The 286,442-nt window shown below is 40.4% G+C and overlaps 22 protein-coding genes and 1 long non-coding RNA gene across 32 annotated transcripts; 13 read left to right on the forward strand and 10 right to left on the reverse strand.

Annotated features, from left to right (window-relative positions):
- Nucleotides 1-1,972: 1,972 nt before the first annotated feature.
- On the reverse strand, nt 1,973-10,632 carry LOC115757657 (ubiquitin-conjugating enzyme E2-17 kDa). Its single transcript, XM_030697970.1, has 6 exons — nt 10,320-10,632; nt 9,679-10,233; nt 5,904-5,967; nt 3,055-3,086; nt 2,235-2,418; nt 1,973-2,158 (listed from the first exon to the last, which is right to left on the reverse strand). Exons 2-6 carry the CDS (start codon nt 9,700-9,702, stop codon nt 2,019-2,021), a joined length of 444 nt encoding a protein of 147 aa, XP_030553830.1. The 5' UTR covers nt 9,703-10,233; nt 10,320-10,632; the 3' UTR covers nt 1,973-2,018.
- Nucleotides 10,633-11,067: 435 nt separating this feature from the next.
- On the forward strand, nt 11,068-65,528 carry LOC115772134 (nuclear pore complex protein DDB_G0274915). Of its 4 annotated transcripts, XR_004019021.1 has the most exons (7): nt 11,068-11,812; nt 57,220-57,806; nt 57,868-58,135; nt 58,205-58,686; nt 58,749-60,513; nt 63,084-63,529; nt 64,152-64,227. XR_004019021.1 is itself a non-coding variant. In XM_030718114.1 (6 exons), the coding sequence occupies exons 1-6, from the start codon at nt 11,336-11,338 to the stop codon at nt 64,704-64,706; spliced, it is 4,134 nt and encodes a 1,377-aa protein (XP_030573974.1). In that variant the 5' UTR covers nt 11,068-11,335; the 3' UTR covers nt 64,707-65,528. The 4 variants fall into 4 exon arrangements, 3 of the variants coding, with proteins under 3 accessions (XP_030573974.1, XP_030573976.1, XP_030573975.1); XM_030718114.1 differs by lacking the exon at nt 63,084-63,529 and having other exon boundaries at nt 64,152-65,528; XM_030718116.1 differs by lacking the exons at nt 11,068-11,812; nt 63,084-63,529 and adding an exon at nt 15,474-16,190 and having other exon boundaries at nt 64,152-65,528.
- A 771-nt stretch (nt 65,529-66,299) lies between these two features.
- Nucleotides 66,300-68,660, forward strand: LOC115772067 (organic cation transporter 1-like). The gene is made up of 4 exons (XM_030718018.1): nt 66,300-66,922; nt 67,020-67,278; nt 67,352-67,775; nt 67,839-68,660. Exons 1-4 carry the CDS (start codon nt 66,572-66,574, stop codon nt 68,482-68,484), a joined length of 1,680 nt encoding a protein of 559 aa, XP_030573878.1. The 5' UTR covers nt 66,300-66,571; the 3' UTR covers nt 68,485-68,660.
- A 1,408-nt stretch (nt 68,661-70,068) lies between these two features.
- Nucleotides 70,069-72,275, forward strand: LOC115772068 (organic cation transporter-like protein). The gene is made up of 4 exons (XM_030718019.1): nt 70,069-70,487; nt 70,559-70,817; nt 70,874-71,294; nt 71,360-72,275. Exons 1-4 carry the CDS (start codon nt 70,149-70,151, stop codon nt 72,006-72,008), a joined length of 1,668 nt encoding a protein of 555 aa, XP_030573879.1. The 5' UTR covers nt 70,069-70,148; the 3' UTR covers nt 72,009-72,275.
- Nucleotides 72,276-73,441: 1,166 nt separating this feature from the next.
- LOC115757666 (organic cation transporter protein) lies at nt 73,442-75,611 on the forward strand. The gene is made up of 5 exons (XM_030697983.1): nt 73,442-73,851; nt 73,903-74,161; nt 74,241-74,652; nt 74,715-75,221; nt 75,278-75,611. Exons 1-5 carry the CDS (start codon nt 73,510-73,512, stop codon nt 75,462-75,464), a joined length of 1,707 nt encoding a protein of 568 aa, XP_030553843.1. The 5' UTR covers nt 73,442-73,509; the 3' UTR covers nt 75,465-75,611.
- Nucleotides 75,612-77,797: 2,186 nt separating this feature from the next.
- LOC115757721 (pneumococcal serine-rich repeat protein) lies at nt 77,798-136,455 on the reverse strand. Its single transcript, XM_030698087.1, has 14 exons — nt 135,977-136,455; nt 105,016-105,363; nt 99,651-99,772; nt 97,515-99,592; nt 97,326-97,452; nt 96,934-97,145; nt 96,747-96,870; nt 86,302-93,852; nt 80,690-80,877; nt 80,427-80,621; nt 80,104-80,358; nt 79,764-80,038; nt 79,496-79,704; nt 77,798-79,423 (listed from the first exon to the last, which is right to left on the reverse strand). The coding sequence occupies exons 1-14, from the start codon at nt 136,453-136,455 to the stop codon at nt 79,272-79,274; spliced, it is 12,315 nt and encodes a 4,104-aa protein (XP_030553947.1). The 3' UTR covers nt 77,798-79,271.
- Nucleotides 134,522-135,533, forward strand: LOC115757722. Its single transcript, XR_004017368.1, has 2 exons — nt 134,522-134,755; nt 134,980-135,533. It is a non-coding gene; the product is annotated as an uncharacterized LOC115757722 (long non-coding RNA).
- A 23,571-nt stretch (nt 136,456-160,026) lies between the features above and the next one.
- Nucleotides 160,027-163,451, forward strand: LOC115771911 (BTB/POZ domain-containing protein KCTD3). Its single transcript, XM_030717801.1, has 4 exons — nt 160,027-160,443; nt 160,563-161,758; nt 161,816-162,075; nt 162,133-163,451. Exons 1-4 carry the CDS (start codon nt 160,382-160,384, stop codon nt 163,000-163,002), a joined length of 2,388 nt encoding a protein of 795 aa, XP_030573661.1. The 5' UTR covers nt 160,027-160,381; the 3' UTR covers nt 163,003-163,451.
- A 592-nt stretch (nt 163,452-164,043) lies between these two features.
- On the reverse strand, nt 164,044-169,053 carry LOC115771961 (serine-rich adhesin for platelets). Of its 6 annotated transcripts, XR_004019001.1 has the most exons (9): nt 168,770-169,053; nt 168,418-168,603; nt 168,214-168,335; nt 167,682-168,110; nt 167,476-167,616; nt 166,786-167,417; nt 166,443-166,722; nt 165,754-165,822; nt 165,567-165,637 (listed from the first exon to the last, which is right to left on the reverse strand). XR_004019001.1 is itself a non-coding variant. In XM_030717871.1 (8 exons), exons 1-8 carry the CDS (start codon nt 168,892-168,894, stop codon nt 164,823-164,825), a joined length of 2,727 nt encoding a protein of 908 aa, XP_030573731.1. In that variant the 5' UTR covers nt 168,895-169,053; the 3' UTR covers nt 164,044-164,822. The 6 variants fall into 6 exon arrangements, 5 of the variants coding, with proteins under 5 accessions (XP_030573731.1, XP_030573732.1, XP_030573730.1 ...); XM_030717871.1 differs by lacking the exon at nt 165,754-165,822 and having other exon boundaries at nt 164,044-165,637; nt 167,682-168,107; XM_030717872.1 differs by lacking the exon at nt 165,754-165,822 and having other exon boundaries at nt 164,044-165,634.
- A 124-nt stretch (nt 169,054-169,177) lies between these two features.
- Nucleotides 169,178-170,801, reverse strand: LOC115771764 (alpha-2-macroglobulin receptor-associated protein). Its single transcript, XM_030717617.1, has 5 exons — nt 170,526-170,801; nt 170,247-170,462; nt 169,975-170,185; nt 169,546-169,907; nt 169,178-169,481 (listed from the first exon to the last, which is right to left on the reverse strand). Exons 1-5 carry the CDS (start codon nt 170,748-170,750, stop codon nt 169,353-169,355), a joined length of 1,143 nt encoding a protein of 380 aa, XP_030573477.1. The 5' UTR covers nt 170,751-170,801; the 3' UTR covers nt 169,178-169,352.
- A 211-nt stretch (nt 170,802-171,012) lies between these two features.
- LOC115771677 (BTB/POZ domain-containing protein KCTD9) lies at nt 171,013-172,689 on the reverse strand. Its single transcript, XM_030717492.1, has 4 exons — nt 172,608-172,689; nt 171,836-172,528; nt 171,643-171,774; nt 171,013-171,505 (listed from the first exon to the last, which is right to left on the reverse strand). The coding sequence occupies exons 2-4, from the start codon at nt 172,379-172,381 to the stop codon at nt 171,191-171,193; spliced, it is 993 nt and encodes a 330-aa protein (XP_030573352.1). The 5' UTR covers nt 172,382-172,528; nt 172,608-172,689; the 3' UTR covers nt 171,013-171,190.
- LOC115771676 (Golgi to ER traffic protein 4 homolog) lies at nt 172,634-173,898 on the forward strand. The gene is made up of 2 exons (XM_030717491.1): nt 172,634-173,046; nt 173,108-173,898. Exons 1-2 carry the CDS (start codon nt 172,648-172,650, stop codon nt 173,738-173,740), a joined length of 1,032 nt encoding a protein of 343 aa, XP_030573351.1. The 5' UTR covers nt 172,634-172,647; the 3' UTR covers nt 173,741-173,898.
- Nucleotides 173,899-174,302: 404 nt separating this feature from the next.
- LOC115771675 (E3 ubiquitin-protein ligase MARCH5) lies at nt 174,303-176,296 on the forward strand. The gene is made up of 4 exons (XM_030717489.1): nt 174,303-174,406; nt 174,483-175,038; nt 175,091-175,287; nt 175,344-176,296. Exons 2-4 carry the CDS (start codon nt 174,487-174,489, stop codon nt 175,855-175,857), a joined length of 1,263 nt encoding a protein of 420 aa, XP_030573349.1. The 5' UTR covers nt 174,303-174,406; nt 174,483-174,486; the 3' UTR covers nt 175,858-176,296.
- A 1,516-nt stretch (nt 176,297-177,812) lies between these two features.
- Nucleotides 177,813-181,189, forward strand: LOC115771737. Its single transcript, XM_030717564.1, has 2 exons — nt 177,813-178,341; nt 181,013-181,189. Exons 1-2 carry the CDS (start codon nt 178,141-178,143, stop codon nt 181,175-181,177), a joined length of 366 nt encoding a protein of 121 aa, XP_030573424.1. The 5' UTR covers nt 177,813-178,140; the 3' UTR covers nt 181,178-181,189.
- A 616-nt stretch (nt 181,190-181,805) lies between these two features.
- LOC115771736 (E3 ubiquitin-protein ligase TM129) lies at nt 181,806-183,402 on the reverse strand. The gene is made up of 2 exons (XM_030717563.1): nt 182,458-183,402; nt 181,806-182,395 (listed from the first exon to the last, which is right to left on the reverse strand). Exons 1-2 carry the CDS (start codon nt 183,088-183,090, stop codon nt 181,826-181,828), a joined length of 1,203 nt encoding a protein of 400 aa, XP_030573423.1. The 5' UTR covers nt 183,091-183,402; the 3' UTR covers nt 181,806-181,825.
- Nucleotides 183,403-183,532: 130 nt separating this feature from the next.
- Nucleotides 183,533-185,585, reverse strand: LOC115771735 (protein Tube). Its single transcript, XM_030717562.1, has 2 exons — nt 184,960-185,585; nt 183,533-184,899 (listed from the first exon to the last, which is right to left on the reverse strand). The coding sequence occupies exons 1-2, from the start codon at nt 185,423-185,425 to the stop codon at nt 183,809-183,811; spliced, it is 1,557 nt and encodes a 518-aa protein (XP_030573422.1). The 5' UTR covers nt 185,426-185,585; the 3' UTR covers nt 183,533-183,808.
- A 199-nt stretch (nt 185,586-185,784) lies between these two features.
- LOC115771797 (contactin) lies at nt 185,785-191,762 on the reverse strand. Its single transcript, XM_030717666.1, has 8 exons — nt 191,683-191,762; nt 189,939-190,978; nt 188,195-189,880; nt 187,962-188,128; nt 187,024-187,896; nt 186,792-186,960; nt 186,591-186,724; nt 185,785-186,528 (listed from the first exon to the last, which is right to left on the reverse strand). The coding sequence occupies exons 2-8, from the start codon at nt 190,873-190,875 to the stop codon at nt 186,229-186,231; spliced, it is 4,266 nt and encodes a 1,421-aa protein (XP_030573526.1). The 5' UTR covers nt 190,876-190,978; nt 191,683-191,762; the 3' UTR covers nt 185,785-186,228.
- A 324-nt stretch (nt 191,763-192,086) lies between these two features.
- Nucleotides 192,087-194,397, forward strand: LOC115771987 (protein YIF1B-A). Of its 2 annotated transcripts, none has more exons than XM_030717906.1 (4): nt 192,087-192,248; nt 192,572-193,137; nt 193,400-193,786; nt 193,846-194,397. In XM_030717906.1, exons 1-4 carry the CDS (start codon nt 192,215-192,217, stop codon nt 194,077-194,079), a joined length of 1,221 nt encoding a protein of 406 aa, XP_030573766.1. In that variant the 5' UTR covers nt 192,087-192,214; the 3' UTR covers nt 194,080-194,397. The 2 variants fall into 2 exon arrangements, with proteins under 2 accessions (XP_030573766.1, XP_030573767.1); XM_030717907.1 differs by having other exon boundaries at nt 192,089-192,236.
- Nucleotides 194,398-195,959: 1,562 nt separating this feature from the next.
- LOC115772002 (WD repeat-containing protein 20) lies at nt 195,960-201,585 on the reverse strand. The gene is made up of 4 exons (XM_030717933.1): nt 200,434-201,585; nt 198,408-198,596; nt 196,411-198,336; nt 195,960-196,343 (listed from the first exon to the last, which is right to left on the reverse strand). The coding sequence occupies exons 1-4, from the start codon at nt 200,998-201,000 to the stop codon at nt 196,284-196,286; spliced, it is 2,742 nt and encodes a 913-aa protein (XP_030573793.1). The 5' UTR covers nt 201,001-201,585; the 3' UTR covers nt 195,960-196,283.
- A 1,122-nt stretch (nt 201,586-202,707) lies between these two features.
- LOC115772003 lies at nt 202,708-203,294 on the forward strand. Its single transcript, XM_030717934.1, has 2 exons — nt 202,708-202,792; nt 202,854-203,294. Exons 1-2 carry the CDS (start codon nt 202,780-202,782, stop codon nt 203,159-203,161), a joined length of 321 nt encoding a protein of 106 aa, XP_030573794.1. The 5' UTR covers nt 202,708-202,779; the 3' UTR covers nt 203,162-203,294.
- A 2,364-nt stretch (nt 203,295-205,658) lies between these two features.
- Nucleotides 205,659-206,122, forward strand: LOC115771993. Its single transcript, XM_030717919.1, has one exon. The coding sequence runs from the start codon at nt 205,665-205,667 to the stop codon at nt 205,971-205,973; it is 309 nt and encodes a 102-aa protein (XP_030573779.1). The 5' UTR covers nt 205,659-205,664; the 3' UTR covers nt 205,974-206,122.
- Nucleotides 206,123-237,318: 31,196 nt separating this feature from the next.
- Nucleotides 237,319-237,990, reverse strand: LOC115771674. The gene is made up of 2 exons (XM_030717488.1): nt 237,957-237,990; nt 237,319-237,869 (listed from the first exon to the last, which is right to left on the reverse strand). The coding sequence occupies exons 1-2, from the start codon at nt 237,988-237,990 to the stop codon at nt 237,385-237,387; spliced, it is 519 nt and encodes a 172-aa protein (XP_030573348.1). The 3' UTR covers nt 237,319-237,384.
- Nucleotides 237,991-239,987: 1,997 nt separating this feature from the next.
- Nucleotides 239,988-240,884, forward strand: LOC115772022. Its single transcript, XM_030717955.1, has one exon. It carries the CDS (start codon nt 240,190-240,192, stop codon nt 240,745-240,747), a length of 558 nt encoding a protein of 185 aa, XP_030573815.1. The 5' UTR covers nt 239,988-240,189; the 3' UTR covers nt 240,748-240,884.
- The last annotated feature ends 45,558 nt before the right edge of the window (nt 240,885-286,442 follow it).

A 286,442-nucleotide genomic window follows, 5' to 3' on the forward strand; every position in this document is an offset into this window, starting at 1 on the left:
CCAGCTTCTGAAAGAGCATACATTCCTCACGCATGTTTCTGCTTTGAGTGTATGTGTGTATTTTTTGTGCGTATGTTAAGTCATTGATCAAATTTCTTTTATGCTCAATGCCCGTCCTTTGAGATATTTTACAGTGCCTGCCGTACACATTCATGCAGGGCGCAAATTCCTATGCCCTTCACATTGACCGATTCGTATACTTTCTAGTATATTATACGCTACGCAGTGTGTAACATGCTAAAATATAGATTTCTGATCACACAAAGTATGTACATACATACATATGTATTGCAGATCGGGACGAGAAACCTTAGCTGAGATAATCAAGCTAGTTTTTCTGGCCCTTTCCTATATTCTGATGAAACTTCGAATATGCACGTTTCTTTATAGATATTTTGATCGAGTTCTTCCATAATAAAATATCTTATCGGAATAATAATCGTAATAGTCAGTTACAATTTTAGTTATTCAAAAAAAAGTCTAGTTTTTAATATATTTTAACCAAATTTGACAGCTACGAACTTCACTATGAAACATATAATCCCCATCCTTTTAAATAAATCTAAAGCCACAAGCTACATCATAGATTTCAACTTTAGGAACAAAACGTAATGCGGGACATCAATATCATACACATATACCTATATAAGTATATTCCATTTTAAGGATTCCGTCGGAAATAAGAAATATTCAGAATATTATATCATGCATCGGTTATCGCTATTATGATTTAACATAGCTCGCTTAAGCATAGTAAATTAACTATTTCCAGTTAAAATAAAAATGCACTCAGGTCTTATAAAACGGGTCCTACGAGGTACGAGCTCAGCTTATGAATAGAAACAAAGTCGAGTGGAATATTATAAATTTTGGATTGTTTTCGCTGTATTACGAAACGGATCTATATGCTTCGCTGATTAGTGGCTGGAATTATATATATATCTGCTCAGTTGTTTCCGAGTAGTTCGATTGCCAGGACATAGAATTCTTAAGAAAAGTAGTCAGTGGTATTTAAGTTTGATTTACATCCCATGCGAATTGTAATTATTTAATATTTCATTAAAGCCCTACTTAATAAAAAAATGTTCAGCTCTCTTTTCCATAATGTCGACTTCCAAGAACCAAAATCGTTAAATTCAAATCGAATCTTATATCGAGAAAACGTCCTTGTTTTTATCGCAAAAAGTACAATTGTAATTTCATTTGAATTATTGATATAATAGATGGAGCGTTTGGTATTTCAAGTGCAGGAGGGCGTAGGACAAAAGGGAACATCATTTTCAATATAATCGATATAATCGATATCGATATCGTGATAGAGAATTGAATTTTTGTAATTTTTATTTTTCCGGTTCTTTAAATATAATATAATAATAATAATAATTTTCCAGCTGATCTTTATTTGTAGTTTTGTTTTTAAACTTATTATGTGTGGGATGCTGTGTTGTTGGTAGCTTTCTCGCTTTAAATGTTTATGCTTACATAATTCTTTTTGTTTTCAGTAATTATTATTAAATTATTTTCTCATCATGCTGCTGCTGCTGCTACTGCTGCTGCTGCTACTGCGGTTTTCTCGGCCAAATAAACTTGATGGCGGCAATTTGACAGTTGCTGTTTGCAGTAACTGTTACTGTTGCTGTTACTGTTACTGTTGCTGTTGCTGCTGCTGTTATTGTTGTTGTTGGTACTTTGCCTCCGTTCCACTCATGGCTGCTGCTGCCGCTGCTGTTGTTGCTGTTACTGTTATTGTTGCTGTTGTTGTTGCTGCTGCAGCCGCAGCTCCTTTTGATATTGTTGTTGGCGTTCTTATTGGAGCTGGAGCTGGAGCTGAAGCTGTTGCCGGGGAGTGTGCAGCTGTTGTAACTATTGTTAAATGTTATCTTTGTTGCTGTTGTTGTTTTTGCTGTTGTTGCTGTTGCTGTTGTTGATGTTTTATTTGCTGTTGCTAATTTTGTTATTGTTGTTGCTGTTGTTGTTGTTGTTATTGTTGGACTGTTGTTGCTGCAATCTGGAACGCATCACATAGCATACTTTCTAGTCCACTCCCGTGCCAGCTCATTGTATTTTTCCCGATCGGTTTTATATATTCTGGCAATCTCTGGAACAAGCGGATCATCTGGATTGGGATCACAGAGTAGAGAGCAAATTGATAATAAGACTGCAATCAAAAGAGAAAAACAAATCATGTTAACAAATCCATTCAAACATATACATATATATATATAATCACTTACCTTTTGAAATAGTTAATGCTGGCGACCACTGAGATCTTAATATATCGAGGCAAATAGATCCATTGCTGTTAATGTTTGGATGGTATATGCGTGTTGTAAAGGCCACTTTCGGTGGCTTAAAAGGATAGTCTGTTGGAAAATGTATAGTTAAGAAAAATACACCTCCTTGGTAAGGGCTGTCCGGCTGTGAATATGTTGAAAAACAAAATTAACACTAATTAGTATTGAAATATAACAAAATAAAAGAAAAGTTGACACCAGAAAAAATCGTTCAAAGAGACTACGAAATAATGGTTAAATACAGTCTGAATACAGTTCCATATTTTATCTCGAGATCTACCCTTTCTGATCTTAAACTAAGTACGCCTTAGAACGCGACATCTATGACACAAAAGAATATATATATATAAATATACATATTATCTATCAGGTAGAACCTGTCCTTATTTAAAAAGCGATTCAATGTAAAACCCGCAATAGCTTCAGACTACAAAGTTAATACATTTTGACTAAGAAAGTAAAAACAATCATGAGGAAGCAAAGGTCTGCCTTTAAGCTTTAGCAGCTATAAAGTTAGATATGCCTAATTTAGCGAGTAAAACAACTATATAGCTAAAAGAATAGCTAGATTAGATATAAACAAGTTCGGAGTACATCTGCTAGAAACAGATTCTACTCAGTTGAATAACGGCATGTATTGCTTAGGTATCGATACTGTCTTAAAAGATCCTCTAAAGAGAACGTTCTAGCACTCTCTGAACCGAACCAACATCAGAAACTCTCAATTTTGAACCAGGGAGACGCAGAGTTGTCAGCTTACCGGGCCCATTATTGTAGCTTGCCAGTGAAATACTGTAAATAGAAAGAAGATAAGGTTCGAGTTATTAATATTGGTAGTTATATAATATAATAAGCATATCTCAACCGATGCCACGCCAAGCCACAGATTAGCACAAAACTGCCGCAAGAGGCAGGTGGGGAAAAGGGATGATTACAGCTGTAAGAACAGAACAGTTAAACTAATGCAATTGCTCATTCTCTGCTCTCTGCTGTTCGGTTCGCATGCTCTCTCAGCGATAACCCCGCCCCCGCCGCCACCGCCGCCGCCGCAGCCAGCACAAGAGTTAAGCGAAAAGAACAAAAACAAACAATTGCCAAAGAGCCTTGGCACCGACTGCTGGCAGCGACGTTGCAGCTGACGCTGGCAGCACAAAGAGAACTTGCCGTCCTGCTCGCACCCATTGTACAAGGCTATTGCAAAGCTACTTGCTCAATGTCACACTCAGCCCGAGCAGCTTTTGGGCTGAGAACTGGGCCGACCCGTGCCAGCTAGATAGCGGGGCGGGGTGAGCTGAGGTGGGTTGGGCAGGGCAGGGGATGGGTAGTGCGCGTGTGTGTTTGCAATACAATTACAGTAATTTCATTTATAGAATCGAGTTGGGAGTTTCACCACATAACGAGTCGCTTGTTCAGCCATCGATACATTTATATGTATCGCTTCGGTTATCGATAACAATTGCGGGCTGTTAAATTCTTTTTAATTACATTTTGCGTAAATGTGAATTTCTTTGTTGGAGACGGTCTACGCGCAGAGTTCGACTGTAATTGGTTATCTCCACGTAATTTCTTATACACATAACTGCCCAGCTGATAACGGAGCTCTGATAAGAGCAGCACAGCACGGCGGAAGCGCGGCGTTTAACTGTTAACTGTTCATGACATGGATGCGACTGTTTTATAACTGATAAAATATATATAAATATACGTATGCTAAATAAAATGGGTTATCTTATTATCTGTGCTAATAATGCTGATTATGCATGTAGAGCAATTCCTAATGCAGCCTTATCATTGTTATCAGCACAAGACAGGCGCGGAAATGTTTAGGCATATTCTCTGACTATGTGAATCAATAGAAATAAGTAAGAAATACACAATTGATATTTGCATTTTACTTTCTAATCGAGTCTTTGTCTTCTCTGGTACAGTGATCGCTCGCTATCGAGAGTTGATTTTTGTGTCATTGAAAAACCATTCGTAAATGTATTTAACCCCATATAAAGCAGAAGAAATTTAGCGTCTTCTAAATATTTCAATTACATTCGTAAGTTCACTATGTTATATGGATTAATTCTAAAAGCTTCTACTAACTTAACTCATTTAAGTAGTCCCTTATAGTCCAATTCCACTATTGACATTTCTGTCATTTCTTGCGAATGTAACATTCTTTGCGAATGTGAAGTATGTTGCCTGTATATTTACAGTTTAGCAACGATTTTTTTTTTATAAGAAACCACATTTTTCACATTTGCAAAGTGTTGATATTCGCCCGAGTAATTCGTGTTTTTCGCGTTAATTTATCGAAATTCGTATCGATGCTATCGAAAATATGAAAGTTACATTAAATTATAATTTTAAATTTCACTAATCGCACAGTTTTTAACATTTAAAAACGTCGAAATCTCTCTCGCTAATTCGAGACCGCATTAGTTGACCTTTGGAAGGAAAACCTTGCGGCGCTTAGGTAAATAACATCCAGCCGATCATCTGCTTATTTGAAGAAGCCGCACTTTTGCAATTCATATGTTATCGATAACCGACACAGTCTAATGTAATCGCAGAATGTAAATTTTGTAAATGTACAAATGCTGAGCATAATTGAATCATTCTATTACTTCAGACACTAATTTGTGGACTTGGACCGTAAAGCGTTATAAATCTGTTTAGAACATTAATTTAAATCAGATTGGAAAAAGCTATATTATAATATATTTTATAGCTTTCTTTAAGCTCTTTTTATCAGTAGCTTTGTATAACAAATGTTTACAGCTTTAGCAACCATTTTTTACATTTCTGTTTAACAGCTGTTAAATTAACATTCTCTACTCGCATGATGCCTAAATTCAACTCTATGTATTACTCACACGTCGGCCAGGCAGGCAAAGGCGACCTCAAAAAATAAACCACCTTTAATTACACGATTTCACTTTTAAGTGACGTCATTCAGGTGACCTCCATAGCAAACGAAGCTGGCTTAAACACACGCACACGACACGCACACACATATTAAAAGCGTACCAATGTTTGTGCGAGTGCAGAATTAACAGTAACTGTATAACAGTAAAAACGCACGCGTTAACATGAAATTGAAATCAGAAATTGCAACGAGTCAGAGAGACCAGAAATAGAGACGCGAACTAAGAAACAGTAGTCGCTCGAATGAAAGAACCACATTGAATACCTTATAAATTTGGTCCATAGACATCTTTTAATTTAAGAACATTTAAAATTTATTAAGGAATCGCTCAGACTTAGTAACTTTCTATAAATTAGTATATAAAGTTCTTACAAGGAGCTCGATGCACGTTTCTAATTTGCGAGGGACTACTGTAGAGTAGAAATGAATAGTATACATAAATATGTGCGAAAAACTGCCAAGTCACGTTCTGCAAGTTATGACGTGACGAATCAGATCAAAAGCTAACTTGTCTATAAAGAGAGCGCGGCGTGAACTATTTATAAAGAGCGCAAAGAGAGCAAGCCGAAGAAGAGGAAGCAGAGGGTAGGAATCTACGCATTGGCACAGTTACATAATGCACAGTGTGCTGATCGATGGGCTGGGCAGAACGAGGCGGGGCGGGGCGGGGCGTGATTTGCCGTTATACTCACAATCATCTCCAACTGGTCCAGCTGAACATTGTGCAGGTGGATCTCTGCCCAGATCTTGCAGTTCCTGTTGAAAATAACAAAAACAATAGATTAGAAAAAGGCGCTAGAAATATTTATTTTTATAAAAGAAAGAAAAACAAAAAAACAGTAAATGATTCCTCAAGCGGTCACCTATGCTTCCAGTATTTTTTTTTTGTCCGCATGAAGAAACCCAAAAGAAAATAACATTTTCCTAGATATGTAATTGATAAATGGAAAGAAAATGAAAATGTATATTTTTAGATCGTTTGGAAGTTTCGTGTTTTGAACCAGTTTTTAAGAGCTTCACTGTACTTAAGTATGCAAACATAGAAAATTTATACAGTAATTATATTATATTATATTATTATGCGCATTTCTCAAGAACAACCAAAGTTTTCCTGTTCTTTTGGACTCTGTTAATACATACCCATACTGATATCTACGTGTATTTGTGCATTTTAATGCAGAAATATTTAAAAGCATTTCAATACAGAAATATGAAAATTTTTGTTCGCATCAAATGACGCGAACACCAAGTTCGTTGGCCCGAACCAAAAGACACCAAAAGACAGAACAGCACGCAGCGAGTGACTTGGGGCGCACAAATAGGTGTAAAGTAAACCGGCAAAATAAGAAAAAAAAAAACAAAACGCACACAGAAAAAAAAAAAGATGAGCTGTGCGGAAGGTAGCAAAACGAGAGCCTTGGCACAAAACATACCAAGGGGGGCACATTTAGTGGAGGAGGGGGTAAGAAGTTTAAAAGATGACTGGCTCAGTCGCAGTCGCCGTCGCTGCCTCCAGTCGCAGTCGCAGCATAATCTTTTATTGTTGTTGTTGTTGTGGTTGTCTGGGTTCCCTTTGACGTACGTTGAAATATCGGACGACGTAAGAAATACGCAAAACACAAATGTGGCGCATTTCAAAAATATCTGCAGTTGACATATGTGCTTTTTTTAGGTACTGCCACGCACTCTTCGGCTAGTACCTGTTGAGCAAAAAATAGTTACAACAACCACAACAACAACGAAAAGAAAGGCAGACGAAAAATGTTACAAAACGAACGTCAGACGCGAACGCCAAGTTCGAGGGGACTTTCAATGCGGCCGACGGAATGACTCATGCATTTCCAACAAAGACGCGGTGACAAGTGATAGCGTATTGCTTTATAATTCAAATAATAACAAACTAACGGTCACTCGCACACAAGTAAACAGACACACAGACACACAGACTCATGGATTGATCGGCGAGCGCGTGTGAGAGAAAGAGAGAGAGCAGAGGAGAGTACGGCTTGAAACAGCGGGCATCGTCTTTTCTTTCTTTCCTTTGTTGTATTAGTACAATTCATTTTTGGCAATTCAGGCCAACTGACAACAACAACAACAACAACAACAACAAACAGCTCAATCAGCGAAACCTTGGCTATGCTGGAGACAAGTGCGAAAGAGAGAGGAGGGGGAAACCAAAACAGTTTCCTGCTAATTGTAAGTTGTTGGTTGTGTGGAAGGAGGGGGGAACATATTACATAAAGATACAAATACAAGAAATAAAATTAACATTAATTCATTTAGCATTACTGGCTCGGCTCTTCCTCATTTTCAGTAGCATTTCGTTTTCATTTCATTTATATACGTATCAAAGTTTATAACAAAAACAGCAGCACCAAAGGAAAAATTCAATGGCCATGACGCTCGCGCTTCGTGACGCTGCAGACGTCAACGTCGGCGTCGCTGCTTTTGTGGCTCGAGCAGTCAGCAGACCCCCTCCAACACAAGAGCAGACATTCTGCTATAACACACACAAGCATTGTATATATATATTTATATATATATATATATATATTTATATATATATATATATATATTTATATATATATTTATATATATATATATATATATATATGCTTGCGTGTATGGCTTATTAGCAACAATTTACATATTTTACTGTCGCATACAATATTTAAAATTAAATTATGTTAAATTATATTTTTATAGTAATTATTGGTGCTCAACATGTCAAAGTGTTTTTCAACACTACACTTAGTTGCCATCGCACACACACACACACACAGCCACGCGCGCACGCACACGCAGACACCCTCTTAGCACTGCCCCATTCGCTTAACATCAGCGCGCAAGAAAGAGCCAAACACTGTGTATGACCAAACGAGCTAGCAGCTGCCGTTGACTTTACCCAGCACTCTTTGGGCGTCTCATGGGGGTGTGCGAGCGAGATGGCAAACTTAATATACTGCTGTGCGCTGGCTGTGACTGTGCAAAGACTCCAAATGCATATAAGTGTGTGCGTGTGTGTGTGTTGATGGGGGCTACGACGGCGAACCGGCCGCACTCAAATCGAACTGTAATTGTCGACTTTTATATTAAATCGCTTACAATAGAAATATAATAGACTATTTGCGAACAGTAAAAGCATAAATATGAATAAAGCTAGCTTCAATGCGAAAAAATGGTGACTCGCCGTTCCCTTGAGAGCGAGCGAGTCAAAAGCAACAGCAGATGGGGCAACTTTTAACGAACGGACACTGAAACAGAAATTCCAATGAAAATTAACATGCGACTGTAATGCACATTAAATTGCTTGAATATTAAATGCATTCGGGCTGGCCCATTGGCAACAAGGATAGCGAGTAGCCAGGAACTTTTAGCAGTTAGTCACTGCAAAAATAATTATTGAAATTTACTTGCTTTCGCGCACACACACACACACAAACACAGTCGGCACATTGATGCAATGTGCATACATACATGCGTGCAAGTATATATACATACATACATATGCTTGTGTATATATAGAGGCAGGCAGGCAGCACTATTTCTGAATTATCAGCGCAAAAAGTAAGGTTAGGTTAATTTTATACGCTTTTACTTCATGTATTCGCCGTGTTTTATTTTTTGCTGGATCTTTCTGTGGCGCTGGCACCAACAACACACACACATACGCACACAAAAGCATAAGCGCGTGTGAGTGCCCTGCAATACACACATATATAAATGTATATATGTATATATATATACGTATATATAAATACAGCAGCGTGTATTGGGTAACACAACGGAGCCCGAGCGCGGCGCTGAGTCTCTGCTGGCCAAAAGCAGCCCAGATGACGGCGGCGTTGACCAGGTGCCCGGCTTGAATGCATGCACATGCACACACACACACAACCACCCGCACAACTGCACTCGTATGCACACATACGCAGGCACATTAACTGTGTAACGGAAACAACGACTAATACAAATGGCCGTACACGTTGCCCGTCGCCTTGCCCAGCACACATAGACACACACACACACACTCACAGGATAGATGTCCAGCCAGTTCTAATTAGAATCCCATAAAAAGCTCAAGCTCTAAATAGTTAGCTTTTACGTCAATCATCAACTAAAAACTAAGCCTAAAACTTGTTTCTCTTTTAGTTTAAGTTGTAATTAATGCACGTCGTCATCGCCCATTTTTCCTTATGCTTCTTTTGCTTTTTGCACGTTTTCTTTCGCTCACGTATTCGGTTCGGTTTTTTTTTTTGTCTTTCTTTTCTTTGTACATTGCCGTTGTCGTACCTACGTTTCACATTTCTTGCATAAATTTTTTTTTTGTCGCACAAGAAATTTTCACATTTTTTTCTTTTCTATTTTTTGTTGGTACAAATCGAAACTTGCACTTTTGAAATGCATGCTAATGCCAAAATGCTTTGTACAATTTGATTTGATTATTTTCATCGTTTTTTCACATACCTTATTGATTCTTTTTAACGCCATTTTCTGATTGAAATTTGATTTTCTTGTGTGTGTGGTGTTTGTGTTGGTGAGTGTGTATTGTTGTACGTTTCTTTTTTGCTTTTCGATTACTTTTTGTTCTTTGTCGATTTACACGAAACGAGAAATTGATTGTAAATTATTGAAAATGCTATAGAAAAACCAAACGAAACACAAAAGCTGCGGTAGGCTTTATATTTTCACTGTGTTCTGGCTATTTTCTGCTCAGCTTTTCTCCGAGGTTACAGTCTAGAAATATTGCAGCACTGCGAGTAGAACGGCGCCCCGACGACAACTACGGCTGCGATATTTTTTGGTGCTCAAAGCGCCGAGCGGATGTGAGTGAGACCGACACGATGACTAACAGCGGACAAAACGATTGACGTTCCAAAGTGCGCGTGTGTGACAGAGACGAGTTTAGTGTTTAGTAAGTGTCTAGGTGTTGTGAAACGTGTAATTTTAGCCAACACTCGTCAAAAGAGCAGCACAGCTATCTTTATCATACAGTTTACTGACTGGCCAGATCGATATTATCTGCAAAAAGAGGAGAAGAGACTATTTAATCCATGTGGCAACTCGAAATGGCACTAATTTAGTTTTTAAATAAATTATTTACTTACGTTGAGTGACAGCAGCAGCAGATAAGCGTTATGGCGAGGCAAGGCGAAATGGAAAAATGGTGTCTCGTATGGAAATTTAGCAATCGAAAATCAGCGTCAAAACTGTAAGCGAAGGCACAGCGAAAATTACAACCAACAAAAACTGTTTAAACCGGCGGCGACGCAATTGTGTATGTCCGCTGCGTTTTCTGTCTGCGCGCACTAAATGCTGTTAATTAATTGTATTCATGAGCACACAACGTGTTGCTTGCTGCCGGAATGTTTTTACTGACGAATTTTGATGGAGTTGTCCTATGTATGTGCTAATGTTTGAACAGCTACTCTGTTTGAAAATTTGATATGGAAATCCAATTTCGACCAGCTGTTGGTATTTTTTCAAATATTTTGGTATTTCAATAAAACGAGGTTATTTTCAGTGTTACATTTTTATTAGCAACTGGGTTGCCAGACTGCTTACACTATTGGTACATTTAACACGCTGATATAGCAGATATTGCCACTTGTGAAGTTCGGCCACACTCAACTGTCTGCAAATTTAAACAAAAAAAGGAAATTAGCGAGCAAACTTTACATGAATAAATCAATTCGGTTAATTTTTGAACAAACGGAACGCGTCAGTTTTGCACGTTTCAAAGCGGCAACACGTTTCGTATATAATCAATTTAAGTAACACGGCTGCGGCTACAGTTTTTTTACAGTTGTTGTTGCTGCCGATTTGCGAAGCGACAAAGTGCTCGTGTGTGTGTGTGTGTGTATGTGCGTCTGTTTGTGCATATATATTTATATATATATGTGTGTGTGTGTGTGTGAAGATAATTTAGTTAGAGGTCATTTCTATGCGTAAGCATTTGCAACATGCGGCAGCCAGTTGTTGATAGTGGGACCGTTGTCTTAAAAAAAAACACGCGCCGCCATAACAAAGGACGCTCGCAGCTGTACGCCCACGTCCACGCCCACTGTAAAGCGCGCAGCAGCAGCACCAGCACCGACAGCTTTGTTTTATAGTACGCGCAGCCATGCCAACGACAACAGCAACAACAGCTAAAGCAGCACCAGCAGCAACAAAATCCACAACAGAAGAAGAAGAAGAAAATTGCGATACGCTAATGGCGTCCGCAACAACAACAACAACAACAGCAACAAAAGAGGAACAGACACCACCAGCGTCAGCGTCAGCGTCAGCGTTAGCATCACTGCCGCAGGCAGCTCCTGATGCAACGCTAACTGCAGCTGCGCGGTCAACGCCAACGCCCACGCTGCTTCCTCTGCTGGCCTCGGCAGCCGCTTGCAATAAACAGTTGCTGTTCTGCCGGCGTTTTAAGGATGCGTCCGCTGGCGGCGTCGACGGCGCTGGCTTTTTACGTAACTTCAACTCGTTGCCGCTGTTCGTCTACGCAACGTCTCCGTCGACGCACGCCAGTTCTGCGGATGGCGTCGGCGTTGCCAAGGAAGCAGCAGCCGCTGCAGCAGCTGCGACGGCGTTCAGTCAAAAGGTAAGCTAAGCTTTAATTTTCTCTCTCCGACTCGCTTCGCTCTCTTCCATTTTAGTCGTTCTCTTTGTTCTTGAATTGCATAATTGAGCATTTCCGTTGCTTTTAAGGGGTTGGCGGCTGGCAGAGTGATGTGGTGCGGGTGCGGGTGCGGGTGATGGGGGGTAGGTTGGTGCAGCCATTGATCGTGCCGTATCTGTTTTTTTTTTTGAAATTTATTATTATCTGTTTTATGCTGTGCGTTCTGCTTGGCTGGCGTTGCGTCTCTGCACTTGTCGGTCTCGCCCGCCCACCCACGCTTCCCCAACCACCCAACCGCACTTTCTGCGTCGGCTGCGTTTGCGCGGAAATTACTGTTCTTGTTGTTGTTTTACGATATCTAACCGCTGCAACAGCAACAGTTCAGATCGCGCCATTTTATGTATAATATAATTCGTGGCTAGCAAAAAAATGCGTTATTAATGTTAAAAACAAAAATTGTTTTCGTTGTTTTAGTATTTTGTATACCCTGTACCCATTGAGAAATATAGGGTATGCCTCTGAGCTTATAAGAGGTAGATACCACAATTGAGTTACAAATATTCGTACGGTACTCGCAAGTATATTTGACATTGTGTGTGTGCTGGGTACAGGGTATTTGGCAGTCGGACACCCACGACTGGAGCACTCTCGACTTGTTGTTATTATTGCTGTGGTGGTGATCGCTCAAACGTGTCGAGCCGTCGTCATTAATGAACCCCACAGCAGTCTCAGCCTGAGCGTAACTGTGCTTTTGTCTCGTGTGTGCGTGGGTGTGCGGGGGTCTGCGGGGGTGTCCGTGCAATATGCTATGAATATGCTGTCTACAGGTGCAGCCATTGACTGGGGTTCGTGCCTGCTCTCCTTTTGTTTTTGATTGCGGTTCGTTCTCTCTATCTTACCCTCTCTCTCTCTCACCATCTCTCACTCGCTCTCTCTCCATATGCGCTTCACTTATGCTGTGCTTGTTGATGTTATTGTTGTTGTTGTTGTTGCTGTTGCTGCAGCTCAGTGACTTGTGACGTGCGCGCGCTGCTGCTCATAAGCTTCATTAACAGAATACACCGCAAAGGCTTTTGCCAATCGGCAGCCATTTTGTTTTATGCGCTCTCACTGCGTCTTGCATACAGTTAACCGAAATTCGTCGAGCTTTCTGTGATCGCACACATTTCCTCCTTATTTTTTTTTTATCACTTTCTACGGCAAAACAAGCTGCGCCCTAATTGGATGCGATGTGTGGGCAAGTGGCTCTCAAGTCTAGCTTTCCCTTTCCCTCTCGCTCCCGTTCTCTCGCTGTCTCACTCTAACACGCCCTCGTAATGCAATTACCTAGCATTTTGTCCCCCTTGCAGGCCGTTGTTTATATTTCAAATTTAAATCAATTTTGTTTCTGATTGCAATTTAAGTAGCTACAAGCGTTCGCTGTCGCCCAACCCTTGTCACAAATCACATTTTTTCCAACTATTGTTTATGTTCATTGCAACCATATGTGTAGTGTGTGTGTGTGTGTGTGTGTGTGTGTGGTGCATGTGTGTGTGTCGTCTTCTCAAATTTTCATTGTGCATTCGAAATGAATCTGATTCAAAATGTATTTTTATGGCTCATGTTGTGTGAGTTATCAATTGCTGTGGGCACTTTTTTCTTACAGTTGTGTGTATACATATACACTCAGAGAAAAATCTAGAAAATATCACTCAAATAAAGTGGAACATATTCTCGAAATCCGGCTGAGGTTGAAATTTATGAGGCCAAGAATCAAATCCTCATTTTCATTTTTTTTTTTATATAAATAACTTACGTACATTTTTTCTGAGTGTATGCTATGTGGATCATTTGATATGCCTACACATAACGGCGACTGCGCCCTGGGCGGGCTCCACCCCTTTCCCACGCATGTTAAACTATTTTGTTTACATTTTTTACGATCAATATTTGTATTCAAAATGCCGAGAGATGTTTTCTTTTTATCTAGGAAAATCGGGCAGCTGATTGTAAACGGCTATTGACCTGCAAGTACCAAATAAATCGCTCCATTAAGAATATGCCTGTTTTAAGTGAGTTTTGGGTAAATTGAACTATTAATTTTTGTTCTTTTTCAAAATTCAATAATGCGTATTCTTTTCTCAGAGAAAAATCTCTTTACGCTTTGTTGTTATATTGTCGCTGCTCTTAAAAAGCTCTGGGAAAGTATTAAAGCTGCTAAAGCTCATCTAAATCTTTCGATTCACCACGAAAGTATTTGGCATTAGCTTTTAAACCGCTCGAAAAGCGGCTTGTATCTTAGACTCCTGCTGCAAAATGTGAACTCTTGAACTGCAGATAAGCACTTATAGATAAACTTTTTTATGAGTTTAATTTTGTTCTACTGCTTAAATCCAGTTGCTGTAGTTTGTTTATTTTCTTATTTATTGATAATTATGGTATATAAAATAGGAATAAAATGCAATAAAAGTGTTCGAGTGACTGTTTTGCTTATCAAATTTACATAAATATCAAACAAAATGCGTGCCATTAAATGCTTGAAGTGACTGCTTGCACCCTTCCCGCAGCCCCCAACCCCAAGCCCGAAATAGGGACCGGTACAGGTCATTGATTAAACGTTCTAGAGCTTTGCTATTGGCAGCGCCAGCGTCGTGATGGCAACGATGCGTTGTTTGTGTTGTGTCCTTCACGTGTCCCACTCGCACAGCTACTGGCCCCCCTGTCTTTCGCTCTCCCTCTCTCTCTCTCTCTCTCTCCGTGTGTCTTTAGTTGCGTGTAATTAAGCAGCTAGAGATAAGAGCCAAGTGGACAGTGGGTCAATTGTGTGTGTCTGTCTCTCGTGTCGCCTTTTGTCTTCTCTCCGGTCTAGACGAGGCGTCTATTGCGGCATTTGTTTTGCTTTGCTGCACTTGTTGTCGCTTCCATTGGAGTTGCAGTTAAAGCTAATGAGCTAGTTGGTCAGTTTGTTTTGTTCTGTTCTCGTGTGTGTGTGTGTGAAGTGCGTTACCCTTTGCCACACTTTGTGGCGTGGTTTCTTTTGATTTCTGAAAAGCGCTTAATTACCTGCTAATTGATAAGCTTGTGCCGCGTAATTGTTTGTGGTCTTTGTTTACCTACAAATTAGATGCATAAACAAATAAAAAGAAACACGTTAGAAATTGAAGCATTACAGGAATATCCAAAAGATACAAATGCATCTGGCAGATACAAACAACAAGCGGCTGCGTTGTGCTGTTGCAGCTACTGTTAATGGCTATGATACTCTCTTTGCGGCTTGCTTTCTCTCTCTGCATTCAGCGCATCGCACTCAACAGACCTTGCAGAACTTCTAGCATAAGCAACTCAAGCGCTAGCGCTCTCCCATTTGCGTCTCTCTCACTCTCGCTCCCTGACGTTAACTACCATTCGTGTAGACCGTTATGAGTCATGCTTAGCGCTAACATTGGCTAGCCCTAGTTCCACTCAACGAAATTTCACTCGCGATCCCTCAGCTGTATGTGTTAACAGTGAGCGCAAATGATAACACTACGTGCTAACATGTGAGCACAACAGCCATTTTGAGTATAACAGCGTGTGCTCTGTAAAACAACTAATGTATGGAAACAATTTAACAGCTGTTGTTGTTTGTATTGTAAAATTTGCCGTTGAAGCGTGCGGTTCGGTTTGCGTTGCGTTCGCGTTACGTTCAGTTTGGATTGCACTAAATGTATCTGTCAGATACACGCGTCTTTATACTGGGTGCTGATTGTTCTTGTGTGTTTGTGTGTGCGTGTGTTGCCACAAAAAGAGCCTTAAACAGTTGTTGCTTTTGTTTTTTTCTTGCTTCCTTGGGTATTTTTTTTCGCCCAACTTTGCCACTGAATCATCAGCTTTTGTCGTCGATTTACGTGTCGTTCGTTCGTTTGAATTCGTCGAACTGAAGTCGCGCTTCGATCGTGCTCTACATAGCACAGATGCAATAAATTAACCTTTCTACTAAGAATATCACACACGCAGATACAAATATATCTATATAAGTGCGTGTATCTATGCGCGTCAATTCCCATTGACAAAGGCATATCGCAATTCTGCTTTCAATTTAAATATTGTTAATGTGCATATTATGAAATAACAAACCGCAAAACCGGTCAACATCTATTTGTTAAACAAGAAAAGGTGAAATTTTTTGTGAATTTGTTATGCAAATCGAATGCAAAATATTTGCAAGTGCCGATGTGACTTGTGACCACATCCCTCAGATACAACAAAACATAAAATAAGCAACATAACATAAAAAACATAGCTCAGCCGCGCTCAGCATTCATTTGGATTAATTGAATTTTGCTTTGGGTACCTCCCCGTCTACTGAGACCCGTTTTAAATGAGATCAACTAGATAAATGGTGCGTATCTTGAACTAAACTTAATCAAACCGAACCAACTCACAATACTCTTCCCCAACACACTCGCTCCCCTATCTGAGACGTTTACAAATTGACATTTTTCCACGTAGTCCGCAACGCAGCAGCGGAAGTTGAACGCGTTTCAAAATGATTTCTTGATAAATAGAAAAAAGAACATCAAAGCGTATATGCTTTATGGGGCTTGTGGGCGCAGTAGAGCTCTGATAATACCTAAGCTGATTAAATTATCATGATAGATATTATAGATCTAAGACTCAGATATCGCTTTGAATGATCTTTTGAAAGTAAAATTATGATTCACAAAACTTAGACAGTCACATCTCGTAATAAAATTTATCGATTTCTTTTTAAGCTGCAATTCCATTTAAATTTGAAATCCATTAACTCAGATATTGATTGGAATATTAGTTCGTTGAATTCTATATTTTCTCGATTAGGAATATCTTCTAGCACGTTTTCATAACTCTTATTGGGTCTGGACCTTCATTGATTACATTTGAGTTAAATATTGAAAATGCAAACACTTTTTTTTATCAATCTAGGCTTAGAATAAATTTGGCTTTAAACAAGATTCGATCGTTAATTCCTCAATTGGTTAGTTAAAAGTTTTATTTAGCAAGAAAAATGTAGAATAGTTTAGACCATTTGAATGAATGCAAAATTATCATATTTTTGAATGTCAGTGATTAAAAATTATTAAAGTAATGGACAATTTTTTATATATACAATATATGAAGATTAATTACTATCTAGAGTTTTTAGTATTTAATTATATATGAACAAATAATATAAATAAAATGAAATAATATTTTGCTAAATGATTTTTGGTTTTGCTCGTCTCAAGGTTCTTGATTTTGTGTGCTTCAATTAGTAAGAAATGTTATTATTATTATTATTATAATTACTATTATGAATTTTAATATTATTATTATTTTTATAATTATTAATATGCATTTTATTATTATTGTTCTAATTATTATTATTGTTATTGTTATTATTATTATTATTATTATTATTATTATTATTATTATTATTATTATTGTTATTGTTATTATTATCATTATTACTGTTATTATAATTATTACTATTATTATTATTATTATTATTATATTTAATAATTTTGTTATTTTTATTATTATTGTTATTGTTGTTGTTGTTGTTATTATTATTAGTGTGATAATTATTACTATTGTCAGCTCTTATTTTGTTAGTTGAAGTGTAATAATAATACATTTAGTTTGCTTTTAAATGTTATTAATTTATATCTTTGCGCTTTATATTCTATATTTCCATGTATGATAATTTATAGCTTATTGCAGTTCATTCACCTTTTATATTTGTGTTCATGGGTGTGTGTGTGTTTGTATCTACATCCCGCATTGCAGGTAACCTAACCCAAGGTAACCCCTCGCAGCCCTGGCAGTTCCTGCATTTGGCGCCATTCTCTGAAACAACTCGTTGCATTTTAGCTAATTACACACTGACAAGAGCTTTGCAACAATTTTAAATGTCTGCACGTTGACATGCAAAACCCCATTAAATGACCAAGGCGACTAAATAACTGACCCCCCCGCTTCTTCTACTCTTCCGGCCCCACCGCCACCTGCACCCCCCGCTCCTCTGGCTGGCTGGCATTGGCCTCGCTTTGTTTATCTTGTTAATTAAGCAACAACTAACTATTGTTTAATTTTTAATTGTTACTTAAACATAATTTGTGTGTCATTCGCTTCGTTTTCTGCGTTTTGCTTGGTCATTTAGTCCAGAGTCTGTTATTAGCTTCTTCTCACTAGAGCGTGCTCTCTATACTCGACACTTCACTCACTCACACACATACATGCATGCCTGCCTGCATGCTCTCTTTATACTATCCCTCTCCCACTCTCTCGCTCTCTCTCTATGTGCTCTGTTCTTGTTTGTCACTTTGTTCTCCATTTGGATTGATTATGCACGCTCTTAACTCGCTGCATGTCAATTTCCATGCGGGTCTCGCATTTCGAAAGCGAACAACGACCCCCCACCCCTCCCCCCTAACATAACCCCTCTCTGCATGCTGTTACATGGCAATTAATGTATAAAATATAAACGAATAGGAGCATGAGCTGTACTCGCTCTCTTTATCTGATATATGTGTGTGTGTCTTTGCTTTGTCTGACTTTTGCACTGCTCCGTTGGCATTTTTAATTGTTTTTTTTTTTGTTCCCCTTTTTTCTTTATCTCGCGTCTTCTTTTTCGATTGTTTATTAATTCAGCTATTTGGTTGGCCACTTTTTTTTGTTTAGCTCTTTAGCTTTTCTGGCCCCAATTCAAGCGTCGCCTACATGTTTGTCTACACCCTTAAACTCGCTTCCCTTTTAATGGGTATATTAGCTAATTAGGCAATGCAACTAAACTAAACTGTGTACCTTTCAATTTTGGTCCTTAACTTTTGTTTTCTTCGTCTGCTAATTGCTTAAAAAATAATTGAAAGCAAAATTGAGAGCATAACTAATGGGAAATCTGTGTATCTGACAGATATGAATTTGTTTGTTAGTGTGCGTGTAATGCGTGTATGGACAGGGGAAAGGTGTGCAGGCAGGTGGCGTGTGCTTGTCTTAAATAAGGGAGTTCGTTTAACAAATATATACTTTAGTTTTACCAGGATTCGTATAAAAAATTGGCAATAAATATCTTAAGCTTAAAATAAGGGAATTTATCATAGCGTATTTCAAATGTTAAGCATTTTCTATAATTTGTTTAACAAATGGATATTTAATTATATTTTTATCACGATTCTTATACAAAATATATATATTGAAAGAAAAAGAGATAGGGTAGTAATAAAGAATAAATCATATCTAATGATAATTTATCTGGTTTTATATATAAAATTGAGATAAAATATTGTTATGAGTTTGCTTAAAATAAGGGAATTCATTTAAGTGAATTTCAAATGTTAAATAATTTTTAATTTATATTTTTATCGTTATTAAGATCAAATATCTTAATGTCATTCAATTGTTAGACATTTTATTAAATTTAATAAAGATAAATGCATATTTTTGTATAGTTTTATGATGACTCATATAAAAAATAGAGTTTAAATATTTCTATTTATTTATTTTTTATTATTTATTTTTGCAAGTTTTGTTATGGTTTCCAATCAACTTGATTCGTGCTGCGCGCATTTGTTTGCATTTGCCCATAATCATTTTTATTTACAAAAAGATTCCAGCTTTTTCTACGTAGGATCAGCTGTTTTTGTCTGTTTTGCTGCGCTCTGATTCATGCATTTTGCACCAATCAAATTATAATACGAGCTTTATTTTGTTTAGTTTTTCGCTTTAATCTAATCTACATGCGAACTGTTTCGACAGCTGCCCGGGCTGAGGAAATATTCAAAATACGCGCGAATATTTACACGTATGTGAGTATATTGCTCTTTCAGCTCGTCCAAATTGAGCTTTAACCTTGACGTCAAACAAAAAAATACAGAAATTGTTTGCGTTGGAGTGGTTACAGCGTCAGTTTACACTGCGCAACACGAGAGCAGATCTATTATTATTTCTTAGTCTTAGCTGCAATTTCCTGTTTACGCAGAATTCATATCTATATGGAAAACTGATGCAATCTTGAGACTCGAGACTTGATAAATCGCTTTTTCTTACCAAAAATCAATGGTTTTATTGAGTGCAATCTTGAGTCAGTTTTGCACGCTTGAGTCAGTTTTGCTGGCAGTTAAACGTTTACGAATGCGACACAAAGCAGAATTGAAAAATGTCATGTTCTCGTGAGCGCAGTTGAGTAAAATAGATTATAGACTTAAGAGCGGGAAGAATTGATGCTCTCTTGAGCGTAGTTAAATAGAAGAGATTTAAGGAAAACCCTCCATTTGTTCTTATGAATTTAGCAAAGACTTTTGTTTATTTTCTATTTCTGCAATTTCTAATGAAAAAGTCTACTATATTTAATATAATTTATCTGCAATATGAAAGTATTCACCGAAGCAGACAATCTGTTGTTGACTAGTGTACTTATTTTTCTGGCTTTTTCTTGTGTTTGTTGTTGTTATCTTGAGTTTAAGTTGTGAAATTTCACACATTTCAACGTGTTCGTCCACAACGCAGCTTCGGGCCCCGCCAGGGCTCTCTTTATGCCCCCTCCAGCACGCCGCTTGTGAACTGGCACAGTTGGCAAATATACTGCACATTTTATGCGATTAACTTAATTTATTTTTGTTTATTTGCAAATTTGTATGTGTGTTTTTTTTTGTTATTATTATTATAATTTCAATTGTCATGTGATTTTTCGTATATTTTTATCACTTAACTTTTGCATTTTGTTGTTGTTGCGCTGCGTTGTTCTACTTTCTATTGGCGCGTGGGTAGCTCGAAGAGTTAGCACACAAATGACCATAATTTTGTAACAATTTCATTTAGAGCATAATTGCCATAACTAAGCCCCAAATCATAATCAAAGCACACGCGCACGAGCCATCAATTGGCAATTGGCAATTGCCAGTGGCCAAGTTGGGGCATAAATTGCGCTATAAAGCGCACAATTAAAGTTGCAGTCCGTCAACAACGACGACAACAACAGCAACAACGGCGACAGCAACTCGGCAAATTGGCAACACTTTCCAATTGAAAACGACTAGTAAAAGTGCTCTAGTCGCATAAAAAGCGACCTGAAGATACTCCGCAATAATTTTGATAGACAGCAAGATTTCAAATTTAACTTGTACTCGACTTTTGTCCTAATGTTGGCATATATAAAAATAAAGACGGAATCTTCAGTTGTATTTGGCAATAATTTTCACTTTACCTCTTCTAGTTCTGAAGATTAACTGTACCTCCAGTATATAGTTATAATCGAAGCAAGAAAAACTGCAGTTCTTACTTAAAATAATGAGAATCGCATAGTAGGGCGATACTTTAAAATATTCCCCATGCTACAAGGAACATACAATGGAATTTTTTGACTCTTGACCGTTAAGATCAATTCATTTTATGGTATTATATGGCATATGGTTACATCCCATGTAATACTTGACACCCACTGCAACCAATTCCGTATTTACAGGGTATACACAAACTAGTTAAAGCCGCCGCCGTACTGGCAATTCAGCACACTCAGCTCAGTCGATTGTAATCGCGATCATTTGATGATTTTGCAATAATTCGCTAGAGCAAAATTTGGGATGGATGAGCGGGTTATTATGGCGAAAGGCCTTCTCGTCTTGCCAGCAACCCCTCCCTGGCTGGCTGCTTTCTCTCAAGCATGTGCTTGAATTCGCCGCGCTGCTCTTCGCACTAGCTTGCGGCGAATTTGTCAAATGTGTTTGGCGCTCTGCACGCCCGGAATGCGGAAATATTGTTTGCTGTTTGTTTGTCTATTGCCTTCTTGTTGTTGCTGTTGTCGCTTCTGCTGCTGTTGTTGCTGCTTTTTGTTTTCTTTCATTTTTGCTGCCTTCTGTTTTGTCTCTTCTTCGCAGCTCGTAGATGCGTCGGCATTTTCTTTGGTGCATGACATTAAAGTTTTAAATTTAACTGCAAGACTGCAGTCTACATTTACCACCGGGCACTAGCCCCACCCCTGCCCCCTTTGCTAAATAAAAGACCCCTTTAGTGGCACTTAACCCTTGTGTGCACAATTGAACTTTAGCAAGTGCGTTGAATTGTTTGCAAAAGTCGTGCCCTACTTTTTGGTCTTGCTGTAGAGGCAGTCAATACTCAATATGATGAACAGTGCGTTTTGCTGTTCTAAATTTCTGCGCTACTGCATTATGTTTCTTGTATGGAGTGCTTACTGTGGCCAGCTGCTGTACTTTTTCATCAACTGCTCAATTGCCACCCACTTGAGTGTTAAAAATGCGCATACGCCGCATGGTACCGGAAAAGTTGAATTGCATTTGCCGCCATTTCATTTGCCACAGGCGAGCTGCGTTTCGGCGATCGCGTGCCGTCTCACCGACAGCTGCAACGCCAACAGCGAGCAACATGCAACATGCGGCAGCCACACAGCAGAGAGCAACTGTCGCAGTTTTAATACCCTTTCATAATACTTGAAAGATACGCTTGAGGAATAGCAAAGTAAAAGTAGGTTTGAAATGCATAAAGTGTATCTACTGTTCGTCTTGTTCTTTGCATGTTTATTTTTACTTGCCAAAATCGTCTTTGATTTGTCGATTCGTGCAAATGTCAAAAGTGTGACAGAGATTTTAATGACGTATTGCACTGTGACATGATTCCAGCCAAGATAGTCAGTCACATGGTGGTTGACCCACTTGCCAAGTGCTCGGTTCTCCTCTTGTGGCTCATCATTAACATCAACAATTGTCAGCATCTACCAGTTTTGCCCTTTTGCTGCACTTCAATTCGGTTCAGCATGCTTTTAGCTACTTTTTATACCCTGTTTACGTTGACTTTAATGAAACGGGTATATTAGTTTTTGTGCATCTGAAGCTGAAAACTCCAAACTGTTTGCAGCACTTGCTCGGAACTTAAGATTGTCTTAAATTAGTTTGTAACAATAATGAGACCAACAATACGGGCATGTAAATTATGGTATTGTATTTTCCTTACCACGCACATTTATATTTTATTGAATTACAGATTTTGAAAATATGTGTATACATAGATATATATCGATAGTCGTAAGGCTAAAATGGCGTAAAATTTATAGCTACAAACCTGGCTGCCACATCCACATTGCCCACATTTAGCTGGCTTATTTTGCAACTGGATACAGAGTATGGCTGCGTCTGTATCTCACATATCTAACGTTGAGACTTGTTTAGTTCTTGCTTTTTCCATGAGTTAACATCCTCAAGTCTTGTGTATTTGTTGGATGGGCACGATTTGCGTCCATATTTAGCTTTAAACTTGAAAATTTGTTGTAGTTGTCGTTATTGTTGTTGTTGTTGTTGTTGTTGTTATTGTTGTTGGGAGCGTTCTACAGGTTTTCCAGCAACCTGCTGTGCTACGTGGGAAGTTTGAAAATGGTTTGCCCCATGTGCAGAGAGGAAATGTTTGTTGCCTTGAAAAGTGCAACAAGTCGTTGTCGCTGTTGTCGTAGTTGTTGTTGCTGTTGTTTGCTTGATTGATTGATTGTTGGACTGAAGCTGCAATTCGGCAATTAAGTTGCTGCATTAAGGAAACAGCGTTTATACATAGCTGATGGATACACATTTACAGCACACACCAATAAATATCTACAAATTTGTGTGCTCAACACTTGTCGACATGCGCCACATATCTGTATCTATGTATCTACATAACACTGCCTGTGTTGGCCAACTTAAGCGCGTTCAGAAAACAAGCAACAAATAAAAACAGAAAAAAAAAAATAAAAATAAAGAAAAAGAAAACCACCTTGCGCACAGTTAGTCATTCATGGCACACAGATACTCGCATACACACACACACAGCAGATACGGATATCTGGCCAGCAGACAACAGTTAACCAACACAACTGCCAATTGTTAACCCAAATGTGCTGCCAAGTGAGTTACGTGCCAAGGGGGGGTGTAAATGGTGCCCGTCGGCTTGGGGGGTGGAGGGGGCATACACAAGTGATTGGCGCGCCTGCGCGCCGCGCGTTGCCAACTGATTTGTTGCGCATTGATTGAAGGGTAAATTACGGGTTGCCACATGCGATTCGATGCGTTGCCGTTGGCTTTTCTCTTTGCTTAGCAAATATGTGTATCTACAAGATACCTGTGTATCTGTATCTGTACAGATACAGATACGTATACAGTTACGTTTACACTGCTATTTTGCTACTCTTTTTCTATTTACTTGTAGAATTTTTCGTGCAAAAATAAATATTTGTCTGATTTTCGCAACCGTCTGTAAATTGCGTCAGCTGCGCATTTTGGTTTGGTTTTGACGTTTGTTTTTTTGTTGTTGCTATGTTTGGGCTTACCCCTTAGCAAATAGCTTTGCGATTGCGTGTGCGTGTGTATCTGTGTCAAGCTGTGCGTATGTGTAACTGCATATTAAATTCGATTTCAATGCTGACAGTGCGCTGTCACGTAATTAAAGGCACATAAGCATATGAATTGCTATTCTTTTATATTTTATTTTTGGAATAGTTTCAGCATACGCCTTGGCATTTCGAGAGCTCCGAAAATAGTTTGAACCCAAAGTAACCGGCCACACAATAAGCGTCAGCTATGACGCACTTGTTGTCCTAATAGAACAGGTTCAGAGAGCTTCGTCGAGTGGCACTCAATTTCACAGCTCAGCTGTTAATTTGAGCTCGTGATATTCTGATGAGGACTTAAGTGGCATTCATTTGCACGTTTTCTTCGTATCAAACAGAGTTTATGGAGCAGCTTTTTATTGCAGTTCCATTTCAATGGTTTTTAAACAAGCACGTTTTACCTTATAATAATAAGTTGAACTTATAACTGTTAAAAGCTCGTCTGATTTCTGCTTCAAGATAAATTTCTGGTTAGGCTTTTCAACTTATTTTTTTGTGCAATAGATAGATCAAGTTCTTCTATTAAAGTATTGACTGGATTGAGACATTTACGTTGCGTGACATTTGGACTTTTTGCTTATTTGGGAACTTTGATTCATAATCGGGTAATATATAGCTTGTATAGAAAATATAATATTATTGACAGGCCTACATAGGGCTTAACTATTTGTGATACTCTTTGTTGAGCCTTATACTGCGACTCTCGTAGGTTTGGTTACTCGTTACTCGTTAGTTCATTTCATCACTCGTTAGTTCTAAATGTGGCTGCTTTCAGTATTCATAAGCTCGCTATAAGCTTTTTATAAGCTTTAATTTGCTTCTCTCGCTAGTATCTTCATCACTCGCTACTCGTTAAATGTTTTCGCCATTAGTTACTATTTTTATGATTCTTTGAATATTCAAGACGATTTAGAATGAAATTTGTATAAACCGTTTTTTTGTTAGCTTTAAGGTGTTGTTCTCGCTGTCGCTCACTCGTTACTCGTAAAACTGTTTCGTCACTCGTTAGTTTTCTTTGCTAATGCCTTGAAAATTATTTAAATATGGTTGCAGATCAAGTTATTCATACAAAAATACACTTTCCCAGGCTTTTGCGTACGTAATTTGATTACATATATCTAATGACGTAGGTCAGAAGTGGTTCAAGCATCTTATAAAAGAACAGACGACTTAATGATTCACTTTTTTGTTCTTGTTTTATACGACAAACAAACAACTAAGCAAACTGTGAACATTTCCTTTTTAATTAATAAGTATCTAGCTCGCAAGCTCGTTTGTTTGGTATCGCATTTAAAGCCTTTGGCGGTCGGTGCCAATAAAAAGCAAAAACTTTATGGCGCTCCATGGCGCGGTTCATCATAAAATACTAAAATGCGAGTACAAAAAATAAAAAAAAAACAACGAAAAAATTAAATGAAACAAAGACAACGACGCGGATATGATGACCTCATTTGGCCTAATGTTGCGGCCGGGCCAAAACAGCGCCAGCTAATTGAAGAGAACCAAGTTAAGCCAGGTCTGTCGCTGGGCTCGATGTTCTGTGTTCTCGATGCTGACTCCTCAGATCCACTCTGATTGCCTTTAATAAGCTCGTTAAAAGAATTAAAGCACATGCACACTTAACAAAAATCGGTTGTGTTATAAGTTTTGCCAACACATTTGCTTATTTCGCCAATTGGTGTCTGAGTGTTATTTTATTTCTATTTTTAAATAATTGTTGCAATCAAATATAATTATAAATGCTGCGAAATTGTCCATTTGTGTTTCCAAAAGCAATTGCATAAAATAAAAACACACACACACACATTTACACTCACAAAAAGAGCTCAATTATTGTTGCAGCTTGCAACAGAAAGAAATCTTCATATCTGCAGCGTCGCTCGATGCGGTAACATGCCTCAATTTCGGCTTGCCGAACATTATTATTATTATGAGTATTTCGCATTTTTTCGCTCATTTGTTTTTCTTTTTGTTGGCCGCAGAGCAAAAACAACAGCGGCAACAATTGATCATTTTCTGCTGGCCAGAAAATAAAACGTTCGAATATTGTGTTGAAAACACAAGTGGAAAATGCTAGAAAAATAAAAGAAAAACCCGATCGCAATATGAATACCCTTCAAAGTCGAGCAGCGTGCCCTCTTATGTTGGCTTAAGCCAACTCCTTTTTACTTTATTTACAAATTATGCTTTAGTTGAAAAGCAATTAAAATTTTTGACTTATACCCTTTGGAAATGGTTAATAAAGGGTATATTGCAGTTGTGTAAATGTATGCTATAGACAGGAGGAGGTATCTTCGACCTTATAAAGTGCATTAGTTCTTCATCAGCATCAACAGCCGAGTTGTTTTAGCTAAAGTTTTTGAAAGGTGTCTCTTATAACATAGATCGTATTTATTTCCGTTAATAGATGGCATCAATTTTAATGTTTTTTTTTTTTGGTTTCTCAAAGATTATCTTCAAATGTAAGCCGCATTTTAGAGAGCTCTAGCCTTGGTATTTACACAAATTTGAAAACCCTGAACACTCCCGTTTACTTTTTAATAGAACAACATTCTTATTATTATGCAAAAATTATGTTAATAAGAAAACATCAAGAACTTTTGGCTTTCAAGCTCAGAGTTTAAGATTATGAGATAAGAGGTCTGTAGATCTGTATGCAATTGTCATTTATGGAAATTAGTTTGTTATGTCTTGGCACTTGAGCTGATCTTAAACCCTTTCAATATGCTTGCATCTATTCCCATTTACTGTGAATCGTTTTGTTGGCTTATTTGAAGTCGACTGCAATCAGCATCACAAACTAACCTTTCCTCAGTAAGGGCATGAGAGAGACAAGCAACTGTAAACAAGTCTGCAGTCTCCAACTGCAATCGGGCCAATTGTGCACTGTGCTAGATGCAGTGCAGCGCCCCCAACTCCCCAATCCGCCAGTGCATTGTCTGACACGCTGACTGGTTGAATGCTTAAAAACCCATCATCAATGGACGCGGCGGCGTCTCGACTAACTGTAATGTCGTCAGCGTTGCCTGGCCGACTGCCGACTGCGGACTGCCAACTGCCAACTGCCGACTGCTGGCAGTGGCCCGTTGACTGGCTGACGACGCCATTATGAAATTGCCCGGCCAGTGGGAGAAGGTGGGAGGCAAAGGTAAGCGAAAGGAAGCTGTTAACAGAAAAAAATAACACAGATGCAAAGTTTGTTTTGCTTGTCCCAAAGACTTTTCACCTGCCATGCAAATAGAAGTCACCCACAAGCTGCACACCCACTTGGCCCCTGGCCCCAAGTCTGACTGCTTGCAACACCAAGCCAGCAGCTGTCTGTGGATTTGAGGGCAATCCTCGTCCAGCAGCTGTTGCCACCAGTGTTGAATGTTTGCACTTTCGGCTTGAGCTGAGGCTCGGTTGACGCGTTGCTTGGATTTCAATTTGGTTTTTTGTCTTGTTCGACTTTGTTTTTCAATTTTGGGTGCGCGCAATTATTGTGAAATTAAGATGTTTGTCGGCGTTGTTGTTCTTTGTGTGCGCTTTGTGGCAAAGATAAAAGCAATGGAAAAATCAACAATTCGAGTATCTGTAGCTGTGGACACATGCGATTAACTTTCTATGGCTCGCCATTGTTGGTTTAGTGCACACAATTTGATATTCTGTGTGTGTAAATTATTTGCCATGATAAGATATGACTTTGAGCTAATTATGGCTAGAAATTTTCAAGTTTTCAACAGCGGCTGACACACAAAAATGAAAAATTAAAAAATAAAATAGAAAAAAAAAAAACGCCACATGAGGCTGTCACTTTTTCCAAGCCAGCCGCACGCCAAGAAAAATCTGTAACAAATGCGCAGCTGCCGCGGCTGTAGAACAAACTTTCACCCGAAAAAGCGACAGCAGCAACAACAACAACAACAACAACAGCAGCAACAAGCGCAACGGGCCACATGTGTTGCAACTGTTTTATGGCTTGAAATTCACACTCTTAATTGCCAAGCTGAGACCTAAAAGTGCCGCAGCCACAATTTAAGCTGCATGCTGCGTGCGTGTATCTTATAGATACACGTACTCGCAACTGCCTGTGTGCACTGTTTAACTGCTAGACTGAAGCGTAACGCCGCCACTGAGCTGCCCGTCTGATGCCTTCTTTACGCATCTCTAGGCATACTCGCACTCAAACTACTCATAGAACGTTTATCTCAGACCTGGCCGAGAGCCAAACAATGAAAGAGAAAATTAATAACCCGATTGCAGTTGCATTGAGGCCTGCAGCTTAATTAGGCACATTAGCAGCACATCAACGCAATCTTGTTGGCTTGTTTAAATGGCAGCTGTGGCAACCAATGCAACGTTAAGTGCACTTAAGGCTGGCTATAATAGTTATGTGTAGCTATCGTATAGGATCTCAATTGGCGCCTGATTTCTGGGATTTCAATGCTGCTCGCAAGGTTCCTTAGAAAACGCAGCTGCTTTAACTACGTGCAGCTATTATCAGCTATTCGACTCCTTAATTTACCACACATAAAGGTGAGGAGTAAGTTTTCTTGATAAAGTATATTTAAGATTTATCGCTAACTGCGAAACCAGCTTGACAGGCTGTGGAAGAAAAAGAGACTTGTGCCCAATTAATTAAGAGTTTATTGTTTTTGGTTTTATGATTCCGTGAATTTGCTGCTTACTGTGAGCTATAAGAACTATTTTACATAATTTTCAATACAAGCTGATTTCAATAGCCGATCTACCATTTGCCTAGTTAGATGACAATTTTCACCGCGGCGATTTTATTTTGTCTTCTAACTACTTTGACACATCTGAAATATTTTGAAACTCAGCTAAATTTCTTGCATATGAGCAGGAAAAATCTTTAATAATTCTAGCAGATCATAACACAGTTGCTGTGCACTGCCCCTGCACCCATCATAATAATATTATTCAATCAGTTTAGTCATAACTCTCCTTACTACAGTTATGCCCCACCCATTAGCTGAAGCGCAGCCTAACCTTACTTTTTGCACACGTACGCAACACACGAACGCAGGCACTTGGGAAGCTCAAAGCAGAGCGTAGTAGAGCACACCAATACAAGCACAATCAGCAATACAAATGCAAATTTACACAACTGAGCGTTAATAATAAACAAGCTGTCTCTTGGGCTGCAATCATTTGTGAACTATTTACGTTCGTAGCGTAATTTTGAAAGTTGATGAAACGCAAAGCATTGTTAATTTAACGCTTGATTATAGTATTCAGATGACTGTCAATAGTCTTTTTTTTTTATTTATTTATTATTATTTTTTGTTTAGCGCTTTTTCCCTTTTCAAGCATTCACAGCTGGAAGTGCGTGCATAAAGTGGTTTTAGGTTTCGCGGTCGCATTCGCAATTGGAGCTGCAACAATAAGTACAACACCCACTTGCGGTTGTCAACAGCACATCCAGCACATGCAGAACACAGATACACAGAAGGAGCGAGAGAGAGAGAGAGAGAGAGAGAGAGAGAGAGTGAGCGTTGCAAGATAATTCTCTAGCTCGTACGATTATGTAGAGAATCGCTCGAGAGTGTAAATTGTGTTAAGTTCTTTTTGGCTTTCTCAACTGCCGCTCGGCAGCTGGCTTTCTATTTTTCCCCACTGTGCTTGTTGTTGTTGCTGCTGTTGCTGCCTCAGTTCTGGCTAATGACGTTTTGGCCCCGTCTCGTTGCCATTTTGTGCGCCTTGTTGTAGGAGGAAGTCGCCCTTGTCTTGCGCTCTGCAGCTTATTTCATTGCTCTGTTGCTGTCCGGCAGTTTCTTTTACAAATTCTGGAACACCCGAGTTTCTGGAAAAGCAAAATTACACACTCTAATGATAATTAGCGGCATTATTTTCCCATTATTCTTATGAAAGTTTTTCCACATTTAACATTTTGTCGGTGCCGGCCACAGCATTTCAGTTACCGCAATTAAAGCGTCATTTAACTGGGCGTGGGAGTTCAAAAATATAAATAAATAAAAAAAGAGAAGCCCAGCCCGCTGTTATTTTTTTTTCATATTAACTTATATATGTAGCAACGTTATCAGACATATCTCTGATAGATGTTAAATCCCGCCTAGCCACAGGTGTGGGCACGCCAAATAAACAACTGACAGATGACAAATTGTGCGCCATAGGAAAATGTATTTTATTTTGGCCAAAAGCATGAAATTAAATTGCAGAAACTATTTATCTTTACTTTTTCTTTTTTTTTTTTTTAATTAAAAATGAACAAAAGCATAACTGATGAGTTTTGTGCTGTTGCCGCTTGGCAATTCAATTAAAATGAATAGTCGGGCATGTTATAAATGAGTTTTAGGCCAGGTTGGCTCAATGGCACATACATTACGCAAATTGTGTGCATTGCGAATCGCGTCCCATTGCATTTGCTCCACTTTGGCTTTGACAGGGCTGGCCAAGATATGTGCGAGTGTTGAGCTCGAGTTGACCAGCTGTGTTTGTCTTGGCCTGGCCTGGCCTGGCCTGTCCAATGTCTGTCTGTTTGCGCTTTGTTGCTGCTCTGATGAAGACAACAAGCTGCAATCTCAGCCGCAATCCGCAACCCGCAATTGGGCAGGCCAAACCGACTGGGTTGCGCTTCTTCTTCAGCTGCTGTGGCTTACGTGTGACGGCGGCACGCTTCCGACTTTCTCCAGACAAACGCACACACACTTGCACGCTCACACACACACATACACACTTGCACGCTCACGTGCCTGCTACACACATTTGCTTGGCGCGCTATAACAAATTCAGTCTGCTTTCGGTCTGTCTAATGATCCATGCCGTGAGTATCTGAATTTCATATGCAAAACCTCTCCCCCCCAGCAGCCCCCGGTTGCCAAATTGAAATGTGCACAGCTCATGTCTTTTGTTTTATATGCTCCCCAGCTGGCTATTTGCCCAAATGCTGGCCGTGCACGCCAGACAGGGCTTAAGATGTATTGTTTTTTCTTTCTGCTGTTATTTGGTTTTTGATGTATCTGCTGCCAACTGTTGGCCATGTTTTGCCTGGCCCTGTGTCTGAACTTTAGTCGCTTTTGTTGTCTAAACAAATTGTAATATGTTTATAGCGACATAAACTGTCTGGGTATTATGTCAGGAAATCGGGAAACTGAAACCATGATGTGTATATATGGGCTGTTTATAAAGGAAGAGAGCGTCAAATAGATGTAATTCTGTGGAACTTGAAACATATTAAAATATCTATAAATATTATCTTATTTCCTAGCCTTACGCAACTCTTCTCGACTAAATAATTTCAATATATTATAGAACTTCAAATTTTATGGTTAGTAAATTTTATAAATGTAGCCGAAAGCTCATCATGTAGCATTCAGAATTTCCATTTTACCACTCAAATTCCGCCCATTGTGTGTTTGTTAGAATTATTTGTTATGACAATATATTTTTAGTTCTGTTGAGACTGTTCCTTAATTGAGAAATATTTTGATTAAAAGATTGTTTTTGGAGTTTTTAAGATTCATTTAAAGTTTCTATCGAAAACGTGTAACATGACCAAAGACAATGTCTATGCTGTGCAAATAAATCTTTTGCAAATGTTAAAATAAAGCTTAAATTAGATTTAAGTAGAGTTTAATTAGAGTCTAATGATATGATTGTTTTGCCGCCCATGAAGTCACTTTTTAATGTGACATCATTTCATTTAAAATGATGCCAAATTCTACTTAATATGTTTAATTACAACTTACTTATGCAACATTTTTCTCTTGCTCTTTTCTTGTACCTTTGCAGGTGAGTTCACACTATCAACTTATTTAACTGCTTCTATTGTTCCTGCAACATCATCATTTTGGGTAAGAATCAGAAACATGTCTTTTGGCCAGAACAGCATCAAATTGGGCAACGAGGCGTGGCACGGCACAACCTGGCTTGGCCATGGACATGGACATGGACATTGCCAGTGGCTGGCGTGTTTCTGGCCAGTTGGCTCTTGGCTGTTGGTTTTATGATTCAAGCGAATTGTAAAATATGTGCAATTATAATAAATTATATTCGCGTGGATTAACGAGTTAATGACGATGGCGGGGCTGAAACCATAAGAGCGCGTGTTTTTAATTGTTAAATTGCTCAAAAGAAAACGACGCAGCAGCAGTAACTAACAACAACAAAAATAACAACAACAACCACAACAGAAACTACAACAAACAGACAACTAACCACGTCTGGTAAGTCGCCGCTTACCAAATTTGTGTCATGCCCCAAATAAGACAAATCCGCACAATCCGGCTGAGCGGCACTTCCCAACGGATGTGGCTCTCTGTGGCGGCTGCCTGCGCTTGGCTCTGGCCAATGCGGCGAATGAGCAATGCGTGATAAATCGCATAAAAAAAAAAAAACAAACAATAACAAATAACACAAAAAATGTTGCATTGGATGCTAATGCATTGGCCAGGAAATCCATGAAAAGGCATTGCCAACTTGTCGAATGGCTATATTTAGCCAAGTTATTGGCGTTGCCATGTAAACAAGTTGCTGCCGGCAACAACAACAACAACTGCGACAACAGCGACCTAAATTTACCGTAAAATGCATGAGAAAACTGCTGAGCGGCTTGAAAACGCCACAGACAGCGGGTGGCTTATGCTGAGAGGGGCCGGGGGGTGTGGTCGCTTGATGAGTCGATTCTCTATGCGTGGCAAATGCTTCTGCTTGTTGTGTTTGTTGCTGTTGTTGGTGTCTCGTCTCGGGTTTTTAAGTCTCAGGTGTCTGCCCGCTGTGCAGCTGTCGCGGGCAGCAGCAGATGCAACAAGTTGCCAGCCAGCGTCGCCAAGGTCATCGTCGTTAAACGTGGCCAACAGCAACAGCAGCAGCAACAACAGCAACACCAGAAGCAGCAGCAGCAACAACAACAACAGCAACAACAAGAACAGCAACAACAGCAACAACAGCAACAGCATCCTCAGCCACAGCAACGTTGCCTTTTAAACTGTTTTTGGTAGCTGCTTTTGGTTTTTTTGTATTTATTTTTTTTTTCTTGCTCGTCTGGCCAGTTTGGCCAGTTTTTATTTTGCTGTTCAGATTTGCTCATTGCTTGGGCTTCTTCATCATTTTTATGCGTCTTGTTCTTGTGCTCGTATTTCATTTTTGGGCCGGCTTGTTGCCCATATGGCGCCGTAGAGCTATCGCCGTGGTCTGAGTGCGCCTTTAAAGCGGAAAATTTATGTGCCCCACACACTCACTCACACACACAAATACTTACACAGACAGTGTAATCACCGTATATAATTTCACAGTAAATTATGCATAACCTTACCAATAAGTCAACGAACCTGCCCGCCAATTGCCCGCTGATTCATCAGCAAAAAGGACATTTACATGTTGCTAAGCTAGCCAACAGGACAAGCCCAGCACGTGGCCAAATGGGCAGTTGGATGCACACACATACGCACATACACGCGCGTGCGTGCACACACACCTCAAAACCCAGTGAACCGTAGAAAAAGTGTGCGATGGCTGCTGTCTGCGTCCGCTTTGGGGCAAAGCTTGTGGCCTGTCAGCGCGTCGTATACTTAATATGTATTTCCAGTTATAGGCGGTCGAGGCGCTTATCGATTGGCATGAATATTAGCCGATGTCCTCATTTACACACACACACATACACGCACACAAGTCTAGGCCCGTAGCCTTTCGAATGTTATTGTATGTGTATTTGCTCGCCTGCTCCTCGTGCTGCTCGCACAACATGCAAACAAGTCTTTTATGGCGCTTTTCCAGTGACAGTGCATCACATGGCCATGTTTGGTTATCTTTAACTGTTTGTAAGCCAACGGAGTCAGCACCAAAGTTGCTTTTTAGCTGGCTACAGTTGCTGCTGCTGTTGTTGTTGCTGTTGTTGTTATCAATGACGCCGGCAGTTAAACAGGTTTTAGTTAGCATTGCTACTAACTGCTATGCACACAACTAATTAGCCAACCGCATTTTTGAGCTGCGTTTGCAGCCAATGAAATAAAATTTATAAAATTGCCAGGCAAATTGCTTGACTTTGCAAACCCAAAGTGCCTGCTTAAAGAATCCTGGGAGCTGAAAAGATGCTTCTGCTTTGAATCTCATTGCCTGACAAGTCTTCATAAATTATGCTTAAATGTTTTGTGCGCGCTAACAAAATCGTGACAAACTAAATCTACAATTTAAATGGCTTGCCTAAAGTTACGTTTTGTCTTCCTAAGAAAATGATTTTGTAATAGGATAAATGAGAAATGGAAAACCAAAAGTTCATTTTCTCCTGTTTCTGTGCAAGTTGAGACTCATCTTTAGAAGCTTTAAGCAAACGATTTTATACTTTGTATTCTATAAATAGTTACCACATACCTGTTAAATATTAACATGAAGATAAAGTAGTTGCCGGCATGTTCAACCACGTGTTAAATATTTATTATGTAGGTTCGTCAAAACAAGAGTTTAAGTAAATAAAGTGAAATTTAAAACTTTTTCTAACATGATCTTTGCAAGTACCTTTATAAAGAGCTTTAAGTTACTCAATTAGTTGCTCTGCTTAAGTTTTGCTCAGGCTGATCAATTTGGGTGCAGTCAAGTCTTGAAAATTATGACTGGCTTCCGCTGCCAAGAGACTCCAATCAGTTAGCTGATATCTTTTTCAATTTTCCTGTCAGCTACACAAAGTATACCCCCTAATTGAATTGTCATAGCCCAAGCAGCAGACCCTCAACTGGCTTTTGAATTCATTTGCTACTGTCAGTAAATTTAACTAGGCCCGCAAAGCTGAGCTCACTGTTCAATTGCGGCGATTAAAGTTGCGCTGCGGCAGCTATGCAAATGCCACTGCCACAACGCGCCTCCTAATGGACTTGGGCTTGGTCGTCGCCTCATCATGCAACAGCAGCAGCAGCAGCAGTAGTAGCAGTGAGGCCTTCAGCTTTGGACTGTCGTTCTCTGGTGAAGGTAAATGGCGCGTCGTTGTCAGTTACATAAAACGCTAATGAAAAATGCCGCCGCCTCATTAGCCTTCTGCGCCTTATGAATTACAATTACAACTGCACCTAAGTGGCGCAGAGTAAGTGCAATTCATGCAGCAAGTGTGGCTGAGGAGCTATAAGAAGCCAAGCATCTAATTATGAGGGTCTTGGAAATGCGTAAGAGCGCCATAATTGGATCTAGTCCACTGGCAAATGCGCTGTAACCAATACCGGAGCAGCACAGCAGAAAGTGTTCACTTTTATGAATGGGCGTCATTAAGCCATTAACATTTAGACATCAGAGTTAAGTAAGAGATCAGCGAATGAAGGACATATATGCCATTAATCATTTAGCTAACTTTGGCTTCGTGTTTAATAGTCTAAGCTATTTTCTTGTGGCTACCCAAAGCCGTAATACGTATTTAATTCAGTTTCACATAGAATTTGACAATTATCTTTTGTTACTTAATAGACATTTGTTCCTAAAGGTCTTTTAATTTCCGTGTGAGTCCTGCTTTGTCACATTATGGTAACTGCAGCATTTACATGTACATGGTGACTTGATTTGCAATTAACTAAGTTTAATACTTCGTTGAAAAGACATCTGTTCTCTGTTGTATGTTAGAACTATTTAGAAAGCATTCAAGCTAAACTTTTTGAATTGATATTATAATTGTTATATATTCCTTATATATGTAATTGTATTTATCTTATTTCTCCGGTATACCCAATTTTCATTGTTACTCTGAAATACTTAAAGAGGATTCCATGGGACCAATTGATTCGCAGTTATATTAGTTTTACATCGCCTTTTTTACGCACCTTTGACACTCTTACGTCCGCCAATGCCATTTTAAACTTCTTAATTCATACGACGATCACGTAAAATTTATATTTTGTATATCTTGCAATAGTAGCTAGAGCTTTGCTTAGGTATTTTATTGTTTTTGTTTAGAATAGACTACTCTTCTGCCATTATTGATTGCTCAACTCGATAAGCTTGATTCTAGGCGACAGCTAGCAACTCCCCTTTGGCTTATTGATTAGCTAAGTCGGTCTGGCTCTTTGACTTTGATGTTGTTGACTTTCTAAAAATTCTCAAGCCACTCGAATTTATTTATATTTTTTTGTTGTTTGGCAAACGCAGCATGATTTATGACTAACATAGCTGGTTAGATGCTTAAATTTGAACACAACTGAAATTAGCAGCCGCCGGGCTTGGATTATGACAGTCAACTTTTGGAAAAATAATACAGCTGCATTCAACAGCGCGCTTCTCAACTGAGCAGAAACCTTGAAATTCGAAAAAGATGTTCAATTGCTTGATATCTGTATTTGGTGTGGCTGCAAATTGGCTTAATTTGTGAGCCAAAAACATAAACAGAATAGTTCGGCTGTTTAAGTGGCCCAAAACGCGCTTACAAATTGGCTGCGCTTTCAGTGTTAATGGCCAAAAGCAGTAAGGGCCACAGCTGGCAGTCGTCTAGTACAACAACAAGCGCCCCCTTGCCCCGCCTGGTTAGCTACTCGAAAACGTCGTGTGGCAAAAGCAATTTAATAAAACCATGAACCTTGGGCCAAGTACGAGTACATAGAAAAAGCTAAGCAGCAACAAATTTTCGCTGGCCATTATACATCTTGGCCTGGCCTCTTGGTTGTTATTATTATTTCGGGGCTGCCGGGCGTTGAGCTTGCCAAAAAAATAAAAAAAAAAAAACGAAGAAAAAAACTATGAAAATCTACAACATTTTTGCCTACCAACTGACAGACTGTCAAGCTTCGCAGCGGTGGCAAATGCAAATGTAGAGGTAAATAAAGAAAAAAAAAAACCCCAAGTCGACCGACAGTCGGGCAAAAGCACGACAAACAGTGTCAAGTTTAAACAACTTTATGAGTGCCGAAGTGTCGCGGCTTAGAGAGGCAATTTCTATGCGACTGATCCGAGGGCCAGCTACAAAGTGTGTGTTACATTACAATTTCATTAGCCCAACGCTAAGCCTTTTAGCCGCTAAGCCATATCGATTGTGCGCAGAAAATGCTGACAACTTCAAGCGGCAAAAGCAAAACAATCGATTTTTAACTAACGAAATATACTTAGTATATCAGATTGCAATAAAGTGAACCCATTGCTATTTATATATATTGTCTAGAAATATTGGTATGCTCGATATCAGCCTGATTGTAGGCATTTCAATTAAAATGCGTGGTGAGTGCTTATTGATCGATGTGCTCCTGGAATGCCTTTGTTGGTTAGCATTTAGTATAAAGTACGCATTAATACTCATTTTATGCCAGTATTATATTCACTTATACTTATATGTGTGTAGAGCTTTGAAAGCACATGAGAGCTTGGGAATGGCTTAGTTGTACACAGTCTATTAGATTATTTTAATTTAAAGCTCAAGAGCTTAACTAAGGAGATTTGCTTGGTATTTGCCATAGTGATTATTTGACCTCTTTTTCATTCTTAAAAGATAAATGACGCTTTGAAAGCACATACGATTTAGTTGTATATTGTACATTTACTTAAACCTAGTTAAAGCTGCACAGCTCAGCTGAGGCTAATGAGTGCGTTTTTATTGGGATTTATATCCACATTTCTCTGCTCTCGTTCTCGCTTCCCCTTAAACACACAATTAAGCTTTGAAAGCACATGAAAGCTTTGTTTAGACTTCATCATATTTGGATTAAGTGAGTTTTTATGTATATTCAGATTTCACATATGATTTAATGCTTTATCTTTTTGGACTTGCTTATAACCGATAAGCTAAGCTCTCACTTACTCCTAAACGATCAATAAAGATTTGAAAGCACATGAAAGCTTCGTTTCGGCTTACTTGTGTGCAGTTCAATAAATTAAACCCACTTAAAACCGCAAAGCTCATTTAATTGGCTTAAGAGTGAGATTATTGTAGCTTTTTACATGTAGATTGATTGCCTAATCTATTTAGCTGTGCTTGGCAACAGCTGCTACGCTTCTCTCTCTCTTTCTCTCTTTTTCTATCGTTCCCTCTCTCTTGTCTAACGCTTCCTGGTAGCTATCTCTGCTTATCGTGTTCGTAACTGGGCTCTTGCCATGCCTGCCGACATGTTGACAGCAAATGTGTATGGTAAACAGCGATTGAACAGGTGAAAAATCTTGTTGGTGTCTGGCATGTGTCATGCGATACGTACGCTACGGTTAAGGCTACTTGTCTGTTTTGTATTTATACGAATGTACTCGTGAGTATTCATAGGTAGGAGAGCGCTTTGCTGGCTGGCCAATTAGAGACGCTCAAAATGAGCAGCGGCTGCTGCTTAGGCGCCCTAATTAGCCAGGTAACCAAAAACAAAAAGCTTTTACATTTGCGGCCTTCACCCGTACCCTTTCTGCTGTGGTTAGGCTGGGGATTAAGCGGGGGGGATGAGGGTTTGGCATGGTAGCCTGCTTGTGGTGTCGATTTTTGTGTTTTCCTAGTGGTTTGGTGGTTTCTATTTACAATTGCCATGGCAATCGCTGCGCTTGTGTATCTGGCAGATACGATAACTTGCAGTTAGTTTGCTTGACTTTCGCGGCAGCAAGCGGCGGTAAGTGCTGCAATTTCGATTTCAATTTTTCAACAATTTTACCATGACCTTTTTAGCGTACGAGCATTTGGCTAGCCAATTGTTTGCGCCATTAGCCAAGTGAAAAGCAAACACAAATTGGTGCTAAATTATGCCGGAACTGAAGTCGCATCGAAAGCGCCCCACCAAAATCGACGCCATATGCCATGCCCCGCCCCTCTCTAAGCTGCTTACGTCATTGTAACAGTAAAGATCTGCTGTTTGAGTTGGGCCAAATCGTTGGGGGTTTTAAGTTGTTGCTGTGTTGTTGTGTGGCCCTATCTTAGATCACATAGAGTTGAACGCACTCATTAATTTCTGGCGCAATCAATTAAAATGCTCGAACAGCTGCTAATCGCCGAGATCCTTTCATTTCCAACGAGACTCACAATTAAATCATACACAACAATTCTCCTATCGCTGGAAATCAGGAAAGTTGGCTAATGAAAATATAAACTTTAATGAAATTAATATTTTAGCCGCGGTTTTTTTTTACTTTTTTTTTTTTGCAGCTGCTTTGCGCATTTGAGAAATTGAAAAGAAATGCCAAGCCTGGCCAACAAGCGAAAGTGTTGACCGTTAATTTTCACAACGCATTTGGCTGTAAAACGCGTCAATCACTTGACTTTGACTTTGACTATAACTCGGACTCAGAGCCATGCTCTGGCTCTGACTCAGGCTCGGACTTCGACTTGCAGTTAGACTTGGCGCTCGGGTACTTTCGAAAGTCATTTAGCATGTCTTAATGAAACTTAAATAATGCTCCAAATAAGCAAATGGCAATCAAAACTTATTATGTGCATATAAAGCGCTTTTAATGACTGCCTGTCACGTACGCTATTCATATATACTCAGATATACACTCACGACTCGCACTCATACTCGGACTCGCACTCATACTCACGCTCATATTCGTTTTGCTGCAGTCTCCTTTAATTTTCTGCACATCTCTCTGTCAGCTGTGTGCGGTCAGCTTTTCCACACACACACTCGCTATCTCCCTCCCTCTCACCTTTGCATACATAGATATATATAAATATACATATACATATATTCTTAGCTATATACAACAAGTTATAACTTTTTATGCGCCCTTCAATGGAGGTTACCAACCAACTGTTGTTGTTGTTGTTGTTGTGGTCGCTGCTCATTCGCCCGTTTATAATGTAACCACAGTGTATTTTTCGCTAGACATGTAATTTTTTCGTAATTTTTTTACATTTTCTTTTTTTTTTTTCAGTAAGCATAGAAGTAATACTATACCTTAAGCTAACAGCAGGCGTTGCCACTTGATAATACATGCACAGAGCTGAGGTTATCTTAAAGGCAAGATAAGCTGTGAGGCGTTATGAATATTTGTCTGAGCTGGGGTATAATATTTTGACTGTTGTTTAAGGACTGTAAAGCTTAAGTGTTTTAGGTATCTTTGTGAAAATTTAAAATTTATTCTTTGTTGTTGATAACTTCTTATATATTATTTAATGAGGTAGACTAGTTAATTTTCCTAAATTTAGATTTCTAACCTTGACACAATTAATACATCTTTCATGGCGATTGTCTACATTAGATCTGATTTTACCTATATAAATTTATTTTTAGCTGAAATCAATATTTATCTGTTAGCTTATTTATATTGACACCTTTGTGTCTAAGGCGCCAGCTGCAACTCAGCTACGTTGTGGCAACGATTTTTGATGGACACAGTCGCTTTGTTGTGGTTAGCTCATGCCGCTTTCCTTGGAGCCTGATGACTCTTGGATAGGCGACACGTCAAACGAAAGGGCTGTGGTTTGGGCCCAGTTGCACAGCCCTCAAGCGGAACAGCCAAAGAGCTGGCATAACAAAACTAATAAAAAAAAAAGAGGGGGCATTACAATTGCATTGCCATTGTTTTTAGTGCGGCTGCGGCTATGACCAGAGAGTGCAATTGCCGGCCCTTCCGTTTTGGTGTATGAAACTTTTGTGTAAAGCCAAAGCCAACAGCTAAAAGCCAAAGTCAAACCGTTCGATGCGGCACCGATAATAAATTTTCCTTATTGTTGCTTGCCCACATTGTTGTTGTTGTTGTTGTTGTTGTTGGTTTATGCACACAACATCATCATAATAAATTTCGCCTGATGTACGACGCAGTTGTTGTTGTTGGTAGTTGTTGTACTTTAATAAGCAAAGTGCTTGGGCTGGCCGCTTGGCTGGTTAGAGCCGCGTTTACAGCCTGGCCAATGCCCAGCACTACTGTATGCTTTTTTTTTTTGTCCACTTGGCCGCGCAACCTGCCAAGTTTATTGAACCTCATCATCGGCCACGTCGTTATTATTATCGTGATAATGACCATCATTATTATCAGCGGCAACATTATCAGGCGCTGTGGCAGCGTCATCAGCTGGGTTCAGCGTTAGTTGCCGGCTATTTAAAACTTTTGCTTTATTTATTAACTTTACACGCGTCTGCGCGACTGTGGCTGTTGCTGTTGTTGTTGGTTTGCATTGTTTGTGACCATGGCTGGCATATTATTCAAGCCTTCATTTGCATGCTGCATGCGTCAACATCTGCTGTGACTAAGCACCGCATTTCCGCCTTCGCATCAGCAGTTGGAGATACTGACTAAATTTTGAACTTTAATTAAAGCCAGCTTGACGTGTTAATTAACCAGTGCGACGCCTCGCATGCCTAATAACTGGGCTAGCACGACAATTGCAGCCAGCTTTTATTATTTATACAATATCAACTTTTCTATTTTAGGCAATGTGTCACACGTGATGTCTTGTGAGTGTGTGTGTGTGTGTGTGTGTGTGTCAGATACAACACCATTGTAATGACATTTTATTAGCATTGCTTGAATCACATAATCATAATTTTTAATCATGGAAAACGTGTCAAATCCAAGTCACGACTTTTTCACAATCCAAATAACTGAATTAAACATTTGGCGCAAAAACAAAGACGTTCATTAGGAAATGTCTAAATAAAATCTTGGAATTTTTCGCGAACTTTCTAGTGAGAACTGCGCTGCAATGTGATGTCATCAGTGCACAACTATTTTCACTTTCATTGGGGAAAAACAGCAGCAAAATATTGTTAGGTCTTAACAAAAAAACTAAAGTTCACTGATCTGTGCTGCACTCTGTGGTTATTGTTGTTGCTTCTGCTGCTGTTGCTGCTGCTGCTTATTAGTCCGAGTTGCATTTCTTTTTTATTTTTACTTTATTGTTTCTTGCGTTTGGCATGCAAATTACGCGGCAAACTGCACAAACCTACATCAGCAACTACAACAACAACAGCAACAAAAACAACAACAACTTCATGAACAATAACAACAACAACAACAGCGACAATGCTGGCACTAAGGCCAATGTAACTTGTAGAAATTGTTGAAATATTTTCACTTTGCGCATTTTTGTGCAGTTTTTACTGCCACCAAATGCGACACCGAAATAATAACTTTATTAAAGTTGCCCTACGCAGGGCATTTCTGGGGCAATTCTGCAACCATATTCATTTTGTCAGGCATTAAAAATAAAATTTATACAGAGCTTTCAATTTGAATGACATGTATAAACATATGTAAGTTCTGACTTTTTTGGTTCTTTCATCTCAACACTAGCTTCGTTACAATATGTATACGTTTTTATAGAAGCAATTAAGTTTGTAATAGGTTTACAATAAGAAGGAAAATATCTGTATGCAAATTCTAGCAAAAATTCCTTATTTATGGGCTTATTAGAAAGCATGACTAACCTCTAATTTGCTTTCATTTCAACTAAAATAAGCTCTAATGCAACGATCTGAAAGTACAAAATATTTAAAAGGCTGATTAGCTTGAAGTTGGCTATAATTATTTTCGATAAGTTATCGATACGCTTAAAGTTTCCAAATATAAAATGAAACAATTTTTATTTAGTCAATTCAGGAAAAAGCAATCAAATCGAATTTCTTTCTTTTTTTATTAATACTCGTTTAACCCAACACTTTTTAAGCTCAACGCGTAACAAAGGCTTTAGAAAAACGCATAAAAGCTAAGAATCTGATAAATGAGATTTTGCAAATACGATTAATTTTGCTTAAAGCTGAAAACTTAATCAATCAATAAGCCACACGCCGTCTGACTTGTCTGCTTTATAAGACTTTTTTTTAAATGCAAAACCCGAAATTCTTATATAAACAACTTTCAGCCGGGATAATTTAACTGGCTGCAGTTGCACTGGAGTTCTCTTTTCATACAAAAAGGGTATCCAGGCTTCGATAGCTTTTTAACGCTTGGCGTTGCTTTTATGCTTACCGCTGCTTTTGTGCTAGCTCAGCAGTTTTTTATTATGGTAGCTGTTGCTCTTGCTGCGAATGCTGTTGGCTGGCTATTGTGCCATTGTTGTGCATACGCCCCGTTGCCGCTGCTATTGCCTGAACTCATTTCATTTTGCCAGTTGCTAGTTGCCAGTTGCCGGCTGCCATTTGCCTGTTGTTGCCATGTGGCAAACATTGGCTGCAGCCTCGGGAGATGTGGCACAGAATTAGCACGCCATCATGTCTATAAATAAGAGAGTAGCCAACATAAATAGCATTGACTTGGCGCTGCCGGTGCTGCAAAATGTCAGCAAGCTAATCAGCGGACAGGCATCGCATTTGCTGGTAATCATTATTAATAGCCGGGCAATTACAACACCCAGCGGCGGACGCGTCGAAGGCAACTCACCTGCTGATAAAAGTGCAATACAACAAAAATAGAGAAACAGTAGTAAAAAAAATTGATTGCATGTTGTCTAGTCGAACAAACAAAAGCTTATAAAATATGCGGCTGAATAAAGAAGAAGAAAAAATAGCAACTAATAATAAATAAAAGCGGCAGCTGCTCAATTAATTCGCCAGCTTTGTTTGCCTGGCCAGAAATTAATGTATAAATTACAAAACGAATAAAAAACAACAAATATAATTTGTATTTGCCACCGCAAATCACGACACAGAAATCATGCAAAACGAACTCAACACAAAATAAAAAAAAAAAAAAAAGTAAACACAAAACAAATTGCGCAAAATGCATTTTAAATTGAATAAGCTACAAGTATTCGAACTGTTCACCAAATTCAATTATATTTGTGAGTAGAAGAAATACGGGTATTCACTGAAGCGGCATGCTAAAAGGTCATTGTCTGCTGCCAATCGAACAGCAGCCACAAAACAAAATACCCGGCGTAATATCAGATTATTATTAACAATGGCCAAACAATGGCAACTAGCAACAATAACAAAAGTCTAGCCAACAGCTGTGCGATATATATAGAGAAACATACATATATATATTTGTATTCTGTCTTTCTTTAGTTAACGCGTTGCCGCCTTTGAAATATGTTTATAATTATTATTTTGATTGGAAGTTTTATTGATTTTATACATTTTTGAAAGTTGCCAAAGTTCTTTGTGTGCATATATAAGTATGCATATACACATGTCTATATAAGTACGTATATCTGTATGTCTGCAGCTTCCCTTTCCAAAATGGCTGTCTGCAATTCTAAAAATTACAACATTGAGCAGAGTAGAGCTGAGCCACGCCTCCCACGCTCAGCCAAAGTCTATTGTTTGAAGACAGAAACTTAATAACTGGCAATTATTAAATATACTTATGCCGATTGCCTTCATTTTAGACCAGCTTCAGCTGCATTTAGCCACAATTTACTTTGCTGCAACAAGAGTACCAAGGCCTTGAGCATTTCTCACTGGCAAACAATGGCACATCGCGATTTGAAGGCGATTTGAAGGCGCCCGAAGGCGTTGCCAGCAAATTCCAATGCGACACCAAGAGGCGGCTTTGGCATAGATCTGTGTCTGGCTTTGTGACGCTGAGCGGGGCTTATCAGCCAATTTGCTGTCAAGACATCGGTTTCACTTTGGCATTGAGCCGCTGTTAACATCTCACTTTCACACATGTTAGCTCAAATCTGACTGAGATGCCATGGGTTATGCTTTAGTTTATTTTTTTAATGATGCAAAACCGGCTCGAACCTGGAATTCCAATTAGTTTATGCTCTGCACACAACCTTGAACTGAAACATTAGTCCAAAAAACAATTGACTGGCAAAAAAGGATTATATAAAAAAAAAAAAACTATTTAAATTAAATGAAATTCGCTAAATAAATGAAAAGCACATTTTTATTTCGAGGCTGGCTTGCCTGTGGAAAACCGGTTCGAACTAATATCTCGCCTTTAGATTCGGCTCGTAATGACAATATTTTTTTGATTTCTACTTGCTAACTGATTGTCGAGCTTTGCTTTCATTAACTTCTTTGCCGTTTCACTGTAGTTTTAAGCCTAGCATCTGCTTTCGGTTCTTTTTCGTGATTTTCACTTTGGCTTGATTAACACCTCGCCGCAAAGAATTTCACTTTTACACTCACTAGCCTGTCGGCTCTATGTATGATTAATGAAAATGCCATCTTAACTGGCATTGAACCCAAATCCGACAAATATCCCTCGCCTCAGCATTCCGAGCGTTGTCATTAATTTGGCAACTAAACTGCTTAATTTATTTTGTGTTTATTGCATTATCCTTGAGGTTTTCAGTCAACAGTTGTCGGTTTTAGCTTTCAGGTTTTTGACGCTTGAAAATTTGTTTGGTCGATGAAACATTTTCCTATGACTTTGAGTGACATTTTCCGTTGCGAAAAGTGAAAAGTTGTTGTAAATCATTTTTATTTCATATTTTTGCTTTTTAAATTGCCGTTGATTGGTTCAAATTGGACGGGCATCGATACTTGTGTGTGTACTATATATGCTTGTACTAGTTTATAATTGTTGGTGCTTGAAATATTTTTTATATACCCTGTTTTTTGTTCGATTTTATGCAAATCACTTAAACACTTGTTGTAGTTTTTTGCGCCGACGTTTTTAGTTAACCTTCACATTTTTTTAATCGTGTTGCTTTTTTGTTTTTGCTTATAATTAATTATTAGTCAAATGTTTTGTAGACATTATAATTAACTGACTTTTAATGACCGGAAGCAACTGCAGATAGCTTGAATTAAATATTTGAAAAATGTTCATAAAATAATATAACTGCGCTTGGCAAATGCCCGTCGCTGTCATTTATCAAAACGACAAAACCTTTCCCATAATTAAATTAAATTGTTTGCCATTAATAATTGTCAGTCAGTCAACGGGCTGTAGCTTCAATTGGCATAATGCCGCGGCCCATATATGTCGGCCCAAATGTCAGAGACATAAATTTTCTCCGCTAACTGCAAATAGTAGACAAAACATAATAATCCATGTGACAATCAAGTATACGAAAAATTAACCATCAGACCATTTATGAAACACAAAATGCCAGACGAAGCCCCACAAAATGAATAGCCCGTGCCGCTGCAACGCCCCCTCTGCCCACTATTTAGGTTACACCCCACCCCTCGGCAATTCAATTGAATTCGCATTGAATGGAAATTGGATTGGATATATCCATGTACACACATACATATGTGTCGTAAAACAAACGAGGCTAAAGCCAAATGTGGGCAGCACAAGCGGGGTACTATAAGTAAATGCATAAACAAGGGTCGACCATGAAATACTCTGGAATGGATAATATGTTATGTTAAAGGGGAAAATTAAAGTAAATTTAATGATTAATTCTATTGATTATTACAAAAAGAAAGGACTTTGAAATACCCTGGAATGGGCAAGAATAGAATCTTCATGATAAAAAAAAATCAATCATAATTTATGTCAACTTTTCATAAGCTTTGGTTTTCATGATAAACTAATTTATGTAGTATTGAACTACAGCAGAATAAATTTGAAGGCAACTTCTACCAAGCCTTGGCTCTCGGATACTGCCTAAATATACCCACATCGACTGTTGTACAGGGTATTATCAATTGCGAAACTACTCGCAAGTCGCGCCAATCAAACGAAAATTATGTAAATTTCTTAGTTATAAATACACATCTTGAAACTGGATACCGCAACTGCCGGCGTTCAGAGCCGCAAATAGAAAATCTGGCAGACAGTTAAATTGATTGTAAACTACATAAATACACATGTAAAAGATAAATCTATAGTTATTGTATGTGCATTATAAATGGTTTTGTGTTTTATTTATGTTCATTTCTGTTTTGTTTTTCCGAGTTGTCATTTTTACCAAATTTGGCAGCTTGCTATGGGCCACGTTTTGAGGTTTGTTGCTGCTTACGGCACTTAAACATTTAATGTAATCAAATAATTGCGTTAATAAATTTGCTTAAATTCATTTTAAGTGCCACGATTTGCACTTACGAATGCCCCCCAAAAATTGTGGGCCTTTGCCGCTGGTAGCTGTCGCGTGTCGCTTGTCAAGAGTTGGTTGGGATATTATTTTATTTATTTATTCAGTTTTCAGTTTTTTTTGTATAGGCGTTTGCCTTTACGATCGTAGACGCATGTAGGCCGTTGTTTTTTATGAAAGGCAAGACTTGCAGCTTCATATTCAGTCGGTGATTCAGTCGAGCTCATCTCAATCTAATTCTGTACAGATCGTTTTTCTAGTTTCCAGCTGAACTGAACTTTTAACCTTGTTTGCATCGCTGATCTGCTTTCACCGGCCATCAATGAAACTGTGTGTAACTGGCTTCTGACCTATTGCTCTGGTTTGGTGCGTTGCTGCCGAATGATTATTGTTCTACACAATTGAGGTTCAATGAAAATCTCATTCATTCATAAGACTTATCAGGGTAGAGGGCCTTGGGTGGAGAAAGCTCTTAGGGCACTCAATGCATGACAAATTGTTGTTTTACTGATCATTAGCATGGGGTTAGCATTGTGTGTTTACAATTCTCAAAAGACTCAACATTTACTTTGTGCAGTTATTAGCTTCATGGCGCTGTCTGTTTAAATGCGCAATAAGACTAATTACAATCGGGCCACTGTTCAAACAAATAACTAGAACTTCACTAGCGAAGTAGATTTCCCAGTTCGGATAGTCAATGGACTCACTATTGCAACTGTCGAGTGGGATGGCTAATGAATTAATTGAATTTGGGGTAAACTCGACAAATCGACGTTCGATGTATTCAATATTTGATAACTGGGAATACAGCCGAAACTATCGATATTTATACTTATAATCTCAAGCTAATCAATACGAGCGTGTAAAACCCTTGAAATTGTCCTGTACACTTATGTGTTTCTTCTGATCGGCGAATACTGCTCTGAGCCCCAAATAGAAGATAATCTATCGATTAAAAACTTTTGATTTTTTATTTGGCTTTTAATAAGCTAATTCATTTTTGCTTTAACTTATATATAACTTCTGCTCTATTCTGCCATTGATCTTCACTGCTGAAAGTGCTTATCACTCACTATTGTTGATTTTAAACCAGTTTCAATTTAAGTCTTTTGTTTAAATTGTGTTATTCTGACTGGTTCCTCAAACGAGCTGATGCCATTGACTCGCGAACATTATCTAAATCTCCACATCAGCACAAGCCCAAGGCAAAGACCTAAGCCGTGTCGTAACACACAAAGCTTGTCTAATGATCTTTACAATTTTTATACAGCTGCAGCTTTTAGGTCGGCTCGGTTCGTTTTGGCTATATAAAACCCACTCAGAGCTGAAACATCTTCGCCTGGTGACGACTCACGCATTTTCAAGCCAATTGCCAACTGTTGCAAGTTGTTGCTGTTGCTGTTGGTGTTGTTGCCAATTGTCTGTTGGTTGCTTTGGCAAACGAAACGCTTTGCAAGTAAATCCACAAAAAGCCATTTTGATTATTTTCACATTGGCTGCGCAGTATTCCAATTTTTTTTTCTTTGCTGTTGTTTTGTTTTGGCCGGGCTTTACTCGCACAATAAGCTGGGCCAAATGCAGACAATGGAAATCAGTTTTAATGGCTAAAGACCATAAAAGCGTCATGGCTCATAATTCATTTTTGTCGTTTGGCTGCTATCTCAGCGGGGCAGCGCTGCCATTTCACACCATCGACGTTTATCGGCGCTTTGATTTGGCCCACTCGCTGGCCAATTGGCCGATATGCCAATCGCCATTCGTAATGGGTGAAATGGGGTGGCCCCACCGCCGCCACCACATTTGGTAACGTTGCGGCTTTGGGCATCGCACAATTTGTGGCATGCCACAAGCGCCGCTTTGCCCCGCAGCTGCTCCATTTGCATGCGGCTCAAACCAGCTGGGCCCATAAAATTTCTAAGCTCATTATTTGCTCATGTTTTGAGCATTGGCTTTTGTTGTAAATAAAACAGAGAGAAGCAAAAAACTAAAAATAAAAATAAATAAAAACGTACAAAAAAATAAAATAAAATTTTTAACGCTTGTTTTTATATTTTTCTGCTGCTCTCCGATGACAAACAAAGTGAAAGTTTTTGTTGTTTCTGTTTCTGTTGTGGGTTTTGTCTTTGCGGCAGCCGAAACGTAACAACTAAACAAAGCTGCGGGCCATATTTAGTTACATATATACATATAGGTACTTGCATACACATACATATATACACAATGTACCTATAGACATACATACATTTCTGCCTTTGTCTCGTGTTTTGGCATGTCAAAGATCATACAACAGCCGGCGTTGACCATTTGCCGTTGACGGCTCTCTTGACCAGCTAACGACTAGGCGATAAAAATTTGTCACATGTTGTTAAAAGCCATCAGCTTGTGAGAGTTTTTATTGGTGTTCCACACACACACACCCTATCTCAGGCGTGCAATGGGTCGTATGCGCAATTTTATGTTGTCGTTGTCGTCTCCAGGGATTACTTATGGCCCAGGTTGAGACGCCACTAATGAGCAGCTTGCCACTACGTGACCATGAAAATGAATTTGTTGTGCCTCTAAAATTGAGTAAAAGGGTTGCAAATTGTGTTGCAAATAAGGAGTGTTGTGTAATGTCTGCATCAAGTGCTGGATATTTAAACAAAAAGAGCTGTAAGACAATGCGATGATTTTTTTACTAGGAGTCAAATCTAAAACTAAAGTTTGTTTTGTATTTGACTTAAATTAAGGAATTGTTATCACTGTTTTTTTATCATTTAAAATTAAACGCTTAGTTTTAGTTCAAGCTTCTAATTAGTCAAAAACAGTGTAGTAGAAAAAACCTATAGGAAAAACACAACTAGTCAACGAACAAATCTAGTTTTAAATTAATGCTTAAATGCAAAGAAAAAATCAAATCAAAGTTTATGCTTTAACTTAAAGCTGATAACTTAATTATGAAGGTAAAGTAGACGTGTGCTGTTTAAAAGCGCGGCGAGCTTCATTTAATATCTTTCCACTTCAATCTTTAATATAATTATTTTTGATACATTTTCGAGAATTTCATGATTGTTCTATTCGTTTAATTACCGCACGTACTGCATTAAAAAAAACAGTCAACAGTTTGTCTATCAACTTTCCGTTTGGTTTTTGTTTTATTTTTTCTCTACCTCAGTGAGTCATTTTGTTAATGCTTATCGTTTGAGCAGCTCATGCCGTCCATTATCGCTGCTGGCCAAGTTTAAAGGAACGTTTTGCCAGCTTTTTGCTGTTTTTATCAGTTAACAGAGCCTGATAAGCCATATTAAGCAAACTCAATTGAATGCGCTTTGAAATTGCGTTGCCATTTTTGGTCGCACACTAAACGTTATGCAGAATGTGCGAGTGTGTGTCTCTGTGTGTAAGTGTGTGTGTGTGTGTGGGGCCACATATTGTGGCAGGTGGGCGCAGCTGCTATGCGATCGTATCGATACGTATCGTATTGGCATTGGCTCCGGTGGGGCTCTCTGTGCTGCTGACAAACTGCACATAATAAATAGTTATAATATGTACTTGTATTTTGTATAAAATAAATCAGAGAGCTGAAAGTGAAACGTACCGGATGTTGGCAGATTGACAAAATGACGGCGCAACGCCAGCGCCTGAACGAAACTGTGATTATATAGAGAGATAGATTAATCGCTTGGGTGGCTGCCAGTCCATCTATATGTCCATCCGTCCGTCTGTCTGTCTGTCTCTCTGGTTGGATGCATTGACAGATTGTTGCTTAGCTGGATGCATAATCGCACAATCATGCAGTCATTGGCACATTAAAAGCGACAGGCCACGTACAAAGAAACCAAATGCAACAATAGCAGACTTGGCCATTTTTTTTTCTTTTTTCTGTTTGTTGTTGCTTTTGCAACTATTTGTTGTAATTGTTATTGTTGATCGCTATTGTCAAAGTGCAATGAACAGCGAAATTAAATGCAAGCCAAGTAATGCGGAAAAGGGCGTGTTGTCTATTTGGGACAGACTGCAAAACAAACAACATTTCCAAATTCTATTTCAGTTAATGGGGCGTGGTTATGGCAACAATTGGCCAGCTCGGGCACCAACTGTAATTAGAGACGTGCAAAGTTGTCGAAAGTGAACAACTTCCGGTTAAGCGGCGTCATATCAAATCGCGTGAGCCAAAACAAAATTATGGTCAAATGCTAATTGGCAGAACGAGCGACAACAGCAACAACAATGCAAAAGTGTGAAAAGTTTTGTGTGAAAGCGCCGCCAACAAATTGTGGCAACAATGAAATATTGACAAAAATTTGTTTAAAAGCAACCAAACGCTGCCAGGCTAGTTTTGCTATAACCCATATGCCAAGACCAGGGGGGCCAGGCCATGCTATATTATGCTATATACTATATAGTATATACACTTTAGTTAGCTAAGTCCCATGGCTGGGGTGTCTGGCCAGCGGCCATTTTCACATGTTGGCTGGCAGCGGCGGAAAAAATCGATTAGAAATCGCTGGCAAATGGACAGCAAGAGGTGTGCCCGTTGGCCACAAAAGACAGCAACAGCAACAACCGACAGCAACAGCAACAACAACACGAACAACAACAACGTCTGTCAACAACAGGCAACACTTTTGCTGGCAGCTAAGTCCCCAAAGGATACGGTTACATATTGACGGAGGGTTCGTCGGGAAACTGTTGCGAGCCAATTTATGAACGTTTATCAAAGCGCAAGCGAAAGTTCAAATAGCTGCGAAATGAAACGAAATTAAAGTGGCCAAAAAATTGCTATTAAAACTATAAAACAGTTAATTAATTAAGGCAAACCAGAGTCTGGTCAAACGAACCAACAACTAACTGAACACAAACCAACCGCCACTGACCACTGGCGCCTTATGATGTGTTAACCAAGTTGTTAATAACTTTTTTTTTCCTCTTTGACCAGTGTCTGTGCTGCATAATTTATGTGCTTAATTAATTTTTTTTTTAAATAATAATTTTGCGGAACATTTTGTAGCCTGGCATTACATAATTTTTATCTCTGCCTTGCAAATGTTTAATGGGCTTTAAAAATTGTATTTTTTTTTTTGTTGCTTGTTTGGTAGATAGACTTGTTAGTTAGTTAGTTGGTGGGCAGTCTTTGGCAGTGGCAATCGTGCATAAAGCGCTGTGATTTATGGGTAACTGGAGCAACAGAAATTGGGGCCAATAAAAAATGACTAAACTATATTGGCTGGACGGGACACAGTCGAACTAGTGTGTGTGTATTAAAAGCTAACTATTAATTAACTAAGATTGAAGTGTTATTAATGCTTCTTGCTTAATTCTCTAAAAAGTAGATTTTTCGTTTGTTTAAACAGGTTTCTTCTTTTTTGACAGCTTTACACAGCTTTAATGCATTTTAAGTAGAACTGCGTTCATATTGGATAAATAAAAAATCAATCTTGAAGTGTAGTGTAAAAGGCTTAAGGAAAACACAATCACCTAAAACAGATAAAAATTAAGTTTTAAAATTATTTTTACTAAAACATAGCGCTAATTTGCACGACTGTGGAAATATTACAAAAACAATATTTTCCTTGTTCAAGTTTTATAAAAATACAAATTAGATTATGCACATGATGAGGTTTTATCTAATTAGATAAAGTGTATTTCTGAGCTGATTCATTGAGAGTTCTTACTTGAGTTGTTGTAAATTCTTATATGTAATCACAATTTAAGTTTTTAGAAGCTTTCAAAGCACTTGCCAAGGGCTGTGGGAAATGTTGTCATAGAAACTTTTTTAGAATTGTCTACATTTTATTTATGCCTTATTTAATACAACACAACTGGCAAAAAAGTATTTTTTATTAAGTAAGCAAATGCAACTTTAATAAGTCGACTTAAATAATTTAGATAATTACAAAAATGTTGGTAGGCAAAAAGAAAAAAGAAAATGACTAAGCCATGCCACAAAAATAACAAACAGAAAAGTGGAAATGTGACAGGCGGACGCTTCGTCACTTTGTCCAACAACCGATGATTTTTTACATTGCAACAATCGCAGTTGTTGTTTTTGTTGTTGTTGTGTGTGTCTTGTAATTTGCCGTTGTTGTTTGTGTTTGGTGCTGTAACTGCTTAACAATTTATGTGTGTTTGTGTTTTGGGGTGCTTTGTAAAAGTGTCGAAAAATTGTTAATTTAATTACAACACTTGCATCGGTTGAGTGCGACGATTACCAACAAAAAGCCACGGACACAGACGCCAAGCACACATTTTAGACAATTGTTGCCTTTGTTGCAGTTGTTGTTGTTGTTGTTGCTGCATGTTTGGTCTTTTGGCAATTGCCACATATGAAACATGTTGCAAGCAGCACACATGAATTTTGGTTTTTTTGTTTTGTTTTGTTTAATATTGTTAGAATTATAAAACTTAAATTACAACTAATGGCGTCTAATGGCTGACTCTGTCTCTGGGCCTCGCAGATGTTTAGTTTGCAGTCGCTGCTGACAGCCAAATGCAATTGTCTATTAAATGTATCCTACTTGCTGGCTTGGCCAACGCACAATGGCCCAGCCCCAGCTCCAGCCGCTGGCCCCGCCTCGCCCCGTTATCAACTCCAAAAGCGTGGCCTTAGCTCGTGTTGCGTCAGAGGCGGCCGGGCCGGGCCGAGCCCAACGCCAACATGAAAACTGCATTCAAATTGAATTTGAATTGAAAATGAAAATGAAAATTACATATTATTGGCGTAGTCCATGCGCTGCGCAATGACTCTTCAAAATGCTATAAGTCATGTACGCTGGCAGGCAATGCAATTAATAAGCGCTCCAAAATGCATTATAAGACACGGCTTAATTACACACAGACACATGTACAGAGTTAGATAGACAGTCATATGCTATATACACATTTATGTTATGCAAACGCCACACTAATTGAAAAGTGCTGCACTTCAAAAGAAACCAAACTGTTTTCTAGGCCCGCTCAAATATCATCGAACAAACAAGGTAAAAAGTAGAAATTTCTTGAGAGGCCGCACGAATCGCGGCTAAAAGTAATCACAGTAAACAATGAAGTGCGGAGGGGCGCGGGGAGGCTGGGGGAGAAACCACTAAACAAAAGCATAAAAGACAAAAAATAGAAATTTTTGTAGAAGCGCAGTGAAAATTTGTTTTGCCAGTTGGAGCGTAGCCAGCTTTAACCAGCTAGCATTACGTATACGACGCGTTGCACTTCGAGAAATAACTAAGCGAAACAGTAGTAAACAGAGCCTAAAATCGATCAAACTAACGTGCCAGGCACGTTTAAAGAAGCCCGTGGATGATGGGGTGTGGCACATTGCAAAGTCAAAACAACAAATCAATTGTCACAGTTAAATGTGTTAGCTAAGCGACATTGCCTTTGCATTCATTGAAACAGACCCCCATCGATTTTAGAGGCCGAAGTGTAATTTTAAGTTTAGATCTTGAATCATATTCTGTTTCGATTGAGTTTTAGTAAAAGCTTTTATGTTTTCCAAACTGCACATTATTCCTTACTCTAGGGAAGTTCTTAAAACATCCAGACTTTATTTTTCCCCTTTTTTTTTATATTATATATTTGTGTGTAGTTTCTTGTATATGATTGATATATAACTCTTTTTTAATTATTTGTTTTAATTATATACAGTTGTTGGATTCCGGTTTATTGTCTTTTGTTTATTGTTTATGATGAGTTGTATTATTAATGGCTTTTGTGTCTGGTACTACGGGCATGTACTGGTACAGGTACATATACAGCTATAGATATTGACGGGTATTTCTATAAATACTCGCTTAAACGACTCGCATGTCTTGTCAACATAAGAACGGTTGCTGCTGCTGCTGGTGAGTTGGCGAATAGAATTTTTCATGCGTTGGCTGGCGTTTCGATGTCTAATCTAACAGCTCAGCTGATTCATGTGGCAAGAGCCCAAGCCTCTTGTTTGGTGGGCAACTTGCAACTCAAGTGGTGGGCAGCTTAATTGAGCGCCAAGTGCTACGTGCTACAACTCTTTTCGTCTGTCATGGCCCACAGCGATAATGTTGTTGATGATGACGATGATGACGATCAACCCAATTGGGCTGCAGAGTTAATAAAAAAAAACCCAACTTGAAGATTCAGCAATGCGTGGCAGTCGCTACAACAGACGACAGTTTTCCGCCCACGCTGCTCCGATAGCTGATGATGATGACGACGCCTCTTATGGAGATGCCGCCACACTACATCTTCTTCTTCTGTTTATTGAGATGAGGCGCAGCTTGAACAACGCCTTGCTTGCTTGACAAGAAACCCCTTGTGTCTATAGCTGATACATATAAATATGTATATGTATTTCTAATACTTAGAAGATAATTAGCCAACTGTCTGCTTGGTCAACTTGTGGGCCAAAGGCCAAACTTGGCTGGCTAATTGAGCAATGGGTAGACAACAAAAAATTAAAAGAAAAAAAAAAAGAAACTTTGAAATCATGTAGAGTCTCTTTTCGCTTGGCTTGACAGTCATCTCGACATTGAGCGCTTATGAGTGACAGGCGACGTTTCAATTGTTCGGCTTCAATTTCGTGGTTGACAATGGATTTTGCTATATAATTACACGATCTTCAACTGTAGCTGTGGATGTAGCTTCCCATGGCTTCGCATTCGCCACGCTCCACAGGCAAAGCGGCCACATCTGACAGGGCTAAAAACCAAAAAGAAAAACAACAAAAAAAAAAAAACATTATACAAAGATAGAAAAAAGTATTAAAGTGCATTGTGCTTATGCAATGGCATATAAAAAAAAAAACACAAATTATGTGCTTTACTTCCTGGCCCGACTAATTAGCTGTTAAATAATGGCCCAAAATGCACCGACCCAAGTGAATGTGGGCCAATTGTCATGCTTCATTTGCAATCTCATATTTTGCCCATTAAATTGACCAACTTTTCGTAGCAATCAAGCAACAGTCAATCGCTCAGTCAATCAACTGGCATGCAATCAGCTTGAGTTGTATATACATTATTTTTTATGATTATTATTGCCGAGAACAGCGGGTCGAACATTAGTTCTTTGATGCCTATAGCCACATGTATGTGTATACTTTTAGCACTTACCATTTGTTTGATCGATAGCGGAGCGAAGGAATTTATGTTTATCGCATGTGAAAGTTATCGAGAAATATTCTCGTCTAGTGAAAGCGTGCGGCGGTTGTGACATTTTGCTGCACTCTGCTGCAACAGCTGCTGCGGCTGCTGCACAAAGACTTTTACTTGGGCTAAGACGTGCTGTTCTAGTTGCAGCGACTCATGAAAGATTCGTCGACTCGAGACAAACAAACAACATGATTGTCACAAATTGCCAACAGCATGCTGCAATTGTTGCTGCTGTTGCACTTTTGCTACAGTTTTCTCCTTGGGTCAGCGGCCCGCGCTGCGCTTTAATTCATCAATCATAATTTGTATGTCATTCACTAATCGCTTTACGCTGCTCCTGAACTCCAGCGATTGCCACACGATGATGAATTGAATGTACTGCCTTTTTATTTTTTTTGCTTTAATAGTCTTTTTTCCTATTGTGTAATTAGCTGGCTAAGCTTAAAGCTCACTAATAATGCTACAGGCTTAGGTTTTCCCTCATAGCCAAGGCCTGCTAGATCTTAAGCCGTGCAGAGAGATTTGAAAACAAGTTGGTCTGCTTTATCCCAGAAATCTTTGCCACGAAATAAATATGCTTAAAATGCTTTTAATACAGATTTGTTTCCTGAGTGAATGCTGTTTATATTTTAAGATTCAAATGCATGCTAGTTTAGTTAAAACAAATTGAATTGTGGCTGTGCGTGGGGTAGGATTTGAGATTCAAATGAATTTTATTGTGTGTAAGGCTTACATGCCAAATATGCTTGCAGTAGTTATGTTAATATTTATATAGAAATAGTTTTCACTTTCTTCTTCCTAAAATATTTGTCATTGTTATTTGAGTAACTCATATTATTACTCAGTGGTTCATAATATTTTATATCGTCAATTATTAGCAGCGTTGATCAAGAACTAATGAATTTGTGGAATTTTATTTTTACTTTAATCAATTTTCATTTGTAATGGAATTAAATGAATCCACACCCAAATTTGCTAGCTCTAGCTTATATAATCTGTCTGATCGATGAATACAGGGACAGGGCAGTATTGTTATACAGTAGGGCACACAAACTGTAGCTGTTAGCCACAACCATTGAAATATGTGTCAAAATGCCAAACAGTCAAGTAATACATATTGTGATATAAAAAAATATCGATTTAAATACAATTCCTTGTGCTTGTTTGCTTACAGAATGACGGCTTTGAACTACCCGCAACGCATGGCATCTGCAAAACAGACGGCAGCTGCATTAGCCAACACAGAAACAGCAACAGCAACAGCGGCAACAACTGCAGCAGCAGTGGTGGCCACGCACGCGTCACAGAATTGGCCAGCGGCGCCATGGAGTGCTTGCCATTGAGCGGCGTCGGTGGCGGCGGCGTTGTCACACATCATCCGCATCTGATGGCAGCGAGCGCTGCTGGAGGCACTGTTGTTGCTTCGCCAACGGCAACGGTGGTTGTGGGTGCCACATATCCGCACCATTTGCACCACCATCATCATTTGAGCCACCATGCGCCGTACAGCAATAGCTATGGCAGTCATCCGCATCATCCCATACACAGCGAGCAGACCAAGTCGCTGCAGGAGCTGCAGCATGAGGTGGGCGCTTTGTTGGAATTCCGAGATCTGGTCATCGAAACGTTTCCCGATCTCAAGCATAAAATGGCCTCCATGTCCGCCACACCATCTACGCCCAGCTCTGTGGGCGCGCTAGGCGGCAGTCACTCGGTGGGCGGCGGGAGCGGTGGTGGAGGCAGCTCCTCGTTAGCATCCAGGTGCGTAGGCGACATAATTTCAAACCAGTCAGAAATCTTTAATTCTTTTGTCCTATTGCAGACGTGAATGGGAGCCCGGAATACGCATGAAGCGCAAACTGTCGCACAAGGAACCGTCCACAACAACGGCCGCTGCAGCCGCATCCGCTGGAGCTGAGCCGTCGTCCTCGTCGCTAACGCGTAGCCGCAGTAACTCGCACAGCGGCAAGAAAGAGCCAAAGAGCGGAGAGAACAACAACGGAAGCGTTGTACAGGACTCCGGCTTCTCAACGGAGACTAGTTCCTCCAAGGAGGGCCACAGTGCTTCCTCCACCAACGGTGCTATGACGGTAAGTGGCAGAATAATTGGAAATCTAAAAGACGGCAACGCTCACTTAAATATTTGTTTCTCTTGACAGGTGGCCATAGCATCGAACCGTCTGAGCTGCGCCGAGTCGGATGATGAGCTGCTCAACCTGCTGGATGTCATACACCGAAAATCGAATCGCTTACGCGAGGAGGTCGAACAGCTGCAAAGCTATGAGCGCCAACAGGGGGATGCGGCGAAGGGCCACAAAAATGCTATTGGCATGACACCGCAGCAGTTCCGAGAGCAGGTGGAGCGAATCAATCGCGAGGATATCAAACAGTTGCGCAAGGAGCGCGATCGTCTGCTGGACAAGCTGGCCGAAATGGAGGCGGAAACTTTAACGGGCCGCATTAAGGCGGCCAAGATGAACGATCAGGTCGAAGAGTTGATCAGCGTCAAAAAGGATCTCGAAGAGCAGCTAAAACTGGCCATGGCTCAAAAGCTGGAGCTGAGCTCGCGAGTGCAGCAGCTACAGTTGCAGCAGCAGCAGCAGCAACAACAACAGCAGCAGCAGAGCAAAAGCTCATCCAGGTAAGCAGCTAAATGAGTTAATGACTCACTGAGCTCTCATCCCCAATTTAATTTAATTGCAGCGCCAGCCAGTCAGAGCTCTCCAGTCAACGCAACTTTTTATCCTCTGCGACGACGGTGCTCTCCAACAGCAGTCGCCCCAGTCTCAGCAGCAACAACACATTCCAGCCGGTTGTGCTCGATCAGCAGCAACAGCAACAGCCAGCGCCGGAGGCATTCCATCAAAGCTCAGGCAGTGATACAGCAATAGCGGCAGCGAGAAGGCAACAACAGCAGCTGGGACGTTTGGATGGTGTTGTGAGCACGCCTGGCGCCCGGAATACCAAATGCCGGATTACAGACTCCAAGCGCTTCTCGGCCATTTTGCTGGAGACGAATGTGCTAGAGCTGCAGCGGCACCTGCTCACGCTGACTGTGCAAAATCAGGTGCTGGCCCAGAAGCTGGACTCGTCCAGCAAGTCAAAGTCGCTGCTGACCAAGCGGCTGGACAAGAGCGTAGAGGATACGGAGGAGCTGCGCTTTCAGTTGGAGGAGAAAAACATCGAACTGGAGGGCACAAAGGCGCAGTTGCGCGTCCTGGAATCCCGGCTGCATGGCAGCAGCACTACCAATTCGTATCTGAACTCCTCCTCGCAGCATGACTACGAGACGAATCGCTCGTCGGCTTCCACCACGCTGATGCTCAGTCGTCGTGGCGTTCCCGACTCGGTGGATTCGGCATCAACATCGGTATCGGCGGCCATGCCACGTTCCGATCAGATAAGCACGCCCAGCATGAAGGCCATGGTGCCGCTGGCCATGGAGGAGCTGCAGCAGCACAGCAGCAGCACCGAATCCGCGCACGAGCACGAACCGGAACGCACGCCCAATGATTCCACGCAGAGCAAGACAATGGTCAACATCAGTCCCAGTCCGCTGGGCAGCAGCACGCCCACCGCGGCCGCCGGCAGCAGCAGCATTGCGGCACGCGTCATGAGCTCCAGCGTGGGCGGCGTCAGTCCCTTTGAGCAGACGCCGTTGCGCAGCCACGCTTTTCGCAAGTTTAACAGCGCCAGCAAGCCGAGCAAGATACCGCTGCCGGGCAGCAAAGCGGCCGCCTACTTTGCGGGCAAGCCGCCAACGGGTCGACCCTCGACGGCGGGTCGTTCGCCGCCATCGGTGCATAACTCCAGCAGCGTCTCTTATGGCAGCAGCAGCAAATCCTCGCTAAGCCGCAGCACCGGCAATCTCAGCCAGAGCTTAAAGCGTGGCGATTCAGCATCCAATCATTCGCTGAGCACAAACACCAGTCGCAGTTCGACATCGTCCTCCATACCGCTGGCCACCACACCATACTCATCCAGCTCGGCTGGTGGCAATCGTAGCAGCCACACGGCCACAACGACTCCGTCCCCGCGCGTGCTCCAAAATTCGCCATTGCCCAAGCTGAAGCGCGAGACGCTCAGCTCACGTGTGCGTCACCTCGACTCACTTTCGCGCGCCCAACACTCGCCCGAGCAGCAGCAGCTCAACAACAGCAACAACAGCAGCAACGGCAGCGGGGGCGCCTCGCACAAAAGCGCCCAGCTGAGCACCAGCGGCAGCTCAAGCTCCATTGCGGCACAGTTGAGCACAACGCTGCGCAAGGATCTGCAGCTGAATGCCACAACGGGGCCATCCTATCAGCGACGCGCTGCTGCCATTGGCAGCGGTGGTCCAACGGTGGTGCGTCGCTTTAGCAGCGCCTCGGCGGGCAGTGCGAGGCTGGCGCGTGAGCGTGAGCGCGAGCAGAGCAATGATCCAATGGCCACGCCCACGTCCAGTTATGGCGACAGTGATAGTGGCAAGGTACGCACTTTAAAGTCAACATTTTTGGGTTGGTTCAAATGAATAATATACTTAGTTACGATATTGATACTGATACTGATAATAATGATACATATACGTCTATATATACTTATCGATAACTGATTACTGTTTTAATACGCCTTCGACTACGAACAACACAACAACAACAACAATAGAAACAACAACGAAAACACGAAACACATTTCAATGCCAGTTACAGTTACCAATATATCCAACTCGCCGCATACCTTATATATACATAATAGAAATCATACGTTGTACACATACATTATGTCGACGCCCTGAAATAAACCCCAATTTGTACAGAATATACCTATTTGCATAGAAGGTCCCATATGCTTTTGTAATTTCATTTCATTTAGAACGAAATGTTTACTAATCTTTGAATTTGTGTTTTAAAACACAACTGAAATGCTTAGGAACTAGTTCTTTTTGGAAACTTAAATAATTTGTTGTGCACATTACATAAGTGAAATGTTCAGGAACTAAATACTTTATAGATGTTTAATAGTCAAAACAGTCAGAAGAATTTTAAGAAATATTTCAAAAATATATTTAAAAAGTTCTATGTTTAGAAACTGGTAAATTAATTAAAAATTGAATACTAGAACAAAATAAGTTTGAAAATCAGCAAATTGAATAATTTAGTCAGACTTTCAACAAATCTATTGATAAAGTTCAATTCACTTCTTGTATATTTAGAGCAACGTTTAAAATAATTGTAAGAGAAACTAGTTCATTTCGTTGTCTCTGTGTTAATTCATGTATTCGCGTGCAATTCTTGTCATGATAATTGAAATTCCAGCAATATCGATCTGCTATTTTAACCAGGTATAATTTTTGTCATGAGAAACCTCATTTAATATGGAATATGTGTATTCGGATCAAGAGACGCTACGCATAAACGTGGTTACTGTTGTCTCGTTTTGGGGCTTATTTCATGGCGCGCATAATTACATGCATATTTATTTATAAATAATACATACACATGCCTATGCATACAACTAACCTACGATGCATACAAAACATACATTATATATATAAATAATATACTATATAGAACTATGTGTATATCTAACTAACGATCGTTAGGCCAATAGATTGTGTACTCTTGTCGTGCCTATGCAAACAACAAAAAAGTTAATAAGAAATGACAGAAAACCCTTCTCGTCGCACTTCGACTTGCCCGCAGCGTGCCTGACCTTACCCAACTAATGCCCCTCCCCCCTCACTGTTAGCCCCCACCCTCGTCCAGCAGCCGCCTGCCATCGAAGGGCTTATCAAGCAAAGGCAGCGTCTTATCAGTTGTATTACATTTTTTTTTGTTTTTTTTGTTTATTTGGTCATTGACCAGAGTGAAAGGTGCCACCTCCACTGCCTTGCCTTGGAGCGGAGCAGCTATGCAAATTAGTCGCCGCAGCTGCCGCTATATTTAATTAACAGCAATTGCACGCGCCACAACAACATATGTATTCACTTCTTTCTACATATATATAAACATATATTATTATTTTTTGTACATACTCGTAAAACAATGCCTATATAAGTATAAAACGCATAAGTGCAACAACATTTACCATATAAATCATACTCGTACTCGTATCACATTATGCGAAAATCATGTAAATTGTTTATCATTATATATATTATATGAATATTTAAATATCGTTATTATAAGTTGTACTTCTCCTATCCATCAGGCAGTTACTCATTCGTGTGTGTATGTGTGCTAAGCATTAATTGTAACTATTATTATTTTGCGTGTATGTGTTTAAAACTGATAACTGTTATCTATACTATAAGTTGATGTATCTACGTACCACTTACTTACAATTTGGCCTAATTTAAATGCTAATTAATCATTTATTATGATCATGGTCTAATACATATATAACACATATGCATACATACGCAACACACACATACATTTACACATATATATTTAGAAATATAAACAAAAACAACAACATTAATAAATTGGAACTTTAATTTTGCTAAGCCGCTGTTGCTGCCATGCGCGAAATTTTGATTTTGGCCACGCCTACAGCTTGCCTTTAAATTCTTGCCCAACATATATTTTCATATATCATCATCATCATCATCATCAGCATAATCATCATTGTTGCCATGTTTCATTCTCAGCTTGGTCAGCGTTCAAAACTAACCTCAAAGTACTCAAAACTTGTTTTACACTCACATACAGAAATCACGGTCAAAACTCATACTTTGCTAGAAAAACAAAACAAAGTTGTATACACTAAATATTTGTATCTAATGCTGTAATTTCTTTTTACTTTTACTTTTTTTCTTTCTGCGCGTTTTCTCGCTCTATGTATGTCTACTCCACATGTAAAAAACCAAACGTAAACCCAACAAACAAATGTGTTGTTTACCCGTCTGTTGTTAAAAATTAATACGTTTTCCCATTTTGTATATTCAAAACTGCCCGTACCACAAAAATCCTCAATAAAAATATAAATTATATATATATACCTATATATATCATGCCCACCCAACAACCAACCAAACCAAACCAATCCAACAAACAGCCTTTTGAAAACTGTAACTAAAACAAATTGTGAAACAAAAAAACAAAACTCTTTCTAACTGCAACATACCTAACCGGATACGTTGGATAATCATGTAAATTTATGAGATATATATACATATGGACTATGGTGGTGTATTGATTGATTGATTGATTGACGTTGGTGGTGAAAATTTAAGCTGCATGCTGCAAATGAAAATGCTAACATAAAAGCAACATTCCAAACGCGTGCATCACTCGGGAGATTATTTTGGTAACGGACAGCGAACAGACGATGCCAATGTCAGGATTCACGTGCTCAGCTCCAAGCCTCAAGCTCAGCTCGGCTCAGCTACAGCCTCAAACACAAGCGTGGAGAGCTAACTGAGCTAGTTCTGTTGTAAATCGTTTGTCTGTTTTTCTTATAGACAAAGAACTAAGACACTTTGCCGCAAATTTGTTATACGCGTAAGTCTCTCTTTTGTTGTAATTTCATATTTGTAGGTTAAGCTACCACCCTTCGCAAAAAAAAAAAACAAAACAATATACAGCCCTGCACAACTCTGCTTTATTTGCTTATACAACACTGAAACTGAACCAACGAACAGCATTTTGGTTGTACTCTTGTATTTGTAGCTTCTCCAGTAGCTTAGCCAATTTCTACACACACCCAACCATTCAGCCCCCCAGACAAACACACACACACCTACCTACACTCTCTCTCGCTCTCTCTCTCTAATTTCCAATGCAGGCAACCAACAAATTTACCAACTGGTCATAAGTAAGCACATTTTCGAAATGATTAGCATTTTCTTTGGAGAACATTAACGATTTTCCAGATAATTTATTGTACATATTGGACGCTCTGTGCTAATTAAAATACCTGAATGGTCAATGGTTATGGTCCCTAACTCTATCGCTAAATGCTCATCAAAGATTTTGTGTTTGTCTAACATTATAAACATTTTGAAATTCTACCTTATGCCTTGTGTTTGTTTTTGTGTTTTCTGTTCTGCCTTAAAATCGCTGACAACTAAAGTTTTGATATTCTATTTTCTTTTGCTCTTCCATTTAAAACTCTGATGCACAGAATTTGGCAAATTTCATTCGTAAGCCAAATTTCCGTTTCAATAACAACAATTGGCAATTATGGCAAACGAGCAACAACAACAACAATAAGAACAACAACAGGCACAATGTCATTTTTATGGAACCCCTAACATACATCAAAGAGCTGCCAAGCGATGAAGCCGATGTGTCCGAGGAGACGGCTTACGATTCGTATTACACGCAATACACAACGCCCGATTCGATGGACTGTGGCAGCGACAATCTGCTGGTGACCTTCGACTATGGTTACAGCGATTCCATTGGGGCGCCACCAATGCCAGCGCCAGCTTTTGCCGAGGATGACCACGGTGCGGATGGCGAGTGCGCCATTTGGTTTGGCACGCCCCCAAATGATGCCAAGGCATTCACGGTGCATCATGTGCAGCATAAGCCGCAGCTGCTCGAAGAGAGTCTGCAATCCTTAATATCCTACGATGTAGATAACTCGGAATCAGAATCAGAGCAAGAACAAGCACAAGATCCAAACGCAGACAAGGAAGAGTTTTTCTATGATAGCATTGAATGCTGCACTTAAATTTTCATGCTGCGGCATTATTATATAGGTCTATATATATCCATTTGGACGGATATTTTTTATTTGATTTCATTATTTAGCTAGTCTACGCAACTGTTAGGCACGCGCATTGAAAGTATATAGTTGTATGTATTTTAGGTAATGTATGTTTGCATGTACTATATCTAAAGACATGATGTAAGCAATACGGAATGATGTATGCACATGTTGTGCACGTAAATATGTATGAACTGTACTAGGTCAGACCCATATGTAAATTGTTTGATTTTCTCCTATTTATAGCTATAACTACATTTAGAGATCTACTAAAGTATACCCAACTACTATATATACGTTTGAGCATAATTTATATCTAGTTGATTGTGTGCATCGATTGTAAAATTCGTCGTAAGTTTAATATTATCATGCACTATGCTTACTTATTTGTACTCTCAAACTAACTTTATGAAATTCGTATTAGACAGCAGCTATACAATTTAGTTGTTAATTTGTGAAATTTAGTTAACACCCAGATTGCATGTAATGTATGTACAGGACTTTTTATATGAACTAAGCCAGCGTATGATTGAATTGAATTAATTGTCTACACATAGAACTTATCGTATATTGTTATCAAGATGCGTTTACCACATTTATAAAAACCCATTTGAAAACAAAAGCAAAGTTGATCATAAGAAAGTGATTCAACGTTAAAAAAAATACATATACTATTACTTATTCAAAGGCGAGAAATTTGAGCATATATCCATTTAAATAGCAATTGTAATTGAAGACAACATACTTATTAAAAACAAAACAACAACAACAAAAAAAGAAAAGACAAAAATAAAATCTATAAAAAAATTTAATTTAACTGTGTTTTTTTTATTTATTTTTATTTGCAACTCATAAATCAGAGCAATCAATAAAGTGGCAATGATTTAAATTAATTGAACATTTTCTGGCATTTCTAGCAGCAAGCTGTGCTGACCATGAAATACCCTTTCAATTGCCTCACTGCTATATGGTAACCAAATCCGAATCTGTTTGAAGACAACACCTTGAAGAATTAACATGAAATTCGCTATATTCGTTATAGGCTAAACGGATCCTTGTCGGTCTGATACAGATTCAACAAGGTATCTAAAAGGCAACTTTTTTCTATAGTAAACATTTGTATCCAGTTTTATTAGGAACATACTGTATGTACCAAGTTTTCTCCAGAATGTGTTAGTAAGAAAATAACATCTGTGCCAAGTTTTTAAAAGCTGTTTGCAGTTTCAGATTTAGTAGCCTAAAAAACGGGAGCATGATTGACAGACTTTAGCCAGATCTTGAAAGCTGAGGTAGCGATATAATTCGTCAAAATTGCAAAAGACTCTCTTAGAGGGCATATTCCTACAATTGCTAAAAATCTCGTGCGCATTCTTTTCAATCGACCAGTATCAATATTTGATTTCTAACTAAAATTCAGATATGGATTGAATATATACCATATATGTTCGCATAATTCAAATGCCAGACAGACAGAGAGAGCGAGAGAGAGGGAAAGAAAGAAGGAGAGAGAGAGACTGTATTACATTCAGTCTCAATTAGCCTGCGCACTGCTCCGACTTCATATATGTAGTTCTCTCCGCGTGGCAGCTACAACCAGTTCGCTTAGCACACTCCACGGCAATACATTACGACCGGAACGGGTTTGCTTTGTAATTCAATTGAGTTCGCAATGTGCGCAATGCAATAAAACGGTTCGGCGATTAGCTTTGAGTGCCGGTTCAACTTTACCTGCCGAAAAGCTTTCACACACCAAACACCAAACACAAATAAATGCCAGCGACACAGATATGCGCTTATCAGAAGTCCACCAAAGCAGCTAGAGAGAGATCATGGAGCGCAACATGGATTTTGATGAGATTCTGGCCAAATGCGGCAACAGCCATCGCTATCAATATCTGCTGCTGGGGCTTTACGGCTTTCTCATGGTAGTCGTCTCCATGCACTACTTCTCCCAGAACGTGATCAGTTTTGTGCCCGATCACTGGTGCCACCACGAACAGCTGGAGAATCACAGCTACGCAGAGATCGAGGCCATCTATAATCAGTTTGAGAAACCCTCGTGTACGCGCCTGGCGACAATCGGTTCAGATCTCGATGGGCGGAACGCGACGATCAGTGGAGAGCGCTGTGATCGCTGGATTTACAACTATGATTTTGGATTCAGGAGCATGAACACCGAGGTTCGTCTAGCCCGAGTATTCACTGTATTGATATGTTTTAAGTGTGCCCGCAGAAAAAAAAATATTGTGCCAAGATTCTATCAAGTATTTTTTTTAGCTTAATTGGGTCTGCGATGCGGCGTACAAGGCACGTGTGGGCCAATCCTTTTTCTTTGTGGGCTCCATGTGTGGCACGCTCATCTTTGGGCTGCTGGGTGATCGAATTGGACGCGTAAAGGCCGTCATTTTGGCCAATTGGTGTGGCTTCTTGGGCGATTTCTCAACCATCTTCACGGCCAGTCTGACAGCCTTCTCAATAACACGTTTCATTTCTGGCCTGGCCGCCGACGCCAACTCGTATCTGATGTACATACTGGGTAAGTGTGTACTTATATTACCTATTGCCAATTCCAATTCCAATTGCCAGCTGAATAAACCTATTTTGAACAGTTATCGAATATGTCTCGCCCTCACTGCGCAATGTGGGTCTGAACACGGTCTTGGGCCTGTTTTACTCGTTGGGCCTGATTGGCGCCTCTTGGCTGGCTGTGCTGGTGGGCAATTGGCGTCTATTTCTGGCCTGCTCCTCACTGCCGCTGCTGCTGGTCACACTGTTCTACTTTCTGGTGCAGGAGAGCGCCCAGTGGCTGGTCACACGCAACGACATCGATGGCGCGGTGCTGCGTTTGCGTCGTGTGGCCAAAATCAATCGGCGCGTGGTCAGCGATGAGGACTTCAAAGCGTTTAGCGGCTACTGCCAGCAGCACTACCGCAAGGCGACTGCGGGCGCAGCGGGGCAGCAGCAGGCCAAGTTGCTTGACATGCTGAAGACGCCACGCATGCGCAGCAGCGCATTCAAAATGCTGCTCATTTTGTAAGTCGGGAAGAGAGATTCGTGACATAATCCAATCATAACCGATCTTTGTACCGCCCGCAGCGTCATCGTGGTGCCCTGCTATAATACCATTGCACGCAATGTAGAGGGACTGGGCATATCACCGTTCATCATGTTCTCACTAAATGCGCTGATGCTGCCGCCCTCGGGCTATCTGCAGGGACTGCTGCAGGATGTGGCTGGACGCAAGGCCACCGCGGTCAGCTGGATGGCCATCACGGGCCTGTTTGCCACGGCAGCGGGCCTGGTCATATCGCAGGGCCAGAATCGTAATGTGTTTCTCTTGGTGGGTCTGACGCTGGTCGCACGTTTTGGCGTCTCGATTGCCGACGGTGCCAGCTCCCAGCTCTGCACTGAGCTCGTGCCGACCTGCGTGCGTGGGCGTGGTGTGGCCGTGGCACACGTAGCCGGCTTTGCGGCCTCCTTTCTATCGCCGTACATACTGCATTTGGGCACGTACGCGAAGCCCGCACCCTCCATTATAATCGGTCTGCTCTTCTTATCTGGGGCGTATGTGTGCCTGCTGCTGCCTGAGACGCGGCACAAGAAGCTGCCCATGTCTCTGGCTGAGGGGGAAGAGTTCGGCAAGGGCGAGCGAATGTTTGATTTTCTGCGTCAACTACGAAAGCAGGACTCTGCCGAAGTGGAACTCGAAACAGAATTAAAATCCAAGGAGGTCGATAAATAATATAAATGTTTGCTTAGTATTTAAGTTCTTATAAGATGGACTTTTATTGTCTAAAAATAGCTACAAAAACTCCAATGCAATTTTTTTGAGAACAGTTAAATGAAAACATCAATCCATGAATAAGACATTAAATGTTCTAAATAAATATATGAGTGCTATCCCGAGCTCAGTAATTTTTAGATTAAAACACATAAGTTTTATTCTCTAATTGTCTTCAGGGCAAACAATTTTAACACCCTTTAATGTGCAGCCCATTGCAAGGACGAATGTTCATGGGAGTCTAGGTAAGAAAAATATATATAAGCGTAAGAAGTTCAATATTATATAAAAATTATTTTTATTTGAGAAAATAATATATAAATATTAACGTTTATTACCCGGCATTATTCGTGGCAACCATTGTGCCTAAAATTTGGGATGTCTTTTTCACCCGATCGGTGTTAACTAAAATGTGGCCCTTAAGATGAATCTGAAGTAAGGTCTTTGAAAATAAGTTTGAAGCCAATCGGACAAGACTTAAAACTTCGCTCAAAAATCCTTAAAAAAAAGCTTCCTAGCTTTTATGGTTTGGGCTATTTCAGTCAGTCAGCACAAATAGTTTTATATCTGAAGATGTACTTACGAAAAGAACACATACATACGCAAGATTATTTTCAGACTTGCGAGAGTGAGAAAAAGTGCAGAGTGCAATAAATTGAAGCGAAAAAACTTGGTAACGTAAAACTTTTAATTAAAGCACGAAATACTCTTTTATGAATTCATGAGCAAAATACAAAAATAAATGCCTTGCCTATGAAACATTATAAGAATATATTTAATCAAGCGTGGGCATATGCTTTTGGCTGATTTAACAAAGCATACGAATCTGCAAGTTTTACTTTAATTTATGAGAATCGATTAGAAAGGTTGCACTTAAAAATACGTATTTATCAAATAGCAACGCAGTGGAGGAAGCAATCATAAGAGTCAACTAAACTTGGATTGTTTGGTATAAGAGAACATACATAAAGACATACAAAAAAGTGAAAATAACTTGGTCTGTGGTTCAAAACCGGCTTGCAACCTTGACTTGGTTATGGGAGCTCTTCTATGTTGGACAAATATGTTATCGTAGCTTTAATTTGTTAAATTATTCTTAAATCCCATTTAAGATTGCAAATAAGATGCAAAAATCGTTTTCACATAAGAAATTGCAAACAGATTATAATTAGTTATAAGATAACACGAAGTAGATGCTTCGAGCCTCTCTTATCTTATAAAAAGCTTGCCACCCAACTGACTATTAATGGAAAGCGTGTTCAAATTACGAGAATGCCCATCATCATCAATGATATAATATAATCAATACGATTATAAGTTACTAAAATCGCGCCTTTCATTCTGCTGATATTGCATTGAGCGCTTATCAGCCAAGGAAAAGCTGGAGAGGAATTCCAGCTGCGGCGGAGCGCACAAATTCGTTAGAGTCGAACACATCAGCTGCCTTGGTAACCCGCTCTTAACTATACGACAAAGAGGCCGCTGCCGCGTACGTTAGCTGCCAGTACGTGCGTGGCATCGGGCGAGAGCTGACGAGCGATTCTCTATTGGCCCTAGCTCCAGACGCAACGCACATACAATACGCGCAGATCATACCAAACGCTGAATCTCAATCGGACGACGCCATGGATTTCGATGAGCTGCTGGCCAAGTGCGGCAATAGCCATCGCTATCAATATCTGCTGCTTGGACTCTATAGCCTGTTGATGTTTGTCACATCGATGCACAACTTCTCCCAGAACCTGATCGGCTTTGTGCCCGATCACTGGTGCCATCACGAGCAGCTGGAGAATCGCAGCTACGCAGAGATAGAGGCCATCTATAATCAGTTTGAGAAACCCTCGTGTACGCGTCTGGCGACAATCGGTTCAGATCTGGATGGGCGGAATACGACAATCAGTGGGGAGCGCTGTGATCGCTGGATTTACAACTATGATTTTGGTTTTAGGAGCATGAATACGGAGGTGAGTTACGGCTAGTTTTTATTCCATTGCTATTGCAATTATCTTATCTGGGTGGATGTTGCTCCGCACAGCTTAATTGGGTCTGTGATGAGGCCTATAAGGCACCCGTGGGACAATCTTTCTTCTTTGTGGGCTCCATGTGTGGCACGCTCATCTTTGGTTTGCTGGGCGATCGAATTGGACGCATTAAGGCCGTCATTTTGGCCAATTGGTGCGGCTTCTTGGGCGACTTCTTAACGATCTTCACGGAGAGTCTGACAGCCTTCTCCATAACACGTTTCGTTTCGGGGCTGGCAGTTGATGCCAACACCTATCTCATGTATATTTTGGGTGAGCTGTGCTCTAATCTATAACTATTTTCGCCTAAGCCATTTTATCTCTCGCAGCTCTCGAATACATCTCGCCCTCGCTGCGAAATGCAGGTCTGAGCATAAGTATGGGTATCTTTTACTGCTTGGGCATGATATGTGCCTGTGGGCTGGCCATCTTGGTGGGCAATTGGCGTTGGTTTCTGGCCTGCACCTCATTGCCACTGCTGCTGGTTACACTGTTCTACTTTCTGGTGCAAGAGAGCGCCCAGTGGCTGGTCACACGCAACGACATCGATGGAGCGGTGCTGCGTTTGCGTCGTGTGGCCAAAATGAATCGTCGCAGCATCTGTGAAGCGGACTTAGACGCCTTCCGCAGATATTGCCAGATCAACTGCACCAGGAAAGCACAGGAATCCAATGAGAATCAGGACAAGCTCATCGACATGTTCCAGACGCCGCATTTGCGCAAAACCATAATCACAATGCTGATCGTGTTGTAAGTGAAATATCGGACACAGCTCTCATAAATGTCTGATCGTTGCTTTCCTCTTCTATTTCTAGCACGATCATATCGGTGTGTTATAACACCTTGGCCCGCAACGTGGAGGGTCTAGGCATATCGCCATTTATAATGTTCTCAATGACTGCACTAACGCTGCTGCCCTCGGGCCTGATCCAGGCCGATATCCAGAAGCGCATCGGCCGCAAGGGCTCATCGGTGCTGTCGATGCTGCTCACCGGCTTGTTTACAGCGGCCAGCGGCATAGCCCTGTCCTTCTGGCAGCAGCCCAGTACCGTGCTGTTGATCACTTTGACAATGGCCTCCCGCCTCGGGCTGTCGGTCTGTTTTGGTTCGACCCTGCTGTTCTCCACAGAGCTGGTGCCCACCTGCGTACGTTCTCGTGGTCTGGCCGTGGCCCATGTTTCCGGAGCGGCTGCCTCTCTGCTTTCGCCGTACATCCTGCACCTGGGCACGTACTACAGAGCTGGTCCTTCGATAATATTGTGCCTGCTGTTTTTCATCTGTGCCTATTTGTGCCTACTTCTGCCGGAGACGGGCAATCGTAAGCTTCCCATCTCCCTGGCCGAGGGCGAGCAGTTTGGCAGGGAAGATCGCATGTTTGACTTCTTAAGGACAGCCACGGCACAGACTGCAGCTGAAGCCGATCGAAAGCCAGAGGCCGAGCCACTGCAGAAACTCATGTCTTAATAAATTTCTAACTTGGGGTTTAAACGCCTTTAAGTTTCATTAATTGATCAATTAAGCTGCGGCAGCCCATCAAAGTGTGTGAAGCAAGTGTCCCAAGCAGGCATAACTATCTAGTACTTAAGAGCATTAAACTATAAGATACCCTGTACGCAAGTGAATTCGTTATCAAGATATTGCAACAGAATGAAGAGTCGCAAAAGTATTTTATCCAAATAATTATTTGGAAGAACTCTTCTACTGTTAAGCTGATAGTTATTTAGTTATAAGAGTTTTAAGTCTTTGCCTTAATTAATTTGAATAATAAATAGATTAAAGATTATATGCAAAACATGATTTTTATGATGGCACATGCATAAAATTAAAAACTAAGCAAACAAATAGCAGAATCAGCATAAAGTCTGGTAATTTATGCATATCTTTGAGATGTTTGCAAACTCAACAAAAATTGAATTTAATTTGTTCGGCATTCACACACTCTTTCATTCATTATAGCTATTATAAATAATATAAAAGAATTATTTGTACAAAGGAAAATGCATTTACTTTTGCCCATTAACTGTTTATATATTAAGGAAATACACACTGAGCAAATGTTTCAAATATACTTATGTGTTTATATGATAGCTCTCTTTATCTTTGGCTCTCTTTGTATTACGTATTGACGCGTCTTATCTCTCCGTTATATGAGTATAAGCATTTTTATAAGAGTGAGTGCTCGGATGTTTCTTGGGGCGTATAAGCGACTGCCAAAATCCGGCAAGTGTTGTAGTTGAGTTGGAATAATAGACAGCTATATAAGTGTGCCAGGTAATTATTAATTTTAAATATTTGCCACACACAGAAATGCATATCATTGACGCGCTCTTAAAAAATAAAACAAACACAACCATAAATCCGTCGTCTAATAATAAAGTTTATATATATGTCCATATATACTATATACTATACAACTTTTTGGCGAGTTCTCTTGATAAGAACTCGGACACAATCTTGATACGGAAGCAGAATTTTAAATCTTAATGTAATCAATGGTTGATCGTTTAAAAACTATATATTTAATTGTAGCTAGGGAAAGCATATAAATTCGGGTCTGACGCGAAGAAAATACACTAATTCGGATTTTTAATAATTATTCTACACATATATACTGATGTATGCGTTTGTATATCTTATAAAATGTATATGTGTATATTTGAAATTTGTTTTCGGCATGCTAGTGAGCGCGGCGCTTCAGACAGTTGCCGGTCTCTGTCTAGATTAAGACGAATAAGTAAACTCACTTAAATAATAAAACATTTATTTCGTAATGGATAGAACGGTTCAGATTACACGCAAATGCGATAAGCGGCCGCAACAATCTTATCGGAATCGGAACGAAACAGAAACTGCGGCGGCACACACTCCGTGCGAATCTGATGGCTGGGACAGACGCTCGGGTCGGCCAGTCGGTCTTCAGTCTTAAACGAATCTCTGGCCGAGCACTGTGAGAGCGCGTACCGCAATGGAATTTTATAGAATTCTGGCAAAGTGCGGTGACGCGGGTCGGTATCAGTATTTGATGCTGTTGCTGCTGGGCTATGTAGCCTTTACCAGCACAGTACACTACTACTCCCAGAACATAATCGGGTTTGTGCCGCCGCATTGGTGCTATCACGAGCAGCTGGTGAATCGCAGTCACGACCAGATTGCCGCCATATATGCGCCCTTTGGCAAGGATGCGTCCTGCACGCGCCTGGAGCAGATTGAGGTCCATGAGGGCGTCTTCAATCTGACCGTTAGCAGCAAGAGCTGCGAGCGCTGGATATACAAATATGATTACGGATTTCGCAGCATGAATGTCGAGGTAAGTCTTGTGTCCAAAGCATATAACTGAATTGACATGGACTCCTTGCAGCTGAACTGGGTCTGCGAGAATGCGTATAAGGCGCGCATAGGCCAGTCCCTGTTCTTTTTGGGCTCGCTCCTGGGCACCTTTGCCTTTGGCATGCTGGGTGATCGGATTGGACGCGTGCGCGCCGTTATATTGGCCAATCAATGCGGCTTTGTAGGCGACTTTCTAACCACATATGCCACGAATCTGTCGCAGTTCAGCGCCTTCCGCTGCATCTCTGGCCTGGCTGCAACCGCCAACTATTATCTGATGTTTATTCTGGGTAAGCATTGCGTATCTGCTCACCTTTTTTATCAGCTCTGCTCACCTCTCTGCTCTGCTCCCACCACCACCCATGCCAGTGCTGGAGCATCTGGCGCCAAAGCTGAGAAACTTGGCCATCAGCGTCATGCTGGGATTGTGCTGCTGCCTGGGCGCTCTGGTGGCGCCCTGGCTGTCCGTCTTAGCCGGCAATTGGCGCATCTATTTGACATTCTCCGCAATGCTGCAGCTCGTCGTGGCGCTCTTTTATTTTGTGGTGCAGGAGAGCGCCCAGTGGCTGATCACGCGCAACAATGTGGAGGGCGCCATTGCCAGACTGAAGCACATTGCGCACTTCAATGGCCGCCAAGTGCCCGCAGCCGACTTTGAGGCCTTCCGGCAGCATTGCGCCGCCAAGCGCAAGCAGGATAATCAGCAGCAGAAGGCCAGGCTCTTTGATCTACTGCGCACTCCGCGGCTACGCAGAACAGCGCTCGTTGTGATCTGCACCTTGTGAGTAGTTGTCTTTGCTGGGCTAGCATCCTTATTGTAACACTCTTACACTCTTACTGCAGCATGCTGATATCCCTGAGTTTCAATACCATCTCACGCAATGTGGAGGGGCTGGGTCTGTCGCCATTTGTGGTCTTCTCGCTGTTTGCCGTGGTGGTGCCGCCCTCGGGCTTGCTGCAGGGTCTGCTGCAGAGTCGTCTCGGTCGTAAGGCCACCTGTCTTCTAGCCCTGCTATGTACCAGCCTGTTGTCCTGCGCCTTGGGCGTGTGCCTGTCCTTTGAGGGCGCACAGCTGAATGCCACCCTGCTGCTGGCCTTTGCGCTGCCCACCCGTCTGGGCATATCCATGTGCTACACAACCTTCTCGCAGTACTCGTCCGAGTTGTTGCCTACTTGTGTGCGCTCCCGGGGCATAGCTACAGCGCACTTGGCCGCTGCGGCGGCATCGGTTACCTCGCCTTATCTAATACACTTGGGCACCAAATTTGCCGCCGGCCCATCGCTTATTCTGACCGCGCTGCTGCTGACTGCGGCGACGTGCGCGCTGCTCCTGCCGGAAACGAACAACAGGTAAGTGGCGCTGAAAATGGCCAAGCACTTGAAGCTATCTATTTGGTGTCCTTTAGGCAACTGCCCATCACACTGGAAGATGGCGAGACCTTTGGCAAGGGGGAGTCCATGCTCTCTTTCGATTGCTGGCGGGCACGGGATGATGATGTGCTCAAGCAACCCGCAGAGGAGCTCAAGCTAAATGCGCTCAATGGCGTGCGGCGAAATGCAGAGGCGGATACGGATATGGAAGCGGAAGCGTAAAGACGCCTGTATCAAAAATTATTAGAGTATTAGATTAGATCAAACACACAATTTAGTTCCGAAAGTTGTCTGCAGATGCGAAATTTGCTTTTATTTGATTGATTTCGGGTCACAGTATTCAACATAATATTAATTAGGGTGTGTCTATATATATATATGTATATATATATGTATATATTTCTGTGTGTGTGTGTGTAAACTTTGTAATCCTGTAGTAATTTCTTACATAAGTATAAGTAAAGTGTACATGGTGCATGTACTCGTAAAGGAATATGCAAACATTTGCATATTTAACTTTATATATGCCATAAATGTTAGGGCTTCAATTTAAAGTTTTCCTTTTTTTTGAGATTTTCTAATGTTTTTCCTTTTCGCTTTTTTTTTAAAGAACTAGAGAAAGTCTTATAAATTACAAAATAGAGGTCGCTTAGCCCTGTTTGAAACTCTCAATGGAAAAATCTTGTATAGCAAAGTAGGGGCCAGAGTCTAAACTTAAGCCTAAGAGAGGTGTAATATCCAGGGAAAAGATTGTGGAAAATATATATATTTATATGTATATTTGTGTGTGTGTATCTTGAATTGTTGGTTGCCATTATAATAGGTATCTCATTTAGTTGATTAAAACTAACGCTGCGAGCCATTAATAAACCAAACCAAGCTGTGTTTGTTCATTATATGCAATTTGTGGTATGCTCAAAATTTGCTGGTGTGTACACTTTACAACTATTTATTTATTTTTTTATGCATTTGAAAGGATATTTTAACTTTATAAGCATCAAAGAACGTAAAGCATGTGTTATATATTGATACTTGTCTTATCTTGAGTACCCTTAGCTCGAACCAACATTACACTTCAAGTAGTTTTCATCACATCAGATTCAGGAATGGATTAAAAGTGTACTACCATATCCCAATTCTACATGATAACAGGTAGAACAGAAACTCTAATTTAACGGTCTGGCAACCTTGTCAACGATTATCGTGAGTCGGGTGTATTCCATAAAATTTTTCTTCTTTGTATATTAACGCAACATATTTCGGGCGCGAAGCCTCTTATTGAATAATATATATTTAACACTATATCTGATTGATTTTCTCAATAATTATTTTTGTTTTTTTGTTCATTTTCCTTGCATCTTAAATGCTATGTTTGAGCACTTTTTGCAATTGCTGTCAAATACAATAAGTACGTAAATATTTCATGATATACATAATTATATGATGTGTTTCCTGTTGGCATTCAAGCGGGATCTGACCTCATCAGATATTTAGAAAGGAGTTCTCTAAACGATAAGTTAATGCCATATATTTTTTTGGGCTCGCCATATAACAGTTTGCGTTCACTTAATGCTACTCTTGCTACTTATTTATTGTATAACTGTGTATATAACTGACTATGTAATCTCATAATATGTGTATATATGTATATTGTAGGATTGTATTATAAATATACCATGTAATAAACGCTAGTTCACAATAGTTCAGTTTAAATCCAAAAAATGCGTAAACAGTAAAAAGGTAAAAAGATTTCTCATGATTTTCTGGGTCTCCAGAGTAAATACGAGGAGAGTTTTTTTTTAGCACCATGCGAGTGAATGAGTGTGAATACGAGTTGAATAGTCGAATAGTCAATTGTTAAAACACAATTCACAATTTGTGAAGTTAGTTAGTTAGAGTTAGGTTAGAGTTAAAGTTAGGGGTTGGGTTGATCTGCTGGCATGCCTGGGAAGCCAGGATTGAAGTATAAAAATATATATGTAGTACATTGGAGATGGAAAATAAACTACTTGCGTACACATACAGTATTTACTACATGCATATGATTAGGCTGTCAACAAATTAGTAATTGTGTTTTTATCATTTTCTTTTTTGTTTTCAAATACAGTATGTATTTCCGCTGGCATTGCTCACCAGCTATAAATTATATATTTTTATATAATATGCTACTAAATACCATTTATTTTTTTGTGGTTGCAATATTTGCTGCTTATTGTTTGACTTTATATCATGTGATGTAGATGTTGAGAAAATTCGAACGCCCACATTTCCATATATCTCCCAATATTATATAGCAAACCTTTTAATCAATGTGGGTTCTCATATCATCATCATCATCATCATCGAATTTTGCGTGTGGGTGTGTTTGAGTGTTACTTTGTGTGTGTTTCGAAAACATTGAGTATAAAAGACAAGCGGTATTTAGGCAACGAGTGATTCAGCAATTTTCTTTTATCAAAAAACATTTTCTATAAATCTTCTTTTTTTTTTTTGTTATTTTGTTTTTTTTTTTTTTAAGTATCATTCAACATTATTTATTTGTATGCGCGTAGGTTTTTTTCAATGTAAACTTACACCGAAAGCATTCATAAGATTCGTTTTCTATATTAAATATAATTTTTCTCTTTTAGATTTTTTTATATGTATTTTTTTTAATAGATTTTAGGTATTATCGAACGTCTTACAGAGCTGCCTCGTCGTATATAATATATTTTGTGTATATAAAAGTTACACAACAAACAGATTTTTAGCAACAAGAGGTTGGAGGGAGTGTGACATACATATAGATCTTTTATGCTTTTGTTTATCATCTTTTATTTTTGGCTGCAATTTACTTGAGTTCTGGTGGGTATCTAGTCATGAAGTAGTAGAGTATTCATTTACTCGTATATATGCGAATATGAAGCCTTGCAGAGTTTGTTTTGTCATCTAGTTGTACAGTGCTTGCGATATGCTTGAAGTCTGGATTGATATATGTATATGTATATGCTTATGTATATGTATGTAAGTTTAGAATGCTTTTTACTTATGAGCTAGACCGTATAAGTGTTGGAAAACGAAAACGAGAGGTAAAAATCAAAACGAAAAAGATGCATTTACAAAAACGTTGTTATTTGTATTTCTCGATTATTATTGGATAGGTACTAGAACATATTATGTATTACATAGCTTAGAGTTTATGTCGGAGCTTAGTTATTATCGTATGTTTAATGCATACAGTATGCAAAATTGCAAATTCCATTTATTTTTGGACAAAAAAAAAACACACACAAATGATCCTAAGTAAGCCTACATAGCCATACATACACTTAGATGTACATATATGCATATGGGGCTAATTTGTCGTCGTCGTCGTTTTACTGAGCAATCTGCGTGTTTGGTTTACAATTTGTAGTATCTTCTGGGATATGACCCGCTTATAATTAGTGCAATAATTTGATAACGCTTTTTGTTTAATAAGTTTGTTTGTTGGGTTTTTCGTATTTGAACATTGTGCTGCTTAAACTACATAAACAATATAGATAATTTGTAGTATCATCGCCAATGCCAATGCTAATGCTGATGCCTGGCCAGACATATTATGTATATACACATATAAATATAGGTATACATATGTCTGATTGCCATATATTCGAGTATTCAAAATCTTTCTAAATCGTTCTAAATCGCGTGCTTAACTTTCGAATCGAACTTGAGTGCGTCAACAATCAATCAATCGAATCGAATCTTGAATTTCATTCATGCGTTCCTAAGTTCCTAGTAATGCTTGTCATCGTACCCTATTATGTAATTGCTACACATTTCCTCATTAATACAACACAATACGATTCAAATACAAATACAAATACAAATTCAAATTCAGTTACAAATACAAATACAAAGGGCATTCATATGCCATGCGGCATAACCCCAACTGCAACATTATATGTAGGTGTGGGTATGCATGTGTTTGTCTGCTGTGTGCGTGCCTGTGTGTGTTTGTGGCTAGGCAATAAATTACTACAGTGCAAATTGTGACGAGTACTGTGCCTATGGCAATGTGGCACGTATGCCATCCAGGCTGGAGCGCAGCACGAGGCTGCCCTCCACCCAAAAGTTGGGACGATCTAGCATGTTCTGCCAGAGCGATAGCTCCTTGCCGGTGGCATCCATCCAATCCACCTGCCGTCCATAGCTGCGACCTGTTTTGATTAAGGTGAATGAAAAGTTTCAGCTGTTTCTCGTTTTTGTCAACCACTTTTGGATACACCTACCTGTGCCCAGGGAGAAGCGTATGCCGCCCACAAACTCATTGCTGGCCAAGCGATCGTGATCCCAGACGGTCAGCTCCAGTGCGCGCTCCGACAAATCCTCCAGCGAGACATCTTCGTAGACGAACGTATAATTCCAGCTGGGATGCAAGGTGCGCTTTACCACCGGAGTCTTCTGCTTGGAGCTGCGCGTGCGATCCGGCAACAAGTAGCTAAAGATGGGGCAATGATTAGTTGCTGCCGCGACACATCTTCACTGTCGCCCACTCACCTCTTGCAGAAGGCATCACAGCTGCCATTGGCCTTGATGGGACTCAAGTGCTTGGCCTCCTTAACCAGCACATGCAGCTGGCCGCCCTTGGCACTGCGATCGGACTTAGAAGCCACCGATTTGATGCTGCCCCCAAATTTGCGTAGATTCGATGAGCTGCCTGTCAGGCTGGAGCCGCGCGAGAATATCGAGGATTTCAGATTCTCCGGCGGAATGTATTTCAGGCCCACCACAATATCGCCACGATAGGTGGCCACATCATCAAAGGGTTCGCTCTGTGATTGTCAAATAGAATTGATTTTAGTTGATGTTTTTTGTCAGGCTTGCCACGCCCACTTACACGTTCCTGCAGCAGATACCACTGCGACTGTGGATTGTCAAAGAGACGACCCTGCAAATTGACGCTGACCTCGCCCAGAAAATCGTTGCGGCCGAACATATCCGAATGCCAGACAGTCAACCATAAAGTGCGCGACTCCAAGCTGGAAATGGACGTGTGGAAGCGCAGCGTCTCATCAAAGATTGGATTTAGAGTGTGCTTCTTGACTTTGGTCTTGCGCTTGCCAGCCTTGGACTTGTCGGGCAGCAAATAAACCTGCCGAGTAGCAAGAAAAATTCCACATATTAAGTTGTTGCTCCTTTTGGGCAGCTCCAAGTACTTACCTTCACATAGGGATCGCTGCGATTGCGCTTGGCATCAACAGCGGCAAGATCCTTGCAGCGCACCACGTGTATCTCCAAGGCACCCAGCTTGTAGTTGTACTGCATGCCGAACTCCACCTGACCCTTGACCACAACGGTGCCATAGCGGCCTTCACCGGCGCCCGAATAAACGCTGGCCATGGATTCCGAGCGAACCTGTCAGTGCAATCGAAAGTTAGAGCTGGCGCGGAACTCCTTTCTGCTTCGATGTTAGTTGTACTTACGCCCAGGGAGCTGAGACTGCTCCGGTTCTGATGCATGGCCACCAGGCGATCGATGTCCTCATCCGACTGTGCCGGCCACGCCTCGCTAGAGGCTCGCGACTGTATGGGACTGGAGGCGGCGGCATCCGCATTCCTCTGTCCAATCACCGGCGAACGGCTGAGCTCCTCGGCAGCGGCCTTGGCTTCCTCTGTGCGCAAAGAAATATGAATTTAGTTTAAGACGTTTCCGCAATTATGGCTAATGAGCACCCATCAGACACACACTCTCGGACAAACACATTCAATATGATTGAGAAAAAGCGAAACAATATAATGATTCAATAGAAAGCGTGGCGGCAGTTGGTTGCATGCAACAGGCAGGCAGGTGTGGCAGGCAGTGCAGGCAGATGAAGCTGTAGCTGTGCCGCCTACCTTGCACCTCCTGAAAGGTCACATGCAGCGGCGTGCGACGTTGCAAGTTCAGCGACAGCCGCAGCCGCCCATCAGAAACAGCAGCAGCACCTGGCAAATCCTCCTCGAGCGTTTCGAGAAAGCGATCCGAGTTAGAGCGCAAGCTGTCATCCCAGGTCCAGGCGCGACGCTTGATCTGCGCCTGGCAGCTGGACGGCTGCAACACTTGCAGCTGCTGCTGCTGCCGGGGCGGGGCACTGCTGCTGCGCTGAAGCCCAACCTCTGCTGCCTCCTCTCTGGACCCAAAGTCCGTCTCATCCGTGTGCTCACTTTGCCTGCTGGTCGCCGCCTCGCGCTGATTCATCTCCAGTATGTAGGACGCGACCTTGGCATCTATGTCGTCGTCCTCCTCCTCGGAGTCATAGTGGTAGCGGTTGCTGCTGCTGTTGAAACCCACCCCACGCCGACCGCAGCATTTGCCCCAATGCAGCCACGAAGTCCATTTCGACTTTGTGGCAGCTCCGCTGTGCCAATAGTTCTTGTAGCCGCGTTGGCGTCGCCGGCGCCGTCGCCAGCACCAGCAGAGGCGCCAACGACGCCGCTTTGTCTGGCCAGTGGGCGTGGCTTGCGACTGGGCTTGGCGGCTGTTGCGCAAGCGATTGAATGCAGCATATTGTATCTTGCCGGCTGCAGGATTGGTCTCCACAGACAAACCCACACCCGTTGCCGCTGAATTTCTGACTTTGTGCACGCCCGCGATAGCAGCTGGCGCAGCTGTTGCTTGCTTTGATTTGGATGGACGCACGAATGCATTGTAACCGGCGGCATCTTTGGGAGTTTTACTTGGGCCCCGCTTGCCAATTAAACGCGTCACTTTTCTCATTATCGGTACAGGGTTTTATAATTGAACAGATCTGCCATTAATTGATTACGCTTTTGGGACTGAGAAATACTTAACGTCAACTTCTTGCAATTGGGTATATCGAAGCACCGTTTCAGATAGGAGGCAGGGACAAAGGCGTCTTCAAAATCAGACCCTATTAATAGTAGACCTTCATGAATAAAATGCAAATCGATCCAACTATATTCCAGCTATATCCGGCATTATAAGCTCTGGGCTATGCAAATCTTCCCTATAATTTAACACAGATGAAATTTAATAAACATTTCAGATAACTCTGCCCACGATCATGTAATTGATAAGCAATAAATAAAATTGCTGCTTTTATTTTTTAGCAATGAAGGGTATGTGCTAGTCGGGCACGCTAGGTTAAAACATGTTTTCTAGTTTCTGCTGCTCTTAAAAACTTAATTGCATTTGGCAACGACAACAACAACAACGACAACAACAATCATCGCAACAGCAACAGTTGCCAGCTGCTCGCAGTTTGGCTTTTATAGACTCACGATGAGTTTTGATAAGCAACTGCGCGATAAGCAATCTACATGTACATAAAATCCAAAAAGTAAAAAGAGCTGTGGACATTTTGACACGTAATTGGGTTTAGAATTTCCAAATGTGTTATCTAAGCGACGATATGTTCTGTCTGGCCAACAACAACAATGGCAGGGAACTGAATCCAAGGTGTTCTCTTTAATTCAATTGAAATTATTCCAAATTGCACTTGAACTTGTCGCAGCCTTGATTCGTGCCCGCAATTAGATACCCCTCCACACTCGGCTAATGGCCATAATTAGTCTGTGAAATGAAATTAAAGGCTTGGCAAAGCAAACACCTAAAAAAAAACGTTAAGAAACTGGGTCACATAACGCCCCAAAATAAAACAAAAAGTAAATGTTTCGTCTTGAATTATTCATTTTTGCTGCTGTACAAATTTTCCTCAATGCAGTCACGATTTGTTGACAATGTTTTCATTTTAACAATATTTGTAGTTTATGGCCCTTTTCATAATTTCCGCTACTTGGGGCATACTTAAGTGTGGCCAGCGCCAAAAGCGTCTAAATCAAGTTGAAAACAAAAATGAAAACGAAAATGAGAAAATAAACAAAAACCTAAACACTTTCACTGGCTGCGACCAATAGAGCTCGTGCATAGGTTTTAAAAATGCGATTTCGATTCCGATTTCGGATCCGATTTATAGAGCGCGTCGCGATCAAGTGCCGTTAAGCGTGGCGTTATAACTGAGCCCCAGAAGGCAGAAGAACTCAGCTTCAAGTTGGAAATTCGCCCGCAAATCTAAGTTTTATTCAATTATTGAAATATTGAACTCTTGTCCGGGGGAGGTCGTCGTCGGTCGTAGCGCCAATGGAAGTGCAATTAACGAAATGATTCTAGCTGGTGGCATGTGGCAAGTGCAACAGAGATAGTCATATTTGATCTGTACGTAAGGTTAATTTGATTACAAGCGCCATAAATAACGGGTGTGTCGCTTGTCTCGCGGCGGCACAAGGTGCCCGCATACAGGGTGCCTGCACATTTCCTGCCACAATAATCTCTAAATGCCAAATTGTTTGTGGCATGCCTTACTCTTGGCACTCGGCTCCAATAATACATGCAAGTAGTCTTAAGCGCAGCATTTAGCTTGCCGGATCTCCGGCCACTTCCGTGCTGCACTGTGATGCAGCCAAGCACGAAACCCACTCCAAAATTCTGTTGGCTGGTGTCAACGCGAGTTCATAAACATTAATTATTGTATGCAAAAAGCAAATAATCGCATAGCGAACAGGAAATAAACAAGCAAAGCACTTTATCAACGTCAAGAGCTTAAATGATATTGTGCGCAGACATTGAGTGTACTTCAGTTTCAGTTTCGGTTTCGGCTTCAGGCTCAACTGCAGATCCATTGAACCGGTGGCCAGGCGTATAATTGTATTTATTTTCTGCTAACATTGCTGCCAGATATACAATAAAATAAACCAAACTGATTTGGTTACACAAAGCTGTTTAAACAGCACAACAAAACAGACGAAGTGGCAGTGGGATAGGTTATTTGCATTAGTGATGGGCGCGTGAAAAGGCACGCGATGGGCATTTATGCGATTACAAGTTTAAAGAAATGTGCAAGTCTGGCCTAAACAATAAACATGAGCTTTTAAGTACATGGTACTTTCAAGTTCTTCAAGATGGCAACAGATGTATATACGATTATGTATTAATTATGTTTTTAGTTAAAAGAAGAAACTAGTCCCTAAAAATAGCATTTTATAGTTCGTCTAGAGTATTTTATGGTAAATATATCATCTTGTAAAATAAAGAATACATAATTAAAAGTTTTCTCTGATTTTATAATGATGAGTATTACAAATAATTAAAGGGTATTTCACAGCTCATCAGCTTAATGTATATATGCATATTTCCACAGAATTAAACACTAAATAAATTAACTTTGTCGCAAATTCATATACAATTCAATGGCTTTCCATGGGCTCCATAAATTCTGCAGAATTTGTTGCGTAATTGTTGGGCGGAATTTAAAATTCATTTTCATGCCCAACAGCTTACATAATTGTTCAAAAGTTTTATTGTCTACGTGGCGAGGCACTCACGCGCCCATCCCTAGTGCCAAAACAATTGAAGCAGAGTTCAAAGCCCCGCCTGCGCGCCTGCCACAAGGTTCGGGCTTGAGCACAAGTTCGAGTTTCATTGACCAAGCCGCAAAACAGCTTTTTTTTGGCCAACTAATAAATAGGCAACAACAGCAGCAACATACGCCCCCGTCAAGCGGAACTGGCGGCAGCAACAGTTGGCGCAGTGCGAAAATCGCTTTAACTTTAACTGGGAAGCTGGCAACGAGCGTAGCGCTTAATATGGATACAGTTAATTGACCTTGATTGGGTTGCTTTTGGACAAAAAAATAAAAGCCACGGGCCTATCTATAGATGGCCAACGCACATAGAATTCTGGTCTGAAGCGAATTGATGTGGTGTGCAGGCAAGGGGAATACTGCGAGCTACTAATAAAGCCCTGGAGCAGAAAAAGTAGTAAAATTATGATCAGCGTTGCCAGACGGGTAAAATAATACATTCAGCATTGAAATTCTATGTTAATTGGCAGAAATTTTACATAATAAAAAACAGGTTATCGATGTGGCGAAGTTAAAGTACCCAAACAAATAGAAGATTTGCCTTGCATTTTCAGCATAATTCACCTAGCTCTTAATGGAGCTAAATGATAAAGTGTACTATTAAAATATAAACAATTTCTTAGCAATAATGCAACAGTGATATCTTAAGCATTGTAAAGATTTTAAGAAGTATTTCATAAAATAACTGAATAAAATATAATTAGGACAGAGGAATGATAAAGGCTTTCGTTACTGTCGACTTTGATTAAAATACTAATCTATTCCAAATTTTATCAATATAGAAAATATAGAAAACTGAGTTCAGTTTCTGTAAATATAACTAGGCGGATATGACTATATCGACTTAGCTGCAAAAATAACTTCCTATCTGATTCGCACATATGGTGTTCAAATTATAACTCTCAGCAACGGTGAGCTAATTAACACATCAAATTCAAGGCAGCAAAATTGAGCTCAGACTTTTATTTTTGCCCATTTTTTTTCTGTGTACAAAATCACATTTCTGCATAGTTTTTTTTTTTTATTCTGATATTAGAGTAGCATGCCCCTCAAATCACAAAATTTCCTAGAAAAATTAAGGAAAATAGAAGCATATACAACTCTGTTCTTTTCACTCAAATTATATATGAAGAACTTTAATTGTTTGACTTTTATCAAGAAGTAAATAATATGAATTGTAAAATAAACGAGCTTTTGCACTTGAATTCCAAGAGAAGCCACAGTCAATAGACTTACAGTAAAATGTAACAAATAAATAAAATGTAAAAAATCTTTAACGATTGCCATATAAAAGTTTCCACATGAAAAATTGCTTTGAATTTAAGGACTGCAGGACTCTGAACAAATAACTCAATTTATTATTGAATAACCTTCTCGCGCTTGCGGTTAGTAAAGTTTGCTGCGAAACGTGTCCAAATGTGCCGCATGCCATTTTGACGCCCGGTTGGCATTTCAGGCATGGAACCACTTGGAAGCTAATCGCCATGTAAAAAGGTAAACATCTCAAAAATGCTGAGCATTCGCAGAATGTGAACTCTGTATGAGAATCATGTATCTGTGTATGTGTGTTTGTGTGTGTGTGTGTGTGTGTGTGTGTGTGTGTGTGTGTGTGTGTGTGTGTGTGTGCGTGGATAATGTATTTGCAAGATAGTTAAACGAAGGCCTTGGTAAACTCACCCGCTGACATGTTCAGGCGTTTGCGAGCATCCCGTTTCGAGTAGAGGAACTGTTGGAGACCACCGCCAAGCTTTTTGCTGCCGCTGCTGATGGAGCTGGCGGAGCCAACGCCAGCGCAGCCGCTGCTGTTGGCGGCAGCTGCACGTGCCGCCAAGCCTGGCGAGCGATAGCGTGCGCTCTTGGCGCTGCCCGTGGAAGAGGGCGTATAGTTGAGCGCATTCTGCGACTTGGTGATGGGCGTGCTGGTGAAAGCCGCGCCCACTGAAGCCACCGAGCTGGTGGGCAGGCGTGGCAGCGAATTGGTGCTGGCCACCGGCACGCTGCCAGTTAAGCTGCGCGGCAAGGTGGAGCGATTCGAGCTGAACTGGGCCGATTGGCCTTCGTCGCTGGAGTCCGTCTCGTAGATGGCATCAGGCACACTGGATCGGCGCACATCCTTGGCGGAATCGGCACAAGAGCTGGCCGATGAGAGCCAGGGCTTGGCGGGCGATGCCTCCAGCTGATGATGATGGGCATCGCCGCCGCCAATGCTGCCGCAGGAGCGCACGCGATCCAGCTGCTCGCGACTGAGGCTCTGCTGGTGCTGGCTGAACAGCAGGTCGCCTGCAGATCTGCGCTTTGCTACAGCCAAAGCGGACGCAGACGACGAGTTGTCCCTGTCTAGCTGGCTCAGCTGGCTGAGCCTCGTTCTGGAGTCGCCATTAGCCAGTAATGCCGACTCAAAACTGCCGCGCCACGAGAATCGCTCGTAATCGCTGGCCACGCCGCACTCCTCCCCGGCATTGTCGCCGGCCCCAACGCCCGTAGGCCCCGACTGCTGATGACCCGCCGCATGGCCAGGCGTTTGGCCATGGAGCTGTGTGTGTTGTCCAGAGTTGGCGCCGCCATCTAGCAGCAGATCATGGGAGCGGCTGCGCAGCTTAAGCTGCTTTAGCGGCAGCGCCTTCAGCTGCAGCTGCTGCTCCACCTCATCCTCCTCATCCTCCGTTGTGGTAGCTGAGATCTTGGCCTGCGCACGCCGACTGTGTCGCGTGGACGTGGGCGTCTCATTGCCGCTGCTCACTTCGTGCATCAGCGCCACCAGGCGGGTGCCTATGTGCTGCATGACCTTGGCAAACAGCTGCGGCGAGCGCTGATCCGTGCTGCCCGTGGACAAGTGATCCTCATCCGCCTCGACGGGCTTCGGCTGTGGCGCTGTTTCGCTGGTATCTCCCGCAGCCACCTTGCTGAAGGAAGCCACCAGCTTCTGGTAGACAAACGCCGTGTCGCCATTGAGCGCATGCGTCTCGTCTAGCAAACCTCCATCGCCGCGCACTCCCTCGACATCCACCTCGAACTTGTTGATTATCTGCTGGCAGCTGGCGGAGATTTGCGCCTTCAGCTGGCCCTTGTGTTCGGAGCCCTCCAAGTCGGAGCTGGTATAGTCTGAGGAGTCATACGAATCTGACCAGGTGTCTTCGCTGCTGAGATACTCGACTATCTCGCGCACCTGCTCATCATTGATGCCCGGCACGGTCTTCATCAGCCGCGTTAGCTCGTTCTCGAAATAGGCCAACTGTGCGGGTCGAGACTTACCCGACTTGCAGGCTAGCCGGCGCACCGAGCTGGGCGTGCTCCCACCGCTCTGATTCTGCGTCTGGGCCAGGTTCTGTGTCTGCGTCTGCGTCTGGGTCTGACTCTGCTGTGCATTGGCCGTCGCCACGATGAGCGTTTTGAAGAACTGACGCATTTTGCTCATCATGAGATTGGTCTCCTCGTCGGAGCTCCAGTTGTTGAAGCTATCCTTGCGCACCAGATTCGAACTGGTGGTGACGTTGCCTGTCACAGCCGCTGCTGCTGTCGGCGGCTGCAGTGTCATGCGACGCATGCTGTTGGTGGCAGCTGCGCTTGCGCTTGTGCTGGGCAGCTCCAGTTTGGGCAGGCTGAGTGCAGCCGCTGCAGCCAGCGGCTCCCGATCCTCGCTGATCTGGCCTAGTGCCGGCGTAGGGGATTTACAGGGCTCGCATTCCGTTGACTTCAATAGATCATCGTTGCTGCCCACAAAGCCGCTGTCGCGGCTGTGATGCTGCTGCTTCTTGGCCTGAGCTGTGCCCAGCGTGGACGTATGTGAGTCGGCTCCAACTCCAGATACAGATGTGCCCATATCTGCTGCTTCGTGCAGCTTCTTCTCGTCGAGCGAATCGTGACGCTTGCGCAGCTGCTTCTTACGCTTGATGGTGTCCGAGGAGCTGCCATCGGAGGCGCGATCTACTGCGTTGGCCATGTGTATGACGGTATCGTCGCAGCCTGCCTCCGATTCTGATGTGTCCTCTGCTGCTGCTGCTGCAGCTGCAGTTGTCGATGCGTCCATTGTATCCGCCTCGGGTAGCAGCAGATTATCTAGAGAGGAGTTGTGACTGCGCGGCGTGCCGCGTGCGCGCACCAGCCGTTTGCGTCGCTGGCTGGGACTGGGATGCCCCTCGCTGTCGCTGCCAACGCTGCCGCCGCTCTCGTCGCTCTCCGCCTGCTTCTCGCCGCCGCTGAAGCCCATGAAGCCAGAGAGGAAATACTTTTCCAGGCGCGATGAGGCCAAATCTGCGGCACTGTTGGCGCCATCCAGCAGCTGATCATCGTGCGGCAACGAGTCCAGACTTTCGGAGCACTCGGAACTGACCTCCGAGGCGGTATCATCGCCGCGCGTGTCAATGGAGCTCATGACTTTGCCATCGCCCAGGCCAAAGAAGAAGTACTTCTCCAGCTCGGAGGCGCTGAGTCTATGATGATGCTGCAGCGTGCGCATGCGCCTGCGTTCCGCCATATCCTCCTCCTCCTCCTGCTCCAGCTCGTTGTCGGCACGCATGGAGGCCACCTCACTCTCCTCACAGCTCTCCTCGACAATGGTGTGCAGAGTAAAATCAATGGCCGATCGATTATAGCCACGCAGCTCCTCCTCCCGATCCATGTACATGATGCGTCCGCCCAGCTCGCCATCACCCTCTGCATCCTCCGAATCGGTGGCCGTCGGTGTAGTCGTTGCATTGCTCAAATTCTCGTCCTCCTCCTCGTCGCCATCGCCGCGCTGACTCAGCTCCTCCACCCAGGAATCATCATCGGCCAGGCCATCGTCCAGGCTGAGCTTGGGCCGCACGCTCGGCTCATTTAGCGAGTCCACGCTGTAGGAGTCACGCGACAATTCCCGCTCACTTGGCGTTGGCGTCACTGGCAACAGTTCGACGCCGAGCTCCGCGCGCAGCGTATCGTCTGACTCATTGCCAAAGTTCTGGCCAAAGTTGTTGTTGCTGTTGCCAATCGCTGCCATTTCATAATCGTTGTCGTTATTCGTCGTTGTTTCTGCTGCTGCTGTTGTCGTTGTTGTTGTTGTTGCACTTTCATTGTCTTTTGTAATCATCACTAAACTGCGATATTTGGCTGAAAGTGAATTCTTGGCTGCAGCAACTGTTGTTGTCGTCGTTGTTGTTGCTGTTGTTGTTGCTGCTGCCTCTGTTGCTGCTGCTTGTTCGTTGATTTGCAGTTCTTGATGACTGCCAAATATTTTGTCGTATTCGTTTTCACAACTTTCAAACACACGCGACGATGCTTCATTCACATTCACATTCATATTCACATTCACTACGTCACAGTTGCTGTTGCTGCTGCTGCTATGTTGGCCAACAACAACGACAGCATTGTTGCTGCTGCCTTTTGTCTTTTGTGCTGCGAAATCGCCGTCATTATGGCCAGTGTTGTTGTTGTTGTTGTTATTATTACTACTGCTATTATTATTATTAATGTTGTTGTTGTTGTTAGTATACAACGTTAGGCGCGCGTTTGGCTCTTCAACCGCAACGTTTAACATTTCATTTTCGACTGACTCCGCTGCCGCCGCCGTTTCCAATGCCGACTGCGACTTCACATCGGCTGCGCAATCGGCTTTATTAGCAACAGGTAGCGCACTCTCTTTATGCTCAGCAGCTGTCGCTCTCCCAGCTACCTGCTGTTCTTCTTGCTGCTGTTGTTGTTGTGCTTCAGGTGCTTTACTCGTTATGGCGAGAGAGTGAGAGTTCGACGAGTCGACGAACAAATCGTCGTTTATTTTGCATGCTTCGCTGCGTATACCGCCGCCCGCAGCGTCCCCCTCCGCCATTGCCAGCGTTTGCACAGCTGTTCGCTCTGCGATGGTTGTCGCTGTTGTTGTTGTTGCTGGTGTTGTTTGCCTGGCTGCTAGTTTATTATCGGTGTTTGCTTTTACCTGCTGCCGCTGCTGGCATGAAAACCCAAGAGTCGCTGCCTCTGTTTTCTCTGGCTTTGCCAGTTCTTCTTCGTTTACATGCTTACCCTCGGCGTCGCTTGGTTCGTTTTGTTTCGCTGCTTCGCTTTCGTCATTAGAATTAACGTTTACGCCTTTCTGGGAATGGCAACTGGCCGGCACGAGGGTTGCCTCTGTTTGGGCCACCGCCTCCTCTATGTTCTCCGCCTGCTGTGCATTAGGTGCACACCCTGCTTTAAGCATTTGACTGCTGCATTCGCTTGGCTTCTGCTTCTGTTGCTGCTCCATGTGGGCGGCAGCCGCAGCAGTGCTGGGCAGCAGCAGATGATCCTCATTGATTTCGGCCACGCCGCGACGCAGTCGCTGCAATTTGAGCTCCAACTGGGAGTTTTGCTTGTGCAGCGCCAGTAGGCGATTCACATCGTTGGAAATGCTGTGCAGCTCATCGCAGGCAGCCAGGACGGAGCTTAATTCGAATGGCAGCGGCTGCTCAATGCTCTGCTCTGATTGCTCCTCTGACTGCTCCTGCTCCTCCTCTTCGACGTCTGGCAGAGCGCGCATGCTATGCAGCACAACGCCGCCGGCATTGGCGTCGTCGTCGGTGCAGCCGCCCACAACCACAATGCAGTTGGCAAGCTCATCGCTTGAGTTGGCAACGCGGCGTTCACTTTCATCATCATCTTCATCTTCGTCGCTGGCATCACGTGCCGCTGCCGCTGCAATTGGTTGTTGTTGCTCAGCCTCCTCCTTCTCCTCCTCCTGCTCCTCGGCCAATGCCTTTACGTAGTTTAGCACAATGCCACAGTCGGTGCGTTCGGTATCCGTATCGTTATCTGATGAATCTTCGAGATTTGCATCCGAAGAGGACAATGAATCACCCTCGGTGGATGAACTGCGTCTGGCACGCGCCGCCTGGCCCACCTGTCGATTTACTACAAACACCTTGTTGAAACGTTTGCGCTTGGGTCGCCGATCTGCGACGGTGCCGGTGTCATCCGAGTCACATGACTCGGAGCTGGAGCTGCTGGAATCACTGCTGCTGCTGCTGCCGTCGGTAGTGCTGTGATGCACCATTTGCACCGGCAATGCTGGTCTCTGTGGCGCTGGTGGCTCCTCCATCTCCGCCTGCATGGCCAAGGCAACATCGTAGCTGCGCTCCACCAATTTGCGTGGGCTGCGCTCATCTTCAGTTTCACTGTTGCTGCCGCTGCTGCTGCTGCTGCAGTTGCTGTTACTGCTGTTGGCGGCGTAGCTTTCGCTGCGCAAATGGCCAAACGCCGCCACCTCACTTGGCTCGCTCTCGGACATATTTGTGGGTTTTTTATTTATAAACCGATGGGAGGACAAATTCCTCGCTAGCTGCGGCTCTAGTTGTGGCTGCTGCTGCTGCTGCAGTTGCTGTTGTTGCTCTCTAGGCGCAACGGCGGCAACAATCTCAACATTTTCGACTGCAACTTGGCCGCCGCCGCTGAAACGAGTTATTACCGCAGGAGCAGCCGCACTCAATGTGGCTCCAGTTGTTGTAGTTGTTGCTGCTGTTGCTGGTACTTGATTTTTATGTATATTTGTTTCGTCTGCTGCCTCCGCTGCTTCGTCTTTGTCGTCGTCGTGGTTGTTACTCGCCAGGTAGGTTTGTCTTTCAGTTTCTGTCTTTTCTGTTTGTGTTTGTGTTTCTGTGCCCGCTGCTGCTGCTGTTGGTCTGCTGTTTTGCACAGTTTCGCATAGATTTTGGCATTTATTTGGCAGCTTGGCTGTCAATGTTGCTGCTGGCATCGCCTCGCTTTTATCAGGCACAGCGGCAACATCAACATGTGCTCTAAATTTAACACTGGTGCTGGCGTCGCAGTCGCAGTCGCTGCTGCTACCTTTATCATTCGCATTACACAATCTCACTGTTGTTGTGGGCGTTGTGGCGACGTCAACGTCAACGTCAACGGCATCGGCATCGACACAGAGCGAACGACGCGTTTGTTGTTGCTCACCCGACGGCGTGCGCGGCAATACTAAACCTAAACTTGTTGGAGCTGGCTTGAAAGCCATTTGGCTGGCCAGTTGTTGTTGCTGCTGATGCTGTTGTTGTTGTTGTTGCTGTGCCAGACACAGACAGCCGGCTAATGTTTCCAGGCTGCGACCTGCTGTGCCATAGCCGGACGTTGCTGATGAAGACGTGGACGCAGTGGAGCACAGCGACTGCGTCATCAGCGAGCCCAGCGAGGCGCTCAGCTCCGGCGCCGAGGACTTAAAACCGCCGCCCAGTTGACTTGTTGTTGTTGGCAATTGCTGATAGCTTTTGGTTGTTGCCGGCGGTGTTGCATCAAACATGTTGCTGGCCGCGGCGAATTGCTGTGAATAAGCAACCATGGCCGCGGCGGCGGCAGCTGCAGCTGCTGCCTGTTGTTGTTGCTGCTGCTGTTGCTGTGGCGAGTTTGGTGACGACGAGGCTGCAGCCGCCGCCTGCCACAGCTGCTGCAGCGAGGCAGCCAGGTGCTCGTCCTGCTCGAGCAGCGGCGCGCCCGTATGCTCCAACTGCCAGTTGTGGTAGGCGGCCAGTGGCACGGGTATGGGCACCGGCACGGGTATGGGCACATATTGGGGCTGCTGTGGGGTTGTTGCCCCACTGCAGCCGCATCTGCTGGGTGTGTGGCTGTGATGATGATGCTGATAGTGGTGGTGGCTCTTGAGGAATCGCGTCTTGATGCGCGCCTTCATGCTGAGTGGCAGCGTGGGCGTCGGCGGCGTCTGGTTCTGATCGGAGCTGGTCTGGGAGCTGCTCTCGGCCTGCATGTGCAGCTCCTCGTCGGTGCCGGTGTCGCTCTCACGTATCTTGGAGCAATAGCTGCGCAGCTGCTGGCGACGCTGCAGCAGGGGAGAATCGCTGTCGCTGGACTTGCGCCGCAGCCGTGGCGGCGGCGTAGGCGTTGTGGGCGTCATTGAACTGGCGTAAGCTATCATGGTTGTGGTTGTCGTTGTCGTTGCAGCAATCATCGAGGGTTCAAAGTAATCCCAATCGCAGTCCTCCACATTGCTCACAATACTGTGACACTGGTGCGTGGATGTGCAGGAGGAACTGGACGCGGTATCCGTATCATTGCCGTCACCGTCGTCGTCTTCTTCCTCCTCCTCTTTGCACGACGATGACGAGTCCGAGTTTAGAAAAACAAGCTTGAACTCATCCGCTTCGACACTGTACTGCGACTGAGCCGCCGTGGACGCGGTGCTGCACCTGAACTCCAGCTCCGACGACGACGATGTTTCCATGGCATCGCCGTTGCTGTCACCGGAAGCGCCAGCTGCCAGCTGCGAGCCTGTGAATTAATGGGGTGGGTTTTTTTGTTTTGTTCTTTGTAGAGCAGTTTTTCGACTCAATTAGCTTGACGTTGACCGACACCACAGAATGACAATGGAAAATACTGGTTTATCACAGGTGAGATACGGGTTTTCGGCATGTTTAATGGTTTTAGCATGGGTAACTACTGCACCACCACCGCAAGAGCTTGGGCGGACAAGGTGGTTGGAAAGCTATGTACTACAATGGGGTTAGTCCACTATTTGTTAAGCTTGTTATATACTTCTGTGCATGTATAAATATTGTGTGTTTATGTAGTACTTATGTTAATTAGATACATTTGTAATGCTTGTCACCATTAGATACTCATATTATTAATACTTATATTACAGTATATCAACAGATTTCTCGAGCGACATTCAATTCACTTTTTGGCAATTTGCGCTTAAAATTCTCAAATGGTTTAGCTTATTTTAGCGGCAAATTGAGGACTCTTGAGCAAAGTCGTTTGTAACTAATGTGAAAGTTGTGGCAAATATCGGTTGGCTAAATATCTATTAGCCTATTGAGTACCCACTCGCAGACACCGCTACCTTGCAATCCAACATCTGCCGTATGATGATCTCGAATCGACGACTTGTCTCACCCTAGAAAACGCAGCTATTTAATAGATCTAATTTCGCACCTAAGCTAATATTTATGCAGATCTCGAGGAAATGCTTTGCATATTTGACTTTCCCTTGCCCCCAATTCACATGCTTGTGTTTTTCTTCGCATCTCGCTGGCCCAGGCAGACGAAATGTCTCCCGAAAGTATTTTCCTTGCGGTTTTATCTTTAATACTCGAGCTGCGTTTATGCTATATTTGGCAAAAAGCTTTTTAGGCCAGGCCGCACCAGCTTCCAGTCTCGAATCCTTTGCAGCAGCCACGACAGCTTGTCCGATAGATTCCTTGTATTTGCGCAAACAAAACAGAGGGAAATGCATGCATGTTGCACAAGCCCCTGGCAGCCGCAAAGCAAATATTTGGGGTACGTTCACTCTGGCTCGTTTCGAAAAGTGGCTACCCCCTTCACGACTCTACTCAACAGGCAGGTGCTCGCTTAAAGATTAACGATACATTTTCGACAGCTAGCCCCCAAGGAGACGAGGCACTTGAGCGAACTTCCAAAGCTTGGGCGACAATGTCCTGATTGTAGTTCTCGAATGGATTCGGGTTCGCAGTGGCCGTCCCCGAGACTCGCAAGCAAACAGCAAATTAAAACATAACAATAGATGCCAAAAGCATTTCGGGGGGAGCTAAAAAAAAAAAACGCTTGTATTGTTGGAAAATACAAACGCACATTTTCGACTGTCTTTGTGTTGTGGGCGATTTATGAGTTCGCTGCCATATCCTGTGTGTGTGAAAATATTTCATGGTTCCCCAATAAACCACATAAAACGTGCACTTAAAAAAATTCAATTTCCTTTTGCGGAATGAGCGGTATTTCCTTTAAATAAATCGAACTGTACTCTTACAAACATAGATAAAGAAATAAATTTTTCAATTAGTTATATAATTGTTAATTATGGTGGTTTTCTCAAATTGATTGCTTCGCATTTCTAGTATCTATCTGATTTATTTAAATTTTGGAATTAACTTTACTTACTGTCCAGTATACTTTTCTGTTTTAGTTTGAGGCCAAACTTCAACAGCAAATGATTTGAAGAATACATTACATTGAAGAATTTTAAAGGGTTGACCAAAATTGTGCATTAATAGAATGCCGTGTCAAATCTTTCCGATTTTATAGAATTTGTTATAATCAATCGTTTAAATCGGCTGTTTTTTCGTAAATTATAGGATTTGGGGTAATTGTTTCAATAGCACTGATCATAACCTAAGTAGTTGCCATATCAACACTAGCTTGGTTCGAGTCATGAGATTAGCTGTGATCTTTAAATCTTCGCCACTATCTCACGTAATTTTTTTCTCGGAGTTTATCGTTTCTTTGTGATATGATATATCATATATGAATAACTGTGTCTCTACGCCTATATCTAGTTCGAATAACTGAAACTCTTCGGCTCCCACTATAGAGATTACAATGTATTTTCCCATTTCAATTCTGCAAATTCAAGTTGTAGAAATACACAAAATTGGGATTATTTTTCATTTGTATTTTTCTGAGTGTAAAGCTGCAGGTTCGTTCTGTCAACTCGCTACAGTAAGTGCGCACAAAGGATAACATTGTTATGCTCGCTATATCTAGTAAATACATAGTATCGAAGAATTTCGAACATGTTTTCATTTTTCACAATTGTTTTGCTATGCGCAAAAGTGAAGCACACTTTTAGGCGGCAATTGAAATGGGTTTTTTAACAATGAGTGTTGTTTCGGGGCAGCGTCTGTTTATTGAGTTTGTAAATATTTTCTTTGCTTAGCTGCAGCTAAAAGAAGAGCATTGCGTTAGTCACAATTTAAATTCCTTAGTCCCTCAAAGTGATGCACTTATTACCAGCCACAACCCACAGAGTTTTGGTTCCTTTGACAAATCTCGAAAAATGCTTGCAATTATAATTATACCCAGATACTTAAGAGCAGAACAAAAGGCAATGGGGTGGTTAAAGTGAATAATGATAAAGGCAATAATGACCCACATCAAGCGCAGGACTTCTCCCTTCTTTCTTCCCCTAGCCCCGTGCGGCACCAAAGTGTCGCTTAATTAATTTGTGCGTAAAATTAGAGGAAAAGCAAAACCCAGCGAAAAACTTAATTTAGACACGGGGCACCGTCACCAAGCTTATTATACGCCAAGCACACACAACCACAACCAATACCACAACCGAAACCACACATATACACACATACACGCAGACAGATACAAACTACATAATTTAAGAGCTAGTGGAGATGCTGGTCATTAGCACTCACCCTCCTCGGCGGCCTTCTCCTTTGCCTTCTCCTTGCGTCGCTGCAGCACGACCTTCTTGAAGACAACGGCAGCTGCCTCCACTGCATTCTGCAGCTCCTGCTCCCCCAAGGTGCTGGTGTGCTGCTGGAAAGGATTAAGCATCAGTTGTGGGGCTCTGATTAGTGTGTGTGTGGGGGAGTCACTTACTGCTGCGGCGCCTTCCGTCTCACTGGCCTCCTTGTTGCTGCCAGCGTTGGGGCATTTGCCGTTAGCCTCTGCTGTCTTTGCTGCGGCCGGCTCGTCCTCTTTAGCTGGGACTGTGTTAACGGGAATTGGCGTTTTTTTCAAGCGATTGGTTAGGTCAGAGTTCTGGTGCTTAAGCAGTTCATGGAAGGAGTAGTGATGCTGTGGTACTCTACCTATATAATGGTTAATGTTTGTGCCGCGTGCGGCAGCGGGGAGGGGGTGCACAAATTTAATAAATCGGGTGATTGCAACTAACTACAGCTAAATAAAGCTAACCAGCTACAGGTTTCTACTGCTGCGCGGGTGCACAAAGCAACTAGAGCAACTATTAGAAATCGTCAGCCTGGACTTACCCTCCTCGCCGCGGCTGTTGCGACGACGCGCTTGGGGAATCTTCGAGGCGCCACCGCGCGTCTTGTCCAATATATCGGCCAGCGGTCGGGGGCTGGGTATTTTCGAGGTCTCCAGTTTCTTTGGTGGCTGCAAAAAGTTGGCTTAAATTGGCTTAAAACATTCGACAAAGGCAAAAATAATCATGTTACCGTTGAGTCCTTTTCGGGATGCGAGAAGGAGCGACGCGTCACGGGCTTGGGCGCCGTCTTGGCGCCAGAATCCTCCGACACGGAACGCATTTGCTCCGGCTTGCGACGATCTGCTGCACTCTGCTCCGTTGCTGTTGCCGAGGCACCTGCTGAGGCGCCCGGGGCTGTGGTTGCCATTGCCGCTGCAGCCGCTTCGCCTAAGCCCGCTCCGTACTCCTCCTGTGGCATGGGCAGCTCCCGGGATTGTCGTCGCCGCATTCGATTGTGCATGAGCGGAGTGCGTGGAAGGGCCGCACCGCTGTGCATCATATGGCCCGTGGCGCCCATGTCCGTGTAAAAGCCAGGCAGTGGAGCCGCCCCATAGCCACCATCGCCGCCCGCCAGAACGTTCTCGGCGCTGTAGATGGGCCGCGTGTTTCTCGGCTTGTAGGGAGAATCGTCGGAGCCATTGTTGTAGATGATACGCGGTTCGCTGCTGAATCCCGCATTATAGTTCTTCTCGTACTGGACCTCATCCGACTCCAGAAAGCTGGTGGCGCTGTTTCCAAAGTAATCGACGTATTCCGGCTGAGTTTCCAGCTCCTCGCTGACATCGGGAAACTGATTGAACTGCTGCTTGGCCTCGCCGAAGGTGCGGGAGCCGTGCTCCTGCTCCTTGAGGCAGTCCTGCCGCACCAGCCGGCTGGGAGAGCGGCTCTGCGAGCGCTGCGTAGTGGGTATTTCGGGCAGCAGTCGGCGACTCTCCACATGGGCTTTGCTGCTGTTCGAGTACTCCTCGTTGCTGTGGCTGCGCACCTTGATCATCTTGGAGTGCGGATCGCGCGAATGGTGTATATTGACGCTTTGGCTGCTCGAGTACTGCTCGCCGGCGGTACTGGCTACGCTCCCGCCGCTGCCCAGATCCACCGCGCCCACAGTGGGCACATTCTGCTGTGAGAGAAACTGGCGTGGATTCTGCACGCTGGGAAACAAGAAGTTCTGCTTGGTGCGCGGCGAGATGGGCATAAATTTGGCCGGTGGCGCCTGGTGCACGGTCAGCGTGTTACCGCTACTAAAAGCCTCCGGATTTGGAAGCGTCTGCTGGCGTGTAAACTCCGGCGAGCGTCGGAACTGCGGAGAGGTCTGGCGCTTGGGCGGCGATGTGGGCAGCAGCTTGACGTGCTGATCGGGATTGGGCAATGTGGCCTGGCGCATCATGCGTGGCTTGCCAAACGTCTGACTATAGTCTATCTCATCGCTGGCCATGCTGGATGCCTGCGATTCGTAGTTGAGCGGCGGCGCAGTGGCCGTTGTGACTGCTGATGAGGATTGGCTGGTCGGAGCCGGCAAATTGGCTGTGCTGGGCAGCAACTTGGTGCGATGATAGTTGCTCGGCGGCTCCGGGAAGGATGTTTGGCGCGTGAAGGGCGTATAACGCTGCTGTTCGCCCGGCGACCGTTCCGGCGAACGGCTATAGACGCGATTCGGTGAGGTGGACATGTAAATGGTAGGTGGCGCCTGGCATGGATTAGCCGGCAGCGTCGACTGGCGGCGCACCTGCAGCCGATGGCTATGCGTGGGTGGACTCGCTGCTGCCTCCAGCTGTGGCTGCGGCTGCTGTATCAATATCTGGGTGTAGTTGTCGCAGTCGGCGGCGGTGTTCATGTGGATTATATCGTCGCTGTTGTAGGCGCTCGGATAGAGTGGATTGTTCTGCACCTTATGCGGCGAGGTGGGCGCGGTCAGATTCGCCGAATTGTAATTGGCCAAATTGGCACCGCTGCCGCTCAGATTCGGATCGTTATTCAGTGTGCTGGGCAGCGTCGATTGGCGTAAAACCCGACGCCCCAAATGCCACTTGCTGCCACTAATGGGCGTGGCAGTGCCACTACTATAATTAATGATGTGCGTCTGGCGCGGCTGCGGGGGCGCCTGATGATGTTGCAGCTGCTGCTGCTGCAGCTGCTGATGCAGCGTATTTTGATGCAACGAGGGATAGCTGCCCGCCGATTGTGCTTCAATTAAATGTTGTTGCTGTGGATACAGATTGTCGGTGACGGGTTGTTGCGAATTCGGATTATTCGGATCGTCCTCGGGATCTGCAAGCAGGCATTGTTCAGACACAAATAAAATTAGATTACTTTTAAGCAGACTCACTTGATATGGTCCAGGAGCGGCGTATGCTTTTCCGCAGCACGTCGCTGGTGCTTAAATGATCGACAGACTCGCAGGACGCATAGGCTTCCTTCAGCCACTCACCGCTGGCGGCCTGTAACTCCCTGCAAGAAGAACAACAAGACCAATTCCATTTAAAACACCAAAATACATCCGTTAACATGGCTCAATACACGTCTGCCCGTGTCAGCCAGAGCCAACAAACTGACTGAGTATCTGACACAAGCAAAAACAAAAGTTGCTGAAACAAAACAACAAAACAAAAAACAAGCGTGCCAGATCTCAAGACACCCTGTACGTAGCGCCAAGCTACCCAAGATGAAACCCAAAAAAAAACTGCATTTAATAAAATTTTCGCTATATTTCAGAACATTTTTCCTGGTTTTGAAAATTTAAAAATGTATATATGCGGGAACAAATATACCAATTAATGGTGATTTCAGTTTTTATGTTGTCCGATGAGTATTATCACTTTATTGGAATGTGGATATGTGGGGCACTTATGACAGTAGTTAATTGAAGGCTGCAAAAATGGGTGTTTGATATACCAATATTTTTGAACGTGACCTCTAACTGGACTAGTTAAGTGAGCCTGTGCCGAAATTGGGTTGAACCGTGAACAATGGTAAACGTTTTTTTTTTAGCTCAGATCGCCTCGGTTGTTGATGCTGCTCAAGAAATATTATAATTGGTGGAAGAAGCCCTCCACTGGCTGTCACATACGTTTCCGCAAAACCAATATGTTCCATTTCTTGCCATTTATAGGGCATATCATTAGACAAGACACCAACACGACGCAACACCGTAATGACTATACAAGGCGGGTGCTCTAGAGGCTGCTCTGGAGGCGTCTTTGGTTGAGGGCGCAGCCGCTCGGAGACTGTCAGGCGTTTTTCATTTCAGACTTTATGAACAAATTCCAATCAAAGACGCAGCCAGTGTCAGAGCTATCGATATATATATATATATATATATATATAGTAAGGCATACGATATGTGTGCTAGGCAACGCCTCACCAGAGCTGGCTGGGGCGTGGGGCACATCTCTTCACACAGCAGTTGCAATTGCTGCGTTGACAGCTGGCTGCCATTTGGGAGGCGTCAGTTTGGCTGACACCTGTGGGCGTTGCTAGCATCTTGGCAAATTTCAGCACGCAAAGCAGCTCCAAAATTTACATACCATGTAGTTACCCTGCAGCTGCCCGGGCTGCTCTGGCTGCTGCTGCGTTGGCCAACATTTAATTAGTTCAGAGTCTTGCGTCTGGCCTTGCTTACTTTTTATTTATTTTGTTTTTAGTAACGACTTTTTTCGGGGCTTGGCAATTAACACTGAACTCTGGGAGCGTGTGGGTCGCCTGACAGCATCATCAGCAACTGCAAAGACTTCAACACTTGTTTCTACATTACTTTTCGGGCAGTTAAAAAATGCTGAACTCCGTGCAACAGGGCGTATGTGTAATATTTATATGACTAAACTCGATAGTCGATACCATTAATCAAATATGGCATCGAGTCTATTAGCTTCAGTTAATATTTAAATTGCACGCCCGTACATTGACAAAATGTACCACAATTTATAGTATGAAGTCAGATAAATTTGGTTTAAGGACGAGTGTTGAACTCCTTGAGAGCAGATTGAAAATAATAATTCATTTCACGACGCCTACAGGGTTCTTGGCCAACAGTTTCAAAATCTTATCGAAGTCCGCAACGTTTTTATTACTTGTTAATATTCATATTTCCAACGTATTTAATGACAAGAGCTTCGCTTTAAATACTTTTATTTACTATTAAAACCCAATTAAAATATGATTCCATGAAATATCCGCCAAATGTTTCTGCCCATCTAGACTCCAGTTCTAGGATATGCCTAATTAGGCTTACCAGATAGACTTTCACTTACAATTAGCTTGCAGTTCAGGCATAATACAAATTGTTTTGAATAAAATTACCAAGAATCCTTGTATCCTTATGTATCCAGAAATGCTAAGCCAATTCCAACTAAAAAGCTGCTTCCCAACTAAAACTGCTGATTGCCACTCAAACTATATAGAACTAAGTGCCAATTGAAAGATGCATGGTTAAGCTCTTCTACAACTGCAAAACTCACGTTTCTCAGTTTACCTTGAACACATTGAAAATGTGTAGAACGGGTATAATCGTTTAGTGCAAATGCTCTAAACAGACGGAGTGAAATGTGTCCGACTCCATAAAATATATATAAATACTTGCGCAGCATTAACAGCCAATTCGATCTAAACAAAAGACTGGAAATTTGGAATATAGGTCTTCTTATTAGCTTTGATCTGTGCAGGCGACCAAGTTAGTTTTAAGTTCGTTTCCATTAAATGGATTAAATTCTATATCTCTTTGCATTATATGTGTGTATATATAGATTTATTTATTTCACATTAACTGTTCCCCACAAAATTATAAAAAAATTTGTTTATGAAGGCTCTTGGGCTTTGGTATTTACCCACACTTGGATGTCATATATATATCAATGGACAATGAACACCAAAGTTAATCAAGAACTAAAAAGTGAAATAGCTGCAGCATTAAATGCGTAGATGTGTATGCCTGTGTGTGAAGATTTAGATGTGTATGCGTATGTGCGAGAGTGCTTGCAAACGCAGCTTGGCGCCGAGTTGAGGGTGTCTTATAGTTAGGCACTTCCCACTAGTGCACACCCACTTGTTCACTTCTCAATGAGGTAACAGCTCTTTTCAGCTATCTTTTTCAATGGGCCTGATGAATGCTGGGCTCATTATAAGGTACTTAGTTCTAATTGGCAATGAAAAAGCAACATTCTCTGCGCTTTTACAATAACTTTCAGGTTTGCAACTGGCCATACTTATCTTGTTATGAATGAATGTTGCCTTTGTCATCATTCTTTCCATAAAGTTCCAGGGAAATCCTTAAATAGTCTTTGGGTGAAATGCTCTTATGCTCGTAACAACTACTCAGAAGGAAAACATCTTCAGCTAGTTTTCTTTGCTACTCATTGTTCACCTTGAACTTGTTCACACTTTTTTCTCATATTATTGTTCTCTGAGTGAGTGTGCAGGTTAGTCAACTGGTTTTAAAAAATTAACCTTAAGATGTAAATGGGCAAAATTAAATCTTGGCTTTTATTGTACCTCAGGCAACACACAAATAGTTTTGGAGTTAGCAAAGCGCTTAGGTATCGGCTTAGTCATTGTTTTTTCAAAACAAAAACCCATTTGGTGCAGCAGAAATAGCAAAATAAATAATTCAGTTTCCAGTTGCAATATTCAGGCACATATTTGCAACAGCCGCCGCTCAAGTGCAAATGAAAATTGAATATCAACTGTTGTTGTTTATTTTGGGATATATTATATATAGAATAAAGGCGTTATAAACTTCGTATACGATTAAAAAGTGCCCAAAAATGCATTTCAATCGAAAATTGTAAAGTGAAAATGTATGAACACACATGATACACACTCACGCACACACACACGCACAGAATTTCTAGCAATTTTCGGCTTGCAACGAGAGCAACCGAAAAATTCAGCAGAAATGCCCCAAACTGTTGCCTCATGAAATATGCAACGCATCAGCTGTCAGTGGGGGTCATCGGATGCCCTTTCGGTATATGTGATCCCATGGAAATTTATTTTTGTACGCATCAGGTGACAATTTCTGGTTGCACAACACAAAATTAGCAGGCAACAATGAAAATGCTGGGTTAGCTTTACGTATTTGCAGCGAAGGCAAAAGCTAACGAGCCATAATGCCCCAGGGGAGATTGCTTGATAGATAGGGCCTACCCTGTAATCAGCTATTGGGAGGCATATCAGACTTCGTTTTCTGTTTTCTAATTTGCAATCTTTTCTTGAATAGCCTAAAATTTATGTGCTGTCAGTTTTAAAATTTTCTGTATATAAAAATCAGCCTAAGATATGATATTCTTAGCTCTTTATAGAAAATGTATTTGAGTAAGAGAAAATGTATTTCTTCCAATATAAATTATTTAACTGTTTGCTATTTTACTGAAATTGGTTGTGTCTCTTAAGTTTTAACTATTCTTTCTGCAAATTTACCTTTATGTAACCGGCACAATGAAAAGTAAGAGCTCGCAGGTCTATTTTCAATAGAAATAAAGCTGATTGGCATATAAAAACAAAAAACATAGTGTATTTATTTATTATATATTCATTATGCACCTTTAGCGGTGCTTAACGTTCGCAATTCTCAACAAGTTAAAGCTTTAAATGGGGAACAAGATCCTTGCAATTCTAGAGTCGATAGCAAAGTCTGCTGATAATAAAACTGGGAGGTTCTTGATATAGTGTAGATACTAATTTTTTAGTGGTAATTTCTTGTTATTTGTTAACTATTATAGCTTTATAAAATATATAATATAAAATTACCATAACGAAAGGCATGTTTTAAGTAGTATTTTTCTGCTTCTTTACAACTTTTGTATGTTTAATTTCATTATGCCCAACTCTTCATTTAAGCTACATTTGTATAAAAAGTTTTCAACAATATCATTTATACACAAAATGTTTTTTTAGATGATTGTACCAATAGCTATTAAAACTTTTATCAGAATAGGGGCTATTTAACTGTTAAACGGAAGGGATGCTGGGCCGAAACCCAGTCTAGTGTGCGGTAGCAGAAATATTGTAGTCAGCAGTCATCTTGGACAGTGTTAGAGTTTTATTTTATAATTTTATTAAATTTTTGATTAGAAAACCAGTGGGTTTGACTATATTCTTTGAGTTCAATAGGAAGTTGCTCTATAAGTCGGCCCAAGTCGAATTCAAAGAGTCAAACTTAAATGTTATGAGACTCGAACCGTTAGCCATGTTTTTCAAAATTTTGCAATGCATACTTTTCAGGGCGTATCTAAAAGTAGAGGGTATATAAGGCTTGGGAAAGCCAATTCAGAGTCGGAAAAACTTGTGATATTAAAATTGGACTCTGTAGGAATATCTAGAAAGATTTTCTAAATAGATTTGTTGAAGCAAATAACAAAATCAAGAGTTGACCCTTAGACAAAAGAATATACGACAAACACACACACAGAGGCATGCATATAAAATATTGTTATTTAGTTAGTGTGCACGTGTGAGACATTGAGTGATTAGAGTATTTAGTACAGATGAGTGCGAGTGATTGGGTAATACCGAGAGATAAAGGTGAGTGTCACAGAGAGAAAGAGACAGACAGAGAGAGATTTTTTTTTTTTTTTTTTTTTATTTTTTTTATTTTTTATGGTTTAAGTTACTTTTATTTTTGCTAATTTTCTGTTACTTTTCACTTTTAGCAACTTTTATCAGCGTGAGTGCAGAGAGAGAGAGAGAGAGAGACTTACAGTTGCTTGTGGCACACCACGCACACCCAGTCCAGTGCATGATGGACTCGACAGGCTTTGCACACGCGCAGTTTGCAGACGCGGCAGGGGGCGCCGCGGTTGGTGATGCGGCCCAGTTCGGTGGTGCAGCGGGCGCAGTGGCGATTCGAGTCGTTGTGTACATTATTGTGATTCTTGTGTTCAAGCTGTTGTTGTTGTTGTTGCATTGTTTGCTGTTGTTGTTGGGGGTGGTGGTGGTCTAATTGTTGTTGTTGTTCTTGTGTGGCGTCGAGTGGTTTTTGCTGTGGCTGCGCTCCTGCTCCACCAACGACCTTGCACCTCAGCGCATACAATTCGGCGCGTAAAAGCCTGTTGTTGTTGATAATGATGGTGTGGTTGTTGTTGTTGTTGTTGTTGTTTATGGTGGGTTTAGGTTTGGTGGCAATGTTTCGTTGTTGTTGTGATGGTGGATGGTTTGAGGGCCAGTTGGACGGGACATAACAAAATTACGCATAGACGTTATTTTAGTTAAATTGTTTGTTACAAGTTAGTTGAGAATTAAAAACACATTACAAAAAGGGGGTAAATAACATTTTGCGATGTCACAAGTGGTTGTTGTGGTTGCGGTGGTAAGAGCGAGCGAGAGAGCAATAGCAAAAGTTGGAAGCACGTATAGAGTGTGTGTGTATGTGTGTGTGTGCGTGTGGTTGTTGTGTGTGAGCATGAAAACAACAGCATAAAAGTGGTTATTGATGAAAAGAGATAAAGAAAAAAGAACACACAAATAGTTGTTATTAGTCGATTACAATTTAATATTCGTTTGTTTTTAATAATTTTGTTAAGGATTTTTTAAAATGGTTTTCAAATGCAAAAATTATGAATACGAGTATTAAGTATTTAGGCACAGTTTACATATTTTGGTTGGAATAAATTAAGCAAATGGTTTATTGTTGTGCTGTGCTGATTAGTCAGGCAATTAAATGTGTATTATAATTGTGCCGAAATCCATGTGACAGGCCACTTGCTTAAGCGTAATGTAAATGTCAATTTAATGTCCCTTAAATTAATTTAAGTGCAAGCTTTATCTTAGAGTAAAGTGTTTCGGATGGCAATAAGAACCTAGGATCTTTATGTTCAGAGAAACTTATTGTGGATAATGCTATGAGTTTTCTTTTTTCAATTTCATTTACATTTACTTTCTAACTAGTTTTCTCATTAGGCATAAAACATACTTTACTTAACATTTTTTCGTTTATGTTTGAAAATATAAAAAAAAAATACGAGTACAAGTTAAGAAAATTAAAAAAAATTTTGATGTATTTGCAAGGCGAGTTTTAATTGAAACATTTCGTTTTAAGATAAGGAAAATTTTAAACTTGAGTTGACAAAAAATCTCGTTATCTTTGAATACAAGCAATCTTAAAGCTCACACCAATTATATAACAATTCCAGCATATTTAACTAAAAGCTCAACCTTCTAGCAGCTGGTTATTGCTTATTGTTTATTAACACCGACATTTTTTAGCACACAGCACATGTAAATTACTTGGAAGGTGCATTAAAGCTTTAAGCTAGATAAATTGTATTTCCATAACAATATCCATTGCACTTAAAGCTCTCAGCTTGAGCTGCTAGCAATTACAGGACACTATTTCTCTTAGCTGTTTAATATAACGGATTAGTGCCTGCTGCAGCTAGTCTCAATTTCAGAGCCAACTAGGCTATAGCCTGGGTAATGTGAGCGACTCTCTCAACATGCAAAACCAAACCAAAATTTGAATTAACTTTATGGCAAAGTCATAAAACACGCGCGCACACTCACACAAACACACACACACACAGAACCACAGCACATGTGGTATATTGTTAAGGCATGTATCAGTGAAACAGTCACGCAGCGGACATAAAAAGCCAAACAGGATTTTCTGCTGTTGTGCGAATTATGCAGCAGCACACCGCAGCAACATATAGCAGCTACACAACAACAATTTTTAATTATATTTTTTTATCTGCATTCGAGCGTTGGCGCCGGGCGCGAGTATTTTATTAGTACCACAAAATCAACAAACGTCAAGCAGCCAGCACCGCATACAGTTAGCACAGACACACACACACTCACACCACCACAACAGCACACCATCAAGTCCCAGTCGAGCGAGTGGCTTTGCTGAGTTAAACCATGTTGCATGCTTCTAGGGGAAAGCATAGTGCGCACACCTCAAACCACAGGCAGGCATACCACACACCCACATACTCATTCCAGCCCCATGCGTGGCGCCTACATTCTGGGACTCTTTTGACGTGTTTTATTGGGCATGCCCAAAGGGGGCAACCATGGACGTCATGTTGTATGCTACAGCTGCTGCCCATGTTGAACTGTACGCAAGCTTGTCACTTGCAATAGTTGAGTATTGTTGTAATTGCCGGCGCGCTATGAATTAATAATCCAAATAAGCCATTAAGCCAGAGCCTTTCAAGCCCCAACAATGGTTGGCCAAAAAGTGCTAAGCTAAATAGCCATAAATTTTCACCCCAGCCAGCTTGTCAGCCGCCTGGTCACGCCTCTATGTTTCATTTTTATTTTTAATAATTAGTAATGTGTGTGCTCGTGGGCGGTTGCCAGCTCTCGAGACGAGCCTAAATAAATAGCTGAACGCATGTTTTTGATTGTACGCCTTGGGTCATGCAAATAACCCAACTAATTAAGCCGATGCTAATCAGCTGCGGCGAGTGCCAGCCCTTAGCTGTGCGACTTTTGGCCCAATCGAACACCTGTGCCCCAACTACAGGCACACATAGCAACAACAGCAATAACAGCAACAAGCAGCGAATTGTTGCACGAGACGTGCTTTGATGTTGCCAGCAGGCGGCTTAGCTCAAGCTTAGTGCGATTCGGGCTGAAGCAAAATATGTAAACATGAATATTATTTTTGGGGCATTGTTGCCCGATTTGAGTACATTTTTGATTCGTTTTATTCATTAAATCAATTCAAATACCATTCACATGCTACGCAGTAAAAGGGTTTAGCATTACTAAAAAATCCCTTATTCTTCTTGAGGGTCTCAGTGTAATCTGCTTTGTGATACCCTTTAGCTAATCTTCTATTTGCGCTGAACATGTAGAGTTTTAATTAGCCTTAACTAGGGACTGTACGTTAATATAACTTATAAAAATATCGTCTGTTATATAAGTATCGTGGTAATCTTTTAACAACTTATTGACAGATTTAAGGGACAAACGAAACACAATTAAGCAATCCGAAAAAAATTAATTAGTGAATTTTCATTGAATCGAATATAGTAGATGTTCCGATATAGAAGTGACCCTATAGGGTGTTAGCTATTCGAATACTCTCCACTCTCAACATTGCAGCTTGCTTCCCAGATGCTGTATGAGTGTATACTAAGCACTGCTTGCAATTTTAATACATAAAAAATATACGTTTTTACTTGAAAATTCCCCTGACACCAGAAAAATCATCAACATTGTCTTCAAAAGCGGAAGCGAGAAAATTGTTGAATAAAAAATACCATAACTCAAATAATATTCAGCTGCAGTTGCCAGCTGCTGTCCATGAGATTTATGATTTTAATGATGCCAAGCGGACTCGCTTAGAACAGGGTGTGAGCGGGCGGAGCTGTTGAAATCTGCCCCACGCAGAGAATACACAGATAAATAATTACCATGCTAAATATGATTTGGCGAGGACCGTTTGTGGCTTGCTGTCGCTGTCCGGATGCTGTGGCAAGGACACAGATTCGGTAATTTTAGAACAGTTTTTAACAAAAATAAAATACAAGCTGATTTAAATACCTCGCATAGACCATAGTTGTGTGCGAGAGCAATAGAAGAAATATTATCATAGCTGAAAGGCGTGTAGGATAAAAGACATGGAGTTGGCCAAGTTAGTATGTAGGTAGCTGTAAGCACTACCTCACTACCCCGCCATCCATATAAGAAAAAGACTAACTACAAACGATTTACACAGATTTTGTGTTGAATATTTTCTTCATCAATTAGCTCCGATTACAGGGTACTCACAGACCACCGTACAGCTAGTCAGATAAAGTTTAACTCAGACTATCTATAAATTTGCGGGTTCCAATCAATACTGCTTACAGGGCATGTTCCTGACGAACACTCTCGTTTAGATGAGAGTCATATCTGCTGGCCTCTGATTTTTGGTAGTCCATCGCCATTTTAACATCACCGCAAGCGCCATGACAGGGCATTGGTTTTCGGGTCTTGTATTTCCGCTTCAGTTTAAAACTTTTACAAAGGCACTCGCGAGAATGCGCCCCATTACCATGGTTAAGACAAACAACTGTGTCGCTTTTGGCCTTAAATTAAATTTAGCCAACGCTGGTGGTTTGTACACCGGATGCCAGCACGCCGGTGGCGCAGTATTTGCATACTTCAAATATATTATTAGTTTTAATTAATTTTAAATGTGCATGCGACAGGATACGCAGCTCTTTTGCACCCTCGTTTTTGTGCAGTTCTAAAAAGCTGATAAAAGCCAACACAAAAATACTTTTTCCGGCCATGGCATACACGAAAGAATGTGAATTTAAAATAAATTAAATATAAACTTTGTGTCAAAAGCAACAATAGCCAAGCTAAACACATATTTACTCCCGAGTGTTTATGTGTGTGTGTGTGTATTCTTGCCGGCCACAATCCAACTTCGATTCGACAATGATAAACGCTACGAGCGGCTTGACAAGGGTTTCGCTGCGGCTCTCTGACATTTGCATAATTATATCAGGCCACCGCTCGACTCACCATTTTGTGGGTCTATCTGCCTGTCTGCCACAAGGGAGCGGCCTTGTCTAGAGGGATCGCATATGCAAAACTTCACATTAATTTGTCCGGTTTGCGTAAATTAATGTCTTCGGCATATACTTTATGCTGTCCAGAAACTATTAGCTTAGCTTAGGGCTCATAACGCGTTGCCCTCTTTGTGAGCTTTAATGTTGCCCATGTGGCATGCGGTAATAAGCTTGTGTGAGCCGCGTCGAAACAAAAAGCCAAAGCAAGATATAATAATAAATCATTAATGCGCAGCGCAGTAAATTATTTACTTATTTTTGCGCAGCTTTGAGCTGAATATTGCTAATGGCAAAATTATAACCGATGGATATTATTATAACTATTAGAGACCACGTCCTGGTAATCGAAGCCAGAAACAGAGTCAGCGACGCCCATGTCTTAAACTCTATACAGATTGCTTAATTAATTCCATTTAGAGCTCTCAACGTTTTTCCAGGAAGTTTTCAACTGTGCTGCCGCACCTGAGGCGTATGCGTAATATGCATGAGCTGGATTACGCATACGCCGGGTGCGCCACGCGCTATATGCAGCCAAAGTCAGCTGCATATTAATGGACTGACAATGCGCAGACACATGCATAATTTGGTTAAAATTCGGCATAATTTGAATACACGAAATTTGAACGCATAAAACCCAAATTGACTTTCAACTGGTGGGCATAAATTTTGTGGGCACAACACAAAAGGTTGATCAGTTGGCATTTGCACGCCATTTCACGTGGTCGGCCCAGCTTAAGGAGGACCATAAAATATAATTGTGGAATGGGAAGCGACAGCTGCCACAATGTTGCAGACCACAGAAGATATGCACGAGCCACAATGGGGCAAGCAACAAAAGCAGCTGCCTGCTGCCTGCCACAAGGTCGTTACATTTCCCGCAGTTCAGACACTTGCCAAAGCGACGCTTGCAAAAGCAGCAGCTAGCAAATTGTGGCATTTGTTGCTGTTAGCCAAACAGGTCAGCCGCAGCACACGAGAGCCAGCTCAACACCTGCTGCTGCTGTTGTTGCTCTCAAGCTAATTTACGGCCCAAAATGTTCTGCTAGACCGGGACACAAAAATAAATCCACTAAAGTAAGCCTTAGAAATTGCAAAGCATTTATTACTTAATAAACGTTGGCCCACACAAGCTGCCACGCGCTGAGGCAAGCTCCTAAGGGGACAGCGGCCAGCAAAGCAAATTGAATAAGGCGCAACTGCAACAACAACAACAAAGACAATCTTGTATTAGAGCCTTTCAAGGGTTGGCATTTATTTGGGACTCAAAATTGTTGCTGCTATGTCTTCTTTTTTACTTTTACAACGCTTAACTGAGCCGTTCGTGCGTTAAATTATAGCCCAACAAGTCACCCGCCCGCCTAATGTACCCAGAGATATTTTCCTTTGGCGCCAAAATCAAACAAATCGTCAATTTGTACATTCATTTACTTAGCTCTCAACAACAACAGCAAAGAGATGAGAAGGGTGTAGAGTGCAGGGGGAGAGTGGGCGGGAAAGGGGACACGCTGGCCAACAACATTGGCATTTGGCGCGCGCGCAGCGGAAATGACTTGGCAGCCATTTTAAGCGCCGGCTAAATAACAGCTAATCGACATTGCACTGCTTGTCGGGGTTGTCATTGTAGCCATGATTGCCACAATTGTCGTTGTTGCTGCTGTTGTTGTTGTTGTTTTTCGTGTCCTCCTCTGATTGCCCACGATTGTTTTGCTCGGCTGTTTCAACATCCGTCCATTCATTGGGTTTGTTTATTTATTTTCTTGGCTTCGCGCGCGCCCTTTTTGCAGCAAAAATAATGCTAGCCACTTGTTATACCCTTGCAGAGGGTATTAATATTCTGTCACAACGTAGAAAGTAAGTGAATCTATGAAGCTTTGCCTAGACCCGTGTTTTTGTTGCTGGCAGCATATTTCGGAGTCGGCACGATTGGACTTCTATATCAGAAAGATAGATATATAGTGACAATTCCAAGTTGCCTTCGCCAAGTTCACTAATAGCAAGCTTCACCATTCTCCAAACATTTCACTATTAAATCGGACTGCAGTGTATATATATGTATATATATATATGTCTACTAGGGTATTTACTCTTCAGCTTGCCAAGCACTACTGCTCTGTCTTGTTTTGATTATCATTTCGCCACCTTAATTGGCCAACAAACACAGTTGACGTTAAGGCCAAACCATGCCAAAGGCAGCCATCTTTTGACAGACATTTGTTGCCATAGCAAATTTCTTCCAGGTCTTAGATCAAGGTGCTCAGTTAGCAGTGGGCAAATGTGTGCCAAAGATTTCTACTGTAATAAATTCTAATTTGGCAAACGCTGCCACTTTAAGCCGTTTACTTGATTTGCCCCCTTAAGTCATTGGATTCCTGCACGTTGACAGTTTTTGGGTCTTGAAATTGATATTTTTATATATTTTACAAACTGTTACAAGCCAAGGCCAATCGGCCGCTCATTAGGCCAAACGTAAGCAGGTCATCAATCAAAAGAAGGGCTTCGTTTTTCTGGGCCTCGGGCAATTAATATGTAAAAGCCGCTCCAACGAAGAGCCATAAAATGTCAGACTATGAAAATTCCTATATATTTCAATTAAAGTGAAATATCAATTTCGTGTTACAGCTAAATTACACTCAATAGGCACTGTACTCTATTAAATCGGCAGCTACAACGACAGTCACTGACCCGGGTCCCAGTGGCCATTGCTGGTATTTTAAGCTACCCTCACCAGTGTCTGGGGTTAGGGTGGTTAGGGTGGGATAGGGTAGGGTATGCGCATGTGTGAGAAAAACACATGTTTCTATCCATGTTTTATTATGAATATTTCATAAATCCCACATGCAAACTAAAAAAAAATCAATACCAGGTAGCAACGAGCATGTGAACCTGTGAATATTTAAAAATATATAAAAAACAAAAAATCTATCTCAAATATATATATATTTAGCAATATATACAATTGTGTTGGTCAAAGTTCCCTGGGGTCACAAGCAAAAAGCAGCGAAATAAATAAACTAAAGTTTGAACATTTTTGCCTCTCTCTAGATCTAAGTGAAACCCTTGGAGGCAACACTTTAACAATATCTCTCTGTGTGTCAATATTCAAATCGAAGGGCGTGGAAAATGGCTGTCGGGGTCCGTACAAAAAAAAGGACCTGAACTTGGACTCGGCTGCATGCTAAGCGATTGTCATTGGGATGAAAGTCACGTAAGCTTGGCTTCTTTTTTTTTGGCAAAAGTTATGGTAACATTAGAAGGGCTTAGCCCAAATAGATGCCAACAAGCATAAAGCAAAGCGGGCCAACAAAAATGAAGAAGAAAAGTCAGAAGCCAAAATCGTAACTAAATTACAATTCATATTCGAGCCGAGTCAGTAACTTTTTGTACAGCTAACCACTGGACCCGTTCGCATTTTCCAGACGAAAGCATCGGAAAATTTGACTCGCTGACTGCACTGAAAGAGGAAAATTATTACAATATAAATTAATGACTGGCGTGTGCAACAAAATCGCCAAGGCGTGGCTGGGGCCAGTTTCAAATGCTTCACTGACTGCAAAGCCAGAGTGAGCAGAAGAGGTGCCAAAATGGCGGCGGGGCATAACATAAAAATAAATCGCACCTAAAAGTTTTCGTCTCATGTTGCCTGACCCGAGAGTAGACAGCCCACAAATCAAACCACTAAAACGACACTGACGCATGTATCCCCCTGCGTGCCCTAAAGGGGCAACGACAAATTGTACGTGCGTAAAATTTGCGACTTGGCCAAAAAGGTTGTTGACTTACAGTTGGCACTGTGTCGCGCGCCATGGCTATAACTACTCAGCATATACAACAATATTGTTTTTTATTACTACTTTGTTTTTTTTTTTTTTTTTTTTGGCCATACCAAGTGCCGTTGCTTGGCCAGTTACCATTCCCGTTGCCACTTCCTCTGGCAAGCGTGACAATGTTCAATTATAGCTGCACTTCAGAATTTTAAGTAATTGAAGGCGACGCAGCGCACACGCTAACTGGCCTGGCTCGCCCCCACCATAGCCCGCACCAGAACATTTAATTATGCAATGCCCCGAAAATGTATGACCCAGTCTACTTTGAGCAATTGCGCTTACATTTTCACGCTTTTCACGCTAGCCGAAAATGTCCAAAACAAATTGAAATTAGCAGCCAATAATGTTGAGTTACCCACAAACCTCGCCAGCCCAACGACACTGTCTGAAAATATAAGACTAATCTTTCTACAGAAGCTATAGAATAGTGTAGTCCGATTTGACATGGCTGCAAAACCATATGTTGGGTGTAGAGTGAAGCTCGTAATAGCTGAGTTAGTCAATATATCATAAAAAACTTTAAAGTATTCCATAGAAAACTCCTTATTTTCAAACGATTCTTCCTATAGAGCTTTATAATATAAAAGTATGCAGTTATATATGCCATATAAAGAAAAGTTCTTTATTTAATAACCTAATTTTGTAAAGAAGCCATCTGATATAGTGGTCCGACTCAGCCGATTTCAACAATATGTACTTTCCGCATGCCCCATGATGATTGCTTACAACCGACACATCCACTTTTCTAAATAGACTCAGTTGTTTATACTGAACAAGAATTAAAACATTTATATACTTTATAGACTCAAATAAAGTCACCCTCTACGCGGCTATAAAGAGAAAGTGTTAATGAAAACATAAACGGTATAACGAGCTATGAATTACCCAAATCAATAGCAAATCAAGTAATTGAATTACTTATCGGCCAAACAAGATCAAAATTCTATTGGAAAATCCTTAAGAAGCAAAGCTGTTGGCTGAATTGAAAAACTACGCGAGCAACCTCTTGGCTGCGTCGGTATTCTAGCTCAGCAGTAACTGCTGCTTTGTGTGGGCTGACGTGGGTAGGCAGAGTCATCAATATATATGTATATATCGAAGTCTACGGTTAATACTGCCATTTGGCCATGTGTGTGTCAGTTCTTTGAGGTGAAGCGAGGCGTTTGCCATTTTTGTTTTATGTCTCCAGTTTGGCTGGCCTATAAATTTTATAGCATAAATTTAATTCAATTTGAGCCATGTGTCAATCAACAGCTGCATTTAAGTGGAAAATAATGTGCAGCCGACCGCAGGGCTAGCTCAGCCCATAACAGTGTCTATCTAACCAGCCGATGTTGCCATATATTTTTATAAATTTAATAACCGATTAATTGCATATTCGTATGTATTCGTTTTGAGCGGCTTTTACAATTACTTTTTGTTGTGCAAATTGTTCATTAATTATTGCAGTTTTTCAGCGGCAAAGGAGGACACAGAAATATTCAAAACAATAAAAATGCGCATATTGAAATAAATATATCTGCAATAAATATACTGAAAAAATACAAAGTATGTTTTACTTAAAAAAATAAAAAAGAATTAAGAGACGCACAATCAAAAAAATATTATAAAAAAATCAGTAAATTAATAATAGTAAGGAAACAAAAATAATAAACAAATATTTGCTATTGAAAAATTCAACGCAAATAAAAGAAATAAATAAAACAAATTTATGCACAACTCACAGGCTTTATATCCTATATGTGCGACATGATAAAGTTGAATAGTTAGTTGTAGAGGACAGCTTGTAAATACTAACCGCAGATGACTAGAAACACAATGAATTTTATCTAACAAGAATTTTACGACATTAGCTGCATGAAGTAGACGTTTGATAATCCTTAAGATTTACTGTCTTGGCCAAAAAAAATATAAACTGACGGACCTTTGCAAAATTTCATCAAGACTGAAAAACTTGTTTGCATAGAAACAGACAGAATAATTGCATTATTTAAAATAGTCGATCTGTTTGCAGTTTATGATTAGCTCAGTTAGCACTGCTTTAATCCATACGAATTGAGGTTCTGCCTTTAACGCTAGACATGCCATACCAGCTGTGGGCCATTGGCATAGTTCAGTACGTCAATATAAAACGCTCTAATGGATGCCGCAGGCAATACTCAACACAGTTCGCCGCAAGTGGCCCCTTAGCAAGATATAATGTGTTTGCATTTGTGGCAGCAACAGTTTTTCAAACTTGCGGCATTTGGCCATTTCATGTAACGATGACGGCAATGCAAAGGCAACAAGAAAAACAAAAGAAATTCAAAGAGACATACGCAGACATGCCCACACAACCTTCGATATAAACGCCAGTGTAGCCATGTCGAATGCCCGAGCTCTGTTTAGCAGCATCTCCAACAATGACAAACGGAGAAAGCGGGCAATTTGTCAAAACCACAAGAAAATCCCTGGCAATCATCGTCAATTTGCATTTCGTGTGCCAAGCACACACACCCACGCAAACACACACACACACAGACACACGGTGTACAACGCTGCGTATGACGAATGTGCGTGCGATTGGGTCGACATCACGCATACGCCCTGTTGGGTTCACGAAAACCTGGCAGGCCGGTAATTGGAAAATCATCCATTACCAGCGGCTAATGGAAAACGAAGGAAACTGTTGCTAAATTCGATTAAGTGTGTAAGCGCTTTGATACCACAAAAAATAAAGAGTGATATATATATATTCGACTAGATGCGATTACCATTTTGAGCTTGTGCCTCAATTCTGGTTGTGAGCGATAGGCCTGAGCCAATTGCTAGCCTCTTTGTGTTCCTGCCACGTTTAAGGTCAATGCCTAATTATATAATTCAATTTGGCTAACACAGCTTGATTTGCTTGCCTATTATTTATAAGCGCAATTTAATTAAATTCCTGCAACAACAGCTGTGCCCCAAGCCGCAGCAGCGCAGTCCAATGATTCTATATACATATGTCACACAAAGTATGGCTTCATATTTCCAAGCATTTCCAAAAGTATTTTTAGTTTCTTTGCTTGAACTTCTGTCAGAGTGTTTACAGCTTCAATTCGACTGTCACAAGCAGTTAAAAGTTTTTCCATGTTGTTCAAGTATATTTTTCGTGCCATTTATTTTCTTTTTCAAATATCGATTCGTTTCCTGTGATACCTAAACTACTGGCGGCACTTTGAAAATATATATTTTTCAATTGGAAATATAATCTGCAGAGGCTAGCGGGCAGCACATGGAAATTCAAATAAACATAAAGTTGTATTTATTTATATTAAATCTAAATATTGTGACTTCGGTTGCCGTTCATAATGGAAAATGGCTGCGATTTGCGCTTTAGCTTTGCGTTGGTGCAAATTGAGTTTTGTGTAGATGTTGGAGTTTGATAATAAAAAGCTTTAAATGAAATTTATTTGACGTCATTTTAAATAATCTTAAAGTGCTGTTAGGTCTTACTGCTAGAATAAAGCTAGTTAGTTAAGTTTTAAGCTAAATAATTTTAGTAAGGCTTTTATACTTTCAGATTTATAAATGTGCTTTTAAGGTTGTAAGTTAATGAGTAATGTGCTTTTTAATTAAGCTTTAAGTTACATATACTCAAAGATTTAAAATATGTTTCTTAAATATTTATATTCATACTAATCGCATTTGTAAAAAATCTATCTTCAGCGCGCGTCAAATAAGCTTTAATGCAACTCATTTTAAGCCAAAAATAAAACAAGAATTACTGGACCTCAACCATTTTACAAATTTGAGCCAATAATTAGCCCTAGTAACCATGACTTGGCTAATTGGTTAATGTTGAGCTGGCGTGGCAGCAAGTAGCTGGGTATTATAACAATTAATGAAATCAACAAGGGGTTTAACATAGTTCAAATGCGTTTTTTGTGCTGTCTCATGCTAGGGACAGACAACAACTTTCCTTCTCTCTATTGCCTCGTGAAATGTTTTACAAAATGTGCAATAATGAGTATCATGTAATGCCAGACGCAGTCATCTCAAGAGACACATACAAAACAGCTGCAGCTGCAGCAAACGTAAAAAAGTGAATGCCACCAGTGGCAGCATGCAACATGCAGCAACAGCTACAAATTAACATTGTTTGTTTATTTCTTTTTCTTTTCAAGCTTTTGTAGCTTGACATGCGTTGACACTTTTCGAAAATTGCGTACAATTTTCAAATGTGGCCACAAAATTCGACGCATAATTACAAAACGACAAAATACGCGAGGCACAAGAAGAAGAGGTATAAGAAAAAACAACGCCAGCAAATTGCATTCATTGCGCCGCTGACAGTTATAAAATGGAAAGGCTATCTTTAACTCTGGAGCAACAAGAAGCATCAAACACACTGAGTACCACTTGCTCCTGTGCCGCTACCGAACTGTAGCTGGCACATTGACTAATGGTCTGTCCAGCGGCAGGCGAGCTGTCTTAAAAGCAGAGCTTCATTCTGGCCAAGAAGAGCTGCCTGATGATGCCGACAGGGCAGCACATAACAAGCGGTTGGCAAGCAGACAACTAAACATAAATGACAGCCATTGAAGTCTTTTAGATTCTGCAAAATAGACAGAAAAATTAATGTTGCACAAATAAATTGTAAGTAAATGACATAACTATCTGGAAATGAAGTACGACGTTATTAAAATTGCAAACAAAATGGTATGAGCTCTACAAAGCGCACGTAACAGTATTCCAAATATTCTTAAAGTCTGCTTGAGTTCGACAACGTTTTAAGAATTTTAAATTTTAAAGGAAGATCATTTAGCACGAGCTTGGTAAACTTTTAAAGTCTTCTTAAAGTACGTGTGCTTTTATTGGTTTTTTTACCAACATATTATACTGCTCGGAATAACAATAAAAGTCGCTGTTCCCTGGCTAAAAATATATAGGAAAATCCCATTTTTAACAAAATAAAAACGAATGGTAAAAGGAGGAACACAAAAAATAATAAAATATGAACAATATTTTTCAAAATTAATTAAATGTTTTTCTTCTTTATAAAAGCCCAACATTGATTACAAGTACAGAAAAACTTCTGAGTTTAAAGAAACTTATTGAACTTTGAATTCAATAAAAGTCATTATTTTTTTAAGAATAATTTAAATTGATCTGAAGAAGAGGAGTTTGAACAATACTATTAAGAATTGGTCAGTCAGCTATTTAAACCATTTTCCTTATATTGAGCTGCACTGTAAAATACAAATCAAATCAATGGGCGAGTCATGCAGTGCTCGTTGAAAAGAAATTCCTGAAATGTTCTGCACCATAAAGGCAGATAGCATGCTGTCTGTGTGGAAGCCCTGAAGCTGGATGAATCAGGTTAGGTGGAAGCCAGTCAAAGATGCTTTGATGTCATGCAGAGTTCGGCCCTTATTGTGTGGATGTGCACGCACTCGCATATACACATACATGGACACACATAGCCATACACCAGGTGAAAGGATTGCAATAAAAGGAAACAGGATGTCGCATCAATTGATGCGTCAGTCGTAGTCCATCAAAAGAGCTGCCTCATCAGCTCTTCAAATATGCTAATCTGCAGTCAGATCCATGTTGTGCTACACAGAGTTGCAATTTGCAGTTGCAGTTGCAACTGGGCGTGGCACTTGTGACTATTACTGTAACTGTTGTCGCACTGCGTTTGGCCGACTGTGGCTGCGGCTGTGGCTTACTCCGGCTGCATGCATTAATGAAATTTACTTTACTTTTACTCCGGCTGGCTGCAGTTAATGCAGCAGGTCAGGTTTTTATTTATTTTTCATTTTTTTTGGTTTTTAGCATCTTGTAAAGTACATCTACGAGGCGAACCGGTTTTCCAGCAGCTGGAAAATGTGTTTATAATAATACTGTTTGCTGACGCGCAGCTGAAGTTTAAGTGCAGCCCAAGTATCTGGCAAATGTTTGTAAACTTTTACTTTCAGCAACTGCTATACCCTGCTCCCTTCCCTTCCTCCGTCGCTCTCGCTCTCTCTCTCTCTTTCTGGCTCTCACTCATTAGTTTGGTCACTTCATAATGCCAGGCGGCCCGCATACCCTTACACACAGCTGGCTAAGAATGTTGTCTCGTCCGAAAAAGCCATTGGGTTTTTGCCCAGCTTCTGCTCGCTTTTTCATTTTTTATTTTGGCAACTATGCTGTTGATGGCTTGAAAAACTTTCTCTGCACATAACTTATATTATGGAATAGAAGCAGAGCAACTTTTCGCACTGAACACCCCGAACTGGGTTTGGCTTCTTGACTTGGCTCAGCTAACTTTATTGTCTTGAGTTTTTTTTTTTTGTAACGGCAGGGCTACAAGTGGCTCTTTTGTGTGTGTGAGTGCACCTTTGGCAAAGTTTGTAGCATTTATAAGATTTTTGCCATTTCACATAGATAGAAATGTGTCCGATTGCAAATGAAGCTACAGTTTGAGTGATTGGGCCAATTTGAATGCAGCAGGGTAAAGCAAAGAGTGTGCACAGTCGGAAACAATTGCACTGTGGAGCTGGGGAAACGTGTCTCAGCAATCATTAGAGCATCAAACTGGCCCTAGCCGAGACTTGGCCAAGCCCAACTATGGGCCAAAAGCAAAAGCCAGACCAAAAAAGGGCAACATGCAGCAACAAAGCGTCAGCACACAACGTAGACAACGACAGACAGGGACAGAGAAACGAAAAGACAGAGACACACAGAGAGAAAGAAAGAACAGAGCAATAAAAGGCTAAAGAAGTGGGTTGTTGTTGTCTGCCCGCCTGCCTAGCTGGGAAATGGGCAAACGCCTGGGAAATGTAGAAGGAAATGCATCGTCCGCATATGCTTGACACGGAAAATGCCATGACAGTGCATACAAATACAAAATAGAGGAAACCAATGTTCATAAAAATTACTTTCTTGACTTTAAAGTGGCTGCCACTAAAGCCAAAACCAAATGCGGCCAACAGAGTGTCGTGTTTTTTGTTTGGCCAACCCACACAGTGTGCAGCCAGATCCCCATATAAAGACAGCTCTCCAATGCCTGAACTCGAGGCAATTGTAATTTTAGTGCTTCCAGTTTTCGGTCTGTCTATGTATGTGTGTGTGTGTGTATGTGGGCGCCGCGTGAAAATTGCGTGCAATTATCAAAAGATGAAATCAGACGCCAACAGTCAACGGGCAAAATGCAGGCTGCAGCTACTGAACACCAATTTGACCGCCCCGACAGTTCACCTCCCTTCATCTGAGCTCAAACAGCACATTGTTTACTAGTATTGTTGTTGTCGTTGTTGTTGCTGTTGTTATTGCTCGTTGTGGTCGGGCTGCCTCAAAGACAGCAAAACCAGTTTGACAATGTTTATAAATAAAATTAAGAATGTAAAGAGAACAGTCAACGCAGTATTATGACTCACAAACACACTACAATTTGCGAAACGGTTGCTTAAGATTGTATATATTTAGTTTAATTAATAATTTGATTGTTATTATGATTATCATCACAGATTTGATCATTATTATTATTATTATTACTTTTATTATTATTATTTGTTTATTTCATAATTTTTATTATTATTATTATCAGTAGTAATAATTTATTATCATATGTATTATAATAAAATTAACTTTAACAATAGGCTCTGGTTATAAACTATAAGCTTAACTTTTCATTTTAAATAGCAAATTATATGTATACATATTATACACATGTATGATAACTAAGGCCTTACATCCATACCCTAGAAAGGCACTCCAGCATGGATCCCTCGACTTTACTCTTTAAAATAAATATTGGCTTGCAACTTGTATATTAATTAAAAACCCACAGAAATTTTAAATTCTATTTTTAACAAGAATTATTTTTTTTCGCTTTACATAAGTAATAGTATAAAGACCAATATCTTGACAGAATTTTGAAAGCTCTAGAGATTGGGCTGTATGCAAATAATATTTGATGGGCTTTTTGAGTGCATTGGATAAGTAAATAAGTTTTGCGTGCTATTTTTAATTATATTTAGTTAAAGAAACAATAATAGGTCTTTAATTACAATGCAGCCATAACAGATATCTTTGTATAGAGAATCTCTATTATAGTTCACCCAGATACATTTTCTATTTGTGCTATTGATTTATGGACACTTTCAGAGCTAAAATATTGATTGTTGGCATTTTAAAGGTCCATTAAGCTACGGAGGCAAAAATAAATTGGATAACTTGTCAGGCAGGCAATCAAGTTAAGCTGACAACAGCAATGACTTTGGCGAACACACACTTTAGCACAGCTGATGCCACGCACAACAACAACAGCAAGAACAAACGACACATATCGGGAACAATAACATCTTATATGAGTTTATTTTAAGTTGAAAACTGTAACAATTTTTTGCAGCCTGTGCGAAAATAAAATAAAATAATAAGCAATCCGCACAATATGCTCAATTCTCAAAGCGGCGTTACCGTTGACCGCCTTCTGATTCATCGTTGTCAACTGCCACACCAGGCCCCCTCGGTCTCCCTTGCCCCCTTTTGGCACCCCTTACTCCAACAAGTATAAACAAAAAGCATCGACTGATTAAAATCAGCCTCGTTTTCTGGCTGCTTATTTATACAATTTTTTCCCGTCACATTCTAAAAATCATTTTCCCAACGCTTTAAGCCATTGAATTTGTCAGCCAACAAATAAGTAAGGGTTCTCTCGTCGGGAGTGCTCGCCTAGGGGATACCCTGACTTCTCACAACTTGCAGCAGCTGTACTTGCTCTGTGCTATTTGCCCCACCATATATCACATTTAATTCTTATGGATTCTTAGAAAATGGGAGGAGATATCAACAAGAATATATATTTACAGCTCTTAATCTTGATAAGGAATATGGTATACTACATGTAAATACTTTCTGGCCACACAGATGCAAGCTTCTAGTTTTTACATACATTTGCAATAAACTACTATACCCATTTTTTTTGTCATGTGTTTCAAGAGTATTAACCAACTGAATAAAAATTGTTGGTATCTAATGACGGCTATTGACGGCAGCCGGTTGGGGCCACTTTTTGTTTTATTTCTGTTCGCCGCTCAATTGCGATTTCTAATGCGATTTAACCAATTTGGTTTTTTTTCGTTTGTAAAAGGCAGCGCGTTAATTTGTCTATAATTACAGATTGGTTGTTTTTGGCATCACGATCTCTTGCTAGTACGGATACGATTTACAACTAACGTGTCTTTTGTTCTTTAGAAACAATGGCACAAATGCAGTTGGCATCGATTTTCAAAAGTTCAGGGAATTGAAATTGTCATTGTTTATGAATGCGAAACTTTGAAAACGAGTCGATGGCAGGTGAAACTATACAGAAATATTATTTGAAATATTTACGCTTGCAATCGTCCAGGTGCAAACAAGAGGAAGAGCTTTCCGAAAAGTTCGTTATTACAATTAAATTCTAAGGAATGTGCATAAGGGCCGAAAATATTATATAGAATTCATACTAAGAACCAGAATTATTAGGAATTATCAGTCAGAGTATTACAGATAGATGTAAACAAATAACTGTTGATTTTTCAAAACAAGCAAGTCTATTCAATCAAACAAAAAGTCAGCCAAAGTCGGCAATTAAAATTGACTTAAGACCTTAAGGAAGCTAAATAAACAAATTGAAATAATTCAAAAATTTAAACTTAAACTAAATCAATTTTGAGATTAAGGTTTATTAAAAAACTGGTTTTATGAACATAATAATTAATAAATTAAAATTAGACCAGATACAAAATATCTGGCTATCAAATAAATGTAATTTTATTTATGATTTACAAATTTCAATAAAAATATTTAAAGTTCAAAGTATCCCCGTGTATACAATTTGAGAAAGGCGTGTTAAAAATAAGTGAAAATTATGTAAATTGCAAAATAATTATTTTCCGTCTGTAATTTCCCTATTATTAATGCTTTTCACAAGAAAGAAAAACATGATTTCTGGTTTTAAGGCGAAGGCAGTGGCAGCAAAAAGTAATTAACAGTTTTTTATCATTTCACAACTTATCAATTAATCAAATGTATTGACTGCACCGTCTGGACTGTATGTGAGCCCTGACAAACTATTGCGAGCAGCAGAAAAATGATGCTAAGACGAGCTAATGTCAAATGCTGGGAATAAACAACAAGAATTGAGAGCCACCCACGGGCTGACACGCGTTAATGTCTCAGTCTTGACAATGTTGAGACGTGCTCATCATTATCATTAACACTTGCTACGGTGCCCGACAGTAATGTCGTTTGGGGCGCAAAACTACTTCATTAGTGGGTTGAACTTCTGCTTTATTACCTTTCTCATTTGCGGAGCTTTCATCAGTTAAAGTTTTAGTTTCTCATCTCGTTTATCTTAGCCAAGTTCTCTGTTGACTTTTTGATGTGAATCTCTTTCTCTCGCATCGTGTCGTTAAACAACAGTTAACCCAATTTGCATTTGGCTTGATTCGAGATTTTGCCAACTGTCCATTTCTGACTGGCCCAAAAACCTTTCCTTCCTCCCGCCTCAGCGGGTGCTAACTAGAAGTATCTTTTTTTTCAGCAACACCTCAGATTTGTGGACGGCTCTTGCTGTGTCAGCTGTTTTTAATCATTTGATTTCAATGTAAATGGCATAGCTTAGGTGAAGAAAAAAGGGGGAAACATAACGTTATTAAAGTCAATAACTGTCAGTATTCCATGCATTAATTATAATAAATTACGCATACGCACATTTGGCTGGCGAAAAGCAAAACCAACTCGAGTTATTTATTTAACGGAAATAGAAAAACGACTGAGTAAAAGCAAACAGCTCAGTATGAAGAAAAACTGGTGAAAATGATAATGATAAATGTGCAGAACGAGCAAAAACAACCAGGCGTCGCTTCACACCCGAAGGCGTGTCCAGTAGCCAAAGTCCAGCTGCATGAATATGTATAAATGATTAATGAAGTCATCTGCCAGTTCATATTTTCATATTCATTTTTTTTCGGTTGCTTCTTCAATTTAAAACTAACAGCTCCTGCGGCGTATGGCTCATTTAAATGTATTACGGTACGGTACGTGCCGCTTATGGTCAATGCACACAAATATGACTGACTTATCTAAGCGTTTAGACGCACAAGTCGTGACATAACGTCCAAATATTTGGATCTAGTGGCCATAAATATGTACACAAACTGTGCTCATCAGATAAGCAACGTTTTGGCCTTATCTACCAAATGTATTTGAGTTAATAATTTGAAAGAACGCAAGCAACGATGACACTAGTCTAAACCGACCATTAAAACGGAGATTATAAGTAGCTAGAAAACCGTTAAGCTTAAACCATGCCGAAGGTGCATAACTTAAGAGCCTTTGTTCAGAATAGCATACTGATCTAGCTACGATTTGTTAATATTCAATATGTTTATCAATTTAATTTATTCCTGTAACGTAGCAAATATTTTAATCCAGTATATTAATGTTTATTTTTTGTAATTGTGGTTGTGAGCTAAGAAAATTTTATGATTGAATACAATATTTGAGCAATTTAATCAAATTTGTGACTACCTTTTCACTACAAAATTAAAGTGAAATTCAGCTTTTAGCTTAATTAATATTATTAAAGATATAATTACTTTTTCACTCTACCAAAATTAATCGCACATTTCATTCTCATTTCAAGCAGATGTCATTGAGCCTAAAGTAAGCTGGGGAAATTTTAAATGAGATACCTTCGACGGCACTGTCTCTTCGCCTTGCTCTCAGTCAAGGTCTAGAGTTACGAATGTGCAGCAATATGCTAATTAAATTTGAGCCGCATAATGCGAAGCGTTGCAAAGTTACAAATGTATATAAATGTAAGTAAATACGAACGTTATGTGAGCTCTTTGCATGCAGAGGGCAATCTGTGAGCTATTTAACCAGAAAGCACTGACAACAATTGTGCTTAAATAAAAAAATAAAAAATGTGCTCGCTTTGTTAGCCTAAACTGAGTTCACACCTACAAGATACTTTACCTAACAGATACATTTGTTGTTGTTAAGATTGTTGCTGTTGACGCAGCGCTCCATTAGTCATGCGCTAGACATTGTTGTTGCTGTTGTTGTTGTTGCGTTTGTTGTTGTTGTGAGGGCTGTGCAAGGTGAGCTCAGTACCAGGAATAAAAACAACAACACGAATCTCAATCGCCAAATTGCAAATTCATTCAAGTTGATGGACCCATCAAATGTGGTTTGCATATGCGGCTAACGATTGCAATTTGGCACTTGGTATAGAAGTTTTTAAGCCGCGTCGGCGGCGGCGGCGGCGGCAAACAAAAAAGCATTTGAGACGTGCGACGATGTGCGCCATAAGAATTAAGCTGAACTTATGGCATGCCAAGTTCGACAAGAAAAAGCAAACACAGACAAGTTAAAAGCAGCAAAAACAGCCCAAAGCAGATACATATAAAATGGTATACAAGGTATACGCATTCAGATATACTGCGTAAAGAAATGCGAACGCGACGGTTCTCTGGCCTGGAGTGGGTGCATTCGTGAAATGCGTGAGCTGTGTGTGTAATGCGCTTTTAACGAGCCAAGCGCAGACAAAGACAAACAAAGTAAACACACAGATACAACCAAAAGATACAAATGCAAACAGGGCTGCTGGCCTCGTGCATAACTTCTACACCTTTCTGCCGCGATGTCGCGCCTTTGTTTGCAACTGGATATTTTTGTATCCCCAACCCTGCAGCACACACTTCACATCTGGGCTTTAATTAAATTTACAGCCGAACCGTTAAAATAACCCGCATTTCTTTAGCCACACACTAACACACACACACACACACACACACACCGCATTCTGCCGAGTATGTGAAGCAAATAAGGTAGGAAAAATGTTAAAGTAAAAAATAATAATAACAACAAGAAAGAACTATTATAATTGCGCAATTGTGCACGTAGAGTAATCGCATGTAGCTGTTCCATTTTACCTTATGTTATTGAGATACTTTTTGTATCTTGTGGCTGCGGCAGCTCGCTTTGGGATTCGTTGGGCGTGTTATGGCCCCACGTCGTGGATTTAGTAATTTTTCTTATTTTTTTTTTTGTTTTTTTGGCAAACTTTTATACTCTTTTTGCCAAATTGGTTATCTTCTGTTGTGCACACAGAAATTCTTTTATATATCATCAATTCGTTTTTATTTTGTTTTTGTTTTTTTTTTGTTGGTTCGTTGCTTAGAGTTTAATGTCGCGTCGTTAGCTGCTGCTTTGCATGCCTTAGATTGGGCGTCGTGTGGTATCTGTCAGATACTTTTGTAGCTCATATACCTTAAATATCAGTCAAAACGGGGATCATATCAATAAGATATACTTTTGCTACGGGCACAGGTAGAAATACACAAATCTCAAACCGGCAACGCGCATACACACACCCGCTATCTATCTTTCTCTCTCTTGCACACACACTCACACACTCGCACCGTTACACACAGCGACTGCGTGTTGACGTCCGCTTAGCTCAAGACGCGTTCGTTGACTGAGCTCCGGAGTCGTTCGCCGAGATTTAACGGCGCGCACTCGGTTGAAACAGTCGATTGAAAGCAACAGGTTGAAAGCCAGCTGCACAAAGAGAGCGATGCGATCAGCGCGCTCTCTCTCCCTCTCTCGCTGGCTCAAACTTACACTCTGTCGCTCTATTAGCGTGTCTTTGCGCTGCCTGCTGCTACCTGAGGCGCCCTTCTCACATTATCATTAAACAGAACGCGACGTCGCCTGTTGCTATCATTTTAATTATGCACTCATGAGAAAGACGAGTCGCATTCTTGTTGTTGTTGTTGTTATTTGTTATTGTTATTTTTGTTGTTGTTGCTGCTGCTGTCTCTGGCTGGCCAGTGTAAAATTCTGTTCATGGAAAACGCTAAGAAAAATTTCCCAAAGTATTTTCTTCAGCACATTTTTATACACTGCCGAGCGTAAAGGCTTTACCAGCACTGATTGCATTTGTCAGTGTTTGAAACGTCATTTTAATGATAACAAATTTAGTGTTAAACAACAATAAAATACGATGCATTGTCATGAGACCAAGCAGTGAATCGATTAATTCATCATGATGCTGATATAATCTGATACAAATGATTATGTAAATAATTTCTAAAGTACATTTATTATAAATAAAATACATCACGTATAATGGAATCCGTAAATCAAAAATTAAGAAAGATATTTAACGATATTAAGTTATTTTTCAGCTTTAATAGTGAACATTTCTTTTATACTTCTTTTATAAAAATAAACAATAATGTAAGAAAAGCAATAAATTTAAAAGCTATTTATTTTTTATTTGATATGATTTAAATGAATCTATTAGATATAAAGTGCAAATTTACGCCCCTTTACAAAAATGTTTATATATACTTGGATTCCCATCATTCAATTTATCTTATTTATTTTCTTATTTGTCAATAATAATTCCACAGATTTTGCCGAAGGCTATACGCTGCCGCTCGTAAGTGTAGTGAATTTGCGAGCTTCAAAGTTCTTATCTTGTCATTCAGAGTTGTTGGCGTGAGAGTTTTCACAAAGTTGACTGCCTTTTCGGTAGCTTAAGAGTGGCATTATAGGGAAAACTGTCATGACATCGCTAATAAACATCATAATTGTTTAATAACATTTAAAATGTGCATTTAATTGGTCAGCACCATGCAGCTACAAGAGGCACTACGATGTGGCATGTCTGCTGAGCCCAAGGGCAGACATAACAGTACATATTGCTCGACAAATAGTTTTTATTATGTTATTTGTGTTCGCTGGCGGCCAAAATGCATATGGCATGTGTTGCATTAATTAAGAGCAACCTTTTCCCCTTTCACATGTTTGCATATTATTTACATTTAAATACTGTTGCATGCTTTCAGGCGCGTTGATTTTTACGACTGCAGACTGGCCTTTAGGATATACACCGGAATATTGAGGAAAACATAAAGACCTACCACGCAGCTCGGAGAAGAGCGCAATCAGTTTCTCTGCGTCGGATAATAAGCTAGCCTAAGCGTTAAGCGACCAATTAAATCGCTTGATGACAAAACTTTAAAAAAACCAAAAAAAAAAAAAAAAATAGAAAGGAAATAAACAAGAAAAAATAAACGAGATATTTCGACACGTTTTGAAGACCCAGCTCAAGTAACAGCTGACTGCACAAAAGTTTGATACACATAACCGAAGCTCGGACCTGAAATAGGGCACTTCAGGTTGAAGCTGGGGGCCAACTGGCCCCGAACGTTGGCCAGCGTAGCCTAGCAGCCAAATTGTAATTAAAAGTAATCAAAAGCATTAGCAAGTAAAATTTGCAAAGCATAACAGCAAAAGCCGCAGTCACCAACCAGCACACCAAAGCGAAAAACTAACCAAGAAGCAAAAGTAAACGGACCCTTCTCGGCTCTGTGTTTCTGGCTCTGCGCCTTGAGATGGGCGCGTGTCAAGTGACACGACCCACGCACGACACATATAATCAAGTTTATCAACTCTACTTTATTTTCTGATATACTCAGCTTATCTATAGTTATTTTATTTATATAGTGATTTTGATTGTTGTTTCTTAATTAATTTATTTTTCATAAAATAACAAACCAAATAAACAAGTGTAATTTGAAAATTGCCGTCGAAGTTGAACCGGCGGCCTCACGCATGTTAGTTCGACTCTCAGATATAATATACTTATTTATAATATTTCATAACATCAATAATTTGACTCCCTTATCCACAATTTTCTGTTCGAATTGCAACTTCGAAGATCTTACAATATAGAGAGATATTATTATTTTCTATCATTCCAAAATTATCTTAAAATATTTTTGTAAGCAAAGAAAAATTGTTGAAAAGTTTTAACCTTATATTAAAAGTCCTTTTATAGATTATTCCATACATGTTTATGTCCTTGATCAAATGCCTCTTTCAGTTATTCCAATTATTATTCTTCTTTTTGCATTGAAACAAAATATTAGTAATTTTTTAACATACCCACTTAATTTAAGAGTAACAACTAAATTATCTTAATAAATACCAAGTATACTAATTATTTAAACGACCTTTTACTCTAAGTATACGATTATTTTATATTTATGCTCATAAATGTATTTCATAAATTGATGCTTAAGAATTATACGGGACAGTCTTTTTTAACTTTTACGCCGAAAGCTAAATTTGAGTCGCGTTAGTAACGTGTTGCTCGTGTCACGCAGTCCAGCCTCTACTCTCACAAAGTGGCACATAATCAAATGGCAGCAGATGATAATGAAGTTGGAGTGGGAGGACGTGCAAGGGTATGGCCAGTGGGCGGCACAGATGAAGCCGCGGTTAATGAAGTTCGTGAACAACAGAAAGATGAAGCTTGGCAGTGGCATTTAATTTAATTTAGTTAAGAGAAGTGACAAACACAGGTATCTTTAGGTAAGCTTTCAGCGGGTGCCTGTGCGTCAGCACGGAAATGAGATAACTTTTCAAGAAGCTCATTACGCGGCACCAGATGCACGCTCACAAAAGGCAGCAGCAGCAATTCGCTTGTTGCATTTCTGCGAAGAGTCAAAGCTATTTGAGCTGAGGCGCGTGCAACAACTCGTGGCATGCGCAAACGAAAGCCACTTCAAAGGCAGCCAAGTTAGCAGCCAGGTTGATGGACAGGCGCACTGCCAGACGGCCAGATACACAGGTGGCTGTAACAGATATCTATATGGAAGCCAGGAGTGGCCCGACCCAACTGCCTGTCTACCGCAGGCAGGTGAGCTACACACGATACAGACATTCGTCATGTATGTGACACATGCTCTGGATTAGCGCATAATTGCGTTGCCTGGTTACTTGGCCACTTGATAGAGTGTCGCGTGCGTCCTGTCAACCTGGGGTGAATCGAGCCCAAGAAGATTTGCTTATTAAGTATTTATTAGTTTAATTCAGTTTATTGCCTTGGCATCGATTTTGGAGCTTTAAGCTAAAACTTAAAGCTTATAATGGGGCAATTACTATTTCAGTCTTCTTAAGATAAGATAATACTGAGTGTCCCATGGCCACTTATTGAACTTACTCTTCTTCTCTTTGCTCTCTTCCAAATGTCATTTATCAACACGTGAGTTGCCATCTCTTGATGCTTTAATGGTCTCCGTAATCTCTTTTAGGTTTCTTGTTATGCGTTTTCCTGTCCATAGTCACATTACACTGTTACATACATTCTGGCTGCATTAGCACTACATCCTCTAAATATATATTCAGTAATTATTTATTCCAATGGAATTATAAGTTCTCCATGGTCACGTTTATCAGTCTAACCTTATGCCTTATATTATGGTATAGTGTAGCAGTCTAAGATTCAAATGGCAGAAAATCTCATTACCAAGGGCAAGAAATCTCTCTATCAAATTTCATAATTTCGCCTAGAATTTCGTCTGTCCTTTATACTCAAAGGCATCGAATTCAGCTGTTCGTAATATTAATTAATTCTCAGGTAAGCTTATAGCTTGCATGGTCGCTAAAATTTCATAATCTTCTTTTCTCTTTCTCTATATTCACATCATTTTCGAGTTTTGTTTCTATCTTATTTCATTGTTGAGTAGTAGCTGCCTATGGTCAACTGCAAGAGTATTCCATCTGTTTCTAATACATGTCTAGCATACGTCCTCAGATTCAGATTTCTCTTTGGTCGAGCGTCTGAGAAACAGCTAATTTTAAGGTTCATTTACATCACAGTCCATGGTCTTATAAAACAAAGCAAAATAATCTCTTTGCGATTATTTAGCAAATGTCCAAGCTAATAGAAAATGATCCTTATTAGTTTACCAGCAATTGGAACTTTTGCCTAGAACACATTTGTCCTCCCTAGATACCTTTTATTCTAATTTTCTTATTTACATTCGATATCTGCTGCAACTTGTAAACATTTACAATGCAGAAACACTTAAAACCAAGTCATAAAACACTTAATGAACCCGTATATAAAAGCGAAGGTTATAAATACAACTACTTAAGTTGTTTTCCAGCAGTTTTCCTAGAAAATGCTAGCTTTTAGCTTGCAACTAGCAAGAAGCCTGCAAATTAATTACTTTTACTTAACGACAGCTTAATGTTAATGCCAACTCGGGCACTGATTAAAACGATAATGAAATGCCAAACATCTGAATGATGCTTCGTTTCCAACTGGCAGATGGCACTGCGATAGAATAGCACAAGATTGGCAAGCCGGAGGCCACGTTATTGTTCATTCATCATCTTCTATTTCATCAGGCGTCATTATTGACGCTTTACTCAATATAAGGCCAATCTATATATATACAATACCAATCGCACTTTATGTCCACCCGTCCCTGCCCGCTATCATTATGGAAACATTATTTGTTGCCAAAGCTGAGCCACTGGCAGAGGCAGAAGGCGAAGCGGCTAAGGTTGTTGTCATGGCGGCCACATCTGACCTATTGCTACCCACTATTAACAGCTCCTCTTGCTCAGCACTCCCCTGGTGTACATCAGCTCCAGTGGCGTTTTTCAATTTAGCCATTTCCGTCACACACTCACACACCCAACATGATTAAGCAATCAGAGACGCCTAAAAGGCGGCCACATTTTAACTAAATCAACGCCCGAACGGAAAGCAATGGCTGCGATTTATGTGCACATTATTTGAACTGGCTATGTAATAGAAATGTTTATGAGTTGGCACTAAAAAAAAAAATACAACGGACTTTGTGCCACACGAGGCATTAACCCGCATTATGTGCTCATATCGTACTTGTATACTATGTCGCACTAGAACTCATGCTGACGGTTCTTTAATTGAAGAAAGTGATTTAAGGGCCAGTTAAATTTGAACAGTAGAACTTGTGGCTACGTCATGGCAATAAGATTTCCCTGCTATGTTGATGGGACATTTATTTAAAAACATTCTTAGAGTTAAGAATGAGCGTCTACATATGTTCCTTTAAAAATCTAGTTTAATCTGTATTTGTTATGTAAGTAAAGAGGGACAAGAGTTCTTTACTTGTCAAAGCAAATGTCAACTTTCCCAGGAAATTCCAAGTAAAAGTCTTATTGTCAGTTAAACCCTGTTATATGAATATAAAATAGAACTCGCTGCCCAATATTACCAGGGCTAGACTATGACTAACAGGTAACACGCCGTAATTGGTTTCTCTAACCCTCATAAACATCCTGTTAAGGCTACAATAGCGTTAATTGTTCTGACCTAAAAAGGGTAAAAATTATGGGACAACACCCAATTAATTACGTACCTAAAGTTGTAAGCTATTTCATTAGATTAGTTTTGTGTCAGTCTCTTGGATTCGATTTTCAAATTCACTTTCAGAAACTCAGTTGAATATGGCATTTCGATGTATCGATTGATAACCGACCTGCCACATGTCACCATAAAAGAAGTCTTATCCTATATACAAACATATAACAATCAACCCTATTGCATATCGAGGGCTGACTAAAACCAAAATCATGTAGTCACGCAAGTTGAGTACATTAAAAACAATAAAATTGAGCTACGTTTTGCAGAAAATCATATTCAGCTACACAAAAACATCAAATAAATAAATAACTCGATTGTGCTCGCCCAATTAAAATATATACTGTATACAGCTGAGAGCTGCATTAGGCCAAGGTTTTTTCTAGAAATGGAAGAGAGGGGCAGGCACGCAAAAAGTAAAATATTTTGTATTGTTTTCGATTTTTCGATTTTATGAAACATCCAAGATCCAATCACTACTTAGTACAGACAGACGGACAGAGAAAGAGAGAGCGAGAGAGAGCGACAGCGTGACCAGGAATATATTTGGTTTATTGTGTCTCATGTACACCCAATTTTTCAATTTCTCAATGGCTAGAGAGTACAAAAAATGTGACGCTTTCCTTGGTCTAAATTTTAAAAATGGGAAACAAACAATATAACCTACACGATTCGAGCACGAACTGACGCACGTGTTGGATTTTTGATCCGACTGGGGGAAAGAGTTAGTTGATGGGAGGGGGTGTAGACCAAATCGCAAGTGGAATTTGAACATATTGAACCAAAAGCCGCTTAAGCGAAGTGAAAACAATTTGTCGCGCATATCAATTTAATGCCACAAGCGGCAGAAGGAGCTGAGCAACTGCGACTGGCTTTGAGCCTGAGATTAGTTGACTGCCGCCGCGGCATGCGCGTTATTTTTTGCCCAAATACCGCTGGCGATTGAAGCTCACCTGGCTTAGCATCTGCCCCAAGCATCACACACACACACAGAAGCTCGAATTTCCTGGCAGTAAATTGTGGTCTACGCAACGTGCGATACGAGCTACGCGGTGAACGCCACCCAAGAAACTCACGTTGTACCCGTAGTTCGCTGCAGTCCTCATAAAGCTGGAGCCCTAAGTGCATTAACGTCAGCTTTTTTGGTTGTGTGGCTTTGTGTGCAGCAGCTGCTGTTCAGCTTCAAACAGTTCTCTGTTTGCACAGCATTTGTTGTTCGACATTTAATTAAAAATGAAAAAAATACCAAACACAAGCAAGAAGCAAGTGAGAGTGCTCTAGTCGGGAGTGCCCGACTAGGAGATACCCTGAACCCTGAGCTGCCTTTACAAAGGGTCTAGTTTTCCCATAAAACCACATATATATATATATATATATATATATATATATATATATCTGTTCATTTGCCCCACACTAAGTTTATTTGGGAAATGCGTTCCTGATTAACTTCGGTGCTCTAAAAGGACGTCCGTTCAAAATTTAAATTTCTTGTAGTCTCTGACATAGACGTGTTCGTATATGGACTAACAGACTGACTTGGCTGTTCATTTTTATCAAGAGCACACTGGAAAAGTTTTCTCCCACCTGTTATATACATTTGTACGAAACCATTATACCCCTCTAACAATTTTCAAGGGATTCAGGGCATACAAAAAAAAAAACATATTTGGCGAGTCGAATACGAATTCGTTCCGTGGTTCAATTAGCTCGTGGGTTTTAATAGAGTTTACATAAAAGTTGAAGCGCAGCAAAGATTCGCAGAATAGTTGCAGGCAACAGTGTGTCCAATGCGGGAGCGGTATGATAAAAGCAGCGCGTAACACAAAATCTCTGATAATAAAATTACATATTTAATTTTCGTATTGCTTGAAGTTGTTTAAATAAAAAAAAGGTAATCAAATTAGCAAGTATAACATATAAGAGTGTTCCAGTCGGAGGTGACCGACTAGAAGTTACACAACACGTAGCTTCAGAGTCTACATACGAAATATGAAGTATCTATATTCTTCAGATAAACATGAAAATATCGATTTAGCTTTTCGTTCTAATGAAGAATTTATACACTTTATTTGGTTTCGCGATCTGCATGTCTTCTGATGCAAGTCTTCTTTTCAGAAACGCGCTGACTCGTTTTCTGTCAAGATTTCAGATAGGCCAATATAATAGTCTGTTGCATACATGTTAAAGCGTATGCCCTGACTAGGAGCTAAAGTTGACGTCGAAATCAGGTACAGTGTATTAACGCTTTTTATAGCCAAGGTGGCTGCGAGAAGTGGCCATAACCCGAGTTGTATGTCTGCACCGGAATATCTGCTAGTCCAGCTATAAAATGAAGTGCTTGCTATAAGGCCATTTAAGAGATATTTAAGCTTTCGGGCAAATATGGTTGATGTCTGTTCCATCAGAATTGTAAAGGACTGCATTTGCACAATGCGTTTTCATCCGGATTGTTTTTCATTTGTCATTTCTAATTTTGCTATAAACAAGTTTCAGTTATTTTTACAGCCCGATAAAGAGGAATTCAGGAGAACTGCAAAGAAAAGCGTGGAAAGCCCCAGGCTTAACACAAACTTCTTGGCCAACGCCGGCTTAAAACCTCGAATGAGAAAAAACCCTTGTGAAATCCTGTCAGAGCTTTTCCTGGAAATAAATGCACTTTCGCCCATTTATATTTGATATTGCGCTTCTCAAAGGGATGATTCGAAAGAAAAAAATATAAATAAGAATATTGCAGACGGGTGTGACAGAATTTGTAATACTTCTTTACGGTATGCAAAATTTGCTTCAAACGAGCTGCTGGCGATCTGCTTTAATCGGGATTTCTTTGCTCTCGCTCTTTACTACGGCCCCGTGGGCGAAGCTTATAGGATATAATCCACATTTCAAGTCTCTAGCTTAAGTAGTGCCAAACAGACGGACACGGCGCAACATAAATGCAGGTGAACTAGTAAAAAAAATGAAAAAATCAAAGAAAAGTTCAATATAAAGTGACAACAGTTCTATTCAAGCAAACCTTTCTTTCTACATTTCAATTTGAAAGCGAAACGTTTATCATACAGCCATCGCATTGGAAGCTTTTAATTAGAGACTTTTGAGCGTAGTTGGTACTCACATTATTCTGGTAGCATCACGCTGCCGCACCGACTCGTCCCGATTGAGCACCTCGATTATCATCTTGCGCTCGTTCTCCGACAAATTCTCAAGCACCTGCGAGGTTGCCACCGCCAGTTCGGGGCCCAGCACATCGATGGTTTCGCCCGGTATGCTCTCCGTTGCCGCATCGTTGGTTGAAATGCTGCAGCCCCCGGAGAGCGAGCCAAGGTTATAGCCGCCGGGCACAACGCCAGTCGACATGCTGGTCAGGTTCATGCCCATTTGAAGGCCGCTTACGCCTAAGCCCGACGCCGACGCAGCGCTCCCGTTGGCTGTTGCATTGCCGCTGCTGTATTGCAGCATGTTGTTGCTGTTGGGCTCACCTGCAGCAGCGGCTGCTGCTGCTGCTGCTGCTGTTGCTGCCACACGGTGCTTGTTGTTGGCGTTGTGCGTGGGCGTGGGCGTGGGCGGTAGGCGTGCACTGCGTCCACTTGACATGCCTGTGTGTGCGTGCTTTGAGTTTTTCTTTTGGTGTTTTCTAGTGCGTGGCTGTGTATGAGTGTGTGTGGTCTTCTAGTTTTCTGTTCAGCTGTCAACCGCAAGTTCCCAACACACACACACTCCAATAAGCTGATTAGGCTGATGCCTATTTCTGTGGTAATTGTTGTCGCAGTTGCTGTTGAGGCTCTTGTTGTTGCTCTGACTATTGCTGACGTGCTTTTTAATGTTATTTTCCTAATTACATGTCCCGCAACGCAAAAAGTCACGCATAACTTGTGTTGCCTTTTTTTGGGGTCAACTTAAAATCTGTATAAAAATATGGAAAATATAAAATATGTTTTTTTTATATTATAAATTAAATAGAAATTGTATTCGTCATGCCCAATAAATATATGGATGGTATTTTAGTTGATAGTATTTCGACTTCGATCCGGGTTTGCTTAAATTTTCATTTATTAATTTATTTTTTGTTTATTTTTGTTTATTAAATTTGTTTAAAGTATGACAAACTAACCGTGGGCCAAGCCTTTGGGTCTGTTTTAATTGTCTATAATGGACGGACAGTACTATATTCAATTTATTGATCGGAAATAAGATAACTCCCTATATGTGCTACACATTTCGTGACTGAATTAAAATATTTTCTGTAGAGTTATTATATAGGTCAAATACATAAACAAGTAAACAATAAGCTAATACACACCCACACACGAAACAGGACTATCGATTGCCATTCAACTCGGAAATCAACAATTTTTCACCCAAATTTATTCTATGGTGTTTCCCAATACTTATAAGGAATTTTTAGCTTATGTATAACGTACATTTGGAAAGCTCGGATAAATAAAATCAGATATTCATGACACTTATATATAGACAAGAAATATTTAGACTCGTACGGAGGCCCAATTGGCATGCAAAATTGGTCAAAAATGCACAATTTGGGTCAACTTTGAGATCAATCAATTGCATTTTTCAATCTACTCTACAATCGGACTTAATTCAAACGAGTTAGTCAATGTAGATAAAATATCTAAGATGAATAAAGTCAAGTTTCCTCTTCATATATCAGATTGGTCAATTGGCAACACAAATTGGGCAATGGGATGGATTCAGCTTCAACAAGTAAATCTAAAGCGTAATGCACACAATAATTATTATGCAAGCGGAAGCTCTCATCTGTAATATACAATTTTTTACACTCTTACTGAGAGTACAACTCTATTTCGCTATCTTCCACCAACTTCCCTAGAGCGCTGCCTTTTAACCTGTTGTAAAAAGTTAATTTGTTATTTTGTTGCAAGAAGTGCTGCATACCTTGAGGCGCACTTTCAACTAATCATAAAATCTGTTTATCGAGCCAAAATGCTTAAGTGAACCAAACGATATTGGAATTTCATAGCGTAAGCTTGCAGAGTTCCTGGAAATAGACAACTTCTAACCATGAATATTAGATAAATGCAATCTGTGGCTATTGAGCATTTGGTATGCAGTTTTAAATAGCAAAATATCAAAGCACAACAGGGGAAAAACGCTGCTGGGAAATCGAGCAAACTGCTTGGCGGCTCAAAGGAAATATAGTTCAATACTGGTCATATTGAATATGGCCGCCCACACAAACACCCACACACACGAAACACGCCCACAGCATGTGGCTGCCACACAAACATTGATGTGGTGGTGCCTGGCGTGTGCTTGTGGCAGCAACAGCTAGCATGAAGCTTAGTTAGTCAGTTTCCCTGCTGTGTGTGTGTGTCTGTGTGTGTGTGAGCATTTTTGTGTGTGTATTTCTAATATCTGATAACGCACACGTGTATTTTTCGACTTCCATTAAAAGTGAATTACAATGTCAAACAAAAACCAAATGATAAATTGTGATAAAAATAGGACAACTGTTAAATTATGGTTAAGCATATTTAATTGCAAATATAAGCTGTTGTTAATGCATTCTTAACAAATTAACAAGTATTCAAAAAAAAAGAAAAAGCTTTGCTGCAATCAATAAACCAAACATAAAAGTTCATAAATATGCAAGAGCAATATACACAATATATACACAATGCACTAAAGGCTTTTATTTTAGGTTTCAATAATGAAAACATACTTTAATTTCTACAAATAAAAAAAAAAAAACAAATTAATCAATAAATACATGCAAAAATAATTAAAAAATGGCATGAAAAGTATGAAGTAAGCGCAAAAAATATTTCGCTGCATAATATCTTTAACACCCTGTCCAGCGAATGCTGATCTTTGCAGCATTGGTAAAAGCTATTAATGGATAGTATACAAATATTAATTTCCAAAAATCGCATAAGTACATTTTCATTTGAAATATCTCCCTCTTATAATTACCTGGTAAAAAAAAGATGATGAACAAAATGTAAGCTAAAAGGTGGCGTCTTTTTTCATTAATGCTAATGGCATGGTGGGAAGCCAAAGTAAGTTTCCACGAAGCAACATTTTGTAGACGGTTCACTTAATGATGCTTTCAGCTGGCTCTTGTTAAGCATAGTCTGGTTCAGAAGCTTGTTCGAACTCGAATGCGGTTGGCGGAAAATTTTCCTCTTGGCCACTGGCATTTTGTAATAATTAAAAATTATTTTCTGGGATTTTAGATTCATACAACTTCTAAAGGTCGTTTTTAATATAAAACTAATTATAAAAAAAAATTTCTAAGTAATTCCTAATACCCTCCATTACAAATAATTTGTAGAAAATATTTCCAGAAATCTCAGGTGTATGCAGAATTTTGTAGAAAATTCAGAAAGCAACTTCAATATAGCTAAAAATCGTCTAAAAATAATATTTGACTTGAGCACTCGGGCAGAAACAAGTTAAGTTTCAGTGTAACATACTTTATTGGAAAGCTGCAATGCTTTTCGAAATATCCCAGCAATTCAGTGTTACCTTCAAAGTTTTGTAGAATTAATTAAAATGTTATAAATAAACTGAAAACTACTAGGAATGCAGCTTCCTACACACACAAATGAGCACACACACACACACACAGACACAATTATGCTTTAACAGAAAGGCATTCAGTTGGAAAAAAATTTTAATTTAATGCGATGAATGTGTGGGCACTCGTGAGTGTGTCTGTATGGGTATGGCCATCATGTGCCTTACATAGTTACAGCAACTGAAAGAACAATGACAGCAGCAACAGTCAAAAGACATTTAAATGACAATGACAGTTTAACTGTGGCGACAGAAACGGCAGAAAAGGACCTCACACAATAAGCACGAGCATGGGCAAGGTGGGGGCACGAAAAGGAAATGGAAGCAATACACAAGCAGCGCCTGCATGCAAAGTCCAACAGCTTTATCGACTCGCACACATACGAACACACCCACACACACATGCACACACAAGCTCGCATGATTAAAGAGGAAGTGGCTGTTGCTGTCGCAGCTGAAACGTTACCTAACATTGCGCCCACTACAACAACAAAAAGGTAGATGAACACAACTGAAAATTGAAAATGCCATACAGTTACGCGAAGGAAATGCTGTGTGTACAAGTGTGTGAGAATGTGTGGGTGTGTGTGCGAAACGGCTGACTGACGGCAAAGACATGCGATATCAATTGAAAGGCAACCAAACGCAACGCGCCGCACTCGAGTCTGGATGCTTAGGTAGGCATCCTGCAGAGGCGGTACACAGAAAACAGGACACGGGCTCAGAACGGGACAGGACAGGACAGAGCAGGACACGATAGAGCCAGCTGCCTATTATCCTGGCAACTCGATGATGGATGCGCAGCATCACATGTGCAAAAGCTTCGCCAGCTGCGTGCGGTGCAAATGTAATTAAGCATTTGCGATCTGTCTGCGCGGGGGCAACGAGTCTGTGGCTCATCCCTACTACAGCGTTTGTCTTATTGCAAATATGAAAAATGCACACGCATGCAATAAATGGAGCACAATGATGTGCGTCGGAGTGTGAAGTAACGAGCTGATGTGGCATCCTTATTAATTTACACGTTCTGAAGTTTAAATGGCGCACACGTTACGTATACGCAATGTGCAACAGACAGGCAAACGTTGTAAATAAATGAAAGTACACTCGCCGACTAAAGTGTAGAGCACTTTTTATTCGTCTCACATAACAATTCTCCCTCTCTATGTAGGCAACTAGCCTATTTTTAGAGGCTGACAAGCACAATGGACCACTCAGTGGCAGATGAGTTGCTCGTAATTGAATTAGACTCGAAACACACACAAATCAATTTGAGCTAGCAACTAACAGTCAGACAGCAACAGGAAGGCCAACTAGCATCATCCTGCTCCGCCAGGTTAAAAGTTTCCACTCTGAAATTAAAATGCATATTGCACATACGTCATGTGGTACCACCCTCCCCCTTGCACATATTCCAACTCGACATCAAACCTGGTACGCAGAAGCGGATGTCATGAATAAACAAACGTATGGAAATAGAGCCAACATTTCAGTGTCATTGTCAAATATGTATGTATGTGAGCATCAACATTGTAGAATCTGTGCAAATACGACAGGGTCAATGCCAGAGCCTCGGAAGCTATGTTGACAGCGTTGACAGCAATGCCAAATAAAAAGTGCACAACAAACATAACAAAAAAAAAAAAAAAAAGAAAATAACAAAATAAATGTAAAACCAAATGCAAAACACTTGACAAACACATATTCAATACAGATATCGAAGGAATTGTGTCAAAGGACATGGAAAACACACATTAGGGTTACAATAAATGTCAACCAACTGTTGAATAAGTCAATTACATTTAAATGAAAATAAAGTTACTTTTAAGGTTATTTTACGGCATATTTTGCGTTTATATATTAAGTATATCTTTACAAAAGCTCGCGTGGCAAGAGTAATCAATGATGTCTTAAATCTAACCACAAACTAGTCTTTTAGGACTTTTCCATCAGTTCTATAGTTCTTATTTATGCTACATTTTTTTACTGGCCTGATTGAGTCAATGTTGGTTATAGTGGCCAGCAAAATAAAAAAAAACACAAACCTGCTTTTGCTACTTTTTTGCTGCAATCTATGAGCTTCACTATATAGATTCTTAAAAACTGCATCGGCTTAAATAGAAATAAGAACAGAACTGCCAGGTCAAAACTAAAAAGCCAAACAAATAGAGACATACTTTGTTTAACTATGTGTGTGCGTGTGTGTGTATGTGTATCACAGTTGTTAATGTGTGTGTGCAGCGCCGTTGCGCTTGCCTGCCGTTGTTTGCCCTACATATATATATATATATATGTAACGCCTTAAGCTCTGCTCAAATGGGCGCATACATTACTTACTTTAAAATAAGCGTTAGGCATGACTACAAATACACACACACACATACACAGCTTGTTACCGGTCCCATACATAAAGTATCTATGGGTAACTTGCTGGTGTCAAGAGCTTGTCGACAAGCTTGTCTGTGCCACGGCGTGGACTACTTAAAGATCTACCTTGGGGCTCCAACGGGGCGCCTGGAGAGACGCAAAGTGCGCAAGTTAACATTTTAGCGGGCGGAAGCCTCGTCAAATAAAGACGTGAGGCACATTCGCATTTATGGCTTCAATTTGAGATAAAATCGAAGCACACATTGGAGCTATTACCATCAAAGCAAACAATAATGTTTTTTTAATAGAAATGTGTATTAGTAAATTTTGTTTGTTAACGGGGGTAAATAAATAGGCGAGCGTACCTCCGACCCTATAAAGTACATATTAGTTCACACTAAATCAATAAATATCAATAAAGATCCACGAAGTAATTATAGCTCAAGAGACACCAAACCTGACAGACCATCATCATCATGACTGAATACAGAGTATCCACACCTCGACCACTCATGCCTAGATCACTTTTACAAATTTTAATATTTTTCCAGATGCACTGCTCTATTTCAGTTTACATTATGCACATATTCTTCTCTCCGACTTATTGAATATTTCACAAACCTTTGGAAACCTTCACAGGATTCTCCAACCGAATGAAAACTATGAAAACTATGTTAATGTGTGAAATCTTAAGTGTTGCCGAAAAACAAAATTTGTGCAAAAACCTAATTCGCTTAATCAATTTTATATCAGCCTCTCAGAAAATGTTTACTTGCTTTATTTACTGAGAATAAGATGAACAACTCTTTGCCAACAAAATTCACACAGCTCACAAGGTTTTGTACAAAAACAAATTGCAAGGCTATCAGAATCTAATAAATTAAAATTCATTTTCGTTAATGGCTTTATGAATTTTGCATCATGAATGACGCTCACATTCAGACAAGTAAATACTTGCCTAAAAACTAAACTTGCTTTTTAATTGTAATTTGTATTTCTATAAAAAAAAAAAGTATACAATTTAATCAAATAAATTTAACAAAATAAAACTAAAATGTTTTAATGCAAACTTCAAATAACATAAGTACAAATTAATTTAAACGAGATGCGTGACCATACTTTCTATATAAAATGATCATAAAATATTTAGATTTTAATTTGTGATTCAAGTGCTTGGACAAATTAACCAGCTCAAGGCGGCACATTGAAGGCAGTTTAATTTGGTATACATCGATTTTATGTCAATGTAATCTAATTGTAAGGACTCGGCGAATCGGTAGCTGAAAGCCCGGCAATCAATTGGGCATTGCACATGGCATTGCGCATTAGGCATTGAGCTGGCCAAATGAATTTGTGACTGTGCTGCACGTGATTTGCCAGTCAAACTTGGCTGAGAGTTGGTTCTGGGGCACTCGGATTGCTTAAATATGCACTCGCATGAGTAGTTGAATAATTGAGCTACTCACAAAAATAGTCGAGCATGTCCGATGGGGCCAACCGGAAGCGACAACAAATCGAACGCATACAAATGACTAGCATAAATATTTGAAAATATCTTGTAGACCCGGCAACATATTGGCCAACATTATAAGCTTGGTTGGCACGATAATGACCCAAAGGAAGTGCCTCGGCTAACAGAACCCAGCTGCCAGCTGCCAGCTGCAGACCACACGCAAGCAAAAGGTTAAGTGTACCAAAAGCCGCACAAATATTTTCCCACAGTGAATATGGGCAAAGCAGCAGCCAGCAGCCACCACGAAGGTGGACCCCAAACACTTAACCTGTATAAAATTCATCAACGTTGAGCTCGGCATTAAAAAAACAACAAAGAGAAATGTAACTTTAGCAAATGAGAGGAAAATTACATTAAAACTGCAATACGCACCGTGGTACTAAAGCATATGTGTGTGTATTGCACTCAAATGGCTTAAGCACGCTTGCCAGGATTTTGGTAGGAAGGCTGCAAACCTTAATTTAATTGTCAAATAAATCTGAGCAAGCCTCATCCAGTCTGGTTGACTATCAGGCTTTGCAATTGCCTTAGTAAATGCTAAGACTAGACTCAAACTAAAACAAATTCAAGAAAATATTACTTCGTTCAGAAAACAATTTACGACTCTTTGATGCATATTTTAAATAGCTGAATTTATTGCAAATATCTATAAAAAAATGTTTTAATAATAAAATAAAGGGATTGATTTTCTAAGACAAAAAATGATATTCTCTTAACTTTGTAACTAAACCTATCTTTAATCTCTTTTATGGACTTGCATGCTCTAGGATAGTATATACATTTTAAAAAACGTGTAGAAACTTGTGGAGTTGCAGCACAAACCGTCTTCTAGATACTCGAATAGCTTTTTAATTTTTTGTCCCCCAGCATCCCTTGAGAGCTACAGAAGCATAAAACTTGGTACAGGCCACTGCGTACGACAAAGTGATGCACGGGATAAACGGCCGTCTGCTGCCAGCTGGCAACTTTATGCCGCACACACACACACTGGCAGGCACACACATGAACAAACGACAGATGACAATGTATGAGCGCGTTTGTGTGTATTTGCGTGTGGCCATCCAGGCATGTGTGTCCGTATGTGTGCTGGCGTGTTTATTCAGCGGTCTTGTGGCACACACGTCGTATGATTTATTCAGAAAACAAAGAACGCTGCGTCCGCCTGCTCGTCCGCCTAGCTCAACGGTAAATGTAGGTCAAAGTGCATAAAATGAAAACGCTCGAGAATGCCAAACGGCAAGCGTGGGTTAAGCAGTTGGCCATTTTTTTATGTTTTATTTAAAAGCGAAAACGGATTAATTAATTTTTGAAATCAATTTGCGGCAAATTGAAAAACACAAGTGTTCAGTTAAAAGTGAAAAACAATTAGAGAGTTATGTTTGAGAATCGTTTAACCATCGTTCCAAACCAATTTAAGTGTTTACTAAACTAATAATGGATGTAGTTAAGTAATACAACACAGTTGAAAATAAAGTTAATTTGACAAGAAATTGAAAAATTAAAATTGCTTGCAATTGACAATTCGACAAAAGGTTAAATTCGACAAATGTTGAAATAAGTTGACCTTCTAAACCTCTAGTATGCCAAATGTTTAAGTTAATCATATTGCTTATTTTTCTGTCATAAAATGGTTAGTCTACTTTAAAGACTTTTGGAAAGTTGATTGACAAGTGGTTAAATTTGACAACAGGTTAGGAGACGTCTGTGCATGATATGCTCTATTATTTACTTTCCTTAAGCACACATAGATTCGTACGCTATACAAAGCAAATGCATGATTAATGAAAGTACCCAGGAGAGAATGCGAGCAAGTGCAAACAATTAAATGTCAGACCCATCAATTTATATAGTGTTTGTACTGCATTCATAACAATTCATAAAACCTTGGCAGCTTTTGAGCACATTTTTTGTGTATGAAAAGAAATCAGGCATTTGGAAAAAATTGAGAGACAGCATCTGTGGTAAACCTTTGACCTTTGTGAGAAAAATGCGCCCAAAAATGGCAGCTGGTTACACTTCAGCAGCTCTCACACTAATACAAAGTACACAAATACGGCACACAAAACACACACACATGCACACACGCAGGCATACATCCTTTGTAAATATTTGCGCACGTTAATGACGCGCTTGACAGGCGGCAGTTGTGCGCATACACACACGCAGGCGAAAGGAATAGCTAGGCAACAGGCAACTGGCAACTGGTTGCTCCTGAGAGACAGCTCCTGAGGTTTGTGTGTGGTCTGTGGGCTATCGGCCTGGTGGTGATGGTGAGGGGCAGCCAGCCTGCAGCTGGGCCAAATTTTGCATAACATTGACCCCGCTCATTAAATGCCACCCAGGGCGGCGAATTATGGCCAAGAACAACAGCGGCAACTGTTCAACGGACTCGTTATTTTCTTTGTGACTGCGCCCATAACGATGCTAATGTAGTGGAGCTCAAAGGCGACAGGGTTGGTCAAATATAGCCACGAATCGGCTATAGATGCAGTCGAGCTGTTTCACTTGGCCAGCACGTGTGGCCTGTGTGTGCCTGTGTGTGTGTGTTTCGCTGCTTTAATAAGTTGAGCGGATTGGACAGGGCATTGCATAGTCTCTTTGGCATTTAATTAGGCATTTGCTGCAGTGCCGGAAATTGCAATACGGCAGTGGCTCAATCAGGCCAGCTTGCAGCAGGCAATGCCAAGAGCAGACCGCCCTCAAACTCTGCCTTCACAATTTTATCTAAACGCCAGTTAAGCTTTGTGGCACAACAATTGTCGAAGCGTAATTAATGCGATTTGGTTATGTTTCCATCGATTGGCAGCACGGAGCATAACAAACACACCCATACCATAGCACCCCACCCGACCCCATCCATTACCATGTAGTTGTTGTTGCTGGTCCATCGGTCAATTGGCTTTGGCGCCGATCTAATGCCGCTTTGTTTCGTTGCTACAAACATTTTCTAAAAATGGCAGCCAATAAGCCGTTTATTGTTTTTAACCTGATTTTGCAGTGTTAAACCAGTTCCCTGTTGTTAGTTTCAGTCTGCGCTAGCCAATATGCTAAGCTTTTGCTTACAAAAGCTAAACTTTGTTAGCTCTAAACTGGCTTAACTTAATGGTGCTTTAGTAGCTGCTTAGAATGCTTTTAAGTGCATTTGATTTACCCGATAATAAACGGGCTTAAAAAATGGCAACTCAATGTTGAAGCCCATTTGATGACTCCGCTATTAAAGTTAACAGCCAGGTTAAAATGTTGTCCAACTTTATTTTGTTTTCGTTCCCAACAACACTTGCTTACTCTGTTGTTAAAGTTAACAGTAACTTTGCAAAACTCCATTTTGTTTTCTTTCTTAACAAATAGTTCATATTTTTAAAAGAATTTTTCATCTCAAATGTAAAGCCTCTTTGCTGACTCAGCTGTTAAATTTAACAGTCACCTTGAAGCATCGGCACAAATCCTTACTGATTTTGCTGTTAAAGTTAACACACACTTTTACATGTTGTCTCTCCTGTTAAAGTTAACTGTCACTTTAATATGTTAACAAACTCAAATTTGTTCTTAATTCTTAAGAAAATAGTAAGTGTTTTCAAAAGGAATTGCCTTCTAAAACGTAAAGTCTATTTGTTGATTCAGCTGGAAAAGTTAACCGTCACTGTAAAATGTTCTCTGCACAAATATATATTTTTACAAGATATTCAAATTGCAACTTGCTGTTTCTGCAGTTAACATGTTGTCAAAATGTATTTCTGTTCTTATGCTATTGTCAGCATTGTGCTAGCACTTAACGAAAATTTAACATGCATTGCAACGACATGTTAAATATTTAAGAGGAAAATAGAAACGCTTTACAAATGATTTTGATTTGGTATTATTTATGGAGACAGCTAAAGAAACTTTCGCATAGCCCATGTAACTTCCACAAAAAATAATAAAAAATGTTTAAATGTAACGCAGCTTTTAAACAAATACTTAACTTAATAAACAAGTCATAAATATTCTTTTAATAAAATTTATGGCTACACAAAAAACACCGGCTGTTGTTGCTTCTGTCAAGACCAACAGTCACATTTTTATTGAAATTAAATTTGTGTTCTTTCGTTTTTGAACTGTAAAATAAAAAAAAAAAAAAAACCGGACTAACTCGGTTAATAAATATTTCACATATCAGCCGATGAAATTTGGGCATCTTTTCTTCTCTATTTTCATGCCGTACCATTTAAAGCTTAAAGTTTAAAATGTTCCCATCTAGGCTTAACAGATTTAATATTTGGGCACTTTACAGTTCAAGCCTGACATGCATCAATCATGCGCAGCGATTCATCAAGACAATTTGAAGCTTTTAATTTGGCAAATTGTTTGAGTTGTTTTTGATAAATGCTTTGGAACTATGGCAGCTACATAATTATGTGGGCCACTCACACGCACACACGCACATCGCTCGAACAGTTTACGCCCCTCCGGACTCATTAGTGTTTTCCCCCTCGCTGCTAGTACGTGAAGCGTATGCTAAAATTATCCCCAAGGTATAATAGAGGCGCACATATTTTCATATTAAAATTATAATTTAACAGTCAAGCACATAGTCATACACATATAGATAAATATGTATCTGTGCACATAGTAGATAAGTATACGCGATACAGGATTTAATGCCTGCCAGCCTTGTCTTTGTCATTAGGGCTAAGCCTTGGCAGGACCCACAGCGCCTGTTGTTTGTGAGCTGCTCTTTGTATACAATTTTATTTGTATTTATTTTTGTTTTTTATACACTTTTGTGAAATTTCAATTTTGGTACCAGGCCCCAAACAGTAAACTCATAAATCAAAATGTCTGTGCAAACAAAGCCCCGAAAATAAATACGCAAAAAAAGCGCAAGTATGCCCAGTAATCGGCATCAGAATGGGCCAATGAATAGGGATGTACGGGTCCTACCAATTAAAGCAATTGATTTAAAAGCTTTTTTTTGCATTGAATCGAGTGCTTAATGCATGCAATGCCATTTCGAGTGATTAAACAAGCATAAAGCGAAGTTAAAAGCTTCCCACAATGTGCATACAAAGCCACAGAGCACGGATGCGAAAGGGTAAAGTGCTGTCGAGATTGCCGGGGCTGGATGGTGGGGGGCTAGCGCCTGCTAAACAAATACGAGTACGTACACAACTTAGCAGATTACTTGCGGATATAGAAAACATCAATCTTTAAATGTCACCGACAATACACACACACACACACGCATACACACACTGATGCAAAGGCTGCGGCTTGAACTGGGCTGGGTTCAAGCCAGGTTGGGTAACCATGTCATAAATTCACGTCAGCTTTTAAAGAAATACGCGTGTCGGCAGTCGACAGCTGCTTAAAAAGTCGTTTAGCCTGAAAATAAATTTCATGCACTGCAAATTTGATGCATGTCCCAATAAAAATTATTGAAAAATGATGCTATGGATAAATAGAAAACATATTTTTGGATCAAATCTGGCAAATTGAATGTGGACTGAGCGGATTGAATTGTAAGAAATAACAGAAAAGGACTAAAGCAAAAGCACAGCGAGAAGCAAAATCTTACGAGAAATTTCAAATGTATTGATAAGTGAACCAAGCCAAAACCCGAGTGAATATGAGTATTTGCAGGTATACGAAGCTCATCGAAAATGTAAGCGAGAAGCGTATTTCAAGCGAGAAGCGAACAAGGATGTAGCTTAGCACCGTGGAGCGAAAGAGTTGAAAGAAATTAAAAATGAAGCGAAAAGCAACATTCAATTAGTCAAATTAAATAAAGATAAAAAAGAATTAAATAACTCCAACCAAAAAAAAAAAAAAAAAGCAAGCGCCAAGAAACAGAAAAATGTAAAAGAAATAATTTGAGTAAAACAAGACACGATTTGAGAACAGGCAAAAAACACAACTACAGGACAAGACAAGGGAGAAGCGAAGAGCTGACAAGAGTTAAGCTATGTTTTGGGACAATAGTCAGCAAGAAACAAACGACATAGTTAAAGCGTGAAGCGAAGAATAGCAACTTGAGATACGGTAGTCGAGAGAAGAAATAAAAACGTTAAGTATTCAAGGAAGAAACGAAGTAAGTCTATCTAAGAAAACGCAGACAAGCTAATGTGAAGCAAAAAGCCAAGAGCGATGCCATAACCAAATCAAATCCAAGAACTTGCACAGAAAAAATATAAATTCTGATTCAGCTTGAGAAGCAAAACAAGAAGAAGCCAAGCAAAAGGCGATTTAAGTAACAAAAAAGTGCTTTAAGCCAAAGGCGAGGCAAAATATGAATAAACAAAAACGAGAAAGTAAGGATATCTTGAACACGCCGAAGATTCAATACTCTTGTAGACATTTCCCTTTGGAAGATACGAGTGAAAAATAGTGCTGCTCGAAAATGCCGAGTTTTGTTGAGAATATCTTTAAAAACTTAATGATTCGCCATAAGAGATGTTGAAAAGATTTTTTATATAAATATAGAGAGAATAGTTAAACTGAGATATGCCGAATTTGGGTTAGTTATCTTAATAAACAAAAAAGTTTCAAGTACTTAATTTTCCACCGATTGTTCCAATGGCATCTATATGGTATAGTTATTCGATGTTGATAAGCTTTTGCAAATATGTAGGCAGCGTAATGAAACTTCTAAATGCTGAGTTTGGTTAAGATACTTTGATAAACTAAAAAGAAACAGACAGATTGACATGGTTATATCAAGTCGGGTTTTGATGCTGTTCAAGAATATATATACCTATGCGTCACACAGTTCATGACAACATTAATATAAACTCTATAAGGGTATAAAAACGGGTCCCCACTTGCTGAGCCTGGGCCATGAAATTGGAAACAAAAATAATTAAAACAAAAACTATAATGAGAGTATGAATAATGTATGCGGCATAATATTAGCATATTTAAACGTAAATTGGTTATATTCATTTGTAATTTGTAGGCAATCATTGGCGGCTGTTTGTTTTGGTGAATTTGATACCCAAACGATGGTCAAAATAATTTGCCTAATTATTTACACCGAACAAACATAAAAGCATTAACACAATTGTGGGCGGATGGGGATGGTGTATGCAATGCGTTGCAAATTCCGCAACGTTTGGGGGCACGAGGATTTTGTGCCATGCAATAAAAATGTAAATTCATCGAAGGGGGGCGAGGGTTGGCGGGTGCGAAACCAATGCCTGTCAGGAGGAGCACTAATGATTAAATCGATATCTGTATCCTGCGCCTGTGCTGTATCTGTATCTGGCCATCTAGCTCATATTGTTTCGCCTGCCTGGCTGGATGCTGGCGGCTGTGGCCTCTGTATCTGGCCATTTGTCTGGGGCCGAGGCCTGCGCCTGTCAATCTTAAGATGCGTCTGACGAATGCGCTGCAATTTGTTTGCCACGCAAATTTGTTTGTCAATTTTGTAGGCGAAGTGGCAAAATGTTTAGGCGCATAAGCGTTTGGCAAACAACGTGGGCGGAGCATAAAATATGCGCGGCATTACGCAGCGCAAATCAATAAGCTGTAACAGCATAAATAAACCACACAGCGCAGCATACATTACGCATACGCCGCGTGTTGGCCGCCACGAAATATGTAAATTGTTCAATGTTAAGGTCGCGTTTCGGAAATATTTTTCGCATTCCTTGCACTCGCTTGCTTTGTGTTGTTGTTTTTGTGTTTGTTTGCCGCCAGAAATATGAGTATAAAATGAAATTTACGGCAAACCGCCGGCATTGTGACAATTTGATTATTTCATGTCAAAATGGCAAGTTATTTTTTTTTTCCTTTATGAATTTTATGTCAAATCAACAGTGCAGCCAGCGCTGTGCTGCTGCAGAGGGTGAGGGGGCTGCGCCTCGCGCAACAATGAAACTTTTTTGTGAATGATAAAAAATATTCGCTTTGTGGGCTGAAAGTCAACAAGGCTACATTCTTGCTCTGTGGGATTTTTCCGTAAAATATTGTTATATTTTTGTTTTGCGGCTCACGCAGCGTATGCGCAACTTTAGATTGTGGGTGGAAAAAGTGCAGCATCAGATCAAAGCCCCAAAGCAACTAGTTGTGACTTTGACAGACAGCATTTTATAATGCGCACACAACTGGGTCAAAAGTAATTAAATTTGTAAATTCACAATGAGCCAACAAAAGTGGCATAAAAATAGGAACTTATGTACGTTAAAATAGAAAATAAAAGCATATAAAATGGAAAAGTTTGTTCCATTAAATGCAAGCTGAAAAGAAGATTATAGCCAAAAGTGTCTGACATACATAAAGAGTATCTACAGTTAACTTATTCTAAGTAGAAATTGCATTGGATGTAGTTTTGTTTAATTATAATAATAATATTTATTGGAAACTTTATGTTATATTATAGCATATTGTCAGGGGCTTAAACGTGTTTCGAAATCCTCCTTGTGCATTTCGATAAACTGGGATTGTAATTCGTTCGTGAGGAATTCTATATTGTTCTTTAAAAGCAAACATTCCTAGAAGACAATTAATTAAACAATCGTTGTAATGCCGTGACAAAATTGACCCAAATATTGCAGCCAGCTGGATTACAATATTAGATAAAGGCAGGTCAGGCAATGCCACAATAGTTTTAGTGATATTAGTTAAATCGAATTTCAAGGAATCTCAATTATGACGTCCATAACATTTGTCACTTCAATTCAAAACGCAAACATGCATTACAATTTACACAATTAACAGCGTACATATTTGCATGGAAACTAATCCGTATTGTGTCGATTGTTTGAGCAGTTCAACCAGAGCCCATTTCAAATGTTAGTGAACAATAATCTAATTAATTAAAAGACCGCAAAATTCGCATATCGAAACCTTGGGCTTGCTAAATGCTATTGAGACGAAGTTGTTTGAGCAGTAATAAGTGATTTATTTTAATTGATTTTTGCACTTACTAATGATTAGTTGGCGTAATGGACGCGCCCATGCAAACGGGCGTTGACGCGCCTTAAATTGTTTGCCAAGTCTATTGTCCCAAAATTTGAGCAGACGAAATCTAATGACCTGTCTGCTCGTGTGTGTGTGTGTGTGTGTGTGTGCGTATGTGCGTGTGTGTCCCATTAGGAACAAGTGCAAAGTTCAGGCTACCATATAATCGATTTTCACATTAATTAAGCGCTAATTACATGCACAGCATCCCATTCAATCGCAATTTCATAATTACCTCACACTAAGAAAATTAAATACATTAATTTGCTTTGCTTGGCTGCTGAAAAGTTACTATTGATTAAGATGTGTGTGTGTGTGTGTGTGTGTGTGTGTGTGTGTGTTTGTACGTGTATGTGTATATACACAACATTATTAATTAAAAAGCTTGTCTCTCTCGCTCTCTCGCCCATTCTTAATGCTGTGCACCAAGTTAAGTCATTCAGCTGGCGATGACTGTCAGAACTCTTAACACACACACACACACACACACACACATTTCAAATTATACGGCCGAAAGGCATATATAAATTTCGGCGGTACAGCAAAAGTTTTTGGCTTTCAACTAAATGTACTTTCGCATTCAACTTTTTGACTTACTGCTCACTTTTCACCAAACGCACTTCAGTTGCAAATTAAATTTACAACGCGACTCATTTAAGTGGCAATTACAGCTGCTACATACACATACACACACACACACACACACACACAAGCTATAAAGAATTGAAATAAACCCTGAATAACCCTCAGATACTTAGTATATTAACAGGTATGTTAACGACTGGGATATAGAGACTTGAAAACGCTTCATTTATTTGTAAAGGGAAATAAAGACATTTTCGATTTAGATCATACACATATATAAAACGACTAGCGGGTATTACCCGGCCTTGCCTTGATATTCTATTCTATTCTATTTAAAAATATGATTAAATTGCTTCTTAACTTTAACAAAGATCTCTGAAAATAAGTTTGAGGCGATCGGATGGTAAACAAAAAAGTTTCATGCAAACGAAAAAGTTTCATCCATGAATATACATAAATCACAGATTTAATTCCAGCACTTACTATACTCAGGAGCAGTCGCAGATGATACATATCTGGTTACTTGAGTTACGCCAAAATTTAAAATAATTAATGGCCAAGGCTGATGTCGTTTCATTAAAAATCTGTATATGTATCATATAACATATATTCACAAAAATTGATTTCACTTTAAAGTTCATCAAGCTTTAAAGAACTTTTGACAATTGGAATTGTTTAAATTATTTCTTTTATATTGAATATATTTGTGTGTATCTTTAGTTAAAAAAAAAAAAAAAAAAAAAAAGGCTAATTTAAGATTCTGTTTAAAACTTAAAGAATAGAATTTCACATAAAATTCAACCAAAACCTGAACAGCGCTCGGAAATTGTAAATTAGAGGAAATAAAATTGCGTTAAATTGAAAATCTAGAATTAAATTAAAAATTTTTAAAAATTAGTATATACAGTACAACATTCATAAATTTATGAATTTTTGATGAAAAAGTAGGGCTTTTAGGAATTTAGAATAAGCTCTTAAGCCGAGGCCAACTAATTTGCGAGTGAACAATTTGGTAGAAAAGCAATATAAATTTAATAACAACTATATACTCGTTCACAAATGTAAAACAAAATTATATAAATTAGAAAACAGAGTGAATATAAAGTTTCATTTTTGAAACTTTCGACGAATAATCAAATTCCGCAAAATGTTGGCTATACGGCCATAAATTTAAAGCCGTATATATGCTAATTCCAAATGAAAACGACAAAGCAGAACAATTTATTGCCTGCTCCGAAAAGTAGGCAACAATTTTTTATATTATTTTGTTTTTACTGCCATTTTATTTTTCCTTTTACCTTGTAGCACACGGCAAGTACAACAACCTTTTAAAGCGGCACTTAAAGCATTACCAGCCGGAATTGATGTCAATTCATGCTGGGGGGAAAAACGGAAATTTACATAAAATGCAAGCACAACAATAAAAAAATGTGTGTATGTGGCCGGTTTCGAGTAAAAATCTTTCAGCTGTATTTCATAAAAGATGCAAAACGAATGTTTTTCTTTTTCGCAGTGGCAATGATAAATGAAAAAATGCTCATTGTCAGAAATGAAAAGTGTAACAAATAGCAAAAAACAGCAATTTGCCCGAAGAGCGGTTCGGGAGCAGAATAAAAATGCAATCATTAACTGATTTTAATCAGAGAGAATAAAAGCAATATAGCCAGATGATGATCATCATAAAGGCAAAGAAACAAAAGGAAACAAAAACATAAATGCAAAATACAAAAGGCAAACAAGTTTTTCTTTATTATTATAATGTCGAGCCTGAATGACAGTCGGGGGCCATAACTTTCTATCAAAACTGTTGAGGCGAGCATGAATATTAAGTACAAGACACACAGCCACACACATACGCACAATCAGACATACACTGAGGGAAAGTTTCTCAATGAAAATACGCAAACAATTAAAACTTTTCACTTGCCTTTGGCTGTAGCAGCGGCAGCAACACGTACTTTCAATGCGTGTGGGCGTGTCACGCCCAACTGACAAACTAATTGTTTGCTAAGTGTTGCCAAAGACGAAAATTAACATATCACAGCATGCGTGCCGTCAACAATTCGAACGGGTTTCCACCCAGCCACCGCGGCACTCCTTTCAAATTACGCACGTTTCGTTGGCTGCGTGAAAAGCCGGCGCGACGCGAATGCGAACAAAGCAACAGAGCGAAGCGGTCACGGCAAAGGACATCTGCGTTATGTGCGGCTCAACAAAGTTTCGCTGTTGCCACTGCGAGGCGAGCTGCAAGCCAGCTGTTCGGGCGAATAACGAAGCCAGCGCTCGGCTAACGCGCTTGTGTGCTGTGTGTCTGTGCGTGTGTGTTAGTGTGTGTGTGTGTATGTCAGTATGCGGCAACTGTTGCTCTTTTTCAAGTTTATTGGCTCACAAGTGTCAAGGGAAGTACGTATTAATGGCAACGTGTTGCAAAAGGCACAGACTATGGCAGCAGCAGCAAAAGGTAGTTTGTGTAAATGGTAGTAGACAACGTTTAAATAGTAGCAACTTTTTTTATCAATGATTTAAGCAACAGCGTTGCCAGATAGTTTGCACTATCACAAATTTGAAGCCAAACATAGTACTATACAATTCTTTTGCAGTTGCCTTAACAAAATATGTAGATTTATTTGTTACTTATTACATTTTTTTATTTGACAATTTAATTTATTTATTGATTTATTTGTTAAAGCGCATGGTATTTTAAAGTATGAAGGGTATTGAAGGTTGGTTGTAAGGGCCAATTAAAAATGTTACAGACTGTTTTTTCACGCTATAAGCGAAATTTTAATTCTTTGCACAACTTAAAAAGCATTTATATATCTCGGTGAAAGCGAATATAAAATACACTTTAAAAAATATTGCCAATGTGTTTGCAGATATTGCTGAGTTTTTTCAAGCTATATAATATGGTAATCCGTAGAGGAGCACAATGAGACCTGTAAAAGCCGAGTTTACTCAGGGATATCTTGAAAAAAAAGTATTTAATACTTAGATTTCATTTTCGGCCGATCATTGCTAAGGCACCTATATGAGACAGTGGAAAGTCCCATTTCTCTAGACTGTTCCTTTCTATGTTAAGCGAATGCAGTATTCAGACAAAACAAAACCAAAGTTAATAATATAAGCATTTATTTACAATCTATATATTAAATATTGCATTTTAAATAAATGCCAAAATGGGACTAAACATATGTATATACATATTCATAATATTGCTGTAATCCTCAAGCAGAACAAGTCAAGGACCTCCTGCAGGAGGACCCACAACCGCCCAAGCTGGCGGTTACGACTGCCAATGCTTTACCAATGTCTGTCTGCTGTAATCGGGCAAGGCATTCGTTACAAACATTTGAGCTGATGAAACTATGGCCTTAAGCATCTGTACCACGCACACAGGCACACACGCAGGCACACACACACACACACTCACACACACACACATTTTTTGGTGCAGATGGTTTTCGTCAAGGCATGCAAATGCAAACGCTGGTGATGCTTGAGACGAATTCGCGTGGAAGCTGGCCCAAAGTGTGGCACGCTCCCGAGGGGGCAGTATGCCTCAGTATCGCCATATATATGTATGTGTGCTTATGTGTGTGTGTCTGTGCGCGCGCTTTGCAACTCAATAAGTTGTAATTTTCTTGGCATTTTATGTGCCAAGATGCCGTCGCTGGCGACAACGGTCATGGCAATGGAAACGCGCGAGTGCGCAAAGGAAATTGAAGATGAAAGCAAAACAGATAGGGCACAGAGCAGACACAAAACACCTTAAAGGATGTGCACTGAGCAGACAACGCACAGTGGCCCAAAGACTATGGGAACCAGACACCATACGGAGGAGCAAGGCGACGCAGTCATCCTACACTGCTTGACGGCGTGGAAAATGGGAAAAATGTGCAAGGGCACGCATAATTGAATATCGATGTTTAATATGTTCTTTTTTTTCTTTCTTTGGTTATCATGTTATTGTGAATTAATTGTGAGTGCGTAAAGGACATACCAATTCATGGTTGCAATTCAAACTGTTTATTGCCTCATAAACATGCTGCTGTTTTTTCTATGTTTCACGCACAAAACGTAAAAACTTATCTCTCTGGATTTTGAAAATTTTTTCATTTTTATTTTTTAATAAACGCACGTGGCTTTGGCTACAAAGAAAAGCTCACACACACACACGCGCGTAGCCATTTGTTAAATATACAAAAACGAAACAGTACTTAACTTCACGACTTTTACAACACTAGTCACGCACATACGCGCACTCCGCTTGGCACGTTGTGAGCTCGGCAATAACAATCCAGGCACTGAAAGCCATCTGCCTACAGCACGCAGTAGGTCCTGGGTACCCAAACACCGAAACACTCTGCGACGCCAACTGCGCTGCCGCTACTCTGGCTGACACACATATTTATGTATGTATGGGCGAGACCCCAACAATTTCAGGTAGAGCAGCATAGCGGCAAGGCTTTGTCTGGGTCGCGCGAAGGGTGTGAGCAGCAGCGCCTATAACTGTTGCTCCAACAGACAAGCAAAGAGAGCAAGCAAGAGAGTGACAGCGCCTTAAGAGCGTCCAGTGTTGCCGTGCTGCGCGCACGCTCAAAACTGTTGCGCCTACTGTGGTCGTCATCTCATTCAGACAATGCTCATTATAATACGCGTAAAAGCTTTCGTGACATAGTTTTGTTAGCACGTTTAAAGCTTTTACGCCACACTGTGTGTGGGCGTTTGTTTATGTTTTCTTAACTGGAATAGCATGTGCTACACCAATACGCACGCACGCACTCACATACACGGAGACAAAGGATCTTACACGTAAGCATTGTATGCAGCACTTGAAGCAAAGTTTTTGTTTGGCCGCCTGAAAAATGGCGTCGCTTGACCTCAGTCTTGAACGCCTTTATTTATGTGCCAGTTTTTATGTATGTATGGGAGTGTAGGCCTGACGCCTTTTGTTATTGTTGTCCGCAAAGAATGAGTTAATTTCATGTTAGACCAAACACAAAGTACAGCCCATTTCTCATCCAGTGTTGTTGCAAGGGACGATAAATGAACAGGCATTTTAAGGCCATAACTGAAAGGCAACTTCTTTTTCACCTTTAAATTTAAAGCATTTGCAGTTAAAAATACAAAAACTGTTGCCGATTCATTGCGCGGCTTTATAAGCCAAAAAGTCTCCCACAAATAATTAGCATATTTTGGCTGGCTATGCAAACAATGTTACAAGCAAAGCGGCATCAAATGCAAAAACAATTAATTTGCTCGAACCTGAAGCGGAAATGCTGCTGCTGTACAGTGCTGCCAGACCCTCGAAAAACTACGAGCAATGCGGGCATTGCACAAAGCTCTGCTCGTTCGCACAGCTGTGGCCCACTGTGCATAAGCGGCGGCTGCTGTTGTGGAAGCCCAACAAAATGGCAGACAAATTAAATTGTAATTAATGATTAGGCTACTCCTCAACGGCGGCAGCACGTGCTGAGCGGCCTATGACAACGCTTCTGGCAGCAGCAGTAAAATATATGTACGGCCAATTAATTACAAAACGCACAAGAGGCCAGATAAGAGCGTTTGCCATTTAAGAAATTAAGCCTGGCGCCTGCACAGTTCCAGCCAACAAAAAAGGAGGACAACAAAAAAAAAACGGTGTCAACAAGGCTTAACAATTAACACCCAGCCCATAAAGGTGGCATTTGTGGCTCACACAGATATATCTTCATGTGGGTAAAGTAATAAACATATGTACATCTGTGTACATATTAAAATTGACTGCATTTACTTAGTTGAAAGTTGTTATGATTCTGGAATCAAACTAAGCGGCAAGTCAAGTTGCAACTGGCTTGTAAGATCGACTAGCTGATACTCTGTTTGCAGTATGAGCATATCATGCATGGATTGCTTTAATGTTTTCTACTAAGACAAACCAAGTCATGGGCTTTCGTTTAGAAAGGCTTCAAACATAAATAGAGTTTTACCTGTTACATTTTTAAAGATGCTGCCATGTGTTGCTTCCGTCTCTTTTCCCCGCAGATTGGCAACTCTGACCTGTACAATGTTCCTCATAGTACACGATTAACGGCTTTCCAAAAAGAAGAGAGCGAGAGGGTGTCGAGCTGTAATCTAACACAACTTCTGTAATGCACGCAATCTCGAAATAACGATGCCACCTTGTTTTTATAATATTTATATTCGAATTTTTTCGTTATATGGCAATATACTTTCATTGCCACGTTTTTACTTCGTCAGGTGCAGATACATACATATATATTATTTATGTTTAAGACGAGCTCGTCCAAATCCCAGAAACCGAAACGAAATTAGCGCAAAACACGCGCCAAAATTGGCTCACTTTAATATGCTGTGCGCACAGACACATACACACACGCACAGCCAAACATTTGTTCGCATTTGGTTAGCTGTTGGGGCTTCTCTCCCCCACCCCCACCCACACCCCTCGGCAAACAGATGAGTTGTATGAGTGGGGTGGTAGGGCACGGGGTGAGCACAGCGCTGGCAGGATATGACTGCTTGTGTGTGCGTGCGCTTGTGTTACTTGTTACACATTCTGCCACCATTATTTCTTTCATTTACTCGATTCCTTTATTGTTGTTTGCTCGAGTGTCGTTATCATTTGTCGGTTTATTCTCTCCACATGTGTGAGGTATCCACGCAGATGGAGCTCCACTCCTTTCGGGCACGGCAACTGCGGTTTATGCGCTCTGCTCCATTGCGTGCCCTAATGCCCTACAATTTCAACACACACACACACACACACACTATAAAAAGCTGCTGAATTAGCACTTCTCGTGACCACCCTTAGCATTAGCTTCCAAGTTTCCTATAAAAGTACTTGCCAAACAAAAAGTTGAGGAGTTGAGGAGTTGAGTTCTCCTCGGCATGACCCCAGCAGGTGAGTGCTGACCTAACTTTGCAAAATTTTGTTGCTCTTTGATTAATTGCTTTTTGTTTCAGCTGACAGGGAGTCGATAAATGTTATTCATTACATCAATACCCTCCTTTAAATGTAATGTAAAAGTAAATATTTGTATGCCAAACCGACTCGCCTAACTATTACGTCTACCTTCAGTTAAATTCAGACACAACCTTCCACCTGGGTGCTTTGAAATGCCAGCTCAGTTACAGTTACAGCGGCATGCCGTGCTGCCAGATGCGCAAAATAAATTCGGGTGCCATTCACAGCGATAAGCAACAACGTCAACAAAAACACTCACTACACGCATTTACAAACATATGCATATATGCGTAAAATAGTATATGTACAAATTGTGTGTAGCGCAGTGCAGCTGAAGCAAATAAAGAAAACGCAATTCCAAAAATAAAGTGATCGCCTCATTTAAAACGAATATTAAGTGCTGAGAGCAGCGCAGCGCAGCGCACAACAGTTGCCACACAAAGCCAGACGCTGCGTTGTCGTCGTTGTCACTGCAGTTGCAGTCGTCAGCGGATCAGCAACGACGGCGCCCCGACCGCGGCAGCAAATCGAAGCCACACAAATAGACTTCGGAATTGGGTTGACGCTGCGACTGCGGCTGTGGAATAGTTGGCATGTCCTACTTTATGCACAGTGCCAGCAGCGATTTGGTTAATCTCAATGTGGGCGGTCAACGGTGAGTGGAGCAATTCTAGCATAAGCTTTGATGACGCATGCAAAAAAAAAAAAACAAAAACAATATAGACTACATGCTATACACACTCACCCCCTCTCTCCCACCTGATGTGCTTGCAGCTTCTCGACGTCACGGCAAACACTTACATGGATACCGGACACATTCTTTACGGCCCTGCTGAGCGGTCGCATCTCGAGTCTGCGAGATGAGCACAATGCCATCTTTATTGATCGCGATCCGACGCTTTTCTCCATCATTTTAAACTACTTGCGGACCAAAGACATTGATATCAAGAATTGTGAAATACGCGCATTGCGCCATGAGGCGGAGTATTATGGCATCACGCCGCTGACAAAGCGCCTGGCTCTGTGCGAGGATCTCAATCACTCCTCGTGCGGCGATGTGCTCTTCTATGGCTTTCTGACAGCACCAGCCATGCCGCCCAATGATGCGCTGCAGGCCACAATGGAAGCTGCAAACAGTCCCATGGAATCATATGCCGGTTTGCCTACGTCATCTGGCAATGGTGCTGCTGCTGCACGACCTGGTTCCATGGTGCGCGTGCCGGAGACGTCATCAGCCTCGTCGCGTCACTCCTCTACGCACTCGCGCAATTCGTCCTGGGATTTGCGCAGTGGGCGTGGCTCGAATAGCGCTTCGAGCTCCAATGCGGCACCTGTTGCGCCTCCAGCTGCCTGGAATCCAGTTGGTGGACATTCGCGCAACGCTTCGCTGGATTTTATGCGACACTCTCGCAACTCGTCGGCTGATCTGAACAAAGTGATACGCAACGAAGTGGGTCTGGTGTTCAGCCCCACACAGAGCTCGAATTGGACGCCACCGCTGCGCGTGCAGATCATCAAGGCGCATCAGAACTGGATTGCCGTTGCATATGCGCACTTTGTCACCTGCTATCGCGTCAAGGACTCCAATGGCTGGCAGCAGGTGTTCACATCGCCACACATCGATGCTGCCATCGAGCGCATTGCCATCAACTCGAAGGTGAACACATCCACCGCCGAGCCGATGCCAAGTAAAATGATAGCCATATCGTATGGCAGCCAGATACGTTTGTGGAGCATTCAGGAGGGCGGCAACAAATCGGATATTGGCACCTTCAATCTCAATGTGCGCGTGGAGTATTTGTTCTTCATTGGCAGCCAGCTGGTGGCGTTGTCCTCGTCTGGTAAAATTGGCGTCTGGCATGCCATGACACAGCACTGGCAAATACAGGATCTGGTGCCGGTGCTTTCCTTCGACTCGGCGGGCTCCTTTCTGCTGCTGGGCTGCAACAATGGCTCCATTTACTATATAGGTATGTCGCACAAGCCTAGATACTCCTCCCTCCCTTTAATAAAATTTTTGCTCCTAGATATGCAAAAGTTTCCGTTGCGTATGAAGGACAACGATTTGCTGGTAACCGAGCTGTATAAGGATGCCAATATGGATCCCATTACAGCAATATCCGTTTATTTAACTCCGAAGACGTCGAGCATAAGCGGCAACTGGATAGAGATTGCCTATGGCACCAAATCCGGCGCCGTGCGCATCATTGTACAGCATCCGGAAACGGCCGGTCATGGGCCACATCTTTTCGAGACATTCTTTGTACATCAAAGTCCCATTACCAAGGCAAGACTTGTTTGATTCTTTTAAAAAAATGTACTTAACAAGCATCTGCTCTGACAGGTCATGCTGTCCGAGCGGTATTTGGTATCAGTTTGCAGCGAGTATCATCATGTGCGAACCTGGAGCCTGACACGCTTCCGTGGCATGCTCTCCACACAGCCGGGATCCACGCCGGAGGCTTCCTTCAAGATTGTCTCACTGGAGGCCACAGATAGCAACTACAGCTATGCGGCTGGCAATGATTTTGGACCCTATGGCGACTACGATGACATGATCTTTGTCCAGAAAGTGGTGCCCGAGACAAATCAGTTGTATGTGCGACAGGCTTCCAACGGTGATCGTGTATGTGTGATACGCTCCGTGGATGGCTCAACCATATCGGCATTCTGTGTACACGAGTGCGAGGTATCCTCGCGGATGGGCTCACGCTTTATACTCACCGGTCACTGCAATGGAGCAATACAAATGTGGGATTTAACAACAGCACTGGCGCTGCACGCAAAGGATGAGCCGCAGCAGAAAACCTCTGGCGGACCCGACACTAACGAGCTTCTCCGCCTACTTGACCAGTGTGAAATCAGCAATTCATCATGCTCAACACCTTGTATGTCACCGTGTCTATCGGCTATGGGAGGCGGCCTGGCCACCTCAATAGCCCGCATGAAGGCTAGCAATATTGCGCTGCTGAACCGAGATCCCGGCCAGCAACAGCAACCGCCAGTTGTCAGCCAGCCCCCGTCGCTGCCGCCTCCCTCGTCGGCTTCATCAGCTGCATTCCTAGCCCAGGTGCAACAACAAATATTGCCAGCGCCCCCACAGGCAATGCTAATGATGCAGCCGCAGCAACAGCAACAGCCGGCAGTGGCAGTAGCCGTAGCGGCAGCAGGCGTGGCGGCTGGGGCACAGCCGGCCGATGGTAACAATGAATGAAACGTGGAAGCGGCTGTTTCGGCGCTTGTCGGGCGCGTTTCATCCTTTACATTTCATAGGTGTAGCTTGATCTTTGATTATCAATACATATTCCTACAGTTTGTGCTGTGTGCGTTCATATACTATGTGTGGCGATCTCGCATCGCGAACAGCACACGCGCAACGGACTCGGCGGGCACATCATTAGATGCTGCTGCCGCTCATGCTGCCGGCACCAACTGACTGCATCCGGCATTTAGCTAAATCAAATAATCTCCCATATACACATATATATATAAATACATATATGCATACCTTTTGTGCTCGATGTCGTTGCAATTGCAATTTATGCTCGTAATATTACTTGTATCTATGTAAACACAGTCTCGTGAAGTTGCACGTGTAGTTTCGATTGTGCCCCTCGTGCTGCTGTAAAACGTAAATAAATAAATTATTAAATCTATATAGTATATACAAAGTTTTTCATTGGTTATCAACACACTGTTAGATCTATGCACTGGGTTTATAACAATTCCAAACAAAGGTGAAAATTTATTGGAAAACTGCTATTTGTCTGTTTTAGATTATTATAATCACGCTTGTTGGAAGAATGTTTAGTTTTCGATAATTTCAACTTAAACTTATCATTCAACGTCTGCATTACAAATAAATAGATAGTTAATTCAGCAGTTCTTTGCTAAATCCAGCCCCAAAATGACTGGAAACTATATAATTAGGGCATTTTGGACTCCATGCCTTATTAGCCAAATTCAACTTTAATCCATTTAGAGATTCGCATTGCAGCAATTTTCCAAATCGGCTCCTTCAGGTGAAACGGGTGGAAACCAGAAAGTTAAAATGATGTCTCCAAGGTTTTCCGAACTAAAATTTAATTTTCATTCATTTGGCTTCAAATTTTTTTTTAATCCTCTGTGCAAGATAGATACGAGGATGTTTTTTTTTAATTCACCCCAAATGGCGAATAACGGGTGAAAAAACTTTACGAACAATCTAGTGGATTGCATGAAATGCCAGCTTTCTTTAAAAAAAAAATCAAGACAATTGACAGTCATCAATAATTTATTCAACTTTTAGCTTAGTTATTTGTGGTTCGAATACTTGATTTTTTTTTGTTTTTTACTCTTAACATGGGCTTGTCAGCCAGTTATCGTATGTGTGTGTGTTATCGTATTGAATGGGTATACATATGTCCGTATGTATGTCCAGGCGACATCAATAAAGTAAAAAAGCAGCAAAAAATGCTAACATATAAAAATATACAATCTATAATTTAGTAATCTCCCCTTGATTTGCTTACTTTGTTTTTTGTTTGTTTTTAATATCTTTCTGCTTATCAACGCGGTATTCTAATCAATTGAAAACTTTTCGCCTTTGTTCTTGCATTAAATTTAACTAAATTAGGACGCACTGGTATTTAGATTTACTCATAGTATATAGCTATCTATATATATGTGTAAGCATATAGGCTTATCTGCCGCGTGGAAATAATTATCGAGTTTAACATACAAATACTTTGTACATGAAGTTCTTGTTATTTATATAACTTAGTGCTAGGCTAGGGCTAAAGTGCGAACCGATATGAAGCAGCATACAATGCATGCAACACATCCCAGCGTTATTCTTGGGTTCCATGGACTCTAATCAAAAATTTTGCTGCTGTGCATCCAATGTGATATGTGCGTTGAGTAAAAAAATAATAATAAAAGCAATTGCTAGGCAAAAGAAAATGCTAGGGTGTGCGTGTGCGTGTTTGTGGGCGTTTTGTAAATATAGTTCAACGAGATCCAGCTCACTACTGTTTGCAGCTACTGTTGTTACAGCTACACCTGAAAGTAATCATCCACTACCAGCTGCTGTTCACTGGGCGTGCTCAGCGGGCTGCTCGCCTGCGTATTGTTATCGGACTCCAGACGCTCGTAGCCATTATCCGTGTTGTTACTGCTGCTGCTGCTACAGTTGCTGTTGCTGTTGTTGCTGCTGTTGTTAGTAGATGTTGTTGTTGTTGTCATTGTTGTGGCATTTAAATAACACACCGACTCGTAGTTGGGATCCGTTTCACTGCCCGTGCCCGTAAGTGATTCATACTGCGAGGAACTAGGCGTCTGATGTGAGCTCATGCTGCTCACCATGCTGGTGCTGGTGGTCACTGTAATCATGGACAAACTGTTCGCCATGGAGGATGAGTTGGGCGTGAGGGGCGAAGTGAGCGCCACATTCTCAGCTATACGCGCATAATGATCCGTTTCGTTTGCAGCCGGTGCCAGATGCGCCTTAGTCTCGAGTATGCTGGCATAATTGTGATTCGCATCGGCGCCAGGTATGGTGCTGTAGCCACCACTACTGTCCACAACATCGCCGGGCGGACGCTTCTTTTCCAGCACCTTGGCATAGCCATCATCCGAATGAGCGCGACTCTTCAACACCTCATAGTTGGGATCATAGTCGGACTTCTTGGCATCATCATCGTTGGGCGCCGTCTGCAGCTGCTCATAGCCAGGATCGTTGCTGTTCGACGGCTGACACGGTGGGCAGTTTATAGTCTCGTAGTGCTTTGTGCTGGTGCTGGGCGCAACAGGTTTGACCTGAACGCTGCTGCTGCTGCTGATATTGTTGTGATGCGTTTGACTGACAGCTGCTATAACCGGTACAACAAAGGCAGCTATTAGTAAAATGCATTAACATTTTGGAGTAGAGGTTAAAGTCTTATGATGCATGCCAAGCTAAAAAGCGTCATCCATTTGATATACTAACCACTGTCAGTTCCCAACAAAAACTGACGAAACTGTCGAAACGCGCAAATTTCTCATTTTGGCAAAACAACTAAATTGTGGATACCCAAGGCATGGGTTAAAGTATAAGAAATAAATAAACAAGACACAAGGAGAGAAACAAGAGGAGATTAATTGGGCATATTAGGTGGTTAAACAGAGTAGCTGGGAACTAAAAGATTGAGATAAACGATATTGTGCCTTAAGACTTAGCAAGCGCCACAAATCAAAACCACAGTAAGTCGCCCTATAAGCCTGATGTTAAATTTATTGCGATAAGTCAATGCAAATTTGCCAGCTTAAAGCTTCTAGCCATAATCTATGAGTTTTAAGTCACATAGCTTATAATTATAGTCGAGCTTTGTACTTTAATTTTAATAAACATTTTTGAAAGCTTTCCAGCAAGCGTTAATGTAGTTAATGCAAGCTGCAAGTTTGCATTGCATTGCAAAAAGCTCAATGCACTCAGCAAATAAAATTAAACTTTCTTGAAACTACGGCATTAATTATTTTGCTTTTGACTTCTTGGTTTTCGAGCTTTAAAGACAATGAATTGCGTTTAAAGTCCATAAATTACATTGACTTCTGTATACTTGTTTTCTGTTTCACCTTTGATCTGCACAAATATCGTTAATCTCTACTGGAAAATAAGAGACTGCTTGAATTTATTACCTGCTTCCAGTTGCCGCTCCTTTTGCAGAATGTTGGCATAGCAATCCGACTTGCGATTCTCGTGCGGTAGCTGATTTTGCGTCAGTTTCTGCCCATCCGCCGGTATCGTCTCGTATCCATGATCTTTGGCAGTGTAACTGTTGCTGCGCACACGACTCTTGTCAGACCCAGATGCCGTCAGCTTCAGTGGATCCATTAGAAGCGCCGCTGCTGCACTATCCAAGGGACTGACCCCAAGTACCTCCGGCTGGTGTGAGGAGAACTTGTGCTTCTTCATCACCTGCAAACGGAAAGTGGCAAGATTATGAATGTGATGTCACCAGTTCAAAAAGCCAGTACTCACCTTGGCGTACATTCCCTCGATGTTTCTGCTGCCCTCAACATCTTTGGATGGACTTAGACTCTTGCTGTGCTTGCGCTGTGGGGATGCATTGCTAGCATCGTTGGCTTCGTTGTTGCCCTCGCCGCCGGCTTCAATTACAGATATAACAGAGCTGCGCCCAGATGTAAGATTGCTGCTGCTTGCTGCTGAATGAAGGTGATGTTGCCCCTGCGACTGGCTGAGACTCGCTTTGGGCGTAGGAGGCAACGGAGAATTTGCCTGCCGCTTCTCCGGTTTGGGCGAGCCTAAATTGCACACAGACGACGAAGAAGATGCTTGCCGCGAGTGCATTTGTGCGCGCAAACTATCCACATGATGCGGCACGGGCCCAGCATACTCCATGCTGCTGCTGCTTACTCGGTGCGTCGATCCGCTGCCCGTACTGTGATTCGGCGGCGGCAGCTGCCCGCTACTGCCTGTCGCTGCACTTGCTGCCGACAAGCTGCTGCTGTTGTTAATCTCAACTGCTACCACAATGGGATTAGCCTGCATTGGCTGGATTTGTGCATAGGTCTCTGAACCGCTTGTATAAATATCGGTGGCATTTGGTATGTGACGATTGTTGGGATCCTCAATAGCCGCATAGGTTTCATCTACATAAAGATAATTAATCAACTTGTCTTTAATTGACATTATCGCTTTGCGACTCACCCGAATCGTCTGAGACGGTTGCATAGTGCGAGTCATTGACATCACGCGTCAGCGTAGTTTTTCTGGCCGTCTGTTTGCTCGGCGGTTGCTGTGCCAGAATATTAGCCAGCGGCTCGCGCACGCTAATGCTCGTATATCCCTCTGTGGATAACATAAACATACAATTGTGAAATACAGTTTTTGAAAAGCAGTGTATGGCCACTTACTAGAAGAGTCTTGTGAGTCGCCACTAAAATGTTGATTTGCAATAGGCGGCGTCATATAGGGCAGGTCCTGACTGGCCGATATCATGCCCGCAATAGCCGATGCAGCCGGTATTTCTACCTGCGAAGTGGATTCATCGTTCAGGTGCTGTGTCGACTCGCCACTGAGCTGTGAGCCACGCTGCAGTGAGTCGGTGCCATGTTGCGAACATGCAGCTTTGCTGCTGGAATTGCTTGCATTTGTTGCTGCTACAGCAGAGGTGGAGGTAGACGGTGCATTGAGTTGCGCATACGGATGCTCGGTGCCACGCACCTTGGCATAATCGTGCGGCAAGCCCTTAACGCGCGAATACGGCGAGCTAACATCATCCGCCTGGCTGATGGAGCTATGCTGCGATACGCTGGTTTGCTTCTTCAGACTGGGCTGAGCTGCTGGGGGCAAGATAAGGGCGGGGATTAGCATGTTATTGTCTTACATTTATTACAATACTCCAGCTGTTCAACATAAAGCCAAACCCCTAGTGTATATACGTACGACTTTGATTATGCGCATTGGCCAGCTGCTTGTCGGCAACAGTCTCATACAATTCGGAGCCATTGTCGTTGTTCTCCGCAACGGGTATGTCCGGCAAGCTGCGATGCGCCGCTGTGCTAGATCTGTCATACGGGGGGATGGAGCAATTAATGAATTGCAATTGAATATGATTTGCATGGGAATTGCGAACAGCAGGCAACCCACCTCTTTTCTGAGTCAGCATTTGAGACCGTAGACGCATTTAGCTCTGCTTGTGACTCACTGTTGTGCACCAGGCTGTTGCTATTTGTTGCCGCATTCGTATTTGCGTTCGAATTGTTGCTGCTGACCACAATAACCTCGTCGGGGTTCTTTAGCTTCACCATGCCCTCCAGGCCGAGCAAATCATTTCTGCGTAAAATGCATATGCACATATGTAGATATAATTGGTGAATTAACGTTTTTGGCGCGAGCGCATCCAACTGGAACTGGGACGTAACTTTCACTCGCGCAGTGACCAATATGTGGCTGGCCAGCAGCCTGGTTATGGGCATAGCTGCAGGCTCTATTTACTTACTTTGGTATTCTTTTCTTGCAGCACAGACAATTGAAAAACATTACAATTAACGCAAGCGTTAAATTTAGCGTCACAAGCAGATATGTGTAGGCCTCCAGATTGCCAAATTTTGTCGTCTCAACCATGCCTACATCTATATATACATATGCGCTATGTACGTTTAGAAATAACAAGAGCAAGCTTTTATTTTCCCATGCGACGTCACGAAATACATTGCACTTTTACAATTATTAACAATTACAACTGTTTTTCACATAGTTTTCGCTGCTGTTGCTGCTGCAGTTGCAATGTTATTTACGATTTTTCCATTTGCCATTCACCCGAAAAATGCACACGCAGGCAACACCAAATACAAATATCTGGCAACTCCAGTAAATACACAGCGAGAAATTTTAACTTCATGAGATTTTCAATTCATTTAATAACACAATTGTTGCGCTCAATAGCTGCATAGGTTTTGGTATAAAAAGGTTAGTAAATCTTAATGCTAAGGTTAACAATTGTTTCAGAAAATATGAATGTGTTTGTCTACAACTAATTTGCTCATTTTGCGCATTTGGCACGGCTATTATCAAATAAATAGTTAAAGTTCAGTATGTTTGAATATGGTATTTTCAATATTCTCCTGAAGTTTTTCGACTTTGCGAGTTTGTTTCTTAAGTAGCTCCTCCATATCTTCAAATCGATTGCTTTTGTCCTTGTGCTTTTCATCCTGATGTGGAAAATAGATTTTGTTAATCACCCAATCACACTTAATTAACACTTCTCAATTATACCTTGTACTTCTCCTTGTGCAGAGCATGCTCCGCATGTAAATGACGTAACTTCAGCAGGCGACTCTCAAAATGATGCAGTTCGGTTTTAAGAGACGCCAGTTCCTTGTCCGTGAAATTGTTGGCTTGTGCCACACGCCATAAGCCCTGCACCTTTGGCTCTATAAAGTCCTGGCTATGTGGTCCGGAGGATACCAAACGCTCCAGGCGATCATAGTGATCCTTTATACCAACATGATGTCCACGCAAAGCATTCATGTCACTTTCAAACTTTTTTACATTTTGTTCATGTGTTTTAATCTCATTATCGTTGGGATCATTGGAAATGAGATTGTAGCTATCCAGATCTTCGGTGTTGATAGCATCTATGGGCATTATTAAGATATAAAGACTCAGACAGCTGTCTTGGCTTTATAGTAAACGTTAACTTACTCTCATGCTTATCAGTATCCAAGGTGCCAATGTTTTCCAGTAAGCTATAATACACATCCACTTTGTCCTGATGATGCTCAAATTCTTGCTTAAGGGATTTTAGCTCTTCCGCCGTGAAACCGGATATTTCTGCTTTCTCCCACAAACGGTTTAGTTTCTTGTCCTTAAATAGACTTTTATTTTTGTGCCTTTCCTCGGGATCGTGGAATTTCTGTGTAAAGCAAAACAATTATAATAATCTGTTGCACTGAGTCGTTAAGCATTGTCCGTACTTTAAAGGGCTTTATTTTTTCCGCATCCTGGGTATCTTCAAAGTGTTCCAGCAAATCGTAGCTGCTCATTATTCCAATCAGCTTCTGGCGCAACTCATTGGCCTTCAGACCATCCTTGTCCTTGTGCTGCGAGTTGAGCTGCTTCCATGCAATCTCCTCCTTATCGTGTATTTTAAGCTCCATGTACAAAGACTTTATTTTGCTTTCAGTCAAACGCTAAAATGCATAGTATAAATATTAATACAATTTGAACGTCATAAACAAAAAAGAAAAACTTGCGTTTTGTGCCTTTGACCAAATCAGATTCAATTTAGCCATGCGAAATGGTCGCTGGAGATTCCGAATTTCCGGCTCATACTTTTCCTCTGCGACCTGCTTGAAATGCGGGCTGTTTGCCTCTTTGCTGTACTTTTTGCTCTGCTTTCTGTCGGCGTCCACACATTGCGTTGCAATTAATAGGTATATGGCGGTAAGTGCCACAATTAAGTGACACGTTTTCAACATGATATTTCTGAAAAACTGATCAAATCTTCTAACTAGCCTCTAGTGTTGGGTTGGGAGCACAAAAAGAGCTACTGATTGGACTCAATTCATGAGCCGGTTCTTTTCACGTCTCTAACGATATATTTATCGATATGTCTACTTTGAATAATTGGTGAGTATGAGTGTGACAAGGATGGGTTACTCAAATAAAACCCGCGAATATAGTTGACATTAATTCTTTTAAATATTATTTCTTTTAAAAATGTGCTGCAACACAATGAGTTGTTTCCAGTTGTATTTAATACTGTTATATTCAACCGTCTACGTCTAGTCCAAATTGGGTATTTACAAAAATTATATTAAGACTGCATTTTTCCCAAACATTACATACTAGAACCGAAAATATAATTTTAATAATTGCACATGGTGATGTCCCTTTAGTTTGTAAAGGTATGTTCAGATCATCGAATGGCCTGCGACATATGTAGAGGCGTAACCATCAGCGTCAGTTCAGCATCCTTAAGGTTAGCACCTCGCAAATTGGCCTCCTGTAAATCGCTGCCTGATAGATTGCAACGTTCCAGATCGGCACCGGCCAGCACAGCGGCGCGTAAATTACAATTTTTCATATTTGCATTTTTAAGATTTGCTACGCGCAAATTGACACCGGCCATATTACTGCTCTCCAGGCAGGCACCCTTCAGATTCACACCCTCCAAATTGGTGCGCACACCTGTTGGATCCTCAAAATTGCAGCCCCGTAAATTGGCGCCCTCCTAAAAATGAAAGAACTTTAGGAATAAAATTGACCAGGCGTATTTCGTACGTGTTTCCTAATGAGGATTCATGTTCGTATAGTGTTGGTCAATTCCGACACGCGCACATCTCTAGCATACACTGAGGAAATATTTACCATGTTGGCACAAAGTCCACGCACTGAAACTAACTGAGCGCATTCCAGATTCGCATACTGAAGATCCGCACGCTCCAGGCAGCAGTAGTTTAGATTTGTGTGCGATAAATTGCAGCGCGACATGTTTGCATACTAATAATGAAGATAAAATAGTCAGTATAGATAGTAGTTTAATATCAAGAGCACTGCGCACCTTAAAATTAATGTTTCGGAAGTCCAATTTGCGCAGATCGGCTCCGGCTAGATTGACACCCTGGAAACGCAGTTCCGTAATCGCAGATGTCTGTATGATGGCTTTTATGACGTCCATGCGCGTCAGTGGTCTATCGTCGAGCTGCTCCTGCTCGCCCAGTCGCTCCTCCAAGTGTGTGACCAACGAGTAAATGCCAAAGAAACGCGCCTCCTCCAAAACGCCTTTTAAACTGATGTGATTGTCGCACACAAATTCGCCGTGACGCAAATAATTAATGATCGGCTCGAAATAGCGAGCACTTCGATCGATCAAGTACGCGCCCTGCTCGTCCCTTTCACTGGGCATCATGCCACCATCCTGTAGAAACATTCTCGCTAGCATTGAGTCCGGTTCACGGCCAACGAGCGTATCAATTGTTGTTGTATAAATTTTTCCACCCACATTTAATTTTACCCATTTATTGGATGGGAAAGTGTGCGGGGTGGGTGCTACGCCGCTAACTGCAACAACAGCATTTGCATTTTTTTGCGCTCCATCACTTTCCATTGGGTTAAATTTTTTGCAATTGTTTTGTTTTGTTGTGGTTTTTGTTGCTGCAATTTCAGCTGCTCCGATTTCTTTGTTTGGGTGAACGGCAAATTATCGTTAGTGTGGCCGCACATCTTTTTTCAGCTATCGATAACAATCGTTTGTCTGGCGATAAAGTATCCATAAATAATCTTATATTATTGAGGAAAATTTAGAATCATCCTCCGTCAACATACATACGTACATTTCTAAAAACTGCTGCACTCCCAACATTAAGCAACAATATGACAACGGCCGATGCCGAAAGACCTGTTGGCAGCGGCAGCAGCAGCAGCAGCTCAACTGCCAATCAACGGGGTGTCAGTCGCGTACTTGCAAAGTTATCCCATTCGTTGGCGGAGGGAGAGTTTTATGAAGCACACATGATGTATCGAACGTTATATTTTCGTTATACTGCCCAGAAACGTTACCAGGACTGCTTAGATTTGCTATTCGACGGTGCACAGAAACTAATCGAGAAGGAGCAGGAGGGCAGCGCTGCGGATTTGTGTTTATTGCTAGTAGATACCCTGGAGAAGCGTGGCCCGCGACCGGATGACGCGGACAATTTCGAATGGGTGCCTCGCTTTGGTGCATTAATACGTGGATTGAGCGCAACTACAGTGGAGCGCGAGACACTGATCGTATGTTAAAGTTATTCAATTTGTTCAACTTTTTCTTATATGTTTTGTTTTTTTACATTAGCATCGCGTTGTGAAATGGAGCACCACTGTGCACGGTCAGTTCGGTCACCCGGTCTTGCACAAGCTTATTGCGCACGTGTTCTGGACAGAGGGAAACATTGAGTCAGCACGCCACCACTATTTGCTCTGCCAGGATGGTAGCCTATGCGGGCGCGTGCTGATTGAAATAAGCCAGAGCAAGGGCTTCCACAAAGAAGTCGATTTGTTTTTGGTGCAAGCGGTGCTGCAGCAGCTATCATTGAAGGATCGCAAAACGGCAAATGAGATGTTTAGCGAGTATACACGATACCATCCAAAAATACTGAGGCACGAGTTTCCATACAAGGAGCCATTGATCAATTTCCTGTACTTCTTGTTTCGACTTATCGATACGAAGAGCGTGATGGGCTTTCGTGCTCTGCGCAAGCTGTACGATCCTTCCCTGAAGCGAGACGCTTCCTTTCACAAATACCTAACGAAGATTGGTGTCATATACTTTGATGAGCAACCGGAGCAGGTGCATGCTGGTCCCTCCGGGCTTGGTGGCATGTTTGGCGACATCTTCAATCAGCTAATGCAGGGTTTCGATGAAGAGGATGAGGTGCAAAGCAGACCACAGCGACAGCGACAAAACGCTAACAGTGAACTGGACTAGCAGCAAATGCCGTGGCCGGATTAGCAGTCCGCGAAGTCAACGGGGTTCATTAATACTTATCTACACACCGGGGCTTTGTTTGTAATGTTATTATATATTTGCTAAATTAAAACCTTACTGGCATTTGCAGTAATAGGCATAAATGATTTATGTATATACGCTGTTAGTGTGGGCAGCCGAAATATCCCTAAATGGCAAAGCAGAAATGGCACAGAATGGCATTGGACGACACAAGTTCATATGCTGTTTGTAGTGTACGGTATAGTTATCGATAAGCTGTTGCTCGATATTAATCTCTAATTACACATCTCTATTGGAATGTATTGTATTTTTTAGTACATGGCCGCATGCGGTATTTTACCACGTAATTCTACACTTTTAACAGCAAAAATATATGTTGGTGTAGCAAGCAAAACACTTCGATTTAATTTTGCAAGCCAATTTTCAACAACTTAAATTTCGGTTTCAAGAGATGTCATATATAAAAATGTACACCATTCCTTACACGTGAGTGGGATTGGAGTAAACAAATAAAAGTCACGTGCCCATCTCTAGTTCACATATATTTTAGTTTCAGATAGAGTTGAATAGAAAAAGTTGAAAATTAAGTTTTATTCTTGGGCTGTAAAGGAAACAGACCTAATCGAGTGACTTTCAAATTTCCGAGTAAGTTAACCGCGTTCAAATTCCAAATGCCAAGACAAACGTACATAAATCCATCTATATACGGTGCCATTTGCAGCGATATGGATGATAAAGCAGCAGCGCCCACTGCCGACGCTGCAACCGAAACAGAGGCCGGTAATGAAATTTCATCAGCGCTAGATCACACAACGGTCACATTGGAGCCATTGCCGACCACATCAAAGTCGACAATTGCCGAAACAGATGAGGCAGAGAGGCGCACGTCGGCAGCTGCTGCAGCAACAGCGAGGGATTCGTTCAACGTGGACACGGAACGGTGCTGTTGGATTTGCTTTGCGACGGACGAGGACAATCGCTTGGCGGCCTGGGTGCAGCCCTGCCAGTGTCGTGGCACAACAAAGTGGGTTCATCAGAGCTGCCTATATCGCTGGATCGATGAGAAGACACAGAAGGGTAATGCGCTTCGCTCTGTATCCTGCCCGCAATGTCAAACCGAATACATCATTGTATTCCCGCAAATGGGCAAACTGGGCGGTGCCTTGGAAGCCATGGACAATCTGGTCAAGCGTCTGAGTCCGTTTCTGGCAGCGGGCTTCTTTGTCGGTTCGCTGTACTGGACAGCTGTGACTTATGGCGCTGTGACTTTCCTCCAGGTGAGCCCATCAGGCGAAAGCTACATATAATGTCATAACGATGTTCATGCAGATTGTTGGTCACGAGCATGGCATGTCTATAATGGAATCCGGTGATCCGCTCATACTACTAATTGGCCTGCCTGCCATACCAGTTGGCCTGGTACTTGGTCGGCTAATTCGTTGGGAAGATGCATTGTTGCGTTTGATACGCAATCGCGGCACCGTCATGCGCAAGTTTCCCTTTGTGAACTTTATATACCCAGACCTGTAAGTTTCTCAATCTACCTGTTAGTTGCTTCAGTTTAAGTTATTTTCGTTTGCAGTAATCAGCAGGAGGAAGAACTGCCGACTTCTTCAAATCCGGCCACGCCGGCACTTTCGGATCCAGTTTCGGCAACTCGCATATTTTGCGGAGCTCTGCTGCTGCCAACAATTTCATGCATTGTGGGTCGCATATTGTTCGATTCCGTGGAGAACACACTGCATCGCACACTACTCGGCGGTTTAACCTTCATCACTGTGAAGGGCATGTTGAAAATCTATTTAAAACAGAAGCAATATGCGCGTCGCAAGAAACGTCGTATTGTCGACTATACGGAAGAGAACATACGCAATTTTATGCATCGCAACAATAACAACGCTGGTGCCGCTGGTATTGGTGGGGCTCGTCATATCCTGCAACAGCAGCAGCAACAACAGCAGCAGCAGCCACAGCAACAGCCAGTGCTGGCGATGCCCCGCCTGGTTGCTGCTGCGGCAGCTGCTCGGGACCGTGCTGCTCGCGACCGCGAGCGGGAAAGGGAGCATGAGGTCAATGGTGTGGACAGCGTTGTTTAGATGCAAATGGACACTCAATTGAAATTCAATTGATATATAGCTATATACTTATTGTTCAACTAGTTCAGTTTTGGTTTAAGTTCATTTTGTTAACCACTCAAAAACACGGGGCACAGGTCACCAAAAACTCCGAAAATCAAAAAAAAAAAATGCGCATGCGTACATGCGAGCCAAATTCAATGTTAAATCTTGCGAGATGAAGCCCTTCAGGAAGGAACGATTAAGTCAGCCGCATATTGGTTGGTCAAATTTTATGTTATCAATAAAATATGAGAGAAATCAAATTTGCACTGTCCATTTAGCTATTAAATATATATATAAATAACTAATTATAACACATATTATGCATATATGCTTCCACAGAATTGAATTTATGTTAACATTGTGTAAACTACAAATACTACAAAATTGCCTATGTAAATAAAACCAAAACCCTTGGCTGTGGGTGGGTTTATAATGATGCCAATATTAATTCACTGTGTACTTAAGATTCATGCCCCAAAGTGCAAAATACGTATTTGACTTGGCCAGATTAGATAGGCTCGCCGCGACTGTTCCCACTGCAATCGCAGCATGAAAGTGTGAATAATTTCTTTATTTTAAAGCACTCGGCCTGTAAGCCGCTCGGCCTGAGTCATCAAGATAATGAACCCGCTTTGTGACTGACCGCCCCGGCAGCACTTACTAGTCTGTCTGTGTGTGTGTGTGTATGTGCATAGTTAAACATGGCTTGAAGGTGCTGCACAAGAGCCGCAACATCATCCCATCTATCATATGTACACAAAAGTTACAGTTAAAGACCCGGACAAAGTGAATGCTCCAAAAAGCGATCTAATCATTTATAATTGTTAGCGACTCGAGTGTTTGTTTTGTCTATTTGCGCTTATCATCGACAACACACGAGCTGCTAGATGATATCTGTGTGTCTACATATAGAGAATACATATGTATAACAAACGCAAACTTCTATCAGGCAATGGCGACTTTTGCAGTGCGCTCTAATCTATATAGTTATACATCGGTAAGGCACAAATAGATTTCTTAGGCATATTTTCAACTAGTTTTTTGTATTTTAATTTGTTTTAAGTTTTAAGATTCAGTTAGATCTAACTGTTTCTATACTGCTCTCGCTCAAAGTTGCCCAAATAGCTGTCCTTCTCTGTCAGATTAACCCAAACCCAAACAGACGGTACACATTTCGGATTCGGCCGGATTGTATTACGATATCATATACATATATCATAAGATTTTCGTATTCGATTTTTTTTGTTTTTAAAGGTGTCTTAACGAAATTCGGGACTTATAGGTATTACCATATGCACTATATGCATATCGACAAAGATATTTAATAATAATATAAATATAAATATTTTAAAATAGTCATATTTTATTAATTGCAGCGCATTGAGGCAGTCTGGAAGACTGCGTCTGTTGAACATGAAGTCATGAAGCACAACCAATACAGGGCCAAATTCGCACACAGGTGATTTATATATGCAACTGTGTGAGTGTGTATGTGAACGAGTGCGTGTGTGTGTGTGTGTGTGTGTGTATAGTGTGCGAGTGTGTAGCCCACCTGTTTGGCTTTTCAGGAGCAATCACACGCTCTTGCGTTCACCGCAGTTGAAAGATTTCTTGCTGCTTTCTTTCGCTGCCGTCACACCAGCAACAACAACAGCAACAACAGCGACAACAGCAACAACTCCAACGGGTTGCGTTTGTTCTTTGTGACTGAACGTCCGTTGGGGGCCAAAGGCGGGCGCACTCATAACGTAACGAATCGCTGGAGCTGGAGCTGGGAGTCTGCTTCTCGACTCTGTATTGTTGTTGTTGTTGTTGCTGTTGTCGTTGTCGTTGTTATTGCTTCTGCTGCCGCTGCTGCTGCTGCTGTTGTTGCTGTCGCCGTTGTCACTTGTGTGCGACGACAGCGACTACGGTTAATAACAACGTTGAGTCGGCAACTCCGCAGTCAGACGGGCACCGGCGACCAACACGCATCGGCAGCGACGCGTTGCTCTGATAAAAGCGGCAGCAAAGAATACGAAAAAAGTTCAAAGAAAACATATGTAGATATACGCTTATACATATTGTATAGTACGGTAGTCGGTATTAGTTGCGAGTTTCTCGGCATTCTAACAAAATAAACGAAATGAACTGATACCAAATCGAGTTGTCGCAACTGCAACTGGCCACGATTAACGATTGTCATTGAAAAAGGTGCAGCAGCCAATCATCATTGAACCGGCGACCAGCAACAGCAGATATCCAAGATCCTTGAGCAACATGAGCAACACCATGACCGCCGCCCATGAGCCGACCATGCACTATCTGGACAGCATCTTGAATGAGGAGGAGAAGCGCTGCGATCAATACTCGCATCAATGGCGCAATTTCACAATATCACGCTCGGGCCGCTTCAGGTCGAAGAACAAGAAACGGGATGTGGTCGATGGGAAACTGTTCGATGGCAAGGAAAATGATAAGGTGCGTTCAGTGATCCTTTTAGCCCAGTTTCGTAGTGGCCCATTTTCATTTTCATTTTCATTTCATTGCTTATCAGCAGCCACTTCAAAAATAGACTATATATTTATACATATATATATCAACGACAACAATATCGCGATCAATATTGTAAATTGTGTGCGTGCAAGTTAACGTGATTTATATATATATATATATACGTATATGTATATGTATGTATACTAATCTAGCAACGTCGTGAGGCTTAAGGGTCTTTTGGCTCGAAAGTCCAAACGTCAGATATAAGTTTTGCTGTCTCTTTTTCATGTGAATTGAACAAACAACAACAGCAATAACAGAAAAAAAAAAACAGAAAAAAATGGAAAAAACGGAAATGCTCATTAATAATAAACGGAAGTTGTATTATTATGATAAGACGGCGTGCAGTCAGCTCTATGATGATGATTATGGGCTATGCTCTCCCTATATATATATATATATATATATATCACTCAATGTGATTTGCGAAAGCCACAGGAATCTGTATTCTGTATTCCAATTGATGACAAATTTTCACTTTTTCCTGCGGTATATGCAAAAATTAACAAGTGCTTTACGTGCATCGTACACTTAAGGCCAAAAGTAGAGATACAATTGTGAAATATTTATACAAAAACCTCTTAACGTTAGTCATTCGTAATAAAAGCAATTGGGAGAAGTGTTGCTCGTATAAAAAAAATATATATATGAAGCTTAAACTCGTTTATGAACACAAGTTAAAAGGTTGCCAAGCTTAAATATAAATCAGACACGAGCTCTCTTAGTATCTAGCCTTATTGGCCCTATAATAACGTATCCCAACTTCACATGGCCTAAACCAAAGTCACTTATAGATATGGCGTAACTAGTGCAAAATCCTCTTGCTTGCAATTTGGCTACTATAAAAAAACAGATAAGATTATACAGGGTACTTTTGCTGCTATCAAATTCATAGCCTTGACTGCAATTTTCCATTTATACGAAGTATCTGCGTCGCAGATCTTGGAACTTGACATTTTCTCAGTTCTAAGGGTTGTTTACTTTTGAAGCATAAGAAAAAGTAGAAATATATTACTTTTTATATGTGCTTTTGCAAAATGGCTGCAAAGGTAATAAAAAATTATTAAAAATAAGTATATAAAGTAAACAAAAAACAGAACAGAACTCACTTGTGTGCAAGCCAAAATAAGTAAGATCAATGTGTTTTTTATGCATATGTACAAAAATATATATATATATACGTACATTTATGTACATATATATGTAGAGACAGCGACCGACAAACACACCTTTCTGGAAATTTGATACACCTGTATTTGTTTGGCGCCACCGTAAGATGAGTAAACCGGCCAAAATTTAGCATATTGTCATATAATACACATTCGAATTTCGTTTATAAATATATGCAACTATCTACAGGGCAAACAACGAAACCGAATACGTCGCCGGGGCCACATGCAAAAGTTGTATTCGACGGCACGCGAATCTTGTTAAATTTGGCAAACTCAACCGGCCAGCCAGCCAGCCATCCGGTCAGTCAGTGGAGAAGGGGTAATGCCAAGACACGACCTGTAGGGGGGAGGAGCTGGGAGCTCAGAGCTGGGTGGTGAGGGTGTGTTCCTTTCTGCTTTGTTACGCAACAAATGCAGTGACCGATCGATTGTCAACAGCCACGCGGTGGTTGCCGCGTCATTGTCGTCTGTGCATTGAACTTGGCTAATGTTATTGGGAAACGAAAACAAATATATCGCATTGTTTTATTATACCAGTTAAAGCAATTTCAGATTGGTCATGTTTCTGGTTGTCGTACCACATGTCGTATGCATAATTTAAGGCAACAAACAAACTCCCCACAACAATTTTCAAGCTGTGCAAATTTAAGCAAGGATTTCAAGCAAAACTTTCCAAGAATTTCGTTGTTTACCTTTAAAATAGAACAAGACCAGTTTTTAACAGTTTCTCTGCGCCAAAAACTAACCAGTATTTATAGATCTCGTGACGTGGTCTTGGCTTAAAGTATAACAAAGTAAAGCCCCTGTCTGGTCTATATATCCGTGTTTATATACTACGATAGCGAAGCATGAATTATGACCAAGGTTTCACTAACTAAAGCACTCAAACAATATTGTATGTACGCCTATATCAGATATTGCAAAATTTTCTTCTTTGCGTTTTAACAGCGCAAAAACCTTATCAAGCAACAACAATAGCAAAAGCAACAACAACAGCAACAAAGACAAACGGTTTTTTGTGCTTTTATTGTTATACATATAGGGAAAAACACCTATATATGTACGTACGTACATATACCATACAGGTAAGTGGTTGTGCACGCTTCGACTGTTGTGTTGCCGCCACTTGTCAAAAAACAGCTCCAGCAGAGAATTATACTTGTATATACATATATATATATACATGTATATATACATATTCGTATGTATTTAGTGCATGTCGATAGCATGTATTTGATTAAAATCAGGTGCTAAATCAAAAATATGACTTTGGAACATGTCTTTTGATTACTTTTTGAAAGTCAGTGTCTCTGATTGCTGGCAGCCAAATGAAGCCCTAATCTAAATAGGCCTCAAATTGTAGCTGATAATGTTTAAAGAGTGGTTGACTTGATGTTAAATTTATTATAACTCTTATATTGCAGATCTCAGCGCGCAATACAACCAGCGCCATGTCCAAATCATCCTGCTCCTATAATACAAATACTACGACTGGCGGCAGTGCAGCGACAACAACAGGAACATCATCGGTGCGGAGTCAACGTGACAAAACGGAGAGCTATAAAAGTTTTTACGAAACAAATTTATAGATAGTGCCGGGGGCTATATACATTCTGACATATGCATGCATTTACGTATATATATAAAGCCTTTAAATATATATATATATATGTATAAACATATATGTGCACTATATGTATAACATTTGTATTACGCTTTATTAAATCAACCTAAGAGTTTATTGCACAACGTGTGGACTATATAAATGTGCAAAATTCGCAACAAAAAAAAAAAAACAAAAGAACACAACGAAAAAAACAAACAATAACTGCAACAACACAGAAGACTAATTTTTTGCGCAGGCTGCTTGATAAAGATTATTTTGTGTGGATTTGTTTAGTTTTCTGCTATTTAGTTTTAGTAGAGTATAGAACAGATTGGGCGCTAGCTTAGACATTCTCTAAATATATATAAACACATATATATAGATCGATTGTACTTACATATATAAAGTAAATGTATGAACATTATTATCTCTTTCTTGCTTAGATTGTACAAGTATTAAAACGTGATAATTGCACTAAATCGCATATGCATATCGTTAACTATACACATTACAATAGTATATATATACATATGTATATTTGTCTTAACTTTAGTAAAAATTCAATGCTTAAAACATAATCAAATAAAGCATAAGGTTCATTTTCCTTAAACGTTTAATTCATTTAACTGAATCATGAGGCATCATCGTCGTTCTCGTTGGTCGCCACTGTCGCTCTTATATAGCTCACATCTAGCACACAGAATTTGGCACGACACATGGGACATGTGCACTTCTGTTCTAGCCATACCTCGCGATCGATGTCACTCTGGCGGGCTGCAAACCAGCGCGCCAAGCACTCCACACACCACATGGGCCGACAATAGCAATTGGAGCAGCATGCCTCATCTGTTAGAGGCGCGCCTGCCCGATTCAAATCGGAGCATTGCTTGTTTATCTTGATGTTGGGCTCGGCTAGCATGCAGGCAAAGCACTTGTCTGTAATGGGCTCCGAGCTAAAGATTGGATTGAGTGCCACCTGCGTTTTGAATACATCCACAAAGCGATCGATGACGCTTCGATGGAATTGTATGTTAGAGGGTATGGTAATAGGACGTCTTAGGCGATCCTCCAAACTACGGAATTCCAATGCATTGATGCGAATGTTAAAATCAGAAACGCCTTGACGCATCGGTCGCACAACAATGCTAATCATTTGCAAGGTATCGTTCTGATCGTGGTGCGATATATTGTAAGTTTCCGCCTTCAAAAAAGTTTTTTAGTTATCTAAAAATTATAGAAATTTAGGCAGCAGCCGGTACATACCTTGGCAACGCTAAGTGAAGTGTTGGCTTGGTGAGCAAAGTTGACATTATACATGGTTGTTTTGATAATCCAGTTCTCTGTGGCAATCACCATGCTAATGGAGTTGAGTTTCTTTTTGTAAATATCCTGGCGACGGAACTCGGTGCCAATATCGCTGGCTACGACGCTGTAACTGCCTGGAGTATTCGAGTATTTGGCCAGTGTTTTGTTTATGGGATGTCGGCGCCAGTTTTGCTGATGCCAATTGAAGATCAGAGCCGGCACGGCTAATACAGCCAGCACGCTGAAGCGTTGCGCCATTTTCCAGGTGAGTGTTTTAAAAGCCACTGCCTCCTGTGGCATGGGAAAATCCGGGTCAAGCTCATTATCTTCGAGCGGTTGTTGTGTGGCAAAAACTGAAAACTTCAATCTGTGTATGAGGAAATAGGTGACGGGCAGGCAGCTGTGTACGAAGAGATTGAGTGATGTGCGGCGCAAATGGTAGCCAACAAAATCACGATATTCCTCTCCCAGGAATCGGGAGAACACCTGCTCGATTGTAAAGCCCAGACGCTGAAATTCCTCGGGCGGATAAATGACGCACATGCACAATAGGAAGTAGAACAAATTGAAGAGCAGTTCCGACTCATCCATGTTGCGAAAAATTTTGAAAAATTCAAGAAAAACCAGTAACAAAATATACAAGTCCAGGGTCTAAATTAGAGATGCGCAATTGTTGTTGATGTGTCGCGTACACAGAGTTGCATTCGCTGTGGTCGATAAATCGATGAGTTTGAATTTCCGTTTTTTTGTTTGAGCGCGACTGACATATTGCTGTCAATTTCAAATTGTTTTGTAGTTCCTCGGTTGATCATAGCTAAGGGTATCCTGATGATTTTTTGAAATCCTCAGTGCTATCAAGAGTGGTAGCAGCGGAATAAGGTATATTCCATAATCCATTATGAAATCAATGGCGGAGATTATGAAAACCATTCTTCAGTGTTATAAATGTATATTTTTTGTAAAATTGTTTTAATACAAAACTTGCTTTGATTGATTGCTTGACTTGTGCTTTAGTTTGATGATAAAAACAAATGCAAATAAGTAATATTTTACGTCAAATGAATATATAACATTCCATTGGGTGTCATGGAAGCTGTGTCTGATTTAAAGCGATATGTTAAAATAGGCAGTTAACAACTTGCTTTAGAATTTTTCTTATGCGGACATTATATACATTACTCTATAGCTATATCATTAGTATAACAAACCACATCCATTAACGGCCACTATTTTAGTGCTTAACGGAATGTGTGTGTGCGTGGGTGTGGCTTGCAAAAAGTAAACTAGTGCGTATTAGTGGACGGTTACTCTACTGCTGGAGTTCACTCAGATTCGGAATGTTGTTGGTGTAATCATCATTGGAGGCCGAACTGGAATCGTTGGTAAACTCAAAGCTATTCTCGCCGCTGGTACAGGTAACTGTTGTCAGACTGGAGTCATTATTAGAGGTCTGATGATCGGAATTGCTCAGATTTGGTAGTGACACATCTGCCTCTTCGTCATCCACATCCACCACATCATCATCGTCATCGTCATCGTCGTCTTCTTCTTGTTCGTCGTCAACATTACTCAGGCTATTTGTGCCGCTGCTGTTGTTGTCCGCATTATCGCCGCGAGCCTTGACTCCATTGCGATCCAGCTCCCCAGCCCCGCTGGCAGTATTCAAATTTAATGCGCTTATCGCTGGCAAATTATTGTAGCTAGCTGTGCTCATATCTGGTACTGTTTTCGTAGCGGTCGATTTTGATGTTATTGCTGTCGCATCAGATGCGTCGCTTATCTCGCAGCTGGAATTTTCAATTAAAAGCGTTATCAATGGCACATTTGGTATGGTCGCTGTTGATGTGCTTGCACTGCTGCGGCCATTGCGGCCGATGTCCGATTTGTCAGCATCCAGCGTCGTGGATGTTGTTGCCATTAATACTGCCTCGGAGCTGCCATTGAGTATGGATAGGTGTGGTATATTTTGCGGCTGGAGTGTTTGTTCGCTTGAAGACGCCAGCTTTTTGCTGCTTGCATTGAGAATTGATAGATTGGGCACGTTGGCTGTGTTTGAGGCAGATGGGCCATTGCTTGCAGTTGTGGGCGCGACATTGCTGGCCGTGGCTTTCAGCAGACGCGAGGATCGTGCGGCTCGTGGTGGAGGTACGGGCACTGTGCTGGATGTGCCATTTTCAAGCTGCTGCGGCACGCTCTTGTCACGTCTAACCATATGCTTATCGAAGTAATCCAGATTCATGCCAGTACCACGGGCTTGTTCAGCGGCTGCATTCAATGCGGATGTGTTCGGCTGGTAGCTGGCACCGTCCTCCACGTCCATGTCCTCGCTGAGATCTTCACTGCACAAATCCAAGCTGATGTGCGCTGCAGGTCCATCGGTGGGACGATCTGGTTTCGGCTCTAAAACAAAGTAAAACATGTTAGATATGCGCAAATTAAAATATTGCTCACGCTACTTACCATTCAGGAAATGCAATGCCACAAAATCGGCAGCGCTGTAGATCTCGGCATGCACGAGCAATTGCAGCAACACACCCACTGTGGGGCGTTCGTTTAGCTTGCCTGAGGTTTTCCACTCATCGATCATTACCTGTGATATGCTTTGACCGGGCGTTAAGCGTTCTGCGGTGCCATCAATCAGACTTATTTGTTGGGCGGTATATTTAAGTCCCACCTTGGCAGCGATTTCTTGATAGTTGAGCGCACCCGGTGCGCTGCAGGCCTGCGCATCCAGGCGCTTCGGTATGATGGACATTAGCTTGCGCCAGCAGCCGTTCACATCGAGAATTGTGGCCAACTTGTAGATGTCGTTGTCATCGACACGCCGCAGTTCCGTGCAGCGCGTATATTTTGAATATATGGGAACAGTGCTTGTATTGGTGCTGGTACAAACAACCGCCCAACCGTTTGCTTTTGCCATTTCCATTTTGTTTCGGTTGCTGAATCCTTTAGCTTTACTAAGAGCGAGCGTCTTTTGAGTGGATGGAGCTTATTTCTGACTGTCACATGTGCCGTTATAAAAGCATTTTATATTAACTTGCGTTTCGTTGCTCTTGCGTTTTCACTGAATTTTCCTATGAGCCATCATCATTGGTTTCTCCGCACACACATATATGTATAAAAATACATATGGAATTGCCGATGCGATCAGCTGTTTAAAATTTCAGAGTTGCTTTATCGATGAGCAATCGATAACAGCGACTGCACAGCAATCGACCTGCACTGAGCGCTCCAACATTTCAAATTGCTGTCTTCAGTACTATTATTTTAGAATTGATTTTAATTTTATTATAAAATAGCTGTTCAAATATTTGTATAATGGACACAATTACATTCAATCAATACATTGTATAAGTGTATGCTTAAAAAATCATAAACAAGGACGAACAAACACAGATAAGGTCGTAAAATGGGTAGACAGCTTTGTGCTTATGCTAATTATAAAACTTTCGTTGGTAATTTCAAAATGAAACATACATATACATATGTTATAACTATAAAAGATTTGTGTGCTTACATTGCTTTCAATTCATATGCTCTACTTATTTTTTATATATTTAAGGTCACTTTCTTATTTGTTTCGCATGTGTTCAATTCGCTGAGGTTTCGCTAGTAGACGGAATGTTTGCTGATTTATATCTAAACGAGACTCTTGAGTTTGTGTGTATTTTGTAAAGCTGTACGCTTTGCCAAAAAACTCGGACGGTTTGATTTCATATTACCTTATTACTAATTATTGGCGTTGGTATAAAAAAAGGTTGTGATAAACAATAACACGCTCATGATCAGCGCGGTATTGATGTTGTGGCCGTGTCGCGTATTCGCTGCATTGCGTGTTGTCTTGCCCATTTGGAAGCGCAGAGTGGGACTGGACATGCGTCCATCGCCGCCATTGCTGTAGGCAAGCACACGCATATTGTAGCTCTTACCGGGCGTCAGTGTGTTGATGAAGACCTCGAGTTTCTGTCCAATAGGCACAATTGTATTGTTGGCAGTGATCATATTTTGATCTGTCTCCCAAATGCGAACCTGCCAAAAAGATAACATTTTATATATGGTTGCCTTAAGCATATTCACAGGCTTTTTTATACCTTATAGCCCTCAATGGGCTCCTCATCTTGCGCCGGTGATACATAACGCCACACAACGCGCACCGTGGACGGATTTATGCCGTAGACATGCACTGAAGACGGCGGTTTCTGTGGTGCCTTGCGATATGTGCGTTCTGTTATAAATAAAATAAATACGTTAAATATTTGTGGATCGAAACACTTTTGCTAAATTGACGTCACCTTCGAAACGTTCGCTTTCGGGACCCTCGCCGGCCGCATTGTATGCCATAACCTTCACAAAGTAATACGTATCCGGCTGCAGACCTACAATAAGCGCCCAGGGGCGTGTGGTACGCGATAAATAGTAGACGGCATCCTCTTCCTGATGCGCAGTTTTCCAATATTTTAACTGAAGTAATAAACGTATATGGTAAGCAAACTACAGCCACACAATTTGTAAGCTTTTACTTACCCTATGGCCTATTAGCTTGCCGCGTATATTCTCACGAGACATGTCAATGGGACTCCAGGATACATTGAAACAGGTAGAATTGTAGGCCAGCGCAAATGGTTTCTGTGGCGCCACTTGTGGCATATCTTCGGCAGAGTGTATGACAACCGTATCGCTAATGGGACCCGGGCCAACGCTGTTGATTGCTTGCACTCTCACCTCGTACTCGGTATAATAGTTGTTGAGCGGAATGTTTACCACGGCCACGCCTACGTTTTCTTGTTTCTTTATTATATCCGAGGCCCAATCGAGGGCACCCTTTAGCTTCCAAAATACCTTGTAATGTATGCCATGACTATGTTGCTCCTGTGGCAACAACGGATCCCAGGTAATGGTCAGATCGCCAATCTTGCCGCCACCACCGCCCACATTCCGTGGGGCAATATACGGTTTATCGTCGTAGGTGCTGTAGATGGGCGATGGTGCCGAGGGTGTGCCAATGCCCAGATCATTGACAGCCGTGACGCTGAACTCGTAGGAGGACCAGGGCGTTAAATCTCCGACCTCAGTCTGCTGGCGAGATGTATAACGATCTACCTCACGCGCCTGTTGAAACATGGAAACGTTGGTCCAAGTGCGATTCCAGTTGGTGCGGCCAAGTATATGGTAGTACCGTATAGGACGACCATTGTTTACGCCATCCACCCACTCAATGATGGCCTTGGTCTTGCCAATCTCAATCACCTGCACCCCGCCTGGAGCACCAGGAGCGCCCTCAATGATAACATTTGTCGTGGTGCTAATTTCATTGACAGCTGATTTGACGACGCACTCATAATCGCCAGAATCGCGCATCGTTGTGTTGTGCACCGTCAAGCTGTTCCAATCGACAATCTGCGAAATAATTTATAGAGTTATAGAGTTTATAATTTTTAGATTTGGAGTAAGGTAGGACATACAATGCGCTCGGTGCCGTCGTGATTATTGCGTAAAACTTCTCCATTATGCTTCCAAACATAGGCAATGTCCAGTAGCTCATCGTAAGCAGCCTCGCAGTGCAGATATATAAGGTCATGCTCGCGGGAAACAATGCGCTGCGGTGGCCTCTGCACAAAGCGAATTTCCTCTGCAAAAATATATGAATGCATGTTCAGATACTGCAGTGCTTCTAGTATTCACAATTAAAGCTTACGTAGCACAATAACTCGAGCATGCGACTCATCGGATCCCGCTTGATTGGAGGCTACGCACGTATACATGCCCTCGTCATCGCGGGATGTAGGTGATATAATGAGAGTGCCGCTGGGCAAAATGCGACGATGTCCACCGGAGCCCAGCAATTGACCATCCTTTTTCCATTGGAATTTGGGACGTGGTGCAGCCTCTGGATCACAAACAATAGTCGTATTGCCATTGTAAACAGCATAGATCTCCGATTCGAGTGGGTGCTTCTTAAACGATGGCTTCATGGACAGCACACGCAACTGAGCCGAGCTGTAGGATGTCTTCAGCTGATTCTGTGCACCACACTGGTACATGCCCTCATCTTTGTCCTTCTCAAGGAATTTAATGGTAAGCAAATTGTCCTGTATAACATAGCGGTCCCGATTGATGCTCAAAGGATCAAGACGCTCGCCGTTCTTGTACCAAGTGTAGTTGGCATCGGGTATGGCAAACGCTTCACAAATGAATGTCACATCACTGTTGTAGTCCTTGATCATGTCCTTAAGCGGTATGGTGAATTCAGGTCGCATTTGTATGTTGATATAAATGGACTTTTCCAGAGTCTTACGCGGATTGGTAATACTGCACGTGTACTGGCCATTATCATTGGTCGTTGCATTCCGAATGATCAGAACGCGTCCATAGCTGGTCGTGTAGGCATTGCGCTGCAGCGGCTGGCCATTGCGCGTCCAATTGTACGCAGGTATAGGATAGCCAAAAGCCATGCATTCCAAACGAATCTCTTCGCCGGCAACTGGAGCTTCCGGAAAGACTTTGGGAAAAGTATTGGCAAAGATCAGCGCCTGATAGTTGCTGTTGGGCGTTACGCGCAGCGGGAAGAAGGGTCCATTACGACCCGTATCTGAGACAAGCGTTTGCACAGTGCACGAATAATTGGCACGATCTACGATCTCAATAAACGAGAAGTAGAGGGCTCCATCGTAAGAGACAAAAACACGCTGATCCTCTTCCACGAAATTGGGGAAATAATCACGTGCCCAATAGTATTTAACAGCCGGGTAATGTTGCGGCGGATCACAGAATATGGACTTGCCCCAGTTCATTTCACTCGACTCTGCCGAACGTTTCAAATTGAATTCCATGATGAAACCAAAATTAAGATGCGCACTCTCCGAGCGGATGCGACCAAATTTGTTTTGTGCAATGCAATGATACGCGCCCTGATCCAGAGCCTGCTTGGGTTCATATATAATCAAATTGCCGCCCGATATGGTATAGCGATTGTCCACCAAGGGATCAATCCGATGGTATTCCAACGTATCGTTCACATAGACTTCGCGAAACCACTCGTAGGTGGGCGTCGGATAGCCTCCAGCCAGGCAGCCCAGTGAAACATCATTGATCAACCGATTCTTGTTCACATCAAAGGTTGTGTCATTTGGTTGCTTTACAAAGAACGGGCCACGTGGTATGCGCTCCAGATCTCGTATGTCCAGTCCATAGGTATAGGGGCGTTTATCATCCAGTTTTATATTGACATTGTCTGGACTGTAAAGCGCCTTGGACTCGCAAATAAAGAGATTCATTTCAATTTCGTACGCAGGCATAAACATCCAACGATCGCGTTTTTTCGAATAAGCATAGACCACACGATCCCGCAAATAGCCATTATCTCCATAGGGTTGATTTGGACCTGGAATGGATAAACGATATTAAGATATGTATTTGCATTTTCTGATTTTTTTTCATACCAAAGTAGCCACGCAGATTGTTTTGATTCCGCTGATTCAGATTCGTTGTGCCCGCCAGCGAATTGTAGTACTGATTGGGATTATTATTAAAATTGCGATTGTTTGGATCGTTTTGCACAAGGAAACGATTGTCAATTAGATCCTCGTTTTCGAGGGCCTGTTGCTCATCGAAGGCAAAAGAGTCTTCAATTTGCACCAGCTGCGTATTGTCATCATTCACCCAGTTTTGTGGACCCGTTTGGCGTGCCGAGATAAAGAAACGATTTTGTCGCTGATTCTGCAGGATTAACTGCTTTAAAATAAACGAATGCTTCTCCACATTGTCCACATTCAGCAAATCCGCTGTGTAGGCCTTGCATATCTTCTTCGCCTCAGCCCAGTTGCGCTTGGGGGAGCGTATAAAGCGATAGCATGTCTGCCGGAATGATACCCAATGCTCGGGACAAAAGTTATCCTCATCGGTAAACATGTCCCTATAGCCGATAGCTGAGTTGCCAGTCACGGCGTTTCGATTGAAAGGATCGTATTGGGGTCCCGCGTTGCCAATGCTGCCTGGTCCGCCAATATTGCTGCCAGTTCCCAACAATGGCCGATTACCGTCGTAATTGTTGTAGCCATTATAGTTATTTGGATTAAGCCCGGCGCCACCATAATTTGGATTACTTTGCTGATTGTTGAAGTCCAGCAACGGATTATCGTATTGTGTGCTGTCGGGATTTTGTTGTTGGCCCGTGTACAATGGATTATAGCGAGGCGAATAATCCTTGTTATAACTGGGCTGATATGACTGGGGCTGCTGCAGTTGCGTCGGCGACTGTGGCTGGCCCGGCTGTTGCTGCTGCTGTTGTTGCAAGTCGCTGGGCAATTGGGCCCTGCCCGTTGCCAGCAGCAACAATTGCACTAGCCAGCAGACTAGTAGCCTGCTGCATGTTGACATAGTGACTTTGTTTAGTTTTAGTAGGAGCTCGTTATGAGAACTCTTCCAGCTGGCGTTGCGTCGAAGACTAAAGGCACATTTTCGTATTGGAAATTCGTAGAGTCTATAAATAAATAACAATAGACAATGTTTATTTGCCATAATCGATTTATGAACAGTGAATATAAACAAATCAAGAGATCAGTTGTATTAGTCAGACCTCTAACGGTTGTATTAGTAAGCGCACACATACACACACACGTGTACAGTGCAAGCTCTCAATAAGCGACAGTTACGCTTCTAGATTTTTATGCTGCTTAGACAAATGTTCGCTAAGAACATATGTTACAAAAATTAGTCAAAAATATTACGACTACAAAAATTGACGAACTTAGATGTTCGGTCAAGAGAGCTGTACGTTAGTCAAGCCTCCACTGTACATGAGCATGGAGAAGATCATGTGTGTCTGTGTGTGTGCTGCTGCTGCTGCTTTAGGCGTGGTCTGGAGCTTGTGTGTGCATAATTACAAACCAATTAATTAAACTACCAAACATTTTTAACATAAATATAATTAAATTGTACATTAACTGTTTTAATTATAGTTTTAGTCACTTTTTCTTGATATACAGCCTAAGAAAGTTGGCAGGGCCGCCGCCCAACTTGAGCAAAGCTGCGCTTAGTCAAACAACCAAAGCCCAACCACACCTTAAATTTAAAGCCACGAATTTATGTGCTAGTAAAGGCACTTGGCCAAGTTTATTATCGGATTAAAAACATAGTTTCTCCCAATTTTTAAGTTGCACTAACCAATGTGCATTAATTACTCACAAAACACTTGTTTATTAAGGCTGTATTAAATAAAAACAAAAATTAGACACAACTGCGACAAAGCCACGATTAGCTAGGCGATAAGCGATAACAATCGCATGCGACTCCTGTGTAAGAGTTGTCAGCACATTGCATTATTTTCAATTTGTGCTTATGTTAGCATGACACTTTCTATTCTATTCAGTGTAATACAACGAAAATGTTGCTCATTAATTCCAATGCATTTATTATCATTTTATTAAAATTTTGTGTTTAAATTATAAGCACTAGCTAAATGAAATAAATAGAGTAATATAGTAACTGAACCAACCAATAAGGATTTAAGGTCCACCATGCAGCTAAATTTATTTTACATTCGATATTTTTACACCGATACTTATCGATGTTTCAACAACAAACCCGTCGTGTACTTAACGAATTTCAGCCGAGTGGTGATGTGTAATAAACCAAAGTTGTGCTGATATTTCAAATAAAAACAGAGCTATTTACTCAACGAACAACACAGCAAGTGACAGGGCCCAACATCAACGAGATGAACTATAATCCAAATGCGGGTATACGGAATCGTAAGTGGGAAAATTGTAAGGAACAAGCTATGACTACGCAAGTATACCACGAAGGCAGCTGCTGTCAATGCCGCCTCTGCTGCTGCTGCTGTCGCAGAATGCCGCAGCTGGCGGTTGTTTTCGTTGCCTCTCGTATTGAATTGTTGAATTCTTTGAATTGATAACCACAGCCTGCATTACTAATATTGTTGCGTTTATAGTTTGTTTACTGCGTGTGTAGCTTGACTTTACCTTTTTCCCCTAACACTTCACCCATCCCACCAATCCCATTGGAATGGCCAATAAATAGTTGCAATTTTCTCTTTCTGCTCAACCAAAAATAGCACAAGGCGGCGGACGTGCACGCCCTATTAAACGGGTGAGCGATTTGAATGCTATGGGTCCAACGGCACCGATGCCAAGTGGCTCTGCTTTTATGACACCAACGGCTGCACCCACCATGTTCGATCCCAACATGTACGGCGGACCGGCCCCACAGCAGGTCAACAGTTATGGCTACAATGCAGCACCACCGCCAGCGGCACCAGTTCAGCCACAGCAACAGCAGAACTATGGCTATCCACCGGCACAGCAACAGCCAATGCAACCGCAGGCAAGTGCACCACCTGGACCGGTCACATATGGCGTGGGCGCGCCACAGCCGCCGCCGTATGTTGCTCCCGGCGCGGCGCTAGGCGGTCAGTATCCACAGCTTGCCATGTTCCAACAGCCCATTGTGCAGGACATGGCCATGCAGTATGGCCAGCGTCTGGCCGACCAAGGCAAGCAGCTTGTGGAGAATCAGTTCGAGAAGTGGGTGCCCGTGGCCAAGCTTAAGTACTATTTTGCCGTAGATAATGCCTACGTCGGACGCAAGCTACGTTTGCTCTTCTTTCCTTATATACACAAGGTAAGTTGGGCAATTGAATTGGACCAATTGGTGCCAAATGTTAGGCTGATTGGATTAACACACTGTTCCAACAGTCTGTTAAGGCCCTTATTGTCACTAAAGATCTGTTAACGGCGCCGTGCAAATAGAATTTAAAGGCACGAATTTTGCAAAGTTTTTAATTTTTGAAGAATCTTTAGTTTGAGTTGTGCGTGAAACTAATTAGCTTAATGTCAATGATAGTGCTGGGCCGGTGTTTAACTTTTAAATATTTCTTTTACAGGACTGGTCCCTGAAGTACGATCAGGAGCATCCCGTGCAGCCGCGCTATGACATAAATGCACCAGATCTCTATTTGCCAACTATGGGCTATATAACGTATGTGATTGTTGCCGGCCTGCTGTTGGGCATGCAGAATCGCTTCTCGCCCGAACAGCTGGGCATCCAGGCATCCAGTGCACTGGCATATAGCATTTTCGAGCTGGTCATCTACTCCATTTCTCTGTATGTGATGAATGTAAAGACGAGCCTTAAGACTTTGGATTTGCTGGCATTTACGGGCTATAAATATGTGAATATAGTCGTCTGCCTGCTGATGAGCGCGATGTTCTTTCGCTCTGGCTACTATATAGCACTGGCGTATACCAGCTTCTCGTTTGGCTTCTTTCTGGTGAGAATCTTTAGCTATGTAAAGAGGTCATCAATTATTAATTTCAACTCTTTTTACAGCTGCGCACGCTGCGAACGAAATTGTTGCAGGATAATACGCCGCCTGCGCCCAGCGGTGCCATTAACTATGATCCCTATGGCAATCCCCAGCAGTTCGATTATAGCGGCGGTCGCAAGCGGAAGCTCTACTTCCTTTTCATTGTGGTTGCCGGCCAGATGTTGTTCGCGTTTCTGCTCTCTAAGCATTTGTATTTGCCCGGTGTGGATCCGTTGGCCACGCTAAAGGCGCTATAAAAATCCATAGTATAATTTTTGAAACTCATTTAACTAACTGGGGCAATGAAAGGCACACACCTCTGCATGGATGTGTGTGAGTGTGGGTGTATCTGTTTGTGTGTGTGTGCGAAGTACACTAACCCTCAAAATCGATGTGTTACATTTTTATAAATACCAATGCAAAATCATTTCCAAAATGTTAAATCGTCTTAGTAGTTTATGTGGTTAGAGAGACTTAAAGTTCGCGAAACATCAAATTGAGATTTGCAGTAGGTTATGAATAAAAATATTTTTGTTAATTACAAAATGAATACATTTTATAAATAAACAACGCTTGAAAAAACCGAATACTTATTCATAGAATTAGTTACAAGCTATTACTTATATTTTGCTGATCTTTAAGGCTGATGCAACAGGGCTTATTTAAACTATTTAAAAACTGGACCATTAATTAAACAAGTTGCCTTACAAAAAGCTCAAGCTAAAATCGTACTGGTTGCTCGAAATAAACACTGTGTGGGACACCTGAAAATTATATAATATAATAAATTTATTATCCATCCAGACATTAACAAGAATTCGATACATCGAAGAAATTATTTGATATAATTAAATATGCTTTGTTTTGATTGGTTAAAATGGCACGAACAAAGTTTAAAACCAAAAAATCTGGAAATGAAAAATCGGGTTAATCATCTGAAACTAGGCTTTAGATCGTGCATCGAAATACACTTGAAAGAATTTGAAGATCAGACTTAGGAACAGAAAAAAGTTATGATGGGTTTATTCTGGCTAAAATCTCATACTTACACAGACTGAGAAATTAAACCAGACTTATCAATTATTTGTCTATGAAGGATGTCAAGAAATGAACCATGGTTCTTTGATTAAAACGAGCTTTGTGGTTTTTTAAATTGCTTTTGTCTTGTTTTTTTTTTTTATTTTTTTTTTAATATTTTTTATATAGTATATAGTTTTTATTGAAATTTGTAGTCTTTATTACTGTAACGTGTTGTTGGTTGGTTGTTTGTTTGTTTTTTACTTCATTTTTTTTTTAACATGTTCTCGTTCTCATTAACTGCTTCACTTATTGGCTACGTTTTGTTTTTATGTTCTCTGGATCTGTTCTTAGAAATTTCTCACTAGTTTCACACGCGTAACGATTCGCTTTTATAAAATATAGGCCAGTATGAAATATGTTTCTTCTTATTTTTACTTTGTTATCTGGTTTTTGTTTTGCATTTAGTCTAATTTGTTGGGCGTGTGTGTGTGTGTGTTATTTTCCTTGAATGTTTTTTGTTTTATTTGAGTTTATAAATATTATGTGTGGCTGACTTTTGCACTCGAATAGCGTGAAAAATAATTCTAATAATCATAATAACGATAACAGTTCCTACATTAGGTATTAGTTTTCGTGTTTTTCGTTCTTGCCTTGCTTTTATTTAGTAATAATGCATACTAATTAGTTTTTATTCTTCTTGTTGTATATGTATAGTATAAGTAGTTCGTTAGTTGGGGCCTCAATTGCAACTCAGTACCATAGCACAAATGTGAAAAAGTTCTGCATACAAATTCGCTAGCTTAGCTTCCGTTTTTGGGTGTTATTTATTTCCTTCTGTTTATTTCGATAATCCTCTTTAAAGTTGACTAATGCAATGTGTGTGTAGTCGTTTTTGTGTTTGTTGTTTTTGTTTTATTTGTTTTATTAACGTGTATTGTGTATTATGCTAGCGCTTAGTAAATAGTTATAAACATGCTTTGCTTTGTTTTTAACAAATTCCATGTATTAAAAATAATACATTTACAACTAATCATAATCCAAATTTAAATATATATAGATAAATTTATATATATATATATATATATATTCATATATATGTATGTATATCGTATTTATATAAATGTTTGTTTTTGTTTTCTTTTTGTTCTGTAGCCTGCTGCTGTTGCATATAAATCGTAGTTATGTTTTACATAACTATATCTCGTATATATTCTTGAATTTTCTTCTGAATATTTTTTATGTGTGTTCATTCAAAATCGGAAGTAAAAAAGACGCAACATAGTTAAAAAAAAAAATATTGAAAAATAAAAACAATTTAAGACTCTGCCTAACAGGAAATAATTTGAAATCAATCGCTAGCTCTAACCTAAATCACCGACTGCGCCGCCTCCTGCTGCTTGACAAGATTACGCTGATAGTTAATCGCATACATTTTAACGAACTATATTACCGTGCCGCCCGGAGGCGCTGCTTGACTGGGCGACAAGTGCTGAGCAACGTGCTGTGGAGCAAAGAAAGAAAACGATTAGAAGAGCTTGCCACAGGCCAAGCCACATGTAACCACTTACCGTTGTCTGACCCGGTCGCGCCCATGTGTAGATAAAACCATCCTGGCATGCCGTCAAAAAGCAATCCTCGCGAAATATAAGCGCCGTGAGGCGCTCGTGCGCAATCTTCTTGCAGACGAGTGGCTCCAGCAGCGGGCACTCCTCGAACCGTGGACACGCGGGCGTGCCAATAAGCTTCATGGGATCATAACTACTCACACTGGCCGACGACTGTCCAGCCGTTGTCAGCGAGGAGTTGTGTGAGGATTTGCTCAGCTTCAGTGAGCCAAAGCTATGCGCTGTCGCACTGCTGCCAATGACTGTGCCCGAGCCCGACTCCAGCGCCGTGGAGTGAGCGAAATTTGTGGAGCTGCTGTTGCTGCTTCTGTTGTTGTTGTGATTACTGTGATTATGTTGATTATAGCTCTTCAGCATGCTCATCGCCTTGCGGTGCTGGCGATGATTCGTGGCCGTCGAGCCGCTGCCCTCGAAACCAATGGTAGCCGATCGTTTGTCCGAGTTGCTCAGAAAACTAAAATTGGATAAACGCTGGGTGAGACTATTGAAGGCGCTGAAGCTGCTGCTGCCGCCCGCATTGGAGTTGGTTTTGGTCGAGCTATTGGAATTTTTACTATTATAGCCGGATGTGGAGTAATTGGAGTTGCTAACGCGCGGCCCACCGCTATCGATGCTGTCCGACTTGGTAGCACTGATGCAATTGGGGAACTTGATCGAGTTGCTGTTCCCGTGCGACCTGCTGTTCGCTTTGGATGTGGATGTGGACGTGGCATTCGCAGCAGCTGCTGCTGCTCCAGCTGCTGCCGGCTCTGTGTCACAGCATTCATCCGGCGGCGTATTGGCATTAGATGATTGCGAAGATATCGTGCAGTTGGCCGTGGAGAATTTGCTGGAACTGCTATTACTGTGCTCTGTCGCACCGGCGGCGCTGCCACCCGCTGTTTCCCTGATGGGGCTACAGCTGCCGGAGTCGGCAAAGTTGCTTGCCTGACCCATGGCAACCGGTCGTATCACTTTGATGCCATCCGCATCGAGGCCACCATTCATGAAGCTGCTATCGTTCAGCTGCGTGCTGTTAACGCGCTGCCGCAACGTCAACGGATGCCGCAGCACATCCTCCGTGATGTCCCACAGGCAGATTTGCGTATCCTGACTGACTGAACCGAGGCGATAGCTAATGGCCAGTTTGTCTGGCGTCAGCGCCGCCGATGAGGCGTCCGAACGAAACGAAGCTGAGTGAGGATGCGCTCGGTTCGTGTGCAGCGGCGTTGAGTTTTTATCAAAGCCCTCAAAGCCACCATTGGCTGTGGAGTCGCCCGAGAAGCGGTCCTCCCTGGATGCAGTGTATTCATTCAGCTGATTCTCATCGTCACTGAAATCACCGCCATCCCAGTTCGTGTAGGAGGTGGTATACGGATCAAAGGCCACCACAGAGACCCAGGAACGATGGCCCTGGCCGCGGGCAACAACGCGTCGCTCGTGCAATGACCACACCGTAACCAGATCATCCTCGCCGCCAACAACAATATATTTGCCATCTGGCGACCAGCAGACACAAAGGAAGCCACCAAAATAGGAACGCGCAATGCCCAGCAGCTCCATTGTATCATAGTGAAAGACACGCAGGAAGCCATCTTGTGAGACCAGCGCCAAATTGGAGCCACAGGGCGAGAAGCACAGCTCATTGATGCAGCAGTTGTCGGTGCTAAATACCCACTTGTAAAGCGGATTGCGCGTCGACTTCGATTTGCAGGTGAGTATCGTGTAGCCGTCGCCCACCTTAAACGGTTGATAGCTGGGTGCTGTGGCCGCACAGGGCAGCTCCTCGTTATACAGATACAAATGGCCCGAGGCGTGCGAGGCGAGAAACAGATGCGGCGAATTTGGCAGCCACTTCAGGCAGGTCACTTTGGTCTTGTCAATCAGGCGCTGCAAGCGAAGTGGCACGGTTACACTAATCATGTGGGCACATAAGCTTATTGTCAAGACTTGTTGCTCACCTCCTCATTGAATAGTTTGCGCAGCTCGCGTAGCCCTTGTTGCGGCGATACCAGCTGTATTTGTCCCGTTGTGAAACCAACCAGCAGCGGTGCCCCAGTCGGCGTTGCTGCATTGGCATTAAAATCATGACAGCTGGGATTTGTGCCCTTGTAGAACTTCTTATCGATGGGTTTGCTCATCTCGGTGCCCTGCAAAAGCAATCAGAAATCAACAAACAAACTTAGTCATAATTGTATTTGAACAATATGTGGGTGTGCATTTGCGGTGTGGCATTAAAGCTCAGCTGATGTGAGAGTCAACAAAAAAATTCTACAATCAGTTAGATTAAAATAAACGCCCTCTTAAGACTTTATTTAAGTGAAATTCGGAATCGCAATAATTTATATTTTTCCTAAGGGTATGTATATAAATATACATTAGCATTAGCATATATCGCAAATGTTGTGGGAAAATTGGGATTATACTATAAGAACCCAATGAATCTATTATATTTAACTAATTTCCTACATTTTATTCTTATGCAACTGCATTTAAAGTTTCTTAGGTGCAATATAATGGCTTCAAACGATAGCATTTAGGTTTATTGATATAAGAAATTGAGATTTTATTATGAGAAATCTCCCATTATAAAATTGCGCTTATATCTGTCTCATTCCACAATATATAAAAGGAACCCCACAAATGTTATCTGCATGCCTCCGCGTAGAGATTAATATGATTTTAAAAGCATTAGAAATGGCATTCTTTGTACAAAATCTTTAAGCTATTCACTCGATCATTGGGTATACAAATTAGCACCGCTTCAGATATCTTTGTGGAAATTAGCGGCTGGTTCAGAATTTTCACTGGGCACCTGATGCAAAAGATTCTAATACCAAGCCCTGCGTCACAAAATATCCACCTAACCAAGTGAAGACCTAAACAAGTTTTTGCAAATTGCTTACAAACTCAGACAAATGCAAGCTGTTGCAGTTTAAAAAGCCAAGAATACAAAACAGCTGCTTGGCAAATAAGAAAACGTATGCATTTAATTGTCTCGAAGTGTGCATACCCTTTAGAGATTGTCACACTTCTTAGGTTTTTATCTTTGCTGAAGATTATCCTCCTTAGCTGCCGTATTCATTTGGACGGACCTATCATTTCCATTCACAACGAATTTAATTTCGTGTTTTACATACAAATTTTAATTGATTGATTGAAATCGAAGTTCTTGAGAATGCTAATTTCTAGAACTAGAGAGCTCAGGTAAGAGTATTACCAAAAGAAGGCGTAGAAGAATAAAATTAACAATTCATTCCAAGACACAACACGAAGATGCCGGAAACAGGTAAGGGTATACCCAAAAATAAAATGATAATAACGGACAAATTCAATTGAGAGCATAAAACACATGTTCCCACTCGTGGAAGGGTATATACAATAACGATTGGACAGTTTGTTTTAAGACACACAGCACAAATGCCGCAATCGCGTAAGGGTATTCGAAGAGAGCACGCACAAAACTGACAAGTTGGATCAATTCCAGTGCAAAAAGCTGCCTTCAAGCGTAATAAACACATTTAAATAAAAGCTTAGCAAGCGAATTGATCAACAACAACAATAAATATAACAAAATACAATGCAACAACTAAATAACAACCGCTGCGAGAATTGGAACAAATTAAGCGATTGTGTTTGAGGCAGCGTTTTGTGTGCTATGCAGAAACTGGATACGTTGTGCCAAAACGTGTGGAGGGTCAGTCAGCCCGGGGCTGTACGCAGTTGCTAACTAAGTGGTCACTGTCAATTGGTGCGGGGGTGCAGAGGTGCGACGAGGTACTATTACATGACCAAGACTGCAAGGCAGTCAAGGCGTGGGTATTCGCTGCCAGCTTATCAGCGTGCAGCCTGATAACAGGCTGCTTGAAAGATCTATTGGAGTCTCGCCACGTCACCTTGTTACGAAGAGGAGAGAAAGAGTGAGAGCTTGTGTGTGTTTGTGTGTGCGTAAAATATGCAAATTAGACAAAAGCCATGTTTTCTCACCTTTTTAACGCCACGAAACGCATAGACATAAAGGTCGCGTCCGAAATTGAAGCAGATTCGATCTCCGCCATAGATTTGATTTGTGGGCATACCATTTTGGTCCAGTACGCCGCCATTGGTCATCGAGTGCATGGAGATGCCCCCGCCCAGGCGGGCGTCCACGGTGCTGCTGCCGTTGTAGTTGCTGTCGCCGCCGGCGCCGCTGCCGTTTAATGTATTCGCTGATGTTGTTGCTGTGGCTGTTGGTGTAGCAGGTGTTGTTGTTGCTGTTGCGCCATTTGAATGCAATTGCGTGCGCTTATCACTCGTTGTTGTTGTTGTTGTTGCTGTTGTAGCTGCTGTTGCTGCTGTCGTTGCCGTTATGTTCGCTTCGCTGTTGTTTTTACTGCTGGGATTCGGCAGCGTCACAAATGAGACGCGCACCTGGGGCGAGCTTTGATTGTTGCTGTAGCCGACGCGATTGGGTCGCGAGTATTCGGATAAGGTTAGCAGGCGATAGGTGCCCTCGCGGGTTACAAATTGCGTTTTCAGATCGTCCTTGACATTGGCATCCAGTTGGTTGGCCATTACGTAGGCGTTCGGTTTAGTTACACGCGCCGCTTATTGTTGTTGCTGCCGCTGCTGCTGTTGCTGCTCTTTGCATCACACCCGCAAACACTGACACACAGCACACACTCGCACACACACACACACACTCATACACACACCTCAACCCATGCCGCGCGCGCGCCCCAATCACACACAACTGTTTGGGCTACTACCTGCCGCTGCCACTGCCACTGCCGCTGCTGCTACTGCCGCTGCCGCACTGCCCTGCCCGTTTGCTTTTGTGTTGTTTTCAAATTTCGTCGTTTTGGGCCACTAATTAACTAGCTTTGCTTGTATGAATCGGTGTCTGCGTGCTCTTAATGCTTGCGCGTCGCTTGTTATAATTAGATTTAATTCTTCACTACACTTCAATTTGTGTGTTGTTGTTGCGGAATTTTTATTTTTCTCTCGCTGCCACTATTTAGTTATCGATAGGCGATAGCAGTGCTTTTTTCGAGCGCAGCTAACTTCAAGTGACTCACAATGTGCGCACAGATGTTAACAGCTCGGCATCAGCAGTGCGTTGCAGCCCTGTTAACTGTGGCGTATGGCAACGTTGTTTGCTTTGTTTACATATTTATTGGTCAGTGCATGTAGTCTGGCAGCACTTATATAATTTGAATTACTTTCGCGCGGTCAAAATAGAACAAATATTATTTCTAGTTTGTTACGCTTGTTTTTTCAGTAGCCTTACATGATATGTATGTATGGTAAAAAGCAATCCTTTTTTATATGTTTGGTTTATTGTAGAACTGCTATTACCAATGACTTGCATTCTTTCATTTTAAACTTTATCCATATATGACTGCCTTTTGTGGCTAAACGGAAATGCATTTCACATGTCTTGGAAAATTGGCCAAAGGCAATGCTTTGTTCGCCCGTTTCTGTGCTACGCTTGCTCCAAATGAAATTTTCCACGTTTTCGGACATACGTCTTCTGACCGTTAGCTGCATTCTGCCAGTGTGTGGGAAATGTGGCAAAGTTTCACGCTGCCAGCTCTTGTACGTACAAATTCAGTTTGAGCTTGGCAATTGCAAGACGTATGAGTGGCATGCAATTTTCTAGACAAAGCCGTAAAGTAATTTGTAGTGGCAAAACAATCACAGCGATTGAATACGTGAGAAACAGTCAGATGCAACGTGAGTCGCAGGTCTTGTAGCTAATTATATGCCCATATTTTGTACTACCAAAAACTGTTTTTTTAAGCATGCAAAACTTTTCTGATGATTTCAGCAGTATAATAAGCTTCAAAATCATTTCAATGCAATTGAACTGCAGCACAATTGACTTGTATGGGGTAGCATGAATGGATTTGTCATGTCCAAGAAAATTGGAAAAGGGCAACGTTTTTCTCTGGAACTGTCGCTCCAAATGCAGTTGTTATTGCCAAGGCTTGCATTCCTTGTGGCTAGCGTTGAGAAGGGATTTCTTTTGTTTTCTTTTGTCCATTTTTTCCCCATTCAAGCCATTGCAGAATGCGTGAGTGGCATGTTATATGCTGGACAACAGCTTGAACAGGGGGATCACCAAGTCATTTATCGTTGGAAAAACAATCAGAGAGAACACTCGAAGAAATCGTGACCTTGGCTGGCACTTGAGCGATATGTACAGCACAAGTATGTACACAATATAGAAACAAGTGCTTTTACATAGTACAATGAACTGAACTTTTCACCCAGCACTTGAGCTGTCTATAAAAACTACTGCACCGCAGCTCGATCAGATCCAGTTGCCAGCGGTTTGTGCCATTATCCATAATGCGATTTGAAGGTAAGAGCATTGCGTTGGCCTCAAATGAATTCACTTAAGTGCAACTTAGTGTCCTTTTTAGCTCTGTTACTGCTTTTGGCCGTGTGCCTTTGCCTGGCCTCAAATGCGCTTGGCCAATGCATAGATACATATAAACCTGGCTGCAAGTTGCCCGTGGAGGTGGGTCGTCCACAACGTAATTGCATTGATCCCACCAAATATTGGATGTGCTCGGCTCTCAATGGCGAGGCCGAGCTTTTCAAGTGCCAGCCAAATACGGGCTTCAGTCAGGATAGAAACGCATGCATATCCTGGATCGATTGGGTGTGGAAACCCTGCATGGAGCCACCAAGTCGACCAACAGGTTGGCAATCATGTTATCAGCATTGACTGCGCTCATTTTAAAATTTCAAATGCTTATTGATGAGAACAGAATGTCTTTCCGATTACCAGTATGAGCGAAATAAAATAAATATCAAATTATTATTAAAATTGAATGTGAGAAAAAGAAGAAAAAAATATATGGATTCAGTTCAAGAACAGTTCTTAAGCAAAGCACAACAAATTTTGAGGGAGTTAAGAAAAGTCCTTAAAGTACAAATTTTGTTGTAATTTTTCGCCAAGTGTACTCCAGCCAGGAACATTTTTATAATTATTATGCATTGCAATTTCTAGCTACTAACTAGATACACGGATATGGTATAGACCTAAGCACCATAAATTATCAGAGCTTAAGTACGCCCTGCACATAAAGCTGTTCTAGTTCAAATACAAAAGATATATGATGGAAATTTGGGCATTTCCGATACCATATCCGTCGGACTTAAAGAGATTTACAATGCGTCTAATTTGCCAGACAAACTTTATCAGTCAACTTCAGCTTGACGGGGAAGTCAACTGCCGCTAAACAATTGTTTATCTGATCGTGTTTAAAGATGCAATGTCAAGTGCCAGATACAATTGAGCGATAAGCTATCTGCTATCTGTTAATGGGCGTGTTGTTCACAGATGACTCAGTGGGCGTGTTTCGCACAGTGTGTGTCAAATGCAAACAAACAGAGACAATTTCATTGGTCAACAGACTTTTGACTTATGACAGCAATTAAGCTGACCCGCCCTGCGAACCAACCGCCAAGCCCCACGCCCCACGCCCCTCGCAAAAATCACAAGTGTTGATAGTTTTTGACAGTGACATTTAAATCCATGTTGGACGGCACCGAAAACATTTGTCATAAATCAATATTGGTGCATTTGGCAACTGGTCCGGTTGCATTGCCATTTCCACTCCACTTGGCGCCGGCTTTGGCTTGAAAAACAAATGTGCATTTTTTGATTATTTTATTTTTTTTTTTTTTTTTGCATTCTGCCAGTTTTCAGTCAAGCCCTTTGTCAGTCAGTCCTGAAACGAGCACATCAATAAAACGAGCTGCAAACGCATTTTTTCTATGGTATTTTTTTTATTATTTTTATTTTTTTTTTATGCAGCGAATACCGATTTTTGTTGTGTGCGTGCAAGTGGCAAACACAGCAAGGAAAAAATATTAAAAAATTATTGCATGTTAAAAAAGTTGTATTAAAAATGCGCAAATGTTGGGAAGTGTAATTGCATCATATGCGTCCTATGCGAAACATATTTGTATTTGTATTTAATTATAATTTGGTTTTCACTTCAAAGAAGCCACAATATCAAAAGAGCAAATAACCATTTTTGACTTTTATTTTAATTGGCAAAATTAAACGAGAAATTGCATGCGTAAAAGAGTTGAGGGTCGGCAAGGAGATATCCATTCAGAGAGAGGAAGAGAAAAAGTGAGAGGGAGAAATTACAATTTCTGAAAAAGAGAGCGAGAGAGAAATGGAAAATCAGCAAAGAAATTAAAGACCTTAAGCCTTTCTGGAGCTGCTCGCTCTAGAAGCACAATAATCGTGCTTTAGGCTGGAAGAATATATTATCTTCAAATATCCATTTATCTTCAGCCTGCTTTCAAATTTAAGACAAAAGTGCATACAAATTGTGCACTTGTGTTTGAAAATCTGGAAATAACTTCAAAATGCTTGAAATGCCTCACGAATTAGCATAAATCAACAAAAGCTGGACTCAAGGCGCAGTGCAAGGATAACACACAAAGCGGTCGCAATACCCAGCTTGTAGTTGTCCCTGTCGTTGTTGTTCTTGTGCTGCTCCTGCCTTAGCTTCATTTAATGGCAGACATTAATAACCTGATTTAATTTATGGCCAAAAGCAAACAAAGCCAAGTGCGCAACGTGCGCGGCCTCAAATGCTGCCGCCAGCTCCTCCCCGGCCCCAAGCGCCAGGAGTCGAGGCTCCACTGCAGCCACCGTGCATTGGCGAGGGCAATTACTCAAGTGTGTGCGACCTAATATGGCTTAAGGCGGCCCAAAAAGGCAGTCGAAAAGTGGGTACCCATCCAAACTCATTTGCCCAGGTGAAAATTTTCGTTGGCCTGCGACCAAAAATTGCCTTTAAGGCAGCGTTTGGAATTAATTAGCTGTTGGTCCGCTTGTTTGTGGCTTGCCAGGGCTATCTCTCGAAATAATTTACAGCAGGCGTGCTGATGTCATGAATATGCAAGCTCTTCCAGCGGGTGGTCCGGCAGTTGCCGTCCTCTCGCCACCCCACACCACCCGCGCGACCTCCGCTCGCCAGCTCTGCGCAAACAAACAGGGCCATAAACTGTCTGCCAAATAGCAACAGGCCCCGTGTAGAGCCCTGTTTACAAGGCGAACCCGTAATTGTTTACAGCATCGCGCCACACTTTTTTTTTTGTGATTAGTTCCGTTCCATTGATAAGATAACATCTAAGTTTTTGCTCTATAAAAGCAGCGCTTTGGCATTAGCATAGGTCAGTCTTGAGATCAACGTCTTCCAATCATGAACTATCTGTATCTGCTCGCTCTGTGCCTGGCTCTGGTCAGCTGCTCCATTGCTATACCCTTGGACAAGCCCACGGGCCAGCCCGGCTGCCAGACGGAGGCTGAAATCGCCGTGGGCGCCTATCGACACTACTACTTGAAGAACCAGTACTGGGTATGCAATGCGCTGGGTGTACCCGCTTCGCTGGCCTCTTGTCCGGTTGCCCAGGCCTGGCTGGATGACGCTAAGGCCTGTGTGTACTTTGCCCAATGGTATTGGACTCCAACTGTGGCTCCACCAAGTCAGCCACTTGCTGCCGGGATCTAAATGGCAACACGTTTTGATTGATTTTGTGAATTGGTTTTGAAAATATGCAAGAAAATATACAATTTTTTATCGAACACGGAAATTAGTCAGTTTTTATTAAGTATACGTCTCGTGTCTGTAATTAGAGGAAAATCATATTAGTTTAGGAAACATAATAAAAGAAGCATATTAGTTTATGTGCAGGCAATACTGATTAAATGCCAACTTAAAGATATTATTTAGTTATTCTCCTAATACTCTGTAAACATTGTAAAGGAGGCATATTAGTTTAGAGGAATGTACTTTTGAAATTTGGATTATTTACTCATCCACAATCATGCGGGATTTTAGCTGAACTTAACAAATGTTACAAAGTTTTGACGAACATATTTTATATGTCGCTTTTTTTCTATTTTATATACATGTTAAAGAGTTTCCAGCTGAATACTTTACCTGTATTGTAATGAAAACAGAAAGTATTTCCTGCATGGCGTGCATCGAAATTTCGTTTACAGATATTCGTGGCTCAACTGTTGAATTCATTAGATTTAGCGGATTTTGGGGCGACGCGAAATGAACTTAATTAAAAACCAATTTTGCCAGAGCGGTCACAAAATTGTCAGCCAGCGGCTGCTAATTAAAAATTATTAAAATGGGCAACTGGGCTTAAAACCCGTGGAGGCCGACGTACCGTCAATTTATCGAATTACGCAAACAATGGAGCGTAATGGGCTGGGTCAGGCTGGCCCTGTTACGCATCGGCTGGATAACGTAGGATTTGCGCGGAGCCATTGCGCGACCGCACCAAATGCTGTCCAGTCACGCCCACAATCCATGCTCCAGTGCATTTGACCACGCACTCTGCGTAATTGTTCCGCGTATGGGGGGAGGGGAGGACATTTTCACAACAAACAAATGCAAATCCTTTGCCAGGGCCAGCATGCTGTGTGTGGGTACGCTGTGTCCCTAAAGCGGCTTATGCCCCGTTTGGCTGCAGCTAACCGCTCGCCCGTGGCCCATGCTCAGCCCGCTGACAACATAAACAACGCCCAGGCCAAAAATTGCTTTTAATTAAATTGCCGACAATTTTTTGCTTTAATTATGGGGCCTTGTGGGCAGCTTCTAGCTGACAGACCATGGGCCCCATTCTCGCACACTCCATTGTTCGACCACATCGGCTGGGCTCAGTTCGGTTAGACAACAGTTCATTTGCTTATTTGTGTGCTAATCTTCGATTACAAGCCAGGGGCTAAAAGTGTTGAATTTGAACACATTTGACTTGTAATGCTTCAAAGGCCATGTTCAATTAGCATCCGGCTTAAGCTCCTCTCTGACCTGACTTTGTCAATACAAAGCCAGTTTCACTAAAGCTACATTTTGATCTCGGTTCGCTCTTTCGATTTACTAATAATGAAAATGATAATAAATGAAAATGATAATGAAAATGATAAAGGCGCTGTGCAAAAAAATATATTGTGTGTATTTATTAAACAACATAATCTCTTTTTTCAGCTGTTCAGACTGTTCGTCATTTGGCTTCCATTCCTAAGTATTTTGTGCGTAGCCTCCAATTAAGCGAGTTGATCTGTGCTCTATGCCTTGTTCCAGAGGAAGGCTTTTCAAAAACTATTCTTCATATAAACCTAGCTCTTAAAATTACATGCTAAGAAATAGTTAATAGTTAGATTATATTCATCATATTAAATTTGTTCATATTTTAATAAATAATCTGTTTTATAACTCTTATGTTTTTTTTTTATAAAAAAAATAAAATTTATTCAAGATCAATAAATTATAAGTTATAAAAATACATTGAAAAAATTTCTAATTTTTATCTCATAAATAAATGTTCTCAAGGTATTATATTTTTCGGTTTCGGGTATCGAAAATTTATTTTGAGATAGTTTTTTCTTTATTCGTTAAATAAATGCTGAACATAAGCCATACCATTTTTATTTGTTTGTTTTAGGTCTTGTCACCTTGACTGACTTTTCAATGTATTCTTAATAACATACAAGCTTAAATTTGATCCACAAATCTAATGCTTTTAATAATCTGTCCATTAGGTGCAGACCAGCTGGAGCAGAATTTGAAAAGTAGTTTCCCATATATTCTGCACCATGCAGGTAAAGTTTGTACAATAATTTGAAATAAGCCCAAAACAAAGAACAAACTTTGTGGCTTTCAGCGCTGAATACTGTTTAATGTTAGCTGCACTTTACCTCTGGCCAAGTTGTTGGCACCTCCTGGGCTGATTTTCCATGTAACAGCTGCGCGGAGGCAGTCATTGTTTCTGGAGCGCCACAATTTGATACACACAAATCGATTTGGTTGCGCATGTAAATAACTTTATTTGCTTAGTGGAAGGAAAATAACACAAAAGAAAAATCAAGAAAATGGAAAACTGTTAAAAAAAAAACGGTCGTCAGCGGGCGTTGGCTCATTTTGCTGCTGTTCTGTGTGCTAAGACGTCAGCAGGCAAACAAATTTGCATATATCCCACACACACAGATCCTTCACCCACACACACATACACACACACACACAATGAACAATGTGCTTATTCACGCCCATGCATAGACATCGATGTCAACAACGACACGAACTGAAGTGAAAGGCGCAAAGACTAAGTGCATGCTTAAGTGTATTTGTAACCCATCCATGTGCCAGACGTACCTGCTACTAGCCACTGTGCACCACTGCACCACAACACCACAACAATACCACTGCAATTGAGCAGCGGCGTTTGTTTGCACTGTTGCGGTTGCACCCCACACCCGTCTACCTGAGCAGGTGTCTGTTTGTTCTTATGTAAATCAAGGTAAACAGCAATCTGTTACAGCATGATACTATTACAATGACATGTAAGGCAGCTTAGGCTTGACTGAGATACACTCACACACCCACTCACACACACACACACGCGCACATACACTCAGTTGCAAAGGACAGCAAACTAGATGCTTAGACACGTGTCCGCTATTGACTGCGCCATGTAATACAAATGGGTTATGGATGCCATATCACTGGCAGCAAGCTTGACAGAAGCGTTTCTCTGATCTGCCATAAAACACGCACGGCTCTCGGTATAGGATGTGGATGCTACTCCTGCTTTCCATGTGCTTCCTTTGCATAATGTTGGCCAGCCAGCCAGTTCGTTTAAGCCTTCATTAAATGCGAACGGCCTGAAGGTATGCAGCATATGCAAAATGAGCAGCCTGATAAGAATATGCCGAGTGCATTTCCTATTGGCAAGCGGGCGGGAAAAAAAGGCTGACACAGTATAAAGCAGAGCAGAAAGAACTGCGCGGGGCAGGAAGCTACAGAAGAGTCGACAGAAGATGTAATAAAAATTATAAAAAACTGTCAGAAAGTAAAAATTAAAAGCTAAACAAAAACTGCAGTCGAGGTGTCAGATTATAAAGTGCGAAATGTAACTGATTCCAGGAAGTAGAAAAAAAATGGCTGCAGCAAAGAAAATAAAAGTATCGGAAAGACTTAACTAGGAAAACATGTAAAAGTATGAGGTGCCGGGTTCATACATTGCGTTATCTTAGTTGAAGCTCTCTACTCCTTAATCAGTATTATTATTATCTTAAACATTTTTATTCCATCTTCCGTAAGATTTGGAACGTAGTGATAAGTCAAAAATAAAACAAGTAAGAGGTTCTAGTCGGGAGCTCCCGACTAGGGGATACCCTGAACTCTTCTTCCAACATCAAATGCATATATATATTCTATTTTAGAAGCTATATGTCAAGTTTGGTGACTCTAGTTCTTATTATTTACCAAAATTGCCCAAAATACAGAATATCGATATCGATTTTTATCGATTGCTTGGAAACGGAGTAAGTTATCGTGAAAATCGGATGAGATTTGGCCGAGATATGGGGGTAGTAAATTTTGACCCATGGCTGTTTATGAATCTTGGGGTAAGATTTTGACATGAATTTCGTCCAAAAAATCGGTGTCGAGATTTGAATGCCACATTAATCTAGAGGGAAAACCATGAAGAAAAATCCAAACTTCGTGAAAATCGGATGAGATTTGGCCGAGATATGGGGGTAGTAAATTTTGACCCATGGCTATATACGAATCTTGGGGTAAGATTTGGACATGAATTTCGACCAAAAAATCGCTGTTCATATTTAAATGCCACATAAATCTAGAGGGAAAACCATGAAGAAAAATCCGAACTTCGTGAAAATCGGATGAGATTTGGCTGAGATATGGGGGTAGTAAATTTTGACCCATGTCTATATACGAATCTTGGGGTAAGATTTGGACATGAATTTCGACTAAAAAATCGCTGTTCATATTTAAACGCCACATTAATCTAGAGGGAAAACCATGAAGAAATATCCAAACTTCGTGAAAATCGGATGAGATTTGGCCGAGATATGGGGGTAGTAAATTTTGACCCATGGCTATATGCGAATCTTGGGGTAACATTTGGACATGAATTTCGACCAAAAAATCGGTGTCGAGAATTGAATGCCACATTAATCCAGAGGGAAACCCATGAAGAAAAATCCTAACTTCGTGAAAATCGGATGAGATTTGGCCGAGATATGGGGGTAGTAAGTTTTGACCCATGGGTGTATACGAATCTTGGGGTAAGATTTGGACATGAATTTCGACTAAAAAATCGGTGTCGAGATTTGAATGCCACATTAATCTAGAGGGAAAACCATGAAGAAAAATCAAAACTTCGTGAAAATCGGATGAGATTTGGCCGAGATATGGGGGTAGTAAATTTTGACCCATGGCTATATACGAATCTTGGGGTAAGATTTGGACATGAATTTCGACAAAAAAATCGGTGTCGAGATTTGAATGCCACATTAATCTAGAGGGAAACCCATGAAAAAAAATCCAAACTTCGTGAAAATCGGATGAGATTTAGCCGAGATATGGGGGTAGTAAATTTTGACCCATGTCTATATACGAATCTTGGGGTAAGATTTGGACATGAATTTCGACCAAAAAATCGGTGTCGAGATTTGAATGCCACATAAATCTAGAGGGAAACCCATGAAAAAAATCCAAACTTCGTGAAAATCGGATGAGATTTAGCCGAGATATGGGGGTAGTAAATTTTGACCCATGTCTATATACGAATCTTGGGGTAAGATTTGGACATGAATTTCGACTAAAAAATCGCTGTTCATATTTGAATGCCACATTTATCTAGAGGGAAAACCATGAAGAAAAATCCAAACTTCGTGAAAATCGGATGAGATTTGGCCGAGATATGGGGGTAGTAAATTTTGACCCATGGCTATATACGAATCTTGGGGTAAGATTTGGACATGAATTTCGACCAAAAAATCGGTGTCGAGATTTGAATGCCACATTAATCTAGAGGGAAAACCATGAAGAAAAATCCAAACTTCGTGAAAATCGGATGAGATTTGGCCGAGATATGGCGGTAGTAAATTTTGACCCATGGCTATATACGAATCTTGGGGTAAGATTTGGACATGAATTTCGACCAAAAAATCGGTGTCGAGATTTGAATGCCACATTAATCTAGAGGGAAAACCATGAAGAAAAATCCAAACTTCGTGAAAATCGGATGAGATTTGGCCGAGATATGGGGGTAGTAAAATTTGACCCATGGCTATATACGAATCTTGGGGTAAGATTTGGACATGAATTTCGACTAAAAATCGGTGTCGAGATTTGAATGCCACATTAATCTAGAGGGAAAACCATGAAGAAAATTCCAAACTTCGTGAAAATCGGATGAGATTTGGCCGAGATATGGGGGTAGTAAATTTTGACCCATGGCTATATACGAATCTTGGGGTAAGATTTGGACATGAATTTCGACCAAAAAATCGGTGTCGAGATTTGAATGCCACATTAATCTAGAGGGAAAACCACGAAGAAAAATCCAAACTTCGTGAAAATCGGATGAGATTTGGCCGAGATATGGGGGTAGTAAAATTTGACCCATGGCTATATACGAATCTTGGGGTAAGATTTGGACATGAATTTCGACCAAAAAATCGGTGTCGAGATTTGAATGCCACATTAATCTAGAGGGAAAACCATGAAGAGAATTCCAAACTTCGTGAAAATCGGATGAGATTTGGCCGAGATATGGGGGTAGTAAATTTTGACCCATGGCTATATACGAATCTTGGGGTAAGATGTGGACATGAATTTCGACTAAAAAATCGGTGTCGAGATTTGAATGCCACATTAATCTAGAGGGAAACCCATGAAGAAAAATCCAAACTTCGTGAAAATCGGATGAGATTTAGCCGAGATATGGGGGTAGTAAATTTTGACCCATGGCTATATACGAATCTTGGGGTAAGATTTGGACATGAATTTCGACTAAAAATCGGTGTCGAGATTTGAATGCCACATTAATCTAGAGGGAAAACCATGAAGAAAATTCCAAACTTCGTGAAAATCGGATGAGATTTGGCCGAGATATGGGGGTAGTCAATTTTGACCCATGTCTATATACGAATCTTGGGGTAAGATTTGGACATGAATTTCGACTAAAAAATCGCTGTTCATATTTGAATGCCACATTTATCTAGAGGGAAAACCATGAAGAAAAATCCAAACTTCGTGAAAATCAGATGAGATTTGGCCGAGATATGGGGGTAGTAAATTTTGACCCATGGCTATATACGAATCTTGGGGTAAGATTTGGACATGAATTTCGATTAAAAAATCGGTGTCGAGATTTGAATGCCACATTAATCTAGAGGGAAAACCATGAAGAAAAATCCGTGAAAATCGGATGACATTTGGCCGAGATATGGCGGTAGTAAATTTTGACCTATGGCTATATACGAATCTTGGGGTAAGATTTGGACATGAATTTCGACCAAAAAATCGGTGTCGAGATTTGAATGCCACATTAATCTAGAGGGAAAACCATGAAGAAAAATCCAAACTTCGTGAAAATCGGATGAGATTTGGCCGAGATATGGGGGTAGTAAAATTTGACCCATGGCTATATACGAATCTTGGGGTAAGATTTGGACATAAATTTCGACTAAAAAATCGGTGTCGAGATTTGAATGCCACATTAATCTAGAGGGAAAACCATGAAGAAAAAGCCAAACTTAGTGAAAATCGGATGAGATTTGGCCGAGATATGGGGTAGTAAATTTTGACCCATGGCTATATACGAATCTTGGGGTAAGATTTGGACATGAATTTCGACAAAAAAATCGGTGTCGAGATTTGAATGCCACATTAATCTAGAGGGAAAACCATGAAGAAAAATCCGTGAAAATCGGATGAGATTTGGCCGAGATATGGCGGTAGTAAATTTTGACCCATGGCTATATACGAATCTTGGGGTAAGATTTGGACATGAATTTCGACCAAAAAATCGGTGTCGAGATTTGAATGCCACATTAATCTAGAGGGAAAACCATGAAGAAAAATCCAAACTTCGTGAAAATCGGATGAGATTTGGCCGAGATATGGGGGTAGTAAAATTTGACCCATGGCTATATACGAATCTTGGGGTAAGATTTGGACATAAATTTCGACTAAAAAATCGGTGTCGAGATTTGAATGCCACATTAATCTAGAGGGAAAACCATGAAGAAAAAGCCAAACTTCCTGAAAATCGGATGAGATTTGGCCGAGATATGGGGTAGTAAATTTTGACCCATGGCTATATACGAATCTTGGGGTAAGATTTGGACATGAATTTCGACTAAAAAATCGCTGTTCATATTTGAATGCCACATTTATCTAGAGGGAAAACCATGAAGAAAAATCCAAACTTCGTGAAAATCGAATGAGATTTGGCCGAGATATGGCGGTAGTAAATTTTGACCCATGGCTATATACGAATCTTGGGGTAAGATTTGGACATGAATTTCGACCAAAAAATCGGTGTCGAGATTTGAATGCCACATTAATCTAGAGGGAAAACCATGAAGAAAAATCCAAACTTCGTGAAAATCGGATGAGATTTGGCCGAGATATGGGGGTAGTAAAATTTGACCCATGGCTATATACGAATCTTGGGGTAAGATTTGGACATGAATTTCGACTAAAAAATCGGTGTCGAGATTTGAATGCCACATTAATCTAGAGGGAAAACCATGAAGAAAATTCCAAACTTCGTGAAAATCGGATGAGATTTGGCCGATATATGGGGTAGTAAATTTTGACCCATGGCTATATACGAATCTTGGGGTAAGATTTGGACATGAATTTCGACCAAAAAATCGGTGTCGAGATTTGAATGCCACATTAATTTAGAGGGAAAACCGGATGAGATTTGGCCGAGATATGGCGGTAGTAAATTTTGACCCATGGCTATATACGAATCTTGGGGTAAGATTTGGACATGAATTTCGACCAAAAAATCGGTGTCGAGATTTGAATGCCACATTAATCTAGAGGGAAAACCATGAAGAAAATTCCAAACTTCGTGAAAATCGGATGAGATTTGGCCGAGATATGGGGTAGTAAATTTTGACCCATGGCTATATACGAATCTTGGGGTAAGATTTGGACATGAATTTCGACCAAAAAATCGGTGTCGAGAATTGAATGCCACATTAATCCAGAGGGAAAACCATGAAGAAAAATCCTAACTTCGTGAAAATCGGATGAGATTTGGCCGAGATATGGGGGTAGTAAATTTTGACCCATGGCTATATACGAATCTTGGGGTAAGATTTGGACATGAATTTCGACCAAAAAATCGGAGTCGAGATTTGAATGCCACATTTATCTAGAGGGAAAACCATGAAGAAAAATCCAAACTTCGTGAAAATCGGATGAGATTTGGCCGAGATATGGGGGTAGTAAATTTTGACCCATGGCTATATACGAATCTTGGGGTAAGATTTGGACATGAATTTCGACCAAAAAATCGGTGTCGAGATTTGAATGCCACATTAATCTAGAGGGAAAACCATGAAGAAAAATCCAAACTTCGTGAAAATCGGATGAGATTTGGCCGAGATATGGGGGTAGTAAAATTTGACCCATGGCTATATACGAATCTTGGGGTAAGATTTGGACATGAATTTCGACTAAAAAATCGGTGTCGAGATTTGAATGTCACATTAATCTAGAGGGAAAACCATGAAGAAAATTCCAAACTTCGTGAAAATCGGATGAGATTTGGCCGATATATGGGGTAGTAAATTTTGACCCATGGCTATATACGAATCTTGGGGTAAGATTTGGACATGAATTTCGACCAAAAAATCGGTGTCGAGATTTGAATGCCACATTAATCTAGAGGGAAAACCATGAAGAAAAATCCAAACTTCGTGAAAATCGGATGAGATTTGGCTGAGATATGGGGGTAGTAAATTTTGACCCATGTTTATATACGAATCTTGGGGTAAGATTTGGACATGAATTTCGACTAAAAAATCGCTGTTCATATTTAAATGCCAAATTAATCTAGAGGGAAAACCATGAAGAAAAATCTAAACTTCGTGAAAATCGAATGAGATTTGGCTGAGATATGGGGGTAGTAAATTTTGACCCATGTCTATATACGAATCTTGGGGTAAGATTTGGACATGAATTTCGACTAAAAAATCGCTGTTCATATTTAAATGCCACATTAATCTAGAGGGAAAACCATGAAGAAATATCCAAACTTCGTGAAAAGCGGATGAGATTTGGCTGAGATATGGGGGTAGTAAATTTTGACCCATGTCTATATACGAATCTTGGGGTAAGATTTGGACATGAATTTCGACTAAAAATCGCTGTTCATATTTAAATGCCAAATTAATCTAGAGGGAAAACCATGAAGAAAAATCCAAACTTCGTGAAAATCGAATGAGATTTGGCTGAGATATGGGGGTAGTAAATTTTGACCCATGTCTATATACGAATCTTGGGGTAAGATTTGGACATGAATTTCGACTAAAAATCGCTGTTCATATTTAAATGCCAAATTAATCTAGAGGGAAAACCATGAAGAAAAATCCAAACTTCGTGAAAATCGAATGAGATTTGGCTGAGATATGGGGGTAGTAAATTTTGACCCATGTCTATATACGAATCTTGGGGTAAGATTTGGACATGAATTTCGACTAAAAAATCGCTGTTCATATTTAAATGCCACATTAATCTAGAGGGAAAACCATGACGAAATATCCAAACTTCGTGAAAAGCGGATGAGATTTGGCCGAGATATAGGGGTAGTAAATTTTGACCCATGGCTATATACGAATCTTGGGGTAAGATTTGGACATGAATTTCGACTAAAAATCGGTGTCGAGATTTGAATGCCACATTAATCTAGAGGGAAAACCATGAAGAAAAAGCCAAACTTCGTGAAAATCGGATGAGATTTGGCCGAGATATGGGGTAGTAAATTTTGACCCATGGCTATATACGAATCTTGGGGTAAGATTTGGACATGAATTTCGACAAAAAAATCGGTGTCGAGATTTGAATGCCACATTAATCTAGAGGGAAAACCATGAAGAAAAATCCGTGAAAATCGGATGAGATTTGGCCGAGATATGGCGGTAGTAAATTTTGACCCATGGCTATATACGAATCTTGGGGTAAGATTTGGACATGAATTTCGACTAAAAAATCGCTGTTCATATTTGAATGCCACATTTATCTAGAGGGAAAACCATGAAGAAAAATCCAAACTTCGTGAAAATCAGATGAGATTTGGCCGAGATATGGGGGTAGTAAATTTTGACCCATGGCTATATACGAATCTTGGGGTAAGATTTGGACATGAATTTCGACCAAAAAATCGCTGTTCATATTTGAATGCCACATTAATCTAGAGGGAAAACCATGAAGAAAATTCCAAACTTCGTGAAAATCGGATGAGATTTGGCCGATATATGGGGTAGTAAATTTTGACCCATGGCTATATACGAATCTTGGGGTAAGATTTGGACATGAATTTCGACCAAAAAATCGGTGTCGAGATTTGAATGCCACATTAATCTAGAGGGAAAACCATGAAGAAAAATCCAAACTTCGTGAAAATCGGATGAGATTTGGCTGAGATATGGGGGTAGTAAATTTTGACCCATGTTTATATACGAATCTTGGGGTAAGATTTGGACATGAATTTCGACTAAAAAATCGCTGTTCATATTTAAATGCCAAATTAATCTAGAGGGAAAACCATGAAGAAAAATCTAAACTTCGTGAAAATCGAATGAGATTTGGCTGAGATATGGGGGTAGTAAATTTTGACCCATGTCTATATACGAATCTTGGGGTAAGATTTGGACATGAATTTCGACTAAAAAATCGGTGTCGAGATTTGAATGCCACATTAATCTAGAGGGAAAACCATGAAGAAAAATCCGTGAAAATCGGATGAGATTTGGCCGAGATATGGCGGTAGTAAATTTTGACCCATGGCTATATACGAATCTTGGGGTAAGATTTGGACATGAATTTCGACTAAAAAATCGCTGTTCATATTTGAATGCCACATTTATCTAGAGGGAAAACCATGAAGAAAAATCCAAACTTCGTGAAAATCAGATGAGATTTGGCCGAGATATGGGGGTAGTAAATTTTGACCCATGGCTATATACGAATCTTGGGGTAAGATTTGGACATGAATTTCGACCAAAAAATCGCTGTTCATATTTGAATGCCACATTAATCTAGAGGGAAAACCATGAAGAAAAATTCAAACTTCGTGAAAATCGGATGAGATTTGGCCGAGATATGGGGGTAGTAAATTTTGACCCATGTCTATATACGAATCTTGGGGTAAGATTTGGACATGAATTTCGACTAAAAAATCGGTGTCGAGATTTGAATGCCACATTAATCTAGTGGGAAAACCATGAAGAAAAATCCAAACTTCGTGAAAATCGGATGAGATTTAGCCGAGGGTAGTAAATTTTGACCCATGTCTATATACGAATCTTGGGGTAAGATTTGGACATGAATTTCGACTAAAAAATCGCTGTTCATATTTGAATGCCACATTTATCTAGAGGGAAAACCATGAAGAAAAATCCAAACTTCGTGAAAATCGAATGAGATTTGGCCGAGATATGGCGGTAGTAAATTTTGACCCATGGCTATATACGAATCTTGGGGTAAGATTTGGACATGAATTTCGACCAAAAAATCGGTGTCGAGATTTGAATGCCACATTAATCCAGAGGGAAAACCATGAAGAAAAATCCAAACTTCGTGAAAATCGGATGAGATTTGGCCGAGATATGGGGGTAGTAAAATTTGACCCATGGCTATATACGAATCTTGGGGTAAGATTTGGACATGAATTTCGACTAAAAAATCGGTGTCGAGATTTGAATGCCACATTAATCTAGTGGGAAAACCATGAAGAAAATTCCAAACTTCGTGAAAATCGGATGAGATTTAGCCGAGGGTAGTAAATTTTGACCCATGTCTATATACGAATCTTGGGGTAAGATTTGGACATGAATTTCGACTAAAAAATCGCTGTTCATATTTGAATGCCACATTTATCTAGAGGGAAAACCATGAAGAAAAATCCAAACTTCGTGAAAATCGAATGAGATTTGGCCGAGATATGGCGGTAGTAAATTTTGACCCATGGCTATATACGAATCTTGGGGTAAGATTTGGACATGAATTTCGACCAAAAAATCGGTGTCGAGATTTGAATGCCACATTAATCCAGAGGGAAAACCATGAAGAAAAATCCAAACTTCGTGAAAATCGGATGAGATTTGGCCGAGATATGGGGGTAGTAAAATTTGACCCATGGCTATATACGAATCTTGGGGTAAGATTTGGACATGAATTTCGACTAAAAAATCGGTGTCGAGATTTGAATGTCACATTAATCTAGAGGGAAAACCATGAAGAAAATTCCAAACTTCGTGAAAATCGGATGAGATTTGGCCGAGATATGGGGGTAGTAAAATTTGACCCATGGCTATATACGAATCTTGGGGTAAGATTTGGACATGAATTTCGACCAAAAAATCGGTGTCGAGATTTGAATGCCACATTAATCTAGAGGGAAAACCATGAAGAAAAATCCAAACTTCGTGAAAATCGGATGAGATTTGGCTGAGATATGGGGGTAGTAAATTTTGACCCATGTTTATATACGAATCTTGGGGTAAGATTTGGACATGAATTTCGACTAAAAAATCGCTGTTCATATTTAAATGCCAAATTAATCTAGAGGGAAAACCATGAAGAAAAATCTAAACTTCGTGAAAATCGAATGAGATTTGGCTGAGATATGGGGGTAGTAAATTTTGACCCATGTCTATATACGAATCTTGGGGTAAGATTTGGACATGAATTTCGACTAAAAAATCGCTGTTCATATTTAAATGCCACATTAATCTAGAGGGAAAACCATGAAGAAATATCCAAACTTCGTGGAAAGCGGATGAGATTTGGCTGAGATATGGGGGTAGTAAATTTTGACCCATGTCTATATACGAATCTTGGGGTAAGATTTGGACATGAATTTCGACTAAAAATCGCTGTTCATATTTAAATGCCAAATTAATCTAGAGGGAAAACCATGAAGAAAAATCCAAACTTCGTGAAAATCGAATGAGATTTGGCTGAGATATGGGGGTAGTAAATTTTGACCCATGTCTATATACGAATCTTGGGGTAAGATTTGGACATGAATTTCGACTAAAAATCGCTGTTCATATTTAAATGCCAAATTAATCTAGAGGGAAAACCATGCAGAAAAATCCAAACTTCGTGAAAATCGAATGAGATTTGGCTGAGATATGGGGGTAGTAAATTTTGACCCATGTCTATATACGAATCTTGGGGTAAGATTTGGACATGAATTTCGACTAAAAAATCGCTGTTCATATTTAAATGCCACATTAATCTAGAGGGAAAACCATGAAGAAATATCCAAACTTCGTGAAAAGCGGATGAGATTTGGCCGAGATATAGGGGTAGTAAATTTTGACCCATGGCTATATACGAATCTTGGGGTAAGATTTGGACATGAATTTCGACCAAAAAATCGGTGTCGAGATATGAATGCCACATTAATCTAGAGGGAAAATCATGAAGAAAAATCCAAACTTCGTGAAAATCGGATGAAATTTGGCCGAGATATGGCGGTAGTAAATTTTGACCCATGGCTATATACGAATCTTGGGGTAAGATTTGGACATGAATTTCGACCAAAAAATCGGTGTCGAGATTTGATTGCCACATTAATCTAGAGGAAAAACCATGAAGAAAAATCCAAACTTCGTGAAAATCGGATGAGATTTGGCCGAGATATGGGGGTAGTAAAATTTGACCCATGGCTATATACGAATCTTGGGGTAAGATTTGGACATGAATTTCGACCAAAAAATCGGTGTCGAGATTTGAATGCCACATTAATCTAGAGGGAAAACCATGAAGAAAAATCCAAACTTCGTGAAAATCGGATGAGATTTGGCCGAGATATGGGGGTAGTACATTTTGACCCATGGCTATATACGAATCTTGGGGTAAGATTTGGACATGAATTTCGACCAAAAAATCGGTGTCGAGATTTGAATGCCACATTAATCTAGAGGGAAAACCATGAAGAAAAATCCAAACTTCGTGAAAATCGGATGAGATTTGGCCGAGATATGGTGGTAGTACATTTTGACCCATGGCTATATACGAATCTTGGGGTAAGATTTGGACATGAATTTCGACCAAAAAATCGGTGTCGAGATTTGAATGCCACATTAATCTAGAGGGAAAACCATGAAGAAAAATCCAAACTTCGTGAAAATCGGATGAGATTTGGCCGAGATATGGCGGTAGTAAATTTTGACCCATGGCTATATACGAATCTTGGGGTAAGATTTGGACATGAATTTCGACCAAAAAATCGGTGTCGAGATTTGAATGCCACATTAATCTAGAAACTTCGTGAAAATCGGATGAGATTTGGCCGAGATATGGGGGTAGTAAAATTTGACCCATGGCTATATACGAATCTTGGGGTAAGATTTGGACATGAATTTCGACCAAAAAATCGGTGTCGAGATTTGAATGCCACATTTATCTAGAGGGAAAACCATGAAGAAAAATCCAAACTTCGTGAAAATCGAATGAGATTTGGCCGAGATATGGCGGTAGTAAATTTTGTCCCATGGCTATATACGAATCTTGGGGTAAGATTTGTACATGAATTTCGACCAAAAAATCGGTGTCGAGATTTGAATGCCACATTAATCTAGAGGGAAAACCATGAAGAAAAATCCAAACTTCGTGAAAATCGGATGAGATTTGGCCGAGATATGGGGGTAGTAAAATTTGACCCATGGCTATATACGAATCTTGGGGTAAGATTTGGACATGAATTTCGACCAAAAAATCGGTGTCGAGATTTGAATGCCACATTAATCTAGAGGGAAAACCATGAAGAAAAATCCAAACTTCGTGAAAATCGGATGAGATTTAGCCGAGGGTAGTACATTTTGACCCATGGCTATATACGAATCTTGGGGTAAGATTTAGACATGAATTTCGACCAAAAAATCGGTGTCGAGATTTGAATGCCACATTAATCTAGAGGGAAAACCATGAAGAAAAATCCAAACTTCGTGAAAATCGGATGAGATTTGGCCGAGATATGGGGGTAGTACATTTTGACCCATGGCTATATACGAATCTTGGGGTAAGATTTGGACATGAATTTCGACCAAAAAATCGGTGTCGAGATTTGAATGCCACATTAATCTAGAGGGAAAACCATGAAGAAAAATCCAAACTTCGTGAAAATCGGATGAGATTTGGCCGAGATATGGTGGTAGTACATTTTGACCCATGGCTATATACGAATCTTGGGGTAAGATTTGGACATGAATTTCGACCAAAAAATCGGTGTCGAGATTTGAATGCCAGATTAATCTAGAGGGAAAACCATGAAGAAAAATCCAAACTTCGTGAAAATCGGATGAGATTTGGCCGAGATATGGCGGTAGTAAATTTTGACCCATGGCTATATACGAATCTTGGGGTAAGATTTGGACATGAATTTCGACCAAAAAATCGGTGTCGAGATTTGAATGCCACATTAATCTAGAGGGAAAACCATGAAGAAAAATCCAAACTTCGTGAAAATCGGATGAGATTTAGCCGAGGGTAGTAAATTTTGACCCATGTCTATATACGAATCTTGGGGTAAGATTTGGACATGAATTTGGACTAAAAAATCGCTGTTCATATTTGAATGCCACATTTATCTAGAGGGAAAACCATGAAGAAAAATCCAAACTTCGTGAAAATCGAATGAGATTTGGCCGAGATATGGCGGTAGTAAATTTTGACCCATGGCTATATACGAATCTTGGGGTAAGATTTGGACATGAATTTCGACCAAAAAATCGGTGTCGAGATTTGAATGCCATATTAATCTAGAGGGAAAACCATGAAGAAAAATCCAAACTTCGTGCAAATCGGATGAGATTTGGCCGAGATATGGGGGTAGTAAAATTTGACCCATGGCTATATACGAATCTTGGGGTAAGATTTGGACATGAATTTCGACTAAAAAATCGGTGTCGAGATTTGATTGCCACATTAATCTAGAGGGAAAACCATGAAGAAAATTCCAAACTTCGTGAAAATCGGATGAGATTTGGCCGATATATGGCGTAGTAAATTTTGACCCATGGCTATATACGAATCTTGGGGTAAGATTTGGACATGAATTTCGACCAAAAAATCGGTGTCGAGATTTGAATGCCACATTAATCTAGAGGGAAAACCATGAAGAAAAATTCAAACTTCGTGAAAATCGGATGAGATTTGGCTGAGATATGGGGGTAGTAAATTTTGACCCATGTCTATATACGAATCTTGGGGTAAGATTTGGACATGAATTTCGACTAAAAATCGCTGTTCATATTTAAATGCCAAATTAATCTAGAGGGAAAACCATGAAGAAAAATCCAAACTTCGTGAAAATCGAATGAGATTTGGCTGAGATATGGGGGTAGTAAATTTTGACCCATGTCTATATACGAATCTTGGGGTAAGATTTGGGCATGAATTTCGACTAAAAAATCGCTGTTCATATTTAAATGCCACATTAATCTAGAGGGAAAACCATGAAGAAATATCCAAACTTCGTGAAAAGCGGATGAGATTTGGCTGAGATATGGGGGTAGTAAATTTTGACCCATGTCTATATACGAATCTTGGGGTAAGATTTGGACATGAATTTCGACTAAAAATCGCTGTTCATATTTAAATGCCAAATTAATCTAGAGGGAAAACCATGAAGAAAAATCCAAACTTCGTGAAAATCGAATGAGATTTGGCTGAGATATGGGGGTAGTAAATTTTGACCCATGTCTATATACGAATCTTGGGGTAAGATTTGGACATGAATTTCGACTAAAAATCGCTGTTCATATTTAAATGCCAAATTAATCTAGAGGGAAAACCATGAAGAAAAATCCAAACTTCGTGAAAATCGAATGAGATTTGGCTGAGATATGGGGGTAGTAAATTTTGACCCATGTCTATATACGAATCTTGGGGTAAGATTTGGACATTAATTTCGACTAAAAAATCGCTGTTCATATTTAAATGCCACATTAATCTAGAGGGAAAACCATGAAGAAATATCCAAACTTCGTGAAAAGCGGATGAGATTTGGCCGAGATATAGGGGTAGTAAATTTTGACCCATGGCTATATACGAATCTTGGGGTAAGATTTGGACATGAATTTCGACCAAAAAATCGGTGTCGAGATATGAATGCCACATTAATCTAGAGGGAAAACCATGAAGAAAAATCCAAACTTCGTGAAAATCGGATGAGATTTGGCCGAGATATGGCGGTAGTAAATTTTGACCCATGGCTATATACGAATCTTGGGGTAAGATTTGGACATGAATTTCGACCAAAAAATCGGTGTCGAGATATGAATGCCACATTAATCTAGAGGGAAACCCATGAAGAAAAATCCAAACTTCGTGAAAATCGGATGAGATTTGGCCGAGATATGGCGGTAGTAAATTTTGACCCATGGCTATATACGAATCTTGGGGTAAGATTTGGACATGAATTTCGACCAAAAAATCGGTGTCGAGATTTGAATGCCACATTAATCTAGAGGGAAAACCATGAAGAAAAATCCAAACTTCGTGAAAATCGGATGAGATTTGGCCGATATATGGGGGTAGTAAAATTTGACCCATGGCTATATACGATATACGGGTAAGATTTGGACATGAATTTCGACCAAAAAATCGGTGTCGAGATTTGAATGCCACATTAATCTAGAGGGAAAACCATGAAGAAAAATCCAAACTTCGTGAAAATCGGATGAGATTTGGCCGATATATGGGGGTAGTAAAATTTGACCCATGGCTATATACGATATACGGGTAAGATTTGGACATGAATTTCGACCAAAAAATCGGTGTCGAGATTTGAATGCCACATTAATCTAGAGGGAAAACCATGAAGAAAAATCCAAACTTCGTGAAAATCGGATGAGATTTGGCCGAGATATGGGGGTAGTACATTTTGACCCATGGCTATATACGAATCTTGGGGTAAGATTTGGTCATGAATTTCGACCAAAAAATCGGTGTCGGGAATTGAATGCCACATTAATCTAGAGGGAAAACCATGAAGAAAAATCCTAACTTCGTGAAAATCGGATGAGATTTGGCCGAGATATGGGGGTAGTAAATTTTGACCCATGGCTATATACGAATCTTGGGGTAAGATTTGGACATGAATTTCGACCAAAAAATCGGTGTCGAGATTTGAATGCCACATTAATCTAGAGGGAAAACCATGAAGAAAAATCCAAACTTCGTGAAAATCGGATGAGATTTGGCCGAGATATGGGGGTAGTACATTTTGACCCATGGCTATATACGAATCTTGGGGTAAGATTTGGTCATGAATTTCGACCAAAAAATCGGTGTCGAGAATTGAATGCCACATTAATCCAGAGGGAAAACCATGAAGAAAAATCCTAACTTCGTGAAAATCGGATGAGATTTGGCCGAGATATGGGGGTAGTAAATTTTGACCCATGGCTATATACGAATCTTGGGGTAAGATTTGGACATGAATTTCGACCAAAAATTCGGTGTCGAGATTTGAATGCCACATTTATCTAGAGGGAAAACCATGAAGAAAAATCCAAACTTCGTGAAAATCGGATGAGATTTGGCCGAGATATGGCGGTAGTAAATTTTGACCCATGGCTATATACGAATCTTGGGGTAAGATTTGGACATGAATTTCGACCAAAAAATCGCTGTTCATATTTGAATGCAACATTAATCTAGAGGGAAAACCATGAAGAAAAATCCAAACTTCGTGAAAATCGGATGAGATTTGGCCGAGATATGGCGGTAGTAAATTTTGACCCATGGCTATATACGAATCTTGGGGTAAGATTTGGACATGAATTTCGACCAAAAAATCGCTGTTCATATTTGAATGCAACATTAATCTAGAGGGAAAACCATGAAGAAAAATCCAAACTTCGTGAAAATCGAATGAGATTTGGCTGAGATATGGGGGTAGTAAATTTTGACCCATGTCTATATACGAATCTTGGGGTAAGATTTGGACATTAATTTCGACTAAAAAATCGCTGTTCATATTTAAATGCCACATTAATCTAGAGGGAAAACCATGAAGAAATATCCAAACTTCGTGAAAAGCGGATGAGATTTGGCCGAGATATAGGGGTAGTAAATTTTGACCCATGGCTATATACGAATCTTGGGGTAAGATTTGGACATGAATTTCGACCAAAAAATCGGTGTCGAGATATGAATGCCACATTAATCTAGAGGGAAAACCATGAAGAAAAATCCAAACTTCGTGAAAATCGGATGAGATTTGGCCGAGATATGGCGGTAGTAAATTTTGACCCATGGCTATATACGAATCTTGGGGTAAGATTTGGACATGAATTTCGACCAAAAAATCGGTGTCGAGATATGAATGCCACATTAATCTAGAGGGAAACCCATGAAGAAAAATCCAAACTTCGTGAAAATCGGATGAGATTTGGCCGAGATATGGCGGTAGTAAATTTTGACCCATGGCTATATACGAATCTTGGGGTAAGATTTGGACATGAATTTCGACCAAAAAATCGGTGTCGAGATTTGAATGCCACATTAATCTAGAGGGAAAACCATGAAGAAAAATCCAAACTTCGTGAAAATCGGATGAGATTTGGCCGATATATGGGGGTAGTAAAATTTGACCCATGGCTATATACGATATACGGGTAAGATTTGGACATGAATTTCGACCAAAAAATCGGTGTCGAGATTTGAATGCCACATTAATCTAGAGGGAAAACCATGAAGAAAAATCCAAACTTCGTGAAAATCGGATGAGATTTGGCCGATATATGGGGGTAGTAAAATTTGACCCATGGCTATATACGATATACGGGTAAGATTTGGACATGAATTTCGACCAAAAAATCGGTGTCGAGATTTGAATGCCACATTAATCTAGAGGGAAAACCATGAAGAAAAATCCAAACTTCGTGAAAATCGGATGAGATTTGGCCGAGATATGGGGGTAGTACATTTTGACCCATGGCTATATACGAATCTTGGGGTAAGATTTGGTCATGAATTTCGACCAAAAAATCGGTGTCGGGAATTGAATGCCACATTAATCTAGAGGGAAAACCATGAAGAAAAATCCTAACTTCGTGAAAATCGGATGAGATTTGGCCGAGATATGGGGGTAGTAAATTTTGACCCATGGCTATATACGAATCTTGGGGTAAGATTTGGACATGAATTTCGACCAAAAAATCGGTGTCGAGATTTGAATGCCACATTAATCTAGAGGGAAAACCATGAAGAAAAATCCAAACTTCGTGAAAATCGGATGAGATTTGGCCGAGATATGGGGGTAGTACATTTTGACCCATGGCTATATACGAATCTTGGGGTAAGATTTGGTCATGAATTTCGACCAAAAAATCGGTGTCGAGAATTGAATGCCACATTAATCCAGAGGGAAAACCATGAAGAAAAATCCTAACTTCGTGAAAATCGGATGAGATTTGGCCGAGATATGGGGGTAGTAAATTTTGACCCATGGCTATATACGAATCTTGGGGTAAGATTTGGACATGAATTTCGACCAAAAATTCGGTGTCGAGATTTGAATGCCACATTTATCTAGAGGGAAAACCATGAAGAAAAATCCAAACTTCGTGAAAATCGGATGAGATTTGGCCGAGATATGGCGGTAGTAAATTTTGACCCATGGCTATATACGAATCTTGGGGTAAGATTTGGACATGAATTTCGACCAAAAAATCGCTGTTCATATTTGAATGCAACATTAATCTAGAGGGAAAACCATGAAGAAAAATCCAAACTTCGTGAAAATCGGATGAGATTTGGCCGAGATATGGCGGTAGTAAATTTTGACCCATGGCTATATACGAATCTTGGGGTAAGATTTGGACATGAATTTCGACCAAAAAATCGCTGTTCATATTTGAATGCAACATTAATCTAGAGGGAAAACCATGAAGAAAAATCCAAACTTCGTGAAAATCGGATGAGATTTGGCCGAGATATGGGGGTAGTAAATTTTGACCCATGTCTATATACGAATCTTGGGGTAAGATTTGGACATGAATTTCGACCAAAAAATCGGTGTCGAGATTTGAATGCCACATTAATCTAGAGGGAAAACCATGAAGAAAAATCCAAACTTCGTGAAAATCGGATGAGATTTGGCCGAGATATGGGGGTAGTAAATTTTGACCCATGTCTATATACGAATCTTGGGGTAAGATTTGGACATGAATTTCGACCAAAAAATCGCTGTTCATATTTGAATGCCACATTTATCTAGAGGGAAAACCATGAAGAAAAATCCAAACTTCGTGAAAATCGAATGAGATTTGGCCGAGATATGGCGGTAGTAAATTTTGACTCATGGCTATATACGAATCTTGGGGTAAGATTTGGACATGAATTTCGACCAAAAAATCGGTGTCGAGATTTGAATGCCACATTAATCTAGAGGGAAAACCATGAAGAAAAATCCAAACTTCGTGAAAATCGGATGAGATTTGGCCGAGATATGGGGGTAGTAAAATTTGACCCATGGCTATATACGAATCTTGGGGTAAGATTTGGACATGAATTTCGACCAAAAAATCGGTGTCGAGATTTGAATGCCACATTAATCTAGAGGGAAAACCATGAAGAAAAATCCAAACTTCGTGAAAATCGGATGAGATTTGGCCGAGATATGGAGGTAGTACATTTTGACCCATGGCTATATACGAATCTTGGGGTAAGATTTGGTCATGAATTTCGACCAAAAAATCGGTGTTCATATTTGAATGCAACATTAATCTAGAGGGAAAACCATGAAGAAAAATCCAAACTTCGTGAAAATCGGATGAGATTTGGCCGAGATATGGGGGTAGTAAATTTTGACCCATGTCTATATACGAATCTTGGGGTAAGATTTGGACATGAATTTCGACCAAAAAATCGGTGTCGAGATTTGAATGCCACATTAATCTAGAGGGAAAACCATGAAGAAAAATCCAAACTTCGTGAAAATCGAATGAGATTTGGCCGAGATATGGCGGTAGTAAATTTTGACTCATGGCTATATACGAATCTTGGGGTAAGATTTGGACATGAATTTCGACCAAAAAATCGGTGTCGAGATTTGAATGCCACATTAATCTAGAGGGAAAACCATGAAGAAAAATCCAAACTTCGTGAAAATCGGATGAGATTTGGCCGAGATATGGCGGTAGTAAATTTTGACCCATGGCTATATACGAATCTTGGGGTAAGATTTGGACATGAATTTCGACCAAAAAATCGGTGTCGAGATTTGAATGCCACATTAATCTAGAGGGAAAACCATGAAGAAAAATCCAAACTTCGTGAAAATCGGATGAGATTTGGCCGAGATATGGGGGTAGTAAAATTTGACCCATGGCTATATACGAATCTTGGGGTAAGATTTGGACATGAATTTCGATTAAAAAATCGGTATCGAGATTTGAATGCCACATTAATCTAGAGGGAAAACCATGAAGAAAATTCCAAACTTTGTGAAAATCGAATAAGTTTTGCCCGAGTTATGCGGGTAGTAAATTTTGACCCATGTCTATATACGAATCTTGGGGTAAGATTTGGACATGAATTTCGATTAAAAAATCGGTGTCGAGATTTGAATGCCACATTAATCTAGAGGGAAAACCATGAAGAAAAAGCCAAACTTCGTGAAAATCGGATGAGATTTGGCCGAGATATGGGGGTCATTTGTTACCCATGTCTATATACGAATCTTGGGGTAAGATTTGGACATGAATTTCGACCAAAAAGTCGGTGTCGAGATTTGAATGCCAGACTAATATTAAGGGAAAACCATAAAGAAAAAGCCAAACTTCGTGAAAATCGGATGAGATTTGGCCGAGATATGGGGGTGGTCATTTTTGACCCATGTCTATATACGAATCTTGGAGTAAGATTTGGACATGAATTTCGACTAAAAAATCGCTGTTCATATTTGAATGCCACATTTATCTAGAGGGAAAACCATGAAGAAAAATCCAAACTTCGTGAAAATCGAATGAGATTTGGCCGAGATATGGCGGTAGTAAATTTTGACCCATGGCTATATACGAATCTTGGGGTAAGATTTGGACATGAGTTTCGACCAAAAAATCGGTGTCGAGATTTGAATGCCACATTAATCTAGAGGGAAAACCATGAAAAAAAATCCAAACTTCGTGAAAATCGGATGAGATTTAGCCGAGATATGGGGGTAGTAAATTTTGACCCATGTCTATATACGAATCTTGGGGTAAGATTTGAACATGAATTTCGACTAAAAAATCGCTGTTCATATTTGAATGCCACATTTATCTAGAGGGAAAACCATGAAGAAAAATCCAAACTTCGTGAAAATCGAATGAGATTTGGCCGAGATATGGCGGTAGTAAATTTTGACCCATGGCTATATACGAATCTTGGGGTAAGATTTGGACATGAATTTCGACCAAAAAATCGGTGTCGAGATTTGAATGCCACATTAATCTAGAGGGAAAACCATGAAGAAAAATCCAAACTTCGTGAAAATCGGATGAGATTTGGCCGAGATATGGGGGTAGTACATTTTGACCCATGGCTATATACGAATCTTGGGGTAAGATTTGGACATGAATTTCGACCAAAAAATCGCTGTTCATATTTGAATGCAACATTAATCTAGAGGGAAAACCATGAAGAAAAATCCAAACTTCGTGAAAATCGGATGAGATTTGGCCGAAATATGGGGGTAGTAAATTTTGACCCATGTCTATATACGAATCTTGGGGTAAGATTTGGACATGAATTTCGACCAAAAAATCGGTGTCGAGATTTGAATGCCACATTAATCTAGAGGGAAAACCATGAAGAAAAATCCAAACTTCGTGAAAATCGGATGAGATTTAGCCGAGATATGGGGGTAGTAAATTTTGACCCATGTCTATATACGAATCTTGGGGTAAGATTTGGACATGAATTTCGACTAAAAAATCGCTGTTCATATTTGAATGCCACATTTATCTAGAGGGAAAACCATGAAGAAAAATCCAAACTTCGTGAAAATCGAATGAGATTTGGCCGAGATATGGCGGTAGTAAATTTTGACCCATGGCTATATACGAATCTTGGGGTAAGATTTGGACATGACATGAATTTCGACCAAAAAATCGGTGTCGAGATTTGAATGCCACATTAATCTAGAGGGAAAACCATGAAGAAAAATCCAAACTTCGTGAAAATCGGATGAGATTTGGCCGAGATATGGCGGTAGTAAATTTTGACCCATGGCTATATACGAATCTTGGGGTAAGATTTGGACATGAATTTCGACCAAAAAATCGGTGTCGAGATTTGAATGCCACATTAATCTAGAGGGAAAACCATGAAGAAAAATCCAAACTTCGTGAAAATCGGATGAGATTTGGCCGAGATATGGGGGTAGTAAAATTTGACCCATGGCTATATACGAATCTTGGGGTAAGATTTGGACATGAATTTCGATTAAAAAATCGGTGTCGAGATTTGAATGCCACATTAATCTAGAGGGAAAACCATGAAGAAAATTCCAAACTTTGTGAAAATCGAATAAGTTTTGCCCGAGTTATGCGGGTAGTAAATTTTGACCCATGTCTATATACGATTCTTGGGGTAAGATTTGAACATGAATTTCGATTAAAAAATCGGTGTCGAGATTTGAATGCCACATTAATCTAGAGGGAAAACCATAAAGAAAAAGCCAAACTTCGTGAAAATCGGATGAGATTTGGCCGAGATATGGGGGTCATTTGTTACCCATGTCTATATACGAATCTTGGGGTAAGATTTGGACATGAATTTCGACTAAAAAGTCGGTGTCGAGATTTGAATGCCAGACTAATATAAAGGGAAAGCCATAAAGAAAAAGCCAAACTTCGTGAAAATCGGATGAGATTTGGCCGAGATATGGGGGTGGTCATTTTTGACCCATGTCTATATACGAATCTTGGAGTAAGATTTGGACATGAATTTCGACTAAAAATCGATGTTCAGATTTGAATGCCACATTAATCTAGAGGGAAAACCATAAAGAAAAAGCCAAGCTTTGTGAAAATCGAATAAGATTTGCCCGAGTTATAGGGGTGGTAATTTTTGACCCATGTCTAGATACGAATCGGGTAAGATTTGGACATGAATTTTTACAAAAAAAAACGGTGTTCAGATTTGAATGCCAGATTAATTTAGAGGGAAAACCATGAAGAAAAGGCCAAACTTCGTGAAAATCGGATGAGATTTGGCCGAGATATGGGGTGGTAAATTTTGACCCATGTCTATATACGAATCTTGGGGTAAGATTTGGGCATGCATTTCGACTAAAAAATCGGTGTTCAGATTTGAATGCCAGATTAATCTACAGGGAAAACCATTAAGAACAAGTAAGAGGTTCTAGTCGGGAGCTCCCGACTAGGGGATACCCTGAACCCTCTTATTCCAACACCAAATAAATTAATAAAAAAAAGTTCCCTTGGCAGACGGATTTTATACAGTATATCTTATTGTACCATAGAATATTTGTGTATTCTGAAAAAATCAATTGCATTTAAATTGTGGTTTAAATTGGATGGCAATAAAAGTTGGGTTATTAACTTGATTTATAGCTCTGGGGTGGTAGCGGGGAGGTGGCGATAGGTATGAAATGAAAGATACTTGAAATATCTGTAATATTCTAGAAGCAACATATCATGTTTGGTGGCTCTAGCTCTTATTATTTACCCAATTTGCTCGATCGATTTTATCGATTGCTTGGAAACGGAGTAAGTTATCGATTATCGGAAACAAACTCGATCTGCGCGGGAACTAGGAGCATCTACATCTAAAATTTCAAGTCTCTAGCTCTTATAGGTTCTGAGATCCTTTGGCTCATACATACGGACGGACGGACGGTCGGACAGACAGACGGACATGGCTAGATCGACTCAGCTATTTATGCTGATCAAGAATATATATACTTTATGGGGTCGGAGATGCTTCCTTCTGCCTGTTACATACATTTGGATTTTGCACAAATACAATATACCCTTATACCCATTTTTAATGGGTTCAGGGTATAATAAGCAAACATAAAAAATGAAAATTGTACTTGCATTTGAACCAGCGATCTCTCGATTATCAGTCCAACGCTTAGACACCTAAGTTACAAGGGCTCAAGACGTATGTAGCTGCGTTGTCTTTGATGATTTTTATGCACACTTTATTATCATTTTCCCGCGGGTTTTTCAAAATCCTTTTTTAGTGGTAACTTTCGACCCAAAAAGAATTGTTGGTCTTTATTTCAGCTTTTTAGCTCTTAAGGAGAGAGAGAGAGAGAGAGAGAGACAGAGAGAGAGAGAGGGAGAGGGAGAGAGAGAGAGAGAGAGAGAGAGAGAGAGAGAGAGAGAGAGAGAGAGAGAGAGAGAGATGGCAAATAAAAGCCTGAGCATGAGAAGACATAAAGCTTATTAGATAACCTACACTTTCAGGACGTAATTAAATTTCAGATAGATGTGTCAAAATGAAATTTAAGGGAATGGGAAACCAAAAGTTAAAAGTTGTTTAATAATGTGATGTTCTTGAAATGAGTTTAATATTATATAATTATATCTAGTTAAATGTATTGCATGGTACGTTCATCACTTTGATTTACTGTCTCTAAAGAGGTTAAGCGTCAAATAATAAAACTACTGTAGAGTGTATTTATTATGTACATAAATTTGAACTGAAAGAGAACAGAGCATAGTCCAAACTAGGCCACACCTGGAGTCCGGAACGGATTACACCTGGATAGCGTCGACAAGCCAGGGCGCAAAACAGGCGAATGGCAATCAAGTAAATGCAAGAACAAAACAAATGCAAATGCAATAACAAAACTCAAATTGAAAATGTGGCGGAAATTGAAATCGAAGGCGTTGAAGTGATTTGGTCTCACGAACATTCAATTGAAATGGCAAAAAGCCCCCGTAAAATGCTTGATAAACAGCAGATACAGGAACTAGGTAACCCATTCCTGCAACACCTTTGCAACATACTGTGAGTTCTGGCAACGCGATGTTGGGGCTTGTTTTTTTTTTATTTTTCTGTTGCATGCAATTTTAATGCGATTTTGGATTTGATTTGTAACCGAAAAATAAGCCAAACAAAGTTTGGTGCACAGAACTGCAAAGTTGCTGTTATACCCATTGAAAATATGCAAGGAAACGGGGTATACTGGTTTTGTGGTTAGTTACAAGGATACATCATATACTCCATAGAGTATTCGACTGTCCGGCTGCCCGACTGTCTGTCCTACACTATATGTAAGCTGAATGTGAAATATATGTTATCGTTATATCTTCTTTTTCGATATTTAAGAAATTGATGAATTTAATTTATTTGTGTATAGTTCGCAGAGTAAGGAACTATTCCAATATTTGAATAACCATATGCTTAAACGGAAACTGAGCGTTGCGTACAGGGTATCGTCTAGTTTCGGCACTCTCGTCTTTAACCTGCTGTTGTTGCTGTTGTCGCTTGTTAAGTGCAAATATAAATTCAGCGGCGCCATAAAATACAAATGCAAGGCGCCGGGTTGGCCGTAAGGGACGTACTGCAAGTAGGGTCGGTTAGGGGAAGGGGGGCTGGGTCAAATATTTATTTGTTGCAGCATAGCAAATTTCATGCTGCATACTTTCATGCGCCGCTGCAACACAATGTGGCAACCAGCAAGGGGAAGGAGGCTAGTGGAGGGGGCAGGATGGGGGATAGGCGACTCATAAAACCTTCCGTTGCCATTCAAGTGGAAAAGTTTAAGCCAACTTAACAGCGAACACCATGATTCATCCAGCCCTGCCCGAGCATGTCCTCTGCAAGGAATGCACACGCTGAAAATCGGCCAAAGAGCAGACCCAATAAGGGATGCTTACCGGCTACGTCGGCGCTTGTTGTTGCATGGTGTGGGTGCAAGTGGTTTTGCGGCTGGTGCCGCTTAAGTTGACTTGTGTAGTGGCTGTCGCAGCTCTCAAGAGCGGAATGTGCAGGGAAAAAGAAGAAAAAAAAAACAAAAATACGGAGGAGCAAAAAATGCCAATTATGGCCATTCGACAGGAAGTGCCGTGCAAATAGCTCGAGGCACAAGCAAAAGCTGAAATATTGTTGCATACTGTTGGGCGCATTGCGTATACGCCGTGTCTGTCTGGCGCAGGTCGCTGGCATGGTTTATGGCAGCTATGTTTATGTCTGCTGTAGCAAAACGCACACACACGCACACACACCCAAGCGTAATTAAAGCAACAACATCGTTGTGGAAACGGAAGTTGTTTGCCGTTGACTGAACACTCCGTGCTGTTGGGTCAAAGTTCAGCTCGTCGGCTGGCGATTCAAATGCATAACTTGGCGAAACACTTCGAGTTGGCCAAGCCGCAAAACAATTGCAAACTCAATTAAATCTGAGCACCGTTGCGACAGCTTCATGGCCCTTAGCTACAGGCCAACTTCTCGACGCGACAGTCAGCTGGACACTCACTTTGTGTGTGTGTGCTTGCTTGTGTGTTGATAACATACGACAATTGTGACTTTAAAAATCCCTTTTCGTAGTTTCAGTGCACAACTTGTGCAGGATTAATGGCCCAGGCCGGCACACCAAGCCAAGCAATTAAAATGCAGCAACAGCAGCTGCAGCAGTTACAACAGCAGCAACGGGCGGAAATGGTGCAGAAAAATTTCTGTGACTTGGAGAGCGTATTTGAAATTCGCATGTGTGACAGAAACAGTGTCACAGCGGAGATGGCCAGCGCCGTTTTAAAGTGCCCGGCAGTTGGCTGCAGTGCTCAGCCAAACAGATAAGGGTATGAGGGGAAAGTGGGGCAAGCGGGTCGGCTGGGCAAGGGACAACAGCCAAAGACAAATAATGCAATTTCCTGACTAACTCATTTGGGGGCACTGTCGCAGTTGCCATTATTGTTGTTGTTGCGCTTTTGCAGCAGTTTCGTGTCACTGACACTCCAACTTCACATATACATGTGTGTGCGAATGTGTGTGTGCATGCGTGTGTGTGTTTGTGTGCTGTGAACTGTATCGCACTCAGCAGACATTTATTACCTAGGCAATAGAGTCGCTTGTAGACAGCAATTAGCTTTTGGTTGGATTCATCTTTGCTCCGGCAAAGCGTGACTAATTCCCTAGCTGGCCGCACGATCTTCAATGATAACTGATTTAAGGCTGGACTTAAGTCAGGGAAAAACAGATACATATATATATATATAGCAAATTGGGCTAATGATAAGTTAAGCTCTATACAATTATTAAAGCTATCACTGTAGATAGCAAACGTTATATCAAACCAATGATTAAATAGGCTTCCAATAACAAGCAATAAGCAGTATTTTAATACACTATTTGTATATTCGACTAATTGTTATTATGTATCATCTATGATATACTACTTCGATTTTGAGAAGACTTTCCTGATTCTTAAGGAGCATATATCTAGATAGGACCATCAATATTATACACTCTCTTTGCTCCTAGTCACCCCTTAACGAATTCTTTTGAAGTTATCCCAATGAAGGAACGGAAGAGACAGTTACAAATTTACTAACAAGCACAAAACTGATCGTGGTTACCGAATCGGGCTGAGATATTTTGACAAACAAACTCGCTCAATGATTGGCTGATCCCTATGTAAGCAATGCGAAAAACATAAAATCATACAGTGATTACCCGCTTTGAAATTTGGTATTTTTTTCACGAATCAGTTTTTCAGTATATACAGCTGTTTACCTGTACCAAACAAGATGTTTCTATCAGAAAAGATATAAAAATAGTCAGCTGGCACTCGGGCATGTTTTAATTTTGATACGGAACGAGAAAGTTAAATAGCAACAGCTGCACATAAGATAAGATATGTATGTTATTTTGTTTTTAGAATACAATAAAAAAACATTACTCACATAGCTGTCATTTCCTAGAGTTTTTCTATACCCTTAGACGATACCATATACAAAGTTTAAAGTACACCAAACTTGATTCTCGTGAAACATACAAATATATTTTACCTTTCGGATGTCATGTTTTTTATTCATATGTATTGCGAAAAGATCGGACAATAAACATTGACGTTTTTCAAGATCGCATTTTCAATATACAGAAGAAACTTCTAACGGCAGCTTGGCGCTTGGTTGAGGGTATCTCCTAGCTGGGCACTCCCGACTGAAGCGCTCTTACTTGTTTTCTATTTAAACTATAAAAAAACAAAAATAAATCTAACAAAGCAGGGGAAACAAAACTAATGCGCGAACTTTAAACTCATTTTGAACTCGCTGTTAGTTGACACAGCACACACACGATCACACACACACATTCACGCATACACAGAAACAAAAAAGTGATTTTTTTTTAAGACATACATATGTTTGCTGACCGAGTCAGGTTGGCCGCTTCCCTCAACGCTATGTGTTCTGCAATTTGCCATTTCGTGTTGTTTTGTTGAGGGTAAAATGTGTGGTGACAATTTCTTTTTTTTTGCTGGCTCAGACAGCTCACAACACACACACACACCGTACACTTGTAGTTGCGCTTCATCTTGCAGCTCTGAAATTTTTCCTGCAAGAAGCTTTCATTTTAACCTTCCGCATTGAGGTTTGTTCTCAATGTAATTTTGTTTTTTGAGCAGAAATGCTAGTCTATTGCATTTTATCGTGTTGTATATCAGTTAAATGCCCTTATCAAGCAGCGTCAACTGATCCGTTGTATCTTATCAAACAATGGTAAATTATTTGGTATTCAATTTAAAATTAATTTTTCATTCATTTTGGCAAAATTTAATCATGATAAAGTCGCGTTAAAAATTGGTACGTAATTAAAATGCTTGATGGACATTATCATGCGGGCTAGACAGCTTTCAATTGCCTTTCGGTTAATTGCAACCACGCAGTGCACGCCAGAGCGCCCAGTCAAAGCAGCCCAGGTAACCTTCCTGCTTAACGAACGCCTTGTCATCTAAACATGTAAGCTCTACGGGTGCGGCATTCTCCTCCGTACATAGCCAGAAATTGGTTAGCACTTGGCTGGCCTGCGGCTGTTTCAGATTGATGCCGGTGCAGGGACCCACAGTTACATCCAAGTTGACACAGTTGGGATCCATTTTCTTAGCGGGTATGCAGCCGGATAGAGTTGCATTCTTCACAAAGTAATAGCCCTCATTGCAATTTGTAATTTTTGGCTTATTGTCCACACAGATGTAGTATTGACTCGGGTTAACAGTGGCCCAGGGTTGTCTTTCATATAAACAGACTTCGGGCGCAGTGGTAGTATCTGTGGGATCAGATGTGGACTCTTCCGCCTCCGTATAGAGGTTGGTAGCACTGCTGAGCGCTAATAGGCCAAGAAATATCAGAAAAACTGTGGGTAGAACAGAAATTTCAATACGTAAATACTTTTGCTAATAAAAAGCCACAGGTTTTTGGCACAGGTTTAACTTAAAAAAACCATGTTCGTCATGGTTTGTTTCATCTTTAATCATGTTTTTAGCTGTGACGTCACGGAAGTAGGAGACTCTGCACGGGTGGCAACGCCACCTTGAATGTCAACTCAGGTGGAATTAGAAGAAAATCGACAACGGTTTGGTTCAGTATTGTTAATATTTAAAGGTAGTTGTTTAATTATAATGAAATGTTGCACTACAGTTGATTTAAAATATATATTAAAAAGCTTATTTTTTAATAAGACCGTTTGTCACATGTATTTTATGTATTGCGTTCACTTTCACTAGCAGCAGATAAGGCTTAAGGATACGTTTTCTACTTGTCAATTTGGCTTTAATAATTTTCATCACTTAATGTTCTATAGCATCACATTAATTTCACCTTTGAGCATGTTGAATTGAATGTTTCAGTTCTTTGGGTTTGCACACTTGAAAATAGACTAAACTGATTTCTAGCATTTGCCAACGAATTTATAACATTTTTGGAAATGTAATCAAGCGACTTATCTGGACCTCACTTGATATCATTTTCAATGGCTTGTTGACAATGGTATATAGATGCCGCGCATTGCTTATACGCACTGTTAGCCGCTTATCGGAGGCACAACTAAAGAGATAGCTAGTTTTCTAGGCTCAATTTCCTTATTATTTTAGTGTAAATATATATATACTTATCATTTATCATCTCAAGTGGCATGGCAAATTCCTAAATAAAAACCCATTTGATGAGCATTTCTTAGGAAATTCTTTCATCAGCTGCTGCGCATGTGCTGTGGATAAAGTTTTAATAGAATTTCAGGCCACATGCCTATTGGAATTTATGTCGATAATGTTGTCAACTTTTGCTGGCAGAAGTTTCCCTATTTAAACTTGGTGCGCGTAAAATAGACTGCGAAAAGTGGCTGCCACGGAGCCGGCTGCCACTTCAGAAACGACACCGGAACGCCCGGAAAGAAGTTCAATTGACAACGTGACTCAACAACAAAGAAGCACAGCGCAGGCAAATGGAGAACTTTTTCTTGCAGGTTTTAGTATGGCCTATGCCCAGGTCCGCAGCTGGGCCCAATTGCTGGGCTCGCGATGTGGAATTTTGCTGTAAGCGAAATCAATTAGAACTTTTGACAGCAGCTGCACCTGCAGAGGGCTGCACAGGGAGACGTTTATGGTGCTTGTCATGTAGCTAGCTAGAGTTTGTAATTAAATTTTGTCTGATTGCCCTGCAGCAATAATTTCCAATTTACCTTCATTTGAAAGGCAATTAATGTTATGCTATCGCATTGATAAGGCGCTTGTCGCCTCTTTTTTTGTTGGTTGTGCTCTTGCGCCTCTTTCAGTAGTCGAATTTTACGCCGATTCGATTTCAGTAACTGTGAATCACGTCGTAAATTAAATATGTATTGACGCACATTGAATGGAATTCTAAGTCTACCAAGTACTTAAAGGCAAAAGCAATTGAATGCCCTGGGCAAAATATAATTATAGATAAATTAGGGAAATATCCGAAATTTGTTTTTAAATGTTTCGTTAGTTTATGCAATTATTACTGTTCTATACAATTTCACGATTTTAGAAATTGGAGTACTGCATAGATTTTATGAGTTAGAAATTCTAAATACATCGAAATAATTTATTACAATCCATAATTATTTATACATAAACATTTAAATATATAAATACATATAAAACAAATAAATATGTATATATTTTTATTGTCATCAATTAGCAGGAGGGGGACTGACTTTCATATATGCATTAAGAAAGTAGAAAACCGGACAAATATAAAGCATGAAAGGCAAAGGGGAATAAAATGAGAGAAATAGGGAGAGAGAGGAGGTGATAATATGCAATAGAGTAAGTTAAGGCCAAATTCTCAACAGACACAAAGATAAATGTAGAGAGCAACCCAGAGGGCAAACAGCTGCACAACGTCACAACTCCAATTTTCCCAACTCTTGACAATGTGACAATGGGAATAACAGAGCGAATGATAAAACAGTAGATAAAAGCGGGCACAATGAGAACTCTGCAATGGGTATAAAAGTGAATGACAATGGCGCCATATCAATCAGTCAATGTTTTTGTGGTGCACAGTAAAAACGTGGCTTTAAAGGCTATCAGATCATATTTTTTATGAACCAATACACACACTGCTTATAGAGCTGTAAAATAATAACAAATAACAATAATATCAGCCACATAAAGGGAATTCGCGACAGTGTTGTGCCATAAAAGTTGCTGATGAAATTATTTATGAGAAATGAACGGAATATCGAGAAACGAGTAAAGCTGCATCTGAGGCATGGTGTGATGATGCCGATGATGATGATGTTAATGATTATGATGTTGGTGCTGCTGCGGATTGCAGACGCATCCGTTGCGGCCACGAATGCAACATGCAAACATGCCACGAACATGTGGGGCGATCCGAATCCCAACATATTCTACGTATGCTCTGTGGCGGACCAAATGCCGCTGCAGCTGCATTGCCCACAGGGGCGTGGTTATTTCAATGGCCACGGCCATCTGGGCTGCCTGCCCTATGACCAGTGGCCAGCCTGCCGGCCCACAATGGAGCTAGTGGCCGCCCAGCTGGCGGCCGGCTGCAACAGCAGCGAGTCGAACGCAAAGGACCAGCCATGGGCCACGCTGGATCCCAATCAATTCTATATGTGTCCGGGTGTTAATTCCGCGCCCTTGCTGCTCAGCTGTGCACCCGGCAAAGGATTCGTGCAAACGGTGGGCTGTGCGGACTGGTCACTATGGCGCCGACAGATGCAATGCGAGGCCTACTACTGAACTGAAACCCCTCATGCCTTTCAAAATACCCCGTGGGCTGCACATGAAATATAAAATGTAGTCCATATGCATAATAATAACCTGGCTGAAAAATTGTTATAATAGCAATAGCGAAAACAATGTGTTTATGTGTGTGTATATAAGAATCTATTTTTAAATGTGATTATTTTTGTTGTTACTGAAATACCAAAAATTGAATCAAATTACGAATGCTGCAAACGAAATTGAAAAGTGATGCTAACTATAAATAAATTTAACTGTTTTTGTATGTGCCACATGTATTTCAATTTATATATTCTTATTGGCTTGGGTATTTTATCACAACAATTAGCCTGACAGCAGAGCATATGCAAATTCTTTTTGCAGTATTGTTTTTATGGCCTTAAAGCTTTCAAATTTGAACTTTATGTGTAAATAACATGCAATCATTGCTGCAAGCACAAAAGAAAAAAATGTGGTTCGATTCACGTTTCGTACAAATGCTTCGCCTGCGGCTTGTGTAACCGATTTTCCACGTTCATGAATATAAACTTTTATTCGAATTGTGCTTCGTCAAAATTTGTTCCAATTTAAAATTTAACAAAATTGTTTGTTCATTTTACAAATTTAAATAAATCACAAGTAGTTCATTTTACTTGCTCAGAGTAGTGCAAAACTTCATTCGCAAATTATAAAAATACTTGAAGATTTCCAAATAAAAATATGTTGACTAGGTTCAGGTTTCGGTTCAGCTGTTTGTGGACTTTGATTCGTTTTAAGGTTTTGTTCTCGATCAATTTCAAGCTTGGATCGATTCCGCTTAAAACCGATTTCGACGACAAAATGCAGAATATTTATATTAATTGCAGTATTAGTATTTCGCCTACTTTGGAATATGTATTATAGCTCTCCGTTTCTGTGCATAGACTACCATAGCGCATATATAATTTGTATATTAAAAATTTTTCTCAGTGGACTGCTTGCGAAAAATGCATTTGCGAATATATACAGGGAGGGATGCAGCTTTCCATTAGCATATAAGGTACTGGCCATTATTTCGAAATAATATCCTGTTTCCCTACTAACAGCCAAAAGGTTCAATAAGAAAAAACTTCAGTTGAGACGAACCTTTGGCTTTGATGCGCTCTTTTGCTTTGTCATCCTTTATAAATTTACGCGCGTAATTGTATGTGTGTGTGTGTGCCAAAGTGAGCAGCCCGCATGGCTTTTACCTGTGTCCTGTTAAGCTGCAGTTACGTTCACAGCTAAAAGCCCGGGCCGTAAAACATGGATACTGCTGGCTATGGCATAAAAAAAAAAGAAAACGGGGCGGCGCGTTTAATCGGAAATTGCATTTTTCTTTGATCGCTTGCCATGCCAGGAAATTACGGCCAATGCGGGCGACAGGTGCCTTGCCCCGATCAGGACTTAATATATGTTCAATTTGTAGCTGCTGTTTCAGTTTCTTGAGGCCGGTAATGGAGCGTTTTTTTTATCGTCCAGAGTTAACTTACGCCTCTTAGAATTAACGTAAGCCTCAGTTTCTATAATGTATAAACACTCTCTTTAATTGCAAAGTTGGGCTTAGACAAAGGTTTATGCGGCAAATTATACGCCCAATATAGAAAATTCTGGCCGGACATCAATTTATATTTGTAGATGTTGATTAAATTCCGTTTAGGCCAAATACGGAAGTCAATACTTAAACAGTTAGTAGACACAAAGTATATTCACGACTTAAGCCAAGTTTATAGATTATTAAAAGAAGTTTATTTCTAGCACAAAATGATTATAATTTATGAATTTATTATTTATTGATTATCTGCTCTTTGCTAGATAATAATAAAATAGTCTTATATATAAGAATAAAGGAGCTTTAGCAGTTGTACAATATATGCTCTTTGTTGTATCTCCTTAATCTGCGGCGTGCACAAGATAATTTTGTGCTTTCTCATTATGTATGCAGTTTGATAAAATTAAGTTTGTATTTACTGAATTAAAACGAATAAATTATTGTTTGCAACTCGATAGATGATCTGTGCTCATTGAGCAAAACGGAAACGCATCCCCGTTTCGGAAGTTGGGCTAGCACGGATAATGGATTTTGTGGCATTTTTGTTGGAAATTAACCTACCGCAGGGCTCATAATATTCCTGATATTCCATATTTTGTGCAAATAACTTAAAATGTTTGGCTGGAATTAAGGCAGCAGAAACAATTAATTAACTGACGGCTACCCACAGGCAGTTGGGATACGGTGGGGGGTTTGTTGAGATTTCATGTGGGAGTATATAAGCTTCAACGTGGACAAAAATGTAACGTAAGCTGCAATGGATGCAAATGGATGGGTTTTGCTGGGACCAGAGCTGGCTAAAATATGCGTGAAATGCAAACAAGCTGACGGAGTTAGTTGGATGTGTGCGGGCGTGTGTGTGCGTGTGTGTGTTGTGTGGCATAAACCCATTTACAGGTGTTTGCCCAGAGTCAACAGGAGTCATCGTCGATGCAGGCGCAGCCAGTCGTAAAACATTTGTCACATTTACATTAAGAGCAACGCAACGTCGCACAGGAGCTGCCCCACAGCTGGGGGCGTGCACCAAATGCAGGCTGTGGCTGCTCTGGTGGATTTTAGCCACCGTATATATCTATATTCCGGCTGCCACATACAGTAACCCCAGCATCGCCTATTGCCGGGCTATGCAATTTATTTGCGCACTGCACTTGCCAATTAATTCTTATCTCAGCAGCCATGCGGGTCGCTTTCTCGGCGACTGCATAAATCAGTGTGCCCGAGGTGATAACTCATATACGATTGAGGCCCTTCCCCATTTATTCAGCGCACACACAAATCGTGACCAAGCCGGAGGAACTAGCTCGTGCTCTGTGCAGGTCGATTGCTTCTTCCAAGTGTAGACTGTCAAGTCGTGCGGCTACAGCTGCAGCCCACTCAATTTCATGGTGTCAAATGTGCACGAGCACACATCCAACACACACACACACATATTCACCCACTCACACACATACGCATGCACACACATAGACTCCCATTAAAGTGGAATTTGTGGCTCCAGCATATTGCATTTGCTGCACTGCATCTTTTTTGGGACCATGAGCCCAGCGGCATCTAATTGAATTGCATTGCGATAACGACTGACAGTATAGATAGCCATGCCGCATCGCGCCGTGTAGGATACCCTAATTGAAAAGTGTTGTTCGGGACAGCGACAAAAGCTAGTTAAGTTGGTCTGTCAGCTGTGCATTGATTCAGATCAATTCAAATGAACTTTAAGATCGGTAATCAATAAAAAGGATATCAAACATTTTTGTGAATCATGTCTATGACAAAAGTTAGATTATTTAGCGTGTACTTTGGTGGCAATTCAATATAAATTTTAAAATGGTTTAAAATTTAAAAGTTGTGTAATTGTAGATCTGGTTGTGGTTGGGTAGTAGACTCATTATTATTGTAATTAAAAACGATTAATTAGTGGCCGAGCAAATGAAAGGCAGTATATTAACTTTTCGATCAGTTAACAATGATAATCATGGCCACGCCTTGTCAGCTCCCAGCGTTAATTCATATAATTAAAGGCGTCCAATTACCATACGTTTTTTTTATTTCATATTCTCTTCCGTTTAACTCTCAGGCAGCTGTCAGCAACAGCCGCACCTGAGTCCGGGGCCCGTTTCCGGGGTGTTGATTGTCAAGTGAGGCATTGAGGTTAGGGCCTAGCACCGTTTGCCTCGGCACTGTGGCACACGCAACGACATTGCCGATGCCGTTGGGAAATGTGCGCGCCCTGGTAATTAATTATGCCAGTTGAAATGACGGCGCAGAAAATGCTCGCATTTTGCATATACAGAACGGTGAAGGGCAGCTATAGAAAAATGGCCGCGCCGCGTCCTTCGGCTTCGCCGCCAACGACTAGCTAGCCGGCAAAACGGAAACGGAAATAAGTACAAGCAGTTGGCGGCAGCGGCAACAACAACAAGTAAACAAAAGTCACTGGGAATTTGCCGAAATGATTTATTAGCAACGACAGTTTCATTTTTCGTAGCCAGGACGGCGGCAAAAATAAGAAATACTCCTATAATTTGCTTGTTGACAAAAACGTAACAATTCTACATGCAACTAAATGCGTATTTCCGGCAGGAAGTCGCAGCCAGTGCGTGAGACAGCAGCAGCACATCCGCTTGCCTGTCGGCTGTTTTTCCTTTTCTTTTTTTTTTTGGAGCAAGCTGATAGCTTCTGATGGGGCTGGTGGTCGCATTGTTAATCTCTGCTGTCGTAAAGGATATTGCCATCCTCAGAAACTGAATACTTCCAGTGCGCATAAAAGTATGCTATGTTTGGCCAGTTAGCTTTTAAGTACGCAGGGCGATTTGAAAAACCGCAAGGAAACAATAAATTTGCAGCAATGTGAAACGGAAATGTTTGTTACGGAAATAGAGGAAGCTCAGACAGCGACCCCAGCGACTGCAGCTGCATCTGCCGGTGTTATCCTTGCGATTGTCGCACGGCGCAACGCACACAAACAAAGCATTGGCGCACAAATTATCGCGCAAAGTATAGCCGAAATTATGTGTGCGATTGTACGACATGTAGTTACCCTGTAAGTAGCATTGAAGTTTCTTAACTGGCAAAATGATGTGAGTAGAAATAAAAGATTATGACAGTACGTCCAGTTCACTGTAAGTGAAAATATATTTAATTGAGCTGTGTTCCCGTATAAATACATATTGGCTATGCTATCGCTTTATTATCACCTTCCGTTTGAAGGAAGATGCCAATTTTCTTTGAACTTTCTTTTTTGAAAGTTTTTGCAATACAAAGCTAAAATCTTGTTTGCAAAGTTGAAATGGTGAAATGAGTGAGATTATTTGTGGTAAATATGGCCAGACTATCTTCAGCACTATTAGTTATGGAAGACTTTAAAAGATTTCCAGCGATCTTGTCGAATAAAGTATGTATTTCTATAATTTATTCCACAATTCATATCACATTCTGCGCTCCTCCGATTATTATAAGATTTTAAAATAATTATTGGCATATCTTAGCCGGCACATTTATTTGCACCATTTAATGACACCCCGCTTAAAAGTATGTAAGGGTGCATACAAAAAAAAAAAAAAAGGAAAGAGGAATAAAAAAAAATGCCAAGAGCCAACTTCAGTAATAGCTAGTAAATTTTATTATGGCCATGTGGATGCTGGGCGTTGCCTGGCTGGTTTTTCAGGCCAGTCACCGGCACATAAATTATGCATATTTAGCTGAGTGAAATTGAAAACTAATTAATTACACTTGCAGCCGGAAGCGTCGGAAAAGCAAACGGCGGGACCTGGTGCGCCATGGCCAGGCGAAACAGCTGAAGAAAAATGTTGTTCAACTTTATAATTGCCAGCATCAAGTGTTTTTCAAATTGCTCTTGGCTCTAATTATGGTGAAGTGGGAGAAGTGGCTGAAACGTGAGACATTTTAAGCCGGCCAAAGGGTCGCTTATGTTTGCACTCGGACTGCCATGGTTAAATGTATATAGAGAATAGGGCCCGGCCTTAACGCTCTAACTCAAAGTAAAAGTTGAGACACTTGTTGGTTATTATGTAGCTGCTGCCTCCCGAACAACCTGCTGCCGACAAACGAAACATTTTGCTGCCCACTTTGTGGCGACTTTTAAGGTAGATCTCTGCGTGTATTTCAAACACAAAACGTCCCTCAGCTGTCTTACAAGGCGAGTTTAATTAATTCAGCCGAGTTGAATGCTGTGCACAAGAGCAGAATTAAAGCTTGGCAGGAGATTACGAATTTTGTGAAATTAAAAGGCTAGTTTAACAGCTTGTCTGCTGTCTAACCACTTAAATGTTGGAATTAAAATAATAATATAATATAACAGGTGGCTTAAGGGACATTTATGGTGTTAAATAACTCGACTAGATCGAGGTCAAAGATTTATTTTATTCATAAATAAAGGTTAAACAACCGATTTAATAATAAGCATAATTATTAAATAATAATCATAATTATATATCTCTCGCTCTACAACGCGTCTTTATATAAAAGTTCGTCTCCCGCTTACTGATACATGACTATGAAATAATCGTGCGCGTGAATTTACAGGTGAGTACGAAATTTTAAATACATATTCATCTCTATATATGTATATAAAACTGCTTGTTCTGACTGACTAACTGATTGATGATCGTTAGGATGGGGCTTTCATAAATAGCAAAAAACTTGCCGCGGACAAGGCCGGGTAATACCCACTTTTATATTTATGTATGCACAAATATATATTTCACATATATTTATAGGTGCAATAGAAATGTTATTTCGATAACTAGAATGGCGTCCACCTAAGGCTTAACATAGTAGCTTTAAATATTTGTAGGTCTAAAGTTAACTTGAATTGCCTCCAGTTTAGTTTTATGTTTTAAATTTCAAAGTGCCAATCAAAGAGGCATATTGATTTGTTGTATTTTATGCCTAGTACATCTACCGCGGCTGGTGATGTTAAGGGCATTGGCTGAACCGAAGGCAACAGTCACGTACACCTGTCACAGACCAGTATCCAGAGGGAAAACCTGCCGCCATTTCATTTTACCTGACTGCCTTTCGATACCTTAAGTGTAAGCACTCAATGGGGTATATCCCTTGTTTCTTAGAGCTCGGAACACTTATTCCTAGAATGGTATAGCTGAAAAATAATCTGGTTTTGAAAATATCTAGGGTAAGCAAAAATTTTCATCTATAAAGCTTTCAGTAAGTTTTATTTTTACAATGAGCGATTATCTTATATATGCAAATATATCCATCTTAGATAAGGTAAAGGGGTATATGGTAGTCGCAGCCTGCATTTGATATTAATTTCATTTGTTTCTGCCTTTCTTTTTATTGCCAAAGGTTGCTCCACAATAAATTCGCTTAGCCAGTGCTAAGCTTTTAGGAGCCTAAGTCCGGAATCAGGAGGCCTGGCCGTGTAATATTGTCTAACTGCAAGTGTTTGGGGGCTGGTAACCCTTTTCAAAAAATGATACTAATAAAAATCCATGTTAATGTTGCATGAATATCTAATAAATTGAGGCAGCCAACACGTAACCGTCACTCGACATACGAGTATTTATTGATTGAGCATAAAATTGGGCAATTTCATTGACGCAACAACTTTGTATGCCAAATGCCAACTGGGGAACATTTGGGCCAGCTGAACTCAACTGAAGCTGGAGCAGCTCAGCCCCAGGACAGTGTGTTGTGTAAATAATTTATAATACTGCCTGAGCCAAGTGACAAATGAATGCCTCGTGCTGTTCAAGGATCTGCTTAAGTAGCTGTCGCCAGCAAAATTCATGCTAAAACCGTGGCAAAGTCTATCGATTTCTTGCCACCAGTCTCTGTGGCAGCCGCATTCTGAAATCAATGCAAGTGGCAGCTGCGGTTGAAACATTGTTTGCCACCGCTGCACTTTCAGTCTGGGCGGGCGTCTGCCACAGTATCTAACAATGACTGAGAATAAACAATGCAAAGGCAGCGTCGCTAAATGCCAGAGACAAGGATGAATTGGCTGGGTGGATGGCTGACTTGCTGCCTAGCTGGTGTAGTCATAATACAGTCAAACTAGCATATAACGAACTTAGCCAGAGTTTGAAAATATGTTTAATTATTTTGTACCCTAATCAATCTGGCCAAGATGGAAAAAACAGACTCTTACTTTAAGATCTGTTTGTGTTTTATTTATTGTTATCCTGATTATTTTTTCCATAAGAAAGTCTTAACTTACAAATTATCTGATTGAAATTCATATATATTCTCATTATATTAAATTTATTTTTTAAATTTCTGTTTTTATAATTTTATATTTTATTATTTAAAATATGAAAAATATATTAATTGAAGATTTTTGAGCTGTACATAGGCACTTCGTAGGGATGTATGACTGCCCAAGTGTTTGAGTGCAGATTTTTAGCGTGAATCAATCAAATCACATGACTGCTTGACTAACAGCCAGTGATTTGATTGATGAACTGCGTTGCCAGATAGCTGTGATGGCAACTGTGGGTGGCAACCAAATGGTGCCGCAGACAAACCTCCTAACCGCCAATAACCCATTGTGACACGCACATTACAAGCGTTGCCGGCTGCCGGCTGCTGGCTGGGCTGACTTTGGCTTGCGGGCCACTTAGCTCAGCTGCCTTTGCCACGATGAAATTAACTTCTTGAGACGCTTAAGTAGTGCCAGCGGCAGAGGCATGTGAAGCACATTATTGATTAGCGGATCACGCTCTGAAGGATGCCGTTGGATGCCGTTGGATGCCCAATCAAATACATGACAAGGCGCTGGCGTTAAGCTCTAATGAATATTTTACTTGTCACTGATGTTGTTTTAGTCAACATATGAAACACGATTCTATTTTCAATTTGGCAAGTGCTGCGCAAACAAATTTAATTTGCATATTTTTCAGTACATTTTCATAGTTTCAATTGCTGTTGCGTCATTTGTGGCGCTCGTTTCGCATTTGTGCGCTGTAATAAAATATTTTATTACTTTTTAAGTGTATTTGCAACTCGTAAAGTTTTTCTGCCCCCTTTATATATACATTTTTTTTTTTTTTCAGCATTTTATATGTCATGCAATGTCACATATGACTGACTGAGGGAATGACTGAGCGCCCTCTTGCATTGGCATGCAAATTCTCTGACGATTTGACTCCACTTGAGCCAAGTTAGTGAAAGTATGCAATGTCAGCAGAGCCGTTGGTAGGTGGTTCTTCCAATGTCTTAGAAATGCCTCTGTGTGCTGCTATCAAGACTCAAGGTGCAGGAACTGTCGATGAGCTGCGTTTTGTAAGTTGACATAAAAATAAATAAATTGAAATAATAAATTACCTGCATTACAAACAAAGTTGCTAAAACTTGATAACTGGCTTAGATTTATAAAAAATAATGCATATAGCACTATATGGTAAAAATATATAACCATACGAGACAAAATTGTAAGTTTTAAAAGTTTTTCATACAAGATCCTAATTTTCTAACGATCGATGACAGCTATATGATATAGTGGTCCGATTCAGCCGATTCTGAAAGAGTGACTTCTGCAAAGTTTCAGGACGATAGCTTTAAAACTGAGAGACTAGTTCGCATAGAAACAAACAGACGGACGGACACGGCTATATGGACTCGGCTGTTGATACTTGTCAAGAATATATATACTTTATGGGGTCGGAGATGTTTTTTCTAGGCGTTACACATTTCACAGGAAAATTATTATACCCTCTGCAAGAGTATAAAACAAAACTACCTCTGAAGAATAAGTTTTTGAGATTATAAAATGACAAAAATTCATGTTTTCCCAAAAGATATACGTAGAGAATGTATTTCAATATTTGTTAAATTAAGATGACAATTATTATAAAGTTATTCAAGTTTGAAAAGGGCGTTTAGCTGTCCTTTTTGGACCTTCTGGTTCGTTAAAGCAACTGTAAGGCAATTTGTAATGTGAAAGTATTTAGAATTTTCGAATACCTGAACCCAGCACCCATAGAATATGATATGCTTGACTTAAGCTCAGATGTAGGGCAACAAACGTCTTATGGGAAATTCTGCGCGTTAGCTTCGGCATGAGCCATGTAACTTGACTGCATTGCTGCCATAGCCTTCTTCTCCTTGCCTGTTTTTACTCTTGGCCACATATTCAACATCTTTTTTATGTAAATGTGCGAAAATTTCGTCACATATATACACATACACACACACACAGACACAGTCACATCTAAGGGATATAAAATGAAATTGTACTTTGTGGCATGGCTGGCAAAGTACAAAAAGTAAAACATGCCAACAAAAAGAGATAGAAATGTCTTATTTGCAATGTTGGCAGCTGGCGAGTGTGGCAACGCTGCCGAGGCGAGGACCTGCTGCTCCTTCTGCTGCGGCTCATCATCATCATCAACAGCAGCGGGCACCGTCCTCGTCCCCAAAGTTCGTCTATGTCGTTTCCATTTCGTCATTGTCATAACTTTGTGTCACAATTTTTCTTGCCGCTGTTCGTGTGCACATGATACGACCATAAGGTATTATTATGCAATTTTTTGGGTCAGAATCGAGGCAATTTTCTTGTGGCAGTCCTGAATAGGTTGCCATATCGCCGCATGCAGCTCCACAAATGGAAAAATGGCTATCAATGGCTTTCGAAAACTTTTCAATTATTGACAGGCAGCTTTAGGCCATAAATTATTTTAATATATTTTATTCTAAAAAACTTCACAAAAATTTCAAATGATTTTTAAGGCCAACTGCACACACAACAGTCGCAGCAGCAGCGGCAAACAAATGTGACTGACAGCGACAACAACAGCAACAACATCGGCGCTGACAGCAGCTGCTGCACAAATTTACACTTCACATTGCCAGCTACGGCAAAATATTTTACCAATCTAACAAGAGAGTGCTGAGAAGAAAAAAAGAAAAAAACGAAAAACAATTTCAAAAAGCGCAAAATCTCATGTTTTTGTGTGTTGGCTAAAACACTGTTTTCGTGTCGACATTTGCAGCAATTTATTATGTCATTTAATCTTAAGTATATGCCGGGAATAAGCTAAGGTGTACGTATGGGAGCGACGGGCTAAGCAAATAGCTGACTCCGATTTGTTGGCGCCACGACATCAGCAGCTGTGGCCTATCAAATGCCAATGTGTTGCATGCCGCCAGTTTGGTTGTGTGTGTGGGTGGTCCGTGAGCATGTATTAGTGTGCTTTTGCATGAAAAGCTTTGCGCGCAGTGGTCTTCTTGTCACGGCTGTGCTTTGAGCTTTTGTAGCAGCAGAGTATGTGTGCACTGTGTGTGAGGTGCAAATACGAGCTGTCTGTTTTGGAGGATAAGGCTAATTATTATTATAATTAACAAAGTATCTGGCCTTAGGCTCGGCTTCCAAACTTGGTTTTCCACATCCATGAAAGTGACATCCATGTGACTACAAGGTTTCCTGAGTTTAAAAAGGCTGCGCTTCGTTGTATTCATATAGAGCGCACAAATTGTAAAACATTATTATGTATAAGAAAAATTAAAGATTTATTCAAGAAAAATCTTTGGCATAAAAGTTGCCCAAAATTTGGCTAACAAACTGCTTCAAAGAACCAAAAGTTTTGCTGGACAATGAAAAAGCGAAAAAACTTTAGGTAACTTTTAAAGTGTAATAAAAACGTTGCGCGTTGCAGGACGAAAAAAATGCAATAGAAAATAAATGTTAACAAGAAGAACTGCTCACTAAGTGAAGCGCCAGGATGTTGGAGAAGTTCCCGCTCTCTGGAGATCAGAAAAGCGACTTTATTATGTCGTCTCGACAAAGGCCTTAACTAAGAAAGACTGAACTCAAGTCAACTAGCTTGGACTTCATGTGACCGCTAGCTGCTGCTGCACTTCATCCATTTATTCTAGATATTGAGCATGGAGCTTAACTAAGGAAAAGACTGAAATTCGAAGCTTTAAATTTTCATTTGGCAGACCATAAAGTAAAGTTGAAATGCGCATATTACGCGCAAATGTAACAAGCGGAGTTGAGGTTCGAATCCTGCTGCTACTGTCGCCTCCCTTCGACCTCCGCCGCTGCCCTTTGACCATGTCACTGTCATTTGGCAAAGTTTTTTGGGGCATAAAGTTTAGCTGCAACATTTGCCTTTGCATTGTTTTGTCGCATTTCTTTGAGCGCGGGGTTGATCTGGGCGGATGGGCTGGTGGTGGGTGTGGCAGTTGGCGAAATTAAAGTGCATTGTATGCTAAAAGTTTTTCTGCCGGCAAACCGGAACAATGAAAAGTTCATGAAAATTTTTGCTTCAACGCATAAACAATAAACATAAAAGTTTTGACCATTAAAAACGCGCAATGGCTAAGTGCTCATTGGTCCCTCTGCGCTAGGCTCTGTGGGGCCGGACGGCCACTGGTTAGGGGCTGTCATTTGTTTGTTGCTGTCGAGTTGCTCTTCAAGTTTTTGCATCCCCCTAATGACAAAAATCAGCGTGAATTTGATGTTTGGCCAGGAAGTTTTCGCTCGCCCCGCAAGTTCAAGTCAATTTGGCGACAGAATATTGTGAGTGTACTTTTCTTATTATCACATTCATAAGATACTGAAAAATCGATATTTAACTTTTGTCAAGTGAGTGCAAACGTTTGCACTTGCTGAGAGCATACGGAACCATACTTTATCCAGTTAGCTTAAGGACCTATAGTATACACCACGCGCTCAAATGCTAGCGAATATTTATATATCAGATTATTATGCCGTGTACTCATGAGTAGGCTATAATGATTTTGTGCAAATGTATGTTTCTGGCAGAAGGAGGCTTACCCGACCGAACTATATGTATTCTTGTGTTGTATTCTTGTCAACGTGTGTCCGCAGCTACGCAAACGTCTTGAAATCGATCTGAATATATCGCTGAGCTTATAAGAATTAGAAACATTATTATGTAGTATCTCGTATCTCCTCCCGTTTTGGCATTAACACCATGAAGATCTGCCCATAACCATTAGAGTTAAGTTAGTTGATTGTTAGTGTGTGATGTGTGTGTCTGTGTATTTGTGGAAGCCAAAATCTTTGTAACGGAAGCTTGACGATAGGTTCAGGGCATCTCTTAGTCGGGCACTGCCGAGCACCCGAACTTGTTAGTTTAATCATATTCTTGTTCTTTTTATGTTTTTCTAGTCTGAGAAACAACCCATATGAGCAAAAAAGTGTCTTGTGGGAAACATGTGATTCTAAACCAAATTCTTTTACAAATTTAAAACCATCTTTGGGGAACATGTCTCTCAATTAAATTTACCGGACCAATCAGGAACTCTTTGTTATAGTAAACACATCCGAAGATAAAGTCTAACGAATGTATTTTCATATGTCTAGAAAACATGATAAAGTGAAAGCTGAACAAAATATATATACCTTGCACTGGAAAGGTAATAATATTATGATACTGTTGCAGTAAAATCAAATTAAATTCACCGTAGGACCTTTTCCAACAATCACTGCACAAATCTGTCTGTCCAAAGTTGAGCCCTTGATTAGGTTTCATGTATTTACCGCCTGCTGAGCACCATGTTGACTAGTGTAATCGTAAATATGCTCTCAATGCAAACCGCAAACACATCTAAAATTGAAATCATTTTTGAAAGAACGAAAACAATAATAAATGAAAACAACCAAAGCTGTTGAAGCGCACAAAATATGCGCATGCGCAAAGTCTCTCTTATACCAGTTAAAAAGAGAGACGGAAAGAGAGTTAAAAATAGAGGTAAATTGAGAGGAAGCGTGTATAGATGGGCTAAGATTACCAGTATTTCACAGGTTTTGTTGACATTGCCTACGAACAGTGCCAATTAAACCCGATTTGCAACTCGGATTTGCCCCTTAACCAACAGCCAGCCCCCAACCGCACACACACACACACACACACACGCACACCACAAGCCCAAGGAGCCGGCTAACAGCTGATGATAAGTAGTCTGGCAACTATGATAGTAGGCTAGAGCTGTTGGTGGGGGCGGAGCACAACGTCATCTGAAAGTTTATGCATGAAATTTGTGTAGAAATTCCACAGCCAAAAACTCGTAGTCAAGGGGGTCGAAGTCGACAGGGAAGTCAGTTGCTGTGCGGCAAGTATTTAAATTTTTGAATAGCAATTTTTGAAAACGCTGCATTATTCAAAGCGAATGACGTTGAGAATCTTAAAAACTTTAGCTGGCCATTTTACAGCTCTTAAATCGCTCGTACAAAGTTTTCGGACTACAGACGCAAAGCATTTGTAATATGCCAGGCGAATATATTTATTTGAGCTCGTATGTCATGGCCAGGTGCGGGCTGTGGCGGACTGTGGGGGTGTGCGGCGAGTCTTGGGGAGGCCCATAAAACTTTGGGCCATTTTTCAAATTTGTCGCGCTCGTGTCCCATCCACAAAGTGGGCGAGTGCTGAATGCGGTCGCATTTCAACTTGATAATATCACAGTTAGTATGAACCACATGCGGATTTAACAAGTGCGCCGCCAAGTTAATGCGTTATGACCCAACGTGTGCCACACACCGCACCACACCGCACCACACCACACCCTACCGCCCACCGCACACAAACTTTTTGGCGCGGGAGCCAGAGTGTTGGCGGCCATCGCGTCGTCGGGCATGTTAAAAAAATGATTAATGATTATTTTTCGCCGAAAACAGCGTACGTCTGTGCGGTTGTGAACTGGCCTCGTCCTGGTCGACGGGCATTCCTGGCTTTGGAGAAATATGCGCTTGAAAATATGTTAACGCTTTTTAAATCATCTGGCGCGTTTATTTTCTGTCTGCTGGCCTTGGCTTGTTTTGTATGAAAGTTTTATGTGCCTGGGCTTTAAACTAAATTGCAAAACAGAAAATGGCCAAAGCGGGATTTGTGGTTTGGTAAGTTGGTTGGGCATTATAAATAATAGAGTAAGAGCCACAGAGCCTCTTACAAAAACTTCAACGACTATGCAATGAAAATCACTCTATATATACCTATTGTGTTTTATATATAGCAAATAAATTTAAACGAGTCAGGCTTATAGTTTGTAATTATTAGGATATTTACAAATTTTGAGGGGGTTGGGGGGCCATATCTTTCGTAAAAGTAAAAGATGACTTCATAAGGATTCGCCCCAATAGATATAGCAACAATTAAGTGCTTTACACAATTTGAAGAATATTAGTAGCTTTCAAATTATTCTTTTCTTTTAATTACGAAAACGGTGAAAAATGGAAAATTCGTTTACAAAAATCTTACTTTAAAGTTTCACTTTATACATATTAAGACACGTTTTATACGAATCAATCAAGCTCTCTTAATTATAGACTCAAGCAAACATAGCAAAAATTGAATTCGTATGCAATATCCTAAATTTGTACTGATAATTCCTATAATAGCTATATGATGTAGCGGTAAAAGCCTACCCCCAAAACAAATTGAAAATTGTAAGAGATTGGCTGTTTAAAAATCTATTTTGCTATAAGGATCCTTAAATCTATAAATATCATTCGAATTCGGTAACAAAAAAAAAAGGGAAAGAAAAATTTGATATAAAATATATTTTTCGCTAAAAATGTATGCTTTATCATAAAACAATGTTAAATTTGTTTTTATACTATTAATACTTATAGAGTTGCATACTTCTAAACTGTGACTTTGGCTTACACTCATTTGGCGACCTGATCTTTAAACTACTTCATGTTTTAGATTTCATAGAGTAAAAAATCGAAACAATTTGATTATTTGTTGTAATTTTTGTTTTGAACTAAATAAATAAACAAAAAAGGGCAGAAAATAAACAAAACAAATAATAAATAAATAAATAAAAATAAACTTTATTTGAATTCAGCTCTTGTGCTTAGGAACAATGCCAGTTTTGCTGAACAGTCTGGAATAAAAAGCTAACAAAACAAGAGAAAATGCAAAATGAATGCAGTTGGAAATGCATATAGCTCAGTTCAACTCACAGACGGCCACCACTTGGCCCTCCGTATTTGGGCCAAATCGCATTAAAGTATAAAATTCAGCAGTGGCTTTTGTTGTGGCTCGGTGCACTTAAGTCTTGGCTAGATAACAGTACTTACCAAATCCGTCTACAGGCAACATTGCCAAAAGCGACTAGACACAAGTAGTTACACGCCAGACCAGACAACAGACTGCTCAGAGATAGTCAAGCCAAAAAAGGGGGGGGGGGAGTAAGAGGGGAAGGGCGGCAGCTCTTATAAATTGCATATCGAATTTAGTAATTTTCTACATTGTGTGAATATCGTGCGTTGCCCAAGGCTCCGGCATGCTGGTCAGCACAAAAACCTGGCGAGTCGGAGGATGCACTTGCTTGGTTTCAGTTCTCCTTTTAATACTAGCTCATAAAGTGTAAAGGGTGTATTGGTTGTATTGTTAATACTTGTTTAAAGAGTGAAAAGAGTATTTAGGTGTTATTTATACTCGTTTACAGTCTTGCTGTCCGTTTGCTTGTCTCTATGAATGAATGTTTTCAGAAATGTATTTTGTCACAGTTCAATAAATCTTAATGAATTTAGGCAGGCGGCCTGCTATTGTACTGTGAGCGAGTACAGGGCAGTCGTTCGCACCCTGGCCTGGCTTCTGGTCTGCAGTGTATTGCTGCTAATCATGCGATCGCCTGCTGCATTGTCGGAGGTGGCCATTGCATTATTATGCCCTAGACGCAGGGGACAGGACTCTGGGCACTCGCTGACAGGTTCTGTGCGCTTCCTTCCATAACTTACGTTGCACATTTTTCATTTCTCATTTTCATTTTCATTTAATATTTATGATTTATTTATGTGCGGATGTTTGTTGGCTGTTCTCGTATCGTATGAGAATTTATGCTTTCCGTTTTGGCTTAAGCTACTTTACTCGAACTGGGAGCAGGGCGCTGGGCTCTGGGCGCTGGCCCTGGCCAGCGGGTAGTGAGCCGTGGACAGTGTCTAACCTGAAGGTAGCACAGCAATTTCATGCACTGCTTAACACAGAAGCCGTGTCCATTCGCCAGGCTTATTATGCAAATGTCTGGCCAACAGCAGTTCGCTCCACAGAACTTGACCACAATCGCATTGTTGTCCAGTTCTGCCGTGGAATTGTAATAACAATTTGTAAGCTCTGTACCAAAAGGATAATATGGTATACTAAGCTCCTTTGAATGCATGACGAGATATGTGTAAGGATGTCTGCTTAAATTTAGCTTAAATCGCATTGGGTCAATCGTTTGCCGAGTAAACCCTTTAAACGCATTCTTCAGAAGAAATTAGAAATTGATTTTACTTTCCAGCCGTTACCCGGACCACACTTCAAATTGGATTTACAACTTTCCGCTGGCTATATTTCGTTATATTCGTATTTTGAACTGCAATTTTGACTTACATTTTTCAAATTTCATCTATTTCCAACACACAATTTTTTGAATTTCAATTATTTCTCTTGCAATTAGCTCAGCATAGAAACATTTAGTAGTTCTGCTCAGGCTAATTGCCTGGGGAGCAGGTTTCCAATCCGTGCGGCACAAACTTTGTTGCACGTCCTGATGGCTGACAGCTTATTGCTGCAGGTGCCCAAATATTGTTCTCAGTTTTCATCGTGGCAGTTGTTTGTCGTATGTGCTGACTATTACCCTGTAATCAATCCACCCCCATATATACGTAAGCTGTGCCCCCTAACCTATAGTTGTACTCAATGAACTCACTTATGTATTCATAACTAAAAGGGATCGATTTATTTTTTCCTTCAAGATTGTTTATGTATAGATTCTCGACAGCCCAAGAGTTGTTTATTGTTTATTTTATTGTGTCTATCTTCAGCTACTGCCACAGTTTTTTACAACGGCCTGGAACAGTTCACATGAAATAAAAATAAATAATACATTTGGCTGATATGCTGCAAATTACTCAACAACCAAGACCATCAAAGAGGGGGACACCTACATGTTATAGAAAAAGTAAACCTCATATTATATTTTTATTTATATTTGTCTCAACTGAAGGCTTGCCCGCGGCTGACCGATGTCAACCACTGGGCAACGAGACATTAACAAAATGGTTTGCCTTCAGCTGAGAAGGATAACGGAAATGTTTTGCTAAAGCAGGGGGAACAAGGACAATAGCTGAACATGCCAGGATCCAAATAGCAAGCGTTGTCCTCGGCTCGAAAGCACAACAAAAATTCCAATAAATTCAATGCGACACAACAGACACTTGGGAGAACTTAAGGGGCATGTCACAGCAGCAGCAGCAGCAGCTAGCAGACGGCTTGCTGAACGGGGGGCGTGGCAGCTTCCGGGATGGGGCTAAGTCGCTTTGGTGCTGTTTGTCTCTGTCATTTTCTGGCAATGTGTGGCAAAGTTCAAACCTTTGACATTGTGTGAGCCAACATGCATTACTCATACGCAGCGTGGTTGCAGACAGAGGCAGAGACGAAGGCTGAGGGACAGAGAATATGAAGTGACTTTATGGCAAATAGCTGAAAAGCTTCGCAAAGTTTTCCAATATACTCGAGGGTTACTTATAAATTTAATGAAAATCTCAGCTAATAGTTTTGCACAGCACATAAATAAAGTTTCCGTTGCCATGGCCCCACCTTCGAGCAGTTTTAAAATATGTTTCGCCTCTGCGCCCGCCATATAGCATGTGTCACAATTTATATGGAAACTTATCAACGTCGCAATGTCTCCAAAGCATCGTTTGCATGCATGTATCCGGGCCACTAAAACGACAAAAAATAAAATAGAAAGGCCAGAAAAAACTTCAATGTGCTGTTAATTCCCAGCACACTATGCAGAAAGTGCGGCAGCTATAGCTCCTGCTACAGCTGCCTTTGATAGCAGAATGTGACGTCGACGCTGGCGTCTGGCACTCGGCACTTGGCAACATAAGTTTGGGGATTTTTATTTGCCGTCTGCCTGAAAATATTGCTCGCAGGCTAACACATGACAAACGCAGCCGTTTGTCAGGACCAATATGGCAGCGGCATGGGGCCAAGGACCGCAGGGCGGGCGCTCCGACCAAGCCCTTTAAAAACTTTTTGCTTTAAGTTCATATAATATTTGACTGCACATAAACAAAGAGTGAGAGAGAGAGAGAGAGAGAGAGAGAGAGAGAGGAGAGAGAGAGAGAGAGAGAGAGAGAGAGAGAGAGAGAGAGAGAGAGAGAGAGAGAGAGAGAGAGAGAGAGAGAGAGAGAGAGAGAGAGAGAGAGAGAGAGAAAGAGAGACAGAGAAACAGAAAGAGAGACAGAGAAACAAAATTGTAATTATTGTTTGTTCATTTCTTTTTCGACACAGCGCAGAGGCTTAGCAAAGTTTTGAGGCAAACAACTTGCTGCTGCTTGTTGTTGTTGTTTGCCGTATTTGAATTGTTTACCCCTTGTTATTGTTGCTGTTGTTAATGTTGTTAACTTTCAGCGAAAGTGCCACTTTGTACAATTCACTTAAAGCGAACGCTTGGGGCGCTTGGGGAATATAAAATAAGTTGAGATTAAGCTAATGAGAATCGCTTAAAGTGGCATCAAATAATTCTTATGTGGATAGTAAGGTCTATACACGCGCTTGTAGCAATTCTGGTGAATTGAAATAGTGTTTCAAAATAAGAGTTGTGTTCATTTTCATCACTTCTCGAACTTTATACGGCTTAAATTTGCTTTAATATGAACTGTACCTATCTTATTAAGTTTACCGAACGAGCTTTATAATTATAATTGAAATTGAATCACCGACCACCATCAATTTCCCATAAAGGTGCGAACAGGTTGCATGCAAATGAGCGACAGCAGGCAGAATATGTCGCCGCCAGCGCTGCCGCTTGTCAATTATGCGGCAGCCATTTTTGTGGCAAACAAAACTATTTTGCATATCAGATGCACGCAATGCGCATTACGTATACGCAACGTTTGGCCGTGCATTGCATGGCAGCCAGCGGGGGCGTAAATTGCGAATGGGTTGCCAAAACAGTGGCGCCCAGAATTGAAAATAAATAATGTAAATTTTGGCAAACACTCGCTGCCATTTTGCATATGCCAAGCTCTGTTGTGCGCCTAATGAGGCGCACAGGATTCTCTGAAATAAGACGCACGCACACGCATCCACTCAGTGTCGATTTCAAAGGTGCGCAGCCTCAAATAAAAGGACTAACAGAGCGTAACGCGACGGTACAAGGACAGCAAATGGTTAAAATCTGTAATTTTAACACTTTAAAAAGGGATTCAATTTGATTACACATACAAAGCGCTCGCATTGAAAGTCGCAAGCATATTAACATACAAATCTGTATTTACCTACATACGCATACACTCACACAGACACAGACTCACAAGATGTAACATTTAATAAGGATTACAACAATAGAAAATTACGTTTAATGTTGAGTTTTTGCTTGGCTGAATTTGCATTAGCTGTGCCTGTTTGTGCGCCTGAATTCACTTCAGGCAACTAAAATTCAACTCGATTCGCCTGGGGCCAGGTGTCTCGGTCTGGATCTGGGTCTATGTCGGTTTTTTTTGTTTATAAACGAGTTTAAATGGCAAACTCCAGATAAGCGTTAAACAATGATGAGAGAGCTCTGCTTGAGTCTTTGCCCACATTCATTTGGCTGCCCTGAGTGTACTCATGTCTTAATTTGGTTTTGTAATCTGTGCCGTGCGCATTGTTTGCTTGATTGATTTTCCAGGCTTCCATTTTGGAATTTTGCATTGTTTCCTTATCAAATATCTATATCGATATCTGAACATGAGGAACGGTTCAATTGAGTGGCACCCAAATAATTTCGATGTTGGCTAAACTGAACTCTAATTTGGACGCACTCAACAGGCACTTTGGCATAGAGTAGCCAGGCGAGTTACACTAATGAGTACTTATGCCAAGCACACACACACACACATTTGTAGGATTAAACAATCGATACTCCCTCACATAGACACCTTTACCACACACACACACGAACGCTGTCTATAGGCGCTTTCACACGCTTAACAATGAATTGAATTACATGTGGAATACACACATGCACACACACACACACAGGCACACATATGTATCTGTTAGATACACTAATACTAAATGATGACAAGTGTTTTGTGGATAATGAACATAAGTACTCAAGCTGCAGCCAGCACTGTAATTTAAAGGTCTTTAATTGTTTGCCCAAAACGATATTTACCGCCCAATCAACGATTAATCGATTGTCAATTGCATAATAAAGTATTGTGTTTATTGTTGAAACAGTTTAACAATAATACTAATAATAATTTACAAATATTAAATGAATTTGTTAAATGCTCAACTTATTAAGAGATGTATGATCTGGGAGCTACTATTTCTTTCATATAATTTATCTTGGTTTTTAAGTATTTCTACAGCTGAGACAGATTTAATTTTTACATATTTCTGAATTTAAAGTGCCTATTGTATACCCTGCAGGGTTTAAAGAAAGGGTTATTTAACTTGTTATTGATATAATTTATATTTAAGAATAGATTTTGGAGCTAAAACTGTCTAGAATGAATCTCATAATTGAATAAAATGATTGCTCCCGAGTGTGCTTTAGTACAAATTTTAATTAATTTAATTAATAATAATAATAATTATTATTATTATTATATATATATATATATATATATATATATATATATATATTTATATATATATATCCTCTTTAAATTTATATATTTTTCACTTAATTTATTTCTCTTCTTTTATTTTAACTTTATACTAGTCATTTCGTACATGCCCATGCACATTATCCATTAAATTTAAGCCGTCAGTTTGTTAATTGCTGGCAGCTGCCCATTGGATGGGCCCTCGACTACTTGTTTTAAGTGCATTTAAATGCACAAGCCATTTAACAAAGAGCTTCTGCTTTAAAATGCAACTGCATTTTTATGCTTTTTATGACAGCCAATGACAGCCGCTAGACTGCAACATATAAATGCAAGTGAACACTTTGTAATAAGAGCATGTTGGAATACTTTAAAACACGATCTGTTAATGGCAGGCCATACGTACATTCCCCTAAAGACTTTTCGCATTCAAGTCGATGAGCATTGCTGCCTTTTAAGTGTATATTTTTATAAGGTAAATGCTTTGTTCCAGGAATATGGTTAAAAACAATTGGAATTTTATGTATTTTCATATATATATACATAACTTTGCTTTATTGCGTACTCGTTTGAAAAAAAAATAGAAACGGAACTCAGTCATGAGCTGTCAAGTGTGAAAACAGAAAACTTAGCTTTTATGAAAGCGTCTTTTTAATACACTAACAAAATTATTTGTAAGGAATGAAAATGGGTGATTTTCACTCCAAGAAAGATGTTTGGGCTATATATATATATACATATATAGCTATATATACATATTCATAAAAGGAGAACGTGGAATGTGGATAATATTAATATAATATAGTTGGTTCGATTGAGATAAAAAAGTATTAATTGTTTTATCCATTGAATTTTATCCATTAAATATGAGTTCAAAGTATTTAAATTCAATCAGGCTTATACTTGTTGATAGGGTATTTAAGTTTCGGCTTTTCGAACTTCGCAGTTTCGCCTCATTCACTCATCTTTTCAGCACAAGCAGAAAACTCATTTAAAATTAACATTGCAAATTCTTCACAATTCGTTTCCCACTCTTATGAAGTTTTCCACTGAATTTACTAAGTTTTTAAGCGGATTGTCTTTGAGCGCATTTCTCTATATCAAGCTGCAGTTGATTAATTTATTACTCATCCGCCACGTGAGCGTATGTGAATAAAATGCTTCACGATGCAATAATGCTGCATGATTCGGAGTAGTTTTAATTGTTTTTGAATATTGGGAAATATATCATATCATTATTTAATGGAACGTTTTGCATGTAAATGTGGTTTTTGTGGGCCTTTTCGGCTGCTCACGAATTGCTTTGTTATGAATAAAAATGTGCGCGAAATACCCAAAACTTTATTTCCAAATTGAAAAAGTTCCATAAATATAGAGATACATGCAGGAAAAAGTGGATGAAAAAGTTGTGAGCGTGTTTTTTATTTTTTCCATTTTCTTTTTTAGCTATCCAGCTAAACTCAATTTAGTTGTGTGTTTGTATATATGTGTGAGAGAGTGTGTGTGCGCGTGTGTGTGTGTGTGTGGGAAGCCCCGTTGACGGTGTCGGCATAAAGTTTACTACTTTGTGAAAATTTCATGTCTGTGGCACTCGATAGCGGCCGCAAAAATGTATATCCATCTAAATGTATATCCATATATACACACAGAGCCAGCATCGAGCTTTAACTGTTGCCAACTTATGTAGAGCTCTGGAAAAAGTTTTGCAGATTTAATAGAGGCAGTGATTGCCAATGCAAAGCCCACTCACTGAGCTACATGCGGGCCAGCTAAAAACTATTTAATAAAAGTATATGCTTGGGCTGTGCGTGGTTAAGTGCAGTCGGGTGTGAATCATAAATATCAAAGGGGAATTTAATGAAGGATTTTTTTTAGACTTTTGTGGACTGAACCCATTTAAAGAGAGTTAAGTGTTGTCGTGATGATGTATGCTACAGGCAGAATCATGCAGTTCCGATTCCATAAAATTTATTTAATACGTGCTACGGGCAGGTCGGGATACACTTGCCAGTATATATATATTTAACTGAAGCTTGGCGCTGGGCTCAGGGTATCCCCTAGTCGGCCAATCCCGACTTTAGCACTAACTGTTATAAATCTAGCACAAGTTAAAACCATATAATCAGGTTTGAGGTTGCATTAGGACTGTATCGGTAAATAAATTTATAAATCGCTAGATCGATTCGACAGCTTATGCTGGCTTATGCCGCACAGAATAGTCTTTCGTCTATTGCATTTTTATACTTTAATTAAGCCGACCATTAATCACGCGCTGCTATTACATAATTGTTGGCAGTTATAAAGGGATTTAAATGGATTCTAATTAATTATTAATGCATCCATTAGCAAGATTTAATTTGCGATACTAAATAGCAGTGTCTAACGAATTTTGACATGACTAATTAATTTGATTTGCATTGATTTATTAATTCAATATTAAATATCCTTTAGAAGCAATGGTATATGACTCGTTAAGGCGATGCACAGTGGTATATTGCTTTAACAAATCCAATGACTTGTTATGTTACATAATTGAAATGCTCTCTAATCGCATTTGAAAATTAACTTTAATTATCCTTATCCATTGGCTAAAACAATTGAAACCTTTCGCTGGCTCGTTACGCTTTTAGCCGACGCTCAAAAATGCGCTAATGGGATTTTAACATTTTTGCACAAAGGGGCACAGGCACACACACACACACATTCATACAGTTAACAACACATGTGGGTGGCAGACTTCGTAATCAAATTAGATTCTATATCCTGTTGCACTGCAACTACTGCTGAAGGAAATGGTGCGGGCTGAACTTGAGGGGTTGTGCAGTGCTAGCCGCAAAACCAAATATTGCTATTACACTTGCAGGCATGGAATTTAATTACACGCGCATACACACACACGCACACACACAGACACACGAGCACACAGACACACAGCACAACAGCCATTGCACGCGTGGACGCCTTTGTGGTTGCGTTTTGGTCAAAATGGTTTTTTTTCCACATTTCACATTTGTACAAAACTTGTTTTTGTGTGTCTGCAAATTAAATGAAATACTTGAAAAAATTGCTATAGTTTTAAAAGGCTACATAGACGCTGGCGTTGACTTTTTGGCTTTATGCTGTAACTTCTTAAAGTTTTTATATTATTTTGTAGTCAATTTTTTTTATTTCTGTTAGCAGCTGCCACGAATTGAAAGGACGAAAGTCAACTCTTTAGCGAGTTAATGCGTTCTGACCTCTGGGAGCTTAGGTTTTTTTTTCGCACTATGTTATCGCTATCTTCTACTATCAATCTTTATGCCCTTGTGCGCTGCACCACACTAATGCAATTTGCGCAAATATCTTTTATTCATATTTAATCCACTTTATGCCAATTCTACTTATGCCTTGCCCTCAGACCAAGCCGGCTTGGCTATTGCGTCCCCGAACACCCCAATGGCGATGTCCTTGTAGTCGTTCTGCCTGGGCCTGCGTCTGGGCCCAACTGACATCTGCATGGCCATGTAATTGGCATTCGAGTCAAGTGCAATTTTGCAAGTAACTGGCTGCTGATGCTGTTGCTGCACTCGACACCCGCGGAGGCGTCTCTGGCTACAGTTTATTGCGGTAATGGTAATGCAACAGGAAAGTCAGCTAGTCACCTCGTTAAAGGTAATTTTGCACAAATAATGTCCATGACTCTATTCAAGTCAGCTCTCAGCTTCATCTCCATCTCTATTTCTAGTGCCCTGGCTCTATGCGTTTCCGTTTCCGCTTTCAGTCCAAAAACATAGCATACTTTTCTGCGCTGTGCGCTTTAAGCCTGCATTTTACATTGGCCAACTGACTTGGGCAATCTTTTGGGCCTTATCGAAGCCGCTTAGCTGACTTTTAGTTGCGTTTTGAGCCATTGATTTTGCAATCAGCCTGTTGTTGTTGCTGCTATTGTTGTTTTTGCCAGCCAAGTGGCCTTATCAGCACTTGGGCCAGCTCGTTGGCCATGCTCAATTTGCATAAGTGCCGGCTGACTCAGCAAGTTATCTTCGTTTTTGGCTCTGTAATTCAATTACTTGGGCATTTGTCTTGTCTCTGGCAGTCGCATAAATCATTAGCGACCAGCCAGGCGAATAAGCGAGTGGGCCAACAGATTTATGGCTCTTACCTTTGCCGTTGATTACACGAGTTGCCTTTCATTACACAGCTGATTGCGTGTACACAATAATTTCAGCAATTGAACGTGCATCAGCCACGAGCTAACGAGCAACAGACAACAACAAACAGACACAAGCAGCAAGAACAACAACAACATCAACTACAACAAGGAACGACTTATACATTTGCATGCTCTTTACAATTTGCAAGGATTTTGTTTTGCGATTTATCGTTTTTTGTTTATCAAGTTGTTAAAGATAAAAATATATATACTTTATGGGGTCGGAGATGCTTCCTACTGCCCGTTACATATATTTGCACACATTATACCATTTTTTCTCATTTTCAATGGGTTCGGGGTATAAAAAGTAATACATTATCTATATGTTTTGGCTCAAAATACTTAAACGAATTAAATGAATCAATTTGTGTAGAAGCTCCAAAGTTACTAATGACATATAGGTATTTTTCAATTTTGGTAAATTTTAATGAAACAATCTGGTTTATTGCATGGCAACTATGAAGTCTGCGCTTTAGTAAATTTTTTCTAGTTCAGGGAAAATAAATGAATGCTAGAGTCCAAAGTTTCCATTTTACTATAAATATTACAAGCGTACGCATTAAATAAATCAAAGCCCAAATTAGGAGCAATTATATTATTGTAACCTTTCCTTAACGTTTTATTTAAAACGATATAAAAATGATTATTTAACGTTAAAATTGAGGAAGGTTTCAATTTCGGATCAGTTGCTCGTTGGGTAACTTATTCGGTTATTCAAGGTTTGGTTCATAGAAACAAGTACAAGTAAATTATGTAAAATACAATAAGTTTTGCAAAAGAAAGTTGGTTTTTTGGTGCACGGATCATTTCGGCTTTCGTTTCGTTTATGATCCGCCAATACCTACTCAACCATGAAAAGTGTGTGGCTGTGCCAGCTATAAAAACTGTGAATACTACCCTGTAACCCACTTTAAATGGCCGCAGGGTATATAATGCTGTTGACAACAAGCTGCGAATCAGATTTTAGAAATGGAAAACCCTCAACTCTACATGACGGAGCTGTTCGCCCGACTCTGTATTGACGTGCGAACAATGGAGCTTTTGTGGCAGTAGCAGACAATGTACTCACAATGCGGTGGTATTGTAATTTTTTCCTTGTTTATTCAGATTGGCGTGGTCATTGTGAATGCTGCTGTGGATGGTAATCGGCTTAGGGTTGCCACCGCTACCGCTAATGCCGTAAACTAGCGGTACAATCATCAGCCTGGTTGTCGGCTGTCTAGGTTGTGGCTTATGCTAACAGCTTTACTTTACATATCTAATGAGCTCTCTTTCTAACATCTAAACATTATTAATTTTATGCTTAATTAAAATTTTCTACATTAATTTCGCACTGCGCTCTCCGCAGACACTTTCTGTTGTCTGTTGTTTCACGAAATCTTTTGCAGCTGCTGGTCGCAGTGGAGCTGTCAAAATTGCTTTAATTGGGCTAACAAAATTTGTCCTGCCCCATTCCTCAGCTGCTGCCCCTCTCTTCACCATAGCCCCTGTTGCCGTGGCGCTGTGTTTATTTCCTTGTCCGCTTCACTGGTGCCGCTAGCTGGTGCTGGGGTGTTGCCTTTGTTTGGCTTGTTATTGTTGCTGATGTTGTCGCTGTTGTTATTGTTGTTGTTGTTATTAGCTGATGTTCTTTATGTGCTTATTGTTGCCTGCCCCCCGAAGTGTGTGTATGTGTGTGCGTGTTAATAATCGATATTATATTGTTTTCTTTCACAGCAAAAGTTTTCAGCGGCTTTCAGTAGCTACCATTTGTTAATGGCCATCAAGTTTTAGCATCCGATTTGACTGCATGAAAGGCGGACTGTATTTGAATACCCTTTCATATTGACATGAAAGTTATCAAAGTCACCTATAGAAAATAAAAACATAAAACATGAAAACTGGCCAACAGACGGATATATGTTTATACTATAATGCAGGCTGAGTCCATCTGAACAAATTCTTAACATTGGAGTACTAATTAATGTTGCTCAAACTGAACCGTTCGGCCGAAAGTTTAGTAATTCAATGCAAGTCTTCCAGGGTATTTAATCTTCGGCCCGTTATAGATAACTTCTTATACTACATTTGACTTTAATATATTTGGCATTCTAACGAATTATCTTTATTTTTTAAGGTCCTTTCATATTCCTTTATGGTTTTGTGCTCGATTTAATTGCTCCGAAACAGCAGGAGCTGACTTTGGGTGTCAGGAGGAAAGCCGGCCCATAAAAGTGGGATATTTGTATTTCACAAACAGCCCAGCACATACTCACACACCCACACTCCCACACATGGCGTTCTGCTCCATAGCTGCATTGCATTGCAATTCTGTATACCCAGTACCCTTTAAGCATAGGTAAAAAGGGTAGATTGTGCAGTTGTATGTCACTGGCAAAAGGAAGCATCTCCGATCCAATTAGTATATATATTCTTGGATCAATGCTGATTAGAACTAACCATAACCATCTGTGGCCGCCTGTGTATATATAGAAGTAAAGGCAGCTGGGCGCTGGATTCAGGGTATTTTCTAGTCGGGCACTTGAGCACTCTGCTTTTTTATGGTTTATTTTTTCTTGGTGCAGCTTCTATTACATTTTGCCTTTGCTTCCTGTAAACGTTATCCTGACCTGTCGTTGACGTTACTCTCTAAGCTTCCTGTGCTCTCGGTTCAGGATGGCAGCCACGCCCGCATGCGGCCTGCATATGTAAGTATTTAAGAGCGCACATTCAAACATTTTTTCTATCGCATTTCTTTTTTTTTTTTTAGGCCAACTGCCCGAACAGAAATTGGCAAAAATGCCTTAGCCTTGGCCGGCTCACATAAAATTGGCCGTAAGTCGTGGGCGTAACTGGCACTAACCCTCCCCTAAAGCTCAGCTTTGACTCTGTTTATGTTAGCACAGGCAGCGAGCTTAGTGGCGAATTCATTTTGAGCCCCTGCTGCTGCCAGCGCTGCTGCATTTGCCTTTTTGCCACTGCTGGGCCTTGCCACTGATGACAAAGGCGAGCTGCATAAAAAAGTTGCGCGTGCACCAAATCCAAATTGAATTTTCTGTTTGTTCCAACCACTTGAGTTTTTATGCTTGAGCCAATTTATGCAAACGCTTTTGCCAAGGCTCGGCCACGTTTTGCATGGCGGCATAAGGACGAATATAAGAAGTTGCCCATTCTGTCCCTCTGTGCGGGATAAGTCCATGGAAATTGGTATAACAAATCATTTAATATATAGTAGGCATATTGAGACATTTTTACAGAGTCTTGTGACATTGTAATTGGCTTATTATCATTTTTTTCACATAAAGAATATTTTCTTTTCGCTTGTCTAATGAACTATGGTATTTCCGTCTATCCTGATCTACAGATGGAATATATACAACATATCTACAACAATAAGCAAATCGGTCTTTGTTCTCTGGCTCTTCATTTAAATAAATAAATTATTTATAATTTAATTTTGTTAGCTTTGGAGTTACGTCAACTTCTGTTCTAACTATTTTAACAAGCGAAAACATTTCATACCTCGCTGGCTCTGCCCTGTTTTTTTTTTAATTTGTGGTGGTCTTTTGGTTGCCGCTTAAAATTTTGCTGTGGCGTCAAGAACAAAAACAGTGTAAACAGAGGCTAGCGAAAAGGGTTTCAACAAAAGTTGTAAAAAATGCGCGGAAAAATAGTTTTCATTTACGCCATTTGCGTCCGGCAGGCAAAACGGAAACGGAAATGCAACGCCATTGTCCTGCGTTACAATTGTTATTAGCCGCCCAACTCCCGCTGCCTGCTGTCATTGTCATTGGAAGCCAAATATATCCTCTGCACTGCATTTGGACTTAGATTTTCCTGCGTTTTTGTTTACTGTCCTAAAATGAACACAAAAAGAAACCAACGCAAAATATCATTTAATATTGTTAAAGACTATTAACTAGCCGTACAGCAATCAGCTTTAGCAGAACGCGTTTTAAGTACATAATATAGTCTAATGAAACTCTTCGAATGCTAATAGATATCATTCTTGACTAACCATTTCAGTATATTATATTCTTAATCGGCCAAAACAGCCGCTTCGTGTCCTTCTGTCTGTCCTTCTGCTTCTATGCAAACTTATTTCTTAGTTTTAAGACTATCTTCAATCATGGTTCCGTCTAATGGTTGATTCGGCTGTAATCGGACTGCTAGATAACACTAATAAACTGTTCATAATTTAAGTCTTGTATTAAGAACTTTTTTGTTTATTTTTTTAAGATATCTTGACCAACCTTAGCTTTACTATGCTCCTCAGATATTAGCAAGGATAATCCGAATGAAAAACGAGTTCTTATATAGCGAAATAATTACTTGCTACAGCATTCCACCAATATGACAAATTTATTAATTATTAATTACTATATATAATTCTATTGGAACAATATGTTGAAATACCAAGTGTATTTGATCGTCAACGCGTCGAAGTGCCGTTTCTTATCGTTAGTCATTGTTGGTTGATCTAATTTTTTGATTCGTTTATCAAAAAATAGTTTGTTTAATAGAAATACGAAATATTACCATATGTTTTATTTATTTAGTTTCCCTTCACAAATGATTTCTTCCGGAACATTTAAAGTTTCATTAAAACCAGCTGCAACAACTTTGGTCAGATTCCTGTGCAAGGCACACACACGCTGAATCAAACACTTAAATACATACATACATAGCTCCACACTTTTGCCAATAAATATGTAAAGCTTTTTATCTGATTAAAATGCAAAAACCCAATTTGTTGAAATTCGAATTGGCTAGCGAATCCAGCATATCAATTAAGTCGCAGCAGCAGCTCACACCAGCTCACACCAGCTCCCGGCCCAGTCCAGTCTAGCTTGGTTCAGGCCAGCTCAGTCCATTGCAGTCAGTCTGGTTGTATCCATTGAAACACATTGCACACGTAATGTATCAATCTGTTTTGTGGTTTATACCTTCGGGCGAACAGAGCTGGTTAAAGTCGAGTGGTTTTTTGCATTAGCTGAAGGATACATGCCATTAAATTAGCATTTTTTACTTGATTTTTTTTTTTCGCAGCCAAAGGACATGCAGCGCACTGACATTACTGTACTTTATTAATTTGGTGAAAGCATTTCATATTTATTCATATCAGTTGGTTGTGCCTTTCACTTTTGTAATTTAGGTTGGCGGGCATTGTTCGCTGGCATTAAATCTTTAAATATGCATATTTTTGTAATTAAAATTGTCTAGCGCCAAGTCAGCGCTATAACATTTTCAGCTGCCTCAATTAGTGGGCGAGGCGTGGCCAACAACGGCTCGGGCCGTGCCCAGGACAGGCACGTAGCCTGTCAGTGAGATCTCATTAAAATTAAAAAGCTCAGCAACGTCCGCCCAAGGAGCAGACAACGCAACTCGGGGGCTGCCGACTATGATTTGGGGCAAAACAGCCTTGGCCAGAAGTGTGCTGAGCCGGCTGAGTGGGTCGTCTAAATTAAAGCCACACTTGAGGTCACAGTTGGCCAGAAGGCACAATTTAATGATTGAAAGCTTCACAGGGCCAAAAGTCGCATTGACAAAATACAACTGAAATTGTCAGCAGCAAGAGCAGGACCAGAGAGCACAGTCCTACTGCAGTCTGGCAGAGCTTTAATTAAACACAAATTCATGGCAAATTTCATGCCCACGTCATGAACAGGCCAAATGGGAGCCTATAACTTTGTACACACCATTGCCATGTCCATTGATTTGACATGGACAACAATTTGCTGGCTCTGCAACTCTGAGTGAGTCCAAGCCCTGCCGTCGCCACCTTTGCATGCTGTGCTCTGTAGTTTTTTGAATGCACGTGAAAATATGCATAATGCTTGCCTTCTGCTAATCGAACCAAGGACCAGCATATTCAGCAAAAACTAAGCTGCACACACACACACACGTTCACACACGCACATCGATAAGTACACAGATGTGTTACAATTTGCATGGACTTGTTAGTTATTAATTAAGGGCCAAGTACAAATGCTCCAATAGCATTTAAAATGTGCGCTAGCAGAAATAACTTGGGAATTTCCACCTATTTACTGCAAATACAATAATCCTTCTATTTTAGCTTACGTTGCATAATTAAGTTAAATGCAATTCTTGCGGTCAGCGCAAAGTCTCACTGCGCATGATAACTGTCATAATTTCCTAATTTGCATTCAAGTAATGGCTAAAGTTTTTCCATTAAGCTCAGCCAACTGTTAACCAAATCCTTGAAGTGTCCTTAATTGCAAACCATTTGCATTAAATCAGCTCCTCAGGTCTATAGTAGGCAGTATGTAAGTGCAAGTGCTTGAACACTTTGTAAGAAATGAATGATCGTTAGGTATAGAACAAAAGAACAATATACGAATATGCGAAAAGATAAAAAAATATAAACACATTAGCATTTAGCATCTGCAATTTATTCTATATGAAATACTTTTTTTTAAATAATGTGTGTTTCGGTTTTAAATCTACCAAAAGTTTTAGAATATGAAATGGAAATCTTTAAAAGAATTTTTGTGGAAATAAAATTCAGCCTCTGGAAGTTAGTAAAACATAATCCTAAAGTTGGAAGGAAAATGTGTGAAACATAATAAATTAACATTTTTGGTCTGCGAGGAGATTCTTTGTGTGAAACGAAGTTTTTGGGAAGCCCAAAAAAGTCGTATAATTGAAATAAAGCAATTTGCTAGAATTCAAATTGAAAATTTGTACAAATCATGTACATAGTATGGTATATAATAAAGTAGTCCGATGCTAATGGGACATGTTAGGTAAACTATAAATGTCAAAATAAATGAGATTGATTAAAAAGTCGGCTTAAGAACAGCTATATAATATAATTTACCGATATGACCGACCACGTCGTATGCAGTAAAAAGACGTAGCTATGCCGAATTTCATTAATATTCCAAATTCGGACATCTATGCTCTTGCTCTCAATCGAGAATAAATAAACGGGGTCAAAGATATTTCCTTCGATGCATTACACATTTCGTGACAAAAGGATTTGCAAAAACAATAATTGCCGGAGATTACAAATTTGTATAATATCAACGAATCACAATTGTAAGGAATTCGTCATGATATTCCAATTAGAAGTTTTCCTTTGAATGCACTTACATGTCGCATAATGAAAACAAATTAAATTATTTTCAAGCTTTGTCTAGAAACAAAGGCACTTGTATTTGTTTGCTATTATGTAAAGCACGCAGACTGGGTTGAGGGCGTGGCTATTTTTGTGACGTATTAAATGTTTAGTTTTGCAAAATTTGGATTTTTGCCAGAACATTTCGCATAACTCTGCTGCACACAAACAAACAATTTACACAAATGCATAGATAAAGGGTCGAGTTGCATTTTACGTTATATTACCAGCAATTATGATGCTTTTTCTGTATGTAGGTGTATGTACATATGTAAATATGTTTGTTAGATACTAGGAGCAGCTGTTACTGCAATACAAATATGTGTTTCAATTGTGAACTGTTCCAGCAAAAAGAAACCCCCTGAAAGACAATACCCCACACACACATAAATTGTTTAGTTTTTCATGTGCTTTTTGTGTTTATTTAGATACACATAAATAGCATGGTTCATGGCTAGTTCATGTCTGTTTGCCTTAACCAGTTATTCGCATAGCCATTAGTTTGCTGTTAGTCGGGCTTTTATGGTTGTCAAGAGGGTACTATCATTCTGTCACAAAGTTCGCATATATGTAAAAACTTTCAACCTGAACTATGAGCAGGGATCCATAAAAAATTGAACTGTCATGTCATCCAGGACTGCAAATACGAAAATAAAATTCATAATGGTATCGCTTTCTTTTTCTTTTTAAACGAAACGAACTGATTGAGTTTACGGTTCGATTTATGGTAAATTAAAAAAATAATCCGATTTTAAACGGGCCTTTTTAAATAAATTCTAATATCATTAGAATTATTTTAATTATATGCAATTCATTCGCATGCTTTATATATAAGAAACTCTTCTTCATCTAATTCAGCACAAAAATAATCCCCAGCAAACATGTATCACATGCTTGTTTCGAAGCGAACCCAAATAGAAATTGATTTAGAATCGAATTGACAACTTGAATTCAATTAATTAATAGTTGAATAAACCCATGTAAGCATAGCTTATGTGAATAGCAATTAATTAACAGACAGTTAATCGTCAGTTAAATTAAATTAAGCAACCCATTGAGAGTTGATAAATCTCTCGGCCATGACAACTGCAGGGACTGCAGAAACTACACACGTCCAAGTGGTTATCGAGGGTCATCAAGTGAAATCAATTTACAAGACATTTAAGGTAGTTCTTGTAATTGCATTTGCTCATCAGACCTCTGCAAACAACATTATTATCGTCTCTGATTGCTGGTCCAGCTGGATATCTGGTTATATGAAGTATACGCCACGTTGGTTATAAAAATTTCAATGTCCGGCCGAGCTGCCTGTTGGCCGGCAAGGGTAACACACGCCCGTCCAGCAGGTTTCCAGTCATCCATGCCATGATTGTGATAAATGACGTAAAATGATGCCAGCGACAACTATGCAACAACGAAAACGAAAACGACAACAACAACACGAGCAACAACAACAACGACGACGTTGTCGCATGTCATTCAGACTTGCACTGCCTGCCGTTGGCTGCTACTTTGGTTTGCCTGGACTGCATGTCTCTGATATATATACATATACATACGAATATATATATATATGTTTTTTTTTTTTTTATAGAATCATGTAATTTCAGGCCATATAAAATGCAGGCTGCAATTTGCTGGGTTTCATCCTCGTTGACAACGAGTTGAAGAAGCAACTGAAAAATTTTCATGTTGCCTGCTACTCTTCCATTTGTTTGCTTTAACGAAATTGAATTTCATGTTGGCTTGGCTCATATACCCGCCCAACGCTTACCGCCCACCGTCTCTTACGAGCCTCAGTTAATATTTTCAGCTCATCGTGTTAAGGCAAACACCAAGGCACAAAAAATCAACCAACTTGGCTGCATTTACCGATTGTGCAATTAAATAAGCAAACAGCCAGCGTATGCACCTTAATTAAAATGGGCAAAAGGCTTCCAAGCTCAACATATTTACACTCGGCTTCCACCTGGAATCACTGCGTGCCCGGTTTTAGCCAACTTTTGGCTCAGCAACCCGATAAGGAATAGCGCCAACGCGCTGATGAATGGTAAGTGCCGCTTGGCGCCTCAATTACAGCTACATTTAGGAAATTGGTTGATAATATAGTATACTTAGTGTATTCTATATATACCTGTGCTTAACTGCCAAACTGTAGAGACTCGCTGGCAGCTTGGCAACATAAATCTAATCAAAATTTATTTAACATAGAAACTGACTTATGCATGGAAATCACGCCCCTAATTGAAATATTCATGTTATTTATGTAATGTGGGGCGAACATTTTACTTGATCCTAGACAAGCGCTACGAGCGGAAATACTTTTAGTGAATTAGGGAGAAGTCGCCTGGGACGATACCCTATTACCTCCTTGTGTTCATTATGGCGTTTGGTGCCTATTTTCTGTAAATATGTAAGCCCCACAAGAGTGTATAAGAGAATGATGCTGTGAGTGGAAGGCTCTATATATTCATTTTAATTTTAAATAATTATTTGTTTTACTTCAAGTTTTTAAACTGGCTTTAAACCAAGCCTGCTCGAGCTCCTGATATAAATAATTTTTTTTTTAATTAAAACAAACTTTAATCCCAACCAAGCCGAGCTACACAAATATTAAAGAAATAATTACAGAAGACTTTATCTTTAATATAGGTAAGTTCAATTGTTATGGTCCCTAAAACTAATATATTTACGTGAATCTTCCAGAGTTACTTTTACATATTCATCCCAACTAGGAATCGTTTTTAGTCACATAGACCATGTATACCCTTAGATTAGTGTAATTTATTTGCTGCATAGAAAGCGCCACATAAATCATTAATAACAATTTATTGTTGGCAATTTGCACCTGACTGAAGGCAATTTATGTCACCAGCTATTTTCTATCTTCGATGGCAAATCTCTTACCTTGCTCTTGCTCTTGCTTTGCGACTGCAAAAGTTGTTTACTTCGAGCGAACTGTAACAACAACAACAACAATATGCCACAAATGTATTTTTGTCCACTAGTATTTATTGTTTAGCACATTTTGAATTAGCTGATTTATATTGACAGCCATTCAGAGCTTACAGTGCGCAGATTTACTTTGCTCGTAGAGGCATTTATGGCTGAATAAATATAGTGAAAACGGATGAAAAGCCAATTGAAAAGCTAAGCTATTTAGCTTCTTTCTTTGCTGAAAAAGGGCTAAATAATTTAAAATTATATGGAGTACTTTATCTGTAATAGACAGAAGACCTTTAATAAGGTATCTATTTTCTTGATCAGCACGACGAGCTGAATTGATTTGGTGCCATGTTCTTCTTTATAACCTTGCACAGGGTATTATATATTTTATGGCTCGAAATGTGTTACGCATAGAAAGAGACATCTCCTACCCCATAAAGTGTAAATTTTTTTTATCAGTATCAACAGCCGAGTCCATAAAGCCATGTCCGTCTGTCTATGGCTATGCGAACTAGTATTTAGTTTAACTCTTTTATTTTAATAGACCATTTATTTTTGAATACGGCACCTTGAAGCTGAGAACAGGGTATCTCCTAGTTGTATACTCTTGACTGGCGCATTCATATTTGTTTTATTTTTGGAAATCGTGCGTGTTTTCAGTAACTTTTCCAGAAATTACCGTAGTAAAATTCTAAATAAACAAATACCATGCTGCAAAATTCAAATCAATTTGATATTAAAAATTCACTTTTTAGTTTTAATTTTCTATAATCAAGCAACATAGACATCAGTTATAGCTTCACCTTTTTGCAAAGTTATTAAATGTGAATTGTGTAACACATTCGGTTTATTTGTGCGAGAGAAAAATGCAAAATAAAAGAGTTGTAAATACTTGATGTAATTTTGCCACAATCAGTCGCAAAGCATAAATATTTTATAATTGTATAATCGAATGTATGTGTGAGTAAACATTGTGAAATTTGATAAAGCATAAAATTACATATCGTATTCATAAAGTTTTTCTTTTTATTAACGCTTGAATTGGCCAAATATCATTTTAGTTCATGCAAAGGAAATGCAAACTTTACGTCCGTGGTTGTGTGTGTGTGTGTGCTTGTGTGGGTGTGCGAGTGTGTTTATGTGTTTGCAATTGTCATGAATATTGCAATTATTTGGTTCTTGTATTGCCATGTGTCCACATTTGTTTTTGCCTTCAAGCATTTGTTCAACAAATGTTTGCGGCCTCAACCAGTACGCCCGTTTGGTTGTGCGTGTGTGCCACTGTGTGTGTGTGTGGCTATTGTTGTTGGTGTTAATTTGATATTTTATTTATTGTACTGCATGCAATATTTAGTTTGGTAATTGTGTTTGCAGTTTTACTATAAAGTTTGTACAAAACATTTCGTATTCAGTTTGAATACTTAAAAATCAATTTATTTCCACAATGCCATAAAATATGGTACAATTTGTTGTGAATGTTTCAAATGTTTGTCTTTTTGAGGTCACGTGATAATTGTACATGTTAAGTACATGTAAAACCATCAATGGGATTACATTTCAAGTTTTAAATTAATAGAAAATGGAAGATCGCATTACACAAGGTTTTATATTTCATATTAGATTTTAGTGTGCTAAGTTATATGTAAACAAATTATTGCTAGCATTTGAGTCTTATTTCTTTGTAGAATGATTAAAGCTTAAAGCTTGAATAAGATTTTGTATGCTGCTGGCGGAGCTTTAAGCCTATCAAAAGCACTCGATTTAGTAAAATCTTTTAGCTCTAAAAAAGTTAATTCTCAGTGTGGTCGATAACTTGTATATGCTTTGAAAATCTCTAGTCTTAGTGGCTTTACTTACGAGTAGAACTTTATAGTTGAAGCTTTAAGTACATTGCATGCAGATAAAATTGTAAAAGCTTTAATGCACTTGCACGGCTTGTTCACCTAGAACTAAAAGTGAATGCAATCTAAATCATATGCACTCAACTTAATTAAAGCTTTAATGTGCTTGCACGTTTGTATTCTTTTGGCTGGACCTGATTAGTTTTAATTCACATTTTGCGATGGCGCCTAGTACAATTCATGAAGGACTCCTACCCAACACCAGCAATGTTGCTTCGATTTTAAATTAAAAACCAATGAGCCTTCATCAGCGACGGGGCTGTCAGCGCTTGAAAAGGGTAAACACACCATATAACTCATTTCTGCTTTTAGTCTGGCCGGCTGCCTGGTGCTACATCAACATCCACGTTGGCTGTTTTGCTTTGTTAGCCGATTTTAGCGCTGAAATGGGGCATTATTTTTATAAACCCCCCCAGTCGACCATTCCATTTGTTTTGCTACTGTGGGCGCTGCAGTGAGGGGCGTGTTGCGCATGCATTTTTATAGCCAGTTGAAAGCGTAACACGATAAAATGTTTTGAAATTTTGTTGTATGTAAAGTTTGAATGGCCTGAACCCACAACTTGTCCTTGGTTCGCCTCTGTGTGTGTGCGTATGTGAGTGGGTGTGTGGATGTGTGGGTGTGAGTGTTTGGACGGATATTAAAGCCCCTTTACCAATACAGATGGGAGGCTTGGTTGGGCCCTCGATCTGCATGGAGGTAACAAAAGTTTTTGCTGATAACGCGGCAAAGTTCAAACGTTCATAAATCACGACACCATAAAGTTGTTTTCACTAAAAATATTCAGACAATCCTCTGTATAATCCGTAGCCCACAAGCACACAAGGACAACAACAAGGACGACATTGATTCGCTCTCTCCCACCGAGCGCCTGATGAGCTCACACGGAAGCCCAAATGGTTTCTAATCCATCGGCTAACTGCTGCCGTTTGCCATTCGAGTTGACTAACTTTTAGCCGCCGGCTTAAGCCAACAGCTTACACTTGACCAGGTTTGGTAGCAGCCGCAAGGGCAAGAGCTTGCAACACTTGCAGCACATGGCCAATGCAACTTGACTTGTAAATGCCTGCATGTTGCATGAGCTGCAAAAGCCGCCACCACGTGGCAAGCCATGTCCCAAGGGTGCGGCAAAACCATTGTTGATCTTTTGTGCACCTGCAGCTAATGCAGGTGTCCATTTTGCAGCTGTTTTGCTGACATAAGTAAACTACTAAACTTGGTCCCCACTCGCCCCCCTCCCAGGCACTCTCTGTCTCCACCTCTGTCTCTCTCTTTCCCTCGACAAATTGATTTATGTAGAGCAAAGTGTTGTTGTCTGATTTTTGGTTTTGCCATCCGCAAGATTTTTATATCCTGTTTACTCGTCTGACCCACAGCCTCTTATAAAGTTGCTCTGGTTGCGGCCTGCCATTAAGTTGTTAAGCTATCTATGTCGTATCGGCATTTTGTGCGGTTTCTGGGGAGCAAACATTACATTATTTTTATTGTATTCTACTGTAAATGCACCCCCAAAACTAGAAATTGTACGACCCAGGCCACAGGACACACACACAAACACAAACACACACACACACACACACACAGTGCAAAGAAATATACAAATACAGATAGAAACATAGGCGCTTGACCGCAGTTTTGTCTGTGGATGTGTCTCGTCTTGATGTAGTTCAACTATCTGCCACATCTTGCTCTTCATCTTGCCCATGCTCTGAGTCCTGCTTGCTATCGGTCAGCACATAAAATAAGAGGGCAGAATGTACTAGGTAATAAAGTAGAAACGTGCAAAAACTAGAAAAATGTGGTCCGAGCAAATAATAAACAGCGCCGAGCACAGAAATTCACAAAGGCTGTGGCTTTTCTAGGTGAATACCAAAGGCAAAAAACAAAGAACAAAAATAAAAAAAAACACGGAGAAAGTAAGAAAGAAAGAGGCAAGCACAAAAGAAGAAAAATAAAGAAAAGCAAAACCTCTGTAATAGAAATAGAAATACGAGCAGAAGAAGCACTGCGCGCAACTATGAACAACTTTGGCTACGTGCAATTTGAGCTGTCAGGTTTCTCGTGCGCTGCTTTTGTGTGGGTTGCGGCTTTTGGCCATAAAGTTTTTGCCTGTTGAAGCAAGGCGCAGTACACCAGTAGGGGTATTCATGCGATTCCACTTAATATCCTTTGTAGTATGCTGATGAATATAGTATTTGAATTTTTGGAATGACTTATGATTGAGATGTTTTATTTCATACTAATGTAGTGCTTTATATGGATGATATTTATCAAGAATAGTTAGAGGTTTGATTTTAGCCGCTTATTTTTTAAATATAAACAAGTAAATATGATGATAAAGAAACATAACATGCTGGTGAAAATGGTATTTTTATTAAAATAATGATTTATGATTGACATTTCTTACTACATTTAACACATTCCCTGATATATGGTTAAATATGGTTTATATATGTAATGAATAATTTTAAATTTTATATCTTACGTGTATTTGTTCACGCCAAAAAGATATATTTGAAAGGCATACTCTTCTGTAAATTTGGGCTAGTCAAAGAGTAATAATTGCATGGGAAGGCCTAAATGCATAGAGATATGCCTGTTACAAATTTATCAACAAATATAAAGATATATGGGGAAAACCCAAATGAGGTTTGTGTATGCCGTTGTATTGTTTTTAGTTATTAATTTTTTTTAAACTCTTTATTGTAAAATAATTTTTTATAGAATATGCTGCATTTAAATTTATTTCTAAATGCCAAGACATTTCATTTATGTTGCATTAATCGTAATTTTATGTGTGAAAACTGTTAATAGGATTCAATGTTATAAGCTTAAAATATATTTTTGTCAAATACCATACAGTGTATTATTGGACTTGCAAAAAATATATAAACTTGATTATATATTTTTTAGTTTGTTTAATATTTAGTCATAAGTTAAATTTCTTTAATATTTAACATCGATTATTTTACCCCACTTGGCTTGAGTCACCCCATTATTGCTGTCACTGCTTGGACCTTTTGTGGCAAGTTGAGGTCCATTGTCCCTTGGCCTTGGTCAGTAAGTAAGTACGTTAGTTAAACAGCGCCAAGTGCTGTGAGTCAATTACATGCCATATAACAGCAATCTTAGTGCCAGTCGCCCAATTGCATTGTGCACTGTAGCTTAAGGATAGCCAACGGGCCTTGGCCAACTAACTAGCTACCCCTGGGCCTGCTGCTATCTCCATCTGTGTCAGTGTGGGCTGTCTCTGTCATTTGTCACAGGGTACGAACGCAAATTCCCCATTGCAATTGCATTGGCAATATCTGCATTATGATTGTCACTTCAAATGCTGATTGAATGGACAGCAATTCGCTTGGAAAGCCCCAACTGCCATAGACGCAGAGTATGAAAAATAAAATTTCCAGCACAAAGTCACGCACTTCACTGTCAACGTTTTTATGTTGCCAATAATTCAAACTCTGCACGGCGTATGCAAAAATGACAAGTCAACTGGAGTCGAGTTGAGTTGAAGCCACAGCCACAGCAAAAGCTGAAACTGAAGCAGGCAGCAGCAGCAGCAGCAAGAGCAGGACAAGGAGCAGGAGCAGCTGCAGGAGCTGGGCGGCAGGTAGGGGGTTGAAGTTGACAATGCAAGGAACTGAAGTGGAATCGAGTCAAGTTGAGAAAAGCGCACAGTTGATATGACAGCAGAGAAACTGAATGAATTTAAAATTCCCGGACATGTCACAAAAATGTTGGTCGGGGGCAGCTGGTGCACAGAGCGTATGATTAATGTGTCATTGTTAATTTGTGCAATAAATTTGCCAAAAATTTGTTGACCGTTGTCAAAAAGTTCTATGCTCAGGCTAAATAAATAGACTAAGTCTGCAGATTTTCCTTGTTTGTGTCTTTAAGAAAACGGTTATTCAATATGAAGATATACACCAACATACACAAGGCCGTAAGGCAACAAAATGTCGAAGAAGCCTAAAGTTCACTTGGCATTTACATGGGGTCATTGTTGAAGTATTTCGGGAGTCTGAGGCTTCTTTGGTTGTGGGCGTTAGAGCTGCCTGTCTGCGGCAGACGTAAAAGTTTTTAATTGAATTCTATGGAAAACACTTAATATTTCCCTATGAGCGTCCAACATAAAATGTGTCAGTATAAAATTTTAATAAATTCTCAGCGCTGGCCAAGTTTTCGTTACACAATTGCGTGTAAATTGCATTTCAAATAATTTATTTATAATTCCAATTTATGCAGCTTATGAAAATTGAATAAAAGAAAACTCGTTAGGCAGTTGGCCAGTTTATTACTAGATGTATCTATTGTTGTAAATTAAATGAATTAAATAATTGTTTCCAGAACTTTTCGTTGGTGAAGTCACATATTGTTGCTGTCGTTTTATAGTCTTTGATATTCTCACACAAGGCCACAAATTTGATTTATGCATATTTCTTTTTCAGGCTTAAAGAAGTAGAGTTTCAATTAATTTGTATAATAACAAAAATCAAAGAAATATTAAATCCCAAGCTGGTTAATTTAAATTTGTTGCTGGCATTTTTCGCACTTTAATAAAAGCCCTTTTACACCTGAGTGAATGTTTTCCAGCTACCTGCAAACGAAATGAATTGCAAACAGAGTCAATTCAAGCCGGCGTTGTGTGCACTTTGCATGTCAATCAAGATTGCAAAATCAACGAGTGAAAGACTCTATAAGAGGCGGGCTGTAACAGGTAACAGGTAGCAGCACTCGACTTGCAACTCTGGTAACTAACTTGGCCAACTGCTGTTTTTGGCAGTGAAGCACGTTTTTCATTTAAGCGCGTGCTAACCCAAAAAGAGCAAAACAACATTTGTCGGTTGACATGCATCAATGGAACAGTACGTTAAGGATAGTTGTCGCAGGTCCTAGCCAGCTGCCAATTGAAAGCAAAGTTTGTCAAGGTGTTGACACGATACGGGCCAAGTGCAGCAAATGGCAATAATTGGACACAAGTTTCAGCTAAAAACATCAGCTTTGACTAATTGACTCTCTCTCTTTCTCTCTATACGAGTTATTATTCGATTATGTGCATAAATGGCTGCCAAAATAGTTAACAAATGTACCTGTATGTACCTGGATTTTAGTTATTTTCCGACAAATTTCTGCAATTTAATCTTAATTAGCTGCCAAATCGAGCGTTAAATGCTTTGCAAATTATTGATTAATTTGATTTACAAAATAGATAATATATTTTACGGTTGGATTACTATTGTTATTATAATATTCTGCCACCATTATGGCTGGGTTTCAGCTAAACTAGAGTAATTTTCATTTCGAAACTAATCGAGTTAATTCATCCACTAATTTGTTTGCACTTTATTAGCAAAATTAATTGAATGCCAAATAAGCTAAAAATTAATAAAGACTTAAAGCAGGTCGAAAAGAGACTTCTTGATTAATGAATTTCGTTTATCAATAACCGAAATCCAACTTAAGCAGCGCCTTTCAAGCTGTGATTTTAAGCAAATGTATATTCTGTAAACTTTTCTGTGCCGTTTGTCGATATATTTGAAGGTATAACTCTTAGCTTGTTTTTCAAATTGGGTGACTGTAGGAACTTTATGTGTTCACACAGTACTATGGATATTGCACGGGATCCAATAAGCAGACATCGGTATAAGCATTTTCATATGTCGGGCACTTTTATTATTGTACAGTTGTAAAGGGTATTGAAATTTTTAAATTCTTCTTGACATCTGTTCTTCGGCCTAAATGCATGTCCATAATTTGGCTTGTATTAAAACTTTTTTATCAGTCTTAAAGATATTGTCTTGAAAATCGTTGGCATCGTAACATTTATCTGCTGCAGGCAGGATATATGTCAGAGTCGCCCGGATCGGATTACTGTATCATATAGCTGACATACGAATAGTCGGCGTTCTCTACACACTTAATGAATAATATAGGAAAGCTACAAATTTGCCTTGCTTTAACTATGTAATACATCTCCTGAAATATCTTAAGAGTTTACTCTTATTACTTTTATTTATTATTATGACTATTATTTAGTTATTTAACATGAAAATATCAATATTCTCAGCTAGTTTATTATACACTTACATAAAAATCCAAAGAAAAAAACAGAAGCATGTTGGACGGGGCTAAAATTCAGATTTTTTACAAATATGATATGCAAAATCTTATAAATAATTGACTTTTTTGAGTAGCTATTCTTGTCGTATACTCAATAAGGGGTCGCAGGAGAATTTCAAGTACTTAATTAAGATAAATGTTAAACAACTAAAGTTTCTTCAGAAGCGTTTAGAAATATAGTATTTATTGTCTCAGTGTATGCTCACTTAAGCAACTGATTTTGCCAGAAAGTAGCATAAAAGGTGAGCACTTATGGCAGCTGACATGCGAGTGCAGACTCTGTGGCAACATTTCATGCTGGAAAGGCAAATGCAACATCAAGTACATCTAACCTCAGGCCATTATTGTAGTAAATAATTGAATATTGTTGCAACGTGTGGCCAAAACTTCTGCTGCAAATGTGTTGTGGCTGCTTTTGCTTTTGCTGTTGCTGTTGGTGTTGCTGGTGATTTAATTGCTGGTGTTGCTGCTGCTGTTGCTGCTGCTGCTGCTGTTGCGGCGCAGGCAACATCAAAACACAATTGACTTTTCGCTATATTGCAACTTTGAGGTTTTTGTCATGGCAACTGGTTGTGTGTGTTGATTACACAGCAACTGCAGCACACCACACACACACACATACAAACCCACACAAACACTCGCACACACACACACATACGCACACACAAATTGGCATTTACTTGGAGTTGCCTGTCTGCATTTCCGTTGCAGCTGGCAGCGACAATTTTGGTAACGTCGTCTGTTGGCGCCATTTGCTGTGGCAGCTGCTGTTGTTGTTTGTTGTTGTTGTTGTGGTTGTTGTTGTTGTGGTTGTTGTTGTTGTTGTTGATGTAGTTATTGTTGCTCGCGTTGCCTTTAAATTGCGAACTTTGCGAGTGACTTCTGTTGCGGTGACTGTCGCGACATTGCACCACAACACTTTGGATTAATTTAGCGGATGCGGCGCACACAACAAGATATACCAACCCGCACAGCAACACCCAAGGAGACACAACAGGACACACCAACAAACACACACACGCACTCTAACACACTAGCATGTGGCATAAAAGTTTCCATTTATTGTAGTTTTCTCAAGTTGAGATACGCGTTGCTTGGCAATTGCCAATTGGCATTTAGCTGGAAAATGAAGCCATTTAAGAGCAATTTACTGCGCTCGGCCACTTGGCTTGGGCGCATAATCTTTTATGCAGCCATAGCCAATGCCTTTTCTAGCCAATTTACTTGGCTAAAAGTCATAAAGCTTCTGCATGGCTGCCTGCAGCATAATCGTTATTTATGTGCGTAAAATACATAAAAAGGCTGCCTTTAACAGGCCATAAAACTCAATAATAACAAAAAATAACCGAAAAAAAATGAAAGAAAATGAATAAAATACCAAACTTAACTCAAGCAGCGCCAAACGTCATTTTGTGCAGCGGCTAACGCTGCGTATGTGTAATTTTTGCGTTATGCAATAAACCCTTTGGGCTAATGATTGCTGTTGGTACTTCAAAATGTACGTACTTAAGGCTAAACAGTTTTGGGATATATTTGCAGCACACAGCTTAGGGGGTGTTTTTGTTGTTGCTGCTATTATTCTCTTTTAGCAACATTTATCGCCAGTTTGACGCACACACATGTACGCCGAAAGGCAACACATGCTTGGCAGCCATTTTCACGTTATTTTGTAAACAATTTTAAGCTGAATGGAAAATGTTTATGCTGCTTCTGGTGCTGCTTCTGCTGCCGCTCCTTTGGTCCCTCTGCTGCTCATCGCATGCTGCACCCTATTTAACTTTTATTATTGTCGGGTAATAATTTTTTACGTTTTCGCCGCTTTTTTTCACTTTATGCGCCATGTGTATATGTGTTTAAAGTTTTGTGCATGCGTTATTAAATTTATTTCACTTGAACGATGAAGGAAAGTTAGCTTATCTTAAGCGTTCACTAATGATTGGCTGTTTTTTGGCTTTTATATTGGTGGATCTAGGGGACTGTTCGTAAATGACTTTCAGATAAATTGAGAAAAATAGTAATACATCAATTCTCACCTACTTCAATGTGGTATATTGTAGAACGACAAACGTGTGGAGTTGATTTGAGAAATTTTCAAGGTGGCTTCTTTAAGTGATATTATGTCAAGTACATTGCTTTGACTTACTTTGTACTTAAACTGTGTGCAAAGTACGGTTAAATGTATAACAATGTATAGAAAGTTCTGATCAATCTAGAAATAAAGCCCAGTTAACTTTAAATTTTAAGCGAAACATTGCAAAAAAAGAAGACTTTTGTTGTTCATTCGTATGCAAATGTGAGTTTGTATTCCA

This window comes from Drosophila novamexicana, unplaced genomic scaffold (genome assembly GCF_003285875.2).
Source record: "Drosophila novamexicana strain 15010-1031.04,08,12 unplaced genomic scaffold, DnovRS2.1 tig00000108-arrow-pilon, whole genome shotgun sequence".
In the NCBI taxonomy this organism is placed as follows: domain Eukaryota; kingdom Metazoa; phylum Arthropoda; class Insecta; order Diptera; family Drosophilidae; genus Drosophila; species Drosophila novamexicana.

What these genes read in the sequence shown, in the direction of transcription:
- LOC115771797 (XM_030717666.1), bottom strand. Translation starts at nt 190,875, where the DNA reads ATGTCAACATGCAGCAGGCTACTAGTCTGCTGGCTAGTGCAATTGTTG. An exon ending in CAATCTGCGTGGCTACTTTG is followed by an intron (nt 189,881 to 189,938) that starts GTATGAAAAAAA and finishes TATCCATTCCAG; the next exon opens with GTCCAAATCAACCCTATGGA. An exon ending in AGCCCATTGAGGGCTATAAG is followed by an intron (nt 186,529 to 186,590) that starts GTATAAAAAAGC and finishes TCTTTTTGGCAG; the next exon opens with GTTCGCATTTGGGAGACAGA.
- LOC115757721 (XM_030698087.1), bottom strand. Translation starts at nt 136,455, where the DNA reads ATGTCAAGTGGACGCAGTGCACGCCTACCGCCCACGCCCACGCCCACG. An exon ending in CGTGATGCTACCAGAATAAT is followed by an intron (nt 105,364 to 135,976) that starts GTGAGTACCAAC and finishes CAACAACAACAG; the next exon opens with GCTTTTACGCGCCGAATTGT. An exon ending in GCAGCGATCCCTATGTGAAG is followed by an intron (nt 80,359 to 80,426) that starts GTAAGTACTTGG and finishes GCTACTCGGCAG; the next exon opens with GTTTATTTGCTGCCCGACAA.
- LOC115771993 (XM_030717919.1), top strand. Translation starts at nt 205,665, where the DNA reads ATGAACTATCTGTATCTGCTCGCTCTGTGCCTGGCTCTGGTCAGCTGC.
- LOC115771764 (XM_030717617.1), bottom strand. Translation starts at nt 170,750, where the DNA reads ATGTTGAAAACGTGTCACTTAATTGTGGCACTTACCGCCATATACCTA. An exon ending in TTTGGTCAAAGGCACAAAAC is followed by an intron (nt 170,463 to 170,525) that starts GCAAGTTTTTCT and finishes TATGCATTTTAG; the next exon opens with CGTTTGACTGAAAGCAAAAT. An exon ending in TGCACAAGGAGAAGTACAAG is followed by an intron (nt 169,482 to 169,545) that starts GTATAATTGAGA and finishes TTTCCACATCAG; the next exon opens with GATGAAAAGCACAAGGACAA.
- LOC115771911 (XM_030717801.1), top strand. Translation starts at nt 160,382, where the DNA reads ATGTCCTACTTTATGCACAGTGCCAGCAGCGATTTGGTTAATCTCAAT. An exon ending in CTCAATGTGGGCGGTCAACG is followed by an intron (nt 160,444 to 160,562) that starts GTGAGTGGAGCA and finishes ATGTGCTTGCAG; the next exon opens with CTTCTCGACGTCACGGCAAA. An exon ending in TGGCTCCATTTACTATATAG is followed by an intron (nt 161,759 to 161,815) that starts GTATGTCGCACA and finishes TTTTGCTCCTAG; the next exon opens with ATATGCAAAAGTTTCCGTTG.
- LOC115771677 (XM_030717492.1), bottom strand. Translation starts at nt 172,381, where the DNA reads ATGGAAAGTGATGGAGCGCAAAAAAATGCAAATGCTGTTGTTGCAGTT. An exon ending in TCCGAAACATTAATTTTAAG is followed by an intron (nt 171,775 to 171,835) that starts GTGCGCAGTGCT and finishes CTTCATTATTAG; the next exon opens with TATGCAAACATGTCGCGCTG. An exon ending in GTGGACTTTGTGCCAACATG is followed by an intron (nt 171,506 to 171,642) that starts GTAAATATTTCC and finishes TTTCATTTTTAG; the next exon opens with GAGGGCGCCAATTTACGGGG.
- LOC115771987 (XM_030717906.1), top strand. Translation starts at nt 192,215, where the DNA reads ATGAACTATAATCCAAATGCGGGTATACGGAATC. An exon ending in AAATGCGGGTATACGGAATC is followed by an intron (nt 192,249 to 192,571) that starts GTAAGTGGGAAA and finishes AACCAAAAATAG; the next exon opens with CACAAGGCGGCGGACGTGCA. An exon ending in TCTCGTTTGGCTTCTTTCTG is followed by an intron (nt 193,787 to 193,845) that starts GTGAGAATCTTT and finishes CTCTTTTTACAG; the next exon opens with CTGCGCACGCTGCGAACGAA.
- LOC115771736 (XM_030717563.1), bottom strand. Translation starts at nt 183,090, where the DNA reads ATGGATGAGTCGGAACTGCTCTTCAATTTGTTCTACTTCCTATTGTGC. An exon ending in CTTCACTTAGCGTTGCCAAG is followed by an intron (nt 182,396 to 182,457) that starts GTATGTACCGGC and finishes ACTTTTTTGAAG; the next exon opens with GCGGAAACTTACAATATATC.
- LOC115772067 (XM_030718018.1), top strand. Translation starts at nt 66,572, where the DNA reads ATGGAGCGCAACATGGATTTTGATGAGATTCTGGCCAAATGCGGCAAC. An exon ending in TCAGGAGCATGAACACCGAG is followed by an intron (nt 66,923 to 67,019) that starts GTTCGTCTAGCC and finishes TATTTTTTTTAG; the next exon opens with CTTAATTGGGTCTGCGATGC. An exon ending in TTCAAAATGCTGCTCATTTT is followed by an intron (nt 67,776 to 67,838) that starts GTAAGTCGGGAA and finishes TACCGCCCGCAG; the next exon opens with CGTCATCGTGGTGCCCTGCT.
- LOC115772068 (XM_030718019.1), top strand. Translation starts at nt 70,149, where the DNA reads ATGGATTTCGATGAGCTGCTGGCCAAGTGCGGCAATAGCCATCGCTAT. An exon ending in CTATCTCATGTATATTTTGG is followed by an intron (nt 70,818 to 70,873) that starts GTGAGCTGTGCT and finishes TATCTCTCGCAG; the next exon opens with CTCTCGAATACATCTCGCCC. An exon ending in ATCACAATGCTGATCGTGTT is followed by an intron (nt 71,295 to 71,359) that starts GTAAGTGAAATA and finishes TTCTATTTCTAG; the next exon opens with CACGATCATATCGGTGTGTT.
- LOC115771961 (XM_030717870.1), bottom strand. Translation starts at nt 168,894, where the DNA reads ATGGTTGAGACGACAAAATTTGGCAATCTGGAGGCCTACACATATCTG. An exon ending in CGACTCACAAGACTCTTCTA is followed by an intron (nt 167,617 to 167,681) that starts GTAAGTGGCCAT and finishes TGTTATCCACAG; the next exon opens with AGGGATATACGAGCATTAGC. An exon ending in GGAGCGGCAACTGGAAGCAG is followed by an intron (nt 165,638 to 166,442) that starts GTAATAAATTCA and finishes TACCGGTTATAG; the next exon opens with CAGCTGTCAGTCAAACGCAT.
- LOC115772134 (XM_030718114.1), top strand. Translation starts at nt 11,336, where the DNA reads ATGCCAACGACAACAGCAACAACAGCTAAAGCAGCACCAGCAGCAACA. An exon ending in CCACCAACGGTGCTATGACG is followed by an intron (nt 58,136 to 58,204) that starts GTAAGTGGCAGA and finishes TTCTCTTGACAG; the next exon opens with GTGGCCATAGCATCGAACCG. An exon ending in CAGAGCAAAAGCTCATCCAG is followed by an intron (nt 58,687 to 58,748) that starts GTAAGCAGCTAA and finishes ATTTAATTGCAG; the next exon opens with CGCCAGCCAGTCAGAGCTCT.
- LOC115772002 (XM_030717933.1), bottom strand. Translation starts at nt 201,000, where the DNA reads ATGGCCAACCAACTGGATGCCAATGTCAAGGACGATCTGAAAACGCAA. An exon ending in CGTTTCGTGGCGTTAAAAAG is followed by an intron (nt 198,597 to 200,433) that starts GTGAGAAAACAT and finishes TTGCTTTTGCAG; the next exon opens with GGCACCGAGATGAGCAAACC. An exon ending in GCAAACTATTCAATGAGGAG is followed by an intron (nt 198,337 to 198,407) that starts GTGAGCAACAAG and finishes CTTCGCTTGCAG; the next exon opens with CGCCTGATTGACAAGACCAA.
- LOC115757657 (XM_030697970.1), bottom strand. Translation starts at nt 9,702, where the DNA reads ATGGCGTTAAAAAGAATCAATAAG. An exon ending in CGTTAAAAAGAATCAATAAG is followed by an intron (nt 5,968 to 9,678) that starts GTATGTGAAAAA and finishes TATTTTCAACAG; the next exon opens with GAACTGCAAGATCTGGGCAG. An exon ending in AAGCTACAATAATGGGCCCG is followed by an intron (nt 2,419 to 3,054) that starts GTAAGCTGACAA and finishes ACATATTCACAG; the next exon opens with CCGGACAGCCCTTACCAAGG.
- LOC115771735 (XM_030717562.1), bottom strand. Translation starts at nt 185,425, where the DNA reads ATGGAAATGGCAAAAGCAAACGGTTGGGCGGTTGTTTGTACCAGCACC. An exon ending in GGCATTGCATTTCCTGAATG is followed by an intron (nt 184,900 to 184,959) that starts GTAAGTAGCGTG and finishes ACTTTGTTTTAG; the next exon opens with AGCCGAAACCAGATCGTCCC.
- LOC115772022 (XM_030717955.1), top strand. Translation starts at nt 240,190, where the DNA reads ATGAAATTATTTATGAGAAATGAACGGAATATCGAGAAACGAGTAAAG.
- LOC115771675 (XM_030717489.1), top strand. Translation starts at nt 174,487, where the DNA reads ATGGATGATAAAGCAGCAGCGCCCACTGCCGACGCTGCAACCGAAACA. An exon ending in GCGCTGTGACTTTCCTCCAG is followed by an intron (nt 175,039 to 175,090) that starts GTGAGCCCATCA and finishes ATGTTCATGCAG; the next exon opens with ATTGTTGGTCACGAGCATGG. An exon ending in AACTTTATATACCCAGACCT is followed by an intron (nt 175,288 to 175,343) that starts GTAAGTTTCTCA and finishes TTTCGTTTGCAG; the next exon opens with TAATCAGCAGGAGGAAGAAC.
- LOC115757666 (XM_030697983.1), top strand. Translation starts at nt 73,510, where the DNA reads ATGGAATTTTATAGAATTCTGGCAAAGTGCGGTGACGCGGGTCGGTAT. An exon ending in CTCGTTGTGATCTGCACCTT is followed by an intron (nt 74,653 to 74,714) that starts GTGAGTAGTTGT and finishes CTCTTACTGCAG; the next exon opens with CATGCTGATATCCCTGAGTT. An exon ending in CTGCCGGAAACGAACAACAG is followed by an intron (nt 75,222 to 75,277) that starts GTAAGTGGCGCT and finishes GGTGTCCTTTAG; the next exon opens with GCAACTGCCCATCACACTGG.
- LOC115771674 (XM_030717488.1), bottom strand. Translation starts at nt 237,990, where the DNA reads ATGATTAAAGATGAAACAAACCATGACGAACATG. An exon ending in AACAAACCATGACGAACATG is followed by an intron (nt 237,870 to 237,956) that starts GTTTTTTTAAGT and finishes TTCTACCCACAG; the next exon opens with TTTTTCTGATATTTCTTGGC.
- LOC115771676 (XM_030717491.1), top strand. Translation starts at nt 172,648, where the DNA reads ATGACAACGGCCGATGCCGAAAGACCTGTTGGCAGCGGCAGCAGCAGC. An exon ending in TGGAGCGCGAGACACTGATC is followed by an intron (nt 173,047 to 173,107) that starts GTATGTTAAAGT and finishes TTTTTACATTAG; the next exon opens with CATCGCGTTGTGAAATGGAG.
- LOC115771737 (XM_030717564.1), top strand. Translation starts at nt 178,141, where the DNA reads ATGAGCAACACCATGACCGCCGCCCATGAGCCGACCATGCACTATCTG. An exon ending in ATGGCAAGGAAAATGATAAG is followed by an intron (nt 178,342 to 181,012) that starts GTGCGTTCAGTG and finishes CTTATATTGCAG; the next exon opens with ATCTCAGCGCGCAATACAAC.